The sequence below is a fragment of the Pelodiscus sinensis genome, chromosome 1, assembly GCF_052426305.1.
Source record: "Pelodiscus sinensis isolate ZL-2025 chromosome 1, ASM5242630v1, whole genome shotgun sequence".
Lineage (NCBI taxonomy): Eukaryota > Metazoa > Chordata > Testudines > Trionychidae > Pelodiscus > Pelodiscus sinensis.
In genome coordinates this window covers 81443014-81731371 of record NC_143052.1, presented here as the reverse complement: position 1 = coordinate 81731371, position 288358 = coordinate 81443014, and the positions used below count along the sequence as shown (strand labels likewise).

At 42.7% G+C, this 288358-nt stretch overlaps 2 protein-coding genes and 1 long non-coding RNA gene across 5 annotated transcripts; 2 read left to right on the top strand and 1 right to left on the bottom strand.

Moving 5' to 3' along the window:
• The first annotated feature begins 64055 nt into the window (after positions 1 to 64055).
• On the top strand, positions 64056 to 83094 carry LOC112547113 (uncharacterized). Its single transcript, XR_003090860.3, has 6 exons — positions 64056 to 64471; positions 65030 to 65081; positions 73528 to 73609; positions 73689 to 73772; positions 80910 to 80988; positions 82576 to 83094. It is a non-coding gene; the product is annotated as an uncharacterized LOC112547113 (long non-coding RNA).
• Positions 83095 to 94720: 11626 nt separating this feature from the next.
• Positions 94721 to 215802, top strand: EEA1 (early endosome antigen 1). 3 transcript variants are annotated; one of them, XM_075933133.2, is made up of 30 exons: positions 94725 to 95140; positions 116489 to 116581; positions 120117 to 120242; positions 134463 to 134590; positions 138691 to 138745; positions 138850 to 138909; positions 139853 to 139892; positions 140750 to 140857; positions 140947 to 141068; positions 144030 to 144185; positions 151111 to 151227; positions 162562 to 162900; positions 171698 to 171847; positions 173585 to 173704; positions 173966 to 174169; positions 176343 to 176543; positions 179030 to 179143; positions 180469 to 180624; positions 181305 to 181444; positions 182491 to 182821; positions 185542 to 185643; positions 186395 to 186589; positions 187789 to 187971; positions 199187 to 199372; positions 199815 to 199946; positions 203380 to 203565; positions 203958 to 204196; positions 207041 to 207161; positions 208158 to 208256; positions 209979 to 215802. In XM_075933133.2, the coding sequence occupies exons 1-30, from the start codon at positions 95117 to 95119 to the stop codon at positions 210099 to 210101; spliced, it is 4350 nt and encodes a 1449-aa protein (XP_075789248.2). In that variant the 5' UTR covers positions 94725 to 95116; the 3' UTR covers positions 210102 to 215802. The 3 variants fall into 3 exon arrangements, 2 of the variants coding, with proteins under 2 accessions (XP_075789248.2, XP_075789256.2); XR_016350202.1 differs by lacking the exons at positions 208158 to 208256; positions 209979 to 215802 and adding an exon at positions 206380 to 206656 and having other exon boundaries at positions 94721 to 95140; XM_075933141.2 differs by lacking the exon at positions 120117 to 120242 and having other exon boundaries at positions 94727 to 95140.
• A 2660-nt stretch (positions 215803 to 218462) lies between these two features.
• Positions 218463 to 279922, bottom strand: PLEKHG7 (pleckstrin homology and RhoGEF domain containing G7). The gene is made up of 16 exons (XM_075925536.2): positions 279194 to 279922; positions 278531 to 278553; positions 267838 to 267965; positions 265407 to 265447; positions 257755 to 257850; positions 253537 to 253686; positions 251310 to 251405; positions 246000 to 246095; positions 244583 to 244696; positions 241100 to 241274; positions 236802 to 236917; positions 236083 to 236176; positions 232148 to 232227; positions 230363 to 230522; positions 223036 to 223133; positions 218463 to 218570 (listed from the first exon to the last, which is right to left on the bottom strand). Exons 1-16 carry the CDS (start codon positions 279920 to 279922, stop codon positions 218463 to 218465), a joined length of 2304 nt encoding a protein of 767 aa, XP_075781651.2.
• Between the last annotated feature and the right edge of the window lie 8436 nt (positions 279923 to 288358).

Here is a 288358-nt window from a genome sequence, read left to right as displayed (position 1 = left end):
GTGCTACTCTAGAACTAAAAAAAACTTTAAAAACAACCATGGTCAAGACTCATGTAGCACCTTAGAGGCAAACCAAATATATAGATAGATGGTATCACGAGCTTTCATTGGCACAATCAACTTCCTCAGATGACAAATATTTGTCATCTAATGAAGTGGGTTGGGCCCATGAAAGATCATGATATTATCTATATTTTTTGGTTCATCTCTAAGGACCTTTGTAATTTTTTATGTTTTTGAAGCTGTTGAGTTTGCTAGCCAGATATAAGGGACAGTGTATGTTTCCCATTGCCTCCTGCTGGGTTTTGCAAATGTTTAACAGAAACAACATGGGGAGGCCTAGAAGATTCCTTGAGATGTTGGAATTGATCAGACAGGGTGTGAAGAACGTTGCCACATTACTTACATAAAGGCCAACAGAGAAATGGCATTTTGCTTAGTGTGGCTTGGTCTAGACTAAAAAATTAGGTTGACATCACCACATTGGTAGGAGTGTGAAAAACTCACCCCCCTCCCGAGCGGCATAGTGGAGCTGATTTCAGTCCCTGTATAGACAATGCTAGGTTGACAAAAGAATTCTTTCATTAAACTAGCTTTTGCCTCTACGGGAAATGGATTATCTATGCTAGCAGGAGAATGCCTCCCGTTGATGATGGTAGTTTCTACACTAAGGTTCTAGTGGTACAGCTGTCCTGCTAAAAGTGTTTTATGTCTTGCTCTTCTTGGGCAAAGATATTTGGGTTTTATTTTCCTAGCTGGTGAGCCCGACAAATTCATGCTGGGATCCAACAGTCAAGCTGGGTTCTTTTCATCTCACGCATCACATGAGAAACAGAGGTTTGCAAACTAAGCAAATCTGATATATCTCCAAAGACTGTGCAGGCTAAGCCTCCTGAATCCCATAGAGATATAGGAGTATTGTTGCCCCTGTTTTTCTGATGCGGCACTGAGAAGTTCAGTGCTCAAGAAAGATCACATGCCGAGTCATTGGCAGAACTAAAATTAGGCATTATGTTTTAGGTTCCCAGCCTCCTACTTCATCCATGAGATCATGCTGCTACTCTTTAAGCCTAGTAAGATCTATGTGGTATTTAAGGTGGATTAGAGTTAACAACTCTTATGCTGAGTACAGGTGGAAGAGAGGGGAGAATATTCCCATCTGACAGGCAATCAGGCTGAGAGCAGACCTCCACAGCTGCCAGAATTACCATTGATGGAGGCATACAGCCATAGCAGTTCCAATGAAGAAAGCAAGCCCAGGTAGAAAAGAGAGACCAGAGACAGAAAGGGAGGCAGAAAGATCTGTGATTGCAAAGGGGCAATATGTTTTGCCCCAGGCTGCTTTTAAGGAACTGTCAAGTGGACAAAAGAAAGTTTCAAGCCCGGGCATTGAAGGGTTGATAGATGCAATTTAGGTGAGGAATTCATGGATTGGTCTAATTATTGGTGAATTGAAGGGACCAGTTAGAAGAAGGCCCCAAGAGCAGTCTTACACAAGGGTATGTTAATTTGGCTAATGGAAGAGTTTAGATTAGTATGCTCGGGTATCTTGACAAGTTCATTACTAGTTTGAGTACAATATGAATCTCCTAGGGAGATTGTGTCCTAGTGTACAGTGTTTGTGTGTTATGGCCGTTAGGCATCGGCTGGCTAAAACTAAAATAAAAGGTTTGTGTCCTAAATAGCAAACAGCTTTTTTTGTTTTTTTAACTACTTTAGATGACTTGTGCTATAAGTCAAATGCTAATAAATAAAACTCACAATCCCCTTGTGATGAGCTTCCACTGTAAAGCACAGCCATATTCTAACTTTCTGTAAGTGCGAGCACTGGAGCTCCAGGTTCACTGCCTAAGTCAGGATATGGCCAGTATTGTTGAATTCTTGACAAAACCTAACAATATGTTGATGGGGGTTTTGGTGCCAAATATTTGTTATATTTCAATCATTTCTGGCCAATACTTTTCTTTCTAGATTTAAGCTTTTGTATATTTTGCCTCTTTCAATAATCCCCAGTGCATTGATGAATTATAAAGGAGGAGTTCATGAAATGAACTAAAGAGCAACAGGCATCATGACATGGAAAGTTAAGGTTGCCTGGTGATATCTTGTGCTCTTCCTGTGTCTTAAATTCAGCAAAACTTGAACTTCAGGAAATAGTCAAACGCCCATGTCACTCTAGCTTAGTCTCTCCAGAGCTGGCCATAGCCCCTGGCAAGTCTTAGCATGTGCCGCATTCAGCTGTAAGGTGATGAGTCACTCCTGTGCTAGACTCCAGCCACTCCACAGGCCAGGAACTGGTTGTGTGACTCTCAAGCCAGATATATAAGAAGGAACTGTATCTTGATATGCTCAACATCACTCTCCGACTTGGAACTCTCTTCTGCTTGATGGTGGCAGCAGGTTCCCAGGCCTGTTTCAGCCTCACTCCAACCCCACCCTGAACTCCTGATTTCCTCTGCAATCATTACACCTGCCAGCTCCAGTTCTGACCACTAGGCCTGACCATCTCTAGCCCAGTTTTTGACAAAGGATTAGGTGGAGTAGCTTGGAAAAGCTTTGCCTGTGATATGAGGAGATCTGAGTCTGAGTTCCTCCAGACGTGTTGGCAAAAGGCACAAGTGTATGTGTGCACCATGATGTTCCAGTCTGAATCTTTTTAACCCAGAGTTGTAAGTTGTAGTAGGGCACTGGGGTAGGCTTGCCAAGGCTATTAATAGTGAGGTGGCATATGAGAGCAGTCTGTGGATTTAGTGATGGGTATGGGGCTATATAGGGTTAGGTGGTATCCTGTGTGACAGTGTCCAGGGACTGTAAAAAGACACAAAGTGGCTGTTATATTTTAAATGGGTGATATTCTAGTGAGGGGAACGGGGAATTTGAGTGAAGGGTAAATGTAGGCAGTTTCTGTCCATTTCAGTCAGAAGGCAGTGTATGTGTATTGTGGGGCATCCCATAAAGAGGGCAGAGTTAAGGTTGTGTTTACCTTAACTTTATATTTCCTGGTTTTCAAAAATCTGAGTTTTGCTGAACTTAATATCCCGGAAGGCTACAAGGTATAACTGAGCAAACACAATGAAGGGTTTTGCCATTGAACTTCCTAGTTTTTAACACAAAGTGAAATGTCTATTGGCAGAACATGGTGGTTATTTAAGCAGTTGTAGTTCTCCCCTATATTTGCCAATGATACAGTACTGTACTTAGATAATAATAAAAAAGACTTCAGCTATGTCTTTGAGAATGTCTTTACATCAGCGTAGCCATGCTGGCATAACCCTGTTGTGTGCACACAGCCGACATGGACAAAAGTGGTTTTTCAGTTGGCATAGCAACACCAGCTTCCTGAACAAAGATGGATATATTAATAGAAACTTTCATTGGTCATCATAACTGCATCTACCTGGAGAGTCAAAGGTTGGTATAGCAATGTTGCTCATTATCATCAAATAAGCACCTAAATGAGTCTTAGTGTGTATAACTGGATAAGCAAATATTTTTTCAAACTATGTTTACATTTCACTTCCTTCAAAGGGCTGGTGAATGCCATGCACTCTGTTGGGGGCAACCCTTGAGTGTCTGAGACTCTGGTGCAATGAGTAGAACCTTGTTTAGTCTTTGAGGGTAAAAAAAAAAAAAAGTCCAAGAATGTGTCAATGTTAAGAAAAGATGCTCCCCCTCATCCCCGAGGTTGTAATTTGGCAATCATTTGGTTAAATGGCCCCAAATTTGGATCTGTGACCATACCCCTTATCTCCATGAGGCACATCAAATTTCAAAGCAATTTGAATAACTATACGGATTTTAGAGCACTTTGAAAACTCCAGATCAGCTTTCTGTTTATTTTAGAGTGTAACTTGAACTTCAGTAGAACTGTTCTGCTGTTATCGAGAGAAGATGGGTGAGGTAATACCTTTTATTGGACCAATTTCTGTTGGTGAGCAAGAGATGCTTTTAAGCTACACATAGGTCTTCTTCAGATCTGGGGATGGTGTGCTAATATCCTGGGGCCAATATGGTTACAACAGCACTGCTATGGTACCATTTCTTAAAAGAAGGTAACCGGATCCAAAAAATCACTTAAACTCATATTTGAGACACATTGATTTTAGTGGGACTTAAATATGTACTCAAATGTTTTACTGAAGCAAGACCTTAAACACTTTTAAAATGTCTTGTGAGCATAGAAGATAGCACGGTGTCACATGCACTTTCATAGTAATATATATGTTATCTAGGATTCTTCATAATATATGAGCCCAAATATATTTTAAAAACAAAACAGCTAGCATTCAAATAACTGTACTTTAGTCCATAGAAATCAGAAATGGAAAAAGAGCACTGATATTCCTGACAATACAGAATTGTTTCAGGGGGTAGCTGAGTTAATCTGTAACAGGCAAAACTTAAAAACCAACAAATGGTCTGGTAGCACTTTATAGACTAACAAAACATGTAGATGGTATCATGAGCTTTCGTGGGCACAGCCCACTTCTTCAGATGACTGGAGAATTGTTCCATAATGTATTTATCTAGTACATTAGCATAAAATTGTGATATCCTGTTACTAGCAGAAGCCTTCTGTGGAATAATCTTTTTATTCTCTGGATGTCTATTGTTTTAAATAGATATCGGATTACCACTGTTCAGATAACGATACATAGAATTTCAAACTAAGGGTAACCTATGACACGGACTATATTTGTCAGCTTTTTGTTAGCTAGGATTATCATTTCCTTCCCCCGTGCATGCATACGTATGTATATGTACTGTCAGTCTCTTATCAGAATCATGAACCTTCCTTCATTCCATCCAGGCTATGGGCCATGAATATATTCATGACATCTATTTATGTGTAGTCAAGTGCCCAATTTCCATAGATGCTCAATAGGAGTCGGGTGCATAAATGCCTTGTGTGCCTGGGAAAATGACCCCCCTAAAAATACTTGATTGGAGTTCATGTAGGCTTGTTTTCTTCCTTATGCACATGTTCTCTTTATGGTGTTAATCAGAACTATTGTCCTCATTTGAGTTACTTCTGCAGGCTGATGATCTGTTAATTGAACAGTGCATGCCATCTGCTTTAGACCATATACTGTATGCCCAGCACAACCAATGATAAGAATGGTGGAATTTGAATCCGTTTCCTGTTGTTCTGTCTAATGCAACAGACTTAATCCTGACTAAAACAACAGGATAGAAAAGAAAAATGCTTGCCTTGATGACTGATCATTGGATACGTATGTACCAGTAATTTTTTTTATTGGAATGATGCAACTTTATTTTTCTTTGTCATAGTTCAGGACCTGATGCTTGTCTTACATAAGCATGGAACAGTAGAAAAGCAACTTAAACTATATCAGTAGGGCATAGGTGCTGACTTCTTCAGTTCTCAAGAGGTGCTTGACCCCTGCTCCTCCCACCAGCACCTCCTTCACATCTCAGAACAGCCAAACTTGATGGGCGGAAGGCACTGAGCCACGGGGCTGCTGGTAGGAGCTGAGCACCCACTATTTTTTCCCATGGGTGCTCCATCCCCAGAGCACCACAGGGTTGGTGCCTGTGAAATAAGTTACTTTTAATTTTAAATATATGGTGCAAGCACATGTGTGTACATTTAACAAAAGGTGGGCATTAAAACAAGCTTAGTCATTTGGTATAAGTTTGTATATAGACCAGCCCTCAGGCCATATTTTTATTAAGGAAATGTGTGCCTGTTTAGCTGTGGGTAATGTAGTTGCACTACTATGAAGTTAATATAAACAAAACCTGAACAGAAATATCCTGCTGCAGAATGATGTGTGTATCCAATAGCTTTATAGCACATTGGCATGTGATTGGGAATTAGGCCATTATATAGCTCCAGTGCTAAGACAATTATTTATCTTCTTTGAGATTCACTCTGAAGTTCTGATTTTCATTCCCATTGAAATGTGATTGTCAAATCTAAAACATGATGGTTGCTATTTATCCAGAATCTGTGGATTTTTTTTTCTGTAGCAGAATCTTGTATTATGCAGTCTCTAGAGAGTGTACTGCTAGAGGTACCCTGGGGAATCCAGGACCGGTTTTGGCTCCTAGAGAAAGAGAACTCACTCCTCTGAAGTCTTGTGAATTTCAGCGCCTCAACTGTCAGTCTTCCCTGCACACTTCATAAAAAAGGAAAGAGATGTTTTTATTTCAATGCCAAAAAAATAGGATCAGCCTACACCCTCCCACAGAGAAGCCCATGGGATGAGGGCTTAAAGAGGGACATCTCTTAATTTCTCACATGGGGACTGAAGTTACCCCTCCCCCCAGTACCACAGAGAGAACAGGCCATAGTGGCAAGTGCAAAACTCGTGGATCCTGGGGGAGAGAGAGGAGGCCAGGGTTATCTCTGTAGGGAGCCTTCAAGTCAGTTGAAGAACCTGCCTGAAGCCTCTTTAGCTTGGTCTAGACCAGGGGCTCCCAAACTTTTTGACATGAGGACCAGTCAGTCCATTCACGAGCTTTTGGAGGACTGGTGACATGCACTTGCATATTCAATAAGCAAATGATGAATATTCAAATAAGCTGTTTCTGGTCCTCCCAACAACCCCCCCCCCCCCCAGTGCCAGCTTTAGCAAAGCTTTTGATACTGTCAACCACAATTTTCTTGCCAGCAAGTTAAGGGAATATGGATTGGATAAATGGGCTGTAAGATGGATAGAAAGCTGACTAGACCAGGGTTTCCCAAACTTTTAACTTTAGTTGGAACCTGTTTTTTTTTTCTTTTCAATACTGTTTTTTGCAGCCCAAAAATATAAACACATATAAAAAAAGAATTAAAAATGAATAAATTTTCAGTGTTTCACCCGGCTGCATCATCCGCCCAGCCTGGGCCAGGGCTTGGGGGATCCGGCGTCGCATGGGCACTCCAGGAGGCAGGAGCAGGAGCAAACTGGGAGTAGGGTATCTGGCTAGGAGGGAGGGTGCAAGGAAGGGTAGGTTTGCCAGGTGTCCAGTTTTGTACTGGACAGCCCAGTATTTGAGGGTTCTGTCCGGGAAACAAATTGAGAAAATACCAGACATATAAAATGTCTGGTATTTTCTAATTAGGTAAGTTTTATTATTATTAGATGTATCAGTCCGTAGCTGCGAACTGCCTGGCTGGTAGATGTGCTCATGCTACCAGCCAGGCAGTTTGCAACTGTCTCCGCCGGACAGCCCCATTGCCCCCAACCCTGCTTCTTGGCAGCCGGTTCCCCCCAACACACACACACCTCCTCCCAGCCTGCCCCACCCCGCTCTCCTCCCGGCAGCCACGCTGAGACCCAGTATTTTTTTCCCATGGCCTGATACCGGGCCATGGCCCATAGTTTGGGAAACACTGGTCTAGACCAAGGTAAAAGGTACCCTAAAATTACCCCCTTAAGTAATAATTTAGAGTTAGAGCTTTTGACAGGGCTTCTCAGACAGTATTTTTTGAAGTATCCTTTTTTAAATGTCCCCAACGACCAGCTTGGAAGGCCTGGGTCTGGCTAACTTTATTGGGGCATTTCCCTGGATTTAGTGGGTGCAGAATGGGTTTGTGCCCCTGGCCAGCACCAGTTCACTCTTTTCTTTCAGCCAGCTAGCTCCCCTCTCCCACCCTGCACAGTTAACTCAGCTTTTACCTGAGTTTTAGTTCTACCTTCCACACAAGGAAACCTGAGGCAGGTCTCCAAGTACTTTCCTTCCCAGCTGGAATATGGCTAGGGGATGGGTTAGTTAGAGCTTGAACTCTGCCTCAGCTTGGGCCGGAACCCACCTGCTCTGCAGTGAAGACATGAGCTAAATCACCTGCTAGGTCTCCAATGCCCTGCACACAATTCCCTCAAAGAAAAGAAGAATTATCTTGCAATTGTTTAGGCACAAACCCTAGAACACTTCAGCACAAAGAACAAAGGGATCTATTCCCCATCACCTTTGAGCAAGGGCAGAACCAGTAAGGCTAATAGCTCTACACAGCTGGAATGTTTGCACTTGGGCTAGGCTGGTCAAGGTATTCAGACCTGAATGTCAATCACCTGGCTTGACTATGCAGTGAAGATGTACCCCAGAGAGCTCCAATGTAGAAGAGAAAGGGGGAAAGCTGCTGTAGAGACAACTGACCTTCCTCTCCTCCACTGCCCTTTCCACACAAGAAGGATGCGAAGAATGTATTGATGATTAAGCTAAATTGATATCCAATACCCTTAAACTAATTGAGAGTGCCCAAACATGGTGGTTATACATCGATTTAACTAAATTGATAAGAAACAGGTTCAGGTACATCAGTGCAATTTTCAGTGCGTAGACTAGTCTTCAAAGTGCTGGCAGGACACACGTGCCTGGTCCGGCCCTGCCCAGCTACCGCTGCTGGCATGCAGCCCGGGGCGGGCCGAGCCAGGCTGTGCAGGGCCCCACAGCTGCGGGGGGAAGGGTGCTGCTGGCCGGTGCTGCGGGGGTTAACATGGTCCTCGCCCTGGGCGGCCGCTGTAGGGTGGCCGCTGGGAGCTGCTGCAGCCCGCGATCTGGGAGCCAGGCGCGTGGCACCTGATGGCAGCTGTAAGGGGCACTATAGCTTGGCGCCCCGGGCAGCTGCCTGGCTAGCTCATGCCTTAATCTGGCCTGGTAACCCACAAAAACCCCAAAGCAAAGAGACAAAGCAGATTGCTCCCTAAATCAGAGTGCCACAAATCACCCCACCTTACTATAGGCTGGCTGTCTGCAGCATTGGCTGGTACTAGGCCCAGATTGCATGCTTCCACACAGAGCCCCATAGTCTGCAAGTAGGATCAAGAAAACCCCTGAAAATTAAAACTGTTAGGTTAGCCCATGATTTTAATAGAGTTTATGTCTACTGTCACAGGCCTGGAGATTCTGAGCTGGGGTTGCATGCTTTTTTTATAGTAAGTAGAAATGGTCTTTTTTTTCTGTTCATTTCAGTTTCTTATAAAACTTGTGTCATTTCAGTTATTCAGATTAAAGTTTCTTTTTTCTCTTGCATAATTGTGACATGAAATGTATGAATTTAAACCTTCCTTTCAGGTCTGTTTTATAATGTAAAGCTCTCTAGGAAAAACATGACCCCTCAAGATTGTTAACAATAGCACTTTATTGTTAATAATAGAATTCTTCAGTGTATTCATCAGCATCATTGCATAAATGGTGATATTGGAGGACTGGGTAGAGGGGAGATTACTCTCTTCCATAGAATCACTAATGCTGATACATTTGATTGGGCCACAAAGTCCAAATGTAATGTGTATGGCATATACTGGTTCTGTAAAGTGAGAGGGATTCCAGAAGATTCTCTTCCAGCCAACTGGGAGGATGTCCTTGAAAAGCAGTAGAAAATGCTGCCTTCTCTCTCAGGAAAGGGGATGCTGATGGGAGAAGGAAGCCAGAGCCAGGAGGCTGAGTTGCAGTTAGAAAAGGTTAGGAATGGCAGCTTTGTGAAGAACAGACAGAAGAGCTCTGTGTAGGATAGAAGAGCCAGAACTGAGTATGAACTTTTGAGTCATGATGATGGACTTTAGGTTTGGGACTTTGAAGGTTGTTTTTGTTATTAAATCAGCCTCATGTTTGGGCTTGTTCTAGCTACAAGACAGACAGTGGAGTTTGTAAGAGGGGAAATAGTCAAATAGAGTCTAACCATGAGAGGATGGTCAAGAGATGGCTGCCCTAATGCCTTATGGCAGACAGTTGTATAGTTCAGTGAGTAGCCACATGCTGCACTGTTCTTTGGTCTCTGTCTTGTAATCTCCTGGTTGTAAACAGAATTGAAGAAAGCACAAGAAGAGCGTTTGTTTGTTTGTTTGTTTGTATTTAAACTGAAATACGGCTTCCCCATAGATCCACACAGGTCTAGTGCCTATTGCAAAGGCAGTTCTTTGTCCTCTCAAGGTCCTTGTGGACATTGTTTGTTCAGGTTGGGAAGAGAGGTTTTTTTTTAATGAGATCAAACACATAAAAAGAATCTGATAAGGTACTTTGAAAGTTAAAAAGTTAATGTCCAATATATATATATAGCTAGTTAAAAGTTAATGTAATGAGGCCTAAAGGAGAAAACAAATTCATAAAGGTGAGGTGGGTGGTGTCTTCCTGCACTGAAATATATGCCAAGAAGTTCAAAGGTGGAATGATTGAGAATAGGAAACACAGAAGCTGGTTTAATGGTTGAGGTGAGCAATGAAAAGGTGGGTTTCACTAGCTTATAGTGAAAGAAGGAATGAATGTGGAGGATCACGTCAAAGCTTAACTCCCCTTCTGACTAACATAAAGCACAAGAAAGATTTGATTTATTTGCTAATTGGCTGCCCTTCTCAGAAGGTGCAATAGAATTTGATCTTTTTGACAATCTGAGGTTAATAGAGTCAATTGTATTTTAAAATGAAAATCCTTTGTTACCTTGTCATGCTGATCTCTGTGGAAGTCTGGTGTTTGAAAACAGAGCTTGAAACTATAATACCTTTAACCACTTATCTTCCTGGGTAAGTCTGGTCGGAGGATGGAGCAAGATCATTCTCACAATCATAACATATATTTGGTGCCCTACCAAAACCACTGGAATTATTTCATTTAATGAATGTTATAACCACCTGCAGAATTGGTTGAATAAGGAAAGACAAAACATCATTTCTTTACAACTAACATTTTCCTGTCAAGTGATAAAAACTTGAATAAACTCATCATGAATATTATCAACCCATAATGTTCTAGGTGACATCACAAGGATATTGGGTTCTTCTGTGGTTGTGGCCACCAGCATGTATGTTATGCTGTCTGTTGGAACCTGATTTCTGCATTCACATCAGGAAGGGGCTGAGCATTCAAACTGACAAGAATCTGGTGCTGTGCAATTCTCAAGACAGTGAGTAGGGCTGAAGCAAATGTGAATGTCTTGCCTCAGAAAAAATAAGATGACAGGCTCAGTGGGGAAGAACAGCAGTGTCATGCAGGCACACATGACATCCAAAACAAAGCTGGCAGGTCTAATTTTACCTCAATCTGACCTGAAATGACCCCTTTATCCTATAACAGATTTTTTAAAATTAAGTAGATGTTACCTGCATATCACTTTAAGTACCATCAAACTATTGAAGTTACCTGTACAGCCCACTCCAAAATTTATTTGGCAGAAAAAATGGTGGTAACTAAAGACGAGGCTTGGAAGAAATCTTTTTTTTTTTTTAAATAAATTTCCAGGGATAACATTGATGTTTGTTTTAAGCAATTTAAAAAAGTTGATTTACATTTCCAGTTATCGAAAATTATGGAAGGGGTCAAACAGTAATTACTTAATCACAGTAGATATTGAGATTCAAAAAGTTCAAGCTTTATAACTGTTACAACCCAAGTGGTCACCATTCCATGTGAGAATATACAAAGTAAATATCCTTAAATCAAACTTAATGAGTTCTCAAGCAGCATTTTTCTTATTTTGCGTATCTGTACATTTCCTATTACTGATGGACTTTTTTTGTAGTTTATATGCACAATGACATCAACATCTAATACTTCTAAGCCTACTGAAGTCTCTGCACACTACAGTTGGGGCCAAACTAACAACAACCTTGAGATAATCTGCCATAATTCTCAGGGCAAAAAACCACAACCTAGGGTAAGGAATCAGTGCAACTGGCATACACAGTACCACTTCAGCCACCATATGACTAAATGGTAGGGTAACACAATTTGCTGGCTCTCTAAGGACTTGCTCAGGGTCCAGTTACTGTGGCATCCCATTGTACCCAGTATGGGCATTCTTAATGGTCCATTTAGTATAGTATTTTGTCTTCCAACAATGGATAATACCTGATGCTTCAGAGGGAATAAACAGAGCAGAACATTCTTTGTTCTCTAGTGCCAGCCTCTGTCAATCAGGAGCATGAAGTTGCATGACTAACCATCTTGGCTACTAGCCATTATGGACCTATCCTTCATGAACTCATCTCATTCTTTTTTTGAAACCAGTTTTACTTTTGGTATTCACAGCATAGCCTTCAGATCTCATTGTCAACTGACTGTGTGAAGAAGTATTTCCATAGGTTTGTTAAAATCAGATGCCTATTAATTTCATAGTATGACCCTCGGTTCTTGTGTTATGTGAAGGGGTAAATAACATTTCCTTATTCACTTTCTCAACACCATTTATGATTTTATAGACCTCTAACATAACCCCCCTTAGTCTTCTCTTTTCCAAGCAACTTAGTTCCTGCCTTTTAAATCTCTCTTCATATGGAAGCTGTTCCAGATCCCTAATCATTATTGTTTCCCTTCTCTGCACCTCTTCCAATTCTTATATCTTTTTGAGATCAAGTGGACCTAGTATTCAAGATGTGGGCATCCCATGGATTTATGAGATTTACTGTCTTATTACCTAACCTTTTCCTAATGGCTCCTAACATTCTGTTTGCTTTTTTGACTGCTTCAGCACACAGCATGGATGTTTTCAGAGAACTATCCACATCTCTTCCTTGGGTGATAATAGCTAATTTAGACCCCATCGTTTTATATGCATACTTGGGATTGCTTTCCAATATGCATTTTTTTTGCATTTATCTACACTCCATATCATCTACATTTTGTTTCTCAGTCACACAGTTTTGAGAGGTCACTTTGTAGCTCTTTGCAGTCTGCTTTGGATTTTACAAAATAGCTTAAGATGGTTTCATCTACAGTCTTTGCCACTTCACTACTTTTCCCTTTTTCCAGATCACCAATTAACATGTTTAGCAGCACTGCCTTCCTACAGTTCCTTGCGGAACCCTGTGGTCTGTCTCTGCATTCTGACCATTATTCCAGCCCTTTGTTTCCTGTTTTTTAACTGGTTACTGATCCATGAAAGGATTTTTCCCCCTCTTATCACATGAGGCCTATGAAGAACTAATGGGAGTAGTAGGCCTCAGATGAATGCAGCTTGGTAATGTGGGGTGATGATAAAAGGAGACAGTGGTCAAAGGGAATTGAAAGAGGAGACTTTGAAAACATCCCTTCCATCCCCAGTCGATGTGAGGCAGAGTTCTGGGGTGAAGAAGAGCTGCTTGTGTGAGTCTCTCCACCAAAGGGCTTTGAAGGAAGCACTGGGAAAAGCTGGATGAATGAGTAAAAGGAAATTCAAGAGGGGAAAGTTGGTTTATTTTGGGACTTCACTGGCTTTTTTTCTTGTAGTGTTTGTTAGAAGCTCTAGAATAGGGGAAAGGAGCAGCATGGGAATGGAGTCTGGACAGAGCACCTGTTTTCTTCCAGCCAAGGTCCTCTCTAGCAATGCTGGTGTCCTATGCAGCCCAGCACCTGCACCCCTCTGCAGGGAGGTGTGTATTTCATGAGAGGGCCAATTCCTCCATGGAGTGGGGGAGAAGGGCTGCAGGGGCAGAAGCCGTTTCATGCAGGAACACTGCATGGCTGGTAGGCTCACTTGCAGCCTCGGGTGAGCAGGTGGGAGGTGCCGCCACCTGCTGCTCCCCCTGAGTCCTCTGGTTCGCAGACTCATGCCATTTGCTACTACCTAGTGAGTGGCAGCTGGTTTTATTGGGGGCTGGGGCTGGTGGCGGCACTGAATCTGCAGGCAGAGGAGCCAGCTGGATAATGGGGCTGGCCAATGGATTTGGTACATAGCAGGCAGCTGCCAGGGCACAACAAATGCGGGGCACTTTGGTGTTCCAAATGTTGTAGTGCCCCACACATCTGCACAGTTTGCGTCTCAGTAGGGCTGGCCCTGTTTCTGCAGCTTCTTGAAGCACATGGGGAAATTCCTCGTGTGGCACAGGATGTACTGACACAGACCCCTATGAGATGCCTTTGATCCAGAGGAAACTCTAGCTTTCATTGGCCAGCATTAGTTCTTCTGGCCTTTCTTACCCCCACAAGGGATGCAGTTTTGAGTAAAGCTGAGGCTAAACCAACTTTTCCCGAGAGGGAACAACCAGATGGATGAAACCCCCCTGACTCACTTCCCTTTCTCCTGGAACAGAGCAGCCATGCTCTTGTTGTGGGACGAGCTCTCTCTCTTCCTGCCCCTTCATCAGCAACATGGAATAGAAAGAGCCCAGCTCAGCAGCACAGGGCGGATCTGCTCCCTTCCCTCCTGTGAGCTGTGGGATGGTTCCTGTCTGCCCCTTTCCCCTCCACTCACCCTCCCTGTCGCATCAGGTCCAGGAAGGAGAAGCAGGGATTGAAGAATTTGTGGAACTATGGTCCCCCTTCCTCCCAGGACTGGAAAGAGGAGAAGGGGACCTCACTGCAGTCGTCCAGGCCTGGGAGAGTGGTGACGAGCCCCAGGAGGATCTGAAGTGAGGCTGACCTGCTGGGGCAGGCAGCAGGGCAGATGTGAGGGTGCAGGGCTAGGCAGAACTGATGTGGAGGCAGAAATAATACAGGAGTGGGAAGGCAGGATTGACTTGGAGGTTGAAGAGAGAATTTAACTGCTGGGCAGGAACAGGCCAATGTAGCTTAATGGGTCCTGCATTAGAGGGTAGGGTGGGGGAAACACTATACCCAATGTATCTGGAAGAGAGGGCAACACTACACATTGGTGGGGGTGGCATACAAACCCTGCAGTGGAAAGGAAGGAGTTGAAGGAGCTGCTCTGGGGCCAGAAAATCCCACAGCATAGGTGTGTGCAGCACATTCCATTAGGGTGTGCACCCAAAGAATTTTTTGAAAATGTACTTTGCCCCCCCCATTAGCCACACCCCTGACCCCTGTTAACCACGCCCCTGGCCCCCATTAGCCACACCTCTGGAGGTAACCCTCTCTGGGTAAGATGGGCACATGACCAAAAGTAAAAAGTGTCATGTGACACCCTTCCCCACAAGGACTTTTCCCACCATCCTCCTACCAATAGGGATTAATTTTGCTCCCTCCATCCCCCCTCATGCAACTATCCTGCAATTGCATTAACCCAATGTGTGTAACATTAATGCGGGGGTGGAGAGGCTGGGGGGGGGGGAGTGTTCCCTCTGAAGAGAGTTTCCTGCCATGAGCAGAATGTATTTTGTGTTGTGCACTAGTACTGAATTCATGTGGCTTGTTTGGATGTGCCATTGTGGCACCCAAGTTATTAATAAAATATCTACCTTTCCACTCTGCTGCCATGTCTCCTCCCCTTGCTCCATCAACTCCCCTGGTGCCTGCTGCCCCTCAACCCCTCACCCTCCTCTGCTGTCCTGACTCCTGCCCTTCTCACTGCCCTCAGCCTTCCTGAGACCTGCCCCCCTCCACCAGCCCTTCTCTCCCCCCTGTGCCCACTCCTCCAGTAGCCCCACTCTGATCAAGTGAGCTATCCCTCTTCATCCCCTCTCCTAACACCTCCCTCTACACACCTGCCCTGCCTCTCTCCTCTGAGGCTGGTCCTTCCCATGCAGGTGTCTGCCCTTCTGCTTCACTCCCAGAATCCCCTGGCACCTGCACCTTCCCTTAGCCCTGCACCCTCCTGGTGCCTACCCCTTCCCTCACGGCTCCTGCCCCCTTTGCCCTTTTTTCCCTGATGTCCATCCCCTCACCAGCCTCTGCTCCCATTCCCCTCATGCCCCTCTGTGCCCTCACACATGACTTGCTCCAACCCCATGTTCCTCATTCCTACCCCTTCTGTCAAGCCTTCTCCCAGCACCTCCCCCTCCAATCCCCAATGCCCTTACCCTCTCCTCTTCCAGCATCACCCTGTCCCCTCTCCCACTGACACCTCCCCTCCTGTCCTTTTCCTCATTGTCTCCACTTCCCCCCTAGCATTTGTGTCTCCTCTACCCTGGCCCCTTGGTGCCTTCTCCTTTCTTCCCCCTCTCCCCTCCTCTGCCGTACAAGCCCCTTCCACCTCTTCCCCTTTCTTCCTCCTCCACCCTCCCCCACCGCAAAAGCCCCTTCCTCTCCCACCCCTTCCTCTTATTCCCTCCCCCCTTCTTTACCTTCAGCTTTTGCCTTACAGCTTGCAGGGCTGGAGTCAGAGCCAGCCCAAGCTAAGGGCCGGGGAGGGGCACCCTCGGGGTGCCGCGCGGTGCTGCCAGGACGGGCGGGGGTGACCCCGGGGAGCTGCGTGGTGCTGTAGGGCGGGGACCAGACCGCAAAAATGGCTCAGGCCACCATCTGTACTTGGGCCCCAGCTGCTTTTGGAGCTGGGCCGCTGGGTTTTAAAGTTCCCGGCATTTCCCCTCTCAGCTGTTGTGCGGCGTTTGAGGACGCTGCGCATGCGCGCTCTCTGCCCCACAGTGCCCAGTAGATGGCTGCAGGGAATTTAAAGTGAGGGGCTTTGGCGCTCTGTCACAAATCCCCCTCTTCCTCCAGCAGCTGCTGGCTAGCCTCAGACATTTGGGTGTGCCTGGGCACACCCCGTGCGCACGCCTATGTCCCACAACACCACACCTTAAAAACCCGCAGACTGGAGCAGGAGCTAAAAAGGGGAGCAGAGTATCCCAACAGTAGGCAGACAGAGGAGCTGATCTAACCTACACTCTCAGTCCCAATGGAGCAGCACCAGAGGGACTCTTGTTTCCTGAGATTTGGCGTGAGTGGTCTGATCAAACCTTCAGACACTTCATCTTTGTGAGTTCATTTTTTACTTTATCCTGTGGGAAGAAAAGGCAGTGGTAGGAAGTGCTCCAGGGAGGCAGCACAGAGCACCCCAGGGTACACATTTTTTTAGCTGCCTACCATTGGCTTTCTGGATTGGAGCTTGGTGGAGAAGTGTGGCCTGAGGCTCCTGTAGAATCTCCAAAGAGGGATGTTTACACAAATCTGTCCCAGGTGTGGAGAATATAGTTGGGGGGGGGGGGGGGGAAGACACTGCAGATAAAGAGTCTCTGAGATGTCAGATCTTGATCCAATGTAGGAGGAACTCTGAGGCCCCTGCTTAATCCTGAGGGTTTACCTGTTGCTGCATTCTTTATACATACTCCGCCAGGGACAGATTTAAATACCTGCCATGACTAGATGGTTAAATCACTGGAAGAACGGACCACCCCAGAAGAGAGTGGCAATAAAGAAGACAATCTGCTGCGCATCTGTTGGGCAATGGTGGTGGTGAGCCTCTGCACCTACATGCGCATGCACGCATATGTGATATGGAGTTCAAGAATCCAAAGATAGACCAAAACCACAAAATAATCTTTTTGAAAACTGGCTTCCTCACTGCAGGAGGAGTAACAGTTAATCCGAACTAAGGACTTAGTTTGGATTAACTTCTGACTGTTGCGTGTAGCCGCGGGCAGTCAGTTCAATCCCGGGCTTCATTTGCAAGTTCAAATGCCTACATTAGCCATTCTAGTTCGAACTAGGGGGCTAGTGTAGACATACCCTAAAAGAGCTGCAAGTGGCTTTCAAGCTGTGGTTGGTTTGGTCATTCCTGTTTCCAGCCCAATGTATTTGTGAATCACTTCTTTCAAGAGCTCCTTAACTTTTTCACATTCCCATCACCTAGCAAGAGATAGTGCAGTCTGGTAATGACATTTTTGTTTCTTTGCTTTTGTATTGCCTGCTCTGCTAGCACAGCCCTCTTGTCAGCACAACATTCGCAATGTCCTGTGCCAATACGTAGAGCTTTGCCTTGTCCAGATGACTAGAGGGTGTCTTCTGTCTTTCACCCCCTCTCAGTATCTTGAGTATTTTTACCTTCTTATTTCTTTCAAGATGGTTTCTGTCAGGGCATTAAAAAGATAAAAAGAAAGGCCTTTTTCTTCTGCTTCATGTAAAGCTCTGTGCTTTCAGATATCCTGATTAGATTATCTGGTTTTCTTAGCTGACATTGATCAAATTAGCCATGAACAAGTGTCTTCAAGTGATAAATTTCCACAGGTACTTGGTGAAATATGGGAGGATCACATTAACAAATGATCAGATTAAGTGGAAGTGTTTAATAAATAAGAGGCTATTTCTTTATGATGCAGTGGGATTCTTTTGGTTTACAGTTAGACAGAACAAACTGCAAGAAGGTATTGACATAGGATGCCTTTGGGGGCACTGAGATGTGTAAGGCTGAAGGTGAAATATTTTCAGCCACATGAGAAGGGGAGCTAGCACTTGTATAAATACAGGCAGTCCCCGGGTTACGTACAAGATAGGGACTGTAGGTTTGTTTTTAAGTTGAATTTGTATGTAAGTCGGAACTGGTACATATTGTAGGGGAAACTCTAGCCAAACATTTCTCCAGAGCTCAGTTTTATTCTCCCACCCCTCACTTCCCTCAGTCCTTTATTCTCAAGCTGAGGTGTCTGCTGAAAAAAGCCGCTCTGCATCTCCCTGGTCTGCTGGGGGGAAGGGGGCCGCTAGCTTCGCATCTCCCTGGTCTGCTGGGGGGAAGCAGCTAGTGTGGGGTTGCCTCACCCCGCTTGTAAGTAGGGATCCGATGTAAGTCGGATCCATGTAACCCAGGGACTGCCTGTACTTTTCTTGAAGAGGTGGGATTTTTCCCTTTAACTAATAAAATGAATCAAGAAAAATATCCTTCTTGTATTTCCTCAAAATGAATCAATCTCTTGAAATGATTTTTACTAGATGTTTTCTCAGTGTCTTCATTAATATGGGCCTTGGAATTAAGTTTCATAACTCCTTCCTTTTTAAAATAACTTTGCTATCTTTAGCTTTCTCTATCTTTTCGCTTTGCTTTAGATGAGGAACCTTTCTTTGTGGGTGTGGGTTTTTTTTGTTTTGTTTTGGTTTTTTTCATTCACTGAAGTTGATGAGATTTTTCTATAATTTATTTTATAACTTTTGCCCATGGACTGGCATGACTGAATTTTATATCATCTGATTTGTAGACTGGATTTACATTCTAATATTGCTTTTCTCCCTAAACATGTGGGAAGTCTCGCTGATAGTAATAGGATCATTGCACATTTAGGAAGTGTGGTATATTGGAATCAAGTTTAGGGGGGAAATATCTTAATTTAATGCTTTCAGTACCTTTTGTGCTGTAACAATCCATTATCTCAGTTTCACAGATGAGGAAACTGAAGCACGGTATAGTGAAGTGTCTGACCTTATGCCTCCCAGACAGTATCTTGGAAGAAAAGGGAACAGAACTGAACACTCTCTTGGTTCCTAGCACCGTACTTTGGCATTTTGACCTATAGAGAGATTTCTAGTGTCTATCCTAAGATTACTTACGTTACCTACTAATGCAGGGGTGGGCAATAAGCGGCCTGTGGGCTGGATGCAGTTTACCAGGATTAACCCCCGGTGGGCCACCAGATGCTTTATTTACCTGAATGGTAATGGCTGCTTGCAGCTCCAGAGGCCGTACCTGGAGGCACGTGGGTAAATCAAGTATCTGGTGGCCTGTCAGGGGCTAATCCTGGTGAACCACACATCTGGCCCACAGGTCACTTATTGCCCACCAAGAACTAATACAACTTTGGAGAATGTTGAAATAGTCAAGGAAATAGAGGGGCATTGACAGTCCACGGGGATTTTCAGTGAGTAAGTTATGGCCTTCTCCTGTGTGGTTATACTTGCTACTCGCGGGTCAGTTGTTTCTAGTCATCTTTCAGTACATTGCATGAAGGATTGATTTACACAGATTACATAATTCTGGTCAGCTGAACAGAGTTCCTCTGATGGTGTAGAAGCCAAAATTGATACTATCATGTGTGGATCCACCATGTAACCTATGCTTACCTACCATGAGACTGAGATGTGAAAAATAGATCTTCAGTGTAACCGTATACTAGTGTGAACTGCACAAAGTCCCTGAAGTCATCCATTATTTTTGGAAAGCTCTGCTTGTTTGGTCTCCATCACCCTTCAAAAATAGGATTATATAAATAACTGTATGGCAAGCATCTCCTAGTAGGAATATTCTTCAAAATATATAGATGACTTTAGTTGATCAAATATGAAACTATTGTGGCCTGCAAAAATGTCTGCTTTTTTATTTGCTTGGGGGGCGGGGGAGAGGAAGGAAAGAAATCTACATTCTTAGGTTTTTTTAATTTCCCCAAATCCTACTTATGTTCATTTTCATTTGTATAGGGCTTGTCAGATAAATTACCTACTAAATTTATCCTTAAAGAAGTGCACATCCGATGTTTTTACCAAGCTAAAAAAAAAACCAACAGAAATGAATGACTCCTTTGTTTGTTTGGGAACCTTCGTAATTGTGACTGAATCACTGTTACATAAATGATACATGTTCTTTGTTGGGTAAGCTTTACTGTGCTTGTAACATAGTGCTGCTGACCCTGCTATGGATACATTTTTCACTTTTATGCTCACTTAATCAGACTTGTCTACACTGGTAATATCAACCCTTAAATTAGATGCAGTAGCATAAAAGAGTGACTTGTGTGCTTCTGAAATGAAAATCTTTTCATGACGCCAATTATGATGTTATGAAAGTACAAGTCTGTGGACAACCATATATTAATCAATCCGTTACTATGTAGTCTCTGAAACTAACCCAGTGATTCCCCAGTGTGACAGAAGGAGTGTGTATTTTCAGGTAAGGTTACCAGAGTGTAGTTATTCAAATTCTGCTTTTCCATTCTGCTAATGAGGGCAGATTAGTTTGTGACCATGGAAGGATGCTAGAGTGAGCCCTTTTCTTCCCTGCATGCTAACGTCATGTTCTACCACAGTTCCCTGAAAAACATGATACACATTCACACAGCCATGCATGACTGTCAGTGCTACACAGCTATGCAGCCACCATGCACTGAGCTATATGGCAGACCATAAAATTAATGCAGTGAAAACATGCATCCACACACAACAATCAAGATTCTTGATCCTCCCCATAATCCCTTTTATGTACCATCTTGCTGGCTGTCTATGCTTTTATCTCTGACTGGAAGCAATCCTTTTGCATAGCACCTCTGGTTCCATCCCGATTGCTTGGCATCCATTGCAGTTTGTTTAGATTCACTCATCTGCAATGTTTGATACAGCAGAACAGTATCCCCTAAGAAGCCATAATCATTGTGTCACCACTTGGCCACATGAACACATCAGAATCTTGGTGCCAATTTGGGCTGAAGTGAACCAAACTCACAACTTTAACAGCAGAAAGAGGAACACTGAACTATACAAAGGTATATCTAAGCAGCTACTGGTTGAACTCTGGATTAAACAGTAGATAGTCTAGCAGTACCTTAAAGACTAACAAAACATGTAGATGGTATCGAGCTTTCGTGGGCACAACCCACTTCTTCAGATGACTGGAGTATTAAAAGTCCAGATCCAAGAATAAATAAGGAAAAGGGGAGAGGGGAAAAGAAAAAAATTGTGAATCAGATTGTTCAAGTTACAAGAGGCTGAAAAGAACAATGCACCTCTATAAGTACCTATTGTGAGGTTGGTTGGTTAAGTCATTAGGATATGGAAGATAGTGTGCAAATTGTTCTTATTAGTCTCTTGCAACTTGAACAATCTAATTCACTATTTTTTCTCTTTTTTTCCCCCTTCCAACCTCCTTTCCTCTGCCCCCTCCCTGGCCCTGCCTTCCCTTATTTATTCTTGAATCTGGACTGCTAATACTCCGTTCATCTGAAGAATTGGGCTGTGCTCACAAAAGCGCATGAAACCATCTATATGTTTTTTTAATCTTTAAGGTGTTGCTAGACTATTCGTTGTTTTTTAAGTTTTTCCAGTTACAGACTAACTCAGCTACCCTTCTGAAGCTTCTGGATTAAACAGATAGGACAAAGAGTGCAGGGAGAAGAGAAAGGGGCTTGAGGTGAATTACTGGATGGCCAGGGGTAAGAATAGGACAGATGATGGTGTCCCAACAATCTATTCATTTTACAGTGAAATGAGACAAGCAGCCATATATTCATGGCACTCCATGTCAGCATGGATTCCTCTGTCTGTGGAGCTGGGATGGGTGTGGGTTTAGAACGTGGGTGTCTGTCAAGACATGAGTCAGCCCACCCGAGACAGCTAATAGAGGGAGGAGCAGGGGTGGGTGATCCTAACCTGAGAGATAAGCCTGGCTCTGATTCACACAAGCCATTCTGATACATCCTAAGAAGAGCATAGTGCAGAGGAGGTTTCCCACACCAAAGAATCAGGGGAGGTCTTGTTATCTCAGACTGGTAAAATGGATGGAGGTTACTGTCTTTGAAAACTGGATGTAGCCTATAATCCTGCCTTTGGTTTTAGCTGTGGCCCAATGGAGTGCATTTGTACTTGTCCACCTCCCCATCATTTGCTCACCTTCCTCTCCTGATCATGTTGCTCAAAATGCCAGATGACTGGGGTAGTAGAAGAAACGCAAACTGGTACTTCACAGTGTTTAAATGCAGCAGTTTTTTCTTAATGAAAAAGCATTAATGTAAAACATTTGTGTCTATCCCTGCCAAAATACAAAATGCTATAAAACTATGTCTGAAGGCGTTCATTACCACCCCATGCCATCTGGATGTTAAGGCACCCTGCCACTCTGGCAGAAGCCAGCTTATTGTTGATCTGATTTTTGGTCTGTTCCTAGAGAGTAGTAATAGAGAATTTTTCACTCAGCAAAAAATCCAGGCAGTCTTTGAGATACCCTGATAACTGACTGGGCTGGGATTGCAAGTTGCAACACTGGCAGGTAGAGGCTTGCCTTTGTAAGGTATCCATCACAAGATGTGGAAAGATTTTCTTGATAAATTGAGGCTCTTATCTTCGATGCCTGGTCTAACTGGTATTTCTTCCATTTTGGTATCTGAAGTAGCACAACAACTTGTGAGGCTGCAGCAGACTGAAAGGGTGCAACATAGTCAGTCACCACTATCTTTCAGCACCAGCTCCCTCGCCTCCCCAAAAATGTTTTGGATAAAAGGCAGGTAAAATTGAAAAGTTTTCAGCATGCACACATTTAATGGCAGAATGAGTAAGCCAGCAGACTAGCATTCTATTGAATTAAAAATGGTTACTTTTTGACTTGTGACTCAGAGAATAAAATTGTATGAATTTATGGGCACTTGCCACATTTTTTCCCCTCAGTTTGTGAGGAAGAAGTGCAGCAGAATTTGACGCACTAAAGCAGGGCCCAGCAACTAACAGACCAATGTCAGTAACAGAATTCTGAATGTGAGGGCAAAGCACCAGAGAAGCAGGCATTACTCAGTAGTGGACTGGCATAAAGAATACTGTCCAGGTGCTCAGAAAAGCAAATGGAATTGGAGGAGGTGGATGCTGAGGAAAATGAAAGACAGATGAGTTGCTGTTAGAATATGTCCGCCATAATCATGAAATGAAGAAACAAAACATGGAGTTTCACAGAGACAAATTTGAGGCACTGTTCAAAAACATGAGCTGGGAAGCTGAACCCTCAGGAATTATGAGCCTCTGGGAACTACTTCAGAATTATCATGTACTGGCAAAAGGTGCAGAAATATTCCTGAGAGAGCCAGTCAAGGAACCACAAATCCTCATAGCAGCAGCAGGATCAGTTTCCCTGATGCTAGGCACTAGAAATAGAACCAGTAAACTGATGATTCATACAGTCCATGAGTGACCAGGTTTTATATCTTACTCTCACCTGAAAGATGTGCAAAGATATCTGATCTGCCCACTTCTTTATCATCAATTTGGTTTCAATAAAGGTAAAGAGACAGGAATCCTTATTTCTTTAACACCTGCATACAAGCTACATTTGAATATAAGACAACAGCCTTTAAGCACCCCAGAGCAGCTCAAACTTTTCATGCAATCCCAATATTGAGCCCCATGGGATTTGCCATATAGCTCGCATGTGCAAATGGTATCCTTTTTGGCCTTTTCTATATTCTATAAAGTCCCCCTGTGGTAGAAAGATGTAAATTTGTTGGTTGTCTATAAGTATCCCCAGTTCATAATTGTGTGCCTGTAACCTAGTCCATCCTCAAGTACTCTCACTTAAGCTCACGTATAACATGTCCCAATCACATATATGGCATTCAAGACCCTGCAGTCAGACTGCAGTACCATCTTGTGCCTTTGGCCAACTAAAAATGATCCACCATCATCAGCTGACCTGAACCCAGATTGTATTTTGACTGCCTCTTGTCCTGTTGACACACATCACGGTAAGCCTTCATCATGCAGGGCAGCAGAGGTATACTGGGCTGCCTAAAATCACAGTTGGCATGGCTATCCCACTGACGACTGCTGAGAAAGTTAGGAGGAACAATACTTGTTTAGACTGACACAAGCCAGACTTACAGAACATCATGCATCCTTCCAGGACATCTCATGTAAATATCCACGAATGTGCCATGGTTAGCCAGAAAGAGCTATAGGACAATGGAGTACAATCTGTTCTTGCTAACATAGATTCTTGAGTATAGTGGTAGGCATAGGAGGGGTGTATATGCATCCCAACAATTGTACCTGCACCATTTGGAATGCACATTTGTTCAAACCTCGCAATTATGTCTGGAAAATTTCCAAATTGGAGATACCTGGGGGAGAGTATGACATTAGTTGTCTTGCAAACCTCAATGACCATCATATTAACTGTAGATTTTTCAACCTCATGCTAATTGCCAATAGATTTGTGGCAGTCTGGAGCTGCCAGTCTCTACTGGATGATAGCAACACACATCTGGACCGTTATTGGCTCCCTCCTTGCATGCTTTGTGATAAGTTGCAATGTTATGAATCCTGGGATAAGTTCCCAGATAGCTGTATTGCTTGTCACCACCAGGAATCATGTCTCTGTCAACACAGAGCATGACAGCAACATGCTAACATAGTGTGGCTGTGTAGTAGCAGGTTAGGCTACCATACACTGACTCAGATATGTGCCTCAGTCTCCCCACTGTACAATAGGGAGAATACTTCTCACCTTGCACAGACTGTGGTGAAGATGTATCCATGTATATTTGTGAGGTGCTCAGGGAATTAAGTGAGGGGAGGCCAAATAGATAGTAGGTAGCTTGTTATTAATCTGACAGACCGGCTGACGCCCAGATAAACCTGTTTAGATATTAATTTTTCTGTTAGTCTTAAAGCTGAGAAAGCTAATGTTGAAGAGAATCTGGAGGTGACAAGTTTCAGAATGGTGGCCATGTTAGGCTATGTCTACTCTACACTGTTCTTCCAGAAAAAGCTACGCAAATTGCGAGTCACAATTTGTGTAGCTTTTTCCACTTCTTTTTTCAGAAGAGGCTTTTCTGACATTTGGCCCGTCTACACTGAGCCAAATGTCGAACCTCCCCCCTTTTTTGGAACATCCTTTTTTCTTTGTAAAACAAGGTTTACAGGGATACCAAAAAAGCCTTGTCTGCTCTTCCAAAAAAATTTCCGAAGAGTATACGTGTTCCCTGGACGCAGCAGAGTTTTTCCAGGATACCTTTGGGATCCCGGAAAAAACTCTGTAGTGTAGACATAGCCTGAGTCTGTAACTTTAAAAAACAAGGAGTCTTGTGGCACCTTAGAGACTTACAAATTCTCTCTCTGTAGCTCTATCTACATCTATAGGCTATATATATCATGAGCTTTTGTGGGCAAAACTCAATTCTTCAGATGAGCAGTGATCAAAAGAACTTCTTACATGTTGAAGTGAGTTTGGTGATGACATTCCATATTGACCCAATCACCATGACTGACCCTAATTGATGCCTTTTGTTGGAAGGCTCAAGATCAGAGGCCAAGGATTTACTGCAAATTAATTTACCTTCCCACCCAGAGGTGGGTCTTCAAAACCTAAGCCCCTCCTCACACCTGCTAAACCTGACTTCTGCACCCACCCTACACTCCAACCTCTGCCTTGAGCTCCTCCTCACAGTCCTGAACCCTGACTGATGCACCCTCCCTGTCCTGACTCCTGCAACCCCCACACCTATCCCCCTGTCTTGAGCCCCCAAAGCTCTTGCCCTGACTCCTGCACATCCCAAATCCCCACCCACCACAACCCCTACCCTGAACCCCCTGCATTCCACCCCAAACTTAAATTTCTTACATGTACTGTCTTATTGCAGCCCCTCCCCAAGCTATCTGCCCTGAGCGCCCCCCCCCCCCCAATGTGTGTGATATAATAGTACCTATAAGAAATGTAAGTTACTTTCACTCCTGAAGTATTCTATTCGTTCACTGGGGTAACTGAGACATAGAATAGTTCAGTCATTTTGTCAGCTTCAAGAATTCAAAAATCACAATTTTTTCAACAAGGGTTCTTTTAATTTGCCTGTGGGCATGTGTGTTTTTTATGTATGTGCATAAAATTAAGACTGAAAGTCTCATGAAACTACGAGATTTCAAGAGTGGGGTCTTTAAGAAGAATACGGAATATTGCAAGATGATTTTTGTAACACTGAAAGCCCCACACAAAGATACAAACACCACCTCTTGTGATGCAATTAAATGAACAAAATAATTGGAGATTTGTTGCTTACAAACAGCATCAAGTATTGTAACGTTTCCAGCTCACAGTAATACAGCGACCTATTTCAGGCATAGATTAGAGGAGCAGTTTTCAACCAGAGGTCTGTAGTGTTGGTTCCCAGAGGTCTGTAGTTGTTGTGGCAGAAGTGAACTGTGGAGTTTTTATAATACAATGGAGGAGGGGACCTCAAAAGAAAAAGGTGGAGAGAATCCATGAGTTAGAAAGTGAGTTACTTTCACCTATCCTTCCATGAGCCCAGTGACATGACATGTACGTATTATTGACAAATGATGCCATTTTATCAATTTAATTGTGCCATATTTCTTCTGGGTACAATGGGCATCTGGCATGATACTGAGAAGAAATCGTCTGATATTAACAAGCTAAATGAGTCATAAGTAGTTCTTAAAGTGAGTGTTTCAGAGTAAAGTTTTCGGCGGCCTGTTCACAGGCAGTTTTATGCACAGAGCACAATCTTGTGTGCAAAGACATTTTAATATGCAAGTATTTTTATTGAGAGACCTGAGGAGATTAATGTCCTGATTGTTTTGGCACCATTTCTGACCACAGGTATACAGCAGTATGTTTTATTTCTGTAATAAAGGTGCAACACATAGAAGGGTTGGTAAATCTAGTCTTCGTCACCTGGCATGAGTCAGAATTACAAATGTCATCAGGCAGGGATGTTATTCACTGACTTTAGCTGTTACAATTCCCACTGTCCTTTCAAAAAACAATTAAAACTTTTGGTGTCTTAGGTGCGTAATGATAAACTGGTGGTCAGGAATGCTGTTATGGGGACCTATACAATTACTTATACAATAACTGACCACCTCCCAAGTATATGTTCCTTTATCTTGGTATCCTTTATTCTTGGTTTACATGTGATGAATCAAGCAATATATGTCATTAATTTGCTGTCCTTAATGAGGAGCCATTTGTTAAAGAAAATAGCTATGGACTTCCAGGTAGGCTTCCACACAACTCATATTAGAGCTTGATCCCTTTTGTTTACCAAGGGCCTTGTCTGGAATTCTATGTGGTGTAGAGATGTCTACCATCTGACCAGTGTGTTGCAATGAGCCTATCACTTCCCCACACACTACAGTGGGCTGAGTGACTGGCCCTCAACCCCCCTCAAGTCTACCCCAGAACTGGAACTGAGATCCAGGTCTCTTGACTCCCAGTCCAGTATCTTAATCACAAAATCACCCTTGTCCCATTTGTGCTGGGCGATAACATGTTAATGATTATTTTTTTCATCATGGATGGGGCTTAGCTCATCAGGAGAGCCAGGAAACATCGCCTTAGCTTTACCGCTTTTTGCAAAAGGAGTAGGATCATTGCTTTGCCTCCTTCCTGTTCCTTTTGGGGGTGGCACACAACAGCTCTTCTGGCTGTTACAATATACTGTACGTCCCATTACATTTCCATTTGCGGGACTGTCTATAATTTCTGGTTGTGCTTTGCGACTAGCAGTTTGGGATTGCTCCGTCAGTGGATGTTTATATTTTACACGTTTACTCCTTGTGTTGTATTTTCAGGCTTGTGGCTCTTGCAGTCATTTGTACTGATTTGCTTTAGGGTGGCCTGAACAAAGGCTGGGGAAGAACATTAAACCATAAGCAGCTAAAACTCTCTCAAACCATTTGGGGAGTGATAATTGATCTTTAACAGTTTTGCAGGTGACCTGAGAATTTGTTACTCACTGTGAATTGTCACCTCTGATGATTTCAAATGTCAGTAAGGAGTGATCTCTTCCGCCATTATTAAGTGTTAGCTGGTGAAACTGCTGTGATGACAAGCGTTGAGGGCTGAAGTAGCAACTGTGTAATGGGTGTGGATTTCCTCACAGCCCAGGCAGAAAGACTAGGCACATGTTGAATAGGATAGACAAACAGAAGCTGCTCCACGGAACTGCTACTTCTGTTTGGGCCATATCAGTGCTCTCTTAATCGAGGTGTGAATTTCTCCCTGCCATATAGAAAAGGGGTTTGTGGTATTATAGCACTGCTATTCCTAGGTTCTGCAGAACACTCTCAAGATCTTCATAGGAGTGGGTGAAGGTGGGTTAGTGCACTAATGAGTGAGTGGCTTTCAGCAGGGAGGAAGTGCTACTGGTTCATGGGAACATGCTGGTAATGTGGCTCCAGTAAAACCACAAGGAAATGTGCAGAAGAGAGGGGCTCCAGAGTCACAGGGCTTTTCTATAGGAGAGCCCTGTATATCCCCCAAAGCAGAGGCACTTAGGGATGGTCAGGGTCCTGAAATGTGGAAAACATGCCCCATCCCCCAGTGGAGTCAGAGAGTAACTCTGCAAACAAGCCCACCCCATGCCATGGATATGAACAGAGTGGGGGTGATCTAGCTCATCATTACTGTTGTTTGAAAGTAAACAGCATGATCAGCATTGTACAAATGCCAGGGAAGATAGACGCCCTATCTGAGGAGCTTAAAATCTAACCAGGAGTCTAAAAAGGCATGATTCATACTTTGAACATTCAAGCCTCAAGCTGTATTTTTCCTTTTTAAAGAGTATACTTCTCACCCTTAGAACTTAATAAATATTTTCTCTAGCAGTGCCTAGTAGTAGAAACCCACTCTTGTTTACAGTACAGTACTCTGTTCTCTAAAAATAGACCTGGGAAGAGAGACTATGCAGAAGCTGAGGAAAAACCAGAAATGTTAATATTTTTGAGGAAAAGATACAGATGTATGGGCCTGTTTCTACTACTTGTATTCATGTGAACAATCTTGTGAATTTAGTGGGATTTCCTGCATGCATAATGGTTGTAAGATTGCAGCTCAAAGTGGAGGTTGAAAAGTCACATAAATTAAGTTGTATGAGGAAATTATGAAACATTTGCTTACTGTTTATTGGTTCACAGATACATTTATCTAGAAAAAGAAGCTAAAATAACAAATAGAACATTGGAGACATTTATTATTCTAATATATGTTGAATATCTTAAATTTACTGACTCACCCTATTTAGAAAATGTTGCCATCTCAACTTGAGACTCAACTCACAATAACAGTGTGACCAGCTGCAACCTTTGGTGATCCAATATTATTTTTATGTACTTTGTGTAACCTTGATATTATCTCCCTGGAAACAGGAGCTGCTGACCCAGCTTTAAAATGTACTAATCAAACAAGAGATAGGGAGAAGCTGCAAAGCTTCTAAATGCTAAAATACTTTACGTGTGTAGGGGGGAAGGGGGGGTTAAGTTCTAGAGTTTTAGGGGAAGAAAGTTCTAAAATAGAAGTAAAAATTATTGGAAAATAATCTGACTGCATTAGAAAACCTAGTAGTCTCTCCTCCTCTCCCCGTTGAATAGTTACATTGTACCAGGTGGTATAAAAACCTCAGGCTTACCTCTCTTCTGCCTGTGGCTAGACAGATCTCTTAGGATTGACTTAATCTCTTCTTCTGCTATCAAGCATGACTGAATCTTCTGATGGTCTTGTCCTCTTCATGCTTACTGACAGTCATGGTATTAGCTCATGCTTCTCACCTAACATTTCCCCCTGTCATTTAGGAAGGCACTTTCTGAATTATAATGCAGGACAATGTAGCACTTTAAAGACTAACAAGATGGTTTATTAGATGATGAGTTTTCGTGGGCCAGACCCACTTCCTCAGATCAAACTTCAGCTACCCCAGACTAACACGGCTACATTTCTATCTGAATTATAAGTGTGTCTATGTAATAATGGGCTTGTTTCTCCCTGTACTATCAGTTACAACAATGGACATTCTCTTAATTTTATACTGGTTTAGCTCCAGAGAAGGATTTGGCCTGTCATCTACTAGCTCAGCAGCTTCTTTCCAAAGGAAATCACAGCACTTTCAACACTATGGCTCAAAGTGTCTGCTTGTCTAACTCCAATAGAATTACATCAGTAGAAACTTGAGCCTTATATATGCATGTGTGATGGCTGCCATCTTGATCCACACTAGGAATTTAATTGGGGACCTCTAGAAGTAAAACATGTGTCTCTAGATCAGACAACACATGTCTGCGGATAGTGGGGGTGGGGAGCAGTGTTTGGTCTGAGCATGCTCAGACCAAGCCAAGCAGAAAATCAGGGAGCAGGGGAAACATGACCCTGCATGTCCCTACCCTCACCCCTGCCTCTGCTCCAGCAGTAGCTAGAGCTGTAACACTCATCCTCTGTGCAATAAACAAAGAGGGAGTTGTATAACACATCCTGACCAGTGGCTTACACATAATGCAGCAATGCTGAAAGTTGGCACATGACTTGGGGAAGAAGACACCAAGATACTCTTTATTCTTAGGAAAGATGCCATTGGGTTTTTAATAGCTAGGCAGAACAGGCTTCAGCTAAGGTAGGTACTTCAGAAGCCCACCAGACTTCCCACTAATTGTCGGTCTTTGAAGATTCCATACATAAGCTGTGTTGGGTGTTTACTTAATAAATGCAAGTATCACTCTTGGAACACCAGCCCTATTGAAATGGTTTCTTATCAGCAAAACTTCAAAGTCATGAAGTTCAAGGGACATTGCAAGTACAGTTTATTGTGATATTTTATCACTAAGGCTAGAGTTGGGGCAATACTGAATCCTTCTATTCAAACAGCCCAATAGCCACTCACCATATAAAGTGATAAACTTAAAAAACCACAAATAGTCTGGTAGCACTTTACAGACTAACAAAACATGTAGATACTACCAGACTATTTGTTGTTTTTTTAAGTTTATCCTGTACAGACTAACTCGGCTACCCCCTGAAGCATATAAAGGGAGTTCAACTAAACTGGGGCCCTGATCTGAATTACCTCTGCTAGGATTCTCCATTCTCCTATCCAAAACCACTTCTGTTTTTGTGCCTCTCAAAAATGTGTCTAAACTAAAGCAACATGTATCTCTATGAAAATTGCTGAAGAGGTGGCATAGATTACCAACATTTTAAAATAAATAGATTGTCCAAGCTCTTCTGCTTCTTTAAATTCTTTCTTGCTTCTTCATTAAGGGGTTCTATTTCTAACTAAAGTGAAAGGAAAAACTAACAAGACGGTTTAATAGGTGGTGAGCTTTCCTGGGCCAGGCCCACTTCCTCAGATCATATTCTGAAAGAGAATTGGCATGACCATATATACTAAAGGAATACAATGAAAAAAGTGAACACATTATTACATTGACAAATCACATTTAGAACAGAAGGTGGGGCGAGGGAGAGGGTGGGAGGGAATAGTTGTTTATAAATCAATGAGTGGCTAATCAGGGATGACAAGTCGGGAAGCTGTCTTTGTAATGTGTAAGGTAATTAGCATCTTTGTTAAGGCCCATTCATAAAGTGTCAAATTTAAGCATGAATGAAGTTTCTCTCTGTAATCTGGTGTTAAAGTCTCTTTGAAGTAAGATGCATGTAGTAAGGTCGTTAAGACTATGTCCAGGTAGGTTGAAATGCAAATGGACAGGTTTTTCCTTATGAAGATGTCTGATGTCTGATTTGTGGGCATTAATTCTTTGGCGAAGTGTCTGAGAAGTCTGTGCAATATACATAGCAGAAGGACACTGTTGGCACATGATGGCATAAATTATATTTCTGGACGAACAGGAATATGTGTCCTTGATCGTATCATTGACATGGTTAGGTCCAGTGATGGTGTCACCAGGGTAAATATGTGGACAAAGTTGGCAACAGGGTTTGTTGCAAGGGAAAGTTCCAGGGTTGGTATTAATGTGGTATGTCCTGTGGTTGTTGGTAAGAATCTTCCTGAGGTTAGGTGGTTTTCTATAGGAGAGTATGGGTCTGTCCCCCAGAGCCTCTCGGAGTGTAGTATCCTGTTCCAGTATAGGTTGTAGGTTATTAATAATGCATTGGAGGGGTTTAAGTTGGGGGCTATAGGTGATGACAAGTGGTGTTCTATTGTTGGTTTTCTTGGGCCTATCTTGAAATAGATGGTTTCTGGGTATTCGTCACATCATTAGCCTGTTTCACAGCCTTCTATTCAAGTATTGCTTTTCTTGATTATTCCATCCTGCCACTCTTTCTGCTCTTTCAACACATTTCCCTCACCACTCTATGCAAAATGCTGCCTCACCAATGAACCTCCTTTCTTGCTGCTCCATTCTAAAACCTTTCCAACGCATCATTAGTGATCTACAACCCATCCTGGACAATGATCTCTCACTTTCACAGGCCTTGGGAGGCAACACCATCACAGGACCTAACCAGATCAGCCATACTGTCACTGATTCATTCTCCTGCACATCTACTAACATAATATATGCCATCATGTGCCAACAATGCCCCACTGCAATATACATCAGCCAAACTGGACAGTCCCTACGTAAAAGAATAAATGAACACAAATCAGATATTAGGAATGGCAACATACAAAAACCTGTAGGGGAACACTTCAATCTCCGTGGACACACAATTGCAGATCTAAAGGCAGCAAAAAAACTTCAGGACCAGACTTCAAAGAGAAACGGCTGAGCTACAGTTCATCTTCAAGTTTGACACAATCAACTCAGGATTAAACAAAGACTGTGAATGTCTCGCTAACTACAAAAGCAGCTTCTCCTCTCTTGGAATTCACACCTCCAGATCAGCTACTAGAAGTGGGCCTCATCCTCCCTGATTGGATCCACCTCGTCACCTCCAGCCTGATTCTGGCCTGCATATTTATACCTGCCTCTGGAAATTTCTACTACATGCATCTGACGAAGTGGGTCTTTGCCCATGAAAGCTTATGCTCCAACACTTTAGTTAGTCTATAAGGTGCCACAGGACTCCTTGCCACTTTTTTTTTCAAACTTCCTGGAAAACATCAGCTTCACTTGGCTCAAACTGTTTCACTGTCTGTGGTTTCTGAGCCAATTTAATTTTGATGTCAAAACTGGCAGGGAGCAGATATTGCCCAATCTTAATGAACTCACTGACAAAGAGGGGAGCCAGGCCAGCAACAAATGCCAGCTCTTATAAGAGTCTGACGTGGAACCCTGGGCAGGTGAAGGGGCCATAGTTGATTCTTGCGGTAAGTATGTAACTTGGATTTTTAAAAATGCTCAATCTGGCATGCTTTGTGTTTTGTCATTTATTTGATGTCAATGCCCGTTTTATAGCCGTCCCAAGGATTCATTAACAGACGGCACTTAGAGCTTTATATGGTTATTATGGGCCAACTTAGATTGGTTTCTAAATCAAAAGCTAGTTTGTGGGGGAGGGATCTGGGGCTTTGCCAAAGCATTTTGTAAAGGTCATTTTAATGGATGGACTGAAATGAATTAAATCTTATTGTCATAAGACATTGGCCTTCTGTTGTTGAAACATCTGAGTCCGGAAGAGTTTTTGACAGATTGTCTACTATGTTTAGGTGTTTTGATCTAGTTCAATATGAAAGAAAAAATTACATTTTTTTTCCATTTAAGCTGCTCTATCACCAATTTGGGCTCTGCTTTCAGGGTCTTTCATTGCCTCCTTTGCAAATTCCCAAGTTGCATACACATAATTTTCAGAAACTGAAACCAATGCTTCTGCCTAGAGAGGCTCTAACTGGCAGATTATCTAGTCCCGTGGTCACCAACCAGTAGATCGCGATCTACCGGTAGATCTCAGGAGCTCCAAGAGTAGCTCTTGAGACCTCTCTGAACTGCGCACCTGCGCAGTGCATTTACATTAGATTTCCTCATGTAATGTAGGCAGGGCTTCAAGGAAGGGGCAGGGCAGTAGATCTTCGCCTGTTCTGAGACTTAAAAAGTGATCTTGGGTGTGTAAAGGTTGGAGACCACTGATCTAGTCTGACTTCATTAGATAGAGGACTTGGTATCTAATGATGTAATTAACACTTAATAGATCATGTCCTGAAAAATAGCATCTAATTTGGGTGATTTTTTTTTAAATATCTCTGATTTGTGTAAACAATTTCAAGAATATTTCTTAGGATGAAATTTTCAATAGCATCTTGGCATGACAAATTCAAAGCACATCCATTACACTGAGTGTACATAGCTCATGTTTGACAGTTGTTGATCCTCTGATTTAAATTTGATAATCATATAAGTAATTAAAAATACATTATCTTCATTGATGTCCAGGATACATTGTACTACCCAATTGATTCTTCATGAACATTCATGTCATCAACCATATATCAAAGGCAAAACCAAACTAAACCAACCAGCCAATAAAACTAACCAAATTCCAACCCGACTTGCCATTAGCTGGAGAAATCTACTGTGGTTCATCTACTGTAGTTATATACCACTTTCCAGAAATTTTCTCAGAAATATCCTGACTCTAAGACCCATGATTTCCAATATCACGAGCTGAAAACTCAATTTACGAACTAGTCTTAGCTCTCTTTCAGCCTCTTTGAAATATCAGGATCATGCTCTGCCTGCAAACAAAGCATCTGAATAAAGCTGCAGCCAGCTTCCCCACTTAAGGCTATATTTTCAGCTTGTGCAGTATAACGGCAATATAATGTATACAATACTACTTAATAATGTCATTAGGGTCATCCGGTTTTCTACTTTCTTCTGAGTACTGAAAAATTAACATGTGCCCTATGTTCTTTGTGATTATCATTTGCTTTGTGGTGACATGAAACTTGGTGCCTCACACATTTGTCTTGAGTCTTTTTCCAGTTAGAAACATGAGGGTGTGCAAAAGTGTCACCGGTGTAATGAGTCAAAAGTAGCTTATGCCTAAAAGCTGTACAACCATAGTACTCAGTCACTAGCATCGGCATAATGGAGCCATTGAAAGTTATCAAACCCAGGCTGAAAGAATGGCCTTATTTTCCAAAGTTGCACACTGGGTAAAGCTTCAGTCATGGTTGTGTCTCAGAAATGCTAAGAGTGTTGGGAACCCTGTGTATGGTTCCTGTTGCAGGCAATTTCAGAGACGGATCAGTGCATCTCTGATCAGCAGAAGTTGATCCACTTGTTAGAAGTGTAGTGTCCACCTTTTTAATCAGTCATATGTTAAGTGATTCCATTTTAGCACCCTAAAGATGTACATTATGTTTCCGGGACTTCACTCAGCTAGGGTTCACTTAATGAATAGCATAGGGTTGCAGAACTAATCCTCCACCCCAAACAAACACAAAAAGCCAAACCCACCATACAGTATTCTTTGGCAAACTGAATCATTAGGCTAGCCTCTACATCTTAAATAGTCATGAGCTTTATATAGTCTTTGCTCCAGCCCACAAAAGCTTATGGCCAAATAAAGTTGTTAGTCTTTAAGTTGCCACAGGACTTCTCGTTGTTTTTATAAGAACATAAGAACGGCCATATTGAGTCAGATCAAAGGTCCATCTATCCCAATATCCTGTCTGCTGACATTGGCCAATGCTAGATGCCCCCAGATGGAATGAACAGAACAGGTAATCAGCAAGCTATCCATTCCCTGTTTCCCACTCCCAGCTTCTGACAAACAAAAGCTATGGGCACCATTCCTACCCATCCTGGCTAATATCCACTGATAGACCTAACTTCCATGAATTTATCTAGTTCTATTTTTGAACCCTGCTAAACCTGCCATTTTTGGTGGCAGCAGAAGATTTACAATGTGTTGACAGTCTCACATGGAGCAAAACAAGAGTTAAGAGATAACTGAGTGTCGCTATATTTCCTAGTATTGTATCATAGTCAAAAATTGTATGTATGGTGCTAAACTGTAGTTTTGTTGGGGGATAAAGAATAGATCCATGTGATCAGATTACCTTACAAGGCGAACCTTAATCATATAAATCCCACATCCTCCAGCATTGGCTATTTTATGTTATGAAATATTCACTGCATGTAAAGTATCAGAGAGATAGCCATGTTAGTCTGAATCTGCAAAAGTGGTGAGGAGTCCTGTGGCACCTTATAGACTAACTGAAGTGTAGGAGCATAAGCTTTCATGGGCAAAGACCCACTTCGTCAGATGCATGTAGTGGAAATTTCCAGAGGCAGGTATAAATATGCAGACCAGAATCAGGCTGGAGGTGACGAAGTGGATCCAATCAGGGAGGATGAGGCCCACTTCTAGTAGCTGATCTGGAGGTGTGAATTCCAAGAGAGGAGAAGCTGCTTTTGTAGTTAGCGAGCCATTCACAGTCTTTGTTTAATCCTGAGTTGATTGTCAAACTTGAAGATGAACTGTAGCTCAGCAGTTTCTCTTTGAAGTCTGGTCTTGAAGTTTTTTTGCAGCAGGATGGCTACCTTTAGATCTGCAACTGTGTGTCCAGGAAGATTGAAGTATTCCCCTACAGCAGTGGTCTCCAACCTTTTAAAGGATGAGATCACTTTTTGAATTTAAGTGCAATCCAGGATCTACCCCAAACTCAGATACCTTTGTCTCACCTCCTTCGTGCCCCTTCTTCAAGGCCCTGTCCCTGCTCACTCCATGCTCCCTCCCTCCTCCATTCTCCCTCCCTTTCATCAGGCAGGGGCAGAGGGTTGGGGTGCAGGCTTTGGTCTTGGGCTAAGGGATTTGGAGTGTGAGAAGGGCTTTGAGCTGGGCCTGGGGCAGAGGTTGGGTGCAGGAGGGAGTACATGACCATGACAGGGATTCAAGATGCAGGCTTCAGCTAGACACTGATTACCACAGGTGTGGCAGTGCAGTGAGACTAAAGGCAGGCTCACTCCTGCGCTGGCCCTGCACCACTCTCAAAAGCAGCCAGCAAACTCCCTCCATCCCAAATCCTGTTGTGTCCCCCCCCCCCCATTCTGTGAAGGCAGAATACGGGGTGGGAGAGGGAAACAGCTCCAAGGCAAAGGGATGTGCGCAGCAGTGGGGCGAGGGATAGCTGAAGTGCTGCAGTTGACAGCCTCTTGGCCAAACCAGTCAAGATCACCTATCAGAGGCTCCAAGATCTACCAGTAGATCCTGATGGACTGGTTGGTGACCACTGCCCTACAGGTTTTTGTATATTGCCGTTCCTAATATCTGATTTGTGTCCATTTATTCTTTTACGTAGGGACTGTCCAGTTTGGCCGATGTATATAGCAGAGGGGCATTGTTGGCACATGATGGCATATATTACTTTAGTAGATGTGCAGGAGAATGAACCAGTGATGGTGTAGCTGATCTGGTTAGGTCCTGTGATGGTGTTGCTGGTGTATATATGTGGGCAGAGTTGGCACCGAGGTTTGTTGCATGGATTGGTTCACTGTATGTTGTTTTCCACAGTAGCTCTTTATAAAAGCACATGGCATGCTATAATTAAATGCAGTAATGCTCTTCCTGTGGGGGTGATTATTGTACGTATGGAGGAGAGAGTAGTTTTTCATGAGTGTTTATATGAATTGCAGTCAAGGCTTCTGTCCAGAAAACTACATTAATGTAACATTGAAGGTTTTGTTTAGATTCTTATACATCCTGCATCATCATGGAATCTGAGCATCTCCCAGAAATTCCTTAAATGACATGACTGGTATCTGTTACATGTCGTTCTTTCTTCCTCTGTCCCTTTCCCCAAGGACACATTTCATGTTCCTTATATATTTAAAATAAAATTTAAAAAAATGTAATACATGATCTATACTCTGTGCTCTGTCCCTTTTCATGTGCCTCACACTTGGAATGGAAGGTGCTGAGATTTGAGATGGAGCTTGATTCCTCTAAGAGTTCATTGCGCGGAACCCAGAAGAACAAACAAACCCTGCTTCCTTCCCAGATGAGCTCTACCTTGGATACTGACATTTATGTTGTGTCTGAGAAGTGGAGCTGTTTTCTGCAGCCCTTGTCCAGGACCTGTCGGTGATTATGTGACATCCTGGATCTGAACCACTGAGTGCCTTTACAAATAAGAAAGATCTTGAACAGGAAGCTGTAATCTAGACACAACTGCCAGACTAGGCACAAAAAGTTACCGAATTTAGCAATGCTTCTCACATCAACTGTAACCTGGTCCCTTTGACATCTTCGGGGCTGATCTTCTGTTATACGATGATGTGGATTAACGGAAGTTGAATGTAGGCTAGAGCAACTCTGAGAGGGACCCAAAATTGGGGATATCCAACAATGCAATGATGTGACCTTTCTGTCCCACTCAGCCCCATTCTTTTCAGCTTTTCAAGTAGTGAAGACCAGTTCTGAGGTATTAAATTTAATGTGCAAACACTGGAGTGGTGGTCAGTCCACAGAACAGTCTTGAGAATTTTCCAAATCTCTTGGACTAGATGCAGCTGTTCCTCTTCCCCACACCTCTGTGATTGGATATTGCTTTTGAACTGAAATTACCTGCAGCCTTTTCTCAAGCAGGAAAACATTTTGATCACACTTGGAAACAATTTTGCAACTGTATTTCTTTTGCTATTGGCTTGTTACTTCCCTATGTTGTTTATCTGTAATACCATCTCCTGCCATGGGATGAGCTAGCCATTTGAAACATCTCTGCTGAGCAGCTACATCATTAGGTTTTATTTCTGCATTGAGTCGTCAACTGGATGCAATTCAGTCCCCTCTTTCCTAACTCCAGTGAGGGTCTTCTCATTTTGTGTACAAGCAGTAATGGAACCAGACCCTCAGTAGTTTGGAAGTCTTGCTTTTTGTGTGCTAAATTGAATGCAACGTGTGTACAGCATATGCAACAGGCAGCCCAATTTTTCTGAGTTTCTGCAGCATAACATAGAAGCCATATATCTGTTTTTTCCTTTGCTACAAGTAATTTTGATCCCTAATTCCCCTTTAAATAGGGCCTGGGGGAAGGGGATGAACAGAAGAGCTATCCATACTAAACTCTGATGCTGGAGTTTGGGTGCAAAGGACAGGATACTTTCCCTGCCCCCCCCCCCCCCCAAGTATTTTAAAACTCCCAAAATGTTACATCTTGGAGATATTGTGTGTGAAGAAGCAGCAGAATTTAAGACATGGCCTGAATATCTCTAGGGTCAGAGATGGTGCTAAGATTACAGGTGGATGGTTGTTTTTCTCCCAGGTTATTCTATCATGGTTAATAACCTTTGTTACTCCAGCTACCAGTGAGCCAAGACTTGGGCCTCTGGATGTACTACACAGTCAGGCGCACCAGAGGCAAAGCTTTTCATATGTTCTCAGTGAAGCACTGATCTGCTGGAGCACTGCCATGCAGATGTGGTATCTATTGAGAGAGACCTTAAGGCAAGGGTGGGCAATAATTTTAGAAAGGGGGCCACTTCACAAATTTTTGAAGTGGCCCGAGCCTGCTCTGGAAAACGGCAGGGCATTGAGCAGAAGGGGTGGGGCCAGGGCACTTCTGTGCTCCCCCACCCACAGACCCTGATTGACTTGAGGGTGAGGGAGCATGTTAAGTCTTTGTCCCACACTCCCTGGTGCCTAGAGAGAACCACCAGCTGTTATGAACAGCTGGAGGTTCCTTTTAGGCATGCACCACGTTCCCCTTGCAGGATGGGAGGAGACTTTGCATGCTCCCCCTGCCTCCAGGCCAATCAGTACCTGGGAGTGTGGGAGTGTGAAAATCTCTTGCCCCTTTGCCCCTGCCCTGCAAGGGGCCTGCAGTGCCTAGAGTGATCCACCATCTGTTCAGAATTGATTTGATGAATCTAGCCCTTTTTCCCCTTGTTTGGCAAGTATTTGCTAATGAATGTCAGATGTTTGAAATTAACAACAAATAGATTTTACTGTATATTTTACAATATTGTGAGCATCAAATGTTCAAAAATCAGGAGTAAGGCCCTTCAAAATCAAAACTAATTTTGGCTACAGGATTAAAATTAGTTGAGTTTTGCAAAATGTCATAAGAACAAACCTTGGGCTACGTGAACTTTTGTGAGCAGCTAACAGTGAATGGGTAGCAGGCCCGTATGCAGGAATTTCTGTGGAGGGTGCTTTTTTAAAAAGGTGGACCACAAGGGTGTGAATGTACCCCTCATGTAAGTGGGGAAATCAGTCCCCGCCTTCCCTCAGCCAGCCAAAGCATGGGGGAGGAAGGCGTGGGCATGCTTGCTTGAAGGACCATGCGGGATGCTTTTTCACCCTTTGCACACACACCTCTCTCTGTGTACAGGCCTGGTAGGTATGAAAAGGCCAATTGAAACATACTTTCTAATCAGAGACTTGCATTTCAAAAAAGGCTTTTAAAAAACATTATTTAATCAGCTCTAAAACTGGCATCCACCTTTTGGAAACAAAACAACTAATTTTAATGCTCATCTATGGCTAGACGTAAATTTGACATCTAGCTCCAATGTCTGTTGTACATAAGAATGGCCATACTGGGTCAGACCAAAGATCTATCCAGCCCAGGATCGTATGGGCCAATGCTTATATCTATGAAAAATTATGGGCCTCAATTATCCAAACACTTTGCAAACATGGACACCAAAATCTTGCCAGTGGAGACCTCCCACTGCTAAAGTAATCTCCCATGGGGTGACTGAATGTATCAGTGGAAAAAGCCTTGCCATACAACCTGAGAGCACGCACACTGTTAAAATAAAATATGAAGAAAACAGGAACATATTATGAACATCAGCCCATGTATCTCAGAGACAACAAGCAATGCCAGGAAAAATATTGTACTCATGCTTCCCAATTTACAATAACATTGGAAAAGCAGCTGATGCTTTCCATTCCAGCTGTAATTCAGTGCAGTGTGGAATGTGTGCTTGTCAAACTTTTTTTTTTTATTTAGACATATTATAGAAAGTACCCTTTAAAAAAACCAAAGGTACAGAGAATTGTAGCTTTTAAAGATCAAAACACATTTGTTCTCCAGCCTGAAAACATCCCAGATGTGGGGAAATCCTGGAAGAAAGCGAAATGTGGCAGAAAAAATCCTAATGTAGGTAAGCAGATAATGATTAGATTAATCAGGCTAACATTAGTTGTAAGCCTAAATAGGGGCATGTCTACAAGTGCAGCTATGCCACTGCAGCATGTCTGATGAAGACGCTCTACACAGACAGGAAAGAATGTAATAAAACCACCTCCGTGAGCATCAGAAGCTCTCCTGCTGATGTAGCCCGGTCTGTATCAGCACTTATAGTGGTGTAATGCACTTTTTAAAATAAAGTACCCTCTTTAAAAAAAATTATAAGTCCCCCCAGTACCTACAGTTTTCAGATACACAATTTTTTTCTACTGGTTTTTTTCTATGGATTTGTTTAAACAATTTAATTGTAGCTGGGCAGACTATTATTTTTGTACTTTTTACACCCACAAATTTCATGAAGAGCTGTAAAACTTGAACCAAAAATTCAGTTTTCTCCAAATTTCAGTTGTGTTGATGTACCCCCCAGACTTCTCTCGAGTACCTGTAAGAGTACTCGTACCACTGGTTGAGAAACACTGGTGTAATATATGTTGCTCAGAAGGTAGTTTGTTCACACCACTGAGGAACAGAACTTTGGCCGACATAAGCTTTAATGTAGATACAGCCTGAAATATTCATCCTTCTAGGACTGATATCTTCTGCTTTGTAGCAATAACTGTCCAATGGAACATTATGTAGGGATTATCTTCTCAAATAACAGTTGGTTTGCAAGTTATTAATAGCCTAGATGTGGTACAGTGTTGATAAAATAGGTTTGTTTTTTCAGAACACTCAAGTTTTCAGTTCAGATGGCGGAGAGGTGACAGATGATTTGACCTCCAAGTAGCATAAGCCTTGAATAGTAAAAGATTTAGGAGTACTGTAAAAGGTAAAGTGTGTTATCTAGTCAGCTGAGCTGAACTGGAAAGGGAGGAGCAGGAAATAGGCTGGACTGAATGGCGGTAAGAAGGGGAAACTGCAGAACTGATATGAGGACTTATTGAAGTAAAGAAAAATAACCAAACCCAGAGTCCGTGACAAAATGGAAAGGAAAGGGGAAAATAGAGAATTTTGAACACCCATCCCCTCCCCAAGGTGCACTATATATCTATTTGGTTTCCAAACCCGCCCAATTTTCACTTTTCTTCCTTTACCACTGTGGCAGAGTTGATTTATTTTGGGACAGAACATCTCATGTGTGTCTTTTCTCCTCCACAGACATGAGCTGAACCACAAAGTTCTGATCTGGTTCCATCAGCTTCCAAAGTTTGGAGGAGTTCAAATCCAAACAAGGTTCTGGGACTCTTCAGAGCAAGGAAAAACCAGGATGGAGCTGCTATCTCTGTGTGCCTGACACTTTTGTCCCTCATGGAAAAGACTCATCTCATCCAACTACCTCAAGATAAACCTTGTGTGCTAGCTGTCTAGCTGCAAATATATACCTGTTAGAGTTTGCCAGTAATTTGAATCCCTGTTCCACAAGGAATTCTGAAATTAAACCATAAATAAAATTGTTCTAAAGTGGAATAAAAAATTGAAATGTCAAGAATTCCCTGCAGAATGGGAATTCAGGAAATTTTTGTTTTGCGCATGTAGCTAAGTTTCTTAGGCAGGGAATTGAGTAGGATGTTGAGGAGTAGGGGAGCTGCAGACAGTGAATTTTCCATGGGAAAATTCCCATCCTGCTCTAGTGACTATTTTTCCAAAAGTAGACATGGCCTGGTTAGTTCCCATTGAGATGAAAGGGGAGAGCTCATACCTTGGAGCTATTGTTTCAGGTTCTGTGCTTTTGCTGGTGTTGGTTAGAGGAGCTGGAGTAAACAATCCTGGCAAAAGCACAGTTTTGTTGTCACAGATGTGTCTCCACTGGGAGCACTTTGACAGTGTAGCTAAAGGTAGGTATAGGCCTGCTAGGAATAGCTAGAGTGTCCAAGCCAGCTATTGTAGACACAGCCTAAAGCCATGTCTATACGTACCCAGAAGTTCAAATCAAGATACGCAACTACAACTATGTTAATTGCGTTGCTGGAGTTTAATGTACCTTGATTCGAACTTTGGTGCTGTCTGCACAGTGGGAGGTCGATGGGAGAAATGCTCCTGTCGACTTCCCTTACTTCAGTGAAGAATAGGAGTACTGGTGCCGACAGGGGAACCCTAAGCGTTCAATAAAGTGGGTCCTTGCTGAATTGAATGCCAGAACATCGATTTCCAGAATGCAGTTCTGTGGGTAACTATATACATAGCCTACATCCTACTGACTTCAGTAACATGTAGAAGCTGAGTTTAAATGACAGTCATTTCAGCAAATGGGACATGGATGCTGTTGAAACGTTGCCCAGAATTTTTATTTTTTCAATGACTGCTTTGATTCTGCAGACAAAGGCAGCTTGGCAGAGGTGCTGGTTCACGTTACTGGCTGAACTCAAGACCTGGCTGATGGAGTGTAGAAAAGATTTTACATTGCTGCTTTAGCTGCTGCTCTTCTCTTCCCCCCATGCTCCGCCTACACGTAATGGTGGGATCATTTGGGAAAGGAAGATCTTTGTGGGGAAGGGAGGAAAGGCCTGCTCTTCGTGTCTCTGAGGAGCCGTCCTCCATTGATACAAATGATTTTGGAGTGTGTGTGTGGGGGGGGGGGGGATGTATAATCGTGTCCCAGAATCTACCAGTCCTGGTGCTGCTCCCCTTCGCTCACAATGGCAGCCCCTGAACTGTTGCTCCCTGATACTCCCTAGAGCTGCCAGTAGCCCCTTGAAGTTCCTTTGTTAGGGACTGGACTTACTTTCTGCCAGTCACTAATGGCCCTCAAAACCCCTTCAAATCTTATCTGTTAAAAAAACCCAATAACCTACATAGTTGCTAGTCTCATCCCTCACTGCTTTGCAGATTTGGCCAGGGGACAACTGGGTGTTAAAGATCTGCTTCAAAGTTGACCTACTAGGAAAATAATCATTTCCTGTGTAGACTGTTTGTAACTCACATTGCTCATCGGGGAAAAATGGATAATTCTGAGACATGTTATTGATCCAATAAATAGTGCACAATATGATGACTATTGGGGTAACAAGGTATGTCACTGTTTATACTGAACTGATAGAAAGGAATGAACGTTAACTATACAGAAATTACCTAACTTCCCCTATTAATGACTAGAAAATAATTACTTGTATTTCATTTCCAAGTGGAATCTGTCATTTCCTTTATTTTTCTGAACTATCCTTACATGGCTAGTGAGCACAGCTGCAGGGTATGTTGAAGGCAAGAAATAAAAGCTTCTTGCCACTGTCACTTCATAATCACAGACCAAAGCTTGATTTTTTTGGCCTTGTCATTGGAAGCTCCATAGTAGAAAATGGCACTTCATAAATGTAAATATCAAACTGTGTTATCTACATTCAAGGCAGTTTTATGATTATTTATTCTTTGTGCCTACACTGTGCTAGGAGCTTAGCAGTTCATGCTGCTGGACTCATTCCCTGCCCTGGAGTACTGAAAGTTTGGAATTGCCATGAGAATGAATGGCTGTCTGATCTATTCTTGAAGTTGGTCAGATAGTATTCCCATGTATCTTTCTAAAATCCTACTGAGAATGGGCCCATCACCATGGCATATGAACACCTGCAAAATTACATAAAGTAAATGTCTGGAAAACTGTAATTCTTCTGCTGCCAATTTTATTCTGACAGCGTGCATAGATTTTATTGTCATCTTCAGGTAACGTGATTCTCCATCAAGGCTTAGAATTATTACTTTAGGAAAGGTATTTCCAGGAGATGGATTTTACATCTTTCTCCAGAGTCGTCCATTGTCACTGCAATGAATTTGATCAGTAGCCACAGACTATCTTGAATAGTGTGATGTGATGTACTAATTGCTGATTCTGTGCATTATTTCCCTTTAGTTGATGGAATTGGGGATGTCCAGGATTGTGTCACAAATCCTCTGCCACAGTGCCTTCCCGGGGCGGTGTAATTTACACACCATCCTTTGCATAGGATTGTTCTTAATTGCAATTTGGCTTGTTGTGATCAATGACATCTGAGTCCCATATAATGAATATCTATTATTTGTAACCATTGTTTAAGCAAATTACATGGCAAATGAATTATAGGTGACCTGAGTCTGAGTGGATGCCTTACACTAGTATTAATTTTCTGTCTCCTGCTATCTATTGAGAATGTCCTACTAAAGATCAAAGGCTCACCAAATGCAATTTTATTCTTGTAATAATTAGGTAGAAATTATTTACAGTAGCACCCCGGGCTACGTCTAGACTGGCCCCTTCTTCGGAAGAGGCATGCTAATTTCTAACTTTGGAATAGGGAAATCCGCGGGGGATTTAAATATCCCCCGCGGGATTTAAATAAACACGGCTGCCGTTTTTTTTCCGGCTTGGGGAAAAGCCGGAAAAGAGCGTCCAGACTGGCGCGATCCTCCGGAATAAATTAGGAATAAGAGATCCTTCGGAATAGGGCTTTATTCCAGAGGATCGCGCCAGTCTGGATGCTCTTTTCCGGCTTTTCCCCAAGCCGGAAAAAAAGCGGTGGCCATGTTTATTTAAATCCCGCAGGGGATATTTAAATCCCCCGCGGATTTCCCTATTCCAAAGTTAGAAATTAGCATGCCTCTTCCGAAGAAGGAGCCAGTCTAGATGTAGCCCCCCTGTATACCAGTTGCTTTCCTAACCCTGAAAAAGGAGGTCAGAGGACAGACAAGCGGAGAGACAAATAAATGGGGATCATAGAAAAGAAAAAAGTGAATGGGAGCAATAGACAGATTATATACAATTTATACACAGGCCAAGTTAATTCATTAGCAGAAATGGATCTTTTAAAAAGGGGCTTAAAAATGGATGGAGTAGGGAAGTGACAGATCACCATGGAAACCAGATCAACCCTGGGGAGTCATTTAGAATTCAGTGGTCCCCCACCTTTCAGGGCTGCCGGGCGCCTGGGGACAGGGCCGCCCACGCGCCGGGCGCCCAGGGGCGGGGACGCCCACGTGCCCGGGGCCAGCACCGCGCATGTGCTGCATGCTGGAGGTAGGGCTGGCCCAGATCATTCGGCGGGGGCACATAAATGCCCCGGCGGGCATCATGGCACGTTGGAGACCACTGGTTTAGAGAGTAGAAGCACAGAAGTTGACTGGACAGACAAAGCCAAGAGTGCTGGCAAAATGGAGAAGATGGGAGCAAAATGGATCTTTGTGAGGTAGGGGAATAGTCATGCTAGAGCTCTGAACGTTGTGACAAACTTTAATGTGGAGCTACAGCAGGGGCAGAGCAAGTGGAAGAATTCACAGCCTAAGTTTACACTGCTGCAGAAGTAGACCTAAGGTACACATCTTCAGCTATGTGAATAATGTAGCTGACATCGATGTACCTTAGGTCAAGTTACTGCAGGTTTCTCCTGTCAACTTTCCTTACTCTTCTCATGTAGGGTAGAGTAACAGGGTTGACTGCAGAATGATCTGCAATTGATGTGGCAGGTCTTTACTAGACCTGCTAAATCAGGGCTCAGCAACCTTTTCAAACCAAAGAGCCAAACTACATGAAAATTCAGAATAAGTGGTCATCAAAGAGCCAGTAAAGAATGTTCATTTGCATGACTGAAAATATACAACTTAATATTATTGATAATTGACATGGTGATTAATAGTAGCCTAAATGAAACACTGTACTCACAGACTTTATTTAATAGGACTTCTGCTTCTGGGGGTGCAGTTTGTGGATGTGGGGGTGCAGGAGTCAGGGCTGTGGTGTATGAGGAGCTCAGGGCAGGGGTTTTGGGTGTGTGGAGGTGGAGGAAGGCAGGGGAGGGCGCTGGGGGTGGGAAGTAGAGTGGGGGTGGGGAGGCCCTGGGGCTGGATTACCTTACCAGGCCAGGACTAAGCTGCCACACCTGGGCAGCATTGGCTGGATGAGGGGCCGGGCCAGGATCACCGCAGCGAGATCATGACCTCCCCTCGTACCAGTGCCGCAGCAGAAGGGGGGCCACCACCAGTTCTTCCTGCAGCCAGATGGGGACCGGACCACAGGGCCTGCTCTAGGATTGGGGCCAGGGACAGGACTCTGTGGCCAGATGGGGGCTCAGGACTCGATTGGAGTCTTGTTGGCTAGGCCGCCGCTGCTGGAGCCCAGGCCAGGCTACTGCGGCCGGGCCTTTGCAACAGTCGTGGGGCCACGAGGGAGGGCCACGAGGCAGTCAGATGGGGGCTGGAGCTGGGCTGTGTGGCCAGATGGAGGCATCTGCCACCACCAGCCCCTCTCATTATCCCGGCTGGGAGTGTGCACGTGTCCCCTACAATACGTCTTCAGCCGGCCCTTTAAACAAGCAAAATGCCCCAGCTGGCTTTTGTCAGAGCACAGCTGATTCTTACCGGGGTGCACCGCATTACTGTCACCTCTGGTTAAAGGTGAAATAGGCAAAAAAAGACCATCTTGCCATGAGTACTGACGTGTTTTTAAAAATTTGAATTAATTTTTCATTTTAATTTAAAAAGTTGCTTGTGTTTTGGGAATGACAAAAGATCCATATTTGGTTCCACACTGAGCCATAGGTTGCTGACCTCTGCACTAAATTGACCACCAGTGGATCGATCACAGAGCATCAGTCCTCGCTGTAGTGTTGATGTAGCCATAGAGAGAGGAGTTCCATGATCAAACAGACTGGTAAAGATGAACTTGGAGACTGCATTGTGCATACTTAGACAATGATGTGGAAGAGCTAACTACTTTGGTTGGCTTCTGTCCTGCAATACATTTTACATTCTGTAGAGTTCCATTATTACACATTCTATTTAATGACTAAAAATGTTTGCTGATTTATTTCTTAACCTATTGTGCAGGTCAAACCCTCTTGTCTTTCTCTTGACAGGGCAGGAATGACCCAGATGATGAAAGAGAGCAGGATTTGGCCCTATATTTATATCCTGGGTACAGATTAACTCAGTTTTCATCGACATATTTACCTTGGTATGATTTGTCCATCGTAAACATTGAATATTTAAAATGTCCTACCCTAAAACTTACCATAGGGTGGTCACTACATGAAGGATGCCTCCTCCTGGTATGCTGTTTTCATACCTCTTACATGCTGAAGGATAGAGGGTTGTATTTGATTTTAGGCAAGACTGCTGATTCGAAGCTTCTTTGGGAAATTATAATGTTCACTCAGACAATATTCTTAGTCTGAAGAGGTGAAACTCATTGCCAAAATGATGGCCACAATTAAAGTTAATTATATACAGTTGTTGGAAACAATCAGGGGAAAAGATGATTTGTCACTCAGTCCACCCACTCCAGAGGTCATCTAACCCCACATCCTTGCCATCCCGCACCACAAACTAGAAGGGATTAATTTGCTTCTTACTAACTTTTTTTTAAGTGGGTGGGAGATATGGAGGCAAGAGTTTTGGGAAGTTATAAAATAATGCACTTACCTTCAAATTGCCTTACAAGCACTATTTTATACTTCCCTCCCAAGAAGAAGCTAAGTGTGTATTATTATCTGTGGTGCTCTGAAACTGAGACCGAGAGATTGAGGGAACATTTGTTGAGACTTTCTGGCTCCTGGATCTGTGCTGCGTCCATTAGACTACACTTTCCTGTCTAGTGGGAAGATATTTTCAGGGTGACGGACTGTTTTCCAATCCAAAGGCTTTTCACGGAATGAGACCATTACAAAACAATCCCTTTTCTCCTTCCTTCTGAGATGTACTCCCGCAGAGATCCTGTCTCATTAAGCTTCGGGGTGGAGGGGAAGATTCCTTTACCCCTTGTTGCTAAAGAATTCAAAGGTGCTGTGGCTGGTTTTTGAAGGGATAATACCAGGTTTGTCTGGTTTTGTGTGAGTTAACTGCCAGGGTGAGAATACTAATCTGAGGCTCAGACTGTGCCCTGAGATCCAAGCGAACAGCAGATTCTCTGTGTACAAATCTTCCCACCTTCCATACCGAAGGGAGCTGAGCTGCTTTAGGGTACGTCTACACAGTAAAGTTATTTTGGGATACCAGAGGTGTTCCGAAATAGCAACCCTGCATCTTTTGAACATGTCCACTATTTTGAAATATAGCAGACGCGCTATTTCGCCACCCCTGTAAACCTCATTCTACGTGGAGTAAGGGATGGCTCAAAACAGTGCTTTATTTCAAAATTTGGCATTGCAGAGACAGAACCAAATTTTGAAATAGCCTATTTTGAAATAAACTCAAAATAAGCTACGCAATTTGCATACCTTATTTTGAGTTTCAGGTGCTATGCAGAACCAGCCTTAGTGTCATCTTCTCTTTTACTCTCCTTCCCTACCCCATTCCCAGACTGTGCCACGTGTGTTCTGTGCTTCTAAAGACCACACTGGGGCAAAGGAGGAAAACTGAGTGAGAAGAGAGCAGCAAGGAAATTAGGTGTGGTTGTCTTCAGAGATTGGAAAACATTCCCAGGTGGTCTACTTTATTTTCTGCTGAACCAACCCTCCAGGAGCAGCTGCAGCAAGAGGAACCCTTACTGTTTCAGCTCCACTGGGAGCTGGGCAGTGGGAATAGGGATGACAATTTTGCTTGGATGTGTTCCTGGAGGTTTCATCATGTGACATCATCATAGAACTGGAAGGAGTCTCCAGAGGTCATCAAGTCCAGTCCCTTGCACTCATGGAAGCACCAAGCACAATCTATATCACTCCTGACAGATGTTTATCTATCCTGCTTTTAAATATTTCCAATGATGGGGATTCCACAACCTCCTTAGGCAATTTATTCCAGCGCTTAACCATTTTGACAGGAAGTTTTCCCTAATGTCCAATCTAAACCTCCCTTGCCACAATTTAAGCACATTGCTGCTTGTCCTATCATCAGAGATTAAGGAGAATATTTTTTCCCCTCCTCCTTGTAATATGTGCCCTCTCAGACTTCTCTTTTCTAGACTAAAAAACTTCCCAGTTCTTTCAGTCTTCAGTCTTTCAATCTTCCCTCATAGGTCATGATTGCTAGACCTTTAATCATTTTTATTGCTTTTCTCTGGACTTTCTCAAATTTGTCCATACCTTTTCTGAAATGTGGTGCCCAGAATTGGACACACAACTCCACTTAAAGCCTGGAGTAGAATGGAAGAATTACTACTTGTGTCTTGCTTACAACATTCCTGCTAATGCATCCTAGAATGTTTGCTTTTTTGCAACAGTGTCACACTGTTGACTCGTATTTAGCTTTAATTCAAGTTTAATCTTTAATTCCTGGAGATGCCAGAACAATTCTTGAGAGCTGGCCACCCTAAGTAGGATTCCAGAGCCCACTGCTGTGGTCCCCTGTTCTTTGGAAACAACTTTCACCTCAGACGTGACAAACTCCTTACACCAAACACATGTCTTGCAGGACATTTATCCACAAAGAGCACGGATAGGACTGTGTCAGTGGCAGACACTCTCCCACTGATATAGCGATTCCTTCTTGGTAGGGAGAGTTTAATTATATCGACGGGAGAGCTCTCTGCTACTGACATATAGTGGCTGCCCCTGGGACCTTACCAGGGTACAACTATGCTGCTGTAAAGTCTGTAGTGTAGACATGGCCTAAGACAATGGTCCCCGATGCGCTGCCCATGTGTGCGATGGTGCCCGCCAGGGCATTTATGTGTGACTGCCGAATGATCTGGGCTGGCCCCGGCCCCGGGGGTGCGGTGCATGGGTGGCCCCTGCCCCGGGTGCGTGGCGCATGCACGGTGCCGGCCCCGGGTGCACGGCGCATCAACTGCGCTGGCCCCAGGCGCATGGCACATGCACGGCCCAGCCCCCGGGTGCATGGTGCGTGAGTGGCCCTGCCCCAAGATGCCCAGCAGCCCCAAAAGGTTGGGGACCACTGAATGAGAAATCATCAGAGGCAATGACAACCGTAATGACTTTATAGCAAGACTGGGATTTGGCCTATGTGTGAATAGAAATAAGACTATTTTTCAGTATAACAGAATGAGAGGAAGGAGAGTCTTTATCCATTTGCCGCAGAAGCCCCGTGGGGAGCAAAAGAACATCCAGGAATGTTTGGATTCTGGTTAGTTTGAAACCAGCCAGCTCAGCAAAATACTGACTTTTTTGGGGAAAAAAAATACATTGTATAGGAAAAGTAATTTACTATAAATTTGAGAGAGTTTGTGAGTGAGCGAGTCTGTCTTTCTGTCCATCAATTTGTTCAAGAGCACCTCCTAAACAATAGGAGTTAGGACCCCCAAATTAGAATGGAGCTTCCTGTTATCATAACTTAAAGCAAAATAGGGGTTTGTGTGGGGGTGTGGGAGCTGAAGCTTCCCCTCGTGTACAGGGAAACATAAAACCTTACAGAAAAGAGACAAATTCAGCAAGCAGGTGAAAGGGGCTAGCTGGTAGTGCACCCCCTTCCTGGACTGCCTCGGCCCTGAGCCTCCCATCCCTCAGGTGCCCTTTAGGTATGATCAGGAGTGCCCGAGGCCGGCTGCTGCAGCTGGCGCCTGAGGCGGAAGGCGCGATCGGCGCCCCCGCCTGCACGGCTGTCAATGGCCATGACGTAAACACGAGGCGCCTGGCCGGCGGTGCCCTAGGCAACTGCCTAATTTGCCTAGGCTCATGGGCTGCCCCGGGGTATGATGACCATGTTTGCTGACCTGCACTGTGTGGAGAACCAGCCCCTGGTCTGAGTGCTCAGTTGACCAACAGCCTGGCCAGCAGGCTCCTTCCTTCCCCCACTCTGGCAGGACTGGTACCTCAGGAAATCCCAACACCCTCCAGCTCCAGATGCTGGAGAGGAAGAGTGGAGCCCTCTATGTGCCAAAGCTCTGCATGGTACTGGCATGGGAGACCGCTCCACTTCTCAGATAAGCTCTGGAATAGTGGAGGGAGGGGGAATGAGTTTGTCTCTTCACAGCCCAAATCTGCAGGCTGCTCAGCAGTCTCCCCCTCCCCTCCCCCACCAGCGGCTTAGCACCCTCTTCATGTCTGTCCCTTCCCTGCCCACAGCCCTGGGTCCTGCCCACAGGGAGCAGAGTGCAGGGCTGCACCATCCCCTAGGCATCCTACTTTATTGAGCCAGCTCCCTGGCTAGGTTCACTTTCAGCCCTGGTGCACAATGCAGCCTCGGGTCGTAACCCATTCCTGCCTATTCTGTAGTGTAGTCAGTCAGGAGGTAGTTGATTTATGTTCATGGGCAGCAGCAGCCAGCAGATGTTAGCTGCTTTTTGACGCTGTGCGGGCAGGAAGGGACAAGCTGCTTCCAGCCACACAGGAGGAGTGGGGGTTGGGGAGGAGGAGTCTGGAGGGGGAAGAGATGAGCTCTGCAGAGACACAAGCAAGACACATAAGTCATCTCTTCCCCTGCCCCTTCTTCCCTACAGCTGGAAGCAGCTCCTGTCTCTTCCCCTGGCACAGTGCCAAAAGCCTGTTGTTGGCCCTGGCAGAAATTTGGGGAAGGGGGGTATATGACCCTGCATGCCCCTGGGCCCTGACTTATTCCTCAGGAAGATGTGGTGCCAGGTACCAGGGGAGGCCAGGCTATCCTGGGGGAGAAACCAGGGATGTAGGGTTGAGAGCACCAGGCAGGGAGGAGAGGATTGATTGGTCCCCACCCTCCTCATCTGAGGGAGGTGTATGGAAGTTTGGTTCACCTTTCCGCACGTGGGGAGGTAAGGGGGTCTACGTTATCCCTCCCAGTGTGACTACTAAAAGATAAGAAGATAAATAAAAGGAATCTAAGTATGAAGTTTTTATTTAATGGAGGCTCAGTCAGCTTGATGTTAATTTGAACGACTGATAGATTGATAGCTGTTGAGCTCACTTGACAACAAGTAATTTTTCCAAGTGTCCTGTATTCAGCCTAGGGAAATATGGTCACCCTTCTGTGGGTGGCCTGTGCTACCTGTATGTAACGGTCAAAGCTCTTAAGTCAAATGCTCAGTGTCTCTCTGTAAGTGAGAGCCTGCATTCCAATCCCTTACCTCATTGTGACATCTGGATGATATCATTGGAAAGTGCTTTTAAAGATGAAAATCCTGATCCAGCCAAGAACTTCAGCACATTCTTAAATATAAGTAAATGAAGTCAATGGGACTAATCATGTGGTTAACATTAAGCATGTGCTTGGCTGGATTAGTGTAAAAAAGAATTGGAAAGTATTATTCCATAACAGACAACCCCCAAAAATTCTGAGATGGGATGTTTTCCTGGAAGTATCAGAATGATCCTATTAAATGCATAGGTCCCCCCTTACTGCTGCCTCCTCTCTACTTCCTTTCTTCCCTCTTTCTATCCCCACACCAACAGACTTTTCCATCTACTGTATTCTTGATCTTATCTTCATAATTTTTCTTTAACTAGTTAGAATTTTATAAACATGTATGTCTGTATATTGTGTAATACAAATTATTGGTTTATATTTTACCCAGTCTTACTACATTATAATTACAATTTTCAAAGATAGCTGAAGTTGAGTAGAAAATGGTTAATTAGAAGAAGTTTATGTATTATGAGAATTATAGGCTATTTTTTCCCCTGTGTGTATATATAATATACAAAATTCATAAAAAAGTACAATGTAAAGTATGGCATTTTATATATCATATTGCTTGAATATTAAAACAAGTTTTCCCTAATTTTTCAGTTTTTTTAAAGTGAGTTGCTAGTCTTATGTCATGTATAACTTCTTAGAGAAATATTAATGAAGATGAGGCTTTCATGAGTTATTCTCTCTCTTCTCCCATCATCCACCAAAAAGATCAGCTGTGTGGTTCTTCAAACCTTCCTCTAGTCTCAGGTATCTATTGCTGACCACTGTCAGAGAGGAGATGGAGTTAGTGGACCCCAAATCTGGTCCAGTATGGCAATTCCTACATTCCTATGAACATTTTGGTGGTAAATGAATTCTGTTTGCTAATTTCTTTTGAAGATGACTGTTAATGGAGGTCTGAAAATCCAGGTGACCTCTGGATTTTCTGGATTATACAGAACACTTTCTGTAGTGGATAATATTCCACTCTATACTGTCTCTGAAACTAACAATGTTGTTACTCGTCTACTTCTCTCTCAACTGCTGTGCAGAGAGCTAAAAAATTCCACTGATCTGTGTTCTGCAGCAAAGGTAAAGACAAGAGGTGTGGGCAGCTCTTACTATGGAAAAAAAATTCCCTCTCCTCAAACCAAGGGCAGGTTAGCAATGACCCTAGCTCAGGTAAAGGCTGCAGCGGCTTTATGAGGCATAAGAAACAGAATGGTAAAACAAAAGGAAAAGCTATGTAGCACTTTAAAGACTAACAAGATGGTTTAATATGTATTAAACCATCTTGTTAGTCTTTAAAGTGCTACATAGTCTGATCTTGCTAAAACAAAAGGAAAAACTAACACGGCTACCTCTCTATTATTATTAAACAGAATGGTGAGAGTCTCCAAGGACCTGAGAAAGAGGCCTCTCTCTCTCTCTTCCATGTGTTTTCCACTCTTTGTTGTTCTTGAATTTGAGGGGGAGGTGTGAGCTGTAGGGTTAGAGTTTAAGTCTTATATGCTTAATATTTACGAATTAGCTTGCTAGGTTTGTGAAACCATTGATAAAAAGAAGGCAAGGAATTTTCCCTCATTTTTAGAAGCAGAATGATTGGAACACTTCTAATTAGTAATCTTGTACTGATCTCTGAACACAGGTTTAGGTTTGCTCTTAATGGAATTTAGCCTGTGCCTTAATGAGTTTCAAAAATTCCAGCTCTCTTATAGGGCATAGTATATTTCCTTATTTTTTCCTCTCTCTTTCACATACACACACTCCTAAGCTGACTAAAAATATACTTATGTATTATTCAGTTATCTCTTCATCTTTCACCTTGTTACTGGGTTACTTTGTAAAACTTTAACAATAAGCACATTTGATTGAAAGGAAGATAAACAGCCAGCTCACAAATGTAGATTCTTGCTGGCATACAGCTTGTGGAACCCATGTATATTTGATCTGTCTAGTTGCTTCAGACTCTTTTTGAAAGAGAGTAACTCCATGGGGGAAAAAGGCATTGGTTGGATTTCACAGGCAGTTTGAATATATAATATAAAACAAATTATTCCGCTAGCCTAACTATAAAGCAAAACAAATAACCAATCAACCAAAAAAAGTTGTATTGCTTAACAATGGACTAGAAACTCTGGAGTAGCAAACAAATCACTCACTAGTGCTGAGCAGTGAACTGAGTAGAGCTAATCTGAACATTTTGACCAGAAATGTATGTTCATCATTATATGTTGTTTAGTCAATGTCAAAATGATTTCAGCTGTTTTGGACAGGAAGGTTTTTGAGAGAATGAGAGAGAGAGTGTGAAAATTCATTGGAATAGAAAAAGTGTTACTTAACCATGGTAAGCATGATTTTGATCTCAGTGTGGAAGAGAACAGTTGTGTTTAATAATGTGCTACCTAGTTATTTGCTACTGCCCTTGCCTGCCCTAACACTAAAATAAGATTGACAATGTTTTGTAACACTGCATTTTCCTAGTACAGTGAAGACCATTTTCCCAGTACAGTGAAATACAATTTTATCTCCAGTTACAGATTCCTAATGTTTTGGATGCTTCTCTCTCAGCGAATTTGGGAATGAGATTTAGCATTTAACAAGACCTTAGCTGTCACAGATTTTTAATAATGAAACCCTAAAACTAATATCTCTAGGAATCCTGAATAGTTTAACATAGCTGCATAAAATGCTGTCAGTATTTGTTTGTTGCTAATTCCTCCCCACACTCCTTCTCCACTTTAACCACTTAGTTGTGCCAAGGATGTTTGGTGCAGGTCTAGAAAATACTACTCAAAAGGTTCTAGGTGCAGTAAATGTCACAGGAAACTGTGGATCCTGACTGCATAAGTGGTGGTGAAGCAGGATAAAGCTCTGTAGCCAATAAGCATATGTTTATTGTTAATTAGGATCAGATGTTTCCTTGGCGGAGATAGTAATAAGTGTAATTTCCCTTTAATTGTGTGACGAGATTTCTCAACCAAGGCCTAAGAAACAAAGGAAAAACGCGAAGGATGGATTGTGGGGAAACTCTCTGAAGGAAGTGATCAGCTTCACATGAGTGGGTCCCTGAGAGGTGTTGAAGGGCAGGACCATTTATAGAGAGTCCCGGTGCCTCTGCATTGACCATCATGTCACTAACTCCCCAGCTGTTTGCGCACTATTAATTAGTTAATAGGGATTAGCCTGAGTAAGAGCTTAAAATGTATTTAGTGCCCAGTTGCTCCAGTGCCTGTCTCCCTCTCTGCATCATGGTGACAGCTGAAAAGAGCAAATGAAGTCATTGAACTTTAGAGAAATCATGAGGCCCTCACTTATAAACCTCTTGAGTTATACGTCAATACATTACCCAAATAGAATAATATGTTTTTAAAAAATTATCATTTTCTGGGTCTTGTTTACCAAATATCAGTCAGGAGCAAAATTTTACAGCTGAGTTACAAATGCCTGATAACAGGGTTTATTACGGAAATGCTGCCAGCCACTTAATGACAGTGACACAGTCACTCAGTCATTATAAGACACTGTTAAAATGATTACTGATTTTGCAAATGTGGATACATTTGGTGACTGCGCCTCTGTGCTTCTAAGAGTGAAAGGAGTAAATGTTGGTTCATGACTTGCCAGTTGGTGGTTAATGTGGACTAGCTTCCCCATATGGTTCTGTGAATAACAATAAAGCCTAATTCTTACATATGTAGTGTAGTTCTAGCTGTGTCAGTCCTGGGATCTTCTAATCATAGGGCTGGAAGAGACGTCAGGAGGTGATTGAATCCAACCCCCTGCCCAAAGTAGAACCAACCCCAACTAAATCATCCCACCCAGGCCTTTGTCAGCCTGGGACATAAAAACCTCTAGGGATGGAGATTCCACCACTTCTCTAGGTAAGAACAGCCTCTCTCCATCCTCTCTGGAATCCCCCTTCAGGTAGTGAAAGGCTGCTATCAAATCCCCCTCAATCTTCTCTTCTGTAGACTAAATAAACCCAAATCCCTCAGCCTCTCCTCATAAGTGAAGTACTCCAGCCTCCTAATCATTTTTGTTGCCCTTTAGCGGACCTTTTCAAAGCATTCACATCCTTTCTGTAATGGGCGGCTCAGAATTGGACACAATACTCCAGATGTGGCCTTATCAGCACTAAATAAAGGGAAATAATCACTTCCCTAGATCTGCTGGCAATCCTTCTCCTAATGCACCTTAATATGCCATTAGACTTCTTGGCTACAAGGGCACACTGTTGATTCCTATCCAGCTCCTCAGCTAAATTCCTTACAGGCAGTCCCCGGGTTACGTACAAGATAGGGACTGTAGGTTTGTTCTTAAGTTGAATTTGTATGTAAGTCAGAACTGGCGTCCAGATTCAGCCGCTGCTGAAACTGACCAGCGGCTGACTACAGGAAGCCCAAGGCAGAGTTGCTCTGCCCACCTGCATCCTCCGCGGCTTTGCTCCGCATCTCCCTGGCAGACCAGGGAGACGCAGGAGCAAAGCCGCGGAGCACGCGGGCAGCGGGACAGCCCAGACGCACCGCGAGGGAGACGGGGAGCAAAGCCTCGGAGGACGCCGGCAGTGGGACATTTTCGGAAAATCATGCCAGTGTAGACGTAGCCTATGGGCATGGCACAGAGTTGTATATGTTGGTTACCTGGATAAGCTCATATAGCTATTGCCAGGCACTAGAGCCAAATAAAACTCCATGGGATACATTTTTTTGTGTGAAGCACCTAGATATTACAGTGACAAGCACTGTAGCAAACCCTATGAGGAAACTACTAATACCTTCATAGCCGGTTCCGAATGGTGTGCAGCAAATAAAGCTAGAGCCACACACTTAATGATGAGGATAATACAAAATATTAAACAACTGCTTATTAGTTCAGTGCCGTCCCTCCTGCATATTGAATGAGGTAGGTGTGCTGTTAAAAAATAGTAAGTGATCTTGAAGTTAAAGTCTGTATAATAAATACACGCACAAGAGGGGTGAGTTAAGGTTGCATGGGGCAATATTATTTTTGGCATTTCCTTACATATGAGGGCTTGACTTTGCAACTTTATTTTTTAAAGAGAAGTTCTAACCATGAAGAGCTTGATTCTGTTGTGTGCTGGTGGCTCTGTATAGTGCTAAGTGTCATGGACACTCACCGAAGATGGTAATGGCTGAGGTTGCTCAGCACTTCACAGGACAGACTCCTATGACTTTTCCATTCTCTGCCTGCAGCTTTCATTTCTGGTAGTGCTGTCCCTTAGGGCAAAAAGCTCTTGTCATGCAAGAAGAAAAAAAGAGGACTTGTGCCCTCTGCAGGCTTTCCTGCTTATTGCTGTGGTCAATTGACTAGATATGGTAATACCTTTAATGGGCGGCATGGATCAGTGTTCATAACAAACTCCCCATCAATATTCGGCTCCCATGGACCAAATTTGGTAATGAATCCCAGTCACATGCCAGATGAGAGGTATAATGTGCATACTTTAGGAAGAAGATACTTTTAATTAAATCAACATGCAGACTTAGGAAGCCATGAAAATCTCAAGCAATGCCCACATCAGAACAGTTTTCAAAATTTAAAGGTTTTTTTGGTAGCTATTATTTCTCCAAAAATCATACATGGAACCTCTGCCCTCTTTTAAAGTGTCATGGATTATTTTCTTTTAAATCTATGTGGCTTCCGTTTTTGTGTGTGTGTCTGAATTTAGCACACACAAAAGGGTCCAGAGAATGACGCTCTTTATCTATAGACCAGTTTGCCAATGTACCTTAACTTTATATTGCAGGTCAGTAGGGGGATCAATCTATATGCCAGTAACCCCTAAAGTAACACTTCAGGGAAGTAATAGGCAATTGCTGGGCTCTGAAGGCAGCAGTGCAGAAGTAAGGATGGCATTGCCACCCTTACTTCTGCACTGCTGGTGGCAGGGCACTGTCATCAGAGTTAGGTGCCCCACCAACAGCTGCCACTGCCTGGCTGCACAACTCTGAAGACACTGCAGAAGTAAGGGTAGCAATATTGTGACCCCCATAAAATAACCTTGTGATCCCCTCTGTAGCTCCCTTTTGGGTCAGGACCCCCAGTTTGTGAAACACTGGCCTCTCCCATTAAATCTCTATAGTAAAGGGTAAAAGCACACACAAAAACAGATTCCACAGGAGGGAGGTGGGGAATGGGGCGGAGCATGCAGGAAGGGCAGATTTCATGGTCCATAATGTTTTTCAAGGTTGTAAATTTGGTAGGGCTCCAATTACATTATACTGTCAGCATCAGTACTCTGCTCTCTGCTTTCCTTACAATGTATGAAAGAGTTTATTCCATGCTTGACCTTACAATAGAGCCCTGTAGTAAAGTTTGTGTTAATTATGAATTGAAGATATACATAATTTGCTTAAACAACCCCCCTGCCAAAGATGACAAAACACAAGTACCAAAGCATAGTGCACCAGATAAATAACTGTCATGATTCATGTAGCTTTGAAGCTCTTGTAACAGTGGAGTAAGAAGAAACAAGGTGAGTTTCAATAGCTTGCATATGTATTTGATAATATGTTCAATTTTTATTTTGGACTAAGCTGCTTATTAAGTCAGTACTTGACATAATAAAGGTGTATACTTGTAGTTTCTAATGCACAACACGTTATGAATAGGATTAAATACCAGAATTGGAAAAATACATAATTTTCAGGATTTTTGACATCTGTTACATTGGCCAAGAGTGACCACATGAAACATGATACAGTTAACTGTGTACAATGTCATTCATACAATTTTGTCAGAATGAATTCCTCTTATAGCAACAGAAATGTTACAATAAAAGCGATGGGGATTATAGATAAAGAGGTTTTATTGGTCAAAATATTTTTTCAGCATAAAATGACTTTTTGACCAAAACTAATATTTTTTTGCAGAAATTTTGGTCAATGTGCGCTCTCTCTCTCTCTCTCTCTCTCTCTCTCTCTTTTTTGAGTCATGATGATCTCCTGAAGACTAAAACCTGAACTATTTTTGGCAGAAGTTTTCGGTAAAAACATTTAGTTTTCAGGTTGTAAAAACCAAGCTCCCGTGGTTTTTTTTTTTCTGACAAAACAAATACTTTCAATGACAATTTAAAAAAAATCAAATTTTAAAATATTTCTGTGGAAAAATAATTGGCACTTTCAGTGAGCTCCAGCTGAAAGAACATTTACTTAAAATGATGTCTCTTCAATAATGCCCTGTTATTTTAAATACATATAACATAATTAATGACACGTCAAATAAAATACCAGCCATACTAACACAGTAACTTTGACAGGAACTCAGCCAGGCAAACACTTGCTTTCAATCCTTCATGATTACAGGAGGTAAACCCTCAGCCCTCTCCAATAGACCAGAAGAAATAGGTAGACAATCAGATATTAACCACACGGTCAGCAGGTTGTAGGAAGATTTTGGATTAAGTCATGTTTTAAGCAGGGAGGTGCGGAAGTGGCCAGACAGAAGAAGACCAGGGTGTCATTTTTCACTAGAAGGTTGGCTCTGTGCAGCAAAGGATCAATCTCTGACAGGAAAGGAGGCCAGAATTAGCATAGCAGAAGGACTGAGTGGGAGTATAGGAAGAGATGAACTCACAACATGGAGTGGATGGTGTAGCTAGAGAAAGGGAGAAGATGCAGTTTTTCAGTGATGCTAGTAGTGACTAGGGCAGTGGTCCCCAACGCGGTGTCCACAGGGTGGCGCCCGCTGGGGCATTTATGTGTGCTCACCGAAACATCTGGGCTGGCCCCCCCCCCCCCCCCCCCGGCGCGCGGCACATGCGTGGCGCTGGCCCTGGGCTCAGGGTGTGTGGGTGGCCGCAGGCGCGCGGCACATGCGCGGTGCCGGCTCTGGGCGCATGGGCAGCCCCTGCCGCGGGCATGCAGCACATGCGCAGTGCCGGCCCGGGGCTTAGGGTGTGTGGGCAGCCCCCACCACCGGGCGCACAGCTCATGCATGGCCCCACCCCCGGAAGTGTGCCGCGTGAGCAGCCCTGCCCCTGGGCACCTGGCAGCCACGAAAGGTTGGGGACCACTGGATTAGGGAACTGGTGAGTGTGATTAGGGGTAGGGTGAGGTGGTTGTTTTGTGTGTGTGATGGTACTATAGCTAGACTTACAGGCTATGTCTACTCTGGCACCCTTTTCCGGAAATGCTTAAAACAGAACAGTTTTCCGTTATAAGTATTTCCGGAAAAAGCGCATCTACATTGGCAGGATGCTTTTCTGGAAAAGCGTCTGTGCCAATGTAGACGCACTTTTCCGCAAAAAAGCCCCGATCATTATTTTCGTGATCGGGGCTTTTTTTGCGGAAAACACTACTGTGCTGTCTACACTGGCCCTTTTCCAGAACAGTTTTCCAGAAAAGGACTTTTGCCCGAATGGGAGCAGCATAGTTTTTCTGGAAAAACACTGACAATTTTACATTAGATCGTCAGTGCTTTTCCGGAAATTCAAGGGGCCAGTGTAGACAGCCGGCAAGTTATTCTGGAAAAGCGGCTGATTTTCCGGAATAAGTGGCCAGTGTAGACACAGCCTCATAGTTTAATACTTTATAACAGGGGTGGGGAACCTAAGGCCCAGGGGATAGATGTGACCCCCCCCCCCCCATTTGCCTGAGTCTAGCCTCTGAGGCTCCACAGAATTGGGGAGCCTGCGGGTTTGGAGCACACACAATCTACTAGCCTGGGCCCCAGTAGGCTCTGGCGTGCGAGGGGAATGTGGGGAGTGTCTTTCTCCTTCTCATTCAGGGGCCGGGTCAGTGAGGGTTTGTTGTTTTTCTGCTTCTCACTTGTGTGCGGCTCCCACTGATTTTTCCCCCTACCAGTAAAAGGTTCCCCACCCCTGCTTTATAATGAAGCCAGAAATCTGCTGCACGCCTCAATATAGGCAATTGTTGTCGTTTCTGAAGCACTGTGTATCTAGGTGATCATAACATGAGGCAGTAGTTAGAACTGCAAAACCATTTGCACATAAAGCCAAAGCTTTAGCTAATGTTTTGGCTAGAAACAGAAAAGATGCTTTGTGACGCTACAAAGGTCACCCCCTCCATGTTGGAATGCAGGACTCTGCAGAGCAGAACAGCTCCTGCTCACAGCTGGCTCTGATTTCTGTGGTATTGGATGTACGTGGAGTGTGAAATAAAGTTATTTGATTATTAAATATAAAGCTCTCCTTGCCTCATCATGAAGAACGCCACAGGTCTGAGACCAGCAACAGAAGTAGCCAGCTGTTCATCTTCTCGTTTTATCCATGATAATTAGCAAGAGTAATAAGGCGTTGACTCATTTTTCAGGCTGTTAAAAATGATCAGAAAGTTTTCCCTCTCCAGTTATCAGCTAGCTAAAGTTGCCTTTGTTTAGTGTGCACTGTGCTTGCATTGTTAAAATCATTTTTAATCACCCAATGAGATAATTTTATTGATATGTTCTTTTAGGCATGTGCATTAAATGTCAGCCATTGAGAGTCCATCTTAGGTCAGAATGGGTATATTCCTGACCTGGGTAGTTACAGGAACCCTTTGGCTATTGCTCTGTGTCTTCCTCGCAGACCTACAATAAAGATTTTTAAATATTTCCTGGCTTAATGTTTAACCGGAACTCACCATTTTGCAATTGAACTGAGACCAATTCCTGCACATGGCCTCAAAGAGGAGAAAACCATGAGGACAGGAATCAGTGGCACAGTTATGACAGGAAAAGTGGGTGGGCCCCTATTTCAGGTGGGTGGGCAATGATGAGGGGTGGGTAAGGGATGGAGGGCCTGGGAGAGGGCAGGAAGAATCAGGCGTGCAGGAGGGATCCAATGCCATGGTGAGGGGGAGGAACGGATCTGGTGCCCTGGGGGAGTGGGACAGGAAGGGCAGAGGACAGAGAAGGGACCCAGGGCCCTAACAAAAGGGGGCAGGAGGAATGGGGGACCTGCCTCCCCCACCTGCCTCTCACTGCTCAGCACGTACCCAGGGCACACTGGCTGTAGGGGGTACCCATTGGGCAGAGGGGGACCTTGCTGGAACTTGAACTCCACTCCCCCAGCCCCAGCTAGGTGTCTGCCAGCTTGGCTGCAGGTCTCACCTGCTGGCATGCCATGTGCGGCTGCCCCAGATTCCGGAGACACCCCCCTGCGGTTGGAGACTGGGGTAGCAGCATGGGGCGCCGCGAGGAAGACATCCAACTGGGATCAGGAGTCCCAGATGGGATTTGGGGTGCGCCAGCCACAAATTGGGTGGGCATGAATGCTGTGTGGGTGGCCCATGCCCCTGGACTGGAAGAGTGACTTTCAGTGGAAAATGTATAAGTTCCTACTGACTCAGCAGGAGAGAGACGTCCCCTCTTTACTGCTTAGAGTCATGAGGGCCTTCCTTGGTTTCTGCACTAGGGTTGGGCATGCTAACCACGCTGCAAATTCAGCTACTGGGTCTGCTTTAATTCACTAGACAATTTGTTGTGTGTGTCAACAAACCAGAGGATGAAGGAGAAGTAGATGAACGAAGGTGGGGGGATGGCTCTGCGCTCCCAGAAGCAGAGTGCACCTCATGTGGAAGGGGTGGGGCTGAGAGTAGCTGGCCCTCTGTGCCTCCCAGATCATGGCATCCCCCTCCCCAGCACTGCCTGGAACATACTGTGTGGCGCTCCCACCTCTCCAGGCAGCCCTAAGAGCTGCCCAGAGCATGCTGTGTGGCACTCCCATGGCAATTTAAAGGGCTCAGGGCGATGGGCGCTGCTATTGCTGCAGTAGCAGCAGCCAGAGCCCCACGCACCTTTGAATCACCCGGGTCTGTGGCAACTGACTCTTTTGCCCCCTTTGTTGGGGGGAGGGCCTGGATCTAAGTAATTTAGAGTTTTAAAAAGCCTTTGACAAAGGCCCTAACAATAGGCAGCAGAGTCATGAGGTGATAAGTAAAGTCTCTCATTGCTTGCAAACTGCCTGAGGGACAGAAAACAAAGAGAAGGGATAAATGATCAGTTTTCAACTTGGCAATAGTAGGTTGCCGAATTTCATGCTCATGCTGAAAAAAGGTTCCAGGATTGTCACTGTGTGTACCACGCTGATGTCTAAAATGACTCTTGAATTTGTGTGAAGTGATGGAAACAGTGACAAGCAGGGCTGAGAGCTCGTTTCATTCAGAACAGCACCATGTTCAATTCCTGGAATTCATTGTCTATTACCATCCTACTTTTAAGTTCTCAGCCATTTTGACTTTATGAATTACAGTTGTGCAAGAGCTTTCATCTACTGTAAGCAGGTATCTATGCCATCCCAAGAGTCGTAAACCATTGTGATATCAGAGGTAACTCAACCAATCACTAGTCTTACTCTGCAGATAATTTGCATACAGCAGTTGTATTGGTTCTGTGAGGCACGCTGCGCTGGTGGACTACTTGGCCTGATTGCCACACCCAAGAAACAGCAAGGGCTTTCAGTTACCAATATAATTATTAACTACATACATATGTTTAATGTTTAAAGTTGCAAGATCAAGCACGAAAAGGTAGGAAGAACCCGAAGTAAAATTGCCTGTGTAGCATAATTCAGTCCTTTTGTGCATGTGAGCTATGATCTAGTGGGTTTACATTATTGCTTGCTATTTGTTTTGATTGGCTCAGGACCCCAATGTGGTACACATTCTATAAACATATAGGAAGATAGGATCCCTTGGTGTAAGAACAGAAACATTAGCAAAGCATCAAAAGGAAATTTTGTTTTTGCAATATTTTCTAGAATTTCCCCCAAATACCCCCTTTTACTGTACCATCACTTTTCTAGGAGCCTCGATCACCGTGCTCCCCCACTGCTGACCCCCCACACTGCCCTTTTGCCACCCTGAAAACCCCGTAGAAAGTGATTTAGGGTCTGTGGGGGAAGGGAGGAAAGAAAAGTTGCCAGTCAAATGTTGCTTGTGTTTCAGTGACTGAAGAGGCTTGCTTATACTAACAACAATTTACTATTTTTTGAACAAGACTTTGAACACTAATTAAATGACACAATAATGATCTCACTTAGTGCTCAGTATAGATCAAGTCAAACTGTGTTCACGGTTTAATCACAGGTTGCTGACACGATGCTGAACGTGATGTGTCTTGATATGTCATAAAGTTGAGGTCAGTATCACATCATCTATTTCAGTTGTTCAGTTTCATTCAAACACTATTTCTTTTTTAAATGTAGATAAGGACAAAGTGTATGAAATCCTGGATCTACTCAGGCCAATTACAAAACTTTCACTGACTTCATTGAAGCTAGGATGTCACTCAAAATATCTAAAGACCTCTCCTGCTTCTTGGCAGTCCTTCGTGGCAGCTGGAGCTGCATTCCCCATGGGTAAGGTCCAGGGAGGGGGGAATCTCTCACCTTGCCTGAGCCTCAAAGGTCTCTTGAGCTTGGACCAAGCATCAGCATGCTGCTGTTTTTTTGTTTTCAGATTGAAAGGCAGTAAATATTTTTAGTTATCTCTAGAAAGCATCCCTGCAAAAATTAATTGTACACTGCACACGGCAGAGATCATTTGCCTTGTATAAGGCAAATTGCTTACCTTTACAGGGGTGAGCAGACATAGTTACCTGCAGATAAATGAAATAACTAAATATAGCAGATGAACAGGAAGCACTGCCTAGGAAGACACCAGTAAGCATCACATATGATCCACTCTTGGAAATGTTAGCAGTTTTAGACAGAAGAGTGTCTGTAAAAATGGCATGGAAAGGGTCTATATTTTCACAATGATTTCCTGGCATTTACATGGGTTTCTTCTGGCTGGGGGCTGATCTGGCCTTTAGCAGATAATGGGATTAAGGATGCATGAGGCCAAACAATGTGCAGCTGTCTCTTCTATAGCTGTACTGACCTTCCAGAGAAAGTAGTAGCAGCAAAAACGTCTTTTTGTAAGTAAACCCACCTGATTCAAAGATGCACCAGGGAGCAGCTATGTTTACTATTTTACAGGTGCTTTTCTGAGAGTAGCCATGCTCTAAAATAGGTTTTAACTGGGTTTCTGGGTAGAAACCTTATTCAGGGGTTAGTTGTACTTTCAGATAAAGTCCATAATAAATGGTGGTGTAAAATCAAAGCAATACAAGAGGCTGCAGCAGGAGGTGTCCTTTATAGGGTGCAGCTTACCCCTTCTTTCTGTGTACCAGATGCAGGCTGTCACCCCAATTCTCCTCCTTGCCTGACCCCCTCTTCCCTTCCTTCCATCTCTGTATGGAAGGGGAGTATGGTGGAATCAGTCCTTAGCTTCTGCCCACATTTGAAGAATATTTTAACTTTTTGCCTTATTTGGGTTTGCTAACTGTACGTGAGCCATTTTATGAATCAACATAGGTCCATTAACTTTATAGAACTATGGGTATGTCTACACTACCACCCTAGTTCCAACTAGGGTGGTACTGTAGGCAACTAGAGTTGCAAATGAAGCCCGGGATTTGAATTTCCCGGGCTTCATTTGCATAAAGCCAGGCGCCGCCATTTTAAAATGTCTGCTAGTGCAGACTCCGTGCGTTACTCCTCGTTTCACGAACTAGAGTGGTAGTGTAGACATACCCTATGCTATTTACATAAACCTGAGGGTATGCCCAGTATATGTTAACCTAAATAGAAAATATAGGGCCTGATTCTGTTCTATATGACTTTTAAACGAGTGTGTAACTTCTTTGACTTTGGTGCTCTTTCTCCTGATTTATACCAGTGTAACTGAAATCAGAATTAGGCCCATGTTTTTTTACATCATGATTACTGTAAGGATGTTAAGTATCGTGGAATCAACTAATTGAATAATCAATGCATTTTTGCATCGACTATTCGATTAGTCGATAGAGCGGTGCTGCCCCTTTGAAATGCCACTGCGGCATTTCAAACAGGCAGCACCGCATGGAGCCTGGGGGTCAGCTGGGGAGTCCCCAGCTGACCCTGGGCTCCAAGCAGCACCGTTGCTTTGAAATGCCACCCATGGCATTCTAACTGGCAGCACTGCATGGAGCAGCTGAACCCAGGCTCCCTGTGGTGCTGCTGCTTTGAAGTACCCCCTTCTCCTCCCCTCCCCTCCTTGCTGCCTCTATCTGATAGAGGTAGCAAGGGGCGTGGGGGGAAGCGACTAGTTGACTATCCTGTCTACTAGTCCTTAACATCCCTAGATTACTGGCGGATAAAAAGAAAATAGTGAAACAATATTATTAATGAAATAATTAAATACGCCTCTTGAGAGGTTTGAAGTTTAAAAATACAGGTGTCATTGCCTGGAATACAGTAGGCTGTGCCAAAGATAGATTGATTTTAATATTTCATACCTTTTCAAAGCATGTCCCATATCCAATGTGTACTTTTCATTTGATTTTACAATTTTTATTGAATGTTTCCAATCAGATGAAATGTTGAAAAATGAGAAATACTTTCTACAAAAAATGTCTTTTGGTTGAAATTTAAAACATTTTGAAACTTTCTGGACAGCTTTAATTTCCACGCATAGCTGAAATCGTTTTCTTTTTAAAATAGTATAGATGCACTGTAATTGCAATAAATGCACTGTCCAAACTCTGTCACATTGTTTCTGTGTGACAGGTGAGGCAGTTCTCCTCATTTCTACAAGCATTCACTTTTCCAGCTTGTGCGTGTGCCCAACATGATGTCACCAGTAGTGGTAGCAGCCTTACATGATATATTCCCATTAACACAGAAGACTGCACAGTCTGGTTCAGTGCAGAGGAAGAAGCTACCAGGAATCTGGTATTTAGTATCTGGTTATTCTTACATGTTTTAAAAATCATTCAACATCTGGGGAATTTTAATGGTGACATTTTGGCCCTACTGAAGTCAATGGGAATCTTGTTGCTGACTTCAACAGGGCCATGATTTGGAAGCGTGAAAAATCAGTATTCTGTCCACAGTCAACATTTGTAAAGTTTCATTGCTCATAACTGGGCAAAGTTTTTATAGTTCAGCTTGACTTTTGATTTATTCAATATAATAAAAGGTTCAATCCTGAAATTTCTACTTAAGCAATATGGTCTCTGATTTTAGTTACTAATGGGGTTAAGAAAAAAGTTTAAATCTAGATCCAAACTTTCCCAGAGTTTTAGAAGGTTTGGGCTGATCTGGGCCCATCTGTGTTCTGATCTGGGCCCATCTCTAATTTCAGTTACCATTCTAGCTGAGAGAGGGTTACAGAAATGGGCCCTAACACATATCCTTGTGATTGTACTGAGTCATCTATGCAGACAATCCTAGAATGTCCGTATTTTTAAATAAAATCTAATTACTACTGTTTATAGATGTAGGAAAAACTAGTAAATAAGTAAATTAAACCAAATGATTCATGCCCCATTGCCTATTTTTCTTAGTGTTTTCATGTTAAATTACTATGTTTTGGAGGTGAACAACCTGGCTATAAATAAACACACCAATGTGAAGCTTAGAATACAAGCTCTTAAACCTGGCTTTTTTTATAAATGTTGGTTTGGACGAAGTCATCAGTTTTAAAAATAACAAAAAGGAAAAGAGCAAAACAGAAGTTTTTTGGTAACAGGTGACTCTCTTTTTCACACTTCAACACCTAAGAAATTCATGGCCTGCTTTTGCATTTCTTCTCACCCAAATGGAGTCAGCAGGCAGACTTGGGTGCCCCCCAAAATACAATATCAGCTCCGTTATTTTTACCAATATCACAATGACATTTTGCTGGCTGTTTAATCATATTTAGTCATAATAAAAAGAGACATTAATTTTTGTATGGAAGACCCTTTTTCCTCTCCAATTAGATTATGAATTTTTGGGGCAGAGACCATGTCTTATTATGAGTATGTACAGCATCTACCACCCAAGGTATGTGATTTTGGATGGTTTCTTTGGGCATTATTGCAATACAAATAATAAAGAATATTTCAACACATACTAAATACATTGTGTGAGAACTGTTTGCTTCTTCTTCAACTGATGGTCTTACAATAGTATGCCACTGAGGGTTTATGCATGTGCACCATGCATCCAGCACTGGAGATTTTTGAAGTACAGGCAGTCCCTGGGTTACGTACAAAATAGGGACTGTAGGTTTGTTCTTAAGTTGAATTTGTATGTAAGTCGGAACTGGTACATATTGTAGGGGAAACTCTAGCCAAACATTTTCCAGAGCTCAGTTTTATTCTCCCACACCTCACTTCTCTCAGTTCTTTATTCTCAAGCTGAGGTGTCTGCTGAGAAAAGCCGCTCCGTGTCTCCCTGGTCTGCTGGGGGGAAGCAGCTAGTGCGGGGTTGCCTCACCCCGTTTGTAAGTAGGGATCCGATGTAACTCCATGTAACCCGGGGACTGCCTGTAGTACTATTGGCCCATGCATGTTCCCTGGATCACAGTTTCTTCCAAAGAAATAAAGCATGGGGCAGACCAATTGTGTCTCCATTTCTGACCCAGACCATGCCATGATAAGAAGGACCTATTAGTGTCCTCTTGCATGTGATGTATATTGAAAAAATACAATTGTACATTGTTTTATAGGGTTTTTTTAACCACTTTTATAGTAGTTCTAACTAGCTTGATAGTTTAGGAGAAGAATTTGGGTTTCTTTTTGGAAACTTTTGTTTCTCATGAACACTCCCCCCCCCTTACCCATGTGTGGGCACTAGATTATGTCAACCCTCCCCTCTTCCCGGTTTTAAATTCTGTGTGTCTTGCCTGCATTCCGTCAGGGTTAGTAACAAACTTCAATGCTGCCTCTACTGCTTGAGAGAAGCCTGCATTTCAGCCAAGTGCAGTATCTGCCAGTCTATCCCCACCCTTACTCAAGAACATTGGACTCTCTGCCTCCAGAATCCTCATGGAAGTCACTGTGAGATCTCATTTGTACCCTGGCAGGCATTGGCCTGAGACTGCCAGGAGACTGTCTCCAACTTTGGAGTTGAAGGCTAGCACTAGGGCCTATTGGTGACATAAGGAAGCACATACCTAAGCATTGCAGTAAGTATTCCTCTAGACCTAGGCAGGGGGAGACTCCTTCCATCAGTTTCAGTCAAGGGGATGGAGTGTGCCCTAAAGTGCACAAGCATGAAAAGAAGTAGCACAAATCAATGGATCTGCCAGTACAGAGTGTGAAACAGAATACACAGTCAACATCGGCCTCCCTCAGAGCTAGAGAGCCAATCACTCTGGGGAAGACCAGCATCATTCAGTTCCTATACCAATTCCAGGAACTGAAAAAGTTCCTTTAGAATCATAGGGTTGGAAGAGACCTCATGAAGTCTTCGAGTCCAACCCCCTGCTAAAAGCGGAACCAATCCCAACTAAATCATCCTAGCCAGGGCTTTGTCATACCGGAACTTAAAAACCTCTAGGGATGGAGATTCCACCATCTCCTTAGGTAACCCCTTCCAGTGCTTCACCACCCTCCCGGTGAAATAGTTTTTCCTAATGTCCAACCTAGATCTCCCCCACTGCAACGTGAGACCATTGCTCCTTGTTCTGTCATCGGTCACCACTTAGAACAGCCTTTCTCCATGCTCTTTGGAACCCCCCCTTCAGGTAGTTGAAGGCTGCTATAAAATCCCACTTCACTCTTCTCTTCTGAAGACAAAATAAACCCAAATCCTTCTAGCCTCTCCTCATAAGTCATGTGCTCCAGCTCCCTAGTAATTTTTGTTGCCCTCCACTGGTCTCTCTACAATGTGTCCACATCTCTTCTGGAACTTCCAGAACTGGAAGCAATACTTTAGATGTGGTAAAGAAGAATAATCACTAGCAGTGCTCCTACTAATGCACCCCAATATACTGTTAGCCTTCTTGGCTACAAAGGCACACTGTTGACTCATATCCAACTTCTCATCCACTGTAGAACTGTCCCCAGGTCCTTTTCTGCAGAACTGTTACTTGGCCACTCTGTCCCCAGTCTGTAACAATGCTTGGGATTCTTCTTTCCAAAGTGCAGGACTCTGCACTTGTCCTTGTTGAACCTCATCAGATTTCTTTTGGCACAAACCTCTAATTTGTGTAGGTCATGCTGGATCTTGGAAGGGTCTTCCAAGAAGACTTTGGGGAGGTTTGGAAAAGTACCAGAGCCCCAGAAAGTGTTTGCTTTGGGAAAGCCAAGGTTCCCATGCTTTCCGAGGCTCTCTAATTCAAGAGACACAATATCTACAGCACTAGACATGTCATATCTGAGGCACTCCTTACCAGTGTTCCCTCTAAACCAGTGGTTCCCAAACTTTTTGGCAGCACGCCCTCCTTTTTGATTTTTGAAAAACCCTCATGTCCTCCCTTCCAAATGGCAGGAAAACTTGTTGAGCAAAAAAAAAAAAAAGGAACTAAACAGGGCAGTAAAACTTGATGGAGGGGGCTCCCCCTGGAATTTATTCACACACCCCCAGTTTGGGAACCCATGGTCTAAACTGCATGCAATGGCACAACTTCACAGGAGATTAACCGGCCCTGCCCAGCCAGTCAGCTCAGTGCACAGAACTCTGAGCCTTTGACTGGGTGGGGCTGATTAATCATCTGAGAGACTGTGTGGCCATGCAGTTTAGAGGGAACACAGCTCCTTACCCCATATTCCGGGGGTACATACCTCTGACATCTTTGAGGGTACCACCGATGGAACTAGTTTCTGCATTTTCATCTTTGGAGGACTCAGATTGTCCACCTGTCATTATGAGTACAATGGAGGCAGAATCCTCCATTCCAGCTCCTAGATCCACAGTTTTCCTGCACTATGGGGCCCTCCTCATCTCTCATGCTGGCCCTATTGGGGATCCTGGTCCCAGTATCTGCCCTCGGAACCTGTTTGTTCCACTGGAGGCTTTGCCTATTTCATAGTCTCTGGCACCTTTGAGAAGCTGATTGGAACCAGCATATCTCCAAAGGTAGTGCTGGTACAAGAGAGATTCCTGTCATCCTCACCTGATGCAGCAGTGACTTTGACATTCCACCCCCACTTCCTTCTGATTACTACTACAACCAGTTCCTGTGTAGACTGGCCAGAGAGCTTCACATTCCCCTGGAGGAGATCCAAGACATTCAGCATGAGCTGCCATAAACTTCACTCATTGGTGCACAGCAGAGTCATTCTACCAATCAATCATGCCATCCTCAAGCCAGCTCCCACAGTTGGGCCTATGCCAGCCACATGTGCACCTACCTGAAAAGGGGCAGAAAAAATATGATGTACCAGCCAAGGGGTCTGAGTTTCTGTTTTCACAATACCACTCTACCCCAGTTCATCTGTGGTCCAGGCAGTGACTCAACCAGCTAAGCAACAGCCTCCATGCTTCATCCCATCTCACAGGGCGGGCACATGACTGGACCTTTTAGACTGCAAAGCCAGCCTGCAGTTCAGTACTTGGAAATATCCGGCGTTATTTGCTTGTCATTTATAACCTACTAGCAGATTTAACCAGCATTGCTTGGGTCCTTCACTCAATTAATTGTTGTTGTTTGGAAAATAAAATGAAAATGTACACGCTTCATTTCCATCATTGCTCTGGGGTGAGGCTGGGGTTGAGGGGTTTAGTATGTAGGCTGCCCTGGGGAGAAAGGACTCCTGCAGCAGCTCAGAGCCAGTTCAGAAGTGCCTCTTCATGACTGCTGCAGCTCCAGCCGGCACAGCTGGGGGAAAAGTGCATGTCCTCCTTCCCCGGCAGGTCCAGGTTCATCTGTCCCCTGTGCTCTCCAGCCAGAATGAGGAATGTGGCAGGCTGTGCACTTTCCCTTTGCTCCAGACAAAGGGGAACAGACAGTAGTGTTCCAATATGAATTGGGGGAGGGGAGTGGAATTGACCCTCCCCCACTCTGCCTAAAGGGCACTTGGGGGTGGGAAGGTTAGTGCTGGGGCAGTCCTGGATAGGGGATACCCCCAACCAGCCCCTTTCACCTGCCTGATGATTCTGTCTCTTTTCTGTATGGTTTTATGAGAAGCAATCCCATTTCTGGCATATTACATATTCCTAGCACAACCAAACCCTTATACAGTTTAAGTTATAATAAGAGGAAGCTGTATACCAAATTTGGTGGCCCTAGCTCTTACCTTTTAGAAGTTCTTGATCAAACAGATAGACAAGCTCTCTAAAATATACAGTAGATTCAAATAAATTACTAATGCAATACACGTACTCAGAGACTACCAACAAAGCCAACATTTATTATGTCTGCTCATGCACGACCCATGAAGAAATACGTATATTAATATTCATAGAGAGAAAGAGGGGACAGTGTTTTGAATCATAGAGTGTGAACATTCACACATTCTTATTATATTTGTTCAAATATGAATTGAAAACATCCAAGGATTCTCCTCTCTTCTGAAAATTACTCAAAAAGGTGACTTTTCAAAGAAATGCACTGAACTCCAATCCTCATGCACATTAAAAATGTTTCTCATTTTGTTAATACTCAGAAAGCCTAAAAGGCTAAATGATTTAAATGCCTCAATAGTAAATACATATGGCACTGAGATTCCTATATATTGTGTATATATAATAAAGGGTCTCCTGACGTCTTTCTGAAATTATAACCTTCTCTTGTGAGCTGTTTGGATGATACATGAAATTGCAACATTTTCTTTGAAATTGCCCAAATAGCGAGTGAAAGGAGATGACCAAGGAAGAACTCTTTGTGAGACTTGAAATGCAGACTAATTGTATGGCGGTTGAAAGCGAATAGGTAAGAAGCTATAGTTATTTTTAACTGCCTACATTTTGTTCTGCCATTGAATGTTATTAATACATTTCTACTTTTTCAGTGTCACTTATGCTGGGGTACATATGAAGACTCTTTAGCACAAGGCATTTCTTTGGAGTAGGACAAGAGCAAGTGATGTGATTAGGTGGGTTCAATGGCAGTTCTTTATAGTGGAATTTGAATGTGTTTTCTTGCTATAGGTTTTAAAAATTAAGCAGAAGAACCTTTTGGCTGAAGTCATGGGAAAGAGATGGGCTAAATGATTCAATAGATATTTTCCATCTCTCACGCCTAGAATATAAAAACTTAAAAAAGAGTGGTCCTATAGCACCTTAGAGACTAACAAAAAAATTATATTGTATAATGAGCTTTTGTGGACACAACCCACTTCTTCAGATGATATGTGGACTTATTTTTCACGTGAGATGGTGAAAAGTTTTCTTTTTGCGGGGGTCATTGCTCTTTCACATGCTAGCTCTATCATACTTCTGTTGGTTCTATGCACATCTCTTAAACCACTGCAGCAAAGATAGATCTAATATGGTGTGGGTAATACAATGGAGGTAGTTCACCAGGGTTAGCCTCTGGCGGGCCACTGCCACTTTCTTTACCTGCACCTCGACAGGTATGGGCACGTGCACCTCCCATTAGGAGCAGATTGCCATTCTTGGCCAATGGGAGCTGTGTGAAATGGCACGGACCGGGACACCACTTCCCACAGCTCCCATTGGCTGGGAACAGTCATCCATAGCCAATGGGAGCTGCAAGCACCCGTACCTGCTGAGGTGTAGGCAAAGAAAGTGGTGGCAGCCTGCCAGGGGCTAACCCTGGTGAACTGTATCTGGCCTGCTGTCTGATTATTGCCCACCAGTGATCTAACAGAAGTTTGACCATTGCCAAAAAGTTTTTTGCAGGCTACAAACATTTGTGATTTCCCATTCACTGAATCTAAAAAGTAAAATATAATAAAATTCTGCAAGTTCTGACTCTCATAAAAGCAAGATCAATTTAGTAACTGTAATAGTTAATATTGTCTGGTGTTAAATTTTATAATATAGTGCTGCAAGTATCTTAAATTAAATAACAGATATAGATTTGTGTATTTTGGAAAAGCTTTTTCTTTTCACACTAATGATGAGAAGTTTCCCATTTGCTCCTAAATGGGCATTATTTTTGTTCCACTGTGGTTTTAGTACAGATGAGGGATGACATGTACTTTACAAGTCCTGAGAGCTCTGTCATGCAGTGTGTTTATTGATTTTTGTATTAGCTGGCCAGTTCACTAATATGTTAGTAGATGTGTGGATACAAGTCACTGTAATGCGCACAAACTAAAGTTAGACCTGTGTAGACCACCTGTGTAGACAGGCCCCTTGTCTTCACAAGGCAACAAAAGTAATACACTTACTCTTGATTGACAGAACTTTTTTGTCATTCACAAGTGCTTAACCCCTGCCTCCCTGTGAACAACAAAGATTTGCCCTGGCAAGTGCAAATGTGAATGCTGCTTTGTCAGCAGAAGTGCTCTCCTGCTGATCAAGCAAAAGCCACTAGTTGAGGGTAAAAGTATTTTGTCCGCAGAAATGCTGAGAATCAGCCTTCACACATGCTGACGATAGCAACGGGGCTGTGTTGCTAAAAGCTGTGTAGTGTAGACAGACCCATAAACAAAAGTTTACTAGACTTTTCTGATCAGGCATCTGATCTACCATTTTTGCTTTCCTTGGGGAATAACGCTTATTTTGAAATAGTTATTTCAAAATAGCATTAGTGTGGACGTTCTACTGCTGCTATTTTGAAATAACTACTCTCCAGAATAGTGATAGAAATGTAGCCGTGTTAGTCTGGTGTAGCTGAAACAAAATACAGGACTATGTAGCACTTTAAAGACTAACAAGATGGTTTATTAGATGATGAGCTTTCGTGGACCAGACCCACTTCCTCTGATCAAATAGTGGAAGAAAATAGTCACAACCATATATACCAAAGGATACAATTAAAAAAAGTGAACACATATGAAAAGGGAAGGAAAGTACATGTCTGTGAGTTAATGATATTAGAGGTGGGGAAAGGTGGATGTCTGTGAGCTAATGGTATTAGAGGTGATAATTGGGGAAGCTATCTTTGTAATGGGTAAGGTAGTTGGGGTCTTTGTTCAGCCCCCCGCGGAGAGTGTCGAATTTTAGCATGAATGTCAGTTCAGAGGATTCCCTTTCAAGTGCAGATTTGAAAGTCTTCTGGAGTAGGATGCATGTGATTAGGTCATTGAGACAGTGTCCTTTCTGGTTGAAATGGCAAGAAACTGTTTTTTCTTTGTGATCCTGTCTAATGTCTGTTTTGTGGGCATTGATTCTTTGGCGAAGTGTCTGAGATGTTTGTCCAATGTACATAGCAGACGGACACTTTTGGCACATGATAGCATAAATTATATTTCTGGATGCGCAGGAATATGTATTCTTGATCTTATAACTCACTTGGTTAGGCCCAATAATGGTGTCAGCAGAGTAATTGTGTCTCCAGAGTAATTTGAAGTAATTACTCCCCAGTGCTTCCTGGGTCTTTAACTTGAGGTAGTGTGTCCACAATAACAGAACTTCCCTTGGACTAATTCTAAGGCTCCCCCATAGTGGGAACATGCTATTTCAGGAGTTTTGAATGTAGTTATTTTGAAATAATTTCCTAGTGTAGACATGCCCTATGTTTTGCCTCAGCATTAGTAAAAACAGTAACTTTCTTACTACTTGTTATTCTTTTTTACCTTAAAGATCTTGTTTAAATGAAAGGATGAAACTGTTACAAAGTGTGACCTGTGTTATAGAGATCAGATTAGGTATTGTACATGTATCTCTTCTGGTCTCAAAATCTATGAAAAAAAATGTAAATAATAAGTGTCACGTTTGTTAATGCTATGGATCAAAGTATAACTGAGAGGGAAATAAACCTTGCTCTGAATGTTTTGAAAACTTGATGGCATTTTGCAATGTAAAATTTTCAGTTGAATGCTCAATTAAGTGTGCAATTGCTCATGCAAATTTCCATTTTCAGTAGTACTGGTTCTTAGTTAAATTACTCATGCAAAAATATTTTTATTTGAGCATGCAGCTGCTCAAGCATCTGGACCATATTTAGTACTTAAGTTAAATCCTTTTGACAAGTTAGTTTTGCTATCTTTCACACCAATATTGTTTCTTATTTAACAAAGCTAGCATGGAATTACTTAATTTTGTTTCTTTTATCTAGTATGTCTCATCCATATGATGGGAGAATTTCCCACCAGAAGTGCCACAGAGTCCTTCCTTGTAGAAATTTGTGGGGAGCACCCCACCCTCTTCTAGTCCTCTTCTGATGGGGTAAAAGTATGGACACAGAATCTACGATTAAAAAAAAAAAATCTTGAAACATATCACAAGCTAAAGAGCTGCCTATTGGTTACTGTTGAAGAAAAATGGTCAGACTGGCACCCCTGCATTCCTGCGTAAGGCAGTGAGAGGGAGCAAGAACCCCTTACATTGCTGCACTAGACCCAACGTCTGGATAGGCAGGAATAAGCAGGTACACTCAGCTGTTTAATCCTTCCCCACAGCAGGTGGGCAGGCATCATGGGCTTAGTGGTGCTGGCTAGCAAGGATGGGGTGGGGAATGTGCAAAATGGTGTCCCATCCTTGCTAGCCAGCACCACTAAGCCCATGATTCACAGGTGGTAGAAGCAAACTACAAATCCTGACTCCTGGGGGCAAAAAGCGACTGTCCTGGCCAAAAGAGGACATATGGTCACCCCATGCTTTTTGTTGAAGAAAAGGTATTTTATGATTTAATACAGAGAGAATTGGGCTGTCAAGAGGCACGGTGCCCCCGCCTAGCCCTTTGTCCATTTTATCATGATATGCGATGGCCCATGAGGCAGTCAGACATTAGACGTGGCTGCCACAGACTATGTATTTGTTTTTCTCCATGACCCACAAAGTGCATGAGGGGCAGTCACTGGGTCTGGCAGGAACCCACAAATCTGTTTTGCCAAATTTTGCCAGGATTTGAAGTTCATATTTATTCCAACGCAGAAGGCAAATGAGGCCTTTTGATATTTGTTGAGAAAAACACAAGGGAGACAGAGCCTCAGAATAGTCAGTAGCTAGGTCGGTCTTTTTGGATGTGGAAAATCCCAACTCATGTCCCTGAAATGAACCAGGCAGTCCAGGGACTTGTCCTGAGGCTCCTACCTATCAGGTTATAGTCAATTTTTGTTTCTGGCTCAATGAATATTTATACAAAGTGGAGTAGCTCTAAGTGGGGAGACTGGCAGTGTCTGAAATGAGCCTTCTAGCCTTTGAATTGGATTGTACTAAGCAAATAGTAAGAGCTTACCTTGGACTTCGCCGCTGAGCTTATAGTTTTCGACTACGTCTAGATTGCATCCCTTTTTCGTAAAAGGGATGCAAATTAGACGTATCGCAATTGCTAATGAAGCGGGGATTTAAATCTCCCCCGCTTCATTAGCATAAAAATGGCTGCCGCATTTTTTCAGCACGGATCTTTGCCGGAAAAAAGCGCCAGTCTAGACGTGGATCTTTCGGAAAATAAAGCCTTTTCCGAAAGATCCCTTATCCCTCTTAAAATAAGGGATAAGGGATCTTTCAGAAAAGGCGTTATTTTTCGAAAGATCCGTGTCTAGACTGGCGCTTTTTTCCGGCAAAGCTCCGTGCCGAAAAAAAGCGGCAGCCATTTTTATGCTAATGAAGCGGGGGAGATTTAAATCCCCGCTTCATTAGCAATTGCGATATGTTTAATTTGCATCCCTTTTACAAAAAAGGGATGCAATCTAGACGTAGCCTTCATGTTCTGGTTACTTGGAGCTTCCCAAAATCGATGGAGCTAACCCTTGAATCCAGAGCAGGGTGGGCAGTTCTTGACTAATGGCTTTCTTTTGGAAAAATGCTAATTGGTTGAAACCAAAAACCAGTCTGTGGAGGAGAATAGTTGTGACAAATTTCTCACTTAAACAAAAAATTTTTTTTTTCAAATTTATTGAAAGACACTCCCTGCTCCAAAATTTTTCTAAACAAAGAAGTACTAATTTTTTGGACTTCATACAATGTTGTTTTGAAATGTAAGTTAACTGATATTAAAAAAAAATTAAAGCATTCTATACATTCATTTTCCTGCTTCACAATGTAGTCCCTCACAGAAGGTGTGAACTCCAGAATCCTTTGTTTTACATTCCAGCCATAACCAAGGGATCTACAAAAGGCTACTAAATACCTTGCCATAGGATTAACTTTTGTGGTAAGCCCTTCTTATACAACAAAGCTCTGGGAAAGGTCTGATTTAGTCTAATAATCATCATCATTATAATAATAATGACTATAAGATCTGCACCAGTGTTCACTGGGAATCTGTCAACTTCATTGACTTCACTGTGTTTTGAATCAGATTCATGAAAGAGGAACCATTTTATCTTCTACTGAAGTGCAGCTACCTCTGAGGTGGAAAGTGATAGCTGTGCATGGCTGCAGGAGCTCCATGCTAGGGCTGGGAAAGGAGCTGCTCCTCCCACAGCAGCCCTGACAGCTCCATGATGGAGATGGGGAAGGGGCCATTCCCCTCCCACCCCTGCTGTGGCAGCTAGATGCTGAGGCTGGGGGGGCACCTCTCCCCCGGCCATGGCAGCCAACCCAGGTCTGCTCTAGAGCTGCCACTGCTTCCATGGCTCCCACCTAACCTAGCCTAGACCTGCTCTGGCTGGTGCCCCTTCCCCAGCTGTGCTCACCAGAGCTGCAGGGGACTATGGAGATGTGCTTCTCACCTGGCCCCAAGCTGCTGTGATGAGAGAGGGCTGGAGGTAGTTCTCTCTCCCCAGGGCAATCTACACACCGAACACCTCATGCTCAGCCCCACCCCAGACTAACCCTCCCAGCCAGAGCCCTCAGCCTATACCCCAAATCTCTGCCCCAGTCCTGAGCCCCTCCCACATCCAAACTCCTCATCCCACACTGTCTTGTGCAGAATGACTTTTGTTCTGTGATACGTCGCCTCCATATTGGTGCATGTAACAAAAGTCATTCCACACATGGACATAGAAAATTAGAGGAAACACTGATAAGGAGAATATAACTTTGTAAACTGGCATCTGGCCGGAGACTGGGACTAGGATTTTTGAGCACCAAAGTGGCCAGCAGCATCGTTTTCCCTCTGTTCCAAAAAGCTGCATCTTCTGCATGCTCTTGCTGGGACATTGATTCCAAATTGACTCAGACAGAAGCACTCCTTCTTAATCTATCAACAGCACTCCCAGAAACACATTGTTTTCTTTTGAGGTCAGTTAGCCAAACACCAGCCAACCCTGATGCTGCTTGTCTTGTGAAATATCATAGCAGTGCATGACTCTGTGAGTGCAGTGCAGGCAACATGTAATTGCAAATGTAACTGATGTCCAGGTAGTGAAAGGTTATAGGCCCTGATCCTGCCAACTGCTCTGCACAGGCAGACCCCAAGCCAGTGCAGAGCAGCGTGCGTCCAAGCCACAGTCATAGAATTTAAGGCCAGAAGGGACCACCAGATTATCTAATCAGATCTCCTGTTTAGAACAGGTCACCATCACCACCTAGCCCTCACAAACTAAACCCAGCAACTTACACTAGCCCAAAGCCATGCAGAGCAAACTGCAGGATCAGGGTCTTACAAAAATTTTAAAATATGTTCTCTAGTCCAATAACTTGCAGTTGAGTTAGGGCGTAAGTAAAGCATTTCCCTTCAACTTGCTTCTTAGAAACTGAACATTCAGAGAATGTATTATTGTCAATGAATTCCATTGCAGGCCCATATGCAGGAATTTCTGGGGTGTGTGTGTGTGTGTTTTGTAAATGTGGACCACAATTTTTTTAAATATAAAGAAGTACAAAATAGTCATGCAATGAGTGTGCATAAGAAAGGTTAATGAAAAATTTGAGTGGAAACAATGATTAGTAAAAATGATTTTGTTATAACATATTAAAAATGTATGCAGTAATAAAGGGTTTCTAGAAATTACCTTCTGGGATCTGCTGTAATATCGTAAGTGAAAAACAATATTCCAAAATATTCCAGTCTTTGTTGCAGTGAAATTATGGCTTGTCAGTGTTATATGCATGAGTAACTATTTTATCTTGGTGAAATAAATTGCCAATTTAGGATAATGTGGCTAGTGTCTTCTTGACAGTGTGTTGAGCTGATTGGAGCTCTGGGGTGGGATAATCAGTATGGAAGTTCCATAAGCTCATTGCGTGTGATTTCTTTTGTTTGCAAACAGCCAACTGGAAACTACAAACCTACTTCAACTGTTTCCTCCAAACTGGGACCAGTCGGCACTGCCTGACATAGGGCACACGGTACTCTTTGACCTATTAGCATGCGGTTCTTCCCCCCTTAAAGTGCAGCTTGTGAAGCCGCCCCTGCGCCCCTAGAAACAGCCCCTGGTTCCCTGTGCTCACCACGTGTAAGGGAGCCGCATGGCAAAGCAAAATGGCATCAGCAAGATGGTGCCGGCCGATAGGAGCCTGATGTAGCCAAAAAGCCAAACTGGAGGATTTTTTAAAGAGGCAGCATCCTTTTTTTCCCCTCAACCAAATCTGGCGGCTGGGGATTTCTTGTTGTTGTTCAACAACTTTTCCCCCTCGGCTCTTGGCTCTTTGCACTATATCCAGCACTATTTTTGCTCTTTGCCTGTAACGCGTTGGCCACCCCTGTATTAGGTCATTCAGGAAGAGAACTTTCTTATACTTGTTTCTTGTGAAAAGGTAGACCACTTAAAATACAACCGTCAAACTAATGAGAAGAGGTTCATGTGGTGTTTCCAGTGATGGAAGTGCAAGATGGAAATATATAGTTGGCATGTTTGATGTAGACATGAGCACTGGGCAGTGAATTGAGACCACCATCTCATTCCACAAGAGTACATGACTGTACAACCATCAGATCATAATGATTTTTTGACCATTTGCTCTTGACTCCAGATAAGGAATTAGACCATGAAACTCCATAGCTCAATGCTGATTTTATCCCCATAAGTATTTTTAAATGAGTATTCTGTAGCATTTCATAGTAAGAGGAATTCTGAAGATTATCAAGACATGTAAAAAATATTAGAGAAAAACGTATAGTTTTCCTCATTAAAATGTCTGCCACTCTGATTACAAAGCAATTTTTATATAATTTGCTACAGTAAAGATAGTATTACTTTCAAGTGTGAAGGGTGGGCCCTGGAAATGTTTGGAGTGTAGCAGAGCTTGTTTTCGTTATTGAAATTTGACCAAATTAATATCCATGCTTGTGTGCCCAGGTGAAACATACCCAAAACAACTAGAATATGAAAGCCTCGAAGAAAATTAGTTTTGGTTTACTTAAATAGCTTGATTCAAATTTTGGAAAAAAAAAACCCTCATAGATTTCTTAGGCTCAAATAAACCTTCTCTCCCTCTTCAGGTTTGGGGTGTAAACAGATTTGGACTGCGAGGGAGGGCTGGGAGCTGGCATGTGGCTTAGCTGGGCTGTGTGGGCAGAGACAGGGAGCCGGGGGCAGGCAGGGAAGGCAGGGAGCTTGAATGGGGCTCAGCTGGGCTGTGGGGGGTGGGGAGCTGGTGCGTGTCTCAGCTGGGTTGGGTGGGGGGCACTAGAGCAGGTGCATGGCTCAGCTGGGCTGGGGAGGGTCTGGGAGCTGGTTGGACCAGGTTGGGGCAACCATGAGAGGTGCCTTCGCACCTCCACCCTGTGGTACAGGCTGATTGGCTTCTGGATTTTTTAGTATATTTCAGTATTAAACAATTAATATGTTCAGCTAAGTAAGGGAAACTCTAGAAACAATCCAGGTAAAGGTACAGAAAGTTGAACATCTTTAGTGCAAAGCCCTTAAGATCTAAATCTTTCCTGTGTAACTTACTCTAATCAGCTCTGAATTCTTTCAAATTGTTTGTCTCCAGGCACAGAATTGGTGTATGCTGCTCTCCCTCAGAACAAATCACAGGAGTTGCCTGGGCATGATGCCAGATATACAAGGGCTGCATGTTGCAAATGCACTTCCTAGCCCCTTTGCCAGCATGAGTCTGACCTGGTGGATTTCATAGCAGTTGTGATTTTTAACATCTTGTTTATATAAATGAAAGACAGAATGTTCAGAAATACTCAGTGATTGGGTGTGTGTGTGTAACTCGATTCACCTTAAAGGGGCCTGACGTTTAGGCAGTGCTGAGCACTCACTGCCAGTCAGTTTCCTGCACTGTGTCTCAATGTGAGGCATACAAAGTTACTAGTCAGGCTTGAAGATTTAGGCCCCGAATTCAAGTTAACAGTGTCCTTGCAATAGACAGATGTAGTGAAGAAAGCAGTGCTGAAATGGGGAAAAGCCCTTTTCATACCTATGATGGGTTGCAAATTTGCAACTATTTTGGTTTCAGTTTCTTTGCAATAGAAATGCTTGTAAACAAGCCTCCCAAGTCTCATCTTTCTCTGGGCAATTTTATCTCTATATACATTACTGCAGGATCCTTCCCAGAATCATTGTTTCACTCCCAGATCTGCACTGCCAGGTCAGAATAATATGACTCAGTACCAATTGCATGTTAGGACTTTATGATTTTCATAAGCAACCTTTTCAAAATTTCAGCCATGTTTTGAACACCTACTCATTACAACGACCCTGCAGACACTTCTGCATTTGCTTAAACTGGCATGCATGTGTATTTGTACAATCAGGGCCAACAACGCTGAAAGATAAAAGAATCCAGAATGTTTTACTGTAGAGATTAATAAAAAAAAAAGAAGGGACATAATAGCATAGTAACAAATGATGTAGAGAAGAGAATCAGGAACTTCTTTTCACTCTTTGCCATAATTCAAAGACAGGACAATATTCAAGAACTTGGAATGGAGCTGATTTTAAACTGATAAAAAAGAAATCTCATTTTTTTCTGCCTAACACAATAATCCTGTGGAACTCATTGCCACAAGGCATCACTGGGACTCAAATCTTAGCAACATTCAAAAAAGGATTGGACCTTTATATGAGGGATGACAATGAGTAGTCGACTAGCCTAGGCTTATCAGCTAATCTAGTCGACGACTTGCATCCCTCCCTGTTGCTGCCTCTCTATCAGAGGCAGCAAGGAGGGGGGAAGCAGGAGCCGGTGCTGGGGGAAGCTGACGTAAAAGCTAGTCATCCCCCCCCCCGGCACTGGCTCTCAAGTGCTGCCTCCCCCCGCGCTGGGGAGGGCGGGGAGCCAGGGGAGGCTGCCACTCTGGCAGTAGCCCCCATCCATGGGGAACTTGGACCCCCCGTGGTCAGGGACTGTTGCCATGAAGCAGCCTCTGTCCAAAGAGGGTCCGAGCTCCCCACAGACAGGGGCTACTGCTGGAGCAGACTCTGTCCACAGTGGCCAAAGCTTCTTTGTGGCAGCCTTCACCGCTCCCCCCTCCAGCCGCCACCCTCCAGCAGCATCTGTCCTTGGGGAGCTCAGACCCCCTACGGACGGAGCTGCTGCCACCCTGCGCTGCTGCCTCTCTATCAGAGGCAGCAGTGTGAGGCAGACAGCAGCTGGTCTGTGTGGGGAGCTGGTTTTTAAACTGGCTCTCCTCATGGACTGGCTCCCACCTGGCACCCCATGCTGATACAGATACAGAATAGTTGAATAACTGCTAAGAATTCATGCAGTTAGTCAACTATTCTGTTATCTGCTATCTAACATCCTTTCTTTATATAGAGAAAGTCCAATTCCAGAGTGACACAAGTAAGGATTAAAAAGATCAACTAGAAAATTGGAAGGGATAGAAACCTTCAGGCTTTAGGTCATAATCTGACTTTTGATTGACTGGAGTCAGGAAGAATGTTCCCTGTGGACAGGCTATTCCACAGTTGTCCACTGCAGTATTTGTTGCATCTTTCTCTGCAGAAGCTGGTGCTGGTGACTGTTGGGGATAGAAGAACAGCTAGATGGACCCTTGTCTGATCCAGGCTGGAAAAGCCAATGTTCTTAAATTAGCTAAACCTGATATCCAGAGGTGCGGAACACCAGCAGCTTACAAGGAACCAGGAATTTTTCCTAACTATTGAAGTGACCAAACATGCCCAAGCAGAACTTCAGCCAATGCCATGAAACATTTCCACACATGCAACAGAGAGTAGCCCTGTGAAAGCCCCAACCCAAACCACCTGACACATTAGGAACCAGGGATGCGGGAACAATTTGTATAGTGGGGGTGCTGAGAGCCACTGAACAAAACTGTAAACCCTGAATATGCTGGAAACTATTTGAAGCCAGGGGGTGTTACTGCACCCCCACCCCTAGTACTAGCACTTATGCCAGAAACTGCACCACACACAATAAAGCAGTTCCTGTGGCAACTCATTAGCAACACCCTCCTCGACGCACTACAAAATCTGAGCACACTAACCAATAAAGAAACCTGTCACTTACACACGAGCAAAAATATTGTGTCTACATGCCACTTATATCAGCCAGAAGAGACCTAAAAGTTGCCATCTATTTCCAAGATACACTTAATTATAGTTAAAAATATATGAATATATACAGCCTTCAACTCTGAAGTCTTCTGCAGGTTGCTGCCCTCTCCTAAATTTCCTGGAATAGCAGAATTGAAACTTAACCTCTGATAGATGCTACATCGTCCTGGGAACACGGCCAACCTCAGGCACAACACCATCATGAGCCAAATTAAAAAAAAAATCATGAGACTGGCTTCAAATATTGAGCTAGCTAGATTGATTTGGGTCTTTTTAATGTGTCTTTACTTTCTGAGCCTTGAGGACACACACAGATCATGTTTTCAGCCTTTCTCTGCAAACTTGAGGACTTAAAACACTTTTTACATGAAAACTGATGGTGCATTTACACTATAGAGCCTATGTTGACATGGCTGTGAGAACATAGTCCCCTTAGATGCAGCTTATATGCACAGAAGGAGTGTTTCTGTTGGCATAACAATACCATCTCCCCAAACAAATCCCTCTTAGACTCAACAGCCCTGGTCTACACTAGGGAGTTATTTCAAAATAACTCCCTTTATTTCAAAATAGCAAGTGGATCATCCACACTACCAAAGCCATTATTTCGAAATAACAGGCTGGTTATTTTGAAATAAAAACTCCTTCTTTCCATGAGGAATAAAGCATATTTCAAAATTGTTATTTTGAAATAGCGTGAGTGTGGATGCTCAGCTGCTGCTATTTTGAAATAATTAGCCTCCAGAGGCCTCTCACAGTCGCACTTGTGGCTGCTCTGGCCACAGACCTAACGTCTCCACTGCCCACCTTCTCCTGCAGAGCTTCAAGCATCAGGCTTAAGGAAAAGGGCTTTTGGCACGTGTGGACCTTTTACAGCCCCATGCCACACAGCACCTATCCCAGGAGCCCTGTTTGACACCAGCACTCCCTCTGAACCCCCCCACAGCTGCCAGTCTCCCGCACCACCATCGGCTGCCTTGGCCAGGGACAAAAGAGGGCACAGGCCTGGACTGGTGTGGAGATCCTGGACCTCATTGAGGTCTGGCATGAAGAGACCAACCTCTAGGATCTCTGCACCAGGAGGGGAAATGCTGATGTCTGTGGCTGGTTGGCCGCCAGTCTGGCTGAAATAGGACACATGCAGACCCTCATCCGGGTCCGCATGAAAAGAAAAGAGCTCTGGCAGGCCTACAAAAATCCCAGGGAGCAAACTGGATGCTCTGGGGCAGCTCCTCACACCTGTTGCTATTACGAACAGCTGGATGCAGGTCACCTCTCCGGACACCTTTTGTCATCGAGTCCAGCCAGGATATGCCCAGCATCAGCCTCCACGAGGGCGGGGTTGTGAAGGACAAGGATGAGAAGGAGAAGGAGCAGGCCACCATGCCCGTCTGCTAGGAGCTGCTCCTCATCCTGGAGCCAGTCCTCTCCTCCCAGGATTTCTCCTCTCAGGATGTCTACCAGGCCTCAGATGATCCTGGCGAAGGCACTTCTGTTAGTTCTATAACTTTCCCTATGCACATGTGGGGTAGGTGGCACGCTGTGAAGAGCTGTGTGCTCCTCGCTTAACCTCCTCAGCCTGGGGGGAGGGGGGCAGGTTTGCACAACAACCTGTGCACATGCGTGCACATGGAGTGCCAGTCCAGAGCATTCAGCTCCATGATGCTCTCACACAGGAACCCCTCGGTCCTTCTCACAAGGTTCCTGGAGAGTCCTGCCTTATTCTGGCCTCCATGGTGGGACACACCTTCCCATAAAAGCCACCACTAAGGAGCATTGGGTCATGGAACCACACAGCAGTGCTGCACATGGCACAAGGTCATGCTCGCACTCAAGCAGCATCCTTTCCTGGTCAAGTGCGGCGATGAGGAGACCGATCTCGTGATGGGAACCTGCCTGAAGAAGGAAGAGGAAGGGATCCCAGTAATACTCTCTCTGGCAAGCAGCCTCTGCTGCTCATGCACACCTGCCCCAACACTGCTTCCCCTTCCTTCAATGGGCAGGGATAGAAGTTCTCTCTCTCTGCAATCAGAAGACCTATCATTTTCCTGGCTTTGTGACCATGAGCAAGTCCCTTCACTTCTGTATGCCTCTGTTTCCCTACCTATAAAACAGAGATCATTCTGGTGTCATTTATTGTTCCCATTTTACAAGGTGGGAGACTCAGTTGGGACCTGCCTACACTACAGGACTGTAATGCATTTGTTATCCATTGATCTCCCCATGTGTTGTTCAGAGCCTATGGATAACACAGCTCCTGAGCATGTGTTCTGTGCTTAGCCTCTGTGTAAGAGCAGGGCTGGAAGGCCTTTTCCTGTTGAGCTGTAAGGAGCAGGTACTTGGTACTAGGGCTCTGAAGAGGCTCTCAAGAATTAATTGTTTTAATAATTGCTATCAATGAACTGGAAGCCAGTATAAAACCACTGCTGGTAACAGATGTGGGTAACAAAATGGTAGCAGAGAGGTAAATAAGGCTGAGGCCAGGACAATGATATAGAGCAATCTGGATCCCTTGGGAAGCTGGAGACATGCAAATAAAACAGATTTGCCAGAGCCAAATGTAAAACCCTTGCCCTAGTCCAAAAGCATGCAGGCCACACCCCAAGAATGGGGAATTATATTCAAGCAAGCTGGGATTCTGAAAAAGATTTAGGTGCCATGCCAGGCAAGCTGCTCAACTGGAGATCGCAGGGTGGTTCTATGGTAAACTGGGCTAAAGCCATCATTAGACACATGAGTAGAGGAGTGAGCAGGGCAGGAAGGTGACATGGCATCCATGAGACTGAGACTGGAATATTGCCTGTTCTAGGAGCCACATTTTAAAAAGATGTTTAAAAATTGCAGATGGGGCAGCAAAGAGCCACATGCTTTGAGAGCTGGAGAAAAATGACTTCTTGTGAGCTACTGAAAGGACCTCAATGTGTTTAGCTTCTACAAAAGAGGCTGAAAGGTGACTTCATTGAAGTGTCTAAGTGCCTTCCTGGAGAGAACATGTCAGCCATTAAATGGCTGTTTAATGTTGTAGAGAAAGGCAGAACAAGGCCAGTGGCTGGAAGGTGAAACTAAAAATAGGGCACAAATATTTCATAGTGAGGGTGCTTTGCTATTGGAATAAACTACTGAAGTAAATGATTGGTTCTCTATTTCTAGAGGTTTCTAATGAATACTGCATGTCTTTTTGGTATGTGCTTGGATCAAAATTTAGCTACTGTTATATACAGGAGGGTTGGGATACGCAGAGATCAGACTTGATGCTCTCATGGTCCCTTCTGACCTTTTAAAATCTACTAATTAATGAAAAACTGTGTGTGGCACTGGGAGCAGCCTCTAGGGCTTTGCTGTGCAGCTGGCTTCATCCCCAGTCTCAGCTATCAGTAAATTGGATCGTCCAGGGGAAGCCACTCAAACATCCAAAAAGGACACCAGCCTTATACAGGGGCATGGCAGTCACATCACAAAGGCCTGTTACAGGACCCCAGCCTATTGAGGAAAACTGGAAAGGAGATGGTGACCTCATAGAGAGACCCTGACATCAGCCAGGCAGAACAGAAGCGCATGGCAGGGCAACGTCAGACACTCCCATGGCTCTGCGGCAGCAAGGCTCCTTCTTAAGGTCTCTTCTTGGGGACTGAGAGAGAATTAGGATTTATCTATGTGAGCATGAGGAACCTCTGCCAGAGTTTTCTCCTTCCCTACTATGGTTTTTGTAGTCCCTGTTTAGAAGGTAAGAGCCTCAGAGAGGTTTGGAACCTATTTTGTCTAATCCACCTGGAAACTAGCTGAATTCTAGACCCAGAAATCACTCAGTTAAGGTGATCTGATTTCCTACCAAGGACTCTGTCCTGTAGAATCACTGGGGTTATTGGGGGTTTGTCCTTTTTAGTTTCCCTTTTCCTCTTTCCTTCCTTCTCTTGACCCTCTTCCTTTCATCCCTCTTTCCACCAATGAGGGGTGTACCGGTGTGTGTTGATATGTGTATATATAAGGGGACTGTTAGCCCCTTACGAAAACTCTGTGGGAGTTTTTGGTTTGCCAGCTCCCAGTATCAAAAGGGGAAGGGTCCATGAGAAATCAGGGCCCTGAGACTGACAGACCCCAGAGACAATGGAAAGCAGCCAACCCTCCAGCTTGGCCTGATTGACAGGTTGGACAGGCCAGTAAGGAAAGTAAGAGGCCAGGCCCCATCCTCCTCCGTGGGAGCTGGAATTTTTCTGGGTCTCTCTAAGCAAGGAAAGAGAGCTAAGAGGAGAAAGCTGTGTGGAGAGGCAGTCCTGCAGCAACAGAGCCAGGCACACACAGCCCAAGGAGCGCAGACCCAGTGTTGAGCAGCAGACTGGCAGTGATCAGAGAGCCAAAGGGGACAGAGAAGCAACACAAGGAGCTGGAGACTGGCAAAGCAGCACAGCCTGCAGCTGGGTGTGGTTAGCAGCTGGGACCAGCAAAGTGGGGGGGAGAGGCTCTGGGCAGGGAGACACCACCAGTCAAGAGGCCCAGCAGGCCAGACTGGGAGAGAGGTCTTGCCACCTAGAGCCTGAGGCCATGTGGTCACTGCCAGAGCAAGCGTGTCCAGCCTGTAGCCCCCTGCAGCACGGTCAGGATCTATAAGGGACCTATAAGGAACAGACTGTGAACTGTCCCTACACTCTGCAAACTGCTGTTTTGATGTCCCCATGCTACAGAGCAGGACTGTGTGTTCTCATTTACCCATTCTCATTTTTTCTTATTCTTTTCTCTTTAATCAGTTGATGTTTAATAAATTGTATTTGCTTTGAACTTTATGAAATGATCGCTGGGCCAAGAAAGCATGCAGTGTGAAGAGAGCACCCCGGAGTGGGGACACCCTATCCCCTGCCCCAAGTGACTACAAGGTTGGGGATTAAGCCCCAGGAAACCTGGGCCCAGCCTTCTTGGGCTTTCAAGGACTCTGCTACTCAGGAGAGTGGAAGGGGAGCCCTCAGGATCAGGGAGGCCGTGAGGTAAAGGAAGGGGGAGCAGGGACTCAGATCCTTTCGTTGGTCCATTTCACTGGGGTAGTATAGAAGCCAGGAAAGTTCCCCACAATAGCGGGACCATTCCCCCGCTTACATGTAGGAGGATGCTGTCACTGTGGGAGGCCCTCACAAAGAGGTGGGGCTGGAATTTCTCTGAGACAGATCTCCTCTGGTGGTAATCTGGGCTATCCTTCAGGACATCTGCTGAGACCCCTCCTCATCCCACCTCTCAGAGTCTCGATGCTGATTGATAGAGCCCTGCAAATCCACTTTATATCTGTGGGTACCCAAACCTGCAGATGTGAATGCGGATATCCGCCGCTTATTTTTGTGGATACAGATGCGGATATGGATATACATTTTGTATCCATGCAGGGCTATACTGATTGGCCAAACAGATGGCTATTCATAGGGAAGACTCAGGCCCTTTTGTTCTCCTTTAAGACCAAACAAATAAATCACAAGCAATCATGTATTTGATTGTGTTGCTTTCCTCCATTTATTGTCTCTGTGCAATTCCTGATGCTCTCTAATGCGCCAGTTCTTTTGAAATACTTGCAGAATGAGGACTATGAACAATTGTTGGTCTGTAGCTCACTAAGAGCACTTTATTCTGATGAGTCTGTGTCCCCCAGTGGGCTGGCTGGGGGGGGAGGCAGGACATCAGCCTTGCTGGGTATGGGTGAGTGTGGAAGTGACATCACAAAGGCTTATTGCAGGATCTTAGCCTATTAGAGAAAGTGTATGTGTATGGGGGGGGGGGGGTGACCTTGCCAAGAGACCCAGACTTCAGCCAGGCTGGACAGTGAGGCAAGGCAGAGACAACTTCAGGTACCCTTCTTATGGCTTTGTGGGAGGCCCTCCCAAAAAGGTGGGGCTGGAAGAGTGCTCTGAGACTGATTCCCCCTAGTGGTGACCTGGGCCATTCTTTGGGATGTCGGGTGAGACCTCTCAGAGTCTTGATGCTGAATGGCTGAGCAGGGGCTAGTGCGTGGAGGAGAAGTTTTCCCAGTTTCCCAATTGTGACCCCTGGCTGCCCTTCCTTTGTAGGCTGTGCATAAGGTCTTGTCTGACCTTAGGCATGCCATGCTGGGAAACAGACAAGCTCCAATACATCTTGGAGGTGAGCATGATCAGGAGAGGCAGGAGACAGTTTTACTTTAGTGCTTGGGAGAACTGGAAAGGAGAAATTGGAAATCCATTTTCCAGTTTGTCATCCTAGCTTGCACCCCATTGGGTCATCCTTGGTCAGGGCAATCAGTGCAGAGCTAAGCGGGTCCCTTCGTCTGTCAGGGACAGGGAAGGGAGTTGGAACTTCAAGTCAAGGCTCAGGCTGGCTTTGAGAGTGACAGTCTTAAACCTCCCACCTCTTCCCAAGTTCCCTCTGTACCCACATGAAATGCAGGAGATGATGCTCATGGAATAGTCACAGACTCCTTCCTAGAGATCCATGAGGGCTCAGAGGGATTCAGCTTTTCTCTCATACTGGCACTGAGATTCAGGAGAGGGAGGGAGGGGTCCTCATAGTCACTCCCTTCATCTGAATAAGGACTTTTGAGCCAGGGAGGAGCAAGTGGGCTATTTCCATCCAGATGAGCTGTTCATAAATGAGTTCAGAAAGAACAAGACCAGCCCAGACACCAAGCATTGTCCCAGTCTACAGAGACAAAGACACATTGTGACAATCCCCTTCTCAAGCAACATGACCACAATGTCTCAGCCCCAAGAATGAGCATGGGCTTGTTTGCACAGCATGTGCACCAGTCTATTAATCCTGACCTGCTTCCTTCCACCAGAGCCTACCAATTTCTACATCAGGTCCAGTGTCCCAGGAGAGAGCCAAGGCCATATGGAGCAGCAGAGCCCTGTTCTGATTCGCCATCATCCTCCCTGAATTTGATGGTAAGTGACCTCTGAGCCCGGCTCCCTGACTCCAGCTGTAGGCAGGCTGGCTCCCACAGGATCGGCAGTTGCAGAGGCTGTGGGTTGGCACCATTTCCCTTGGGAAGGCAGAGTCAGAGCAAGGAATGAGAGAGACTTGAGTCAAGTTCATCTTCTCCTGGGTCAATGAAGACTCTGGACCTTTAAAGGGACCATGTTCCAACACCTGCTTCAGCCAGGTTCATGTCTGGCCTTGGGTCCCTTCTTGTTGTCCTGGAGCAGCTGGGAATAGAAGTCCTTATGGAGGGCCCTGTCCACATCCCTTTGTTCCAGGATCCTTTGGGGGCAGAAGAAACTGAGGATCTATCTCTAGCTTCTCTCCCCTGGTGTCTCCTGCAGAAAGACTTGGGGGAGAAAGACTTCCTGGCCTGTGGAAGTTGGGATCTGACAGGAGAATGCTGATGAAGCCTCCTCTTCTCCTCCATTAGAACTCAGCACAGTTCCCCAAACTAGGGAACTTGGTGGTTTGGCTGTCACTGTACATCAGTGACCCAGACAAGGACATCAGTCGACTGACCAGGGAGGGGATTTGATGGCTCTACAAACTGCTGCTACATCACAGGCAAGGAAACCCAGCTTGAAAATAGAACTCAATAGAAGTGACACTAATCAAAAACAGGCAATGGGACCCGTAAAGAAATGACCCCCCTCATTGGCCCCAGCTGGAGGATGAGTCTATATCTCCTTCCCATACTTAGTTTAGGATCAATCCCACCTCTTCAGGCATCCAAGTGTATGCCACTCACCGTAGGGAGCTCTGCTATTCTATTGGGGCAGGGATGCAACCCAATGGGAATGGAAGAAAAGCTTCCAAAACCAGACAGAGAAATCTACCAAAAAGAAGCTGCTAAGGAACAGCTATCATAGGTAGATGGAGGAAATGAAGGCAGGAGCTCCTCCTACCGTGGGACAAGGGGTCCCTGGCACTAGAGGTCACTAGAGAAGAAGATGAATTTATCCCAGGGTGTCAGTTGCCATTAATCCTCCCAGATTCCTGGGGGCAGCCAAGTCTCTGACAAGTCCTTGTTCTTTTGAGACAGGAGGACATCATGGCCAAGGTGATGTGCCAGCTCCACTTCATCTGATCCTTTCACCAAGTGCCTGAGGTTCTGTGGGGAATGAGCCTTTTAGGGTGCCTCTGATGAGATGTAGAACCCTACACTGGGCCAAGAGGGGTTAGGAAGCAGGCCTAGGATGCTGCCCATCAGGCTCGAGGCTGTCATGGGATGTATGTTCCTGCATGCTAGCTCAGAAACCAAAGGTTTAATACAGGCATTGCCAGACACTGCTGATTGGTAGGCTAACAGCAGCTGGGAGGATCAAAGGGCTAGGAAGGAGACTGGCAGGGCAGCTAAAGAGGAGTGAACAGGCAGAAGAAAGGAACTCGGGCCAGCAGACTGCTAGAGAACCACCCAGGGACAACATCCCTAAAAGGGGCAAAGAGGCCCAACAGACCAAACTCCCTGATGGACCTGAGAACAAAGCAGATTTCCAGATTCCTAGGCATGAGGAGTGGACCTACGCTGATTATTTTCAGGAATAACGGCATTGCATAAGAGGGTTTTTCTTGCGCAAGAAGGGGCAGGGTAGACAGCTCCTTCTTGCGCAAAAGCCTCTTCTGCAAAAATGGTGGCTCATTAGATATGCAAATGAGGCTCGGCAATATTCCATGCTTAGCCTCATTTGCATAGCTCTGGCGCAACATTGCGCCAGTGTAGACATAGCCAAGGTGTGTGCATGGGGTAACAATACAGCACAAAGGAAATAACCAAGTTCTCAAAAGTAATTAAAAAACATGTTAAAGAAGCAGTTTAAAAATACTGAAAAACCAGGGAGGTAAAAATACCTATTATATAGCGATTATAAATAAATACTAATTACTTAACTAAGTTCTCATACTATGAAGCAGTCTTACAATTTGGGAGCCCATGGTCTATCCATCCTGTCATGTAACATATTCAAGGCTAGTAATCTTTGCTTCCAAATTCTGTGGATTAGTACAACTGAATTTTCTATGTTTAAGGAAATTCTTGTTCTTTAGGGGCCAGCAGTAGTTTTCCATTTGATTCATTAGGACTAGGATTTGTCCAAGGGGGGGGGGGGGGAATCTTGAGTCACTGAACACTTCAGAAATAGATTAAATATCAGTGAATGGGATTTACATGTGTGTTTAACTCCTTTTTTTAACTTAAGTGAAAAAATACATTCATCAGTTGCAGGGATAGCTGATTGTCGCTAGTCTCTGCAACAGTTCAGCATAGTCTCAACGGTACTTTTGTGGGCAACTATTTTGAGGTATCCACAGCATTTATAGTTGTGATTCCAGTAGGGTATGGTCCTAGAATCCAGTGTTTTAAAGAGGAAATGTATGCACAGCCCTAACTGGTGTAATGAGAACCCTTGTGTCTTGGTTCACTCCTCCTCTTGCTCTATGTCCTGAGTCCTAGGCAGACAAGGAGGGTGAGAGAAGAATTTGTATTGGCCCCACTTCTGCTGGGGGGGGAAGAGCCAGGCTGTGGCGCTTCTGGCCTGGCTCTCAACGCAAGTGGGTGGGTCCAAGAAAAGCCATTACCTCGCCCACCTTGTCTGTGGTATCCTGGGCCCACCAGCTGCAGCTAATTGTGGCGGAATGCCCCGCGGCGGAGAGCCAGGCACCTCCAGGGCCAGGGGGCCGCAGGCGGGGTGGGAGGGAAGGAAGGAGCCGGTCCCTCAGGCAGCGAGGGCCCAGCTGGGGAGCGGCGGTGCAGCCCCGCCGGGCCCCGCTCAGCGCAAGCAGGCGGCGCCGCTTCCCCCGGCTGCGGCCCGCAGAGGAGGCCGGAGCGCTCCCGGCCCAGCCTGCGGGACAGGCCGGCGCTCCCGAGCGGCAAGGCCCCGCCCCTAGGCCGGGCTCCCCGCCCGGCGGCTGCCGTCACTGGCGGAGGCTGCGCTGCCGTCCCGCCCCTCGGCCGCTGCGGCGGCGGCTCCTCCTCCTCCTCCCCGGCGGGCAGCCCCCGCTGTCACCGAGCGCGCGGGCCGGGTCCCCCCGCCCCCCTCCTCCCCGGCGCCGCGTCCGCGGGCCGGGCCGCCGGAGCCATGTTGAGGAGGATTTTGCAGCGGGTAAGAGGGTGACAGCGGCCGGCCCGGGCCGCCGCGTGGGGAGGCGGCGCCGCTTCCTGCTGGCCGCGGCGGGGCAGCGGGCAGGCGGCGCGTGTGGCAGCAGCATGGCACCCCAGGCCGGGCCGCCGGCGGGCCCCGCCCTGCCCCTTCCTGGGGGAGGCACCTTCCCTGCTACACAGCCCCCCTCGCCCCTCCTAGCTGTGGGGCAGCCAGCTGGCGGCAGGGCCGGGGGGGGGGGGGGGTGGAGGTTCCCGTCTCCCCAGAGGGATCGGTACCAGGCAGGATCCAGGCAGTGCCCCCGCCTCCGACACGCTCACACTTTTAGTCTGGTCTGGGCAGGGCCGCTTCGCGTGCCCCGCATTGTTTCTGCCCTACCTGGTGCAGGCCGAGGCCAGGGAATCCACTAGAGAGAGGGAGCTGAGAGATGCAGGCCCGGGTCCCAGCTCCTCTTCTCTTGACTTTAGCTGCAGTAGGTGGTGCCCCCCTGGTGCTGGAGGCCTGGTGTAGTGTCAGGAGAGGGTTAAAGGCAGAGCTCTCTGGCAGGGAGGTGTCTCCCTGGGATTGGAAGACATTACTCAGTCTCTAAGTCTTGTGTTATTAAACATACATTTCCTGCATCTCCCCCTGAAGCTCTTGGAGCATGCACTCACAGAAGATCAAAAACTGAAGTCTCCCATTCTGTAACTCAGACCCACAATAATACTAGGTAGGATATTTCCATACCACTTTCTTCTGGCCTTTGATATTTATACACTGTAAAGTCAAATGACATACAAATGCAAGCCAGGATGCCAAAATCTACCAACCATCCGTCTCCTTTATTACTTGTGTAACTTTAGCTAGGGTTTAAAAATCCACATGTGCTATTTGATTCTGAACCCTGCCTCTCCTGCTTTGCTCACCTGTCTTTAAAAAACAAACAACAACAACAACAGTAACAAAAACGTAGCTGTTTATCTTGCTACTACATTGTTGTGGTACCTGTTTTCCTAATCGGTTGTTTGTGGTTTACATAGATGTTGGCCATGCAATATTATTGTGCCTCAAAACATAACCTCTGAGGTCCCTTCCAGTCCTAGTATTCTATGATTCTATGATAGATGACAGTTGTCAAAACCAGCATTTGGTTTCTATTGGGATTGGATACTGGTTCAAAGTACAAAGGGAATGCCTTCATGGTTAGTGTTCAGTGGTGGGATGTACAGAATAGAGTTGAGTCACCCAGTGAGTTGAAAGGGTGAGCTCTAATTCCTGCATAGCTTTCTTGCAATGTCAGTGTCATGTAGAACTTAGTCACATATAAGTGGTGAAAATAGCTAACTTTGCTACTTGACACCAGCTTTAAATGTTGCCTGTTTTCACAAGCATATTTGTGAAAAGGTTTGAAGGCTTTTGAAGTTGTTCTAAAATACTCTTTGTAAGGAACATGTATTGCAATAATGAGGACAAATCCTTGTTATACATGAGAAGGAAGGATATCTGTGACCTGACTGGTGTACTTCTCAGCTTGGGGTGACTGACTTTCTTGTGCATCACTCTGTATTTCTGCCATAGTTTCTAATCAATCAAAATTTTTCCTTTTGCTGATTTTAAGTTACAGTTAACAAGGAATGGTTTCCTGCCTAAAATGTGATTTCCAAAGAATTAATACGGTAACAGTAAAAATCATGGAAACTTTACTTCTGGTACTGATCATTTTAGGTACTATTAACATTAGGTGTTTTTCATTTGCTCCTGAGAAAGGAGCTGCTGTTAATAAAAACTTAACACAGTTGCTGGAAATATGACCTAAAATAGAAATTTAATTTACATGCTCTATTATAGAATGTAGAGCCAATATAAATGTTTCTACATTTTTACAATTTCAGAAAAGATAGTTTGTTTTAAAACAAATAAGCATTTTCCTGTTCTTTTTGAAACTCAAACTAGAACTAACTGAGCAAAAATGAAACTCATTTCATTGACTTTTTTTATTGTTCAAGTTGAAGGAAATACAAAATATAAGCAAAAGGCATAGTGACTGTGAACTTTTAAAAATCTTTCATTTTCTTTATTTGCAATACTGATAAAGAAATGTATGCTTATAACATATGATTAAGTTCAGAGTGTCCCTTTAACAACAAATTATGTTGAATTTATACAAATAGTTGTATGTCGTTATGTTGGAAGCAGCTCCTGGTATATGATTAAGCTTCTACCAAATTCATGGTCATGAAAAATGCATCATAGACTGTGAAATCTGATCTTTCCTGTGAAATCTGGTGTCCAGCTGTGGATCCTACCCAGCACAGCACTCCAGCATTAATGCCAACAGGAGATGGGGAGAGACAACACTTCTTCTTTCCTTATAGGGGACATTCCTGAGATGGGTCAGATTCACTTCTGGGAAATTCCCATATCTGTGGGGTGCTACACAGTTTGAACTGTTCTTCCATTTTCCTATGGAGGGGCTGTGGCTTGAGCTGTCTCTCACACACATGTATGGAGAGGCTGCAGCTCCAGCTGTCAGCCCTCCATGCTGTTGGGAAAACTGGACATATGGTATCCTCCCATTTCTGTGCTGTTGCTAGCAGTGGTACTGGCTTTAGAGCTGGGTGGCTGTCCAGCTTTGAAGGCTGCATTCTTGCCAGCAGCAGGGCAGATGTAATGGTGGCAGTCCCATAATTGCAATAGTTTCATGATTCCCTTCCACCGTGACTCCTTTTTGTGTTGGGACCCCACTGTTAGAATAGGGTGAAGTTTCAGATGTAAACACCTGAAAATGTGAAATTGACTAATTTAAGTTCCCCCCCTTTTTTTCTCGGCCATGAAATTGACCAGAGTGGACTGTGAACTTGGTAGGACCCTATGTTGAATTGGCAAAATACGAGACACTTGTGATTAATTGTGATATTTTTCTTTCAAAAGTACACTTTCAGTGTTTTTTCATAATAGAAAATAAACAGAATACTCATAGCTCATTTTGGTTTTTGAAGTTGGCATAACCAATCGAGTGTGGGTCTTTTTTTCATTTCTCCCCTCTTTTGAACCAAAATGATGTGTTGAATATAAGGGCTTAGTCATCTTTTGTATTACATCTTGTGTCTTATCTGTTTTTTATATATCGTCTTTTAGGCTCCATTCCTGCAATCAGGTTTGGATGGATGGACCTTTGCTTTCATATGGAGCCCCATTGACTTCTTTGGGTCTCCGTGTAGAGGCAAGGATCTGCCTGCATGGATCTGATTGCAAGATGTGGGCTGAAGACACTGTCCTTTAGGGCAGGAACTGTTTCATTTTGCCTGTCTGTAAAGCAGCCGGCGCTCTTCAAAATAAGTAAAACATAATATTATACAGGCAGTCCCCGACTTACGCGGATCCGACTTATGTCGGATCCGCAGTTACGAACGGGGCTACCCCGGAGGACACGGACTGCGGGACCTCGCGGTCCTGCCGCCCGTGTACTCCGGGGCTGCAGACCAGGAAGACGCGGAGCAAAGCCGCGGGGGGGGGGCTCGGGCAGCAGCGGCTGAATCAGGACGCCTGGGGCAGAGCAGCTGGGGTGCTGCCGGGTTGGTCCAGTAGCACCCAGAGCGGCGCTGCGGGACCAACCGGCAGTGCCCCAGCTGCTCTGCCACAGGCATCTGGAGAAAAGCCTAGTCTGCTGGGGGGGGGGCGTACTAGCTGCACCCTCCCCCCCCCCCCCAGCAGACCAGGAAGACGCGGGCGGCGGACCGAGACGCACCGCGGTCCCGCCACCTGGGTCCTCTGCGGCTTTGCTCCCCGTCTCCCTGGCAGACCAGGGAGACGGGGAGCAAAGCCTCTGAGGACGCCAGCAGCGGGACAGCCGCGGGGCGTCTGGGCTGTCCCACTGCCAGCTTCCCCGAGGCTTTGCAAAGCTGCGGGGGGTTTGGGCAGCGAGGCAGCCCAGGCGGCTTTGCAAAGCCTCGGGGAAGCTGGCAGCGGGACAGCCCAGACACCCCACGGCTGTCCCGCTGCTGGCGTCCTCAGAGGCTTTTCTCCCCGTCTCCCTGGCAGACCAGGGAGACGGGGAGCAAAGCCGCGGAGGACCCAGGTGGCGGGACCGCGGTGCGTCTCGGTCCGCTGCCCGCGTCTTCCTGGTCTGCTGAGATGGGGTGGGGGGTGCAGCTAATACGCTCCCCCCCCCCAGCAGACTAGGCTTTTCTCCAGACGCCTTTGGCAGAGCAGCTGGGGCACTGCCGGTTGGTCCCGCAGCGCTGCTCTGGGCGCTACTGGAGCAACCCGGCAGCACCCCAGCTGCTCTGCCCCAGGCATCCCCAAGTCAGCTTCTGCTGAAACTGACCAGCGCTGACTACAGGAAGCCCCAGGCAGAGTTGCTCTGCCCCGGGCTTCCTGGAATCAGCTGCTGATCAGTTTCAGCAGCAGCTGACTTGGGGACACCTGGGGTTCTTAAGTTGATTCTGTATGTAAGTCAGAACTGGTGGTCAGTTTCAGCAGCGGCTGAATCTGGACACCAGTTCCGACTTACAGATTCAACTTAAGAGCAAACCTACAGTCCCTATTTTGTACGTAACCCGGGGACTGCCTGTATAGTATGTAGCATTTCTAGCACGTGAATTAATTTACGTACTGTAATAGGATTGTGTAATCAGCTTCCTTGTATAAAAAGCGATGTACCGAGGACATGTAATGATCTTCGGTAACGTTAATGTGAAATTACCTTTTCATAACTAGCAAATTGTCCTTTTCTCATTAAAATTCTGAAGGAAAAATGAGTTTGTGAATGAGTCTGGCCTATAGGCTTTTTTTTTTTTTTGTAAATAGAATACACAACTAGTAAAAGAAAGGGACAAAACTGATATACTAAAAGTTGCTCAGGAGCAGAGACTTAAACAAGTGCTGTCTTTTTTTTGTATATTGATTCTTGCATTTACTTGTTTGTTAGGGAATTCAGAATGATTGAACAGTAGTATCCTTATGCTGTATTTAAATCTCTGCTGAGCAAATGGTGTAGCTTCATGTCTACAATGTTATGTTTTCATTTATTTTTAAAGAGGTTGATATAAATCTAATTTGAAAAATGTTTAAAAGAACACTATTAATAAGTTGGAGTTAGAGTACAGCTGCACACAGGGGAAAGACTAAAAGTGACATGGTGGGGGTCCTTGTTTTATAGTGTCAGTGATTCCATGAGATGTGTTAGGTTTCCAAATTTAAAATAAACAAGTGTGTGTATGTGTGTGTGTATAAGTGACCTGGTTTTCAAACAGTAGTTCATCTGGTTTTTCAGCTACTATATTGACTTATAGTTAGTAGTAAACTTGTAGTTAAAATAAACAAATATAACTCCGGCACGTAGGAAGCAGATACATTGAATAAGAAGGTGCTAGTTTTACATAATCATTTTTTCAGTGTTACCTATACTTAAGTGCCTCAGAATTTTAATTTGTAAAAGTGTTTGCAATATTTTGATGTATGTTTTATTTTCAAAATGTATACAGGAGTGAATAAAAAGACAGACAAACAAGAAAACCATAAGGGCATCAGTCTTCTTCCACTCTCTTCCTGGGTTCAAAGAGAGGCAGCAAGTGGGAGGGGAGGAACAGGAGCTGGTGCTGGGGGGAGCAGGCAAAAAAGCAGGTTCTCCCCAGCATCGTCTCTGGGATGTCTCCTGTTCCCCCCTGCTGCCTCTATCAGAGGATGCTACGTCACTAGCTCCTGTTTGCGGTGGACAGGGCTGCCCACCACGAACAGAGGCTGCTGGACTCAGCATGAGCTGGGACCGAGCAGTGTTGGCTCGTGCTGATCGCTGCACCTCTGTATTTTAAATGTAGTAAGTACTAGGGATGTTAATATTAGATTAATCAACTAATCAAACAGTCGATGGAATTTCCATCGACTATTCGATAGTCCATAAGGGTGCTCCCGCTTTGAAATGAAGCAAGAACCTGCTGGGCTATTGTTAAATTTCGAAGGTGGAAGTGCCCTGCAGAGTTCTGCCTTGGAAATGTACAAGATTGAAACGTGGAGCAGGGGATCAGCAGGGGACTCTCTGAGTCCTTTGCTGACCCCAGGCTCCATGCTGTGCTTCCGCTTTGAAATGTACAAGAGCCCCAGTGGGGACTTTTGTACATTTCAGATGTGGAATGCTACCACTGCGCCCCTGCTCCCTCCCATGGAGCTGGAGCTGGCTTTTAAGCTGATTCCCCCTAGCACTCCTTTCTTTTCCCCGCCCCTTGCTTCCTCTTTCTGATAGAGGCAGCTAGGGGAGTGGGGGTGGGCGGAGAAGCAACTAGTCGACTAGTATGTTGCCCATCCAATAAGCTTTTGCTTATTGGATTGTTGAGTAGTTGATTAGTTGTTGACATCACTAGTAAGAGCCCAGCGGCTCTTATTACATTTAAAATTGAGAGCTGCAGCACCGGTGGCTCCTGGAGGTAGCACAGGCCAGGACTGCTTAGTCCCAGCTTGAGCCGGCTCGTGAACTATCCCCACTGTGCCTCTGCAGAGAAGTCCTATCGACTAATCATATAGTCGATAAAATTTTATCAGCTATACGATTAACTTGATAACTGCATTTTAACATCCTTGCCATGCGCATACCCCAGACTCCCCAGTCTCATAGCATGGGGAGGGCAGGCCCTGGGAGCAGCAACACTCCGTCCCTAGAAGGTCTACAGCAGGCGTTCTGGAGGTAGAGCGTGGGCAGGGCCAGGCAGGCCATTTGGCAAGGAAAAGCCTTCTAGTTTAGAATACCAACTGCCCATGATCAGATCCATACTCTTGGCATTAGTTCATCCTCTGCTCTAGAGGCATACGTTCCATAAGTATGGGTCTAAAAATGCCCATTTGTCTACTATCTTTTTTTCCCCCTCCTATGTAGGTGGGATAAAGAATGGTCTCTGTGTATCACTGCCAAAGTTAGCAAGTTAACTTATTTTTCTGTACTTCCATCTTTCTATTTGAAGGCTTTATGGCTGAAGTACAGGAAGTAGCATTTTTTTGAATTTTAGGTCTTGAAGGATAAAACCAAAGACCTGCTTTAACTGCAAGGGGTGTAGAAAAGGTACATCCCTTAGTGTAGATGTTCTCTTCATATCGGCAAGGTCTATTACCATTTGGGATAAATTGTGTACCGGAGACATTTGAACATATGGGAACCTAGTTGGCTCTGAGGTTTTGAGAATCAAAATTTCTCTGTAATTAGGGCCTCTAGGAAAGTCTCTCCATTATACTCAGTCGAGCAGCTCATTGAACATGCATATACTTTGTGGTTCCTCAGTGCCATTGGATACAAGAATGATGTCTGGGCATAACCTTTGTTCAACATGGCCACCGCTCATGTACTGTGTGGAAAAGTGCTTCTGTCTCAAATTCATAGCGTTTGAAAGTGAAGAAGTGTAGAGTAATAACAAGATGCTATATTCTCATACCATCCTCCTCCTGCTAAGTTAGATAAGTCTTTTGTCTGGGCATGTGCACATTAGAGATGAAATTTTACAATAGGAGTAGGTGGAACCGACAGCATTTTAGTCCTGTAAGCTCTTCAGGGTGGGAACCATGATTCCTTTATTGTATGTACAACACCTAGTACTCTGTGCATATTACAGGAAACAAATGCTTAATTATTAGAATGGAAGAGATTTCTTCTGTCTTCCCGGTAGAATCTATTGATTTTTTTTTCTCTCCCCTTTGGATAACATAAAGGTGCTTAGAGCAGTATGACAGTCCTTTTTCAAAGACCTGATTTCATTAGTTCAAAAACAGATAACACTAGGGTTGTAAAGTCCTGTTTAATTAGATAATCAGTTAAACAGATTGTTTAACTGATTAAAGGAGGAGCTGCTCCAGCCCAGATGGAGTAGTCCCCTGGCCTGCTGCTGGCTGGAGTAGTGTTCCCTGCCCCCCCACCGCAGGCAGGGGCTGCATCAGCTGGGCTGAAGCAGTTCCTGCCTGCAGGGTGCCTGGGCCTGCCAGGAACAGAAGCGTCTGGTCAGGATGCTAGAGCAGCCCCTGACTGCGGGGGAGCAGCCCCTTGCCTGTGGCAAATGGGGAGCTGCTCTAGCCCCCACTAATTAACCTTAACAAGTGAAGCCTACCTGTTAAGGGTGAGGCTTACTGGTTAAGTGGTTAAGCATTCACATCTCTAGATGAAACCTCGAGCACATTAATGGAGCCAAGGATTATTATCCACTACTTGGATCCTAGCCATTTAAAAATGCCCACATACCTACTTACTGCAAAGCCCCTTTCCTTTTCACATGTAGCATCAGATCCTGATCATTAGACCCTTCAGATCTTAATGGGTGTGAATCTGAAGATATGTCTACACAGCAGTGTTATTTTGTGATAACTGACATTATTCTGAAATAACACAGTCTGCGTCTACACTGCAAGCAGTTATTTCAAAGTAATGTCAAGCTGGAGGACTTCTTACTCCGAATCCTTTAGCCCTCATTTTATGAGGAGTAAGGGAAGTTGGAGGAAGAGTGCTCTTTCTCGGACTTCCTGCTGTGTAGACAGCGCCAAAAGCTGAAATAAGCTATTTCGACTTCAGCTACGCAATTGATGTAGCTCAAATTGCGGAGATTATTTCTGCTTTAGCCCTGCTGTGTAGATGTGCCCTTAGAGAGCTCAATAGTCTAAAGCAGGGCTACTCAACTTTGGAAGCCCCATGGGCCACAATCATACTCTCAGCACACGCAGAGATCCGCAACTTAAGTGTGGTTGCATATACATGCAAACATATATGCAAATAGCTTCTTTCACACTGTTGAGCATGAATACAAAGTTTAAGGCAAGACTACATAACACGCAGGCCCCATTTAAGTCAGTTCTGCTGATTTTAACAAAATGCAATATTTCCCCGATTTCCACCCTTATGATGGCACTTTTAATGAGCAATGACAGTCCAGGAATTTAACTACTAAAAGGTATATCAACAGAAGACCATTATATTGACGCGCTGTTGTGGAGCGTGTTCCCAGTGGAGACCATGTTCAAAGGATCCCATCTGCAGGCTGCGTGTTGAGCCCCGTGTAAACCCAAACTCAAACTGCACTGCGGGCCGTGAACAAATGTGCCATGGGCTGCATGTGGCCCGTGGGCTATGTGTTGAGTAGCTCTGGTCTAAGGAATGCTAATATTAGTTTTGCTCAACACACCCATCATGATGTTGGCCTGATTTTCCTCTTGTTTATGCAAGGGTAACACCAGTGATTTCAGCAGAGCTACTTCTTGTTTATACCAGTGTAAATAAAGTGTCAGACTCCTGGTGAACATCTGGGTCCAGGTAGCAATTTTGGTGGTCAAATATAGTGAATATTTTTTATTGGTTCCTCTCATCTATGCTGTTGAGGATTCTGTTTTTTTTCTCTTTTACAATTTGAAGAGCTATTAGCATGGATCATTGGGTTCTTGGTTATAGAAAACGAGAAGATTTACCTGGTGTTGTTTGGGTCTTTAATACGGATGTGACAGGTTAACTGGGAAGCCTCATCCTTGATGGGTGAGGCTTACCAGTTATGGTTAACTGGTGGGGGCTGAAGCAGCTCCCTACCTGCCAGGGTTAGGAGGCTGCTCTTGCTCTGCAGGGCCTGCTGTGGGTGTGGTGCACTCCAGCCTGGCCGAAGCAGTCCCTGTTCACTGCAAGAGGCCAACTCCAGCCCAGCCAGCTGGAGCGGCCCCCAACTGCCCACCCCCCTTTAATCACAGTTAACTGGTTAATTAAATAAATGGGTTTTTAGATCCATAGTCCTTAAATCAATTAGTTTTTGTTGTTTTAGAAATAAAATGAAAATGTACATTCTTCATTTAAATCATTACTCTGGGGTGGGGCTGGGGATGAGAGGTTCAGTATGTAGGTTTGCCTAGGGCAGGGGTGTCCAAACTTTTTTCAAAGAGGGCCAGATGTGAAGAAGTGAATATGCGTGAGGGCTGTCCCTGCACTCTCAGCCCCAAGGCGGAGGGCCCGCAGGGTCGGAGGCAGGCGGAGAGTGCAGGGCACGCCGGCCTCACGGCGGCCCGGGGGCAGGGCGAACCCGCAGCTGAGCGGGAGAGCAGGGCTGCGGACGTGCCCTACAGGGCAGGCTCTAGGACCGCGGAGGCCATGGGCGGCGGCGGCGAGCTGGACGCGCCAGTTCAAAAGAGCGCCGGGGAGCCAGGAGAGGGGGAGGAAGCGGGGGCCGTATTAAATCGGAACACGGGCCGCAATTGGCCCGTGGGCCGGACTTTGGACATGCCTGGCCTAGGGAGAGAGAACTACTCCAGCCCTCTTTAACTGTAGCAGTTTGGGGTCAGGTGAGAAGTGCATATCCATTACAGCTGCAGCTCCAGCAGACACAGCTGAGAGAGGGTTGCATGTCCCCTGGCTGGGGCAGACCCATACTTGTCTGTCCCTGTTCTCTCCAGCCAGAGTGAGGAATGCAGCAAACTGTGCACTTTCCCTTCACTCCCTGATGAACAGGAACAGCCAGCAAAATCCCGTAGTAATTGTGTGTGGGTATGTGGGTTACACAGGCAGCCAGGCTCCTACTACATTTAAACTACAGAGCTGCCATGGGAATAGGTTCGGAACCTGGTATGAGCTGGGACTGATTCAGTCTTGGCTCACGCCGGGTCCTGTGCTGCACTTCTGCCTTTTAAATGCAGTCAGAGCGGGATGGCTCTTACTGCATTTAAAAAGCAGAACCACTGCGCCTCTGCTTCCCCTGTATCCACCCACACCCCTGCACTGCAGAGACAGTGCTGGGGGGAACCGGTGTTTAAGCCGGCTTCCCCCAGCACCAGCTTCTGCTCCCCCCCTTCATGTCTCTGATAAAGAGGCAACGGGGGAGAGGGGGGAAATGTGAATAGTAGACTCAACTACCTGAGAAGCCTAGGCTTCTCGGGTAGTCAACTATTAGACTACTCTTTTACATCCCTAGTGTGTCCAACACTGATTTCAAGAAATGTTCGAATAAAACAGACATTTGGTATAGTAACAGAATTCCTTCTCAAGATTGCTTTGGAGTTGGACACTCGAGATTCATCGTTCACCATATTGAGAAGGCTAACATACATGAGATACCTAAGGTTCAAGTTAGGCAACAATAATTTCCTGTACAAGTTGTCCCTCTTTGGATACATTGCAGCTCCCTGTTCCTTCATTAATTATTTGTTAATGGTGTTTATTCACCTCTGTCATCTAGAACTTCAGGTTGTGGTAATAAGTTCTAATACTTAACAATTGGTGTATTAGATCTTATCACCAGAACATGAGATTTGGGCGTGGTTCAGAAATCCCTGTGAGAACGTTTTTCTGGTACACTGGAGTCAGTACTTGTATGCCTTTACTGCCTGTTCACTCTACTGTGCCATCACTGATTCTAGGAGACCAGATCTGGGCAAGTTTGTTCTCAGATCTTTTTGCTCTGGGGAGAGAATTGCTAAGGCTTGCAAATAGTCTCTCAACCTGGCAGCAAGAATCTCTGGACCATAGCTGAGGAAAAGTTATATTTAGAGGAAATCTAGTAAAATTTATTAGCAAGTTTCCAGATGTTCGTATAGTAGACGTGCTTTAAACAGAATAATTTTGTGGTAGTTTGACCTGACGGCTGACTATTGACTGACTGTAGAAAGATGTAACTCATAGGGTGTGCCTGTAAGTTAGAAGCTATTTGTCATGAAGAAAGGGAAGGGATAATTACTGTCTTAAATATATGCAAATGTTCTTAATTACATATTATATCATTTAACTTGTGCTAATATCTAATATTCCTATGCACAGGTTGTTCTTCAGAAGCATCATGAGACTTTCCTATTCTCTTTGCTGCTGGATATTTCAGACCTTTCTAGAAAATAGTGATGTCAGCAGTTTAATCCTCCTTAAATATTTTACCCATTAGTTTCATAATGTTTAAAAAAAATGAAAACCAATCCTAATATATTCTTATTACCTTGCTCTCCACTTTGGATCCCTCCATGTGCCTCCACAAGAATATGCAACATTGTTCATAAGTTGTTGGTGCTACTGTGTTATAAACATAATTGTATTATTAACTTCATATAGCTTCCTGAGTGCAGCTTATCTGCCTTATGAAACTTTTGTCACTGCCTTCGAGACCTTGGATGATACTTTTGCCCCTCCCTACTTATCTGACCTCATTTTTTATGTTGCTCCCTCCCCCCTTCATTTCGTCAATGTTATCAGCCTTGATACATTGCTTTCCTATAACACAGTCTGTACTTTTTCCATCCTGCTCTCTACCCATAGAATGCCCTTTCTCTGTTTATATATTGATCTCATTTTTAAATCCCATCCTAAGACCTGCTTCTGTTGTGAAGTCTAAAGGAAATGAACTGTTTGGTAATAAAGCAATAGATGATAGCTGATACAATGCCAAAAAATAAAAAAATCATGAGAATTACTAATGAGTGCCAGGCATCACCTTGACATTTGTGTCATGCATTTATACAGGCAGTCCCCGACTTACGCGGATCCGACTTATGTTACGTGTCCTCCGGGCCACCCGTGTCCTCCGGGGCGAGAAAAGCTTCTCCCGGTCTCCCTGGTCTGCTGAGGGGGTCCAGCAAAGCCGCTGGACCCCCCCCCAACAAACCAGGGACACCCGAGCAAAGCCGCCGCCTGGTCTGCAGGGAGATGGGGAGCAAAGCCTTGGAGCACACCCGCAGCGGGACAGCCCGGGCGCGCTTGAGCTGTCCCCCTGCGGGCGTGCTCCGCGGCTTTGCTCTCCGTCTCCCTGGTCTGACCAGCAGACCAGGGAGATGGGGAGCAAAGCCTCGGAGCACGCCAGCAGTGGGACAGCCGCGGCGCGCCCGAGCTGTCCCGCTGCGGGCGTGCTCTGCGGCTTTGCTCCGCGTCTCCCAAGTCAGCAGACCAGGGAGACGGAGCAAAGCCGTGGAGGACTTGGGTGTCCCGCCACCCCCGTCTCCCTGGTCTGCTGGGGGGGGGGTGCAGCTAGTGCCCCCCCCCCAGCAGACCAGGCTTTTCTTGCCTACCCCTGGGGTAGAGCAGCTGGGGGCTGCTGGGTTGGTCCCGCAGTGCCGCTCCGGACCAACCCGGCATCACCCCAGCTGCTCTGCCCCAGGCGTCCTGATTCAGCCGCTGCTGGTCAGTTTCAGCAACGGCTGAATCAGGACGCCTGGGGCAGAGCAGCTGGGGTGCTGCTGGGTTGCTCCAGTAGCGCCAAGGAGCCGCGCTACTGGAGCAACCCAGCAGCACCCCAGTTGCTCTGCCCCAGGTGTCCCCAAGTCAGCCGCTGCTGAAACTGACTAGCAGCTGACTTCAGGAAGCCTGAGGCAGAGTTGCTCTGCCCCAGGCTTCCTGGAATCAGCTGCTGATCAGTTTCAGCAGCAGCTGACTTGGGGACGCCTGGGTTTCTTAAGTTGAATCTGTATGTAAGTCAGAACTGGCATCCAGATTCAGCCGCGGTTGAAACTGATCAGTTTCAGCAGCGGCTGACGCCAGTTCCGACTTACATACAGATTCAACTTAAGAACAAACCTACAGTCCCTATCTTGTACGTAACCCGGGGACTGCCTGTATATCTTATTCCTTTCTTCCACCTTTAATCTATTTTTGACCCTTTAGAATGGATTATAAACTTTTAGAAGTAGGGTCTATGTCATCATCTTTGGTGATCAGAAATCTTTTAAGTACATTATGGATTCTGCTTCACTCTAAGTAATTTAAAGCTAAAATAAGACTACGTTCTCTAATGTAGATTTTTCTCGTCTTTCATGTTTCCAGTAAATAGACTAAATAACAAAGAGGACACAAAATGGATAAACGTGTGCCAGTGGCTATTTTAGCAACAACTAAACGGGGGAGGATGCAACAAGAAGAGGCTTTTGCTTCTGCTTTCTCCAGTCATGGTCATCCCTGCTCACCTGTTAGGTGTAGTGCATTTAGCTAATCTCGACCTCCAACAACCATTCACCTGATTCTGTTGGCTCTTCACATATTTCTTTTAGGCATACTGTTTGTTTGCAGCAGTACAGTAATTAGATGACAGATTTAAAATTATATTTAATTACTTATACAAATCTATATTCCTGGTTGGAAAAAAGAAATGGAATATTATGTATAACCACAAATAGAATAGATACTTCAATTTCTAACTAAGGGTACGTCTAGACTACATGCCTCTGTCGCCAGAGGCATGTAGATTAGGCTACCAGACATAGTAAAATGAAGCGGCGATTTAAATAATCGCCGCTTCATTTAAATTTACATGGCTGCTGTGCTGAGATGACAAACAGCTGATCAGCTGTTTGTCAGCTCAGTGCGATAGTCTGGACGCGCGGGTGTCGACATCAAAGGCATTTGTCGACCACCCAGGTAAGCCTCCTGGGATGAGGTATACCTGGGTGGTCGACAAATACCTTTGATGTCGCCACCCACGTGTCCAGACTATCGCGCTGAGCCGACAAACAGCTAATCAGCTGTTTGTCGGCTCAGCGTGGCAGCCATGTAAATTTAAATGAAGCGGCGATTATTTAAATCGCCGCTTCATTTTACTATGTCTGGTAACCTAATCTACATGCCTCTGGCGACAGAGGCATGTAGTCTAGACGTACCCTAAGGGAGAAAATTACTTTAGAGACACCTTTATAAAGGACTATTTATTGATCTGTTGGAAATTTAAGGTTTTGCATTTTTTCCCCAAGATAAATAGTATTAGGATTTTTGTGTTTCTGAAGTCTGCAAATAACTCATTCGCCTAGCGTACTCTCTTTATTTTAGAATTTTGTTTGCATAATTGTGAATCCCTTATATAAGATCAAAAATATTCCAGATTGGATGTTGTAATTTGTAGACATATTTCATTTGGATTCTAAATAGGGATGTTAAAGTGCATGTAATTAAGTAACCATATAACAAATGAAAAATATCAGTGGTTACACACGGGACAGCAGGCGGCTCCCCAGGTGCCAGAGTATGTTGGGTGTTGGCTTTTACGCTGGCTCCCTGTGTGTACCGGCTCTTGCCTGCCACCCCGTGCTGCTGTCTCTGTCTCAGGCAGCTCCCTGGGAGCCTGCATGGAACTGTGAATGTTAACCGATGAGCCTAGGCTCATTGTTTAGCAATTTACACGGTTACACTTTCACATCCTTGGTTCTAACTTCCTGATTGGTATGCTTAAAGTAAACTGACATCGCTCTAGAGTGGGAGTGGTTGATGGTCAGCTGTTCAGAGACCAAGAAAGTAAGACTTTACTACCACAGTCAACAGATCTTTGTTTTTCCAGAACAACCTGGACCACATAAGATTTAAGAGGGAGAAAAATTTTAAGCTATGGAGGCCTTTTTTTGATTTGCTGTTTCAATAGCTTTCATTTCTAAAGTGTACTGTATTGAGGATGCTAATTTTCTTTTATGATTTTGATGAAGCAGTGAAACTTTTGAAGTAGTTCAGAGAAGGAAAAATTAATATCTTGCTGAAAAATAAGTTGAATTTGAGCATTAGTAACCCAAATCTGTTCCACCAGGCTTTGAATAAAGTAGCATATACTTTATTTATGGATTGAAACTCTAAAGTAGCATATAATGGAATCATAGGAAAAAATATATCTAAATTTTATAGGATTTCCTGTTGATTAAGTCAGTCTAATTTAATTGGAAGTTTGATATATAAAGCAGTTTTAACTTTACTTCTAATCCTCTATATTGAAATTTAAAGTAACATTTTTATTTAATAAGAACAAAAATGAATGGAGATGTCTATCTTCTAAAACTGGAAGGGACCTTGAAAGGTCATTGAGTCCAGTCCCCTGCTTTCACAGCAGGACCAAGTACCATCCCTGACAGATTTTGCCCCAGATTCCTAAGTGACCTCCTCAAGTATTGAGCTCACAACGCTGGGTTTAGCAGCCCAATACTCAAACCACTGAGCTATCCCTCCCCCCTTACATATGAAAGGGCTTACTTTTGTCAGCTTTTCTACTGAATAATCTGAGAAATATAAAAACACTTATTTTAATTATCAAAACTCTACAGTCTAAAGAGTAGTATATTAGTACAGTATTTATTTAATATTTTGTTTAAGGAGCTCAATTTTTATTCAATAGAAAAATCCAAGAAATTAACATTTCATAGAATCATAGAACACTAGAACTGGAAGGGACCTTGAGTCCAGTCCCCTGCCCTCATACCAGGACCCAGTACAGTAAAACTCCGATAATCCGGCATCCAATTGTATGGCACTTCCGATAGTCCGGCATCAAACTGGCAAGAGCCTAGTGAGTGACCTTCGGCAAAAAATGAGTCACAAGGCAGCAGCGGCAGCAGCTGAACCGAGCAAAAACGGTAAAAAAGGGTTAAAAAACTAAAACATTACAGTATACTTGTAGCCAGACAGTCCGCCCCCCCCCCCCCCCGTCACATTATTTCTTGCTTGCCCTCTGAGATGCCTGTATACAGGGCAGAGAAGGAGCAATAAAAATCAGCATAGCCTTGAAAGCTTCGATGTGAGACCAGGATATGCAGGCTCCTCTGACCCTGAGAAAACTGAAAACATAGATATGAGAGAGAATGATTAAGGCAATAAGCTGACCTCAAGGCCGCGAGAACTGTCTGGCTGGCACCTATGTTGATATGATCACACACAGTCGTCCCTGGGAGAGGAATCTCCCACTGAGAAAAGAATCCCCAGTACTTCCAAATTTAGGGTGTGTCTAGACTACTGAGTTTTGTCGACAAAAGTGGACTTTTGTCGACAAAACTATACCAGCGTCTACACTACCGCTGAGTTCTGTCGACATAACGTCGACAGAACTCAGCAGTTTTGTCGACGCTGGTGTACCTCATTTTACGAGGCATAACACCTTCTGTCGACAGAAGGTGTTATTGCTTGTAGGGTTGCGTCTAGACTACAGGGTTCTGTCGACAAAGCAGCTTGCTTTGTCGACAGAACTCAATGTGTCTGGACGCTCTTTGTCGACAGACGTTTTGTCGACAGATACTGTCGACAAAACTTCTGTCGACAAAACCCGGTAGTCTAGACGTACCCTTAGTTATCTACCTTACACGTGTAAATTAAGTTTACAACTCCCTTGTAAGAGCTGATGTCACAAAAGACAGACCAGCACCATTTGGCATCACAGATAAGAAAGAGGAATACGTGACCCCATGGGTATAAAGATGGGTCCATCAGCACACTCACTCTGAGTGTCAATCTGCCATCTATCTGCTGGTCGGGTTAGGTGTTTGACCTCCCGAGGTTCCATGGGGACGCCCACCTTGTATTCGTCTTTCCGAGGAATTGAGGAACCGATCCTAGCCTGACACGCTGGGACCGAGCGACGCAGAAGGGTAAAAATTGTACCCATATGTGTCCTTTTGTTTTAGTGCATGCATAGAATAGAGCTCTTTAAAGATTAAGCTGTCACTTGGTACCATTACTTTCTATCTTCCTTTTTCCTATGTAACCATAAGATCTGTATTTGCTAGCAGTTAAGAAATAGAGCAATAGCCATTGTAACCATATGATTTATAAGCTTCCTTAATAAACCTGTAACTGTTTAAGCTTTAACCTGACTCCTTCAGTTGCTGTAACAGAACCAAGCACAATTTAAAAGAACGTCAGCCAGTCACAAGGGACAGGTATAGGAAGAGCTTGGGCGTTTGGATCGTGTCACTCCCAGGTGACAGATCCGTTGGGGCATCTCTCAGTCTTCCCTAGACTGCCCGCTGCGAAGGGATCCTGTATCCTAGCAGCTGAAATCTGAGATGTAATAAGCTCTTCCTATAAACTCTGGGGCGTCTGTCAGCCTGTTGGCTGCCCCCCGCGACGGGACCCCGGTCCTAGCGGTAAAGTCACAGACGTTAAGCTTTTGCCCTCCAGCCTCCTAGGCTGCCCGCTGCGACGGGACCTTGCGTCTCAGCAGTTGAAGACTTGTGTGTAACACACACGCAAACACTGCCCTGACCGTCGGCTGACAATACTATACAGTATGTACAATAAAAAGGGTTAAAAACACTTTATATACAGTATATACTGTATACAGTGTGTGTGTGTGTGTGTATATGTGTGTGTATGTATGTATGTATGTATATATATATATATATATATATATATATATATATATATTAAAAAAAAAAACCAGTTTATAGGACCTCCTGATAGTCTGGCACATCTGATAATCTGCCACTTCCTAGGTCCCAAAGGTTCTGGATTATCGGAAATCTACTGTACTATCTAGACCATCTCTGATAGAAGCCTATCTAAGCTGCTCTTAAATATCTCCAGAGATGAAGATTCCACAACCTCCCTAGGCAAGTTATTCCAGTGTTTAACCACCCTGACAGTTAGGAAGTTTTCCCTAATGTCCAATCTAAACCTCCCTTGCTGCAGTTTAAGCCCATTGCTTCTTGTCCTATCCTTAGAGGCTAAGGAGAACAATTTTTCTCCCTCCTCCTTGTGACACCGTTTTAGATACCTGAAAACTACTATCATGTCCCCCCTCAGTGTCTCCTTTCCAAACTAAACAAGCCCAATTTAGTCTTTCAGTCTTCCCTTATAGCTCATGTTTTGTTGCTTTTCTCTGGACCTTCTCCAATTTCTCTACATCTTTGTTGAAATGTGGTACCCAGAACTGGACACAATACTCCAACTGAGGCCTAATCAGCGCAGAGTAGAGCGGAAGAATGACTTCTTGTGTCTTGCTCACAACACATCTGTTAATGCATCCCAGAATCATGTTTGCTTTTTTTGCAACAGCATCACACTGCTGACTCATATTCAGCTTGTGGTCCACTATAACCCTGAGATCCCTTTCTGCCGTACTCCTTCCTAGACAGTCACTTCCCATTCTGTATGTGTGAGACTGCTTGTTCCTTCCTAAGTGGAGTACTTTGCATTTGTCCTTATTAAACTTCATCCTTTTTACCTCGGACCATTTCTCCAGTTTGTCCAGATCATTTTGAATTATGACCCTATCCTCAAAAGCAGTTGCAACCCCTCCCAGCTTGGTATCATCTGCAAACTTAATAAGCATACTTTCTATGTCAATATCTAAATCGTTGATGAAGATATTGAACAGAACTGGTCCCAAAACAGACCCCTGTGGAACCCCACTTGTTATACCTTTCCAGCAGGATTGTGAACCATTAATAACTACTCTCTGAGGGTATGTCTACACTACCGCGTTAATTCGAACTAACTTAGTTCGAATTAGTTAATTCGAACTAAGCTAATTCGAACTAACGGATCCAGACTAAAAAACTAGTTCGAATTAGTGTTTTGCTAATTCGAACTAGCATGTCCACATTAAGTGGACCCTGAACCAGGGTTAAGGATGGCCGGAAGCAGTGCCGGCAGGGCATCAGATGAGGACTTAGAGCGTGGAGCTGCTGCCTCAGGCTAGCCGATGGCTGTGCTTAAAGGGACCCGACCCCCACCCCAGACAGACAGTTCTCAGGGGTGCCCCGCTTGCAAAGAAGTCCTGGCTTGGAGTGCCCTGAGTGCCCACACTGGGCACATCACAGCACTCGGCCATCAGACTGGCTGCACTTGCCTCAGGCTGCCATCTGGGAAGAGGGAGCAATTGGGGGGCTGCAGGAGAGCTTCCACCCCCAGAAGCCCGCAGAGCCAGCCCAGTCCTCCCCATCGGGGGCTCGTACCCCATTCCTGCCTCACCTCCTTCCACTTACCCTTCCCTAGCCCCCCTTCCTGATGTACAAAATAAAGAAAACGTGTGGTCAAAAATAGAATCTCTCTTTATTGAACAAAACTCAGGGAGACTGGGAAAAGGAGGTGGGAGAGGGGAAGAGAGAGGGTGGGAGAGGGGAGGGCAACTACAATGATCAGAGGTTTGGAACAGGTCCCATATGAAGAGAGGCTAAAGAGACTGGGACTTTTCAGTTTAGAAAAGAGGAGACTGAGGGGGGATAGGATAGAGGTCTATAAAAGCATGAGTGGGGTGGAGAGGGTGCATCAAGAAAAGTTCTTCATTAGTTCCCATAATAGAAGGACTAGAGGACACCAAAAGAAAGGAATGGGTAGCGGGCTTCAAACTAGTAACAGAAAGTTGTTCTTCACAAAGCAAAGAGTCAACCTGTGGAACTCCTTGCTGCAGGAGGCTGTGAAGGCTAGAACTAGAACAGAGTTTAAAGAGAAGTGAGATAAAGGTTGGGTCCATGGAGTGGTATTAGCCAGGGGGTAGGAGTGGTGTCCCTGCCCAAAGTTTGTGGAAGGCTGGAGAGGGATGGCACGAGACAAATGGCTTGGTCACTGTCTTCGGTCCATCCCCTCCAGGGTCCCTAGGGTTGGCCGCTGTTAGCAGACAGGCTACTGGGCTAGATGGACATTTGGTCTGACCCAGTATGGCCATTGTAAGCTCAGGGCTCAGGGTTGGGGGTCTCAGTGGACCCCCTTGATTTTCATGCACACCTGCTCCTGGGTGGCCAGGCTGGCAGCTCTCCTGCCCTAGATGGCCACTTTCCTGTGCCTAGTGCGAAGGTCGTGGACAAGGTCCACGATGTCCGCACTAGACCAGGCGGGTGCCCGCCTCTTGCGGTCCCGGGCAAGCTCCCGGGAGCCACCAGCCTGGTCCTGGGAAGAGGGGGAGGGCTCGAGCCGTGCCAGGTGCAGGGTCTGCTGGCTGGGTGCTGGCAGGCTTGCACCTGGCATGGGCATCGTAGCCAGCCCGTGCCCCTTTAAGGAGTCCGGGGCCGGGAGGGAGGCATACGAGTTTCCCTGGTGTTGGCCAGAGTGGCCACCAGGGAAAGCTGGGGAGGGCTAGCCTCCCACCGGTTCGAATTAAGGGGCTACACACCCCTTAATTCGAACTAGTAAGTTCGAACTAGGCTTAGTCCTCGTACAATGAGGTTTACCTAGTTCGAACTAAGCGCTCTGCTAGTTCGAATTAAGTTCGTACTAGCGGAGCGCTAGTGTAGCGCCTATCAAAGTTAATTCGAACTAACGTCTGTTAGTTCGAATTAATTGTGTAGTGTAGACATACCCTGAGAACGGTTATCCAGCCAGTTTTGCACCCATCTTATAGTAGCCCCATCTAAGTTGTTTTTGTCTAGTTTACTGATAAGAATATCACGCGAGACATTATCAAATCAAAAGACAAAGTTAACAGTGTTTAGTTGTAATTTAAATAATTAATGCCCTTTGGCTTAATTCTGTATGTATGACATTCTTATATATTGTTGCATACTTTTCTTTCTAATAAATACCCCTTACTCAAGTGATGGTGGGAGGGCTTGGCAGTAAGTTTGGGCTGTATATTACTGCATTGACAATTTATGCAGTGTGCTTGTCAGTTTGTTCAATTGATGTAAAATCTTAAAATTATAAAGAAATTTATAAGAGAGATTCTTTTTTGGAGCACAGGCTTAAAATGTGGTTTAATAAACTTTATATTTCTTCTGTTTCAGACTCCAGGCAGAGTTGGGTCTCAGAGCTCAGATTCAGATTCCTCTGCAGCCCCAGGAAATGCAGTAGATGTGAACAACGAAAGCACTTCAGAGGTATGGTAGGATAATATATGGGACTGGGTTCCTTCATTTGGAACCTGATTCACCTCTCTTTGAAATAGTTGGGACGTTAATTAGTCAAAATCTGTTTAAATGGACAAAAAGATGCAAATATATTGTACCAGGAAATGAACAAATATTTCATATCAATAGCATACATGCATTAGTGAATTGAACCTGTCAGGTTTGCTAGCTTAAAATGAGCAGACATATTCTCAATAGGCTTCATATGAATAGTTAGCATAGTAAAATGTCAGTTCATATGCAGTTAAGAATGAGAAATATATAAAATATGTTGTTAATATGAAATAATTTCTTCACAGAACTTTGGGACATGAATTTGGGTGATGTATCAGTGATTCTGTATTTGACATCACAAAGACCCTGCACATTGGTGTAATATGCTTCAGATCAATCAAGAATTGTTAATGAATTGTGTGGTATCTGCATTTTTATGCAGTCAAGCTGCTCTGAGGACTGATGAAGAGCTCGGGCATAGTCCTCATGCCTCACTGGCTTTTTCAAGCTACTCTTTCCTTAAGAAATGCCTAACTAAGTTCACTAATGCAGTGATTCGTGGATTGCTCCTATAACATAATATCCGTATGTTTGAAATTCCCTGTGGGTATGTAGTTATATAGTAGTTTAGTTATAACTACCTGCTGTACTTACAGTGCTTGTGCATGTTCACACTACCCTGTTTGTGTCAGTGGAGTGCATCCATGGTTTGAGCTGTAGCATCGAGAGAGAGAGAGCAGTGCACTGTGGGTCTCTATCCCATTGTGTAACTCACCACCTTTTGCTGCTAGGATTTGTGGGACTAGGGAGTGGATTGTAGTGCATCATGGATGCGGGCTTACCATTCCATGATGTATTTTTTCTGTCCCATCATTCCATGGGCTTCGAACTACGTTTTGCACTGTTTTTTCAACAGCCCGTATAAACTGTGCACGTCCTAGCTCTGCACGAAAGAATGGATCTTGCACTGCTCGGCACTTTTTTAGGAAGTGTTATAAACAGAACATGGCTGATCATGCAGTCGTTCATGAGCTGCGAAACCTGAACAGGAATCCGTGATGTCTGTCTTGCTGAGTGCCTATGGAAATAAACAATTCCAGATTACTTTTGTCATTTGTGAAGCAGCTGAACAAGTTGGACCATTGCTTATTGGGCTTCTGAAACAAGCACTAAGTGGTCGGATCACATTGTTATGCAGATGTGGGATGACGGGCAGTGGCTACAGAACTTTTAGATGTGAAAAGCCACCTTCCTGGAAGTGTGTACAAAGCTCAGCCTTTCCATGTGGTGCAAGAGCATCAAAATAAGACCTGCCCTCTCTGTGGAGAAACATGTGGCAATTGCTGTGTGAAAATTGGCAACTCCAGACTGCTGTCAGTCAGTAACAAATCAGTTTGGAGTTGGAAGTCAGCCATGGTGTTGCGTTGCAGTCAAGTGTGCAGGACCATTAGTTGCATCTTGCTAAGATAGACTGTGTCTCTGGGAAATGTGCAAGAAATAGTGGATGACTTTGTGGCAAGGGGATTCCCTAACTGCAGCGGGGCAATGGATGGCACACATGTCCCAGTTTTGGCCCCTGATCATCTTGCAAAGGAATACATCAATAGAAAGTGCTACTTTTCTGTGATATTGTTGGTGCTTGTGGATCACCAGGTCATTGCACTGATACCAGTGCTGGGTGATTAGGGACTGTGCATGAGGCATGCATCTTCAGACCTGTATAGAAAGCTGCAAAGATGGTCTTTCCAGACTGGAAAATTCCACTGGGGGATGTTGAAATGTCCGCAGTCATCCTGAGGGATCCTGTCTACTCTTTACTTCCCTGGATCCTTACAGTAGAAGTCTTGACAGCAGCAAGGAGCCCTTAACCTCAGGCTGAGCTGGTGCTGAATGACTGTTAAATGTGTCTAGCCTATTAAAGGCTCACTGGCTTTACCTGTGCATCTGAGAGAGTGAGCTTTTTGCCCATGAAAGCTTATGCCCAAACAAGTGTTAGTCTTTTAAGGTGCCACAGGTCTTCTCTTTGTTTTTGTGAATACAGACTCATATGGCTACCCCCTCTGATACTTGGCTTTACCTTAATGTTTATTGCAGGTTAGACCTCAGTGAGGAAAATATTCCCATGGTCACAGCAGCTTGCTGTACTCCACATAATGTTTGTGAAGCTAAGTGGGAAAAGTTTCCCTAGGAGTGGAGCATTGAGGTGGATTGGTTGATGGTTGATTTTGAGTAGCTGGACACTAGGGCTATTAGTGTGGCTCAAAGGGCAGCTATTTGAATCAGAGAGGCTTTGAAGAAGCATTTTGACAGTGAGACTTAGTAATATGTCTTTATGAAATGCATTCTGTCAGACTTACTTTCTGCATGGAATGACCATTGTGGTGATTGGCTCCTGAGCTTGAGTTATAGTCTGCAAATATGGCAGCTGCCACTGTGTATGAATTCCAGTAGCAACAACCATGCGTAGGAGAAAAATATTCATTTTCTTTGAATATGTTTTATTAAACATCCATAACCAGTACACAGAATTTGATTTCCTGAATGGGACGTGACACTGAGGAGCACTCCCTTATTGGAGGCTCTCATAGCTGTGTATAAGTCCAGCTGTTGTTAGGGAGCTTACCTGAAAGGTTGGTGTGAAAGGGGTAGTATGACAGTCTGGAAAGATGTAAGGAATGTGTGTGGGGAATTTGGGAAGGGCCTGACACTCAGTTCTGTATAAGCTGCAAGTGGAGGAGAACATGCGTGTGTTTGACTGAAGTGCAGTCAGGGACTTAAGCATCTCTGGTCCTCCATCAGTTTTATCATTTGCTGATGACCCCTAAAATACACTCTTGGCTTCCTCTCCAGGCTATGACTGCAGCACCTCTCTAAACATGTCCTTCTTGATAGCCTCCCTAGCTGACAGGGGTGCTTCCCTGGTGTGTGCAAGGGGTTCCTCATCTGGGCACATCTGCAGAAACACAGGAAGAGGTATAAGAGAAAGTAATGTGAGTGCATTCACAGTAGTGAATGATTACAGGGCTGCTTCACCATCTTGTTCAGAGCAGCTACTGCCTCCAGCTACTATAGCTACTGCTTAACGGGGAAGGCTTACTGGTTAAATCTTCACATTCCTAGTAGACATAGCACTAGTATTTTACAATAGCTATGTCATGATACATTATGTATAATAGGCTCCATTGTAGTGTGAAGAAGTGGCAAAGGCCTAGTAAAACTGATAAAACCAATTAACAAAATGAATGTACTGTCTAGTGCTAAAGCTCAGCGTCTGAGCTATATTTTGTTTTCATTCACTTAACTTTCTGTTTGTCTTCTCTGTGTTTTGGACTCACGATCAGCAAATTTTCATCTCAAGAACTGAAAAGCACAAAACACCAGCTTTGTTTCTTGCATCTTAACAGTACCATGAATTTTAAGAATTCCAATACCTATTTTGACACTTCTAAGTGGTCTTTCTGTTTATATTCTTACTTTTTAAAAAATGTACCTAAAAGTTACTGTTTCACAGGGCTTCATCTGTCCGCTATGTATGAAACTGTTTGTAAGTGCCACTGGTCTGTCTGAACATTACCAGAATGAACACATTGGGACAGAGACAAGAAGACAGGAGCATCATGACCTGCCCGCTGTTACTGTGGGTCTTATTTATTTTGTTTGAGTGGCTTGGTAATGGGTTGCTTAAAATAAATGACTTTCCTCTTTGGTTGCTTGGGTACCAGCTTCTTTCACTTTGTTTTTTGTGATTCCCTGCATGTTTACAAGAAGGTGTCTCTTGGGATGCTGCTTATTGTTATCTTTCTTGTATTCAGCTATTTCTCATGTGGAATTTCTGTAATATCAGACATTTGCATTCACTTTTTTGAAACGTATTTTGCATGAATTTTCTATTAGTTAATGTACTTTACTTCTCCATTAGTCACAATAATGAACCTAAGTATAACATTTGGGAAATTGTTTATACAGTTAAATATTTTAGAATTTCTTTTTAGAATTTCTTCGTTGCTTTTAAGACTGACTTTTAATGTGAATCTAACTTTGAGGTACAGGTATAATGCACTTAGGAGGAGATATTTTAATAATCTTCGGGATAGGGAGAATAGGAACATTTAGAAACCAGTCAAAATTTTCCCTTTAAACAATTTGATAAGGAGCTTCAAGCTCACTGACAAAATCACAATAAAAACTTCTTTTATAAAACAGTTTGTTGAGATTTAGAACACAGTTAGTATTTGATGTCTCTCCCCTGCAAATATAAACCCTTTTTGTTTAAGTAGCTCTTATGTTTAAAAGTATATTTAACAAATCTTTCATCCTTCAGTGTGGTGTTAATTTAATGGCAATCAATCCTCTGGTTAAATTGAGTCATTTTTTCTTCAAAGCCCATGGACATCAGGTAATGAAGCTATCAGTTGCATGACAGTCATGTGCCTAAATCATCAGAAAGGTGCAATCACTTCTCTTCATTCCCATCTTCCCTCTGGGAGAGAAACAACCCCAAGCCACCAGGTTCTACCTTTTCTCGGAAATAGTGAATGTCTGCTGTAAGAAAAATTATTTCCATTCAGGGAAAACAGAACTGCTGTAGAAGAATGGGAATAGGACTAGGTGATTTTTGGCCCTCTGATGGCCATATGGTTTGATATACAGGTGGACCTATTTGCATTACGGAGCAGCAAAGAAAATTATAGCATTTGACTCCAGGTATTGGCACTGGTGAACACTGAGGATACTTTTCCCTGGGATTAACCTAGCTAATGTGTTTTTCTCTACTTCTGTTATGTTCTAGGAAGATCACAGTGGCCAGGTGAGCCTTATTTCACATAGATGGGTATCTGCAAACTGGGGAACTGCCTTAGCTGTTCCTGTTACTATCTCAGGTTGTTCCTGTAGGGCTGCCTAGGGAAGCTTGTACTCACAAGCAAATAGCAGCCACTGATTGGTCTCCTTCTGATCTTTAAGAAAATCTAAGATAGATTGGCTTTTGGGGATTGGGCTTCTCTCCACTTATTAAATGAGACTGGAGGGTGAGGGAGGATTCTTTGGCTTCTCTTCTTCCAGCATCACTTTTGCCAGTGTGTGAAGAGTTTGATTGTTTCAGTGGTGTGAACTGAATGAAGTTGTATGGTGGGGTTTGTTTTTTTTGTATTTTTGTTTTTCTTATTTCTCCTTTGGGAAGTTTATACTATGGTTGAAATGTTGTAATTTAAGTTACTTTATTATATATTGGTTTTTAGCAACATTGAGTACTTGTAGGACAGTCCTGCAAGGGAAACATACAGCCAGTTGGCAACAAAATTTGGGGAAGTGATCTTTGTGCTCTTTTGTGACTGGGCAGTCTGAGGATTGTGATGTCTCAGGACAGTGAAACTCACCGACTGGGACAAGGATCAACTGCATGCTCATTTATTGTTGTATGACATATGGCCAAATAGATCCATGGACCAGCAAGAGAAGAACTCTGTTATTCCTAATTATCAACTGGCACCAGGTGCTGCATTTGATTAGGAAATTGGCTGCCCTTCCTGTGAAAATTATTCTTTATTTCCTGTATTGATGATTATGTTAAATAAAGTAAGGCCTATGTCTGCCATGCTTTTCAGGTAGAATGCAAGTGTCTTCCTAATACATGCTTGGTAAATTAACACTTACCTTTGGCATGTCTGAAGTAACCAGATCTTGAGTGATTGAATTTAGTAGCCTGGAACTTAAATAGTCTGAATGTTGAACAATGTAGCTACATGTATAAATTAGTAGGTTTCTTGCTTAACTTGTGGTTATATTCTGAAAATGGCTTAAGAATACAGTGTATGTTTTTTGTCAATTACTTCATAGTGAGTCACTGACAAGTAAAAGGATGACTTCCTTCTAATTGGCAAGTGCTGCACACCCAACCTAGTATTTGAAATTCAAATTCAGCTGTTTCTGGCTCATGCCTTATTACCAGTAATGCAAACTCTACGAGAAGAACTTTGTTAAGGATTATGTTTTTAAGTGCTTTCAAAATAGATTCTAGTTCTCTTTTCTGCTGTGCTGCATTGACTTTACAGTGCTTCCAGGAGTAAAAAGTAATAGGAACTGCCTTTGTTAGAAAATTAAATTCATGAGATATTTAATGAAAGCAGGGTGCATGTATGTTAAGTAAGTGTAATTTTTATATATCTTCTCTGACCACAAACATGTCAAGTCAGGAATACTTCTGTCTTTGCAGAGTACAAATGTATATGAAAGATGCACATTTTAAAAAAAATACATCAGAAGCAGGAAGCCTGTCAGTCAGTCAGTGGAGCTACTGGAGGATCAAAGTACCTAAATAAAGTAGCATTCAAGGGAGATAAGCCATCACAGAGAAATTAAATGAATATTTTGTGGCAGTCTTCATGGCAGAGGATTTGAGGGTTATTCCCACACCTGAGCCATTCTTTTTAGGTGACAAGTCTAAGCAACTGTCCGAGATGAAGTGTCCATAGAGGTGGCTTTGGACCAAATTGATACATTATACAGTAATCAGTCACCAGGAGCAGATGGTATTCATCCATGGTTTCTGAAGGTACTTAGATATGAAATTACAGGATTATTAGCTGTGGTATATAAACTATTACTCTGTACCAAATGACTGGTGGATTTTTAATGGAACACAATTTAAAAAAAGGGCTCCCCAGAAGAGATCCTGGCAATTACAGGCCAGTAAGCCTACCATCCATCCCAGGAAAATTGGTTGAAACTGCAGTAAGGACTAGAATGAAAAGTTAAATAAGTTCACTAAATTAAAATAAGTTTAATAATAAATTAAATAAGTTAAATAAATTAAATAAGTTTAATTGGTGAAGAGCCAACATGGCTTTTGTAAAGGGAGATTATGCCTCACCAGTCAAAGCCTGCTGTAGTGGTTTAAAGTTAGGCTAAGACGCCAGCTGAGAATCAATCTATTAGAGTTCTTTGAGGTTGTCAACAAGCATGGGAACAAGAGTTATCCAGTTGATATAGTGTGCTTGAATTTTCAGAAAATGTTTGACAAGGTCTTTTACCAAAAGACTTCTCCTATGCCTGCTTACTTTGCTCAAGAGGTTGGTCCTCTCACAGATCAGTAACTGGTTAAAAATTAGAAACAAAGGGTAGAAATACATGGTCAGTTTTCACAGTGGTGAGAAATAAGTAGCAGGGTTCTCTAAGGATCTGTACTGGGAACAGTGCTCAACATATGCATAAGTGATCTGGAAATGGAGATAAATAGCAAGGTAGCAAAGTTTGTAGATAGTACAAAATTACTCAAGATAGATAAGTCCAAAGCTGTCTACAAAGCTACAAAGAGCTCTCACAAAACTGGGTTACTAGGTAATAAATGGCAGAAGAAATTTATTGTTCATATCTACAAAGTAACTTTGAACTACATTTGAACTTTACATATAAAATAATGGGTTCTAAATTACCAGTAGCGGTTATGATTGAAGACAGAAAACAGATTTTGGTGTTGTCATAGATAGTTCTTTGAAAATACTGGTCAAGTTCCAGTGGCAAGTCAAAGAAGCTACAGTGTTAGGAACCACTAAGAAAGGGATAGATAAGACAGAAAATATCATGCCATTTTAGAAATCCATGGTAAACCCACATCTTGGGTACTGCATTCAGTTGTGGTTGTCCCATCTCCATAAAGATAGATTAGAATTGGAAAAGGTACAAAGAAGTGTGACAGAAATAAGTAGTATGGAACAGCTTCCATATGAGAAGAGAGAAAAAGGTTGGTACTGGTGTCAGCCGACGGTCAGGGCAGTGAGTCCCTTATGACCGGCTGAAGTTCTTTTAAATTGTGCTTGGTTCTGTTACAGCAACTGAAGGAGTCAGGTTAAAGCTTAAACAGTTACTATTTTATTGTTACAGGGTAAACTTAGCTGTTAAATGCTACTGCTGTGTTACAGGTAACACAGCCACTACAAAGGACAGGACAGAAATTACACTAATAAGTCACTTACAGGTACCATGAAACCCTTTTGGTTCTCTGAGCTCTTATTAAATGCATGCAAAATAGACATCTAGCAGGTATACATTCTCACCCCTGCGTTCCAGACTTGGCGTGGCCAGCGTCTTTCTCTCAATCCCTCGGGAAGAAGTAGGACAAGGTTGGGCGTCCCACAGACCTCGGGAGACAATCAATACCTGCCAGCAGATATAGATGATTGGAGCTCAAATGGGGTGGGCTACTAAGCCCTCTTTATACCCCTTGGGTCACGTAGGCTTCTTCCTGGTCTCAAGTGGCCAATTAGGAAAAATGGCTTTGAACACCAAGTTTCCACAAAGGGTGCAAAGCATAATTCACACCTGGGAAAATGAAGACAATGGGCACCTCCTGGTATATGATGGGCGAAGATTCCTCTTCTGGGACAGTGCAGGCGTGTCAATTACTGGTACTAGCGATCAGGGCAATGGGAGGCCCCGGGTCGTCAGCTAGCCCATTTACTGTCTGGTTTCTGTTTATGGTAGAGTCAGGGACAGGCAGCACACCTGCGTTCCCAGGACATCAAAGGCTGACTGCCTTTCTCTTGCTCTCTGGCGGGGGGGCGGGAAACAAGATGGGGTTCGTGTCTGGCTACAACTGGTCAGCTTAGAAAAGAGGTGACTGAGGGGGGAATACGATAGAGGTCTTAAGAATCGTAAATGGTGAGGAGATAGTGAATAGAGAAGTGTTACTCATTTTTATAGCACATGAACCAGGGATCACCCAATTAAACTGATAGGGAGCAGGCTACAAATGAAACGAAACAGAAATACTTCTTCACACAATTCAGTCTGCCTGTGGAACTCATTGCCAGGGTGGTGTTGTGAAGGCCATAACTAAAATTGGATTAAAAAAAGAATTGGATAAGTTTATAGAGGATAGGTTCATCAGTGATTATTAGGTGAGGAGGTCAGGGATGCAACCCCATGCCCTGGAAGCTCTTATGCCTCTGTCTGGCTACGGCTACAGTGCAGGTTTTTCGGAAGAAGATATGCAAATCAAGCTCGCTTCCGATTCTTTTTGCAGGAGAGGTTTTGCCGGTATTTGGTCCCGTGTTGACGGGGCCAAATGTCAGAAAAAAACCCTCTTTTGCAAGACCCTGCAAACCTCGATTTATGAGGAATAAGGGGTCTTGCAAAAGAAGTTTTTTCCCCGACATTTGGTCCCATCTACACAGGGCTAAATATCTGCAAAATCTCTTCTGCAAAAAGAATCGAAAGATGATATGCAGATGTGAGCATAATTTGCATATCTTGTTCCGAACCCCCCTCCCCTCTGGCAGTTTAGCCATAGCCTCAGATGCTGGGACTAGATGACAGGGATGGATTACTTGATGATTGCCCTATTCGGTTCAGTCCTTTTGAAGCACCTGGCATTGGCCACTGTTGGATGGCAGGATAATGGGCAAGGTGGACTTTTGGCTGACCCATGGTGGCAGGGTGGATTGGATTTATATCAGATTGATTTAAATCATGAGTTAAAGCACTAGTCAGGAAGACTCAATTTAATCATGGTTTTCTACATAAAAGTACGTTCTTGTTGATTGTCATAACCTTAATACAAATTCTTTACAACTCAGAGAGGTGTAGGTTTCATTTTTTGAAGATATACACTGTATGTGATTTATTTTGAAAACTTCAGATTAGTTTTACAGCTATATCAGAAAATGAATGAATGATTGGCTGTTTCATTTACCAAAGGTAATTGAAGCAGATAAGTGAATCTGATATTTTAGTTATTTTACATATTTTATATCTTTAAATGAATCTGATATTTTAGTTATTTCAAATGGCTACTAGTTGAGAGGATGACAGAACACCTGGAAATTCAACTAGGTAATCACTGCTGAATTTCAACTGTCTGAAAAATTTGGCTATACATTTAGGCAGGATTTTCTGTTAGAGATCTTGTGGTAAGACTTCTTTCTAAAGCTGATTAGGTAGCTTGTACTGTTTCCATGGAGACAACTGCATTTGGTGAAGTTTAGGCATTACAAGCACCATCCTTTACTAGGGATGCAAGGGTATGTCTATACTTGCACGCTCTTTCGATAGAGGGATGCAAATGTAGACATTCGAAATTGCAAATGAAGCCGGGATTTAAATGTCCCGCACTTCATTTGCATAATCGCGTCCGCCTGCTATTTCGAAATAGCGCTATTTCAAAATAACAGGCTCTGTTTAGACGCGGTTATTTTGAGAGAAAACCCATTCAAAATAACTGCTAAATCTCATTTTATTAGGAATAAGGGTTATTTTGAAAGAAGGGTTTTCTCTCGAAATAACTGTGTCTAAACAGCGCCTGTTATTTTGAAATAGAGCTATTTTGAAATAGCGGCTGGACGCAATTATGCAAATAAAGTGTAGGATATTTAAATCTCATCTTCATTTGCAGTTTCAAATGTCTATATTTACATCCCCTCTCTCAAAAGAGGGTGCAAGTGTAGACATACCCTTAGAGAACAACCAAATAACTGCTCCAGGGGAGGCGGCTTCACTGTCACCGGGTTACAGAGCAGCAAAGCCTCTTTTCTGGGAGTTGGGTGGGCAAGAGCCTCGCGGCCCCAGTCCTGGGAAGGCTTTGCTGGAGCCTCTAAGCTTTCTACTGTAGAGCCCACAGCACGGGTAGCTGCGTAATCGCTGAGATTTTCAGTAGTTACATGGCTACCCTAATACAGGATTTTTAACATCCCTATCTTTTACTCAACTTCTTTGGGATTCTTTTCCCTCTGTCCAAAGAGCAAATCCCAGACTGTGTAGAAATATCAGCTACAGGAGTTTTTAAGAGTTTCCAATGCCAAAACATTGCATGCTTAATGGCAAATGGAATCTTTACTGGATGTGTAAACATGGAATGAAGAAATGTCAAATCTATTTGAGATTTCCTTGGTTGTCTTTAGGGAGTTAAAATATTGCGTACATTTTTAAATATATTTATCCAGTGGTAAATGTTTCAGGAGGAATATTATAGCTATTGTACGAGATATGGTTTGGTTATTACTCCTCTCTCCAAATATACAAAAGAGACAATTTTATGAAAATTAGTCTTTGCTCTGTTTACACCACAATTTAAGCCCATGACTGAGTCTAGGCTCAAGCGAAGCTCCTCTTGCATCTATTCTGCAAATGTGCTAACCTAGGGCTCGAACTCACGGTTCCAAGACCCTGCAGAATGTAGGGTCCAAGCCCATGTTAATCTGGCATTTAGGGTCTGAGTCATCCTATTGGTTTCCTATGTACACATAGCCCCAACTTGACTCAGGAACTGTAAGTCCTCTGAATGTATCCTGCAGTTCCTGGTGACAGAGGAGCTAGTGCTGCAGGCAGTCAGCACAATATACCACAAGTGTCATTACTGAATACATGCCCCCTTCCTCCTCCTCCAGCGGCAGTGTCACTCTAGCTTTTTCCTGCTGCACAATGCTTACCTAGAGTAGGCAGCAAAGCTGACAGGCAGGAGGTGACTTCTTGCAGCTATGATATTGGGGGTTTTGCCCCCGTCACTGGGGCTTATCTGGAAGTCCTGCTGTTCCCACCTGAAAGGCAGCCTCTTGGTTCTTGCTCTGTTCTCTGGCATTTACTCTCCTCCTGTCGGACTGCATCTTCTGGAGCTCTCTTGCAGTGTGCACTATGATGGCAGTGAGTAGAAAACAGGCCCAAAACTTCCCTGTAGCCTGCTGGGGATCACTTCTCCCTGCCTCCCAGGGTTGGCAGGAATGGGAATAAGGGATCCCCAGTGGGTGCTGGAGCACACTATATCCGAAGCCTTGGGAATGCACTTCACTGCTCTGCAATTAGCAGCGGCCCAGTTGAGGTGTGTGTGTCTTTCTTATGAACCCTACATTTTAAGTCAAACTTCAGATCTATTACTGAGTGTACTAGAACCATGGAAATGAATGTTGGGAATTTGGAATAATTTAGAAAGCAAGTAGCAGGGTGGATAAAATAAAAGATTTAGATTTTTTTTAATTTAAATTAAACAGGGTTCACTTCCAAAAATATTGAAAGCATAAAATTTGAAATGGATGCTTATGTTAAGGTTTAAACGTATCTATTAAAATATCAAAACTAGTATTAAGCAGTACGTGTTTGTGACTGAGCTTTCAAGCAAGTTAAGCCATTGCACTGATGGAAGTCACTAGCTAAGCACCTGGGACTAGAGTTTGTTGCATCTGTACACCTGCTTAACAGCAGTAACCTTTTTTGCAGGTGCTGAGAGAATATTTTCTTTTCAGAGTGATGACTAAATCATATAAAGTCAAGAAACAAATGGGGAGCTGAAAATGCAAGAAATCTTGTTTCCCCTTTTCTGATCTGTGATTAAAAACTGAGAAAGGATGTTCTGTTGCACCTGAAATCTTGAAGCACTGGGTGATCAGAAAAAATAAGTTCAGTAACTACAGTTAATACTTGCATTTTTTAGCAAGACTGTTTGTTTTAAATGTAAAACTTGCTTTGATAACTTTTTCTTATTTGTTTGCCACACTGAAAGTAGTTTGATGTAATAATAATTTTAAAATACTGAAATGTTGGTTTTGTGCATTTTAATTTAATTTCCATACAAATAGAGCTTGATATGAATAGCAAGTAAAAATTAATCATCTAGTAAATAAGAAATGTATCATTCACTATTTTAACTATGTAAAATTTAAGAATCTGAATAAATGTAAAGTAAGCATATAAAAGTATGTCCTTGTAATTAGTCAAAACAATAAACAAACCAAACAGCCCAGCCCCATATGTAATGTAAAGGCTATATTTAGTTGCAGATCAATATGTTTTAATGGTTGCCATCAAATGAGAATCCACTTCTCTTTGTAAAAATAATTACAAATTGATTAAAATTGATTTTTAAAATCAAAATTTTCTGGCAAATTAGGATGGTAGTTGGGTGTAAATGTTTGCTTTCAAGAGAAGAATCACAAGAGGAGAAGATCTTTTTCAACTAAATACTCATTTAGTACAACTACTGAATCCGCTATCTGATGTGCTGATTTTGGGAACATAATGTGATAAACAAATATCTTACTTTTATTATCTGGACTTTAATAAATTAAATAGTTTCCATCCAGTCTTTTATAAGTAGTCTAATTCACTAAGTAAATCAATAGACTAGTCAATTACCCTGGCCTTCATTAAATCAGATGTGTTTTATTTTACAAGTCAAATAATGTATGATAGTTGGGTTATTAGAAGGTAAATGCCATTTTAAGCTGTATATGCATTCTGTACACACTATTTTGGTGATTATATTTGAAGATACCAGCTAAACTTGACAATATTTAGTACACAATGTGCAGTTTAGCTCATAAACTAATCATTAAAGGCAAAGCTAATTATGTGATCTTTTCATTTATCTAAACCCGTGGTCTCCAACCTGGTGCCCACAGGCGCCATGGCGCCAGCCGGGCCCTTTACATGCGCCCGCGGAGCAACCTGGGCTGGCCCCGCCCCCGGGTGTGTGGCAGGTGCCAGCCCCGGGCGCATGGCTGGCCCCGGCCCTGGGTGCGCTGCGCGTGCCCTTGCCGGCCCCGGCCCCGCAGAACCTGGGCAGTCCTTGCCCGGGATCGCTGCACATGCCGCTGCCGGCCTCGGGCGTGTGGCGCATGCTTGGCCCCGCCCCCAGTCACGTGGCCAGTGAGTGGCTCCGCCCCCGTATGCACAAAAGTGAGTGGCCCCGCCCCCAGGCACCCGGCAGCCCCGAAAGGTTGGGGACCACTGATCTAAATTAATGGATTTATCTAAACTTTACCCTACTTACATATTATGAAGAGTCTTTTTTTGGAGAGATACGTCTTCTGTCTCCCTCAGTATCTAGAGCAAACTGGCCCAGAGACAAAGGAGGGAAAATCCCAAAATTCCTTTGTCTCGGTTTGAAAATCCCTATCTGCATTTCTATTGGCTGACTGCTACCTGGCTAGGAACAGTTAGCTCCTTAGTCCCCAGGCTGCTGGCCATCTCTCATGTCCATGACAGAAGGTCCCTGCACACCTGTGTTCCCCTGAGGGAGGGGGAGGGGAAACAGTAGTGCGGAACAGCTTCTAGCTGCGCTGCTGTTTCTGGGACATTTTCAGTGTTTATGGGGGCACTGGGACAGGAAATTGAAATTCGGGACTGTCCTGAATTTTCTGTATTGTGTAGTCAGCGTAGCCATGTGAGACATCCTGTCTCACAGTAGAAAAGACTCCACGCGGAAATGTTACCTTACTAAATGGAAACATTTCTCATCTTGGATGCAACAGAGAAGCATCCTACCAGAGACTAAGGCAGTTTTTGCTAATCTTAACTGTATTCTGTCTTTAAAGACAGAAGATCTGTCTATCAGCTCCTCGTGAGTACACTTAGTGGCGGTCAGTTCATACCATCCCATCTGCTCAGGGCTACTTAATTTTCTAACACCCACCAACTAACCAATAGATTTTGGAAAGACTTAATAAGAACTCTCCTGCCTACTCAGAAGGTCCCTCCCCATTGGGACCTGAATCTCATTCTCAGAGAGCTCAAAGCTTCCCTTCCCCTTTGAGCCTTTTACTACTTGTTCAGTGAACCTCTCTTCCATGAAAGTCACCTTTCTTGTAGCTGTCACATCAGCAAGGAGTGGTGTAATGGGGTTCGCACCTCTCACAAGCATTCTTTCTTTCCCTAGTCTGATGGTTTCTTTGGTGGATTTTCACTAACTCAGCTCTCTTGCTGAGTTTTGCACATTAGCTGCAGGTGGAACAAGGAAAACCGCTTTCAGGATAAATAGTCTATAACTTCTGGTGGTAGTTTTCTCCTGGGAGACACTGCCCTCCTGTAATAGCCTAATAGGGGCCCAGCATGGCACCCTCAGTTGATATGTTCTTTTTGGCAACCCTCTCTGGGTGCATCCTCTAATCAGACCAGCTGGGCCTATTACAGTACCCTTGCTTGATCTGACTAGGCTCTGGTTCAGTCCTTGTCCAGCCCCACAACCAGCCAGGAGCTCCTTCACTTCCTCCCATCCCAGTCTTCTGTAGCCACCTGTAATCTTGTTTGAGCTGAGCTGTCCATGGTCCTGTTGCTCTCCCAGCAAGCTAGGAACCCAGTTTTCCCTCTTCTTGCTCTAGGCAGCAACTGATTGCTCTGTCTCTGCTGCTCCTTTTGCATGGCCCTGCCCCCGATGGGCTTCCCTGGCAGCCATTCTAGGTCACCTGGAAGACCTCTCCTTTGCTCTTTTCCGAGGCAGGATGAAGCTGAAGGCTTCTAGGCCTAGTCCATTCCATGACAGTTGACAAATTGGGAGGCATTATAGCAGACCCTCCATACACTCTAGGAGCATTGCCAGCAGATCTATGGAAGTGATTATTCCCCTTTATTTGGCATTAGTGAGGCCACATCTGGAGTACTGCATCCAATTCTAGGCCCCCCATTACAGAAAGGATGTGGATGCATTGGAGAGAGACCAGCAGAGTGCCACAAAGATGATTAGGGGGCTGGAACACATGACTTATAAGGCGAGGCTGAGGGATTTGGGCTTATTTTGTCTACAGAAGAGAAGAGTGAGGGGGGATTTGATAGAAGCCTTCAACTACCTGAAGGGGGGTTCCAAAGAGGATGGAGAGAGGCTGTTCTCAGTGGTGACCGATGACAGAATGAGAGCAATGGTCTCAAGTTGCAGTGGGCATGGTCTGGGTAGGATATTAGGAAAAACTATTTCACTAGGAGGGTGGTGAAACACTGGAATGAGTTACCTAGGGAGGTGGTGGTCATGTCCTGGCTTGACAGAGTCCTGGCTGGGATGATTTTAGGAGGGAGTTGATCTGGATAACCTCCTGAGGTCTCTTCCAACTCTGTGATTCTAAGGTTTCTTTGTAACTACCTTCCACATTTATCCCTGAAATAGATGTGGAATTTCATTGTAACCAATCCATTCACTTGCCTATGTTTTTCCTGACATTGCAAACTTGTGCTGAAGATCCAAGAATACATTTTCCTTGATGATCAACAAGCATGGACCTTTTAAATATGGTGAACCAAACCAATCAAATTCCAAAAGCAGTTTTTTCACCATAGCAAAGAGAGTCAGAGGACACAACATCTGTATCTAGAGAGTCTCTAAATGGATATCTTGCTACATCAGGGATGGGAAAAAGGGCCTCCGCGGGCCGGATCCGGCCTGCCAAGCAGGTAGATCCGGTCCGCAGGGGCCCTGCTGCTCCTCCGCTCCCAGGCCAATTAGGGACTGGGGGCGGGGGAGTGAGTGATGCCGTCTCTGCTCTGCCCCCATCCTGGAATATAATAGGGACTATCATTTGAAAAAGAGGAGGTTATTTTCCTGGAACTGGAGTTCTTTGGAATGTATGGTCCCTACCTCTCTTCTACTACCTGCCCTCCATCTCCTCTACTATGGATCCTCTTTAATTCATGTGGAAGAAGGACCTGGAGAAGTGATTGTTTGTGACCTCGGTCGGAGGCACAGAGTGAACCAGGACGAATGTGCAGGGAAGCACAGAAATTCGGGAGGGAGGGACCAGGCATTTTCTGTGGGTGCACAGTGCTACAGAATTTCCCCAGGAGTACACAGAATAGTAACCACAAATGGGCCTCTGCGTCACATCTTACCAAGCACACACAAGGTTTGTCTAGCTTGTTGTTTTTTACATGGAGATAATAGATTGTCAGTTAGATTGAGGTATTTTAACTTGTCTGCCACAGGTTAGTCTGGGCAGACCACTAATGTTTGTTCCAGGGCACATCATGACAATCATTTAACTTGAGTATAGACAAGCCTGAGGCAGTGGGAGGGAGACATTCTAAGGAGAGCAAGGCTGCATGAATTTACAGTGGATCATCTTGATTTTAAAAGGTTGTTGTCAGATTCTTTAGACTAAACAGGTCTGATTTGCATGAGGTAGTTGTCCATCACTGACTTAGTTGATTTGCTCACTTTTGCAAGACACAGAGACATTTTTCCTAGTATTAGCATTGCAGATTCAAACACATGTCTGGCTAGTAAGCCATTGTCATTATTATATTTATTATTTATTATTAACATGTTTGTTCTGGTAGCACCTAATGCCTAACCAAGTGGGAGGTCTGTTATGCTGTACAAACAGAGTAGTAGATGGTCCCCATCTCAGAAAGTTCTCTGAATATCCCTAGATCCCTGCATTGTCTGCTTTTGCTTCTGCTGGCTGTTGTTTCTGGTTGGCTCTTCTCTGCTGTGTTCTCCCAAGCTCACATAAGAAGGAGGTGGGGAGACTGGCTGCATCTAAATCTTAGTGCCCCCTTTCTCCTTCACGGCTCTGTGTCCAGAGGATTATTGGGGGCATGACCTTGTAAGGGCCCCATTTTACTCTCTCCCCCAGTGCAGCAGCCCCATCGTTGGCTGCTTCTGACCCTGCTGACTGGAGTCTGTGGTTGGCTCTTCTCTGCAGTGTTTTTATTCAGTCTCATTACTATGAATGTGGTTCTTGAAAGATCTCCATGTTAGGAGAAATCTTTGAAAGTAACAGAACTCTCTTAAACAAAAAAACTTTGTGAAAGTGCCTTTTAAACACATCCTTTCTTGAAACATTTAAAATAGTGACTGAGTCCTTTGATGCTATATTGTTTCTTCTAATTTATTATAATTCTGTGTACTAGTCCTAGGAATTCAATTTAGCAATAGGGTACCGTTTTACTCTAAAGCAACACAACATAGTGAAATAGGGTGTTTATTTTATCCTTTTCTAGTCTTCTCTACTTTATAATGTCAGAGAATTAGTTAAATGTTATATTTTAAGATAACTACTCTCTTGCATTTTATTTTTTCTATTAATTGGTACCAGTGAATCTCTTGATTTATGATGAAAAGATGGGAAAAGACAAAAATTACTGTTGAATTTTCTTTCCTTTATAATAGGGCTTTATTTGTCCTCTGTGTATGAAATCTCATGGATCTGCTGAAGAACTTTTCAAGCACTATGAAGCAGTTCATGAATCTGGCATCGATTCAAGTCATGGAGGAGAAGGGCATTCTTCATCAAAAAGGTAGAACAATATTAATTTGTGCATATAGTTTTCTTTCAGGGTTCAGTTTTTCTAATTACATTTAAGCATTTACTAATCTTAATTATGTAGTGAAGTATTTAAATTTTGATGCCCCATTTCTAAAAACAATTAAAATGTTAGTTAAATACTATGTTAGCTGATACAGGCCTGGTAAAAGATGAAAATTGGGTTCACATTTTGATATTATTGATTTGATTTCCTTTAATGCTGTTGATCTGGAGGTGGTATCTTTTGCTGGAATTAAAGGGGGTTCCCTTCTTATTTGGGCATTTCCAAGATATAAAGGGCTGGCTGCATCTTGTCCACCCCTGATATTGGAGATTCTTTTTTCTATTTAGTGACCCTGAATTGTTGTACAGTGTTTTTATCATGTTTTAATAATGACTGGGGCCTCAGATTGCCACTGCATACCAATACAGTAGAGTCTCGATTATCTGACCTAAACGGGACTGATAGATGGTCGGATTAACGAAAATGTCGGATAATATGGAAAGAAGTATGAAATCAGGTTTATTAATAATTATTCTACAGTACAACTAACATAATAGAGTACAGAACATTCAGTATGAGAATGGCAAAACACAAAAGATATTGTTTAAAAAAATTAGTGATTGAAGTTTGTTTCCCAGCTTTGTTTCTCTTCCTTGCGGCGAGGTCGCTCCAGCGTCTCAATAACATAACATCACTAGCAGTTGCCTCCCCTTGTGGTTCAACATAAGCAAGTGCCACCTCGAGAGCCTTGACCCCTTTGCTATGACTCATTCTCTCTGTTTTGTCTTTGTCATACCGATTCACCAGAGCTATTATGTCATGGTCAGTCAGTTATTGTTGCTTGTCTTTCTCCATCCATTCCTGTATATCATCATCATTCACTTTTTCACAGCCTGGAATTTGTTGTAACAGAGGTAGCAGGTTATCACTATTTTCTTGTTCCATTTCTTGTATATTTTTGTCTTCCGAAAGTAACTTTCTCCATGATCTTGCCAGAGTTTGTGGTTCAATCTCTTCCCGTGATTGTGCGATCCAATAAATAACATCTTTTAGGTTCACTGTCCTTAGCTTACCTAGCATACCATTTCCATCATCTATTGCCTCAATGAGTGTAGTTAAAAGCTTACGACGATATTTTTTCTTTAATGCTTCAAGCACACCCTGGTCCGGAGGCTGACACAATGAGGTGATGTTAGGAGGAAGAAAAATTACTCTAATATCTCTGCTGCTCAGTTCATCCTCATGAGAATGGGATGGTGCATTATCAATGACGATTGCTTTCCTCGGTAGGTTTAGCAATTTCAAAAATTGTTCTACTGAAGGAACAAATTCATTGAAAAAACAGCCTCGGAAAATTTCTGAATCCATCCATGCAGTCCTCTGATTCTTATACAAAACTGGTAGAGCAGTAGGTGCTAGGTTTTTGAAAGCTCGTGGTCTTTTTCCTTTCCAATAAATATGAGTCTTAGTTTGTGGTTACCAGTAGCATTACTACAGGCTAGAATCGTCATTCTTTCTTTACTTCATTTATACCTAGGAGCTGAAGCTTCAGCCCGGGAAGCTAGAGTTTTTGAAGGCAGCATTTTATAGTTTGTCTGTCTCTTCACAGTTAAATATCTGCTCACCTGATAATCCTTCATTGTCGATAAGACAATGAAATTTTGCTTTAAATTTCAGAAATCCTTCGGGATTTGCTGATAATTTTTCGCCACATATACTGAGCTGCCTTAACCCGTATTATTTTTTCCAGTGATCAAGCCAGCCTACACTAGCCGTGAAATCAGGTTCCCCTTCATTAAATTCCTTTTGGAAAATCAGAGCTTTCTCTTGCAGGATTGGGCCTGTGATAGGCATGCCCTTATCCCTTTGCTGTGTGAACCATAAGAACAAAGCTTCACTCACTTTTTCATATTCACATTTCTTTGTCGTTTTTCTGTCCTTCAGTCCTTCACTTGAGGCTCAATCAGAGCACCACTTTTCTAACACACTTCTTTTCCAGTCACCAACTGTAACTCGCCCCACATTGAGTTCGGAAGCCAGCCAGGCCAGCTCCCAGTGCATGCTAGCTCCCGGCTGCTGGCCCTGCTTCCGGGGAGCCAGCTGTGCGGTGGGTTCTGCAGCATAAGCCTTACATTGCAGAGTCTGCAGCGCAGGGTGGCAGCTGGCTCCCTGGGAGCAGGGCTGGTAGCTGATGGGTGCTGGCGAAGATATGAATGCTTATCAGTTAACCATTTAAACGGTTGAAACCCAACATTCTAATTAGGGATGTAAGAGTTTAGAATGAAATTTGAGAGTTGCAAGCCTTAGGGTTTTAAACCTCAGCACATTGCCTGAAATTGGTATAACTGTTGAGGACATTGAATTGCTGCTTGGGTTAAATATTATATGGCTGCATATTTCAGTACAAATGAGATAGCATACTGTCTCCTAGCATTGCTCCTTGATATTATATGGTAAAAGAAGAACTAACCTACACTTTTAATAACATGGAGTATAACACAACTAAACATTTTAATATATTATCGTGCAATTCTAAAATTCTCTTACTTTAGTTGATATAGTCCAGTAACACAGGATATAAGTCTAAATCAATTTATTTGCATATTTAACCCTTCTACTGTTTTGGGGTCTGTCTGTCAGACCTCAATGCACATGAAAATGTAAATAAACATTTTCAACAATCTTTCAATATTGGTTTTATCTTACCTGTTGTGGTTTTTGTGTAGCCAAATTCCCCCCGAACTCCCCCAAATGAGTCACTATAAAGGTAATGGGGTCAGTTAGACCACCTAAATGTTAGTCACTGGGAAAAATAAAAGTTCTACACTGCCAAAGCCTTTGGGGATCTCCTGCACCCCAAATACAAACAAAAAATTAAGTAAAACGTGATAGGCAATCAACTGTTTTTAATTTAAGCATTCTCAAAGTGTGATAAGGACAATTTGTTAGCAATGGATTTATCTTCATACCTGATTGTGGTTTTAATGTAGCAAAAAAAAAGTTATTAAAAATTATTAGGGTCAGTTACACCTGAAATTAATTATGCAACTATTCAAGCGCCAGATTGTTTCTAGGGAAGTGGCATCTAATGTTCTAATCCAGAGACTAGGACTATGCCTAGACTACAACATTTTTGCGGAAAAAGGTATGCAAAATGCACTCTGCATTTTGCGTACCCTTTTCCGCTTTTTTTTTTTTTTCCAAAAGAGGTTTTTCCAAAATTTGGCACATCTAAACTGGGCCAAATTTCAGAAAAACTCCCTCTTTCAGAAGATCCCTTCTTCCTTGTGGAACGAGGAAGACAGGGATTCCAAAAGATCGTGTCTGCTCTTCTGCAAAAAAAAAAAAAAAAAAAAAAAAAATTGGAAGAGCAAATGTGTTCCCTGGACGTGGCGTAGTTTTTTTGGGATACCTCCAGTATCCCCCAAAAAAACCCACACTCTAGATGTACTCTAAGAAACAGAGGATGTTACATCTCTTTCAGAGAATGAGAGCTAAAAACACATCAGAAAAGTGTTGTGAAAAATCTTGCTATTTTTAGAACATATGACAGCTATTTGCTCCATTTGTTCAAAATAGTAGGCCGTTTATTGCCACTTTTCTCTCTGTGTTCTTTTTATATTGTTGTTGAAGCTATCTATTTTCATGGTCTAAACATGAGGTCAGTTATGCTCCGTACAATTTGGAGTGTGTTGCCTTTTAAAAAATGTGTTTTATCGCGGGATCTGTTATACCCCCATCACAAGTACTGTGAAATGTGCTGCTTCTTCGAATAATGACCCTATGAATGCTCCATTGTAGGTGTGCTTCAATCTCTGCGCTGTTGATTATTGGGAGACGTATCAGTTAGTTTATGTGAAACAGGGACATTACCTCAGGAATGAATTTTGGATGTAGCCCTAGTGTAACCTTGTCCTGAAAGAATACTATGTAGGTGGGACTGTATTAAGACATTGATTAAATATGAGGCATCCCATATACAGCTTATTAATAATAAACCTGAACCGGAACTATTACTCATACATAAGTTTAATTAATAAAATTGAACCAAGATTTAACCATTTCTCAACTCCTGAATCTTTATTCAGCGATGAAATATCACTACTCCGACAAGAAGTCCAAGACTTGCAAGCTTCACTTAAGGTTGGAAATTAATTTTACTTGAATGTAGTTCATGGTTTCAAATAGTGAAATGTGCTAGCTGCTTCTATTGTGAGTCAGTAATATACTTTTCCCCCTGTGTCTAGGAGGAAAGATGGTACTCAGAAGAGCTGAAGAAAGAATTAGAAAAAGTGCAGCAGCAGCAAGTAATTGCTTTAAAATACTTGAAGCAGGTTTACAAACATGCAGTTTATTATTGACTTTGACATTGAAGATTAATATCATTTGTAAGGCATGTGGCCCAATTCAATCAATTTCATAACTTGATTCCTGGCATGGTTTTAAAAATCAGTTGTACATATACTGAAGTTGTACATATGCTGAAGGTTAAAGGGATGTTAAACGTGCCAGGATTGTTCAGCACCCGTGCCCTTTAATTTCCACTCAGATTTTTCCTCTCAGTATGCTTATTTAGACCATGCTCAGTTTACATGTCTCTTTACCATTGTTGCATCTATTTGGGAAGCTTCAGTGAGGTATTGCTTTCGAAGCTTTTCTGAAAATGTCAGTGCAGTATAATCTTAAAGACCTTCTTCAAAAACGCCTGCCAAAGTAAAGTTACCTGAAGCCTCTTGCACCTTATTGAACTTGCCTCCTGAAACAATTGAGCTTGAATTTATTTTCATATATAGAGTTACTCCAGTATTGAATTTTACAAACTTCGGAAATAGGCATTAGAAGTAAATTTTGCTCTAGGTAAAGAATTAAATAATAGTTTTTCTTGACACTTTTGGGAAAATCTGACTTTCCTTCCTTAGCTGTTGGTCCTCTTTTACAAAATCCTGCATATAACAAAATGTATGGTATAGAGGCAGATTTCAGTGTAACAGAAAGCTAGTTAACATTGGAGTTTTGCTGTTCTGCATAAGTATGATAGTTAAGTGATGCAAAAGGATGGAAAGTCTTCTTGACCTTTTCTGTCCTAAATTGTTTTGCAGTATTGAAGCACCTGTCTATTTTCGTAACTTTTCTAGAGACTTTAAATGTGGAATTCTTTCAAATGCTTAGAAAAATGTCTTCTATTAAAACTGTAGTTATTACCTTTACTATCTAGTGACACATTTATTCTTCATTTTTCCTTTTCTTAAGGAATCTAAACCTGATGGAGTGACCACTGCTGCATCTACAGGTGAGAAATATTTTAATAGCAATGTTTCTACATTGCACTGAAATACTACAATACTGAGTGTTAGAAAAATTTAGTGAAACTTATTGATAAAAATACTGTTTCCTATAGTGAAAGGCTAAAAATGGTGCAATTATGTAACATCTTCTCTTGCCTACTTTTTTTTCAAGAAGTCTATAAGGACACAGTAAGGTTGCTTTGTGCATTTTTAGAGTAAAGAAATATTAGAAGTTGATTAGTTCCATCATTTTTAGGATAAAGGAGGTGAAATTATGATGACCATAAAAGTACCTCTGATCATGGTTTTGATTTTTGAACACGGCCTTAATAATGTTAATATCTAAACAGCTTTTGTGCTGAGAGAGACAGAGTGATTGTTGACATTTGAATTACAACAATTGTCAATGCTCATTGTGTTGTCTTCAGTGCCAGTCTCTCGTGCTTGCTGCCAAAGAAAACACTTTTTAAAAAAAAAATCTGCATGTTTATAATTTTTTTGTTCCATGTTATTTTAGCATGGAGGCATTAATGGAATATCAGCTTTTACACACATGTGCAATCTCTGGCTGATCCTCATTAAATAACTTCTGATTTCACCTCAGGGCTCAGAAATCAGCAGTGCATAAAAATGATCAAAACGGATAAACTGATTTCCACCGATTAGCTAGATTCTGAGTTCAACCCTGCAAAACACTATGATCACTGGCCTGTTCCAGCAAAACACTTGAGCACATGCTCTAACTTTAAGTATATGAACAGTTCTATTGAAGTGAATTGAAGTTAAGTGAGCTTTGGTGAACTACTCATTTGTAATGCTCTGATTTTAGTTTTTTCAATAAATATTACTCTTTTTGAGCTAGAATCATTAGAACAGAAACTGGAAGAGACCCAAGTAGAAAATTTTAATATTAAGCAGATGAAAGACCTGTTTGAGCAAAAAGCTGCACAACTGGCCACTGAAATTGTGGGTAAGTATACACAATTATTATGCAGTCTGTTCTTCTCTTAATTTAAAACCTGAATCAATGATCTTTTGCATAACTTCATTCTTAACTAGATATTAAGGCAAAGTATGATGAGGAAATGAGTCTTCGAGAAAGTGCAGAGCAGAAAGTGACAAACCTGATGCAAGAACTACAGAAAGAGCGAGCCATAATAGAAGATTTAAAGACTGAACTGGTAATTCATACTACCTTATTTATTTTATTCCTTTCCCATATTAGGAGGAAAGGTTTTCAGTCATTTGCTCATTCTAAACATAATCGTAAAAAAGACTATAATTGTTTACTTGGACAGTGATTTATTTGGGAGAGCAAGAGGAGTTCAGAAAATCCCCTCTTCTAAACTATCTATTCCAGTCAAGGAATATATATTCTTCCTGCTCTGTTTATTCAGTTATTTGTATTATTGTTATATATGTATGACATGATGCTAGTTTGCGCAATGTTCAGAGACATCTGTGTGGCTTCCCTCATTTAAGGACTTTCATAAACAGAATATGAATCCTCATATGTGTTTTGTTTAGGCCTAATTTTGCAAATCTTACTGATGGTTAGATTATACTCTTATGAATAGATCAGTAGTTGTTTACTTCAGTGGGTGTGTCTATATTAGCCTTTCCCCCTCCCCCAAGTTTTTCACTGTTGCCGTCACCAGGCAAATGCATTCAAAAGAGCAGCTTTGCCCAGGTCTTGCTGATGTAATGGTTAAAAGTCTGGCAGGTCTCATCACTTTGTCTACACTGGTGTTACTGTTGTTGCTCTTGGCTGCCCAGGGCACATGTATTCCAAAAGTGTGTCTCCACAGAGGCAAAATAGCAAAGAATAGGTATTCCCAGTAACCTTTTTCCCCCCACAATTATACTCTGAGGATCCTACTCAGCAGCCTTTCTTCCATAGAACAGATAGCAAAGTAGTCAAGAGGAGCCTGCCAGCCTCCTGTCATCATTCACTCAGCTGTAAAACTTAGGCTCCGGATTTTTCTTTTCCTTTGCTGTATTGCTATTGATTAGTAGTTTTTCTTCATGTGTCTTTCCACTCCTTCCTGCCACTGCAATCCTTCAGCTGTCCACCCTCACTCTTCCGGCCATTGTTCTTCTGTTTCTCTTTTCCCTCTTCCTCTCCTCTCTCCCTCTTGCCTATTTTTTTCTCTTTCCTGTTCCCTATCCAACACCAAAAGTCCCTTCCTCTCATCCACTTTAGCTCCAACTGCTACTTTTCCCCAAAAAAGTCCACCTAAAACAGTTTTTGGTAATATATAAAGCAAACATGTAAACAACCCATCCATCTACAGAACTAACATTATGTATGGCTGTATGCAGTGGTTTTGTTGTTGTGTTGGTCTCAAAGTATTAATGAGACAAAGTGGGTGAGGTAATATCTTTTATTGGACCAACATCTGTTGGTGAGAGGGACAAGGTTTTTGCTACACAGAACTCTTCTTCGTGTCTGGGAAATGTTATTAAAGTGTCACAGCTAAATATAAGGCAGAACAGATTGTTTATCCTAAATAGCTAACACATATTTCAAGGGACCATTCCAGGTGAAATGGCCTGTTAACTGCTCTTAATGGGGAGGGAGAAGCTGTCGATGTGTTTAGTGGGTTATATATTGTTGTAATGAATCATAAATATCTAGTCAGACTATGATGTTAGTAGCTAGCAAAATTATGAATTTAAGTTCCTGCATGTGTCCTTTGAAGGTGTTGTCCAGGTTTCTTCTGAGGATGAGGACAGATAGGTCAGATATAGAGTGATCACTTCTGTGAAAAATGTTCCCTCCTGGGTGTTGCTGTGGTTTTTGTCTTCTGTTGTTGTTCTGTGTAAGTTAATTGGAGAGCAAAGTGATTGTCTCACTTCACCCACATAGTTGTTATTGGGACCTTGAAAGGTTTATTGTGGGGAGTGTTGATTATAGTACAAATGGAGATATGTCTGCAGTTTTGCATCTGTCTGACAATGGTTGCTCAGGCTTCAGTTTCAGCCATGGGTGGTGGGCTTGCCAACCTGAGCTTCAGCCCCAAGTTGTGGGGTTTTGGCTTTCTGCCCTGGATTCCAGCAAGTCTAATGCCAGCTCTGCTTGATGGGCCCCGTGAAGCCTGCTCAGCGGCCCCTAGGTTGAGAATAATTTGTTCTTGAGAAAGCTTAGTGGATGGGAGTTGGTTGTTGAAGTTGTGGAGATGTTTAGGTCATCTGTCTAGAGGATGAAAATGTCATCCATGATTTCTCAAGTATATTACTAGTTTCATGATGAATATATATTCAGAAATTGTTCTTTCAAGGGGGCCTCTGAAGAGGTTGGCATTATTGAGGAGCCTTCCTGGTAAAGATGACTGTTCCCATGGTTTGGGCGAAGTGTTTTCTGCTTAATGTAAAATTGTTATGGGTGAGGATGAAATGGACAAGTTTGGCAATGTTTTTGGAGTGTGTTTCTGAGTTCATTGCTGAATTTATAATTTTGCTAGATTCTGAAAAATCATGGACTGAACACGACGTTGGATTTATGGTTATTACAATAATTTATAATTCCCAACTTCCCTCCCCACTTCACCTTAAATGGTCTCTGGAAATGTGTGTTAACTACCAGGCTAAATAAATTATTCCATTTTATATCTAGCTGTGACATTGTGAGTACATTTCCCAAACCTGAAGGCGTGCATCATGTAAACTCAAAAGCTTCTCTTGCTCTCTCCAACAGAACTTGGTTCAATAAGTGAAATTACCTCACCCACCTTCTCTCTGTAATGTATGGCTGGGGTTACCACCCTGGCCACATTGCTTGTATGATTTATCTTTTCTTTCCACTCCTCCTCTGTTCTTTTCTTTTGTATTCAGGGCATGAACACTGTCTTTATGCGTGGGAATACAGTGCCTAATGCTGTTGTGTCCCACCCCTGATGGGCGGCCTTGGGTGCGACAGCAATCTGTACAATAAAAACACTGAAAAATAATATCATTCTCTGTTTTGATGAAGATGAACATGTGTTTGAAAATAAAGGGTCCGGAAATAACCCAAGATAGTTTCAGCAGGAAATTGTAATGAATTTGGAAGTTTTTGCAATGAATATGAAGCAATACTGCAACCATAACTGTCAGCATTAGAAATCCTTATAAGTAGTAATAATTGTTATGCTGCCTTTCAGTTGCAAAGACCTGGTGTGGAGGATGTTTCTGTTCTCAAGAAGGAGCTGGTTCAAGTTCAGACATTGATGGACAAGATGACTTTGGAGCGTGAGAGAGAATCAGAGAAGCTGAAAGATGAGTGCAAGCATTTGCAGGCAGAGTATGCAAACTCAGAGGTAATGAAGCCAAACGAAAAGGCTTAGAATGTGTTTTAGCTTTGCCATGATTTTCATATGATAATGATGGATATTAGTCCATCACACTGACTAGAGCTTGACTTTCTTTCATAACTAGTTGGGAAGGGAGTGTTTCATTAGGTTGGAGTAGATTGATACAATTCATGCATCAGTATCCAGAGAAATCTTTTAATTTTTTTTCTCTCTTTAGCACAAAGTGTTAGTTTTGGACAGGCATGTAGAGGCGATGCAACCTCCCCTGCTAGTATATGTCATGGTCTTTCCAGTGAGACAGGGAAAGAGCAATACATTTCTGCCTCAAAAAGCAAAAAATACTTTGAGCTTTCCTAAATTGTGTGCTGCACTACAGAGACAGAAATTAATTGTTACCTAAAGCTACAATTGCTACTTAACATTAAAATTAAAACAGGGTTATAGTTTTAAATAACCCTCAAGCATGTAAAGGTCTGAAAATGAACCATTAATAATATAAGGTATATAACTATTCAAGTGTTCTCACAGTTCATACAGTCCCTTAGATAAATGTTTATTGATTCAAGCCAAAAATTATTGAAAGGTTGTAGTGTTAAGATTGTTAAGATTGTAGGTGTGTGTAGAATTTTCATTGGGACTTTTTTTATTTTGTGTAAATTCTGCACCATTTCTCTGCCCCGCATTAACGCTATTAATCAGAAGCCTTCTGACACTTACCCTTTATCACGTGTATATTTTGTATACAAACTACAAACCTTAAAATCATTGGCACGCTCCCCCTGTTTACCATCCACCCAATATCCTTCAGTTCACCTGCTCATTACTGGCCATAGAAACCAACCTTTTGCGTATTTTTCTCCATATCCAAAACTGAAACTCTTGCCAGTCCTATTTTGGCCAAAAGACCCTAGTATATTATCTCTCATCCTTCATGGTCTGACTAGAGACACCGCTATTTTTCTTCATCCAATATTCCATTCTGAGGTTGAAAACAAAATCTGTTACTTCCACCTTAATTATATGTCCTGGAAATATATAGCCCTGTATCTCTCCATGCCCATGTTTCCTGTTTATCATTTTAATGTGGGTCTCAATGTTCCATATAAGATACAACCTGTAGGTGGATTGTTCAGAAGTGATCAGCATTGGCCTAGCCAGCATGTGTTGAACTCAGTGGAAGCAGAGTTAGACCAGTGCTGGGAAATCTGAAAATACTTAACAGCATTTACGCAATCCTGTAGTACTCAATAGGGCACAGACCACAGTATACCCTTTTGATGAAATGAAGCTAGTACATTACCAAATTACCTAGGAAGAAGAGAAAGGGGGTCAAACAAACTTGGAGAATGTTGGGTGTTTTCATCTGCAACCAGAGATTTCTTAAAACTGTTGTTCCAATAAGCATTTCCTGTTAAATGTTAGGTGGGTAGACACTAGGAGTCTGAAATAAGGTTGTTTTTGGAATGTGCAATATGATTTTATTTTTACACATGCATGTTTATTTCAGACAATGTCTGAACTGTGAGGATATGTGAATATTTATCTTCCTTCCTTTAAACTGTTTATTTCCAGACTTTTTAAAATGCTTAGGTTTTCTTAAATTGGAACACTCCATTGTGTGAACATGTTTGCATTTCAGTAAGAGGTAGCAATCTTAGCACCGACAACCTTTCAATAATTTTTGGCTTGGATCAATAAAATTTTGCCAGGAGATGTTTGCGTTAAAAGTAATAGCATTATTGGTTAATTTCCTTCTTTTAAATATAGGGCCAATATAGAAAACAGGAGCTCTGCAGGCTCCCCATTCCACCACGATTATGTATTTCCCTATTGTGTACAGCTCAGATAAGCATGTATGTTTTGCAAGTTACCTCTAGTACATGAAGTTCTAGAGACCCTTTGCAGTAGTTCAGTATAACTGGCCCCTCTGCATCCTGTGGGTTTATCTGTCCTGTGAAATTTCGGAGCTCTACAAATTCCAGCTCCTCCTTTGTTCCTCTGTCCTGCAGAGCTTTACAGATGTGTGCATAGTAACCAGTTCTCTTGGCCTTGTACTGTTTCTAAACTCCTCAGGGTTCCTGTCATCTTCCCTTCTTTCCATGCCCCGCAGAGACTGTACAAGACATTCATGGGGCTACATGAATTGTATAGAGAGTATAGTATTATACCAAACAATAAGTCCAATATATTCTTATTTAAGTTTTAAAAATTTAGACTGAGAAGGAGTCTTTCACAGACTGGATCAAATATGTATGTGAAAAAAGGAATATCACAGTTGGGGCCCTGAGTATAAGTGACTATGTGGCCATCTAAACTGTGGCCATCTAAACTCTTTGTCCTTTCTTTTTGAGTGTACGTTTCAGAAGTTAAGCTTTCATTTCAAAATATTGGCTATCCAGTCTGTGTGTTTCAAAGACAATGTTATAGTACAAACAAAACATAAAGTGATATCTGTCAGATTTTGCAGGACTAACTCTAGTGGGAATATGAACTGCTGCAGTTCATCTTCATGAATGGATTTACATAGCAAAATGGCTAGCTATTTCACGGCACATTATTCAGCAGGAACAAACTAATGATCATTGTCACTCTTACATGTAGTGCAAGATATAGGGTAAGTGGCTTGCATTGGTGTAGCTAGTTATTCTCATGAATGCATATGGGAAATTTTGGTGGGGTCTGAAGGAAAATTTGGACTAAATTTCCAGTACAGTGTTTGGAGTGGCATTAACTATCTATGAAAAATTAGATAGGCACTAGTGAAAGTGAACCAAAGCCATCTGGTAGAATGGAAGTGCTAAGGTAAGTAGCAGTAATTCATTCTTTTATAAAATGTTGCTAACCTCTCTGCATTATAATCTTTAACGTAGTAACAATCATGTGAGACACAGGTAAACTGCATTACAATAACTCTTTGCTGTCTGTGGGAAGCGATGTTAGATCTAACTGATTTTAAAATCAGTAGCCTGATTTCCACTAAATTTTTTACAACTAATAAAATGTGTTTGTGAAAAGTGCTAGATTGAGACCACTGGAACCTGAAGCCCTTTACTCATAGAATGTATACAGTCATGGTGATGAAAGCTTCCCCAGGCCTGTGATTCAGGCCTGTGCTTGAGGGATCACTTCTGGGGCTGAGAAAGTAATTCAGTCTCTGACTATTCAGTCAGTGAGTTATCTGTATTATTTTCTATGACAATTACATTCACCTCAGTTTGCCTTTTGGATGTTATGCTGTCTGACTGCATAGAATTAAAGGAGGTTGTTAGGAGGGAACTGTTGGGACTCCAGAGAGAATACAAAGGGTCCTTAAAGAGACAGTGAAAGAGCCATTAATTGGAAAATACCAATCTGCTTGGGCTCAATCAGTATATCAGGTTAATTTTTCCCAGGCCCAAGCCTAGGGCCAAAGGGGTACTTAACTTCTGATGCATAGGCAGCAAGTCGGGGGGGAAGGGAGGCCGGGGAGAGGAATACGTGTAGTCAATAGGATTAACCAATGATCTAGGCTTATCGGTCAATCCTGTAGTCATCTACATGCTGACATCCCTGCCCAGCAGTAGAAATGGCAGGGCTGAGTTGAACTTACACAAAACTTGCAAAGAAAGAATAAAGTTTAGGTAAGGCCAGATATATAGACCTTTTATGGTTTTATGCCCTTTCTCTCAATGCTGTACACCTTGAGTGAATAAATCCATGATGTTCAACATGCTAGCCACTAGCCACATGTGGCTATTTGGCTGGTTGAACTGCTATAGTGATTACTGCTTCAAAACTGGTCAGACACCATAGGAATAAACAATTCCTTGTTTTGAAAAGTGTTTTGAGTCACTTTAATCAGCCCATGTCAGTGGTCCTGGAGGAAATGGGATTACAGTAGATAAACTCAGTTTGGCCTGTTATATTAACATAGTTGGTAAATAAGTTTCAGAGGGGTAGCTGTGTTAGTCTGTAGCTAAAAAATCTTAAGAAAGAATAGTCTTGCAGCACCTTAGAGACTAACAAAAAATGTAGATGGTGGTATGAGCTTTTGTGGGCACAACCCGTTTCTTCAAATGAAAGGGTATGCAGTCCAGAGAACAGTTCTGAGAAAGGTAGGGTATGTGGCTCCACCCAAAAAGGGGGAAAAGTAATAAACTCAACCAGATGGATGCACTCATGAGGGATTAAAAGGGGTCTGAAGCATAGCTTACCTGAAACTATGATACAGTCCTTGGTCTTTTTGCTTAGACTAATGAGAATGCAGATTGAGAATCTAAATAAAATAGGACTAAGACCTGAAATAGCTTATCATGTTCATAGTTTTGGTTTCCAGAGAATGTAATTTTGAAAAAGAGAATTGTGTAGCCTGAGTTGCAAGAATAAGAACAAAAATCTCACTGTTTTTAATAGAACTTTTCTTTAAATACTGAGAAACTAAGTAGTTTTGAGGTGAAATAATCCACCATTTCCATATTTATGGCATTTCTGCTCTAAATATTGGCTTCATGTTTGTCATTTTGTGCTTTGTGTGGTTTTTTTGGGCCTCCAATGCGAAGGATTAAAAGCAAGGAGCAATATATGAGACTAAATTACCAGTTGGCTTTAACTAATTAAAAACTGCTGAAAGAATTCTATTTTCACATTTAAAAATCGCTCAACCAGCTGTACTGTTGTTCTTTTACGATTCACCATCTCACCTTCTTATTCATTGAATATTGTATATTGTGCTTGTTAGGGAGTTATACTTGAAAACATGACATGTTGCTGTTCTAGGTTAGTGTTGCTTTTGGGATCTTCATAATTATTCCATATTTAATTTCTCACTGTAGTGAATCCCACATAGTAAATTATCTGTGCAGCATCTAAAACACATAAGAGCTACTCTAAAAGTCTTTTAAATCAATGGAAAGACATGCTTAACTTCATTCACTGTGCTTAACTTCATTCACTCTGGGTAGTTTTACTATAGTCAAGTTTCGCGTGCGTGAATCTTTGCTGGAACCCATTCCAGTTATTTATATATGCAATAATTACCTACATGGCATAAAACACAAAGTATAGACCTGCTAGGTTGTTGATATTATTTCCAGTATACATACTAAACAACGCAAATAGGGGAATTAACATGAATAAATATATGAGAATTTCTGTATCAAGTTCCTTTGTTGTGATCAAGTCAAGACTGTCTCTTTAAATAAAGGCATAGAAAGATATTGTTGTACAATAGATTTTGAAGAATTATACCTAAAACTTTTATCATTACTTGTTTCCATCTTTCATCCATCATTTTATTTTATTTTTTTCTGCTTTCTAATGGAGATGCTTAAATTAGAGGTAATTTTTTGTTGAAAGCTTTTTATCATTATATTGTAATTCTGTGGCTTCAAGATATCATCAAGATCAACATGTGTTCCTGCTTACTGATTTATTAATCAATTAAACAGATCAGCCAGCAAGTATTTTAAACAATTACTCAGCCTCGCTTTGTTGCTGTTTATTAGCTAATCATAATTTTCTTTTTAACAGTAGCTGGCAGAACTATATCATGGAATATATTTACAGTAAACTTTTTATGTAGGTTCTTCTCCTTTTTTCTGGTTTATAAAGCTGCAACTGTGTTTGACAAATTTGTGCACATTTTTACATTTATTCTATCACTTCTACAAAATGTCCATGCAATTTTTGGGATATTCTCACAAAACACAGCATTTGCACAGTAGAGATCTGATGTTTTTAGCAAAAACTCTGCAACTACAGTGGTATATAAAGTGTGCCATTATGAAAAGTCAGAGCTAATAGCAACATATAGTCTTACATTGTCTCTGATCTTCCCAAAATGTATCCTAGTTTATGGACAAGACAAAGTAATTTGTCTTTATTTATGAGCTAGTGCTTCTTTCTAGAAATTTTTGTTACATGCACAAAACAGTGTAAATTTTCTTGGGAGGTGCTATCCTTTTTCTAAAAAAGGAAATAATCATATTAACATCTGTTCTTGTGACCAGAAATCTGTGGCTAGAATAACTTAGGGGAAGGAAAAGCATTTACAACTAATAATGCCATTTGTTCACTATGTGTGTCAAAGGTAACACAACATGCACTTCCTACCATATTAACTTGTCCCCTGCACCATCCTCTCTCCCCCCTTCCCCACCACTTCCTGTGTGCCATGCGGAGATTTCTCTGTAGTCTGGAGTCCTTTCCAGGGTAGGTGGGTATGGGGGATATATTGTGTGTCTGTCTCACAGAAATTAACTCTTAAAGAAGAGAGATTAGGGCAGCCATTGCTATCTATTTAAGGTACTTATGCCCTCATCACAATAGTATCTGGAAACTTTACAGTCATTAACATAGTTATCCTTACATTACTCTGTCAGGTAGGGAATTGTTATCCTCACTTTACAGATGGGTAAATGACATAGGATAGATTATGACTTGTCAAACACAGACAGGATGTCTATGGCAGAAATGGGAACAGAACCTGGCATCCAAATCCCTCCTAGTGCCCTATCCACTTGACCAGCCTTCCTGGCTGGTTAGGGATCTTGACAACACAGCAGAAATGGAGCCCAAGGGATCCCAATTCCAGTGAGAGTCAGAGCCATGAGAGACACAAGGCCTCCATGTAGATCCTTTGGGATCTGCCAGGTTTGGGGGGAGGGCTCCTTGGCCTTTTCCACTGGAGAGGTCAAAAACCCATTATTCTAATGGAATGATGGGAAAGGATCTCAGCAAAGGGATTCTTCCTCATCCCTCTGTCTGGTATTTTCCTAGGTAGTGATTTGGGCCAAAATTTGTACATAGAGTTCAAGATAATTAAACAAACATTCCTTTTTGCATGCTTTATACACCCTCGCCTCTCCTGCCCCCCGATTTCCAAACTCCTGTTTACACTGGGCTATCACAATGTAAATTATTATTAATCATATCTGTTTTTAAATTTTTTAAGGCCACAATAAATCAGCTAAGAGCTGAGCTTGCAAAAGGCCCTCAGGAAGTTGCTGTGTATGTTCAGGAACAACAAAAACTTCAAAGTTCAATTAATGAATTAACACAGAAAAACCAGGTAAGAGTTTTATTATTACTTATACTGTGAAACATATATTTATGTGAAAATGTACAATCTGGCTCTTGAGTCTCAAATTGCATTTCAGAGCTTTAACCAAAGAGTTTAGGATACTTCACTGTGGCATCAAAAGTTAAGCCTTTCCCTTATTAGCTTGAAAGGGGTAATAATTGTACAATAGTACCTTTGAAAGATTTTATCTTACATTGTAATTTTTAAAGATAGGTCTATTACAGTTATTAGAACACTGTAATTACATTATATCTCCCATTTATCTCTGTCTCTCTCTCTCTTACACACACACACACACACACACACTGACCCAGCTAATGCATTGGTACAGTAAACTTCCGATAATCCGGCACCTTTAGGACCCATGGGGTGCCGGATATGCCTGACTATCAGAAGGGGGGGCTATGAGGGGTCTAGAGTGGGGTGGGAGGGGATGCCACCCAAGACCCCTCATAGCCCTCCCTTAAGATAGTCTGGCTCTGCCCCAGGCGTCCCTTATTCAGCTGCTGCTGGTCAGTTTCAGCAGCAGCTGAATCAGGGATGCCTGCATTAGAGCAGCTGGGGTGCTGCCGGGTTGGTCCCGCAGCGCCGAGGGGCAGCGCTATGGCACCAACCCAGCAGCAGTCCAGCTGCTCTTGGGGACGCCTGGGACAGAGCAGCTGGGGTACTGCCCGGTTGGTCCCATAACGCTGCCCCTCGGGGCTGCGGGACCAACCCGGTAGCACCCCAGCTGCTTTGCCCCAGGCGTCGGGATTCAGCCGCTGCTGAAACTGACCATTAGCATCAGTTTCACCAGCAGACTGAATCCGGACGGATGGGACAGAGCAGCTGGGGTACTGCCCGGTTGGTCCCATAGTGCTGCCCCTCGGGGCTGCGGGACCAACCCGGTAGCACCCCAGCTGCTCTGCCCCAGGGGTCCCCGATTCAGCCGCTGCTGAAACAGATCAGCGGCTGATTCCAGGAAACCAGGGGCAGAGCTGCTCTGCCCAGGGCTTCCTGGAATCAGCCGCTGATCTGTTTCAGCAGCGGCTGACTTGGGGACCCCTGAGGCAGAGCAGCTGGGGTCCTGCCGGGTTGGTCCCGCAGTGCCGAGGGGCGGCGCTACAAGACCAACCCCGCAGCACCCCAGCTGCTCTGCCCCAGGCGTCCGGATTCAGTCTGCTGGTGAAACTGACGCTAATGGTCAGTTTCAGCAGCGGCTGAATCCCGACGCCTGGGGCAAAGCAGCTGGGGTGCTGCCGGGTTGGTCCCGCAGCCCCGAGGGGCAGCGCTACGAGACCAACCGGCAGCACCCCAGCTGCTCTGCTCCCGGCTTCCCCGATTCAGTTGCTGGTCAGTTTCAGCAGCAGCTGAATGGGGGAAGCCTGTCCGGCTGCCCCAGCACTTCCAGGTTCCTGATGGTGCCAGACCATCAGGAGTCCCGGAGCATTGGATGCCGGACTAATGGAGTTTTACTGTATAAAGGTGTCTGCATCCAGATAGGGAAGGGAAACACTCTGCAGAATCACTGTGTCCTCTGCAGCTAAGTGGGGAAAGGGCAAAAGAAAGTAATGTTAGGTTACAGTTGTACCAATGTGTGGGGGAGCATGTGCTGCTTGCTCTGGATTAAGGCCTAGCACAGGGGTGGCCAGCCAGTTAGAGACGAAGAGCCAAAATAGCTGTGGACAGAGTGCAAAGAGCCACATATTATATATTTATTTTTATATATCTATCTATAAATAGGTATAGGATATTTTGGACAAAAACCAATAAAAAAGCCTCTCGTCACTTAAAAAAATCATAGCCAGTCCATAGTTTTTCAGAGAACTTGACAAGGAACAAACATCAAATTTAAAAAAAAAACCTTTAAAAATGCAGTAATATTCACAAACTAAAAAAAAAAAAAAAGCATCCCCGCCATGTATTTTAAATTTAACACTAGTGCTCTATTATATCCTGTGAGGTTTTTTAATATTAAACTGAACTGAGAAGTTTTCTTCAGAATATGTTGAGACCTGTATAATTTGCTCATGGCTTCACTGTTCATGAGTAATGTGCCCATCTCAAACTCTTGCTAATAAACCCTTTATGCTACCCGACAACATTGTGTGTTCTTTGCATGTTATATACAGTATTACATATTCTATAATTTTATCCAAGTTCTTGGGACATCGCCATGGTAGGAGTGAGTGTGTGTGTGTGTGTGTGTGTGTGTGTGTGTGTGTGTGTGTGTGTGTGTGTGTGTGTCTGTAATTATATATATATATATATATATATATATATATATACACACACACACACACACACACACACACACACACACACACACACACACATATACACTCACAACTCAGGTTTAGTTAATGTAGTTAAAGAAGTGTTATATTAAACAGCTCTGTTATTTTGAAAGCTACATACCTTTTTCTCATCAGCTGTAGCCTAAGTGAAGTAATTTATTCCCTCTCTATGGAGGTGAACCACTTTTTCCACTGCTCTGTATTTATTTCATCATTGTAATGCTGTTCATAAATGTCTTGTGAATAAATCAAAGACACGTTTACTGTATTTGGCATATAATTCAACACATATAAGGCAGGATTTTTTTTCTCTAACTTCATTTTTTAAAATGTTACTTATTTCCACATCCCGCCCCTCCCCCAAGTTGCTTTTGTAATTCTGCATTGCCAAAATATATGGATAAATTCCTTCTGCAAAGCATAATGCTTCACTTAATGTCTCAGTGTATTATCTACAATTCTGCCAAAACAAAACTGGGACAAACCAAAATGGAAAATGTTCAGGTCAAGTTAGTCATTGGAATCTTAGCAGATGCCCATGCGATAATTCCTAACCTTATATTAACATGATGCACACAAAACAAAATATAGGCTTTAACCCCAGAGTCTCTGACACCATAACGCTGAATACTATTGACCTGTGCTGCCCAGATGCTTTTTATTTTTGTTTGTGTACTCCCACAGTGTCTGTGTGTGTGTGTATGTGGAGATATGCAAGACCAAATATGGAATTCAGTTGTGATGGACCACTTTCTTAGAATGATGAATCATATAATACTTAGTGTGTTGCTGGCAGACTAGCACGTTGCCCAAAAGGTATCTTGGAAAAGGAAGCATATTCATATTTAGAAAAACAGAACATAAAATGTCAGTGAGGGGTAGGCACTGAGACCAAAATCTGCAGTTTAGTGCAGAAATAACATTTGCCAAGAAATATAGTAAGTTACTGTTTAATATATCTATACTTTTCTTATGATTGCATGATGTAAGTCTAAGGCAGAACTGTAATGTGATTCCACTTCCCCAAACCAACAGAGTTTAATCATATATGAAGAATGCATTGAAACTGATCTGAAGTACTCAACACAATACATTTAATGACCTATATTTAATGGAATGATAGCAGATTGATGAATAAGATGACTAATGTCTAGTCAAAATAGAAAGATAGATCAGAAATCAAGAGAAGAGTCCTCAGCTATGCTGAATTCTTGCTCAGTGCAGTTGAGGAGATGGTGTGGTAAGGTTGGCTCCAGTCCTGAGGCTGTTGGAGCTGAAATGACACCCAAAGTGACTGATAGTAGCCCAAGACTGCTCTAATTTGCAGCATTTACAGAAGTCTCCTAAGAGTACTGTACTCCTTGGCCATTCCCCTGACCTGCCCTCACTCCAGTAAATCCTATACTGGATGTTGGGTGGATGCTTGGAATCATTATTTGTCTCTATAGGGCAGATTTCCAAATACCTTGTACTGTCCTATTTTGAGGGTCTGGCCATAGAACTAGGAAAGTTATGAAAAGCTTTTTAAATAATGGAAAATTTTACTTTTAATCACCTTGTAAATGTATGCTTTTGGAAAAGATATAAAACAGATATTCATGCTGGGGGGAATATATTGGGTTTTAGTTTGTATATTCACTGAGATTCCAGCGTAGCCCAGATGTGGAAATCATATATAGTCTGATTTAAAAGAATATTATTTTACAGTGCTATCTTCCAGCAACTGCAATACACTGAGGAGTGATGAATAATACATAAGTGCAGGCCTTTGGAGAGGAATCTACTTCCTCTTTTTTTTTTAAAAGGTAAAACGAACTTTGAGAATAGTAAGAACTCATGAGGAAGGACTGAGACATCTGGAGTTTAGGCCAACCTTCTGCAATTCTATTAATCCCATAGCAGGATATTCTTCTTTGAGTGCTTGTTCATGTCAGTTCCAATCAGGTCTCTGTGTGTGTGAATGGCAACCAGAAGATTTTCCCTTCACTGTTGGATTGGCTTAGGCACCACTCATGGTGCTTAATGCACAGTTCTGTCAATCTGCCAAACCCCCAATTCCTTCTTGCCAACTGATGACAGCAGCTGGAACCTCTTGCTTTTGCTCTGGCAAGCGCCATCAGTAGTGTCCTATCAGAGCATAGTTCATTAGTTCACTTTGTTAGTTAAACTTAGTTGAGTTACAGAGGGGTAGCAGTGTTAGTCTGTAACCTTAAAAACAACTTTTAAAAAAACAAGTAGTCCTATGGCACCTTAAGAGATTAATAAAAATATATGTATAGTATAATGAGCTTATGTGGGCACAACCCACTTCAGATGAGGTGATCTTGAGTGGAGAAAAGAGAAGATTCCTCAGAATAAGAAGGGAGAGAGGACAGAAAAAAATTATCTGTCAGTTATAGTCCTGGTGCTAATGAAGCTAAATGAGTGAGCTGGAAAGGTCCCATACTTAGCTTTTGACGTCAATAGAGTGTTGAATATGACGTTATAATATGTTAACCAGTTCAAACCAAGTGAGAAGATATCTAATTTGCATATGAAAGTCAATTCTGCTCTCTCTGTGTGTAGTTGGCTTGTGAAATTACTTTGTAGAAGAATGGTTACTTTTAAGTCCATTAATGAGCACTCAGGTAGTTTAAAATGTTCCCCTACAGGTTTCTGTGTGTTACCATTTTGAATATCTAATTTGTGTCAATTTATCCTTTGTCATAGAGACTATCTGGTTTGGCCAATAAACAGGGCATAGGGGCATTGCTGGCACTTGATGGCATATATCACATTAGTGGATGTGCAGTTGTATGAGCCTCTGATGTTGTGGCTTATGTGGTTAGGTCCTATGATGATGTTGCTTATATAGATGTGTGGACAGAGTTGGCAGTGGGGTTTATTGCAGGGGTAAGTTCCAGGGTGAGTGTGTCTGAGGTATGATGGGTAGCTCCTGGAAAGAATTTGCTTCAGGTTAGGGCAGGGCTTGGTGACCTTTTCAAACCTAATAGCCAAATTACATAAAAATTCAGAACAAGTTGTCAACAAAGAGCCAGTAAAGAATGCCCATTTCCATGACTGAAAATATACAACATAATATTATTGAGAATTGACATGATGATTAATAATAACATAAATTAAACATTGTACTCACAGACTTTATTTAATGGGGTAGGCTAGGACTATAACAGAGTTTAAAAGAGAACTAGATAAATTAATGGAGGTTAAATCCATTAATGGCTATTAGCCAGGATGGGTAAGGAATGGTGTCCCTAGCCTCTGTTTGTCAGAGGGTGGAGATGGATAGTAGGAGAGAGATCGCTTGATCATTACTTGTTCGGTTCACTCCCTCTGGGGCACCTGGCATTGGCCACTGTCGGCAGACAGGATACTGGGCTGGATGGACCTTTGGTCTGACCCAGTAGGCTGTTCTTGTGTTCTTATGTAGGAGTCACAGCTGAGGTATATGAGGGGCTCAGGGCAAGAGGATGGAGTGTGTGGGAGGTGCCGGAAGCAGGGAAGGAAACTGGAGGTGGGAAGCAGAGTATGTGGGATGGCCCTGAAGCTGAATTACTTTACCTGGCTGGGGCTGGACTACTGCACCTGCTGGATGAGGGGCCGGGCCAGGATCGCTGCAGCTGGATCGTGGGTTCCCCTCCTACCTATGCCGCAGTAGGAGAGGAGCCACCACTAGCTCTTCCTGTGGCCAGATGGGGGCCAGACCATGGGGCCTGCCCTAGGATTGGATCTGTGGACTGGATGCTGCAGCCAGATGCGGGCTGGGCCCCAATTGGGGCCTTATTGGCCAGGCTGCCGTGGCCAGAGCCCAAGCTGGGCCATCACAGCCGAACTGTTGCAGCAGTCGCGGGGCTGGGCCGTGGGGTCTGTCCCAGGAGTATGGTGGCTGGGGACAGACTGCAGCAATCAGATGGGGGCTGGAGCCGGGCCGCCTTGGCCAGATGGAGGCATCTGCCACCACCAGCCCCTCTCACTATCCCAGCTTGGAGCACGTACGTGTCCCCTGCAGCATGCCCTCATCCAACCCTTCAAATGAGCAGAGTGCCCCAGCCAGCTCTGACCACAGTGCAGCCAGTTCTTACCGAAGCTCACCACATTACTTTCACCTCTGGTTAAAGATGAAATAGACAAAAAAGGCCATCTGGGCATGCGTTATTATGCGATTTAAAATTTTGAATTTAATTTTTCATTTTAGTTTAAAAAGTTGCATGTATTTTGGGAATGACAAAAGAGTCATATTTGTTTCCATACTGATCCATATGTGGCTCAAGAACCATACGTTGCTGATCCCTGGGTTAGGTGGTTGTCTGTAGGGGAGGACTGGCCTGCCTCCATGAAAGCTCATGATACTATACATTTTTGCTAGCCTCCAAGGTGCCACAGGATTGCTTGTTTTTAGTTGAGTTTCTTCTTACCTTTCTCACACTGGGGCATGACTCGGAGCCTGGGGTCCAAAGCTTGCAAAGTCTGTGGCAAGTTTATGCTTAAGTGTGATCCCCACACTGAGTGTCTAAAGTGTCATAGTGAGAGTCATCAAAAAGAAAAGAGCAGAATCTTTAAAAGTTTTCACCCACAGGCACTTAAAGAGTTTGCTCATGGAGGCAGCTTCTCCGCCTCCAATTCGACCTGGGCTCAGTGGATCCTATGCGGACCGACTTTTCCTTGGTGCATAGCATACGGGTGGCAACAACGCATGACTTGGCACCTACCAGGGAGCGGCACTGACATGGTGTGAACCACAAGAGAGGCATGCGCAGGTTCTCATCTCTGGTGCCACCAAAAAAGAAGAGGCAGGAGAGAAGTTGCTCTTCTACCCCTCCTAAGAAGCAGCCAGCCATGGGGAAGGCACCAGCCCCTGGAGTGCCCCTGCCATCAACATGGCTCTTACAGGTTTATTGACTCCTGCCCCACAAGGGGTTCATGTCACCTGGTTCTAATGACATGAACAAGCACTTGAAAATAAAAAAATGATTACTCACCTTCTTGTAACTTCTGTTCTTTGAGATGTGTTGTTCATATCCATTCCAGTGCCCACCCTCCTGCACCTATGTCAGAGTGGCCAGCAAGAAGGAACTGGGAGGTTGATGGGTTGGCGGGGCTATATAATCAGCATCATGAGAGTGCTAATAGGAGAAATATCTTCTGGCTTTTGTGCATGTGTGTGCACTCACCTGATTGGAATGGTTATGTCCAACACATCTGGAAGAACAACAGTTACAACAAGGCAAATAACTGTTTTATTTACCAGATGAACCTGTCTTGACCATAATGGAAAATAGGGAAAGGCAAGAGGAACTGTACCTGTCACATGGTTTCTTCTCATCTTTTCATAGCTCAGATCTAGAGTATCACAGTTCCAAATCAAATTGCTTGCATAAACCCAAGGTCCCTTAGTGCCTCAGTTACTCCCAAGGCCTATAACTGCTTAATGCTAGGAAAATCAGTCGGCCTCTTACAATGGTTCAAGTTTCCCTGCAAATCTAGCCCCTTTTCCTAGTAAGGAAGAGTTGATGGGAAAAGGGTTTAATCTGAAATCTCCTGCCAGAGACTTTCTCCGCTGCCACCCCACGGCCAGAGCTCTTCCTTTCTGCCTTGCATCTGTGAGAGAGAGTCCCTTCTGTAAAGTACAGTTCCTGCAGTTTTGAGGCAGTGGGAAATTACTGTGCTAAAAATAGTTGTGTAGACACAAGAGTCATTGCTTGGGCCTGTAAACAGCTGTGTAGAGTATATTCCCTAAGGTACAGGAGTGTTTTGATTCACCTAAGCATTGCCTCACCATTTACACTGTTGTTTCTATGGGGCACACAGAGTGTGTATGCTGCACTCTGTTTTAAGTTTAGACATAAGCTCAGGTGCAAGTGATAATACTTCAAATAAACATTAATTGTTAGCTGTTTCACTGTTCATCAAAGCGTGGAAAGAGTGAGAGGATCATATTAAGCAGATGTACTTGGTCTCCTTTGAGTGACTGCTCATTTTGGCAAGGTGTTAACATATTTTGTTTCATTTTCCTGAAGGGGAACTGCAATTTCAAAAGTTTGGGAAATACTGCAGTAAAGTAAATACTAATTTATTATGCAGACATACTAGCATAATAGCTAATCTCCTGAGACCAATGCAGCAACAGTAGCACTACACATGCCATTGTGTCCCAATGTTAATTCAAAATTAAACCATTCTTAGGAACTCTCTTTCAAATTCTGCTATTCAGGCTTCTCAGGTGCATGAAAATGTTCAGTGTATCATTACTTATTTGAAGCACCTCTGCATTGATTACTATTAAATATCTTCTGATGTTGCAAAGATGTAGTAATAATCCATGTATGCAATGCAATAAATAAATGGTAGGAATCAGATTGTGGAAAAAGGTGATGTACTTTGCTGGTGCTCCTGTGCTGTTTTCCTGGCGTTAATAAGGCTAGCTGGAGTTTTTGTTTTTCGGAGGGTTAAAAAGTACTAATTTATACCATAAACTCATGGTGAAATTATGGTGCCATTGTAGTCAATGGGAGTTTGCCACTGATTTCTCAGGATTTCACCCATATAACCTTCAAAACAGACATTCTGTATATAGCGTTTATTATTATATATTGTATATGTAATACATTCTCATTATTATTGTATGTAACTAAAATTAGTTATTTTGTTTTCCTAGAAATGTTGTGGAAAATGTTATTGTCAGGTTAGAATTCACATTCAAACTTCAGATTGGATCAAATTTTCTTGGCCAAGTTGTAAGCCGTAGAAAGTACATTTCATGATGGAAACTCTGAGAAGACTGTAATTATATTTGTTCTAATGTGAGTGCTACTGCACAGCCATTTTCCAGATTGCAACATAACTTAGAAAACTGATGTGCTGAAGAATAACTCCCCACTCTCTCTGAACTTGTTAAAATGCAAGTAAACTAGTATATCAGGACTTTTTACTCTTTTAAATTTCATCAGATTTAACAGTTGTTAAATTCTGTATCCTCAAAATTAGTCTTGAATAGTGTTTTAATTTTCTGTTAAATCAAAGCAAATTCAATTTGGGATTAGTGCCTACATGCCATGAAGAAGTGTGCTTTAAAAATGCCCAACATAGCTAGAATTACAGTTCTTTCTGTGTCTGCTCTTGAACCTGTGTATTCTAGGAATTGCAGAACATAAACCACCCTCTGATGCTTTCAGCACTAAACTTGAGAGTGCTGGCATTTTTCAAGCTGCCAGCCAGCTGACTTCTTAGAAATGTTTTGTTTAAAGAGGAGCTGAGATACAGAGTACTGTATCCATTTAAACTCGGGGAGAACATTGGTAGCTAAAAGATGCACATAGAGATGCCACATTGGGAAATGAATTTAAAAATTCTTTACACCTACATGGGAATTTTAGGGAGACAATGAATTCCCTGAGATGGAATTTTACTTTGACACCCAGGAAAACAGTAGATAAATTTCAAAAAGTGCCATTAGTTTTTTACAGATAAATGGTTAAGATCTTGGTTTTCTTTATCTTTGAAATAGGTTACGTCTAGCAGGAGAATGGCCCCTGTTGCCAAGGCATTAATCATTGATTTGAATTACTATAATTACTTACATCACTTTATTCAGCAACTGAATTATTTCATCAATTATTGCCTAAACTTGGTTCTCCTTAGCTCTTGAGACTTGGCAATCCAAAATGTTAATTAAAACCAGTGTAAAAAGATACTGCATATTCTTTGTAAATATTTTTCGAACGTTGTCTTAATCTGTGGGTTCCAAAGTAAAGCCTTGCTGTCTGCAAAATTAATTTTGCTGAAGTGTGGTGAGAAAAATTTGATATTCCACAGCTCCTCTTCACTAAAAGGTCAATCTAAATTTGTGGTATGTTCAAATTAAAAATAAACAACCCTCCTGAGCTGACTTGTATGCACAGCTTTATTTTCCAACAGCTCCAAGGACAACTAGGAGTCTTGTGGCACCTTAAAGTCTAACAGTTTTATTTGGATATAAGCTTTCATGGGTAAAAACCACTTTGTCAGATGAATATTATGCCCAAATAAATCTGTTAGTCTTTAAGGTTTCACAGGACTCATTGTTTTTGTAGATACTGGCTAACACGGCTACCCCTCTAAGACTTGGTTCCAAGTAGTTAGCTGGTATGTGCTGGTAGAGCAGTAACTTGTTAAAAGGATACATTCTGAATCAGGTTCTGAGTTTAGTGGTCTCATGCTATTATCATTTTTTAATATCATATATTGTACTTTTTTTTGGCAGTCTCTGTTCAGGAGAGGCTCATAAGTTGAATACCTGGGTATGTTGCACTTCTCTTGATATGTGATTCATCAAAGTGAGGCTATTTGTTGAAAAAGTGAGAGCATGATGTTTTCAATCCATTGCCCGTGGACCCTTGGAGGTCTGCAGAGTGTGTCTAAGATTTCTAACAGGTCCTATACCTCCATCTGAAAATTTTTAGGGGCCTGCAAATGGCAAAAAGGTTGAAAATCATTGCCTTACACAAAATTACAGGCGAAGCAGTGACCCACAAATTTCAATGCACAGAGAAGTGCAGGGAAGATTGCGTTGCCTCTGATATACAAATAATGTTTTGGCTCTCACAAAGCAATTTGCCAAACACATGCATGCACACATAGAAGCTCAGTGTTTTAGTAAAATAAACCAGTATTCAAGATTTAGAAATAGTGGCAACTGAGTCAGCTACCAGAATATGAGGAAAAGAGTTTGTTTATGGAGTAAAGGAAAAGTGTTAGTTTCAGTCTAGAAAGCAGCTTTACTGAGCACTGTTTAAAATATAGAAAGCTGGGGATCTTGAAAATAAGATTTATAATTGAAATGGTATGCTATATAGACTCTGGCATTGACTGCTATAATAGGAAGTAAAAAATAAAATGTAGAATTATTGACAGACCTATTTTCCTGTCTCTTTAACTCAGTTTTGGAGATTATTGTTGTGAGTGACTTGTTCATTGCTCTGGATAAACTCTTATGAGGCAATGTGAGTAATGACAGTTGATCAGATGTAAGCAGAATTGTAATTTAATTTCCATTTAATTATTGTTCTAGAGTCTGACCGAAAAGCTGCTGAAGAAAGAACTTGATTACACCCAGTTAGAAGAAAAGCATTATGAAGAATCAATGAGTAAAAAAAACATGCAGGCAAGCCTTCATCAAAAGGATCTGGACCTGGAACAACTTCGCGCAAGACTATCTGCATCTGAAGCCTCATTGCAGAGGTTACAGACAGAACTGGGTGAGAAGGGGGAAGCAAACCACAAACTCAAGGAAGAATTGTCAGAAATAGAGACAAAGTATCAGCATCTCAAGGCAGAGTTTAAACAGCAACAACAGCAGAGGGAGGAAAAAGAGCAACATAGCCTTCAACTGCAGAGTGAGCTCAATCAGGTGTGGTTCCTTCAACAACATTGTATTTTCATTCATGTTCATCTCAGTACTACACTTTTCTCTCTACATGCGTATAGCTCTAATACAGAGTGTCTGTAATCTCTACAGTTAACATCTCTGGGTACTACTTCCTCATGTTTGTAAAAGTTTTGCAAGGATATAAATAACAAGGAACAGGTAATATTATTTCTGCTGGCTCACGGTAGAGTAAGTTGTAATGGGCTGGAGTTGCACAAAAGAAAAGTTTGATTGAATATCATGGAAATTGTCCTAGTTTTAAAGCTTATTAGGCTGTAGTGTAGTACAGAAGAAGTAGCAAACACCACATTGTTTGGTCCCTTAAAAAATGAACTAATCAGTGACTGTATAACGGAGAAAGAACTCTTCATGATCAGAAGAACAACATGAAGTTCTAATAGTGTTTTTTTCAGTTTTCTAATTTCTGGTTGTGTGTTGACCCTTTTTATTGGAATGCATATAGTGAACAGTCCTGTAGTCCTTTCACATGCTAAATCCTATGGAGTATAATGAGAGTTATTGCCACAGAACTGTGGCATTGACCCACTATTATTCAGTGTTCAATTAAAGTTAACTTTGAGGTACAGTTTTGTTTGATCTTTGTTTTGTTGGGTGCCTCTGTGTTTGCAGTATGTGAAATCAGAGAGATGTTTATTTCAAGAATCACAATCCTTAAATAAGAAATCTGTGGGTCAGTCCAGCTTGGTTTACTTGACTTTTAGACTCTGTGCTTCTACTGCTTTCCCTTTATCATAAAGTAATTTAAATAAGTATATTGGCTTAATGCCCACCCAAAAGCCTGTAATAAATTACATCGTAACCTATCCATGCATATTTTCTGCTGGATTCTCCTGTGGCTTGGCAAGAATCCAGGTTTAATAAAAAAAAAAAAAAAAAAAAAAAAGCTGATGCTTGAAGATGTGAAGAATTTTGACATTTCATCCATATGCTTAGGAATGCTGAATGGTGACATTGTGCCCATCTTCCTAGACCACAAAGAATGCACATTTTGGAGGCTCAACCCACTAGCAGAGTTCAGTTGGAAACTGGTTTCAGACTAAGAAGGCATGTTCTGGTTCAGTAGGGTTTGTGTTTGTGAAAGGCTTTTTGGTGGGGAAAAAACTTGGATGGCTTAATACATTTCTAGAAAAGGAAGTATAGATGACACAAATCCTCCCGTGAATATCATCAGAAGGGAACTCAGCCCAAAAAACCTGCCTGAAAGGGAATCACTGAGGTTCCCAAGATTCTGTTTAGACCAGTGGTCCCCAACGGTGGATATGCTGCAGCTCGGGACCCAGCCCAACCTGGTCCCACTCCTGGCTGCGATCCCAGCTGCAGCTCTGTCACCAGCCCCAACCCTGACTGTTGCCCTGCTTCTGGCCATGGCTCTATGCCCAGAACTGAGCATGGCCCCAAATGAAGCACTGGCCCTGCTCCTGGCAGCAGCCCTGCTCCAGGCTGCAATTCCACTCCAGGCCCAACTGCAGTTCCTAGCTATGGCCCTCCTGCTGGCCCTGCCTACACTCTGCATCTCTGGTTCCAGACCACAACTTTTGGGGATGGTGCTTACAAGTTAGGGGGGAGTAGCATGAGTGAAAAAAATTAGGGACCGATGATTTAAAGTCTGGAGGGAGGACTTCAGAGTGGATTGAAAGATTCTGAGTTTTGTAATCTAGTGACTGGTAACTCCTAGTTTCTTTATTTTTCAGTTCCCATATGTTCCTTATAGTTGTTCACTTAGTAGTTTTAGCTCATTGTTTTGAATACTGGAAAGAGGTTGACAGCTATCTTTTTTTGCCTCTGATTGGAGATTACCTTTGGAAGGCTATAGCCTACTTAGCTGTGTGTACACTGCAGTTAACCACCTGCAGCTGACTCATGACAACTGATTTGAGTTGCCCAGGCTTGGGCTAATGAGCTGTTTAATTGTGGTGTAGATCATAGAATCATAGAACACTAGAACTGGAAGGGTCCTTGAGAGGTAGGGTTGCCAGGTAGACCCCACTAAAAAACCGGACATGCTTGTCCGGGGGGTGGGGAGGGGGAAAGAACCGGCTGAGAGGGGGGCGGGAAGCAGAGCTGGGGGGCAGTGTGGGGGTTGTCGGGGGCTACGGGGCTGGCCGGCAGGAAGAGGGGGCAGGAAGCAGAGTTGGGGGGGATTGGGAGCTGTGTGGCTGGAGGGGAGGATGGGGGGGCCCGGAGGAAGGGGGGTGGGAAGCAAAGCTAGCGGGGGGGGGGGGGGGGGGGGGAGGGTGTCCGGTGGATGGACAGCAGGAAAGGGGGGCCCAGAGGAAGGGGGGCAGGAAGCCGGGCTGAGGGGGAGAGGTCTGGGGACCGCGGGGCTGGCCGGCAGGAAGAGGGGGTGGGATCGGGGGCCGTGGGGCTGGACGGGAGGGGGGTAAAGAGGAAGGGGATGGGAAGCAGACCTGGCAGAGGGGGGAGTGGTGCAGCCACTGGCTGCAGCCGGAGTCCTTCCAGCTGCGCCCCCCGCAAGCGCTCCTTTTACTTGCCAGCAGAAGCTGGACAGGAGCGGGGCTGGGAGCCACTCCCCCAGCCCAGCATCTGCTCGCAACCAGAGGCTCCCAGCTGGGAGGCGGGGCCACGATTGGTGCTGGGAGCCTCTGATCCTGTGCAAAAGCTGGGCCGGGGGAGGGGGGAAGGGTGGCTGGAAGTCCCTGCCCCGCCCCACCCTACCCCACCCCACCCAGCTTTTGTGTGTGACCACAGGGCTCCCAAAGCCAATCGCACTCCGCCTCCCAGTCACTCCCCTGCCCGGACATTGCACATGTCTGGTATTTTCTGAATTTTTCTACCAGACAGACGGTGCAAATACCGGACTGTCCGGTAGAAAACCGGACACATGGCAATCCTATCGAGAGGTCATTGAGTCCACTCACTTGTCCTCACAGCAGGACCAAGCACTGTCTAGATCATCCCTGACAGGTGTCTGTAACCTGCTTTTAAATATCTCCAGTGATGGAGATTCCACAACCTCCCTAGGCAATTTATTCCAGTGTTTAACCACCCTGACAGGCAGGAAGTTTTTCCTGATGTCCAACCTAAACCTCCCTTGCTGCAATTTAAGCCCATTGCTTCTTGTCCTTTCCTTAGAGGCCAGGGAGAACAATTTTTCTCCCTCCTCCTTATAACACCCTTTTAGATACTTGAAAACCGTTATCATGTCCCCTCTCAGTCTTCTCTTTTCTAAACTAAACAAGCCCGATCCTTTCAGTCTTCTCTCATAACTCATATTTTCTTGATCTTTAATCATTTTTGTGGCTCTTCTCTGGACCTTCTCCAATTTCTCCACATCTTTCTTGCAATGTGGTGCCCAGAACTGGACACAATACTCCAGTTGAGGTCTAATCAGCACAGAGTAGAGCGGAAGAATGACTTCTTGTGTCTTGCTCACAACACTCCTATTAATGTATTCCAGAATCATGTTTGCTTTTTTTACAACAGTGTCACATTATTGTCTCATGTTTAACTTGTCATCCACTATGACCCCTGAATCCCTTCCAGCAGTACTGTTGCCTAGACAATCACTTCCCATACTGTATGTGTGAAACTGATTGTTCCTTCTTAAGTGGAATACTTTACATTTGACCTTATTAAACTTCATCCTGTTTACCTCAGCCCATTTCTCTAGTTTGAAAATAGATCATTTTGAATTTTGACCCTATCCTCCAAAGCACTTGCAACCCCTCCCAGCTTGGTGTCATCTGCATACTTAATAATCGTACTCTCTATGCCGTCATCTAAATTGTTGATAAAGATATTGAAAAGAACTGGTCCCAAAACAGACCCTTGGGGAACCCCACTTGTTATGCCCTTTCAGCATGACTGTGAACCATTAATAACTACTCTTTGAGAATGGTTATCCAGCCAGCTATGTACCCACCTTCTAGTAGCCCCATCTAGGATGTATTTCCCTAGTTTATTGATTTATAGCTGTTCTGGCTCAGGCAGCAGGCTGAAGTCTGGGACCCTACCGCACTGCAGTGTCCTAGAACCCAAGCCCCAGCCTGAGCCCAAATGTCTTTACTATAGTTGAATTGCTCCTTAGTCCAAGCCCTGACAGCCCAAGTCAGATGGCACAGGCCAGATACAAATTTTTGAATACAGTGTAGACATAGCCATAGAAGTCTGTAAAATAACACAGTACTCTGAAAAAGATAGATGGGCTATTAGGACAGCCTTTCCCCTAATTAACTTGCACAGACCTTACAAAGTGTTTTGGGCAGCACAAACAAATACTTGTCACTCTTGTGAAAATACAAATAAAATACTAATACTGTATTGGGGTCACTTTTGACTAGGACATGTTGAGAAAAGGGAAAATGTTGTTGGTTTCTGTAGTCACAGACTGTTTTTTTCGCAGGTGAGACTTTATCTCAGATTAAATTGAGATGGGTGAAAGCTTTAATATCCTATCAGTCCTAAAATCAGCAGTGTTTCTTTTACTTTGAAATTAAATTTAAAAAAAAAAGAGAAATACTATTTTAAATATTGAACTTTTGAAAGATATCTTTATACACATGCAATGTAATTATTTTTATAAATAGAATGTAGCACACACAGTTTATTAGGATTAATCATTTCTAGGGGGCTGAAGGAAAATGTATGGGTGATCTGTTTATGGCCGTAGTTATTCCATCTTTCTCTTATGTGTTATGTGATATGATTCATGATGACATAATTAATTGCCATTTGCTAGATAGTTAAACATGGTTTATATGGTAACCCACCCCACTCACTAGGGGAGAAAGTCCACGTGTCCTCTTATCACAATTGTCTTAAACAGTTTTAGCTCCAGATCCTGGAGAGTTCCATGTACATCGGCAAGTTACTGGGCACCCTTAACTGACATTCTAGCCCGCAGTTGGAGGCTTCAAAACATTACAGAGTTGTACCTTAGTCTTCAGCAGGAAATGCTCATCACTCAGAGACTTACTGTCCTAAGTAATGTTCACATTTCTGATACTCTACTTTTTAAAAGTATGTTTTCTCTATTTTGTTTCCATTTTGCTTGATGCTGACTGGAAAGTCACTGTGACAATGCAGTTGATGGTTGTACTTCTTTATGGAGCACCCCAAAGTGTGCTTTACAGAAAGTATGAAATTATGAATTGGGCTCTCTCAGATCTTGTAATGACTTAGGGTGGACCCGTATGCTTCCATGCAGCTCATTGCAGGATCAGGGCTTAATTTTTTTAATGTGATGTGGTGAGTGAAAGTTAAAACAAAACAAAACAAAAACCACAAAAAACAACAGTTGAGAGATGGCGAGGGCGGGGGAAGAAAAGGGTTTCAGTAAAAAGATTGTCCCGTTTCTCAGTTTTTGTTATGTGTACATCTGTGTGGATGGGTTAAGTGTGTGTCTGTACAGTGGCGAGGAGTCCTCTGGCACCTTATAGACTAACTGAAGTGTTGGAGCATGAGCTTTCATGGGCAAAGACCCACTTTATTAGATGCATGTAGTGGAAATTTCCAGAGGCAGGTATAAATATGCAGGCCAGAATCAGGCTGGAGATGACGAAGTGGATCCAACCAGGGAGGATGAGGCCCACGTCTAGTAGCTGAACTGGAGGTGTGAATTCCAAGAGAGGAGAAGCTGCTTTTGTAGTTAGCGAGCCATTCACAGTCTTTGTTTAATCCTGAGTTGATTGTGTCAAACTTAAAGATGAACTGTAGCTCTGCAGTTTCTCTTTGAAGTCTGGTCCTGAAGTTTTTTTGCTGCAGGATGGCTGCCTGTGCTGTTGGTAGACAGAGACCTACACCTACAAGATCTTCAAGAAGCATTCTGTAAACTACGATACCCACACAAAGAAGTGAGGAGACAGATTGACAGAGCCAGACGTGTACCCAGAAGCCTCCTGCTACGGGACAAGCCCAAGAAAGAAACCAACAGAACACCACTGGCCATCACCTACAGTCCTCAGCTAAAACCTCTCCAACGCATCATTAGTGATCTACAACCCATCCTGGACAATGATCCCTCGCTTTCACAGGCCTTGGGAGGCAGGCCAGTCCTTGCTCACAGACAGCCCGCCAACCTGAAGCATATTCTCACCAGCAACTACACACTGCACAAGCTCGCTAACTACAAAAGCAGCTTCTCCTCTCTTGGAATTCACACCTCCAGATCAGCTACTAGAAGTGGGCCTCATCCTCCCTGGTTGGATCCACCTCGTCATCTCCAGCCTGATTCTGGCCTGCATATTTATACCTGCCTCTGGAAATTTCCACTACATGCATCTAATGAAGTGGGTCTTTGCCCATGAAAGCTCATGCTCCAACACTTCAGTTAGTCTATAAGGTGCCAGAGGACTCCTTGCCGCTTTTGCAGATTCAGACTAACACAGCTACCCCTCTGATGTCTGTACAGTATATTTTTGAGGTGATATGACAGAGTGGGTTTCACTGAATTATTTGAAAGAGGAGAGGCTGATGGTTTGGTTAGGCAGAGATTAGAAGGATGTTCTACACATAAGTGATAGAAGAAGACTCTGAAACAGTAATTGAAGGGTACAGAGTGGTGGGATGCAGGGGGAGAAGAGAAAAGAAAGGAAATTATAACTCTCTTTTTTTCCTAAGAAGTGATAGCTGCTAATAAATGTTTTTATCATAAAACTTTGAACATGTTAGCCCACTTACTTGTCATACCTTTTTAACTCCAGAGGTATTTTCTGTTTATAGGTAAAATCAGTAATAACTATATTCTACTCACTATGATAATGTCTTGGGTTATACAGCCCTAATAGCTTGAATTTCATCACATGTCCACACTGAGTCACACCATTCCCCACAGAAGTCAATGGTTTAAGAACTTTTGGCCATATGTTCTGCCACTTGCTTCTATAGACTCATTTTTCTGATATAAAAGTAGAACGTGGGTATTGTGCTCTAACAGTACCTTACAGGAAAAAATAAAGTGCATTTTGATCTCATTTTATATTAAGAGGACCTTTATTAGTTAATAGTGTTTTTAAATATTCTTTTCCTTTTTCCTTGCCCATTTCCCTTCACCTGTTTATTCTTGGATCTGGACTTTTAATACTCCATTCATCTGAAGAAGTGGGTTGTACCCATGAAAGCTCATGGTACCATCTACATGTTTTGTTAGTCTTTAAGGTGCTGCTAGACTATTAGTTGTTTTTTAAGTTTTTTAAATGGATGGTTAATCAATTTATACAGCTTGCTATTTGTCTATCAGGTCAATAAGTTGCATATAAACCATGGCTTGTAACAGCCTGTAGCTCCTTCTTCCAACAAATTTATAACCATCTACATTACATACTATTTATGTCTCCAAAAGGCTGATAAAGCCTACTAATTAATTATTGAACTTTTATACACTATTTATTAACATGTGCATAACAGAAAAGTGTGACGTTTATTTTGTAATATGTAAAATGTTATACTTTTCCTGATTTTCCCCCTCCGCCCTCCCTACCCCCCGGAACTTTCTTTCTCCCTTTGGTGTTTTCTTACATCATCTGTGTACCAGTGTCATCAGTGGTTGAGACCATTGCTGCAAATTTTCACAAGTTTGCTCATCTTTTGTGTGTAATTTTAGAAGAAAATTACTTACAATTTTACCACAACTTTTCACTTCCAATCACATACAAAAAATACTATTGGTACTATGGCACAGTTAATAAGAGTCCATCACCCATAGGTGGAATAATTTTTGATTTACAGTGTTTGATAGTGTGGACTTGTAAAAAGAAATAACTTAGCTTCAGATATTTTTATCCACTGACGTAAGCACTCCAGTTAGGTTGAAGTAGTTTTTCTACTATACAGTGTGACCCATTCAGTGTTTGGCATTGAAATACTTGCTCTGTAGTTATCTGTTGTTCCTTCTGAATCTACAAAAATGGAAGTTCATATGAATATGTCTCTAGGTTAGGATTCAGTAGTGTGTAGGTGTGAGCAGGAGATAAGCAAAGCCTAAAATAATAGCTAGGGGTTTCAGAAGGAAGAATAAGTTATGTGAACTGATGCCTGTTTATAGCCAATAATTGCAAAAGAAATCTTCGGCTTCTGTAGCTGATGATGGAGTCCTTGCTTTGTACTCTCCTGGGAAGTTTCCCATGCATCAGCCCATCCAAGAGAGTGGGTTACAAGTCCTGTGGGAGGAGCTGGGAGTAAGCGACAAAAGGGCATGTCACCAGACAACGCTCCTAAAAAGGAAGCACGTCTTGTAGAAAGAGTCTGTACATCAGTCTTCCTTGTAGTGGAAGAATGCCATGTGCATATGGTGAACTAAAAACACAAGTCTCACTGGCCGGGGCAGTGCACTAGAATGGCACTAGAAATAGTGCAGCCAGTAAAACCCAGAGCATGGGCCATTGGAGAGCTGATTCACTGTAATGCTGATTCACTCTGACTGTTATGTAAGAGATCGAGCCAGTCATCACTCTTTTAAATAATTATTTTGTGCATTTTGGGGGGGATGGAGTTTAACCCTGGCTTTGCTCTGTGTCAGGCCACCTAACTCATATAGAAAGGCTTCTAAAAAGGGGCAAGGATGCTTCTGCATAGCCTCACTTCCCACTTTCTGAACCCTACCACTCCTTTTGAGTCTGTGCTCCTGCATGTGCACTTGGCTGATATGATTTGGCTCAGGTTGATAAGAATAATTTTCAAGATGTTTTCGTTCCATTTTTGTGTGATTTTAAAAACATGATGACAATTGCTTTATTATGTGGTTAATGAATCTGAAGTACAGAACAGTGCCTGGAAAACTGAGACCAGTATTTTCTTTCAGTTACATAGTAAACTTCTGGAGACAGAACGTCAGCTTGGGGAAGCACATGGTCGACTTAAAGAACAGAGACAACTCTCTAGTGAAAAACTGATGGACAAGGAACAGCAGGTGGCTGATGTGCAGTTAAAACTTTCTCGTGCTGAAGAGCAGGTAGGAATGATAAATACGATCAGATTTCATCTTTGTTGTGGTAGTGTTTTGTGCAGGCTTGCTGGTGGGGGAGAGGGACCAACTGCCCCAGGGCTGGGCAATTCTAAAGGGTGCAGTGCTCCTGACTGCCGCCATGTCTACTGCAGCATCGGCAGATCCTGGAGCTCTGGGACCTTTAAATCACTGCTGGAGCTCTGCGCAGTGCATTCCAGGCTGCTGTAAGTGCTGGGGGGAGAGGTCATCACAGCACACTTCAGGCAGCACTGATGTCTGGCTGCCCTGGCTCTGCCCTTTATGCCAGAGCCCTGCTCCTTCTGGGAGCGTAGAGCATACCTCCACTTTTCTTAGGGACCGGGCATGGCTGTCAACTCCTCTGGTTTTGTGTGTTCTACCTGCCATATCCTTCTTATGTTGTTGGTGTATACAGAGTTTGTGTCCAACTGGCAGCTTTGACTGAGTTTGTTAAAACTTAATTGAATTTTCTACAATTCATCATTAAAAGAATCCTTAGTATTTTTCTTTTGGCAAAATGGTTTATATGACAGTTACATTTTTTTAGAAGGCTAAGAATTGTTTCCTTACCTAGTACCTAAATGTGCAAGGTGCTTTACTCATACATGAAGGGAATGGCCCCTGACCTTGAGAGCTGTGAAGCTAAAGGTTTGTGCATGCAAAAAGATCCACATGCACAGAATCTTACGCCATGAATAGCAGAGTTTTGTGTGTGCATATCTTTTTATGGGATCAAGTTCCAGGTGAAGAAACAATAGAGATAAAACACTATTATAGACAATAACTTGTGTGTGTAGGAAAATTGTCAGAAAATAGTAATTTTACTACTCTATTAATAGGTCAGGGTTTTTTGCAATTGGGGTACTGTTTCAGTAACAAGTATTTGTTGTTGACCTGTTTATATGATCTATATGTGGAAACAGCTAATAGTGGTAAATTTTTCAAAGTTAAAATTGCAGTTTAGCAGACATCTTTAACTTGTGTAAAACTTTACCACTCTTAGCTGTATGACTCTCATTACATTCTAACACTATCATACAGCTTTGCATGTTGGCTCCAGAAAGTCTGGTAAGGTAAGTAAAGCATAAGGGCAGGGTGTATACCTAAAAATTCATGGTCGCAACTTCATTGACTGTAATAAAATGCTCTGTGTTGATGAGAGAGAGCTGTCCCATCAGCATAGCTAATCCACCTCAAGAGGCAGTAGCTATGTTGACTGGAGAAGATCTCCTGTAGACATAATGCTGTCGATACCAGGGGTTAGGACTGCATGACTACTTTGCTCAGGCATGTGGATTTTTCACATCTCCGAGCAACACAGTTATACTAAGGTAAGTCTGTAGTGTAGACAGACCTAAGCTGCTACTAAAATTGCTAATAATAATTAGCATTTAGTGTATTTTATGAATATTAAATTACTCCAAGTCTACCTTAGACAAAAAACCGAAACAGTTTGATGTTAAGATGTAAAATAATGCATGTCTGACACTTGAGATAATTTTTGTCATTTAGAATTTGTCTACTGTCAGTGTTGAGAAGTACTTCAGTACTGTGTTCGTTCATTGCTATGGAACTGGTATGACAAATTGCTATTTCTAAATCTGTTTAAAATGTTAAACTGTTTAGTGTACAGTCTTTCAGTATTAGAGTGAATGATAAATGTTATTGAACTACTGAATTGTGCTTGTCAGTTTTCAGTCAACAGTCCGTGACTGTTTTTTTAAGCTAAAGGAAAAAGCAGCAAATTGCACTGAATTGCAGCATCAGATAGATAAAGCAAAACAGCAGCATCAGGAGCAACAGACTCTTCAGCAAAGCACTACAGCAAAACTGCGAGAAGCTCAGGTAAAAAAACCAACAAACACATTCCTTTCCAGCTACTGTAGTGCAGCTGTTAATATTGCCAGTGCACTGCAGTATACAAACAAACCACATGAAATCCTAATATATAGCATTTGCTTTTCTTTATAAATGTTTTTAATATTATTTAATTATTTCAAACTTGCATATGTGGTAAATATTTTAAAATTTGAAATCTACCATTTTATGCATCAGGATTAACTTTTAAGGTCCTTATACTTAAATAAATCATTTAATGTATTTTAGAATGATTTGGAACAAGTATTGCGTCAGATTGGAGATAAGGATCAAAAAATTCAAAATCTTGAGGCCTTGCTGCAAAAGAGTAAAGAGAACATCACACTGTTAGAAAAGGAAAGGGAGGACTTGTATGCGAAAATTCAAGCAGGGGAAGGAGAAACTGCAGTACTTAACCAGCTGCAAGAGAAAAATCATACTTTGCAAGAACAGGTAAGAAATGAAAAAGTTTCCACTACCCTTAAGAAAATATTCTTATTTGGGTAGGAAGAATCTTATGTTTCCATCTTCCAATCTGCAGCTTCTGCCTCCACTGTAATTGCTTTTTCTTGGCTACAGTTGGTGCTTCACATCCCAGTTCACAAGTAGTTGTGCATTTGGATATGAAGGATGGTGCGTATACATACAATCAAAATAATTTATTATTATTTTACTTCTATGGAAATCTAATTGATAACATATTTAAAAAAGAATACACATAGCATACATCTTTGAAGTTGGAAATTACACACCTAGTGTAGCCTCTAAAAGATACTTTATTAGATAGTGTTGAGACATTTTTAAAATAACGTTAGCTCTCTCAAACTCTCTTGATTGCTCTCTATCTTAAAATATATGCTAGAATCAGTACTTTTTGTTCATACAATTTTTACATCAGATTTTGACAAAAGATAATTTTATTGTACGTTAGTAACTCTTTTTGTACTTAAAGGAATTTCTTAGCATATTGTTTAAAAGACACATGTTAATATTATTTTATGATTACTAGGAAAGGTTATTAGAACACTGTGTTCTCCTTTTCCAGCATATGTGCAACATAATACTAGTAATTGGAGCTGAATGTGAGTTTTCTGTCATATAGTCCTTAGTGTATGTTATTGGTACAAATGTGATTGAAATGTACCAGTTTCTAATACTGTTACCTGTTTCTAATGGAAGGAACACCTGTCTTTTATGAGCTACTTGAAAAATACTTTGGTAGCAAACACATGCAATTTTTTGTGAGTAATTACTGTAATGAATGTTTATGCTATGCTTGCTGCAAAATTAAAATAAAACATACACAATGTATAGAATACTGTTATGAATTAAATTGAATTTAATTCATGCTTGTTGCAGACCTAGAGCTTTGAAACTGGCAAAGATTCAGTTGATAGGGGTCTGTTATTTTCTCGATGGTCACATGTAACTCACATTTATGTTAATGGTAATATGGATATACTGTTATCCTGAACAATTTATACCCCAACATGGTTGTTAAAGTTAAGCATGGACATAAGTGTTTGCAGGCTTGGGCCTTAAGAAGATAGATGAAGGGTGAAGGGAGAGGGATACAATCAAATATATATATGCTTTTCTGTTAATGGATTTACTTGTAAATTCTTGGCAAATACTTTCTATATTCAAGGAACAAGTGCTGTATGTTGTATTTTTCATACTGTTATGAGCTAGGTGAAACCTTGTTATGTATCTTGTTAAAATGTTAGTCAAACTGCTGAATGAACAAGCAACATAAAGCCCAGTAACATCTGCCCAGAATCTTGTACCGTGTGCACAGAGGATTTGACTGGGTGTTGTATCCAGGAGCATGTGGGAAGAAGAGAGCATGGAAGCACGCAGAAATGGAGAGCAGACAAGAACAGAGAAGAGAGGCAAATAAGTCAGGCTGGAGCATGGAAGCATAATCCGACCTTGCAAAAAGCTAGAGAGCTTTTGGATTGGTGTTGGATAAAGAGGCTTGGGGACTGTAAAGTTAGAAACTGCACATTTTGTTCTTAGTTCCCTCTGTATTCAGAGGCACATCACGTTGTACATTCCTTCCAATAAAAAGGACTGCAGCAAAGAAAATACCACCAAATTCTACTTTCAGATGTAAGATCCCCAGAGCCTCAAGCTATGATTTTTCACTCACGTGTTAGAGCCAATAATACATAACCAAAGGGTTGAATTCATGCCTTCCGTGCAAGCTCAACTCAGTCTAACTGTTGAGCCATAATTGGTACCTCCATGATGTGTTTAATTTTATTTATTTATTTTTTTTAAACAAATAAAGCAAGAGTCAGCCATTCTCAACTGTCTCTCAACCTAGCCATCACTAACAGGCATACATAGAAAAACGCACACTCAGTGTGATATGAGAGTGATCATGCTTATTGGCTTTGACTATCTTGTCAAGATAGTTATGCTTTGAAAAGTTGGGGTGACCACTGTATTACACACACAAATCAAATGTACTCTTTTCGTCCAGAGAGAGAAACGTTGTAGAATCAGTAAGTGGTGAAGTTGGTCAGTATTGGGGCTTTGTAATCAAAACAACATCTTTTGAATTTTAGGGTTTTTAAATGTTGGCTTTGGACTTTTGATTGTCAGCTTTTTTATATTGTAGGTAACTCAGCTAACAGAAAAGCTGAAGAATCAGTCGGAAAGCCATAAACAAGCCCAAGAGAATTTGCATGAACAGGTGCAAGAACAGAAGGCACATCTGAGAGCTGCTCAGGACCGTGTGCTCTCCCTAGAAACAAGCATTGGTGAACTAAATAGTCAGCTAAATGAAAGTAAAGAGAAAGTATCCCAGCTTGATTTACAGGTAATTTGCCAATGTACTACATGCTAATGTAAAAAAATCCATCAGTAATTCATCATGGAAAAAGGTGATCTTTGTTGAATATATAGGGCTAGTAGGCCAAGTTTCTATTAAAGTTTGCTTGTTTTGTGAGCCACAAAATAAAGTGCAATAAAGAAGATACAGTAAAGCAATACATCAGCAGTTCCATGCTACGAGGATTGAAGCCAAAAAAACATACACTGAAAAGAGCACATGGAATTGAGGAAGGAGACATTTTGTCTCCTTAAAAGACTCAAACTTGTTCTGTACCGTAAGGCTAAGAAACCGATCTGAAAACCAGTTTTAATGGTTCTACAATCCGTATGTCAGTGTCAGATTTTGTCTAAGCACGTTCGTGAAGAACTTGATGCTACCCAGAATTTTAATAGATTTCTGATTTTTGAAGTGGTTTTATATTTTACTGTTTTCTTTTGTCCAAAGCAGTGAAATAATAGTTCCAGCAGGGACTAAATCACAATTGAGAGAGGCTGAGGGCTTGTCTACACTTAAAATACTGCAGTGACGCTGCTGTAGTGTTTCAGTAAAGACACCCCCTACACTGATGGGAAGGCTTCTTCTGATGACATAGGTATTCCACCTCCCTTAAGGTGGTATTCACCCACCAGCCTAGTGCTGTTGACACTAGGGGTACGTCTAGACTACATGCCTTTGGCAATAGAAGCATGTAGATTAGACTACCCGGCATAGGAAAATGAAGCGGCGATTATTTAAATCGCCGCTTCATTTTCCTATGCTGGCTAGTCTAATCTACATGCCTCTGGCGACAGAGGCATGTAGTCTAGACATACCCTAGGATTAGGTTGCTTACCCTCCGTTGCTCAGGGATACGGATTTTTCACACTCTTGAGTGAGACATAGTTATATGAACTATTTTCCCAGTATGGATCAGGCCAGAAGCCTGTGGAACAGTTTAGGCTTTGATGTTGTTCCCATTAAATCAAATGGGAGTTTTGCTATTGCTTTGAGTAGGAGCAGAATAGGACCCTTAACGAAGAAGAAAAAAATAGCTAACTTACAAATAGCTAGAGATCTCTGAATACTGCCCATACAGATCTACACTGTCAAACTCTTCATGTCTGTTCTTCAGATTCTGTTTTCTTAGGCTGGCAGGTGAGAACTGAGGAAGAGAGAATCATAGAATACTAGGACTGGAAGGGACCTCGAGAGGTCATCGAATCCAGTCTCCTGCCCCCGTGGCAGGACCAAATACTGTCTAGACCATCCCTGATAGACATTTATCTAACCTACTCTTAAATATCTCCAGAGATGGAGACCCACAAGAGGGTCCATTGTACCTATTTGTGCATTCCCAGTGTGTGCATTAGAGCACATGGTTGTTTCCTAAAGTAGCTGCATATAATATTTTCTAGGTCTTCAAAGCACACAAATATTAGAGTATGGATTAGGGATGTCAATGTGTAGTTGATTATACGATTAACTGATAAGTCTTGTAGGTTAATCTTGTTGACTACACGCATTCCCTTCCCCTTTCTATTTGCAAGTTAGCTATTTTTAAACAGGCTTAAAAGCTGGTTCCTCCCAGCACTGGTTCTGTGGTGCTGCCTGCCCCTCCCCCCGCGCTGCTCCCTTGGAGGCGGTGCAGCCTCTGTCTGTGGGGAGCTCAGACCCCCCGCAGACAGGGACTGCTGCCAGACCAGTAGCCTCTGTCCACTGCTAGCCCGGGTCACCACAGACAGAGGCTGCTTTGCGGCATCCTCTCTGGCCCCTCCTCCCTGCAGCAGTCTTTTATTTGCGGGGAGCTCGGACCCCCTGTCGACAGGGGCTGCTGCCACTCTGTGCTGTATCAGAGGCAGCAGTGTAGGGCAGCAGGCAGCTGGTCTGCGCAGGGAAGTGTTTTTTAAACGGGCACCCTGTGCTGCTGCCTTGGATACAGAGGCAGCAGCGCGGAATTGCAGGGGGCTCCTCGGGAGTGGGACCAGAGTGAACTGGTTTCCACCCCCACCCCTGGAGACTATAGAATAGTTGAGTAACCAATAAGAATTCATGCTGTTACTCGACTATTCAATTAACCAATATTTAACATCCCTAGTATGGATGTGGGGAAGTCAGTTGGGTCCAATCCAGTTTATAGTCAATGAAAAGGTTTCCCTGGACTAAAAAGGGAGCTAGATTGGTCACCATAACTCAGAGACAGATAATTACTCATAACTTTATTTTATTTATTTTGTTCCATTCTGCCTTCAACTGTATAAACTTTGTTTTATTTGCTTCAGGGGGTAACCAAGTTAGACTGTTACAGAGAAAAAAAACAGCAAGCAAATGGTCTGTTATTTGTGTCCAATATTTCATCATGTCAGAATTACTAGTAATTAGCAATACATAGCAAATATTATAGTGCTTGTTAGAAGGAAGAAAATAAAAGCAGTTGCAATCAAGATATCTTTATGATCTTCATATTATGAACATTATAACACTCTTCTTTTCAGATAAAAGCAAAGACTGAATTACTTCTTTCGGCAGAAGCATCAAAAGCTGCTCAAAGAGCAGATCTTCAGAATCATTTGGACACGGCCCAGAATGCGCTGCAAGATAAACAACAGGTAGGAGAAATTAATGTTGCTAGGCGATCTAAAATAACCTGCACACAAAACCAAAAGGACAGTTTGGTTTGGGGGAAAAAAATCAAGGTCCTTGTGCATTTGCATTTGTGTTGAAGACATTATTCAGACTATTTGCATAGGTGATCTATTTTGTCGTGATAGTATAAACAGAGCCCTGTGTGTTATAATGTATGGAATTTACTGTGGAATCCACCTCTGTTGCAGAAATGTACTTTAGACTATAAGCTTTCATATTATAATAGAATTGTTTCTAACCTGTGTGATTATGAAGAGAAACTTTCCAAAGTATATTGAGTGTAAAACAAAACAGTATTATTTTTCTGAAGTCTGCAGACTCAGGATAAAAAAAACCCTTCAGTTAAATCAGAAAACATACTTTTAGTCGAAAATAAGTGCACATACGCACATGCACACATTGCAAATAATAAAGGGATGAATTAAAACCAATCTAGTTATTTTGGTGCAAGTCTGCGTCTTTTCCATCCCTAAACCAGCATGTCTCACTGTGGTGGTAATATTGAAAATAAATGATAAATTAACTGTAAACCTGGTTAATTGTTTTGCTGCTAATTATTTCAGCAGAAACATCCAGAATTCCAAACCACTTCCAAAACAAACACCACCTCCCATGCCTTCTCATATGAGGAATTGAATATCATTATAAATAGTACACTGTCTTCTGTGGTGATTTTAGTGTTCATTTTAATAATTCATTAAAAATCTCCCATATTTTATTTTAAATGAAGCCGCTGAAGAGTCTCTCAGTTTCCTGCATCAAAATGTTGCATTAGTTAGGTCCGGCTCTCCATAAAACATGTGGGCCTTTGATTATAAGTATTACGTGTTCCATTTCTGATAGAGAGTATTATTGTTCTGTTTTGAGCCAACAGTTTTCAAACTTTGGTCGGTGAACCATTGGGGTCTGTGGAGAGTTGACTGGTCAGATGCTATTGCCTGCCCTTATTCCTCCTATATTTAATTGATTGCTACAAATACGTTACTATTTTGATCCCATGCATGCAATTGCTGTAGTTGTCACAAGAATATCATGTGATTATGTATGGGAGTGATGGCCTTTAAGACAGTCTCTTCATTAAGGTGTGATTCCCAGCATGAAAAAGTTCTGCCTTAAAAGCAATTTGTAAAGAACAAGCTATTAAATATGTTGTTTTTCTCAAAAATAGCATATGTATCTGAACATTTTAGACAAAGATTTAGGCAAGTGTTTAGAGAACTCCTTAACAATTCAAAAATATTATTCCCTTCATAAAAGTAACTATTTTAAATTATATTTTACTTCATAGGAATTAAATAAAGTCAATATTCAGTTGGATCAGGTTACGGTCAAGCTGCATGACAAGCAAGAATATTGTACACAGCTGGAAGCCAGTCTTAAAGAGTATAAAGAGAAACATCTTTATTTAGAACAGAAAACAGAGGAGCTAGAGGGACAGCTTAAGGTTTGTATTCAGAAATGAAGATCTTGAGTTTATAAAGCTAGCTTTTATTATATAAAGCTGCAGAGTTGTTTGATAATGCATGGTAACAGCAGTGGCGAAAATGTAGGGGGAGGATGGCAAGCCACCTATAAAGTGATGTTCATAGTAGTCTCTTTACTCAGTGCTTCCTTTTTCAGCTGATGAATGAGAAAGTGGGGTTATGCCTCCATCCCCACCAATTGCAATCCTGAATATAATTCACGGAGACTATTAAGAGATGAGATACAGACCACTTCCTAAATTCAGAACTTTTATATTTGTGGTTATGTATACGTCAAGTAATTTTATACAAGTGCATACATGTTTACAGGATCAGACCCTAATGGAACACATCTTCAGTGTATTACATTTAAGACAGGAGGCAACATGAGAAGTTTATACAGCTGCACAGAGGAGAAGTATTTTCCATTTATAAATTACTGGGTTATTTTTAGATTACAGTATTTTAAGTGTCTTACAGATATTTGAATCCATTAAATACAGGTGCATGTTTAATTTTAAATGTACATAAGAAGACTAGGGTTGCGCTTGTCATCCCTTCTGTAGCCCCTTTGTGCCTGGTGGCACTTATAAATAACTGAGTGATTCACTACTTTGGTGATTGTGTTATGGTAACTGTAGCTTTTTCTTTTCTTTTCCAGAAACTTGAATCTGACATTCTTGAGGTTAAAGCAAGCAAAGAACAAGCTCTTCTGGAGCTACAGCAGCAACGGCAGCAGTGTACAGAGCTCAACCTCAGAACAACAGAACTGACTAAACAGCTTGAAGCAGAAAGAGAAATGTATGCAAATGCTATTCAGTGCATTACTTTATAGACCTAGATTCAAATTTGAAAAGTTTGATAAGACCAGACAAATGCACCTTATACTCTTAGACTAAAATTGAAATACACAGTCAATTACTTCATGATCATCATGAAGCCTACACATAAATGGCGGCTTCTGCATTTTTCCTCACAGGGGAGAGAAGCATCGCCTTGTTTGACTTCTGCTTCAGCCACCAGCCTTTGTCCCTCAGGTGAATCACCAAGTACCATGACTTAACCTGAGCCCTCAGTATAGTTCCTCCCTCTCTTCTGTACACTCTGTCCAGGTACCACTTGTATCAGCAGCAGAAAGCTGGTCATCAGTAAACAACCATATATTAGTATATATTTAAAAAACTAGGGATCTTTCTCAGCATGGGCTCAGATCTCTAATATGTATATAAATGACACATTCACCATCAAAATATATGTGGAAAAACAGGTTATATTATCACAGAACAAATGAGATTATTGGAATTCATACTCTTGACTAAGTGGATTTAAGTTTTGTGTGATAAATGGACAAGGAAGTTCCAAACCATGGGTGGAAATTTGGTAGGGATACAGAATACAGTGTTATAGCTGGTGAGGGACTCTTAATTGTAAATGAAATTTCTCCAGCAATCAGCACAACAAAAACTACCACAAAATATAATCTGGTAATGCTAGAGCATTGGAGGTTAGTCTCCCAACTTTTAACTCTGTCTGGGAATAATGTATGAGACTGTCTTTTGTAGAACCGTAATTTCAGAAGATTTACATGTTGATTTACAATTTGCCTGTTAGCTTTCTCAGAGTGGTTCATAGGTATAATGTTTAAAGAAGAACCAACCTGAAAATGGGACTTCAGAGTGTGTCATTTATTTAAGTGTAGAAACAAAATATCCATACATCATCTGAAAAATGTTTTAAATTATTACAACAATATATTTTAATAGTGGAGAATAGATTTAATTACACAAAACAATTTATGGAAAATTTGTGAAAGATTTATTTCACTGTTCTGCTTTGTATTTGCACAGTGTATCTAGTACTAAATTGGATTTGCAGAAGAAATCTGATGCCCTGGAACAAGCAAAACAGCAAATATCAAATCAAGGGGAAGAAAAAGCAAGCCTTAAGCGGGACCTTGAGAAATTAAATCAAGAGACAAATAAACAACATAAGGAATTAGATGTAAAAATTCAAGCAGCAACATCAGAGCTGCAGAAAATCAAGTTGGAGAAAGATACTTTATTGAAGGATCTTACAGTTACCAAAGACAAACTTTCAAAAACCGTTGAATCCTTGAAGGATACAAAGGATGAATTGGAAAAAGAAAAACAGAAAGGAAAAGCAGCTGTAGCAGAAATGGTTAGTTGTGGATTTAATTAGGCTCCCAGTATTGGGTATTTTTCAATTTGATCATTCATAATTGTCAGCTCTGCTTTGCTTTCTACTGTGAAAACTGCTCATATTTTTGCAAAGATGATGGCACCACTCTCGAAATTATGATTGCGTTAAGGAAAACAAAACTTGAGCTTTTATTTCTTATATATAATTGTAAGTTTGAACTAAGTTGTGGCTGGACTTTTTACTGGTAAACATTGGTTTATACCAGAAACAAGACTCCTTTAGTTGCTTTTTAATATGGCAATGAAAACCACAGACAGGATGAGCACTGGAACAATTATATGTGAAACTTGGAAAATACTGGACAGCCCTATAAAAACATAGGTGGTAAAACTTTGCCAGAATGCAACTCACATTTGAGAACAATGAAGTCAGTTTTTTTTAACTTACTATTATTTTGGTTTTCTAATCTGTTTCACGCAGAATATATTGCTGCATATATTGTGGGTGTGGTGAAATATTGCTGACTGTAGTAAGCACAAATGTATTTGGAGATAAAAGGTGGGTGAGGTAATATCTTTTATTGGACTTACTTTTGTTGGTGAGAGAGACACAAGCTTTTGAGCTTACACAAGGCTGCAGAGCTGAAGAAAAGTTCTGTAAGCTTTCACCAACAGAAGTTGATCCAATAAAAGATATTACGTATCCTACCTTGTGTCTCTAATATCTTGGGAGCAAGATGGCTACAACACTGCATACAGTAATGGCATCTGTCATTTTGGGAACTTCAGGTTGGACCTCTCTGTTCTGGCACCATTGGGACCTGATCGGTCCCAAATGAGGGAATTTGCTAAACCAGGTGAGGTCCCCCGATACTGGCTCCCCAGCCCACTGACCCTCCCTGCGGCCAGCACCAGCTGCACCCCTGCGAGTCTGCAGCCCGGTCTGCCATGTCCCTGGCCATGCTGTTGGGGCTGCATCATTTGGGACCAGAGAGGTCCTGGCCCAGGCCTTGCTCCTGTACTGCCAAGGCTGCTGCATCCCTGGCCCTGACCCCACTACTGGGGCTGCCATGGCCCCGGCTGTGCTGCCGGGGCTCCGGCCCTGGTTCTGGCCCTGCCAGGCTACGAGCTGCGAGCCCTCTTGCCACTGTTACAAGACCTGTCTGAAAGCCAAAAATAATTCCAGTGACCTAAGAAGCTTCAGTATGGCAGCAAAATACTTGACCAGGAGTCCATTATTATAATAAAAGTGATGTTTATTGTTACTGTGTTTAAAACGATAATCCCTGCTTTTTTCAAACTTTGCTTACAGCAGCATCACTTAGTACAGTAGCAACACATGATTTGTGGATTTTCTATGTTTAAATTTATTTATTAGGGCATTTTTCTCAATTTCTTTTCCATTTCTCTGCCCCGATGTGTGATTGTTATTTTTATTTCCACTCAAAAGTAATCTATTTAAACTTAAAAATAACATTTCTCCTCACCTTCTATAAAAGCCCTTTTGTTTCTTCTGTAACAAAAGTCTATCATTGCAGTGTTTTACAAAGGCAGGTTTACACTTAAAACACTGCAGTGTGCCATTGTATTGTTTCACTTAAGATGCTAGTACACTGATAGAAGAGCTTCTCCTATTGACATAGTTAGTCCACTTCTGTGAGAGCAGCTGTTGTGTTGAGGGGAAGAACTTTCCTGTCCACGAAGTGCTTTTTTATACTGGGGGTTAGGTCAGTATAACTGCGTTGGTCAGTGCTGTGGATTTTTCATGTCCCTGAGCAACATAGGTATGTTGAGATAAGTTTATAACAGTGTTTCTCAAAGTGGGCTTGGGGCCTGCTTTGGGAAAGTTGCTAGCTGGCCACTCTGCTTTGTTTATCTAAAGGCTTTGTTTAGCTAAAGGCTCGGTGACCACTGAGCCTCGCGGCTCCCGTTGTCTCCGATTCACCATTTCCCAGGCAAGAGGAGCCATGGGAAGCATAGTCAAAGCGGAGTGGCCAGCTAGTGGCTTTCCCAAAGTGGGCAAACTTGAAGGATTTACTCTTCAGTTTATACCCTTAAAATAAGAATCCATATCCTACTTTCAGGGAAGTCCATGGGAGTTTTGCAATTGATACCAGAGAGTACAATTTGGGCTCAAAGTGTGTGTGTGTGTGTGTGTGTGTGTGTGTGTGTGATTGTAGACTTTAGATCACATTAAAAACAAAGGTTCCAATTCTGCCATCCTTACTTTATGTAATATCTTACTGCATAATTAATAAAGGTGGTGTTTTGAGCCTATACTGTTCACTGACAAGGGGAAGAACTGGGAGTCACCCTGTCCTGCCTTACAACTACCATCCTCATGAACTGCAAATCCACTTCTGAACTGCAAATCTAGGCCTCAATTGAGAGCAACATTGCTATTCAGGAATACACTTGCACACATTCTTTAGATCCAGGGACTTAAATGCTATTTAAGCAACTTTAAGAGTAAATGGTATTTAAGTCCATAGGTCTTAAGAATGTGCGGAAGTGCTTTCCTGTTTCCAGATCTTGGAAACCTAGGAAGAATGACTGAGGCTGAGTTTTTAACAGTTATAGTTTATAGCATATTATGAGGATATTTCTGTGCCAGAAACAGATTCTGATGTAAGAGAGTGTGAGTGGTCTTTTTTGTCAGTTTGTAATTTTTCTAATAATAACTTAAATGTATTTGGTAAAGGTCACAAAAAATGCTCAATTAGATCGTCTGTTTTTTAGGAAAAATCTTGCCAAGAAACTAAACATCAGCTTCAAGTACAGACAGAGTCTGTAGCTAAAGAACGGAATGAGTTGAAAAACTCACTGGAAAAACAGGAAGGGGTAAGATTACTAATTCCCAGTTACAAATAGTAAAAATATATCAGACACAGCTTTTTCAATCACATATGCAGCAATCAAATTGGAGGGGGGGAAATAGTGATATTTTCTCAAGCCCTAGTCAGTTGACATTAAAACAAGATGACAGTCACAGAAGATTATATGTATTCTAATATGGTCATCCCTGGTTTTGGTATGCTCTTTATACAATATGTACAATAACAACAGATCATCACTGTCCCTCTGCTTTCGTATATGTTTTGATCAGCAGTGAGATAGTTAACTGTTACCATGTAACTTGTCATTAGCTTTCCAAGTTAACATCTCTTTTAAATGAATAGTGACAGCTCACACCTTTCAGATATTTAGTTTCAAACTTAGACATCTACATATCATTGTACATATCATTTTGTCAGTGCTTGCCATTCGGGAGAAAGTTTTCAGAAACTCGTGAGAGATTTATTTGTTTGTGAAAATCTCTTGATAGGAGGTTATTTTTGTAACTACGTGGGCTAGTCTTACCTTCAAAAAAACCAAAAAAAAAAAAAACCCCTTACAATTCTAGAGCATAGGATAGTCATCAGTGTACTGCCAAGTGACTGGACTGGCCCAGTTTAGTACCTCCCGTATGAAAAAAGTGCTATACAATTAGGAGATATTTTTTGTAAATAATCTATTTGATGTATAGCAACACAAACTAACAATGATTAAGGTAAAGATCATATGTAGTTTTTATTTATATTTTGAAATACAGATTTCTAAGCAGCTGACAATAGAGCTTGATTCAGCACGAGGACAAATACTGGAGATTCAGGGTATCCTAAAAGAGAAGGAAAAGAATGAGCAGCATCTCCAGGGAAAGCTGAAAGAACTGAAAGAATCTTTTGATCAAAAGAAAAAGCAAACTGAAATACAGCAAGCAGAATTAAAAGGTGCCCTTCTAGAAAAGGTAGTGCATGCGTCTGTTCATTCCTCTTACTTAAAAGGAAATTAATATTAAACTCCTCTGATGCATGCTCCTGTTTTATGTCATTATGTGGGTGATAAAATTGCTATTTATTGTAACTGAAATGTGTTCCTGGGAATGGTAAGGTCAGGATGCAGAACTGAGCCCATCAGCTATTGTTCAAGGTCGAAACTATAAAAACGTTAAGTGTAAGGCCCGAATAGTGAATTATGGATTATGCAAGTGGTACACCTGTCATCAAACTGATTAAAAATAGCTAGACCTGCTGTGTTCATTCTACTGCATCTGTATGCATTGTGGCAAGAGCTGCCATCTTGTCGCATAGCAGTATGCAGTTTTAATGAGAATAATCTAAACAAAAGTCCTCAGTATTTTGGCGCATTGGTGATGATTTTAAACAACTCATTTTGTATTGTCAGAAGAAAATAGTCATAATGACAATATGAAACTTGTGAACTATGATGAAAAAGTTGAAACTCCATATAGCTTTAGAGGAGGTTGGTGTCATGTACTGTAATACTGTATTGAATGATGTCTGAACTAAGTCTCTCATTATCATAAAGTATCACACTGGTTTTCTTTTATTCTACCCATGAGTACTACAGGATTTGGAAATACTGTTCAGATATTTAAAAATGGGGCTTCCTGTGTTTGTTTAAACAAAAAAACAGGACTGTGTAGCACTTTAAAGACTAACAAGATGGTTTAATAGGTGATGAGCTTTCGTGGGCCAGATCCACTTCCTCAGATCAAATAGTGAAAGAAAATTGTCACAACCATATATACCAAAGGATACAATTAAAAAAAAGTGAACACATATGAAAAGGACAAATCAAATTCCAGAACAGAAGGGGGATGGAGGGGGGGAAGGGGGCTATTCTTTTGATGTTAATCACTTATTTTTAATTATATCGCAAGTAAATCACAGTGTATTAATGCAAGAAATAATGTGATCTAATAATATGACCTTATTCAGACTTTTTACCTGGGATCAGTAACAGCTGTAAGTATAGCAGAGTGAATCGAGAGAGAAGATTTATTGAAATAATTATGCTTGTTTAATTAAAATTTCTTAAAAATTTAACAAAATTGAGATAGCACATAATCCACATTTTACATTTTTATTTTACATGCCCAATTTGTCCTGTACAGTATAACTCTAGAACTTATATGTGTTTCAGGCGGAGCTAGAGAATAAACTACAGCAGCAGGTAACGTTATCAACCCAGGAACTTAAAGCAGAGAAAGGAAAACTAGCAGAGCTACAGAAGATCCATGAAAAAGATCAGGAAAATATGAAAGAACTTCAGCTGGATCTTTATGGTAAAGAATCTGAACTGTTGGCAACAAGGCAAGATCTGAAGGTAAAGTGTCTTTTTTTGTTTGTCATAAGTGACTTAATAAATGTTTGTCCTCAGGATGAATTACAAGGAGACAAAGTAAGAGCCATGTGAAGAAAAACTGTCTTTCTATGTATAGAATTTTCCTTGGAATAAAGTACATGTTGGAATTAGTTTAAATGACAGGTACCTAGAATGTCCTTCTCATTTACAAATGTTTTGTAGCAGTGCTGTTGTCTGAGCTCTGAGAAATATTTGCTGCTAAGGTGTGTGTGTGTGTGTGTTAGTGTTAGTGTTAGTTATACCATCCCCTTCATAAAGTGAATGACTTAGTGGTCTTGGGTTCCATTCAGTATAAAGCTTGTTCTTAGTCTTATTTCTGAAAAGTTCCCAGGCTGTGGAAACAAATATACAGATAATGGCAACCATGTCTGCCAGTATGGAAGGGAGTAACACCAAGGGTATTTCCCTCCCCCTTGCATTTAGTGCCTTTTTGGCTCAAAAGGACTTAACAGGCTTTGACAGTGCTTCTCTGCTTGCTTTCCTGCAGCAGACTTCTTCAGTCTGTATTGTTCTTCAGGTGACCCAATTACTTTTGGCCAGTTTACAAATACTATTTCTATTCAGAATTTATTTTAAAGGGCTTTCTTCTTAGTGGGAAAGATTTTACATATAAATTGATGTAGCCATACAGTCTTGAGTCAGATGTCAAATGAAAGCAGACCCTGATGTTGTCAATGCTTGGATGGGTGACCTGCAAGAAAGCCCAAGTATAGCTGGAGGATCAGTAGATAGTGCTTTTTCTTCTCAGTCAGCACTTATAGTCATGGAGTCATAGAATTAAAACCAGAAGTGACCGCTAGTTCATTTCTTGTGGTCACCTGCATATCCCATGCTTCCAATAGCTGCACACTAAATCAAACACCCCAAATTAGACTTACAGCCTACAGGAGATTAGACTATTATGTGTCAATTACCCCTTGCCTGGACATCCTTAATTACTTTCTCTTTCAAATTCTGTTCCAAGACCTTGCATACAGTTGGGGTCAAACTAACTGGACTGTAGTTTTCTAGATGATTTTTCCCCTTTCTTAAAAATAGGTACTATGTTAGCAATTCTCCTGTCATAGAATACAATCTCCAAGTTTAAAGATTCATTAAAAATCCTTAATATTGGGCTTGCAGTTTTGTGCCAATTCCTTTAATATTCTTGAATGGAGATTATCTGGATCTCCTTGGTTTAGACCCATTAAGTTGTTTTAGATTGACTTCTACCTTGTATGTGGTAATTTCTTCCGTGTAAAATATTTTTCTTGTATTTTAGATTATTGAAGTTGCGTAATTAAATTATTATTTGAAGTTGTTATTGGCTGCCATATTCTGCTGCAATGGTGGTTTCATTTCAGTGGTACTTGAGTGAATGCTTTATGCATCTGATGAAGTGAGCTGTAGCTCACGAAAGCTTATGCCCTGATAAATTTGTTAGTCTGTAAGGTGCCACAGGACTCTTTGTATACAGTATGAAGTGCTTTGTGATATTTATGCAACAGTGATTTACAAGTACCATTTTTCATTGTTAGTGACTAAAATCTGCTGATATAATTTGTGACCTAATTTTCCTTATCTGTTTAGACCGATGTTTTGTAATGGAAAGTGATCTATACATTATTGGATCTGCTCTGTGTACCGCACAGTAGTACATACAAAGTTAAAATAATACCATCATTGCCCACAAAGGGTTTACAGTGTGAATAGGGATCATACAGAACAATAGGGAGGTCCTGGACACAACCTAGAGGAAAGGGAGGGGTCAGAGGAAGTTGGAAGTAACAAGAAAATGAGTTTACCAGTCTTAGAAAATGTATAATTTTGTAAATTTGAAGATTGTGGTCCCATTGTGCTAAAGTGCTATACAAACAAGAAGGCAGAGTATGGGGTTTTGGTTTTTTATATTGAACAGTGATATTACTGAACAATACAGTTTAATAAAATGTTAAAGGGCCATTGCAAAATATAGCTAACTTGAAAAGATGTGAAAAGCAAAACAACAAAAATCCTCTTCAGAAAATTCCAAATAATGATCAAAAGATCCATTTATTCTTAGAGCACACAAAAAGCACAATTGCATATGAAAACACCCTTTTAACTGTTTTCACTTTGGTGCTTAAGTACTAAATGTAGAAAACAAGTAGAGCAAACTTTGGATTTGAAGAGCCTTTTTTTTTCCTTTTCCTCTCATAGGATATTTTGTCATGTCATGGTGACATCCCATGTTGCATTATAAGTAATGTCCTCCTTGTTCCCTTAGATACCGTTTCCTGTAATTGGAGTTCTGGAGCCTTATTGCAGCTGATATCACTGCCACCACAAATATCTAGAAAAACATGACACAGACCACATTTAACAGAAAAATAGGCCAAAATGTATTGCAAGTGGAAGTATGTTGATAAATATTTTGAGCTTCAAATTATATTTGCAACAGAAGGTGGAATTTTCTTTTTAAAGAAAAACGAATGCTGATTTATAAACTAACTAAGCTTTTTCATGGCTACAGAATGTAATGGGCTTGACTTGCAGTTACAGAAATGCAGTGTGTTTGATTTTCTTGTGCAGTTTGTATTGATTAGTGTTTGTAACGTACAGGCAGTCCCCAGGTTACGTACAAGATAGGGACTGTAGGTTTGTTCTTAAGTTGAATTTGTATGTAAGTCGGAACTGGTACATATTGTAGGGGAAACTCTAGCCAAACATTTCCCCAGAGCTCAGTTTTATTCTCTCACACCTCACTTCCCTCAGTCCTTTATTCTCAAGCTGAGGTGTCTGCTGAGAAAAGCCGCTCCGCTTCTCCCTGGTCTGCTGGGGGGGGGGGGAGGGCGCTAGCTTCACATCTCCCTGGTCTGCTAGGGGGAAGCAGCTAGTGCGGGGTTGCCTCACCCCGTTTGTAAGTAGGGATCCGATGTAAGTCGGATCCATGTAACCCGCGGACTGCTTGTACTCTGTAATTTAGATAGGCTCCGGTAATAATATAAACAAAATATTTGGAGTTTAGTTCCTGAGAATCTTGCATGGTCTCTGAAGCTGAAGGCTGAGAATGATGTACACAACTAATAGGACATATGAAGGAAAAAAAACATGATTGCTCCAAGAGCTAATCACTATTTTTTTAACACTTTGGTCCCTCCCCAGCTTCCTCTTCCCCTGGCCAACTTCACCTGTTGGGATAAGGATTCAATCTTTTGTGCCATGGGATGGACTTGAGGTAGGAACTCCTCATAGACTCATAGACTTTAAGGTCAGAAGGGACAATTATGATCATCTAGTTTGACCCCCTGCACAGTGCAGGCCACAGAATCTCACCCACCCACTGCTAGAATAATCCTCTCACCTATGTCTCAGATATTGAAGCCTTCAAATACTTTGAAGGCCCCAAGATGCAGAGAATCCTCCAGCTGTGATCTGTGCCCCATGCTACAGAGGAAGGCAAAAAACCTCCAGGGTCTCTGCCAATCTACCCTGGAGGAAAATTCCTTCCCGACCCCAAATATGGTGATCAACTAAACCCTGAGCATGTGGGCAAGACTCACCAGCCAGACACCCAGAAAGTTCTCTATAGTAACTCCATTGACCTATTTCCCACTGATAATGAATGCTCAATTAGTTACCAAGATCATGTTCTCAAACCATCCCCTTATCATAGAACTGGAAGAGACATCAGAAGGTCATCAAGTCCAGCGCCCTGCTCTAGGCAGGACCAATCCCATCTAAATCAACCCGACCAGGGCTTTGTCAAGCTGGGACTTAAACACCTCTGGGGATGGAGACTCCACTACTTCCCTAGGTAACCCATTCCAGTGCTTCACCACCCTCCTAGTGAAATAGTTTTTCCTAATATCCAACCTGGACCTCTCCCACCATAACTTGAGACCATTGCTCCTTGTTTTGCCCTCTGTCACTACTGAGAACAGCCTCTCTCCATCCTCTTTGGAACCTCCCTTCAGGAAGTTATCATATCCCTCCTCACTCTTCGCTTCTCCAGACTAAACAGACCCAACTCCCTCAGCCTCTCCTCATAAGTCATGCGCTCCAGCCCCCTAATCATTTTGGTTGCCCTCTGCTGGACTCTCTCCAATGCGTCCACATCCTTTTTGTAGTGGGGGGCCCAGAACTGGACACAATACTCCAGATGTGGCCTCACCAATGCCGAATAAAGGGGAATAATGACATCTCTGGATCTGCTGGCAATGCTCCTCTTAATGCAACCTAATATGCCATTAGCCTTCTTAGCTACAAGGGCACACTGTTGACTCATATCCAGCTTCTCATCCACTGTAACCCTCAGGTCCTTTTCTGCAGAACTACTACTTAGCTGGTTGGTCCCCAGCTTGTAACTATGGTTGGGATTCTTCCGTCCCAAGTGCAGGACTCTACACTTGTCCTTGTTGAACCTCATCAGATTTCTTGTGGCCCAATCCTCGAATTTGTCTAAGTCACTCTGGACCTTATCTCTGCCCTTAAGCGTATCTACCTCTCCCCCCAGCTTAGTGTCATCTGCAAACTTGCTGAGGGTGCAATCCATCCCCTCATCCAGATCATTAATAAAGATATTGAACAAAACCGGTCCTAGAACTGAACCTTGGGGCACTCCACTAGAAACCGACCGCCATCCTGACATCGAGCCATTGATCACTACCCGCTGGGCCCGGCCTCTAGCCATCTTTCTATCCATCTTACCGTCCATTTATCCAATCCACATTCATCCAATCCACATTCCCTTAACTTGCTGACAAGAATATTGTGGGAGACCTTATCAAAAGCCTTGCTAAAGTCAAGGTATATAACATCCACTAACTTCCCAATGTCCACCGAGCCAGTTACCTCATCATAGAAGCTAATCCGATTGGATAGGCACGACTTTCCCTTTGTGAATCCATGCTGACAATTCCTAATCACTTTCCTCTCATCCAAGTGCCTTAAAATAGATTCCTTAAGGATCCCTTCCATTATTTTTCCAGGAACCGAGGTAAGATTGACCGGCCTATAGTTCCCTGGATCATCCTTCTTCCCTTTTTTGAAGATGGGCACTACATTTGCCTTTTTCCAATCATCTGGGATTTCTCCCGAGCTCCACGACTTTTCAAAGATAATAGCCAAAGGCTCCTCAATGACATTTGCCAATTCCCTCAGTACCCTCAGGTGCACTAAATCCGAACCCATGGATTTATGTACGTTTAGCTTTTCTAAATAGTTCCTAACCTGTTCTTTACCCACCACAGGCTGTCCATCTTCATCCCATCTTCCGTCACTTAGCGCAGAAGTCCAGGAGCTGACCTTGTCCGTGAATACAGAGGCAAAGAAAGCATTGAGTACTTCAGCTTTCCCCACATCATCTTTCACTAGGTTACCTCCTTCATCCATTAGAGGCTGCACACTCTCTCTGATCCACTTCTTCTTGTTAACATGCCTGTAGAAACCTTTCTTGTTATCCTTCACATCCTTAGTCAGTCGCAATTCCATTTGCGCTTTCGCCTTCCTGATAACCCCCTGGCATTCTCGAGCTATACCTAACTCCTCAGTGAGGCACTAATAGGGGATGCTGCTCATTCTGAGACCAAGTGCTAATACTTTGGTATCTGTGTACAGTATTTTAATTTGGTTCCTTTGTGATTGTCAGGGCTGTCCCTATACAAATGCGGCTGCCACCAGGACATCCTGCTCTGATCTGCTGTCCCAGTGGTGCCACAGATTAGGGCAACACGACCGTGCAAATATTGGGGGATAAGTGTGTTACCTTATCACCATCACCTTTCCTCCCTCCTGGCCTCACAGTGCCTGTGCCAGGCTACCTAATTTCTGGAGAGACTCAGACTCCAAGTGAGCTGTGGAGCCAAGTAACCACTTAACCCCCTTCCTACTAGACTTTGCCAGGCAATGACTGGGGAGGAGACAAGCCTGGGGCGGGAACAAATCATGTTGAGGGAGGTTGCACAGGGCCCCATAAATCTTAAGGATGATCCTGGTGCCTGTGATCAGCAAAGCAGGTTCCCACCAGAATTGTAGGTGCAAAGGCCAGTTCTCTGCTATCCCCATGGATTTTCGCTTCAGTTTGGGCAATATTTCTGCTTCTTTTTGTTCATTTGCCATTTTCCCCTTTCAGGCCTTGTGATTTCTCTTGAAATTGCAAACGCCTTCCATAAAGAAAAGCTATCAGAGATTAATTTTGGAGGTTTAAAATTTCTCATTTTTCTGTCATTCTGAGAACAGCACCAGGTAATCAGTGCACCATTAGCTTTATGTGCAAAAGGATGTGAAACAATATTACTTGTTGTGAGTAGTCTTATCGACATCATGGGACTACTCTTGTACATGGCTATATGCAGATTTAGGATCTCTTTGAAAATGTTTTGAATGATTTATCAAATTTGTGACATGACAGAAGGGGGAAAAGCTGCAACCTGATTTTCAGATTTTAGGGTTAATGAGGAAGGTAGTTATTTTCATGACTTTCATATGAGAGTGTATAGTTACAACCAGGGAGGCAAGATACCTCTTGTGGGCCAGAATCGGCCTGCCAAGCCAAGCCTGCCCACAGACCACCCTCCTGGGACCCTCAGGCACACAGCAGTCGCTGTTTTAAGTGTAGGGCTGCCATTCTCTGCTCTGGAGGGAGGGAGAGGCTTTGTGTGATCTCCCCCGCCCAGCCCAATCTCTCAGCTCCTATTGTCCAGAAACAGTCAGCCAATAGGAACTGAGAGATTGGCCTGGGAGACAAGGACAGCACCAGCCTTTCCCTTCCCTCCTCTCCCCCCCCAGAGCTGAGAGCCACATGGAGGGAGGAGACTGAAGTTTTAAGCAGTCTGGGGCTGCAGCCGGTTGCAGCCCAGCCTGCCTTAGGGTGCTGCAGGGCTGCTGGCTGAGAGACGCTTAGGTAAATGCCTCCCAGTCAAAGCCTGCCTCTGGCACCCCTGCCTCTCCTGCATTCCAACTCTCTTCCACAGGGCACCATCCAAACCCTCTGCCCTCCCTTGCCCCAGATCACTACTCCTTCCCAGACCCTGAACCCTCTCCTATACCCCTCCCACAGGCCAAAATCCTATCCTGCACCCATACCTCCTCCCAGACTCTGCATCCCATTCCTCTGCCCCAGGTCACCACCCAAACCCTCTGCAGTCTGTACCACAAGACTCCAGAATCACAAAATTTGGATTGCATCTGCATCCAAAGTTTGAATGAAGGTTCAGATCCAGGGTTTTGGTTTGTCCTCATTGCAGCAATGAAGAACCTCATAGTGTGTTGAAACATCTGGACTGGTTTTGTACAACACAAATCCTTTGACACATACAAACTAAATGATCTTGAATGTTTTTCTTGTTACTTCAGGTCTTTTAACAGAAAAAGCATAGTCATTGCAAAGCATTGATGAGTCCACATGGTGTCAAAATCAGTTTGTTAAAGAGAAGTTTAAATAAACTTGATTAGGTCTGTGTGTGATACCTTCACTGCTAGCCTTCAGTTTAGCTAAATAAAAATATCTGTGGAGTGGCTAAATGAATTAACACAACTTGGCACACACAGACCTCTGGGAGGCCAAGGTTTCAGATATGAAGATAGACTGCCTCAAGCCAGGTGGATTATATGAACTGAGGTGGCATGTAATAGGCTGAGTAAGATAGGAAGGCATGAGTTTAGCTGTACTAATAGCACCATCTCCTGGCGTGAGGATGGAATATCATTGTTAAATTAAGTTAAAGGAATCAGTCTGCTATGGAAGCTGCACTGTGATGAAAAGCAGATAATTGGCATTCCAGGGAAATCTTGTAGCCTAAGATACTTAGGTGTGTGTCCCATGAAAGCCAGCCGTAGATCAGACAACTGCTCTGGTGAGCCCAATTCCTCCTCCACCTATCAATACTGTTAAGAAAATGAAGGGCTGGTTAACATCAAAACCTTTATTTTAATAAGGAACATTCAGCCAAGGTGAAAAGATTTGATGCAATTGGAAGGAGTGGATAGTGGGACAGACGCACATAATAAATAATGTTTTTAAAGTCAAATTTTCATGAATGTAGATTGAAATGAAAAATGTCTCTGTGTGTTTATATATAAAATACGCGCGTGCGCACTCTCTCTCTCTCTCTCTCTTTCTCTCTCAGTTTAAAAATTGCCTTGTGCCTCCCTCCCTCCCTCAAAATGACTCCAAATCAATTTACTTTGGCTGAAGTTAAAGTTATTGAAAGGATATGTTCCTTCTCTAAAAAAAGTTTGTTGATCTCTTGCAATTCTTTGACTGTACTGATGGTGGGGATGAACAGTGGATGGATATATTTGAGCCAACAAGTTCAAATAAATTATATTCTCTTTTAATGTATGTATATTGGGGGGGATTTTGTGGTGTTTACAAAAATGCCTTTTTTACTAAAAATTACCTTTTCTGTAAATGAATGTGTAGTGCTCATGAAAATGAGGAACTGTTAGCCCTGGACTGGATTGAATTAAACAAATAGCATATGAGATCTGCCTAATGCACCTCAGTCTTGGCCTGGATGCTTTTCTTTTGTAGTCCTGATCTCATTCATAGATTAGGAATAAGATGTATTTGGAGAATTTATCTTGCTTCATAGCATAGTCTTCCTGGTGGTGTTTTTTTTAACTGGACCTTTCCTCTTTGTGTATTTGCTAGAATCCTCTTCCCTGCCCTCCGCTCCCTCACTACACATGTAATAAAAGGGACAGAATGGGAAAAATTGTGCACTAAGCCACTGTCATCTGGTACATATAATGTCCTCAAAATATTTTCTAGCGTCAGCTGAGTCCTTTCCTTGTTGCATCCCTTGTTTAAAAACATTCTGATGAATATTCTATTGAATTCATCATTTGTCCTAACACATTTACTTTCTTTTTTCCTTATTCAAGAATTTAAAATTAAACTAGCATTAACCTGTGAATAGGGGCCTTCATTTTTGGTCTTTATTTAATTTTTTCTAGGAATTTATCAGTGTTTATTAAACAACAAAAATGGGTGAAAATTGGTGGGAAAACTATTAGTAATTTTCTGGGAAAATATCAAGGCTTAAGTTGGTGGGCACAAGGACAGGGAAAAAATTATTCAGCAGATTAATGGTTTGATGAACAAATTCAATCTGGCCTGCTGCAAAACTAAAACAACTAAAAACACAAGGCTACGTCTGATTTTAAGAAAACAATACACCTCTAATCTGAAAATAAAATGTTTAATTTCCATAAACAGTTCACTGTTGTAGACTTAGAACTATTAGTCTTTAAGTGTTTACATTTAATTGGGCCACACAATTTATAATGCAGACACTCAGCTTTATCCTTTTCTCTTGTTTTTGTTTTTTTTTTTTAATTTTTGCTGTTTTGTGTTCTGAAATGTATTCTGATACAGATTTTCATTTTCATCCCATTTTGGTGCAGCAGATGTATAAACCAGTGTTTGCTAACATCTTGACATAAGTTCATGGTGGGCATGAGAGTCAGCAGTACGTTCAGACGTGCATGCGCTTCAGGGCTTATAAATGTGCCTGTTTGTTGTATATATCTTCTAGCCTAATACACAGCTCTACTTCTTGTTGAAGATTTGCAACCACTTATGTAATAGTGATGATTAATAGAATAAATTATTTTTTATATATTTGATACAAAAGTTGGGTGAAAATTGAGAAAAAATGAATAATACTTTTTCGTAAGACCTGAGATTTTTTTAGTTAAAAATTGTTTTATATGGAAAATGAAGGAGCTTATCTCTTAAGTATTCATGCGTGTGTAGCAGCATTCTAGGTACTAGCAAGATAGGATGTAAGATGTCTGTGTGGACATTAATACTTAAGCTGGTCTGACACTCCATCCAGTAACGGAGGGTATTGCTTAGTCATTCCGAAAGACAATCACACAAACAGCATGTCAAACATTGACGTGATTATTTGTTCTCTTAAACAATATTTACTATGGTTGAAACAGATACTAGTTAGGATAGGATACTGTAAAACTAGCCTGTTAAAAATAATGGGTGGAATTGTAGCGGTCAAAACTCCCATTGATTTCAGCTGGGCAGTTTTTCATTCACTATTAAAATGTCATAGTTGGTAAGTTCTGGCAGTCTTCCACCTCATAAAGGTCTGTGCAAGAACCAAAGGGCAAAATTCTTATTGATATCAGTGGCACCTGGCTTTCCTTGCATGTGTCCACTTAAAATATCTTGGGACATATTTACATAACTCTACTCTTTTCTGTTTTATTTGTTACCAGATACTGAAGTAGGCTTTAATGACTGAGGTGCTTTTCCTTTTTACTTGTCTTTGAATATGGCTTGATATATGCTTATTGTTTAAGTTTTGTAAAGATAATATGCCTTTTTATAAGGTACTATCCCCCTGTGCTTAAATCCCAACATAATTGTCTCTTCCTTTGCTCTTGCTTAGTTCACTTTCGTCAAAATACCTTTTGGAAATGAATTGCAACCTCTTTTGTCCATGACCATGTGTTGAAATTTTTACTTCTGCTTCTCATTTGCCGTCCTCTGAGAGCGAATTCAGTTTGCTTTTCTCATAATTGCTCAGTCTCTGTTAACTGCAACATAACAGTCACCTCATTGTTCCAATTACTGTGTTTTACTATTGCTCTCACAGTGTTACAGGCACGGTCCCATCAAGAAGATGTAGAGGACTTACTTTCTAAGAAGACAAGTTAGATATATGAGGGAAAGTGAGAACCCATACAATGTTTGGGACTTTTACCATTTCTTATTGCTACAAGATAGGTGGGATTTTCAAAACTACTCAGGATTGGTTTAACTCTGTTCCCATTTAAAGTTTATGTGAAAATTCAACAGGAACAGAGTTAAGCTAGCACTTAATGCTTCAGAAAAATCTCACTCTGCCACTTTACCTATTTCTCATGTGTACAACTGTTTGTACTCATGGGTAAGTATCTGAATAAGTTTATTTGTTTTTTACTAATTTTTTACTGTATAATTTCCTTCTTTGTTTCCTGATGCGTTTTAATGCGTAAACTCCAGCACCCATTGCTGGAAACATTATTGGAAACATTTTTCTTTCAGACTGCTAACTATGTTCTACTGAAATTTTAAAATAAAGTACTATGCACTAAAAGCTGATTTCTTACAGAGGCATAGCAAGTGTTTCAGTTATTGTGGCTACTGTAGAACTCTGATATTGCAATGGCTTTTGTCAGATGATTTTCAGAGCTGGTTTTTTTTTATTAGTCCACAGAGGAGAAACTTGCTCTGGCTCAGGAGGAATTAGTTTCAAGCAGAAATCAAATTGGTAACCTTAATCAGTCAATCCAAGAACTTAAGACAGTAAAGTCTACCCTGGAGCAGGATGTGTCAAAGAAAGAACAGCAGTTAAAAGAGCAGATCAGAATGTTACAGGAAATCCAGAAAGACAAGGTAATTTACTTTGCCCTTTACCTTTCTCTTTTTCCTATGTTCTAATTTATATGTGTTTAGAAATGTGCCAATACATCTCAGTTTATTGTGCTGATGCAATTTGTATCTTCACTTCCAGCAGTTTATTGGGCCACTGTTACCTAAAAGATTTTAAACAAATAGTTGAAATGACAGAATAAATTAAAACATGTTCAGCATAAGTTAATTATATATAGGGACCCACGCACTGAACAAAATTAAGGTGAAAAGAAAAAAAACCCCTGATTATTGATTTTAAATATTAAACTAAATGATAGGTTTTTCTCTAGGATCAAATGAAATAATTGTGGATGGAGATCTGATACAATCATTTTCCCATCAGCAGTCTTTGTAGTCAAGAGGTTTTTGCTAACTGTAAGTCTGGATGAGATCCCATTTTTCCTTTGATTTTTTTCCCCCCAAGGTTTTGAAAGAAAAAGACTTGGCTAATGAAAAAGCTAAATCAACAGAGCTCCAGGAAATAAAGAATAGGCTGGAGAAAGACAGTAATAAATTGAGTGAAGAGCTTAAGACCCGCAAGCAAGAATTTGAGAAGGTATGTCGAGACACCAATTGGAACTACAGATAGGAATAAGAATATATTTGAATATAACACGGTCAGTCAATGGCTCTTAAATTTCTTTGCAATGGTGGGTATTACTATTTCCTCTTTACATATGGATGAACTCCGTTGAAGCCCATATCCAAAAGAAGTACTTAGGAGACTAACTCCCACTTTAGGCACTCAAGTCCAAATTTTAGGCACCACTGAGATCTTCAGAACCCTTGGGCTGTGTCTAGACTACATGCCTCTGTCGTCAGAGGCATGTAGATTAGACACATAGGCAAAGGCAAATGAAGCCGCAATTTAAATGATCGCGGCTTCATTTACATTTACATGGCTCAGCGCGCTAGTCTGGGTGCTCCCCTGCCTACATCAAAGCCCTTTGTTGGCAGCCCCGTTATTCCTCGTGGGATGAGGTTTACCGGGGCTGCCGACAAAGGGCTTTGATGTCGGCAGGGGAGCGTCCAGACTAGCGCGCTGAGCCGACAAACAGCTGATCAGCTGTTTGTCGGCTCAGCACGGCAGCCATGTAAATGTAAATGAAGCCGCGATCATTTAAATTGCGGCTTCATTTGCCTTTGCGAAAACAACAAATCTACATGGCTCCGTCGACGGAGCCATGTAGTTTAGACGTATCCTAGGTCACCTCCTACCTAGCTCTAGAGGTGCTTAAAGTTTTGCTGTAAAAATTCTGTATATGTCTAAGTTTGTGCCACTGAGTATGCACATAATACCTCAGTCTAGACTGCTAGGCACCTGTTATCATGGATCAGCTCCAATGGGATCCTCAAACCAGGTTAAGATAGATGTTTCTACCTGTCTTGTGATGACCAGTCTGGATGGGGTTCTCAGTGCACTGAGCTATATGGGTGATTCTAATGTGGGTCAAATAAGTCTTATTGAAGCTGTTCTACTGTGTATAAATAATAAAATGTGCTTTGGGCCACAGAGCAAGAATTCTGTAGCCACTGGGCAATGGAGTCACTCTCCTGAAATGCAGGAGACCCAAATTCAACCTCCCTTTCCATATCAACCAGAGGGGGAATTGAACTGGGGTGTACTGTACTTTTAGTACTCTAGCCACTGGGCTGCATATTATAAGGAAGGTCTCTCTACTCCTCTCTGCTCCTTGGTTATCTTATGTGGAATTAGATGTGTGTCGTCACCACTTTTGCTAGAAACCGCTTAAGAACCTGATTCCTAGTAGGGGATCCTGGATGTGGGTCACAAGCAGAAATAGGTGCCTTTTTCCAGCCCTGACTGGAGGTGCCTCATTCCCTGGTTAGGATCCACCTTTCTCCTCAGCATCTCCCATTGGCTACTTTAGGCAGCTCTTTACCTAGCATACTAACTTCTGTGGATCCCATTCTTAGGTGCCTCTCTCCCCCCATGCATTCTGTAGGAAACCTAGGCACTTGACCAAGGGTTTGTAGATTCCACTGAGATGGCAAGATCCCTAAAAAGTAAGTTAGGATTTGCAATCCAAGTCCCTTTGTGGATTAGGCCGAAGTAATTCTCCAAGATGACACAACAAGACTGGGTCAACTGGTTGTGATCCAAGTCTCCTGACTTCAGATTCTGTACTCCTGACTTTGTATATAGAAAACTCTAAGCAATTAACTATCCAGACTTTCTCCCAATGTTTTAATAAAAAGTGGACAAGAAGAAAAGTTCTCACAATGTGCCCCCAAATTCTGAGAAGCAAGGCAATTAAACAGCCTCTTTTAGTCCCCCAGAAAAGAAAAAAATCAAAGCAAAACCAACATCTTAATTTTATTAATGTGCATGTGCTCACTGATAGGGAAAGCCATGTAAAGTGTGAAGATGTTGAAGGGGATTTAAGCTGTTTGTGAATTGTGTCCAACCTGAACTTTGCTTTTTAAAATCAATACCCCTACTTAAAAAAAATATCTGTGCATTCACTAAAAATGTACCTATTTGTCACTCTGAAGTGCATGTAATTTATTTACAACATGAAAATACCAAACCAATGTTAGCTAAACCAATGTTGTTGAAGCTTCTTTAAATATCACTCTTGAGGCAAGAGTAAATTTTAGAAATCCTTTTAAGGATTGCTCCTTAAAAAAAGAGAAAAGAAAAAGAAAATTAGAGGGTGGAATTTTGAATAGAATTATTTTTTAAAAGTCTTTGAATTATAGGTGCTCATAAAATTTGCATCTGTAGCTCTTTCCTGTCTCTTCTGATGTCTAACACTTCTAAAAGACAGCCTAAGTAAATTTTCTACATTTTATTACATATTATATTTATTATCAGTAATGTATTTGCTTCTGCTGGCCTCTCCATCCCACAGAAAGCTTGCAATCTAATAAAAATGAATTAATTTTAAAGTAGCCTGGATATAAGCTCCTGGGAAATGCCAAAAAAACCCTCCAACAACAACAAAAAAACCCCAAACAACCCATAGCTTTCAGATGTTCTTTTGTAATCCAACGTCTAAAAACGATGGTTATTTCTAGAGAATTCAATGTGCAATGCTTTGTGTTTTGGGGAACACTAACTATAACTGTCACACTCTTCCTGAAATGTCTATCCTAAAAAAAAGAAGGAATTTACAGAGCTGCAGAGAATTTTAAAACACACAGAAACTGGGATGTCAGCTTAATATTTATCTCTTGTTCTCAGTGGTTGGTTGCAGTCAGACTGAAACCAAAATGATCCCCACTTACGAAATCAAGTATGGCTATTTCATCCATGCAAGGGTTTGAAAGGACAAAAAATAAGGCTGTATCCTCATGATTTTTGAATTGTATTTCAATGGAATGTGTCCTATGGAAAACTAGAGCCCCTTATTCTTCAGAATTATAAAGCATACTGAGCTGTGGATTTAAGGAAGAATGATTCCTGCTAAATTAAGCTATTCTATTTTTAAAGCTATTTCCTGTACATCAGGTAGATAAATATTTACAAACTTCAGACCCGTATAAAGACCTGTATTTACAAACTTAAGACCTGTATGCCTATGAAGTAATTGTTTCCAATGGATTTAACAAACAAACAAATAAATAAATAAATAAATAAACACATAAATAAAAATCCCCTCCTTGCCACTACAGAGTTTGTAACTTACATCTCGTAACACTTACCTAATACAGAAAACCGAACAGCAAAATTGATTAAAATCTGACTTAAAAGTGGAATTACAAACCTATTACTTTCCACTATTTTAGTGGAAAATATTTTTTTTTCAGTTTGTGGTAATCTAAAATGTAATTTGTAACCTAGGAAAGGAAGTTTAAAAAAATAAAATTTTATATAGTCTTGGTCTGTTGATATTTTATGCAATAAAGGCATTTGCCCTCCAGTCCCAGGGAATAGTTATTGTTGGTCTGAAGTTAGTTTGCAGATAAGTTTTACCATTTTAATTTTAGACCCTATGTGATAGTTTAAACTTGCATTTTAACAGGAGGTGACAAATCTAAAGGACGCCAAGCAGCTGTTGATACAACAAAAGCTAGAGCTTCAGGGCAAAGTAGATAACATGAATTTAGCTCTTGAACAGGAGAAGAAGAATCAGCAAATTATCAAAGATCAGCTGAAGAAAAAGGAGGACGAACTGAAGAAGGAATGTGTTGAGATTGAAACTAAATTGGTGAGCACGTAGGTTGTGTGTGTTTAGCACATGTCTCTGGATCCTTTCAAAGAGCATTTTAATTTTAATCTCATAACATTTACATTTTCAATCAATGGCTTGTAAATATTTCCAAAAACCTGCCTCAGTTGAACAATACCAGAAGGGCAGAATCTAGTTTTCTTTTACTTATAAGGAGCATTGTTCCATTAAAAAAAAAGTGACTCTTTGAAAAGACATGCTTGAAAAACTGCCTAAAAAGGTTCTGCAGATGTAGCAGAGATAAGCATTATCATCATTTTAATTTTGATGTTAGAATTGACAATATACCAGTCTGTTCACATAGTATGCTCAGCATAGTCTATCTCAGAGCTGTTTGAAAGCTCATTGTTCAATGTTTCCTTTTCTCTTAGCACACCGAGATAAAAGCTAAAGAAGAAGAAAACAAAAAATATGAAGAGGTGGAGGCCAAGCTCACCATGCAGATCACAGCTCTGAATGAAAACCTGGCTACAATGAAGAAAGAGTGGCAGAGCAGTCAAAGGAGAGTCAGTGAGCTAGAGAAACAGACAGATGATTTGCGTGGGGAGATTGCAGTGTTAGAAGCAACCGTACAAAATAATCAGGATGAGAGGAGAGCATTGTTGGAGAGGTGAGTCAGTGAGTGTGGTGTGGGAGTGTGCTTTCTGTAGCGTATTAAGAAGAGGATAAATTAAAATTTGAAAAATAGTGTTTGTCTTCCTAGTGCTTTATGTACATTTTGTATGTATTGTACTGACCCCAGTGCTCCAGGTAGGGGTTTCCAGAGAGTGAAGGCTCCCTTCCTTATTTCCAGCAAGTCTTAGTAGGCTGTTCAAACTATCAACCAACCAACCAAGAGCCTCCACACCTTATGGGCTTTGTGATGGAGTGCCCACCTCCTGGAAATCTTAGCAGGTGAGTCCCAAGTTGCCTCTTCATGAGACACAAGATGCTCACCAGGGCCCCAACCCACACTGACCTTAACAGACTTGTGTCCATTCCCTGAAAGTCCTTAATTAAGCTCTTTTGGAGCCTCTGCAGATCCATCCTGGTATTGTTAAACTGAAGAGCAATGTGCTTGTAGGATTGGAGGACATCCTGAGGTCTGCATGCAGAAAGAACCCACTTGTCAGATGAAAGAAACTCCTTATTGTGCTCTTCTAAACTCATCTGAGCCAGTTTTCTACAGCAGTGTTACAAACACAGAAATTAAAACCTTTTGAAATCAGGCTGTTGCACCTAAATATTGCACCTGGGCATTAAACCATAACTAGGGAGTGACCCCTATAAACCAAGTTCTCCTTTGAATGTCCTCTGCATACTGCAATTCTTGGGATAGGCACCAACCAGTGTCGTTGAATGATGCAAAATTATACTACCAATGCCTGGTCTAAGCGTTCATGTGCCCTTTTGTGCACCTCCCATCAGTGTTTGAGCATATTCTGAGGTTGGGGCTATAAAAGGAGGCAGGGAAGTAATTACTGCCTAAGTTCTTTCCAACTGCCCTCACAGATGGATGTGAGCTACTTTCAGCATACAAAATTGAAGACTGACCGGTCAGCAACAAAAGCTTTGGACCTACTTCCAAAAAACGAACATGGTAACAGAAATGGTCTTAGACAATACATATTCCATTTTAAGCACCTTTCTGAGTCTTGCACTGACTTCTGTTCAGGGAACTCACCAGAGGTTTCAGATTGCAAACATGCAGGTGTGAGACAGATCAGAGACCAAGAAATAGATCCCTTTTTGTATTTGCACAGTGATAATTTTCACTTAGGTACTTGCAGAAGGAACTGCATTTTTCAGGTCCATTTCATGCTTCTTCAGCAGAGGAAAGAGATTTGGATAAGGACCCAACACAAATCTTTCCCCTCTCAAAGAAAGTACACAGTGGATTCCTCGCTACATGGATCTTCTGCGATGCTATTACTTCATCCCAAAATGCATATAAGTTCACTTAGAAAGACTATCTCACCTTTATTGCTACTATGGATCCAGTCATAGCTAACCAGTTAAACTTTCACATCCCTAGCTGAGACAAAAAATTCACCCTCCACTATTTCTGAAAGATAGACCTTCAGTTTTACTTGAGATTAGAGAGAAGCAAACCATCTTTGGATTAACTCCCCCTATTATTTGGAGACTGTTTATGCCAACTTGACTGTGAGTGGCAGAAGTTCACTATGGACAAGTGGGTTTTGGACATCCTAAAGGGCCACCCAGTTTGAGACTGTTCCTCTGAACCAACCTCCCACTCCTTTTCTATTTAAGGACCCCTCTTACTAGTTGGTGTTAAGATCAGAAATCATCTTTTTATTGAGGGAGGGACTGATAGAAGAGGTTTTGGTAAATTTCAGTAAACTCCCATTATTTCCTTATTTCAGTAAACTCTAACTATTTTCTTATCCAAAGAGGTATGGAAGTCTTTGCCTAGTCCTGAATCTGAGGAAGCTAATCAGGTATGTTTGAAGGTTTCACTTCGGAATGTTAACTCTGGGTTCCATTATTGTGTCCCTTTCCTTGGTTTGCTGCATTTGACTCTCCTCCCCTCCCCGCCAATTTCTTCCTTTCATATTTTGATAAGAACATCACACAGGAAGTACTTGTGTTTCACATTAGGGCAGAACCATTTCCAGTACAAGGGTTCTTCCCTTTGGCCTTTTTACTGCAAACATAGAACTCTTTGTCACAAAGTTCAATGCCAAATGCTGTTTGTTTTGTTTGAGGGCAGCAGTAGATCCAAACTCTTTCCTCCCCAGTTGGGATAGGTATTGGATGCATGCTTTCCCACCATTCCTTTTAATATTGAAGGTTGTAAAGAAGATCAGACAGAACTCAGACAGGAAATTCCTATATGGCTGCGACAGCAGTGATACCCAAACTTACTTCTTTGAAAGGGATCCATATTAACCAACCTTGAAGAGGACAGTGATGAAGTCTGGCAAGTGCCATCTCATAAATGCAAAAGACTATATGACCCAATAAACTGAGACTGCTGGTAGAAAGCTGCACTGTTCAATAGCACCGGTTGGTGCACATCCCAAGCGGGTAAATATGCACAGTCCATCTCAAAGAACCTTGGTTACAGGCAAGTAACCTTCATTTTCTTCCTCTCATCTCCTTTCGGTTTGCTTTGCTGTAACTGCTGCTTCAGCTTAATGAGACTGTCCTGTTCTGCACTTGTGCCCAGCAGCACACCTTAGCTGGGGGAGCGCATTCAGTCCTGAACCCCCTCTGAAACATGTGCCCCACAGACCCCCAGTAGGTACTCGCTCTGAGAGTTAGGCTCAGCTGTGATCTTAGCTTAATTGTTTAAATAATATGTCAATTTTCCAGAAAAAAATACAATGGTTAATCACAGTGATATGTTTGTTATGGATACATGGCTAAACCTTTCAGTGGTGACATTTTGCCAAATAGCATAGGAATTGCTTTGTATATGTTTAATTTACTGTTTGTTGTCCATCTTCAGGTGTATTAAAAGTGAGGGAGAAATTGAAAAGCTTCAAGCCAAACTCCTGGAACTGAAAAAGAAGCTGGATAACACAACTGCAGCAATGCAGGAGCTAGGCCGAGAAAACCAGTCACTACAGGTATAAATTACATTGCGTGACTAAGCATGTCAATCTTAATGTTTATTTTAGAAATGTGTGTCTGTCCATCCATCTGTGAGTCCATTTGTTCAAGAACTCCTCCCAAATGGGAAAAGCTAGAACCACCAAATTTGCTATTCAGCTTCCTCTTATCATAACTTAGAGCAAGTTCAGGGTTTGGTTGTGCCAGGACAATGGGATGTGCCTGGAATTTGATTGTTTCTCATACATGGAAGTGGAGGGGTCTTGTAGGAGGGACAGTTATACTGCAGAATGACCACAGGGGGACAGAAAGAGGCCAGAGATGGGGACCAGGACAGCTGTAACCTCACTGGGCCAGCAGGCAGCAGGAGTGGAGAAATGGGACCACTATCTACTATATATTTCAGAGAGTTTGTCTGTTTTGTGTCTATTTGTCTATGTGTCTGTCTGTCCCCCAGCCGGGGAACATTCACCCATCCCCTGGCTGTGCCCGCTGCAGTTGCAGCAGCCATGGACAGGCATTTCTCACCTGGGTCCAAGCTGCAGCGGTAAGAGACGGCTGGGGTTATGCTCTCTCCCTGGGGCAGCCTGCATACTGAACCCCTCATCCCCAGCTCCACCCCAGCACAATGATTTAAATGAAGAAAAAACTTATTTGACTTAAGGACCCGAGCCATGCCAGGTAAATTTTCTAGTACCAATATGGAGTGGCAAAAACTATTTTGACTTGAATAGTGTATTGTTGCTTCAGATGGGTTAAAATGATGCCCATTGTATCCCAGGATGCAGTTGATATCAAAGGATCTTCATGTAAGTTCTGAATTCAGCCCACAGTTTGGACTTTGAAAAGTCCTTTTTAAAAAAATAACTGAGCTGGTATTAGAATTGATGACTCACCGTGACTAATTCTCACTGCTTTATTCTGATGCATACAACATAAGTGATGTATCAAAGGACATTAATAAGAAGTGTACTTGCATTTAAAAACAGTCTGGATTTGTTTTATTCGTCTAGATTAAACATACACAAGCCCTAAACAGGAAGTGGGCAGAAGACAATGAGGTACAGAACTGTATGGCCTGTGGGAAAGGTTTCTCCGTGACAGTAAGAAGGGTAAGTGTGCCTTTGTAGGGATTATTTAGACATTGTTTTCTTTTTGAACTGTTCTGGAGTTGAAGCAAAGTTTAAGAGCATCTTTAAAACATACTCCTCAACCTCAGTACAGCTCATCATCAGAGATGGTATGTACTGTTTCCAAAATTATAACTGCTCAAGGCTTTGTACACAGGCTTTATCTATATCTGTGTAGAACTAGATATAGTTGAAGAGGTACAAACCCTTGTTTGAACACAGGTATTATCAATATCAAGGCACTTACATCAGCATGACTTATTTCTGTAGATTTAAATTCAGGCCTGATGTAAATGAATGTAATTCTGTTGAAATCAGTAATTCTATCTCACATGAGTGGTCTGATATTTTGATACTTTTTAAGCACTGATTAGATTTAGAAATACAAGATACATACATAGCTTTGTCAGTGTAATCCTGTATGACTTCCCCTCTGACTATTTGCAGTCATTTGGTGTTTCCTGAGTCACAGTTCAGGGAAATTGCACCTGTATTTCTGCTCACTGGTTTAGCAAGGACACCTACTCTTCGTTGCCAGCTCTCCAGATGTTGGTTTTCTTGGGTGGAGCCACAAGTCTCTCTTTTTTCTGTCCAGGGCATTTCTACTCTGGACAGTTCCCTGCTTTCACTGTGTCAATCCCAGCACAGACAGATGCTTTAGGAAACCAGCTTGCTTTCTTTTCAGAGACAGATAACTGTAATTGCTACAAATATAAGTTACCACACAGTTCTTTGTAAACAAATTCGTTTTATTCTTAAGGTAAAAAACATTACAAAGAAAACATATAAAAAACAATAAAAGGACCTACATGCAAGCTAATCAGCGTGCCAGAATTCATCCCAGCTCTGACACGGGCTCTGGCAAATGAAGTTATTTAATATTCCATCTCTTACTGTGCTTACAAGTTCATCAGAGTTTCAGCACAGAACAAGCATACTGTTTTAACAGGTCTCAGTGGGCAACGTCTTTCCAAGGATTGGGGCCCTCTGTACACAGAGGTCCTGTCAGTTGGCAGAAGGCCCCCAGACAAATGAAAACCTAGGCTTTTCTCCAAAAATATTTTTGTTGATCTGTGGAGAATCCAGTTTGAGCTAATATGTGCATTTTGCCCAGGAGAGTGGCTTCAAAGGCTGGATAATAGAGAAAGTTCATTAGTATCCCCCCTCCCTACTACACAAAGTGCATACCAGGTCACAACAACACATCCACAATTGCTTTTTACTAGTGTCCCCTTGGGTGTTAACCTAGTTCAGCATGGTTTAACCAAACTCAGTGAAGCTTATCTTAATTCTGTGAGATTTGTTCAGTATATTATAGTATATAATCTGTCTGTCACAACTACTAATTGTATTGAATTATAGAGTGGTTTCAGCTATTTGAAGGGGTTTCATTAAGTCCATGAAACATGTATATCATGGACCTAAACAAGCTTGAGAGGTAAAACTTTCAAGTAACTTTAAGTCCCATTAAAAGTAACTTAGGAGCCTACGAATCCTTGAAAGTCTCCTAAATCACTTAGACACTTCTGAAAATTGTACCCGTATGCCCTTTAGAAATTGAGTTGTACATAAACCTAAAGTGCCACTTAGATCCTAGTGTTAAATGTGATTGATTGGCTATCTTCTGTAATAATTTCTTGTAATGTACATTGCTCACTATACTGTAACTGACAATTCCATATTTGTTGTTTTCATCTTTGACAGCATCACTGTAGACACTGTGGAAATATCTTTTGCGCTGAGTGCTCCGCAAAGAATGCCTTAACTCCTTCTTCTAAGAAGCCTGTCCGTGTCTGTGATACTTGTTTTAATGACTTACAAGGATAACTGGTTATCTCAAATGGCACTTAAACGTTACGCTAGAATTAGAATTTCTGTTGATGCACTTCGTACAGCACTCAGACTACTATTCAGTTTGAACAATGATTGTAACACTTGCAAAATTTAGTATATTTTAAAATGTTTTATTGATACTAAGTAAAACTATTGTATTTTTTTGTGAGAGGGGCTCAGATCATTCTCAGCTTATTGCCATTTACCCAGGAAAGAGCTTTTATGTCTAAATTAGGAACACCCATTTATTTGTAAATAAAGTTTAAACAGAGAAGTAACAATGTATTTTTTTAATCTTGAATTTTTTTGTTCAAAAGAAACATGTATGTTATACTGCAGTTTTTGTTTCTTTCAAAGAGTAAGTTGCAAACATTTGCAAGGATTTTATGTATCAAATTTTGCTGCTTAAGTGGTGTAATTCCATTTTAATTATTGCATTTGATTGCATAACTAACATCCTTTTAAATCCCCCAATCATTTCTTTATGAGTTGTTTTTCGCCTCTCTTGCTCTTGAATTTTTCTCTCTAAGGCTCCAATCCTGCAGTGGGGTCAGACACCTGTACCCGCATGGAACCCTGTTGACCTACATGGGGCTCTGTATGGGCACTGTGGTCTTGCCACAAAGAGCTTATTGCAATATCAGTGCCTAAATCATTGCCCAACTACATTTGGATATTGGAGTATCTTTACAGGTACTATACGGTACTAGCATTTGTATCAGGACTTCAAGTTTGGCTTCTGTTCTAGGAATGTTGCATAAAGCTCTCCCTTATCAATGTATAGATTTGTTGAACAGAATATAACTACAGATTTTCCTATCTGTGCACATATAAAAAATATCCTCTGTTCTATTCTTTTTCTTTCCGTAATAACAGTAGAAGCCTTTAAAAGTCCTTGGTTGATCTTTGAAGAACACCAAACTGTCCTATGCTAGGTTTCCTACTAATGACCTATATTCTGAGATTCTAGCATTTTATATGATTTCCCCACATGACCTGGAAGAGGTTGGGATCATTCTCTCCCTAACAGACTTGGTCTTTCCACTGCTTCTCTTGAACCTTTGGTGCTTGTGTTGTTCTTAATGCTGAGCCTTTCTTGGTACAGTAGTTTCATGACCTGCTCAGAATTGTGGTTGAAACTGCTCCTGATTTGTTTATGGACAAAACAGTCAGGCTTAAGTAAGAGGTGAGGATACAATTTTAGACTGTTACTGTCCCAGTTTCTTCTCTTTGCTTGTGCTGGAGGAATTTTTAAAAATTATGCATATACATACCTCTCTTTATTGTGTAGGCAAAAAGTAAAATGTACTTAGCTGTGATTTCTCCTTTTCTGAAGTGGGCTCCTGCTTCTCCATGATCTATTACAACTGGGTTATTGTGCCTCATCTTCCAGACAGAGGCTTTTTAAAAAATATCCCCTCACACCTTCAGCTTCTCAAAATAATGCCAGCAGGTGGAGCTATTCCAGTAATTCATTGTCTAATTCACCCGCTAGCTGCCCAAGGTAAAAAGACTGTGTGTTTCAATGAATAAACATTATGAAAGATTAGCCATCTCCAAACAGGGTAGTTTACTTTTAACTATTAATTCATGTGTGTTATAGAAAAATGGAAATGAAGATTTAAAGCCCAGCAAGATCCCAAGGACCTCCAAAATTTCCCCCTCTCTCTGTAGAAATGCTGGGTTAAAGGGAAAGGGTTGAGATATTTCCCTTCCAATTGATATTTAATGGGAATTAAGTTTAATGGTGTCTCATGGAGCACCAGGTGCTTACTTCAGATAAGAAAAAGTTGTGGGTAGGTAAGGGATTTTACTTTCCTCCCTCATGACCATCTGGTGCTCCATGATCCAGTACTGGGAAGCAGCCAGCAGCAAAATCAATCTCTGCAAAGGGGAAGAAAACATAAAACAGCAAGTAAATTACCTCAAAAGATATCTAGCTCTTATGTGAGGGTGGATTTTTTGTTTGCGTGTTTGCTTTTCTTCTTTCCTCCCCCACCATAAGAAGAGTATTAAAGACAGAAAACCAAGAAAAAGACTTCTTGTCCAGAACTCCTGTCAGACAAAGACAACATGTCTGTTTAAAACTTATTGATAGCTAACGAAATGCACCAAAGTCCAGCTAGGCGTACAGCAGAATTACTTGAATGATACATTCTCTGACCTGTGCAGGAAATTCCACATGGCCAATTGAATGCCAAGCACAACATGAACTGGCTAGGGCTTTTTCTGGAACAACTGGGGCTAAGCAGTCTGAAAGAGTTGGGAGGCCCTGCCCTATGGCATTTTCCTTGCTGTCTGATGTACTGGGTGGAGATGTGCCTTGACAACATAGTTCAGAACAGAAAAATGTCCAAGGATTCTAACTTGTTGCTTTCAAATACCAGATCCTGCTGGTGAATTCCTGCCCCATATATCTTAAGGCTTGCCTGCCACAGTTCCGCTTTTGGAGTCAGGTCCTTCCTGGTATATTTCATCTTGGCCTGAAATTCTGAGTAGCCTTAGACCACTGGTTGGAGATCCTGTTTCAGCATTTCTGCCCCAAACACCTAACGCTGCATGTTGCATTGCTCTACAGGGTGGAAGGCAGTACAGTATTGTGTAGCTGGGTAATGAGCAGGAACTCCTTTGATCTTAGCTGCTACATTGCCCTGTTTTCTGTTACTGCAGATACCTATTGTCCAAAATTCTCACTCTACTAAGGGGTGCCAAGGAGAGAGAGAGAGAGAGAGAGAGAGAGAAGATTATAATGGAGAAAGCTCCAACGTGGAGATAAAAAGTTCTGGAGGAAGCAGCTGCTTCCATGAGCATATTTGAGATGCTAAGGAGTTAGAAAGAGAGGCAGTCAGGTTTTTGACTGGCTCCACCTGCTGGTACTGGTATGTGAAGCTAAAGAGAGAGAGGTAGGGGTGTGTGTGTGTGTGTGTGTGTGTGTGTGTGTGTGTGTGTGTGTGTGTGTGTGTGTGTGTGTGTGTGTGTGTGTGTGTGTTGTGTGTGTGTGTGTGTGTTTTTTAAGAGTCCTCCTCTCCCCCCCATTCTTGGAAGATGAAGACTAACCCGGTTGTAATGGATCCTGGAATACCAGGTGCTCATTAGGGGGAATAATTTTGTCACTTTTTGAATGACTTCGATATTGAGATAATCTCACTGGAAAAATCTTTTCTTAGTGAAGAAGGAAAAGATTTTTGGGAACAAAAATGTGAATTAGCCTTTGCAAATTATTGTCAGAAACAATTGATTGCCATTTGCCCAACTGTGGCTTGCCACAAAAGAAGTGACCCCTAAAGCAGAATATTCTGTAGAGAGCAGTAGGGACTCCCAAGAAACTAGAGTACTTTCTAGTTTGTGAGCGTAACTTAAATGAAATGTGGGAATAAATGCTTCTTTGAGCATTTGAAATTTATGACACATACCTGGAGATAGTGAAATGCTTAAGACCAGAAGGAAAATAAACGTTGTATAGAGTGACGACGAGTGAAAGCTCTGTAATGACACTAAGATTGGAAGAAGTTGAGAACTGGTGAAATAATTCATTGGAACCTCTGGAGGAGTAGGAAATAGCACTGTCACTTGCACTATGCACTTTTTTCTTTCTAGCCTAACTGAATATAATATTCCATTTATTGTCTGGCAGTTTTGAATGCATAGATGTAGTAATCAGTCCGTGGGGGGAGGGGGGTGTTCTTAGCTAGATTGCTCACTGAATTATATAAGTAACTCCCCTTTGTTGTTAAAGGGAGTTGTGCTCATGATTTCTCTGAACCCTAGGGGAGCATAACTCAAGGACACACACAAGAAAGGAATTGACATGTATTTTAAGAAGCACTGCTGTGCTTATAAAGCTGTCTCTTAAGATTTAAAATATGTGAATTTTACATATTTAAAAAAATCATGCGTATCAGTTTTCATTCACTAAGTAGTAGCTCTTGTACTCACCTTAGGTTATAGGGTAAGTTTGAAACTAACACATATAAACACAGTTACATAAGAAGTCACTAAATGGTTTGTGTTTCAGAGATAGTAATAACAGAAAATTAAAATTCTTCTAGAGAAACATGTACCTTTATTTGTCAGTTTTCTCCCAGGCTCTCCAAATAAAGCAATTTGCATGTTTAGAGAGAGAACATATAACACACAACTTACATTAACATTAAAAAAGAAACTTACTACTAGTTAACATTAACCATTTCTGCCTTTGTGCACAGCAATCCATATTATACTATGCATTCATCATACAGCAGGTTCATGAGTATCTTTTGAAGGGATTACATAGAATCCATTTGAAGATATTCAATGGGAAAAGTCTCTGATATTAACCCTCTCAGAACAGTGTTGCTTTAGAAGCAAAATATTTGTTGAAGTTTCCTCTTCAATTAAAAAGTCCCAAGTCTTTTTTGAATGCCTTTTCGGAGGGAGAAAGAGAGGAAGAGAGTGGCTTGTGGAGAATATATTCATTGATTGTGTCAACAGGCCAGTGCTGGCTGGACCAGGGCTCCTGCTGTTGGCTCTATTGCAAAGTCCTTTGTTGTATCACCTTGTTAAATCCCAACTCCTGGCACCAAAGGGATATTCTAAAACTCTCATGGAGTTAGTGAACACCGGAACTTTTTATAGAAATGTGTCCAAAATGCTGCTTGTATAGGATTTGTCACTTTTGTAAGAAAATAAAATAGAATAAAAAAACCCCAGCCCACCACTCAATGCCATATATAAGATTTTATTTAAACTACCTCTCAGTGTGTAATTCAACTAAGTAGTCCAGTTTAATAGGGTTTCCTCACTGTAGTGTAATGTAACATTTATACAGACTGCCAAATTTGCAAGTGTCTGTCACCAAAAAAAAAGTTAGTCTTTTTGTATATGTTTAAAAGTGTCAACTTGTTTCTAATTATTGTAGAGTCTGTTCTTTTTAATTTCTGTAGTTTTAATCCTACAAACTTTAGTTGTTTGAGAGGAAATAAATCACTACCACAAACTTTCCTAGTTAGGGTCTGTTGGGCTACAAGGATTGTATAGGGAGCTTTGTCACAGCATTATCCACTAATTAATCCACTCTTACATTAGCCTTTTCCCCCCAATACTCTCAACATGAACTTGATGAATGAATTTCTGTAATGGACGCGTGCTACGAATTACATTGCCTTGTTTGCCTCTTTTCTGAATTTTAATTATCAGTTTATTATAGTTGCAGATGTGAATATTGGGCATAAAATTGACTAATTTTCTGTGTAAGTCGATAAAATAGAATTGAAAAAAAGCTTTATGTTTCTAACCCACTAGTTAGAGATGAAGTATTATGCTTGCCTTATGGATGCAATTTTACCTACGGAACACTGCACTTCTTTTAAACTGGATCATACACTCATAATGGGCATAATACAAAGCTTATTGTATGTGTAGATAGACTTTGCATGAATTTTTTTCATCAATTTGATTTTTTAAGTCCTTCTTTCAGTGTTGTGTTTACTAATTGTGATCATGTAGTCGTGCCTTACATTGTGAAAGAGTTTAGTCCAGTATGCACTGCAATTCCTAAACTCTGCAATTGGGTGGTGACAAAAATTGTGGTCAAGAAAATGATACCATGCATCACCTAATTCTGTATAAATTATGATGGACAGATGCTTGTTGAAATGTTACTTTTGTTTTCTAATCTGTAAAAGGAATGATAATAAAATTAGATCTTTCTAATAGACCAGTTTTGTGATTTTTTTTCACATTATCTTGTCCCATCTTAAACAACATTATTTTGAACTGTGGGTTGTATTAGTTTAGAAATTGATTGTCAGGAAGCAAGAAACTGGAGAGCAGGCTTGGCTTTCTGTTTCCATGCTCTCGGAGTAACTGCCAAGAAAGATTTCACTGTTGCAAGGAGGTAATAAGGGGCATTATTTAATCAATTTCAGCGTTCACCGATTTCATTTGGAGTGATTTGCTCTTTTCTTCTATCTCAAAATCTGTCTCCACACTCATTTACTAGAGAAGGTTATTGTGTGTATTGGACAGAGAAGGCAGAGTATTGTATTGCAGTCAGTCCCTTCTGTCATTCACAGTTCTATCTTTGTATCATGTCCGGTGTAGTCTGTATTGCTCTGGCATGAGTGAGAGAGGCTCAGTATCTGCTTCCTAGTCTAACAAGAATCTTTTTACTTTGCACCTGAACATCCTTTTTTGGGTCTGTCTTCATTGCAGTGTTAGCCTGAGTGATCGGCAAAGCACCTAGGTAATCCCATCCAGGAGTAAACAGCTGCATTGTAAAGCCATACTCCTCACTGGTGCTGCGCAAACTCGTGTGAGGTGCTAGGACTTCTGGGATCACATCCCATGGTTTACAGTGCTGCATTAAGCTGAGCAGTTCTGATTATTTCCAAGTGAATTGTGGGAGAAGGTGTTTGTCCTTCTGGGCACATGAGGAGAAGACACTGGAGTTTTATCGGTACTCAAGTAATGAAGCCTGAATCCTCATTTGGAAATGGGTGGGTTACCAGCACAGGTGTAGAGAGTGCTGGGCAGGCCCACTGATTGCCAGGGCAAAGGAGACTATTGCTCCAGGCAATTTGTCCCAGGCAATTTCAAATGTCACTGCCCCCTCCTCTTCCCCAGCTACCGCTGCTGGCAGTGCACAGGGCTAAGGCAGGCTTCCTGCCCACTCTCTCTGTGTGCTGCTCCTGGAATCAGCCAGTATGTCCCTGTAGCCCCGTGGTAGGGTATCTCTGGGCACTACTCCCACCCCAAGCACCAATTCTGCAGCTCCCATTGGTTGGGAACTGCAGCCAATGGGAGCTGAGGACAGCACACAAAGACCCTCCTGGACCTTCTCCTAGGAGTTTCTGCTAGACGGGTGTGTGGGTTACGTTTGGGAGCTGCCTGAGGTAAATGTCACCACCAACTGCCTTCTGCACCCCAACCTGTTACCCTAGCCTAGTGAAAATGAGGCTGAGGGAGAATGAGCAATGGAGGGAGGGGGCATGGAATGTGCAGAGCCAGGGCCTCAGAGAAAGGGTGGGACAGTGGCATAGACTGGGAAGGGGTGGGGCAGGAGACAGGGCAAGGGTCTTTGGGTTCATGCAATTAGACAGTGGACAAACCTACTGAGTTAGCATGTAGCATGCCAGAAGAGCACACCAGCCAGTGCAGGTGCAGCACCACTCAGGTAGACTGCATCCTCATGGGTGTGGCTTGTGCATGCATGGGCGGGGGGGGGGGGGGGGAAGGGAGCTCATTGACTGATCTGCCCTGCGGCCTAAAATTGCTGCCCACAGGCTTGGTGCTGGACTTCACCGTTGAGTCCAGGACACGCCAGCCAATCCAGATGTACAGTCAGCACTACACAGGGTGAGAGACTTGTGTGTGTGGGCAGAAGCCAGGGTAGAGGTAACTACTTAGTAGGATCTGAACTCTGCAGTGAAGCAACCACAACAAATTGTGATGGTTCCTTTTCCAAATTCTTTTACTTGTTCACGGTTAGCACTGTATGCATAGTCTACACAGACATCAGAAGAGCCCTGTGAATTTCTTATGTGGGACAACTTTTCACGTTGTTTGATTTTTTGCAAATTTCTAGTTTTGTTTAATTCATTCCCCCCCACTGCATGTTCCCCAGAGCCAGGGTTTGCAGAGTGAGCCCACCCTGCCTTCACACACAAGTGGTGGCTGCTGTCCTGCAAGACTGGACCAAGATTCCTGTTCCAGATGTTGCAACTTGGTGCTACTTCGGGTTGCAGTGCTACTCAAATTGGTCTGGCTGCCTCTCCGTCGTTATATCAGAGGAGTGAATTTGAGCAAGTGGCCTTTTATTGTGTTTGAGTTGTTTTTCATTTTATTTTGTAAACGAGTAGTCCTGTGGCACCATGAGGCATCGAATTGCCATTGAAAACCAGTGGGAAATTTCCTATATAAGTACAATATTAGCACAAGTAATTCTTTATTTTTTGTGGTGGACTAGGTATTAGATGAGGAAGCCAATATTCTGTCACCTATCCGCAAATGAGGCTCTTGCTTAAAAGATTCTGTAAAGCCCCAATGCAGTCGAATGTCAGGACAGTGAGTGAAACTCAGTAAATAATTGTCCTTGCCTTTTGTTCCTGGAAATACATTTTGCAAGACAATTTCCCTTCTCCTGCTCTCAGTGGAATAACAACAGCAAGGCAGCACACTCCTGTGGCCAGAGCCTTCTCTACCTTGTTTCTGTGCCATTCCTAGCTCCATTATGTCCATGATGCACCATGCCCAGCCCTCAACCAGTCAGGTCATAGGAAACATTGTTGCCAGAAACTAACAAGACTTGTTAAATTCTTTTGTTACCACCATGTAATCTGGCTTCAGACTGGATCTGTCAGTTTTGCATTTACATGATTAAATTTCAGAGGATTCAGCCGGCACACAGAAAAAAGAACTTTTCTGTGTTTCATGTCCATTGGAATAATTGGAGATGGCAATTTCTATCTGTGACATCCATGTTCTCTGTAATAGGAGAAAAAATTCTTTATAAACCTTGAGGGCCCAAGAAAAGTTTAAATAACTTCAATACTTGAACTTTTAGACTTGACTCTATAAAAAGAAATTGTAGGGTCTTTAGAGGGGCACTTTCTCTTAACTTACTTCTAGAAGAGAAGGGTGATTTATGTCCATAACTCTGCGATCCAGATTCTCCACTCTGGTGCAGGGCATATTATGCTGCATAGGCTGTGACAAGTGATCTTTAAACAACCAAAATCTCTGGAGGTAGGGAAACTCTCTGCCACCTCCTGCACCAGCCATCTCCTCTCCCCATTATCAGAGGACGGACATAGGTAAGAATGGGAGCTTCAGAACTCGTGATCCTGTCCTGGCCTATGGTCTGTTATGAACCGTATTCTAGAGTAGGTCCTTGGCTATCTTCATTTATTCTAAGGCCATTCACTCAAGTATCAGGGGGCTGCAGGAGGCTGCCTGCAGGAACCATTCATCACTGTGTCCAAGCTCAAAGGCACAGAGCTTTAGTGAGCGAAACACTGAGGTGAAAATGCCCTGGCTAAAACTCAATCTGGGCAGCACAGAGGAGTTATTGGTTGTGAAGAGAGCAATGCTTTGAAGATCCATAACTGGTGGATCTTCACCAGTTGGTGGTGCAGATGGTGTGAGTCTCAGGGACCTAAATGCACTCAATGCTCCAGGGCACCAAATTACAAGTAATGCTCAGAAATGTCTCTTCCCACCTGGACGTCCCAGAGGCTAATTGCTGATCTCTTGTGTCCCTTTGAGGACAGATCTAGCCATGCCTGTCTGCATTCATCATCTCCAAGTCAGACAACATAACACCACATTTAGGGAAGACATCAGGGGCAAAACAAAAATCCCAGACATACCTCTCAATCTTCAATCCAACCAGATTTTTACATAAGCAATCAAAATGTATGGCATTATTGCATGCTACACCATAATTGATAGGTTCCATAAATAAAAAGCACTTTAATCTGTTATTAAGGATATTTTATCACTGAAATAAATAAATCTGTTTTAAAAATAGGAAGATAGAAAAGCCAGTGCAGTCATGTTCTACTCTAAGGAATCCTCGTGTAAGTCACGAACAATGTTTGTATTTCTATGTTCACAGACCTCTAACTTTGGATCTTAGGCTACGTCTACACAGCAGCATATTCCGAAATAACACAGTCCGCCTCTATACAGTAGGCAGTTATTTAGACATAATGTTGAAATAATGTCGAGCTGAGGACTTCTTACTCGGACTCCTGTAGCCCTCATTGTATGAGGAGCAAGGGAAGTTGGAGGAAGAGTGCTCTTTCGCGGACTTCCTGCTGTTTAGACAGTGCCACAAGCTGAAATAAGCTATTTTGACTTAAGCTATGCAGTTGACATAGCTCAAGTTGCAAAGCTTATTTCGGCATTAGCCCTGCTATGTAGATGTGCCCTAAGGGAATAAAGGGCATTTTGTCAGTGGAGCAGCCAGAGGGGAGGAAGTTGGCAGATGTACATTGAATTGGGTGATTGTGAGGGGGACACTCACCTCTGAGAAGCATTTCCTGTTGGTTATGTGAGAACCTGCACACACGTACAGAGTGTGTCTCTCAGCTCTCCGCAGCCCCTGATAGCTATTCACCTTGTTGTGTGGATCTTTAGTGGCCTACCCCTCTACTCAGGTCACACACAATATGTGAATGAACAAACCTTTTCCGGGTAAAAAAAAAAAAAAAGTCTAACAGAGCTTATCACTGTGCCCTGGTTGGTATCTGCAGTCAGGTCTCTGGATACAGTTCTGGGCTAGCTTTAGGTCTTTCCCTGGCCTGGTATTGGAGTTGTCTCCCTGTCAGTTCTTGACCCAGTTTGCCAACCAAGTTCTTCCTTCAAAGTCATTCCTATTTTGGGATAACAGTTCAGCAGAGGGTTGACACTCTATACGGGTTATCAGTCCTGTCCTACAAATTCCAGCTTTGTGCTTGGGCTTCTACATAAAACTTGTCCCCTTCTTGGGGTGCTGGTAACTACACCAATAAAGGGGAACCCTGGCCTGCCCACTACTTCAAATTCCAACCGAGACCCAACAAATAGCAACCATGTGCTGTTTCCTTTAACTCTTATTGCTGTTCCTGCTCTCTGGGCTGCTTCCCATGTAGGCTTCTCCTTTTCACCTCTGCCTCAGGGCGAGGCTGATGTTCTCAAGTTCCTTCTTTTTCCTAACTCAATGCCAGTGCTACCAAAACCTGATTTCTTGTTTTCACTTGAGCACCAGGAAGGGGCACCTTCCTTACTCCTCCGGTCCTACCAGAAACTGACCTGCTCAGCCCCGCAGCTCCTTTTAAGTGAACCTGCTTCACTCTGATTGGCTGCTTCCCTGCAGTCTCTATAGCCAGGCCTGGAGGACCCCCCTTCACTGCTCCTTTTCCTCAGGTGAGGTGTGGCAGGCAAACAAAGTCTCCAGCAGAGGGCCCATTACAGTGATACAATTGTATGTTGGGCAGTGGTTCCCAACCTTTTTGAGCATACGGACCCCTTTTCAATCTAGTACAATTTCACTGACCCATCTCCCAAACAATATAGGTGTTTTCAATGTTCCAAACCTACCTGGCAGGTTTGTAAGTGAAGGTGTTGATGGTGTTATGGAATGTTGTGCATGGTCCTTCTGATTGCACCTGGTGCAGCAAATGCACTTAAGTTTACAGAGGTGCTGGGACCTTCTGTGGTGGGGATGGACCACTGTGTCCCTTCCAATATTTTGGGTCAAAAGTATCTCACATAGCCAGAGGCAGAAGACCTGGAGAGGTGGGGGATTAGCATACAGCTGACTAGATACTCATCTGGTATAAATCAACTTAGCTCTGCTGGTGTCACAGATGCAACATCAATTTACAGCAGGGGATGATTTGCCTGAATATATTTTGGTTGCAGTGTCTAGGCAAAAATCCTTGCCCCCACTTGTCAGGGAAAGCATGGGAGTATCTTGCTGACAATGCCAGCATCTATCACACCTGAGCCATAACTTGCATGGCGCTGATACAGATCTTGGCGTGAAGTCCATGTGAATTTTTCCATTGACCGTGAAATGGACAGCACTGGCTCCAAGAGAAAGACACAACTGTAGCAAGTATACTCTCTTGCAATGATTATACTCAGTGTGCCAGACAGATTCATTCCAGACATGGTGGAGGAGAGATGACATTTGAATTTCCACTACACCCACCCAAAATAAAGTGGAAAGGTGCCTCCCTCTCTCCTCACCTTCCCACCACTGCCACCTCTTACCAGGTAAAACCAACTCATACAGACAATATTATATAAACTAACATTCAAGTTAATAGGTGCTTTAATAGGTCCAAAGCCATGAGCTGTTCTACAATCTAGAAACTCTGGTTACCAAACATGAGCTAAATGAGAAACCGCTGCACAATGAGTCCTTGCAAACATTCCTATGTACATTGGACAAACATCTCAGACACTTCGCCAAAGGATTAATGCCCACAAAACAGATATCAGACAAGATCACAAAGAGAAAACAGTTTCTTGCCATTTTAACCAGAAAGGACACTCTCTCAATGACTTAACCACCTGCATTCTGCTACAAAGACCTTTTACATCTGCACTTGAAAGGGAATCCTCTGAACTGTCATTCATGTTAAAATTCGACACTTTCCAACAAGGACTCAACAAACATTTGAACTATCTCACCCATTACCAAGACAGTTTCCCCAATTATCACCTCTAATACCATTAACTCACAAACATCCCACTCTCCCTACCTCTAATATTATCAATTCACAGACACTTTCCTTCCTTCCTTCCCCCCCCCCCGCATCCCCCTCCTGTTCTGCAATGTGATTTGTCCTTTTCATATTTGTTCATTTTTTTTAATTGTATCCTTTGGTATATATGGTTGTGACTACTTTCTTCCACTATTTGATCTGAGGAAGTGGGTCTGGCCCACGAAAGCTCATCATCTAATAAACCATCTTGTTAGTCTTTAAAGTGCTACATTGTCCTGCATTTTGCTTCAACTACCCCAGACTAACACGGCTACATTTCTATCACTATTTAGCATCCAAGGAATGTGATGAAAAACAAGCCACTTCCCCCTCACCCCCGCAACCTTGCAAAATTCTACCCTTGCAGCTCCTGCCCCTGCAATCCACTCTTGGCTGGGCATGGAGCCTGGGGAATGGCTTAGTTTCTTGATTCCTGTTATGTAGGAATTGAACTTTAGCAAGTCAGAAATTGAAAAACTAGTATGTGACCTGTTGGAGGTCCTCACTTAAAATCTGTATGTGGGTAGAGTAATTATAAATTCTGTAACATGTGGAATGATTTGTTTTAGGGAAGAGAATAAACTAGGTCATAGTTCTGTCAGATATAGTTGCTTCAGTAAAATTCTCTTTAGGAAAGATCTTTCCTTTAATAAATATAATTTTAATAAGGTCTTGTAAAATATAGGACTTACTTTGACCATCTCTGTTTGTGCTTGTAGTAAGAAGACTCCGATGCACTGTTGGTATCTATTTTCATGTTGTATTACAAAAGCATTTTGCAGCCCAAGGACTATAAAACAAAACAAAGAATACATACAAGGTGAGCTGTCTTATCAAAATCCTATCAGATTGATTCACTACACATCAGTCATATCTTTGTTTCTCCTTTTCTGATTGCTTATTGCAGAAGCACACATTAGCAGTTTTGAATTTTATACTGTGAAAAAAATAGCCTCATATTATTTCAAAAAGCTGTTTCTGCAATTAGCTGCTTTTGAATCTGATTCAGAGAAAACATGAGACATTCTAGGTGTTGTATTGCAACTACGGGGAGAGATTCTGTGATGTGCCCCAAGAGACAAAGTAAAGAACTTGTAGCCCAGGAGAATGGAGAGGGCTTATGGTGGCTTTCAACCACCTGTACACCATCCAGATATGAGGATGCTCTCCTGTGGTTGGAGAGGTCAAGTTCATATTTGACTGACTTTGCTGATTCTTGCGTTCACTTCTTTAGCGAACTGGCCAGTAGCAAACACTGTACTTACAAGATAGCTGAAGTCATTAATTCTTTTTTTACTCTTTTTCATCACTCCTGTATCAGCCAGACAGCACTCTCCTATTTCCTTGTTCTTGATCTTCTGTGTACTGATAAGTTCCATTTGGCAGCTTCAGGTGGTGGTGGAGGAAGTGGGTTGGTCAAAAAGAGTCTTTTCATTCCATCCAAGTTGTTACTTGACACGACTAACTGAAGTGTAGGAGCATAAGCTTTCGTGGGCAAAGACCCACTTCGTCAGATGCATGTAGTGGACATGGGTCTTTGCCCACGAAAGCTTATGCTCCTACACTTCAGTTAGTCTATAAGGTGCCACAGGACTCCTCGTCGCTTTTGCAGATTCAGACTAACACGGCTACCCCTCTGATACTTGACACGACTGTATCATCTGCAAATTCTGGGTCGTTCAGCTTATCTGTTGCCCAAATAACACCAGTGATTTTGGCAGCAGCCATTGCTCTTCTCATCACAAAGGTAAAAGAGAAGTGGGGAATGTGTGCAGCCTTGCCTTGCACCAGCAACAATCCGTGTCTCCATGGCATGCAGACTCATCCTACAAAGCTTTTTAGCCAGTTAACCTTGTTTGCTGGAATTCCACAGTTTCAGGATCTTCTAGAGAGCTTCTCTATATTTTTATAAAACCAATTAAATTGAAAACCATCTTTGACTGGTATTTTAAGCCTCTCTCAATGAGTTTCGGCAAGATGGACACCTGATCTGAACACCACCTACTGGGCTGAAATCTACGTGCTGCTTCTCTCAATACTTTGCTAATGGCAGTTTTCATCCTAGTCAAACTGATAATGCCAAATGCTTTTCCAGGTACAGTCAGGAGTGTCACAATTTTCCTATTAATACAAATAAGCTGGTGCCTCTCATTAGGGATCTTGCAAATAATACCTTTTCTCCAACCTTTGGCTGCAGCACTGCCTGGGATCTCCAAAAGCACCGCATGTTATGACCTGGCCCCCAACATGCTCCTGACTTCAAAGCTTATGATAGGGTCCTCTGAAAGCTAGTCTTCTGATGGAGGGTGGGGAGGGGAGAAGGACGCAGAACTTCCCTGATAGTTCCTGCATCTGTATGGACATGTCAGGGGCTTCTGGGAGCATTGCAGTGCTGGTCTAGGAACCCTAGCTTCCTTCTGCAGTGGAGCGAGTCAGGGCTTGTGGCTTCAGCTCCACTGGGTGTGGGGCATCGAGGCTCGGGACTTCCAGCTGGAAGCATGGAGACTTGCCATGGGCCAGATGAAATTAAGCAGTGTGGCCAGTCCAGCGAGCAGGCTGCTGGTTTTCCTCTCCTGACCTAGAACTTCCTTAACAGCGGTTTGTGAAACTTGTTCTTAAAAACCTCCAATGACAGTAATTCTACAACCTCCCTAGGTAACTTTTTTATTCCCAGCTTCCATTAATGCGAATGAGATTAGAACTTGGCCCACTGATGTTATGATTAGTATTGTTGGGAGGACAGAGCAAAATTCAGTTCTGAGAGTGCACAGTGGGATCACCTCCATGTAAATGATGCCCCTGGTTTGGGACAGCTTTTAAAACCATATATCCCAAATAGCAATGCAGACTTCAGGCTGCCAAGACATGCCAGTTGGGTCTAAAGTTGCTGTATTTGAGATGCTTTTTTTATAACAATCTAGTTCACACTGTTTGCTTTGGAGCAGCATGCTTTTATTTAGTATCTGCTCTTATCAAATGCCTCTCATCAAAGTGCCAACCAGACCTCTAAACTCTGCTGGGAGAAAACAGCAGGTAAGTGTTACATAACTCTCATGCTGCAGCCAGGGAAAGTGAGCTGCAGAGTCGTTAAATTACTGGCCTAAATTGGTAAGTAGAGCAAATCTATAGCTGCACCAGGGATATAACTCAAAACACTCAACCTTTACTTTTGTGATCTACAGGAAATACACCCATTCCAGTTTAAGAATGAAATTTTCTAAGCTACTGTGGAAGACTTTCAATAACATCAGTGACAGAGAATCTACACTTCACAACAGTAATGGTTAGCAATCTTTATCGGAACAGCATATCTGTTTCTGTAAGGAAGGATCCTTCCAGCTTTACCAGTAGTCTCAATAGAGAGCAATCATGAGGAACTGCAAAGTTTGAATTCAGAGCAGCAATATTAAAAGGCATGTTGCTCCTTATTTAGCTTCAAAGACAGATTTCCACTATTACACTTCTATCTCTAGTACATGGCCCTGGTATTTGAGTATAGCTTTGCCTTTAGGACAGGCTTCCTAGCATTATGACAGTAAGACTGCTTATCATTGCACTGATATGTGGTGTGCTTGAGGCTAGAATTAGGCTGTGTAATTGCAGAGCTGTTGTCCTCTGACAGAATTCTGCTCTGAAGAGCACTTCCTTCCTTTTGCAATATAATATTTCTGTAGTCAGCTGGAATTTTTTCTAGGACAGGACCTGCCTTCAGTAATATCACCGATGTGCTGTATTTATTAGATTAAAAATCAAGCTTCCAACTGTGATTAATATGACCACTGCACAGCCCAATAAAAATACAGCTCTGGGAGCATTTCTCAAAATATGAAACACTCCAAAGTTACCAGCAGTGAATGCTATCCTGAAGGCTGCATCATTTTCATTCCCCATTTTCGAAAGCTCCCAACTTTTTAGGACCTTTACATTTAGGGCTGAACATTTCCCTTCTCAGTTCATTGTTTAAAGAAAGAGAGTCTTCCAATGGATTTTTTTTTAAAACATCAAGGTCAGATCACAGATGGTTGCAGGTAATCTCTTCCTGGCCTGCTCATCCCTTTCTGTGTTTGCACAGCAGCTAACACAATGGGGCCCTGGACTAGGGCTGTCATCCTTGGCACTTCCACAATTCAAATAAAAGCAGCTGCAGACACAATCTGTAAAAAGCAGCATGTGCTCTGGTAGGCTTGAGGGTGGGAGAAAATATGAAAATAAAGCAGCCCTGGATTAAATGCTGCTTCTGGAATATGGAGAGTGGTTTATCAGAATTTATCAAATCCCCATTAAATATTCTTCCATGCTGCATGAGAGGTACAGCATCTGCTCCTCTCAGATCACTGCAGAGACAGCTTTCTTAGAAGGGATTATAAATACCTCATTAACATGTGCAGCCAAATTGTCCCCACCAGCTCCCTTAGCATTGCAGTCTAAACTGAGAGGAAATTTTGAATCCTGCTACTTTTGGGTGTGCCTGCGATATTCAGTATAGTCTAAGATTCCAATTTTTAAAATACCCGCCACGTCCCCTCCCCCACATCTCCTTTTTCTGTTGCAAGGGTACAACTCTCAGGGTGTATCTAGACTACAGGGTTTTTTCGAAAAACTTCACCTGCATCTAGACTGCAGCCATGTTCTTTCAAAAGTAAATCGAAAGAACGCGGCAGTTTTTTTGATCGCGGTAAACCTCATTTTACGAGGAATAACGCCTTTTTTTGAAAATACTCTTTCAAAAAAAGGCGCTATTGAATGCAAACTGTGCTTTTTCGAAAGAGAGCATCTAGACTCTCTTTCGAAAGAGCAGCTTGCTTTTTCAAAAAATCTGCTTGTAGTCTAGACAATCTTTTTCTAAAGAGGCTTTTTCGAAAGTATTTTTTCAAAAAGCCTCTTTCGAAAGAGGCTTGTAGTCTAGACGTACACTTACAGTGCAGTCCTCTGTGCTGCTGCTGCTGTTAGTTCAGCCTGGCAGAACATCCTCTCTAGCTGCTGAGAACTCCCCTACCACATCCACTTCAATGGGGGTACAGATTTCAAAACCTATGTGGGGAACCACTTAATAACATTGGACACATAAAATATTTTCTTAAATCATTAGCAAATTATATAAAAATGCCTGTCCTAGTGACAGTGCTATGTGCAGGCCGTTCCTTAACTGCCGTAGGAATCAGCTGAAGTTTTAAAGGTTCTACCCTCTAACGCCAATACCAGCCAGTTACGTAACTCCTAAAAAGCCCACTGCCAAACCATGAGGGAGTATGGGTGAGCTCTGTGACATCATTTTCCAGATCACAGGCAAATGAATCACTCCCGCTGCAAAGGTCCCAAATGGATCCTCACAAGCTTCAGTCCCCACAACTAGAAAATATCTGATGGGGTAGCTCATGGTCCTGCCTTGAGGGCGGGGGGCTGGACTCGATGACCTCTCGAGGTCCCTTCCAGTCCTATTATTCTATGATTCTATATCTTCTCCCATCCAGTTGTCCTTGCACTAATCTCAGACTTCCTACTGCTAGTGTTATGCCAGCCCATATGACTAATCCTGGAAAAAGCCCATGAAAAAAATCTCCTGCAAATCACATAAACTACCAGGGTAGTTCTTAATAAGAATTTCAAAGACACTTTTGGTAGTGAGTGAGTCTGATTGACAAGACTTGTGTGCATGACAGTAGACAAGGCAGATGGTTTGCAGGATATTATGAAAGGATGCAGGGGTTTTAATGTATATATTTAGTTAGAAGCAGTGAATATAAGCCCCACTGAGCTATCACGGATTGTCAACAATTGGGGTAATGCAAGTCCTCCTGACCCCCAAAGAAGATTTACTCTCCCACAAATCAGGATCTTCTGGGGCCGTGTTTAACTGTTGACCTGAAAATCAGCCATTTGTAGGGAGAAACTTAATGATACTCACTTTAATTACTGAATTTTGGATCCACTTCAGAATATTACCTATAAAGTCCTGCCAATAAATTACAAAGATGAAATGTGGTATTGTTGTAGCTCTGTTGGCCCCAGGTTATTAGAGAGAAAAGGTGGATTGGGCAAACTTCTGTTGGTGAGAAAGATGAGTTTTGAGGTTGCTGCAGCTTTTACGCGGACTCTGATCAAGCACTCACTGTATAGCTGGAGTATGGTACACTGGCAAACATTTCATTTCATTGCAATAGTCCAGCTCATAGAATTACACATTACATGCCCAAGATGTTTCTTGAGAAACAAGAATCTGTGTATGCCCAACTAGGGCACCCAAGATCAGAGGCAGATGTTGCCCTTTTCTTCACCTACTAGCTACGCTGCAAGCTACAGGTAATTCGTTTGCTGGCTTTAGGCTGTGTTGGTAGGGAGATGCATTTAGACACACACACAAAGAGACAAAGTCTGCAGCAGGCTGAAGAAGCCACTGGTTTTTTATTTCTGATGCTGGTGCTTTTATCTCATTTTTAGTTATATTTATTCTCTTTGCTGTCTGGCATGGCAGCACATGGCATGCTGATGAGTCAAGATGGATGAACTTCAAGGCTAAAATAAATTCTGTGGGTTTCAGGTTTGTTTTTAATAGCTGTGGATTTGGGAGACTAGCTTGCTTGGTGGACAAGCAATAAGATTTTGCCAGTTGACTTGTGTGTGGGACTGAAATATTTTTATCAGATGACCGTGTGTTATTTCTATTCTGTATAGCCCAACATTGGGCTCTAACAGGCTCTAAACTTAGGACAACATTAGTGGTCAACTCTCCTCCCAAAACTCTAGAGCAGGGCTACTCACTTTGGAAGCCCTGGGGGCCACAATGATACTCACAACACGTGCCAAGGACCTCAACGTAAGTGCAGTTGCATTTACGTGCAAATATATACACAAATATATGCAAATAGCTTCTTTCACACTGACGGGCATGAATACAAAGCACTTCCCACAATGCCCCAGCACTCCTGGCATCTCCCCTCTGGGAGCTAGAAACGCTGACACCCTGTACCCATCTGTTCCAGCCAGCCAGTCCACTTGCATCTTTCAGTGCTCACCCTACTTGGAAGATGCCTCACCATTGTGGAGTGTGTTCTCTGTGGAGACCATGTTCAAAGGATCCCACCTGTAGGCTGTGTGTTGAGCCCTGTGTAAACCCAAACTGCACCGCAGGCCGCAAACAAATGGCCCACAGGCTGTGTGTTGAGTAGCCCTGCTCAAGAGTCACTTACCAAGGAACAAAGTTGGCCACTCTCTATAGGAATCTCCTTCTCTCCAGAGCCAGAGGAAAAAACAGACAAGTTATGCAGGTTGGATCACCCTGGTCTGGCACCCTTGGGACCTGAGCGGTCCCGAACAAGGGAGTTTGCCAAATTAGGGGAGATCAGGCTTCCAGATTCTCCAGGGGTTCCCCTTCTGGCTGCCACCCCAGGAGAATCCAGAAGGCCTGATCTCCTATGGCCCACCTTCCCAGCTCTGCTGCTCCTAGCCTGCTCCCGGAGCTTTGTTCCTTGCCCCCAGCTCCATACGGTGCGGCAGCTGCTCCTAGTTGCCTGGCTCAGGCCAGGGCAGCAGCTACTCCCAGGGTATCCTGCCCTCAGCCACACGAGGCGGCAATTGCTCTTGGGGCTCCCTGCCTCCATCTCCCGTGGGATGGCAGCTCTCCTGGGGCCCTCTGCCCCCAAGTCACTGGCCATACGGTCTAGTATCAAATACCTGCTCTGCTCCCAGCTGCTCTCAACCTCTTTGGCTGGGGCTCTCTGGTCTAGCAACATTTGTGGTCCTCCCAGACCAAAGAATCCCGGATGAGAGAGGTTCAACTGTAATAGATAAGGCTCCAGGGGCTTGCAAGGCTTCCTCCCAAGGCTTCCTCCCCCCACTCCCTGCTCCCATGATTCAGGAGGTAATGACTCTCATGGGAGCTCTCTGGTAGCAGACCTCCCTTAGGAGTCTTCTGTGTTGGGACAGAAAGGACGTGAGTGGATGCCTGTGGTGGAAAGGCCAGGGGTTCTCTGTCTACACTGTGCATAGAACACTGCCATACAAAACACATGTTAAACATACCTGTTACATGGAATGGATCAATAGTTTTGAGTGTCAGTCTGTCTAGTGGAATGGGCTGGTCCAGGACTGTACAAGAACCACCATCTTTTATCAAAGACTGCAGTTCAGGAGAAAAGGAAGGGCATACAGGTATTAAGCCTGTGTCTGAGCCCCCGTATTTCTGAAAGTGGGAAGGAAAAGCACTTGATTAGATATTTACCAAACTCCTATGAATGCTGACCAATAAACATCTCTCACAATTTATTTTCCCTGCAGAATGTTCTCAGAGGCCTTACATAGCTATTAAGCCTCAAAAAAATTGTTATTGCCTGAACAACCTCCAAAGTATGCAGCTAACCTGCAGATTAAAAGTCAAAGTCAAGCCCAACTGCACAAAACAAACAATCCTAGTTATTTTTCAAATGCCTTGTTTAATACAGGTTACTAGTTTCTTCACACTTGTGGGTTTATCAATCCCAGAGTAGAATCCTGTGCAGTCCATATAGGCGGCTCACTACTGATATCTGTAATGAAGAATTTGCAAAGGGCCACACAGTTGATGCAGTATGTCTGAAACTGATTCACGCATACCTAGGGCAAACCCTCCTGGGGCATGTGCAAGCAGAGCAGTGGTTCTCACCCTTTCCAGACTATTGTATCCCTTTCAGGGGATCTGATTTGTTTTGTATACCCCAATTTTCACCTCACTACTGGCTTACAAACTCAGACATGAGTGTCACAGCACACTATTACTGAACAATTTCTGACTTTCTCATTTTGTCTGTATGAAATGTTACTCTGTACTGAATTCACTAGTGCATCTTAGGTAGTGTGTTGTAAAACTAGGGAAATATCTACATGAGCTGATGTACCCCTGGAAAACATCTGTGTGCCACCAAGGGTACACGTACCCACCCTGGTGAGAGCCACATGACTGGGAATGTGACTATGTCATGGTGTGGCTGGCATAGACTCTAACCTGTGTCTATACAATGTGATAACTGCTGTCTGTTAAAAACCACTTCCAATTCAGACAGTGTCTCCTGCAATAATCTATTGCACCACATACAGCTTGTTATCTTTTCTACGCCATTAAATGATCTTCATACATTTCACTGCCTTTGTATTCCCAGATACTGGAGGCTCAATTGCCAAATGCCTGTTTGGTGGCAGTGAATAATTAACAATACCAAGCTTTTATAGAGTGGCTTCAGCAGCAGATCTAAAAGTGTCTTACAAAGGAGGTATCATTACTCCCATTTTGTGCCTGGAGAAGGCAGTGGCAGAGCCAGAGGTAGAATCCAGAGCTTCTGAGTATGTTGCTATTCTTTCAATTAGGTTCATTTTTTCACCATTTCCCTGTGCTTTTTCCTCAGTGGCTCCCAAATGTTCTGATTTCTGATATTCTTTCTATAAAAGACTGGAAGTGTATGATTGACATGTACCATTATAGTGCTCAGAACACTTCAGAAGAAGTAGCTGGCTTTAGAGATCCAGTATGTAGGGTATGGGAATGGGGGAATGATAAAGGAATTAAACAAATATCCAGTAATGCAAACCTTGGACACCATCTCAGCTCTATAACATCATATCTTTATACACATCTGTCATAAAAACACTTCTGAAGAACTACAATGGGGTGTTTTACTGCTTGCTATTTATATACAAAACTATCACCATCCTTCATATGCATTATTCCACTTGCATTTTTCTCCTAAAAATAATTCTTCCAATATACTGGCATAAATATTTTCCAGGCTGCAAAAAACACGTACAGTAAGTGTGACTGTTTCTGCCCATTGTTACCTTTTTGTTACGTTTAGTTTTGGTAATTAATAGGAAATCATTGAATAGAAAGAGGTAGACATCAAGGATCCGTGTACTTTCTGAGGAGAAAAACAAAGAGTAGTATGATTGTTCTGAGTCATTGCAATTCCTATTCTAAGCAGATCGGTGTAATGTGGCACATTTTAAACAGGCCACTCACAATCTCTTTTGTATTCTCACACACTCCAGACATGAAAGGCATTTTGCTTTGGCATTTTGGCCATTCATAATAATGGCACATTGGAGCCACATTATGCTAAAAGACCAGCAGTTTCTCATTACCAAAATAAGTCAGATCATATTTAGAATATCTTTGAACACAGCTACAAAGAGCAGCATGCTGTCGAGCACACAACTCATTTATGGGGCGCTAGGGAATACCCTATGGCATCTGCAAATACATAATGAGGGAAAATTCCAGGGTTCATCTGGATCCCTTAAAAATACTTGTACAGTCTCACCCACTTGTTCCTTCATGATGCCACTCAGGGTACGGCAACACTGTGTGTTATTTTTTCGAAGAGGTATGCAAATAGCACTCGCATTTGCATTCCTTCTTCTGTTTTTTCCCCCCCGGGAGAGGCTTCTCCGCCATTTGTCCCTGTCTACGTGGGGCCAAATGTCAGAACACCCCTCTCAATTGAAAGCCCCCTTCTTCCTCATAAAATGAGGTTAACAGAGGCTTTTGAAAGAGGGTTTTTTCCCCCGACATTTGGCCCCATGTAGATGGGGCCAAATGGTGGAAAAGCCTCTTCCGGGGAAAACAGGTGTCCTTCATGCACTTATCCCATAATAACTCTTATCCTGCAGTGGCTCTAGACACAGTGTACACCCAATGCCACACCCTCCTGCATCCTGGCCTGGCAGTTTGTGTGTGTTGCTTTTCCTTGGGATGGTCAGGTTACTCCTGAGATGGGGGCCCTAGGCAAGTGAACCTAGTGCATGTTGGTTAATCAGTGACTTGGCTGGAAGATTATAGGAGCTACCATGAGACCTCTCCTTTATCTCACCAGGAATTCAGGAAACTACAAACAGCCGCAGTAACACGAGAGTCCCTGGTCTTGTTTATTTAAAACTTCCTTTTTCTTGGGCTTCTTAAAGCCCCTGTATCATATTAAGACTCTGGTGTAATTTTTGACATAGTTCCTTCATGCTTAGCAGTGGATTATATTTGATCACATAGGCTATGTCTACACTGGCACCCTTTTCCGGAAATGCTTAAAACGGAACAGTTTTCCGTTATAAGTATTTCCGGAAAAAGCGCATCTACATTGGCAGTATGCTTTTCCGGAAAAGCACTTTTTCCGGAAAAGCGTCCATGGCCAATGTAGACGCGCTTTTCCGCAAAAAAGCCCCGATCGTCATTTTCGCGATCGGGGCTTTTTTGCAGAAAAGACTACTGTGCTGTCTACACTGGCCCTTTTCCAGAACAGTTTTTCCGGAAAAGGACTTTTGCCTGAACGGGAGCAGCATAGTTTTTCCGGAAAAACAATGACGATTTTACATTAGATCGTTATTGCTTTTCCGGAAAAGCAAGCGGCCAGTGTAGACAGCTGGCAAGTTATTCCAGAAAAGAGGCTGCTTTTCCGGAATAAGTGGCCAGTGTAGACACAGCCCTAGTGTTACCTGGATTATACTGATGTAAATGATTTGCTGTAAGATAGAGTCCATCTACTCTATGTACAGTAGTTAATCTATTATGTTTTAGCCAATGTATAGTAGGTACTTTTGCTCCTCATTGTCTTATCATTTCTACAATGGCTGTAGCTAATATGCTGGGGAGAAGTATGGTCAGCATGTATTTCTTCTACCTATAACAACATGAGGATAATTGATCCTTTGTCTCCATTTGCTGCTGGGAATTGAGGTTTTCATTTTGAAGGTGGTGAGATTTGTGGCCAGCCTGACTTTATCCATGAATCACACAGCTGTCTGCCAGCTATGAAGAACTGCATCTTCCACATACCATCCCTAGTATTCATGTGTAGGGCATTATGCTGAGATGGCATTTCAGGCTCCAGTTGGGATTTCTGGGTTCTTGTCTGTCTGCTTCTGATTCCCTATACAACTTTCACATATGGTTTTGATCACATTATTTTATTATGGTAGAAGGAGGAGACATTTTAGTCACAGAATGTCTAAGTGAAGTAAACCTGTTTCTTAGGATGGAAGCTATGATTAACAATTTACTCATTTGCCTTTTGGTTTCAAGGCATAATAAGAAACAACACAGATTTGAGAGAATTATCCCAAAGTAAAAATGCCGGACACCTCAGGGTATAGACCTTGGGCTTGGAGATGCACAGCACACTTCAATATTAGATTGTGTTTTATTAAATCCATAGCTTTAGCAAATGCTTCTTTCCCATTTTCAGCATCTCATCTTGGTTAGAATTATGTGGGGTTTTTTTCATTTTGAAATTGACAAGATCGAGAAATAGTGCCAAACCATGCACTTTCTCAAATTGCTTATATTAGCTCAAATAAGTTGACGCTGTAAACTTATTTCTGCAAGATATGGCTGTGCCATCCTATCTGTCTTCAACCCAAATTTATTCCTGTAAGAAATGCAGATTAGTGATAAGTCCTAGTTCTTTATCTCATCAGCAGTGGATCTCTCAGGTGATGGGGGTTGCTGGCTGAAGTTTTGGAGATGAGAGGAAGAGCTAGATTAAAAAAAAAATTAAAAAAATAAAGAAGCTCTGCCCCCTTCCTCCAGACCCTTCCAAACAGTAGCAGTGAATTTTTGTAAGTTAAAAAGTAACAGTATTAATTTGTGTCTTCAGAATTGTGCCTGTTCTTCTACAGCCTTACATCTTCATCTCCCTGTGCCTGGACTATGTCTGTGGAGGAAGGGGAAATCTTGGTCTGGTCCCATCAGCCCCAGTTTATAATGATGATTGTGAGGACAGGAGAAAGCTGAATCACAACTTCTCTGCTTTATTCTCTTTGCCTCAGTGCATGGCTGCACTAATTAGGGTATTTTAAAATGCAAACTTTTTTCTCATGCTTACACCAACACTGGGCTCTTTATCCCACTCCTCTGTGCCTCTTCTGTTCTTGGTCTTCTTGGCATGTGGTTAAGGACAGGGATGCTGGTACTGCCCAGTGTCCACGTCACACTCTGGTAGGGATGAGCATGGTCAGATAGAGATATTGCCTTCTTCATCCAATGAGACAAACCGGCACGTCCCTATAATGTGATGCTTTGTTGCAGTGATATGATGTTGTACCATAGCAGCATGCTGTGATGCTATTGGGATTGCCATGAAAGATGTGTTCCAACACTGTGAGATACTGCAGCTGGGTACAACTGTGTCACTGGTGAGATCCTTTCATGGCTCCCCCATTTCAATAAACTTTGCCTCATTAATAGCAGAAACGATCTAGCATGGTATCACCTTCCTCCCTTGAGCCATCCACCAAGGCTAATCCCATAGAAAGGTTGTGTTTAACATGGGACAGATGAAAAAAATTAGCCTTTTGATTCTTTCCTTAATCTTGTGTATGGAGCCTCCACACTAGTACAGCAATGGATGCTTCAGAGCTGCATGTATCAACCATACAATAACAAAGACCCTTTTGAACAGAGCAGTCTCAACTTCATCAGGGTTCCCTGAGCCACAATCTAAAATAGCACAATAAAAAAACCCTCTTTGAAATTTGAATATTGGCCAATCAAGCTGATTCCATCAACATTTGGCATGTTTACCACCCAGATGCGACAATAACCAAGCACACAGATTACTCTCCTCTTGACAGTTTAGCTGGTTCTCTCTTACCGTATGACATGTTGTATATTTGTTTTTCTTTGATCCATATTTCTAATTAATCAGTGGGGCACAGATCTGTGCAGTACTGCCCGTACAGAATACGGTGCTGTACTGCTGGCATGTGAGTAAAATGGCATTTACCTGCAAGAGTTAACCTCCCTTCCCGAAGAAGCTCTCTGGTGTTGGAAGACAAGATATTTTCACTCATGTTCTCTCTTAAAATATGTTTCAGATACTTGGAAGAAAAAATAGAAAAAAGAATCACACAAATATGACTAAAAACCGGAAATTAGCCAGTTGTTAATGAGTCTGAGAAGTACTCTTCATATTTGTAAGATATTAAAGTTTATATCAAACTAAGCATGCCAATCAGCTACCAGCTGAGCATGGCCATGGGGTTCCCCCCCCCCCCGCAATACTATGGATTAAACAATTTTAATTCTTTGAAAAGTCAAACTGGGATCACTTTCTTTAGAGTAAATTTAATGAACATCAAGGTAAGCTCCATTTAATGACTGTACCATAACATTACTTAAAGGCAGGCTTCAAAGTCAAGGGGAGGTCACAGGTCACCTCAGCAGAAAGCAGAACACATTCTCATGGAAAATTCATGTTTTTACATTATTTAAATGCTAATGTGAATTTCTTTGGCTCATCTCAGGGAGTGAAGAAGGTGAACAGTTTTGCACAACTCTATCTCAAAACCCAGCTAATAAGAGAATAACAATAAGTAATATTTGCATATAACCTATATTATTCTTGGTTTGGGATACTTCTTCAGCTCCCTGGAGTAAGCAGCATGGATAAATTTTTTTTTCAAAGAAAAAGTTCTGAGGATAACATATAAATACCATACTTGCCTCTGGGATAAAGAACCTTTTGTCACGGTCCCAAAGTGGAGGCCAAATTATAATCTCCTGTAGCTGCCTAAATTTCTGAAAATTGTCCAGCCATTTTACTTTACCTTCAAGATCTCCTGAAAAATACAAAATGTCAATTATCCCCATGGCTGACAACAATGGTCCCAAACTTGGGAGATGTTGAATGCCCTTAACAATGCTAGACTGCAGTGGATACTCAAAAGTATTTAAATGTCTGACTCTCAACAATTCCAGTGGAAGTTTGTGGCACTCTTTATCCAAAAACAGCACTCTGGAACCTCCATATTCATCACTATTATGTGATTATGATGTTTTGTACGAAGTATGATTTGTGTAATATCATTTTAAAACTCTTGAGCTGTTGAACATTAATCCTGTTGGATTGCATGAGGTATCGTTGTGTGGGAAGTTATGAAGTTTTGTTATGTGTGTGCTACTGAAGTATGTTGTGATTGTTGGGAATACTCACAACCAGCCTTTCAGGTACAACAATGGAGTAGCCAGTCATGCTATGGCCCACTGAAGAGATTCTACTATCCTAGGAACTGTATACAATGGAGACTTCTCAGAGAGAGGGCATGTACAATGAAGGCTGCTTGCCCAATGGAGGCAGACCCCTATGTCAGAAGCAAAGCTCTTTCCAGCAAACTGGAAGAAACAATACAAAAGGGGAAGTGACATCATCACTTGGCCTCACTCCTGCTACAACTCAACACCTGGAAACACATCTGGAGGGCAACGAACTGGGAAGTGTGAGCCAAGCTTGGAGGAGAGTTCCAGCCTGTATATTGAAGATCTGTGACCTATTTGTACCATCTGTCAGGGTGAGAAACTGCTTGGTTCAAATCCTCTTTAGTTGGTAGAACTCAAACTGTACACTTATTTTTATTTCATAGGTAAGCAACTTTGATCTCTATGGTTGCGACTACAATCACTTAAGTGATTAGCTTTCTGTAGTTAATAAATCTGTTATATATTGTGCCTAAAACAGTGTGGTTTGGTGAAAGTGCTTGGAAAATCTTAGCCCAGGTTACATATGTCCTCTCCACATTGAAGAAGAGATAGAGTAGGTAATAAACTTACACTGGTCAGGTTACTGACCAGGGCAAGTCAATAGATGCTGGTGGTGCAAGTCTGGGGAGCTGGGTGGAAGCAGAGTTAATGGAACTCAGTTGAAAGTGTATCTGCTTCTGGATGTCTGTGTAAGTACAGTGCCTATGGAGATGCCCAAGGTTAGTGGGACCAAGGCCTCAGCAGTCAAGGTTGGAGCCCAGGATCCCAGCACAGAAATAACTGCCCCACATCCTTTGAGGATTTGGTTTCTGGGGCTTGCAAGGTTGGGCCCAAAGCTTACACCGTAAGCCATGGGTGAAATCTTGGCTCCATTGAGCTCAATTGCAAAACTTGCCTTGATTTCAGTGAAGCCAGGATTTCACCTTGTGTCTTTAAACAGATTTGAATACACTGATGTGATCGACTGGGTGTCATATTACCAGATATTTAAAATATGCATGACTCTAAAGATTCACTTACGTTTTTGTCTTAAACATCAATTAAAAAAAGCTGCTATTCCAAATTGGTCTCTAATATCATGAGCAAGTTCTTTACTGTTTTAATTTAGGGTAAATTCTTGGTTCAAAAGCTATTGGAATCAATGAGTGTCTTTAAGAAAAAACATTAAAAGGAAGGATGGGTTTATGATTAAAGGACAGGACTAAAACTCAGGAGGTCTACTCAGTCTGTAAAGTGAAGCACATGCCTGAGGCCGTGTCTACACTTACCTGGAATCAGAGCTCTGGATAGCGATCTCTTGGGGTTTTATTAAGTGGGACTAGTAAGGACCAGAGTAGGACAAGAACCACTTGAAGTTCAAATCAAGAGAAGAAAGTGGGGATGGCTAGGCCATACTCTCAGAAAACCATCATCCAGCATAGTCCATCAAGCTCTCACATGAAACCCACAAGGAAAATGCAAAAGAGGAAGACTTCGGACAAAGTGGAGAAGATCTACTGAGATTGAAGGACAACAACTGGGGTACTCCTGGAGTCAGCTAGAAGTTTTGTCTTGAAACAGAGTGAAATGGAGGAGACTTGTAGATGACCTATGCTCCACTCGGAGTACAAAGGTTTAAGAAGAAGTAAGGACCTACTAAATCAAATGCTGAGGGTGCCCCCGTTGACCCCGGTACTCCTCGGAGTTGTGAGGAGTTAGGGAAGTTGATGCAAGAGTTTGTCCTGCTATGGGGCTACCCTAGAAATTCAATGAAAAGAATATAGACTCCTGCTACACTATTCTCATAGTGGGAGTTGCAGCTCTTAAATTGAATTTCTCCCCCCAGTGTCGAGCTGGCCTCAGACTGCAAAATCAGGGCCTGAAAGGGCAAAACTTCAGTTTGACTCCTAATTTTGAATGCACAGCCATTTTGCGCACAATGCTTCAGGGAACACTGAAGGTAAAATTATCCCTCACGCTGCCCAACAAAGCAGGTAAGTTGTGGTGTCCTTGCTTTAAAGATGAGGACAGGAAGGCACATAGGCCAAGTGGCTCAAAGTCACTTCCTGGATTGTAAGCCTGGGCTGAGATCAAGTGTCAGGCTTATGCCTATAGCTGTATTCATTTTCTGTTGAATGCTACTCCCTCATTGACTCCAATGGGAGTTGGACTGGGGCACTGGAGAATAAGTTTGTCTTACAACGAACTTCCTATCTATAAGAAATGTACAGCTGCAAATTGTGCATTCCAGGGAATGACTGAATTAATAGATGTATGTAAAATAGAATCCAGCATAAAACCCCATCCATTTTTTCCTACACAAGCTGGAGAAAGATCTCTAAGTATCTCACATATTAAGACTGTCACTCTGAGAAAAGTTGTTGGCATAATATGCCCCTTCTGGGTGGAATTTTATTCTTTTAAGGATTAAACCATGTTGTACCCTTGCCAGACCTGACTCCATCTCAGAGATCTCTTTGAGATTTTCCCTGATTTGTTCCTATTTGTGAACGGCTCTCTGCTGTTCACACAACAATGCAAGTGATTCTCTGTAGGGTTGCCAAGTGACCGGTATTCACCCGGACTGTCCGTTATTTGGGTGCCCAGTCCAGTAAAAAAAAAAAACCCAGAAAATACCAGACATGTGAAATGTCTGGCATTTCCTGTTTCCCTGGGATGGAAGCCCGGCGGGGACAATTTTCCCCTGCCGCATCTGGCGGGGGCAGGGAAGTGAGAAGCACGGCAGAGGCGTAGCGAAGGGGTGGTAGAAGGAGGCACTTGCCAGGCATCACACTAGGTGGGCGCTGGGCTGGGCTGGGGTGGGAGCGGAGTGCTTGCTGCTCTGGCCCACATGACCCTTTGAGCAGAGACCCCGGAGCTGGCCACGTGATGCCTCCCTCTACACACACTGTGAGCCAAGGCAGCTGGGCCAGGCGACAGGAGCGGTGACTTTAAAAGTAACATTTCCTTACCCAGCTGTCCAGTTCCTCCGATGCCTGGCTCCGTAGGGAGGGGGTGATTTGCTCTGAGGCACGGATGAGTGTACTGGGATGGGAGATGCTGTGGGGGGCCTGGCTCTGGGGGAGGGGTGAGTGCACTGAGATGGGGGACGCTGTGTGGGGCCTGGCTCGGGGGAGGGGTGAGTGCATTGGACTGGGGGACACTGTGGGGGGCCTGGCTCTGAGGCGAGGTGAGTTCACTGGGATGGGGGACGCTGTGTGGGGCCTGGCTCAGGGGGAGGGGTGAGTGCATTGGGCTGGGCGGGAATAGGGGGGGTCGCTCAGGGGGAGGGGTGGGTGCATTGGGGGTTAGTGTGTGGCCCCAAACTGGAGGGAGTAGTGTAAGATGGAGTAGTGTAAGATGTGGTACAAGCTCTCTCCCCCTCCCAGGGTAAGGCTCAGCACCTTTTTTTTTCTCAACAATTTGGTCTCCCCCCCTTTTTTTTTATCCTCAACAGAATTTTTTCCTGGTGTTGTTGTTGTTGTTGTTTTTGGTGGTGTGTGTGTTCAGTATTTTTTGTTAATCCATCTAGCAACCCTAATTCTCTGCAAATATGAGTAACAGATTTATGCCCTGCATTTCCCTCTTGAGAGGAGACTTTGACAATATGAAAATGGTACTAGATAATTTTGAGAAAAAAAAAGGCCTTGAAGAGATCGCAATGAGTTTTTCATGCCACCTATCACGTCTTCACATAGTAAAAAAACTCATTTACATTTGAATCTCAAGTGCACAAACCCTCAGAGAAATTGCTGAACACAGAACTTGACTTTTGATCTACTTACGTATAGACTTTTCCACTTTTTCCTTAATCGAGTGGATGGAGGCTTTCTGTGTTGCATCACTGCTTCTCTTCCAGATGTTGTAAAGGAGCAGGGGATAGCGGGTTAGTCTGTGTAAAGGAGCCACCAGCAGTTCTGGTAGGTGTAGTCGGTTGCACTGTTCCTTCTGTTCACACCACTACTGAATAGAAAGGAAGCCTGTTTGAGGATCCACAACCTTGAGTGCTTTCTCATAAAGGACTTAAAAAACAATTAGCTGCAACATCAGCCGACTGAAATGTAATGGGGATCCGCTTATGAGGAAGCCAGATCAGTTCCTAGTGAAGTCAATGGAACCCTGCTCTCACTTCAAGGGGAGCTGAATCCATTGCACAGGTTAATCTTTGTTATAGATAACTTCACATTTCAGGTTTTACTAATTCCTAGTACTACAATCCTATGCCATTGGCTCTCATCAAGAACAATCTCAATCCAGGTTCCTCCAGAGCCATTTCCTCTCCATCAGGGGGTATGTCTACACTACCACCCTAGTTCGAACTAGGGTGGTAATGTAGGCATACCGCACTTGCAAATGAAGCCCGGGATTTGAATTTCCCGGGCTTCATTTGCATAAGCCGGCCGGCGCCATTTTTAAATGCCGGCTTGTTCGAACCCCGTGCCGCGCGGCTACACGCGGCACGGGGTTCGAACAAGCCGGCATTTAAAAATGGCGCCGGCCGGCTTATGCAAATGAAGCCCGGGAAATTCAAATCCCGGGCTTCATTTGCAAGTGCGGTATGCCTACATTACCCCGCTAGTTCGAACTAGCGGGGTAGTGTAGACATACCCAGGGTGAGTTGTGCCCCCAGATATGTGTCTGTTGGCCCTGCAGGGCTTCTGGTGGTACTAGAGCTAGTCAGACCCCAAATACCACTAGTGGGCGCAGGATACCTGGCTACACCAGGATACCTGGTTACACCAAGATACCTGGCTATAACAGTGAGCTCATTTTTCACGTTTAAATAGAGTAAAATCTGAAAGCTGAGCAAGCTTGAAATGTTGATGACCATTATTTAGTATTTATGTAGTGCTAATGTTCTGTGTGATGCTTAAGATAAATAGAAGTGACAGGGCCATGGCAGGGCCGTAGCCCATGCAATCTATGGGCTAAATTTGGTTAGAGTAAATCTGGCTCAACATCAGTGATTTCTGCTACATGCGCAGTAACTAAGAGCAGAATTTGACTATTTCTGCTCACTTTAGAAGTCCATATAAAATAACTCTTCAGGCTTGGAAAGAGTTTAGGTCAAGTCCATAGAAATACAATTACACAACAGGGAAAAGCCAAGCCACTAAATGTAGTATTGTTGTGTCAGCCTCCCAATTTCTCTCTCCTTCCCAAGTGGTTTCAGATACCTTTTGTATTATTGTATCTCAAGGGGTAAAAATGACTTTTACATCCATGAGCTATTGTTTTAGTTCCATCCTGTGCACTCAAATTTAATCAAGCCTAATGCCACTTTTCTCAGAGGCTCACAAAAACAAGCAAAAGCACTAACTTGCACTTTCATTACAGTCGTGTGTTTGGTGCTGTTAGCTTGGTCAAAATACCCCCTTTTAACTTCCCTCTGTAAAGAGAATTTAGGCTCAGGATGAAGTAAAAAGGCCTTTATCTTATCTTGTGCTTGTAAAGGCTGATGTAACTATGTGAATATAAACAGGGCTTCAAATAAAGACACAGCTTAAGTGAGAAAACCACCACATCAACCTCTCCAGTTCATACAAAAGCCTCTTGAATCTGTTATTCCTTGGGTCTATGTCTACACAGCAGCGTTATTTTGGAATAACCGCTGTTATTATGAAATAACAAAGAGCATGTCTACACTTCAAATTATAATTTCGAAATAATGGCGAGCTGGAGGTCTCTGACTCATGGTAACCCTCATTTCATGAGAAGTAAGGAAAGTTGAAGGGAGAGTGTTCTTCCTTCCACTTCCTGCTGTGTAGACAGCGCCAAAAGCTGAATTAAGCTATTTCCAAGTCTGCTGCGCAATTAACGTAGCTCAAATTGTATAGTTTAGCTCAACTTTTACACTGCTGTGTAGATGTGCCCTGGGTGCACCAAGTTGGGAGATTTATATAAATCTCAATCTATTTGGTATTCCCTTTAAAGCAGCAGATCCTAGAGTCAAGTGATTATATGGCAAGTTCCGATGTGGCCTGAACACATACTAAAGGCTCAGAAATAAGAAGCAAATAAAATGGATCCCATATTTATTATTTTTAAGATCACTAAAATAGAGCTAAAAGTTTCCATTTTAAAAAAGAAGGCTGAGTTTGTCATATAGTCACTTGACTCAAAGAGCTGCTGCTCCAATGAGAGCACCAGAAAGCATGAGACTTATATAAAACTCCCAAGAGTTGGCATACCCGGAGAATAGGAGATTCAAGAGGCTTTTGTGTGAACTGGAGAGGCTGATGTGGTGGTTTTGTCACGTAAGCAGTGTCTTTATTTGAAGCCCTGTTTATATTCAGCAGTTACATATATGAATAGGCCCCACGGAAGCCCACATAACTACTTCTGAGAGTCACCAGCGGCTGTAACCAGATCAGAGTGTGGCCCAAAAGCAGCAACCCCCGGCAGCGAGTCTTAGACCCTGGTTTGACAAACCTAGGCCTGAGGGCTCAGGCTATCATGCTAGAAAGAGTGGTGGAGACAGCTCACATAAGCTAAGACATAGGCTGGAGCCTTGTCTGTCGTACCCACTTTCCTCCTAGTCTTCAGGGCATCAGCCTGAGCTGCAAGGACGATGCAGCTAATTCTAGTGTGGTATCAGGCCGAGTCTGTTGGTCCAGACTTGGAGCCTCACTGCTGTGGCAGTGCAGGTGCAATGTAAGTCACAGGCTCTGTGATTTGTTACATGGTATGATCTTTGAGAAGATCATATAAGGTAGAAAATCCAACAAATCCCTTAAAATAGGCAGTTATTTTGGCTTCTGCCTCCCTTCCTTCCCCCGTGTTGGGAACTCCCAAGAAGGGATTATTGCATCAGGTACTTAGTTAATGTCAACTGCTCCATGCCCAGGACATTATATATTGGGCAACCTGATGCTCCTACCCCACGATAGGAGGTAACATAGGACAGGTTTGGATAAATATCCCAACTGCTTGTCCTACCCCTGTTGGAAGCTTGTTAATGTCTAATTATTCTGCATTTTATAAGTTGCACTAATTGAAACTGCTTTAAGGTGCAGTTGCCATTAGAAAAGCACCGTATGAATGTAGTGTATGAAAATCTGGTGCCACGGGAGGAGCTTGTGTCAATGGGAATTTTGCCATTGACTTCAGTGGAGCCAGGATACCATCCAGTATATTTAAACCTGTGGTATTGTTTGCATTTCATGAAAAAAGGCGTAGGCTGTTATTTAAACTAGACTATAGCTTTTGCAATCTGTTTTGCTAGGATGGCTGAAGACTGAATAAGGACAGCAAAGCCAACACTTTACTTTCAGATAGATTCCAAAATCTTCTCTCTGCTTCAGGTTCTCCACGTAAAAGACAGCGGAGGTGTAATGAAGGCAGTAAATCTGGTGTGTCTGGCAGAGGTTACCTTGGAAATACTGCAAGATAAAGGAGTTAGATGATTAACAAGATTGAAAAAGAGGACTGTCACAGTGAGGGGCAAAACAATGGGTAAACAATCTACTTTTCATAGTTTTTTTAAGATACTTTTTGCCTGAGATTTGATGGTAACAGGGGAAAATGGGCTGAAGTTGAGAGTAAACTTGTGAAAGAAAACTAATGTCTTAAAGAATCCAGCCACAACTCTTGCATTTCTATGGGCATCTGGAGTCTGGAGGCTTTACTGTGGAAAAAGTAGAAGATGCTGGACTACACAACAGCCTTGCATAGCCTCATGTTTAGGAATATACTAAGGTCACAGCAGCACTTAAAAATTTGGGGGTGAAATCTTGGTCCCAGTGAAATCAATCGCAAACTCTCATTGACTTCAGTGGGGCCAGGATTTCACTCACTGAGTGAAAGAAAAGTGACTGTATCTCTGAATAGTAATAGAGACGTAGCCGTGTTAGTCTAGTCTAGCTGAAACAAAAAACAGGACTATGTAGCACCTTAAAGACTAACAAGATGGTTTATTAGGTGATGAACTTTCGTGGGCCAGACATCACCTAATAAACCATTTTGTTAGTCTTTAAAGTGCTACATAGTCCTGATTTTTGTATCTCTGAAGTTCCCATTGGACAGCTTTACTCCTCTTACAGGTGGATCTCCTTGGTCTGGCACCCTCAGGACCTGAGTGGTCCCGAACTACGGAATTGGCTGGACCAGGGGAGGTCAAGTCTCTGGCTGTCCTAGAGCTCTTCTGTCCCTGGCCACTGTGCTACCCTAGCAATCCTGCTAGGATCTGCTTCCCCTTGTAGGACTCCTCTATGGGTCACTGGCCCCCCTCTGGCCAGTGGGGCTCCTTGCCCTGGCCAGGATCCTCTGTGATTCCCTGCCCCTGGCTGCTGGCCCTGCTCCAGCCGGCAGGACTTCTCTCTGTGCTGGCCTGACTCTGGCCAGTGGGGCTTCTCTCTGGGCCGGCCTCACTCTGGCTATGGCAGGGCTCTGCCCCCACTGCTGATGGGGCTCCCAGCCACCACCCCTGCCCCCAGGCCACTGGCCTTGTGGGCTGCCAAGTGTGTGCAACCTCTGCGGTTGCTGCTCACTGGTCCGGCAACATCTGTGGTCCAGCAGGCCACAGACTTTGCCAGACCAGAGAGTCGCAGACTGGGAAGGTTCAACCTGTAGTATATGGTCTAGATCAAGTCATCAGTAAAAGAGGAATGCAACCAAGAAAGCAGCTTCACATACTTTCTGCGCTACCTTCACAGTCTCACTACAGAGCATTTTTGACCATGTTACCTTTGTGAGCACAGAGAGGAAATCCAGGGAGGAATCAGATGCAGCGACATGGTCCTTCACAATTTTGAAAAAATCAGTCACAAAACTGAGACTCACCTAGTCAAGGAAAGAAAACAAAAGTAGTTGGACTGCTCATCTGAGCTTTATTTTTATCACTAAATATTTTTAAAGTCCAGATTCTGGAATTGGATTTCATGCCCAGTAGAGCCTCGTATTTGCTCTGCTGACCGACTTCAAGTCATGGGCACTATCACTTTCAGAATTATGGCCTTAGTCCTATTTTACACTAGGACTTTATTCGAAATAACCCTCCTTAAGTTGAATTTATAAATGGAGTTTCCATATTACCAAGCCCATTATTTCGAAATAATGGGCCACTTAATTTGAAATCTGCACTCCTGAATTTCATCAGGAATAATGCTAATTCCAAAATAGTTATTTTGAAATAATGGTAGTGTGAGTGCTCCGGTATCGCTATTTCGAAATAACTACTCCCCAGAGTAATTCAAACGAATTACTCCCCAGTGCTTCCTGGGGCTTTAAGTCAGAGGTAGCATGTCCACATTAATGGACTCTGTCTCGGATTAATTTTGATGTTTCCCCATAGTGAGGACACACTATTTCGAATTTGTTAAATTGGGAGTTAAGCCAAATTTAATAATTTTGAAATAGTTTCCTCATGTAGACATGGCCTAAGTGCTTATGTTAACCAGAAGTTAAAACAAACCTGTTTAAAATACCCACTTAGGGTCTGTCAAGCTCTGTTTAACAAAAATGATGAAACTAGATTACATTTTTTCAATTGCATTTCTTTTAGAACAGTAGCTACATAATTAATATGAATATTAAACTCAAATTAACATTGGAAATTGCAGCAATGCATGTTGTGTACTGATTCGATGTGACAGCTCATTTAGCTGCAATGTGATTAAAGAGGTCTTCAAACTCATTTGGAAAGTGTAATTTATATTCAACCTTATTTCAATTTCCTGAAGATAATGAAAAACATTTATTTAAAACTTCAAAAGAACTCAAATGTGAAAACTGACTTTGCAAGCAAGGCATTCTCCCTGAGGAAGCTCTTTACAAATATTTTCACTTAGATTCTATTGGTCCTATTTGAATTTCCACATCTTGTGCATCCAGAGAAAAATTTACATTGAAGTTACATTTACCATGCAGTGGTTTGGAAGATATTACAGTATTCCTGTAGAGACAGAATCGAAAATAACAGCTGTATCTCACGGACCTAAGTGTACTGCATTAAAATGCTGGGATTTGAATCACAACCACTATATTTTATTAGCAAGTTTGTGGGCCTACATGGCTTTTGGAGAGTTGCTCATGGTACAGTTGGCAAGGCGTATTTTATACAGTACTTTATTCAAGAGTGTAAGGGACATTTGAAACATCTTCTTTTCTCACATTTGATTATAATGTATGTTGCTGTCTTTTACGTACATGAAAAGATTCAAAACAAAGCATAATGGGAAAAGTATTAAAAACAAACATTCTAAGGCTACTTCTAGACTGGCATGATTTTCCGCAAATCCTTTTAACAGAAAAGTTTTCCATTAAAAGCATTTTCGGAAAAGAGCATCTAGATTGGCACAGACACTTTTCCGCAAAAGCACTTTTTGTGGAAAAGCATCTGTGCCAATCTAGACACACTTTTGCGCAAAAAAGCCCCGATTGCCATTTTCGCGATCAGGGCTTTTTTTGCACAAAACAAATCTGAGCTGTCTACACTGGCCCTTTTGAGCAAAAGCTTTGCGCAAAAGGACTTTTGCCCGAACGGGAGCAGTATAGTATTTCTGCAAGAAGCATTGATTTCAGACAGTAGGAAGTCAGTGTTCTTGCAGAAATTCAAGCGGCCAGTGAAGACAGCTGGCAAAAGTTTTCCGCAAAAACTTGCCAGTCTAGATGCAACCTAACTGTATTCTAACCAACCCTTGGGAGTATTCATCCTATAAATGGCATAGAATTCATCTCCCTAACCTGCCTCATACCACGATAGGGCCAGACAAAGACTCAATGCACGTTCCTTCTGATGTTTAGTTTATCTGTTGTTCCTATAGGGGCACCAGGAACTGAAGGTGAAGTAACCAATATTATCTTCATTAATATGTATATATGTTCACTTGGATTGGAAGGGTTAATTCCTCTCTTTGGGCTGAGAAAGCCATGCCTCTTCAACACGGCTGGGCATTCTTGGGCTGGAGAGCAGGTATGAAAGGGAGCAGCCCAGCTCATTTAGGGTGGCCCATTGGAGAAGGAGGAGGTGTGCTCCAGGCTCCTGCTGATGGACTGCTGGCACTTCAGCATGCAATGGCCAGCCAGCCAGATGGCATCCACCCACAAGTTCCAGGCTCCAGATGCCACAGAGAGAGAAGGGACCATGGGAACCCTGAGGCGATGAGTCACAGAGAAGTGGGTAGGAAGCCACCCAAGGAATCTTTGCGAGAAGATGGTTGTATAACCAGAGAGCAGCTTGGCGTGTTTCGGCTGAATCCCTGCTGAGCTGATGTGCGGACTCCTGCCAGTAATGGGGCCCAGGGTTGGGACCTGGGGGAGAGGAAGAGCTCAGGCTCCCCTGCCCACCTGATCATGAAGGTAGTTCGGTTGATTCTGACCTTTAGGCCACACCATCCTGATTATGAGGGCAGCTCTACTGGCTCTGGCTCTTAGGCAACACAACTCTGGGACCCACAGATGCTGCACAGACTTGGACATGGGCTCTAATGACCCTTATCCCATCTCAAAAGGGGATGGGAGTGCATGACTCATGACATACAGTAACATCAACAGGCTCAAACTGATACTGAGGCCAGGGGGCTAGGCAATGCAAACTGTGACAGGGTCAGAGCAGAAGGCTATAACAAAGTAATCCTACTGGAGTCTGGGAGGTGGGCAGGTGTAAGCCTGCCCACATCTCAATGACTCCCCCCAGTCTACAGGGAGGGTTCATAGAGTCCAGAATACAAAGTGATTACAGGGACAAATAAAGAGAAAAATAGGGACGAGTGTGGAGGTCAAAGGGTTAAAACGAGGGAACGGGACGGGGACACCGAGCAGAGAACTCCAGGCAGCACCCACTGCTCCTCAAAATCCTTGGCTGATGCTGCCAAGTGGAACTCTCCCTGGATGAGTGAACAGATACAGAAACGGAAATATGCCCCAGTCGCAGCCCCCTCCCTGAGCCAACCTCTGCTCCCTGGTCTGTAAATTGCCATCTTGGCAGTGGCCAGGAGGAGGCTGAGTAGGAGGTCCCGCGACGGATGGGGTGTGCATAAATGAATAGATGAGAGGAGAAGTGCAGCCAGAACCTTAACAAGAGATTCTGGAGGAACCGAAAGAGGGGCTGTAACCTGTTGTACTCAAGGCAGATGTGCGCCAAGATCTTCCTCATGCCACAGAAGGGGCAAGTGTCGGGAACAGGAGTGAACCGCGCCAAGTACACGTCCGTGCTCACAGCGCCGTGGAGGATTCTCCAGCTGATGTCCCTGGTGGGCCATAGAACCAAGGTAGAGTGAAGACTGTCTCACGGGGGCTTCCCACCCTCTACTGGTGGTAGGAGGTCCCACCATTTGTTATCTGGGCAGGACACGAGGTTGGGGAAATGAAGGATGTGAAGCATAAGTGTGTTCAGATGACTTTTTGGCGTGGTTCGAAACAGGACTGGCTGCAATGTATGTAGCCAGCTTGGGTGATGAAGGGGAGGCGGTTGGGAAGGCATGTGGAGCCCGGGGGAGATGGAGAGATCCAGAGAGCCAGGGGTAAGGAGTAAGCGGGATGGCCCTCTCGCAGGATCCAGTTGAGGTAAACCCAAGCAGCAGGCAGCAAAGCTTCCTTCATCTCCTGAAGTAAGTGCCGGAGAGTATGAAGAGTAGAAAGCCCCATGCGCTGGGCAAGTGCCAGAGGATCCACCCAGTCTCCCCGGTCATAGTCCAGGGTCTGTGAGGGGGATGCCATCATCTGCCAGAAAGCAAATGATGTGCTTTTTAGCCCCCTGCTTTTTCTCCAGGGCACAGAAAAAGCAGGAGCCACAATCTGTCTCCCAGAGGAGATGGATGCAGGAATGAACAAAGGTGCCCCGGGCCTGAAGGTCGTCAACGGCCTGGAGTTCCTCCCACTTCTCCTGGTACATTCCTCAGAAGGATGAATCTCTGAGGCTGGTGGTCAGATGCCTGTCCAGCTCTAAAACCTCCTGTTCCATCTGTTCTATCACTGAGTCCCACCGCCAGCTGGTTCCCCAGGTGTAGTCATGGCAGAAGAGCTGTGCACACACCTTCCCAAAATCCCACCACTGCTGTGCCAGGCCAGCCAGAACTCCTGGAAGGATGCTACAAGGCCCACATCCTCCAGACACCTGTTGTTGAAATGCCAGTAGGCCAACCTTGGCCTCTTCAAAGAAAGAGAGGCCGTCACAGCCACCAAGTGGTGGTCCGAGAGTAGGGCTGGCTGAATGCTGGAGGAGCAGGCCTGGGAAAGATGATGACAAGAAACGTAAATGCGATCCAACTGGGAGTGAAATGACCGTTGACCCTTCACTCGGACAAAGGTGAACATGGTCTCCTTGTCTGGGTAGTGGTCACACCAGAAGTCCATCAGGGAGTGTTGATCCCTGAGTCTTTTTCTGGCTCAGGACATGTTAGAGCAACCTAGGGGCTAAATTAACTTGCATTTGTTGGCAGAGTGTCCCTAGGGGGACGGATTGCCAACTGAGGGCCCATGACTTCTGGGGCAAGGGGGAGAGAAGCTGCAGGGTCAGTAGCTCAGATGTCCAGCATGTCAGCTCTACACTTGTGAGGGACTCGTTCATACTGGAGAATCCCCAGCTGGAGAGGAGGGTAGTTTCCATTCCCTTTGTGCTACTCCAGAAGGACAAAGGGACTACAGCACAGCAGACGTGTCATGTCTATCTGCGTGTTTGATATGGGACATTCATTGTATGGATCTGGCTGTCATGATTGTTCTGCCCTAATGTTTGTATCACCTAATGCCATGCTTTTAACAAGACTGTTTTAAAGAACTAATTCCAACCTTGTCATATGACATTTACTTCAAAACAGGAAACCACCAGACAACAGTCAGACCCAAATCTCAAATGGCTCTGTGCCTATTCATGAAATCATATGAGAGTCATTTGACTGATGAAGCCTCATCCAAACTGTTTTGTCAAAGGAGAAAGTGTCTTTAGGGTTAAGTTCAAGATACAGACACTAAAATTTGGGTCTGGCTATTCTTTGTTCTCCTTTTTAATTATGCTGTCAGCTTTTGGTTTAAAGGAAATTCCTGTTTTTTTCTCACCTGGATTAATTCCTCCAAGTTTGCAAAAAGTCCCCACAAATCCACATCCAAGAGGAACTCATTGGTCTGCAGGTATTTCAGTGTATTCAGAAATACCTTTAAAAAGACAATAAAGCCATATTATTTACTCTCTGTATTAACTGAACTCTAACCACCCAATTAATTTGAAGAGGGCCAATATATTTAACCATATATTTCTTTGTAAGCAGTAATTCATTTGGCAGACTATGAAATGGTTGAGATCACAGCATTTAGGAGCAAGTTTTTCATGGCCTGCACAAAGCCTCACTTGTGGGATTTGGGCAGGAATGATGAACTGTCTGACATTACAGAATCCATACACAGCCAGCCCATTGACAGCAATGTAGCCCCATCATGGCTGTTATTCTGTTCTATGGTCAGCAATGGGTACTGCAGCCTCTGCAGACCTGTATGAAGGGCTTCATACTCACAGATCTATGCAGTTGCAGACATGGTGGTCCACAATCTCACTCTTCCTAAGTCCCTGTCCTCTAACCTATGCCTACCTCAGACCTCCTCCATGTCTATCTCCATGTAGCTGTGTACACCCAGGCATGGAGGGTGGAAGAGTCCCACTAGACAGAGGAATGGCTTTTGGGCCACATTTTTGAGAAGTGGGGTGGCTTTCTTTTTTTGGTGTGAATTTCAGCTGTGCTGAAAGAAAACTGTGAACGTGAGGAATACTGGACACATTATGCATCAGGTGCTCTAGCTTGGCTCTTTGGGGGGGGGGGAGGGTCCCATTGACTTACTTTGATTTATACCAAATGATGTCCTCAAATTAGCTAAAAATGAGCAGAGAAATCTGGATTTTTTTTAATAGAGATGGTTTTATGTCAAAACAGGAATAAAGTGCTTACTGATGTAGCTCAAAGCACTAGGAGAGGGGTGAAGAGAATGAATGTTTATGCTTGCCCCTGCATTGGTCTAGCGGTCATGAACTAATGATCTGAGAGCCTGAGAAAAATGTCACTTGAGGAGAGAACTCTCCATAGTCTCAAATGTCAGCTGCACTTAATTAGAACAAGTGGAACATTTAATAGTGAGGAATATTGGAAGCAGCAAGAAATAAATAGAAGGGTGAGATTTGCCAAACTCTTTCATAAGCAAATTTGTTTTCACTGCTGTAGAATAATTAAAAATGGGGATGGGCAGGACAGTATGGGGGAGGAAAGTCTGTGTCATTTGTGAGCCACACCGGGCAATACTATTGTATCTACCTGCCTTTCTCTCTAGGTTCTTCCTCCACACTCATCACCTCCCTCCCTAACAGGAAAACCATGTGTAGTTAGCTGTGCTCCTTAGCAAACATCTACTGCTTCTACTCTGTACAGATGTTTCTGGACTGCAGGACACCTTCATCCTGGCTTTTTCCAGCTGTCCAATAATCCTGTCCCTCCCACTATATCTGTCAACTACAATGGGACACTGTGCTCTCTCTCATCCACTTGACTTCGGAACTTTTTTTTTAGGCTAAACTCTATTTTCAGAATGTAACATGCTTTTTAAAATGCTGTTCCTTAGGCCCTATCCACCTTCCTTTTGATAAATGTGTGTGTATAAACCCTTGTGATAGATCTTCCTTCATCACCTATAAAAAGATACTGCATGTGCCTAAATGTCAGTCACATCAGTCAGTCACAGCTTGTTCAACTTTGAAGACATTCCTAATTTTCCTCAGAATAAGTTTAGATTTAATTTTATTTTTTTCTGCTGGATGGGAGGGAAGCTTAAAATACTGGACCTACTGCCCTGTTGAATTTGTACATTATGAATAACACAACTACATCCCATCAGTTCTCCTCAAGCTAAGCTGATAAATAAGCCGGGAGTAAAAATTAAATAAACTAGCAGTAATGGAAGGTAGAGCATTATCCATCGATGAGTGGGAGTTGAGAAATAGTGAAAGAAAGAGTAAAATGGCTTCTGATGCTCTTGGGAGTACAGAAAGCACTGAACCAAGAGAGATTGATGCAAAGCACTGAGAAGAGGTACACAGAGGAAAAGATTTCATCAGGATGAAATGAAAACCAGAGAATTGTAGAAATAGGTTTAGAAACAAGACTGGAGGAATACACAGCACAAGAGTTCAAGTAATTTCCATAGAGATATTAGAAGGAAAGGTTATAGATTACTTTCTTCCTTCCCCAGTGATGTCAGGACAAGTAAGATGTTTTATCTACTGGAGAAATAAATACAAAATTACCATCTTGAGAACCAGTAAGCGATCCAGAAAATAACTGCATTCACTTGTAAAAAGTTCCCAAACAGATTCTTCTTTCTTCACTTCTAATGGATCATCGGTGTCTTTCTGCTTAGCCTCTGGCGTCTTCATCATTTCATGCCAAGTTTTATTCTATTGATTGCGGGGTAGGAAAGGAAAAGCCTTTTGTTCATTCAATGCAAAATACTGGACTGATACCCAAACAGAGGCAATCGTTATGCAATGTCTTAAAATACAGTATGAATCACAGAAATGTAAAGCTGAACAGACTCCTTGAGAAGTCATCAAGTCCAACCCTCTGCACTGTGACCTGCATCACTACAGTTCTCATCCTTTCATTGGATGCTTAATCGTGAAGCACAAACATCTCAGTATATATTCTTAATACTAAAAGTGGAAATATAATAATAGTAATGCAGAATAAATCTTTGCATTTATGTGTCACTGTGCATCCAAGAGTCTCAGGGTAGTTTGCAAATATTAGCAAATTTAATCTCACAACATCCCTGTGAAGCAGAGGTGTATTTTTATATATGTTTTACAGATGGTGAAATCAAGGAACAGAGACTGTAAAAATGTATCTGTGCTGTAGTTGGGAGAGTGCCTTCCAGCCTGGAGGAAGACACTTAAGTTAGCTTCACTTGAGCCAACACAATAAAAATAACAGTATGATCATTGCAGAATGGGCACGGGATCAAGGTAGCCCCCCAAGCTCTGACACAAAGGTGCAGGCAAGCTTGGACTTGGAAGTGGCTCAGGCTAGCTGCCCAAGACACATTGTGCACACTGCTAGAGCACTAGCTTGAGGGAAGCTAATGTGACTCTCCACCCAGGCTGGGAGGCATTTTGTGAGCTGCAGTGGAGACAAATCCTCAGTCAATGGTTCTCAACATTTTTTATAGCGCGGACTGGCAAACCCATTCACAAACTTTCGGCAGACTGGCAACATTTTATTTGTATATTTGAATATTCATTATGCTAATAATGAATTTGCAAATAAAGTATTGCCTGTCCACCTAGGTCCAACCCAGCTCCTTGCTCTCCAGTGTCTAAGACCCTTTGACCCCCACCCCTACACCCAATGCCCTTTGACCTCTACAGCCCATACCAACACCCTCTTGCCCCGTGACCCCACCATACTGTTACCCAATACCCCTTTGCTCTTTGACTCTACCCCACCTCCGCACTCCCCAGAGTGAGCCTGTCACGTCTAGGGAGCATGGCCGTTACTGCCGCATGGGCAGGGGAAGCAGCCGTCCTCCTTTGCACCCTCCCTCCCCAAGTGCATCTTGCGCCCCCATGGTCAGAGATGTAGGGGCGGGATGACGGAGCCCCTGCTGGGCTGCCATCTTACCTGGGTGGGAGAGGGATGGATGGAGGGAGGTACCTCCTGCTTCGCCTCTTCCTGCTGTCACCTCAGCCGTCGCACCACCGCTGGGCAAAATCAGCCACTATGGCTGCCAGAGCTGAGCCACCGCAAACAGCTGCCTTCAACTCTGGCAGCTGCTGCGGCCCAGCAGCCAGCAGTTTGAGGACTGGCACCACTCTGTGGGCCAGCGGTTGGGAATCGCTGTCCTAAGTGACGAATGTTACATGGAATCTGGCAGAGCTGGGCTTAAATCCCAAATTGGCTGACTCCTAGACATGTGTTTTAACCACTACCCTAGCCAACTTCTACTGCAACAATTGTACCCTACATTTATATAGCGATTCTGCATGTAGATTGCTCATATTAATTACTGGCAGGGAAAAGATTAATTTTAAAAGGGACACAAAGAACGGAAAAGAAGTTCTGAGTCCAATGGAGAAGACTATTAGTACAGTATGTCAAATACTAGCAGATGTACCCAGCATTGCTTGGGTCTCTCAAGGCAGAGCCTTGGGGAGGGTGCAGGAGGCTGGGTGCCATGGCCCTGTTCTCTCTCTCCCAGGCTACCCCCCAGCCCACCCAGGACCTGTTTTTCTTCTCCCCCCCCAAATCACTCCCCTAGACCACTTGGGACCTGTTCTTTCTCTCCCCCCGCAACTAAACCCCCCAGCCTGCCCGGGGCCTGTCCTTTTCTCCACCAGGATATCCCCCTCCCCAACCCACCCGGGGCCTGTTCTTCCCTCCCAGCCACCAGGTTATCACCTCGCCTGCCTAGGGCCAGTTCTTTCTTCCACCTCCCCTCCCCCAGCCCACTCGGGGCCCGTTCTCTCCTCACCCGGTTACCCTGGGTTTGTGGCAGGGGGGCTGCTTACTGGTGTGCTGGATGGTAGATCCCCAGCCCTGCTGGCCACTCTCTTGGCGATGCAGCTGCCCCCAATGGACATGCTGCAAGATAGCTCTCTCCTGTGGATTTGCTGCCCCCAGTGGCCAATCTCATATTGCATCCCTCAGAACAGCAGCCCCTCCCTTTGCATGTTATGGAAAACTGTCCTTTTCCTAGGGCTTCTGGCTGTTCTGGCACAAACAAACCCTGACCTTGTTTTAAATTAGGAGAAAAGGAAGCTGCATATCAAATTTGGAGGCCCTCGCTCTTACTGTTGTAATCCCCAAGGAGATTACCTAGATTCTGGGGCTCTGTCTGCTGGCTGTCCAGGGAGAGGCACGGTGTCCCTGGTACGGAGGGGAAGCCAAGGCAAACTCAGAGTCTTCCCAGCAACAAATAGGGAGTGAGATGCCCCTCCCAGGGAGTTCAGGAGAGGGGAGTAGCCATTTTTTTTGGTTGGAGAGGGGAGCCAGCCAAAGCAAGGGCAGGGCTGGTGGTGTGGGGCGCTCATAAGCCCCAGGCCTGCATGCAGGGTTCCCCCTGTGAATTGGCCTCTAGGGACCCGAATGCAAGATCCCTCAGCAGGGCTTTTCCTTTCTCCACTCCGGATTCCCAGTTTGTAGAGTTTGCTGGGAAACTTCCCTAGCCAGGCTGAGTTAGCCCTCCAGCTCCCTGGGTGAGACCAGTCACCACATGGTCAGCTCTGCTCTGTCTGCTAGTTCAGGACTGCTGCCTGCTGAGTGTGTGTCTGGACGGTGGGATAGGAGACTACAGTTTGGATTTTAGTACAGTTGTGTAATCTGCGTCTTGAGCCCTGCACCCCTTTGTGGTGAGGGCAGGGGCGGCCCATGACTATAGGTGGACTCGGCCGCCACCTAAGGCACCGCTGTCTGGGGCGCCTGATGATGACGTCACAGGGCACCCGATGATAACGTCAGTCTATTGACAGCCCTGCAGGTGGGGGTGCTGATCGTGTGTTCCGCCTGGGGCGCCAGCTGCCGCAGTCAGCCTCCGGCCACTCCTGGGTGAGGGGAAATCTTGGGACTGAAGCAGCCTGATTCCTGCCTGAAGAGAATCCCTGCTAGCAGAGATCAACCATCTGACGTGACTGAGGAGTCCAGAGTAATCTTTGAACCTGAGGACCATTCATGGAGTTTGTGAGTGCATCATCTTTTAGTTAGACAGTCAGGAAATCTGTTTTGGGGACTCCCTACTCCCTGAACTGTGTCCTCAAGCCAGGGAGTAAGGGCTTGGGGATTTTATAACCTGTTGCATATTAAACCTGTGGAGGGATTTACCACCTTTTCCCGCTTGTGAGTCCTTTGAGCTGTACTGAGCCCAGTCAGCCACACTTCTAAACTACTGCAGAGAAGAATTTTGTGGTCATAGGTCAAGGGCCCCAGCAAAGTACGCGTACCAATGGGACACTAATCTTACACTGACTTGCTACATCAAGTCACGTGACTGGGGCAAGTCACAGGTATTAGCATCATGGGCACCGGTGAACCTAAAAATAGTGTTTTACCCCGTTATGTTCTATTTGTCATATGATTTGTCATATGATTATTGTGTTGAATATATTGTATGTATTTGTGTTATTTCTTGGAAGTCTCCAACTATCTGGCAGGTAAGTGGGGATTACTCTGTGGTTAGAATTTTCCTACCAAGCTGCCCTGGTGATCCTGCCAGGATGGAGTGAGGAGGGGGAGGCGGCACCGCCAAATAACTTCATAGGGAAACATAAAGAGGTTACAACCTGCTGAGTGGGTGGCGGGATCCAGAAGAACCCAGACCTGTCCATCAAAACCTGTAAGCAGATTGGCATTAAAGAAAGTAATCGGGTGGAGAGGGGGCACTACACTGTTTTAGGAGGAGTTCTTGAACAAATAGACTCGCAGACAGACACATGGACATATTCTAATATCTATAGATTTATATATTTCAATACCTTAAAACTGTGAAACTCATATCCACTGCTGTCTGTGATCTTAATGGTTGAAAGACAGTTTTCCAGATCAGACATTTGCTTTTGTTTGTCTTTACTCTGTTTAAAGATAAATTCAACATGTTACACGTTAAAGAGGTAAATAATATGGTCATTAGCTTCAGTAATTGTGTTTTAATCTGCAAAGACCTTACTCTGTTGTTTGGTTTCTTTGCCAACTCAGGTACACGTATCAGGTGAAAAGAGCATGGATGCAGCACTGTCATTTGCTTCAACATATTGCATCTGGATAGGAGCCAAGGTCAAGGTGACCCTTGGCACAATGAGATTGAGTTTTACAGTATGGCAGTCTTTGACTGTTGGTAACCTAGAGTATCAGAACTCATTAATGGCCTGTTCTGAAAACCCATCTAGGAATATATTCTATTTGCTTTGCACATACAAACATCAGAGACAAGTGCTAAGAAAATCTATGTGAGTAAATATTTTTTCAAAATATTTTCATATTGAATCTTACCTGGTTTAAATCACACATTTAAAGTAACACTATCTGGTCAAATTTGCCATAATATATAGAGTGTGTGTATTCAGGAGGGCTGGTAAAAATAAAGTTTTATTTAACACAAAGAGATTTTCCTAGGAAATACATAAACAAACAAACAAACAAACAAACAAACAAATAAAAATCAATGGATTAAAAACAAACAAACATTGCTTGCAGCATTTGCAAACCAAACTTCACAACATTGTGCATCGTGCCAAAAGCATTTGTTAGAATTTCAAAGTGAATGGTGACTTGACAGTGTTTCACATTTGTTTTTGGAGACCATTTGAGTGCTTGTACTTTATCAATATAAATATTCTTGAAAAATGAATTTTAAAATGAATGCTGGAATATTTGCCAAAGACAAATTTTGAAATGTGTATTTCTTTATCATATTTGAAATGCACAGTTTGATCTGTGATGGTTAGTTCCAGAGGACATTCTATCAGTAAGCAAAAACAGCACTATTTGCTGTTTCTAATTAAGGCACTGATCCTGCAAATACTTAAGCATGTGCTTAACTTTTACATCCATGAATAATGCTAGTGAACTCACTTTTGAATGAACTTCAGAATTATTAGCAAATGTTCCTAGCCATTTGAATAACTAGTTTGCAATTTGTTGCAAATTTTAAATATTTGAACCTCAAAATTCTTAGTTTCAGGTCCCAGTCTAACAAATACTTATGCACATGCTTAACTTTCAACATGCAAATAGCCCCATTCAAGAAAGACTCACATAATAGTGGTGAGGTTCTGGCAGTCTAAAACCATAATAATGTAGCCAATTATTTATACCTTTAAAGAATTAACATATGAAGAATGTATTTACCTTTAAATAAAGTAAAGACAAGTGAAAGCAAATATCTGATCTAGAAAATTAGCTTTCAACCATTAAAATCAAGAATGCAGCAGATATCACTGTCATGGTCTTTACGAATGTATTGAACTAGACTAATATGTTAAGCTATATATGTATATACATACATACATACTATTATTGTTTGCAGGATCAGCATCTATGACAATCAGGATTTGGATGTTAAAATGACTAATATTTTCAACAAACACTCACAAGTTACTTGATTGGAGGTAAAATATTTGTCAAGAAATTTGTGAATAATTTTGAATGACAAATAGAAATGAGAATTTTGTTAATGGAAAAAGAGACATTCAATGCAAATTGCTCACTCATCCTTAATTGTATTAATACAAGAGAACAGGAAGATGAAATTGACCGAGTAAAGGGGAAATTTACTCCTCTATTTTCATTTTTCTAGCTGCCAGGAAAACTATGAATAAAAAAATAACACATGCAGAGAAAGGTCAATGAAAATATTTTTTTTAATCAATACTTTAGTAGTGGTTGGCAACCTAGAAAGGAAATCAAGGGATTGTTTTTTTTAAAAAATGTGATTACTAACCTGTCTGTTCAAATAAAGTTTCAATCTATATCTATTGGTATAATGGAAATCTGCTTTTCCTTAGAGGATGTCTATACTATGGGACAAAGTTGAATTAAGATACACAACTTCAGTTGCGTTAATTGCATAGCTGAAGTCAAAGTACCTTAACCTGGCTTTTGGTACTGTCTACAAAGCAGGAAGTCGACAGAAGAACACTCTTCCTTCTACTTCCCTTACTCCTCATGAAAGCAGAGTTGCCGGCATCAGCTGGAGTGCCCCTCTCACTCTGAATTAGCTGTCTTAACTAGACCACTAATTCGAATCCTGAAAGATCGACAGCGGCAGCTTTGATCTTCCTCTATAGTATAGACATCCCTTAGGGTACATCTAGACTACAGAGCTTTTCCGGCATACTGGAGATTTCCCGGAAAAGCTATGCTGAGTCCAAAAAAATTTCGGAAAAGCAGATACTTTTCGGCATCCTTGTAAACCTTGTTTTACAAGGAAGAAGGGATGTTCCGAAAGAGGGTTTTTTTCTGACATTTGGCCTCGTGTAGATGGGCGAAATGTCAGAAAAGCCTCATTCAGAAGAAAAGTGGTTTGCAATTGGCCCATCTTTTTCTGACTTTTCTTTGTAGTGCAGACATAGCCTTCGAGTTTAACTTTACCCTAGATAGAGAAGTACATTTACAGTGTATGTGTTATTTTATATCAGTAACAGATTTCTATAATGATTTTACTGTTCTGAGGGAGCAAACAAGTTTAAAGCCTCATTAGCTCTCATAGCAGCATGGGAATTTGAGTTTTGGTGTGAACCTCCTACTGTGGAGTCATTAATAATTATCTAGAACATTTGTTACCATCTGAAAGCAAAGAAAGTGAATGTTGTGGTAACTACTATATTACCACTACAGAAACAAAATGGGAGAACGAACTGATCTAAACCAGCATACAGAAATTGCATCCCCCATAGAAACCATTTTCACAGTTTAGTCATTTATTTAATTAAATATATAGATGCACACACTGCAACAGTACATAAAATATGGGATCTGCATATTTATCCTGGTTTAATAATGCAAACCATATATACAGAAATATTTATTTTAAACTATTTGGTAGCATCTGGTGGTGTAGCTGCTGGAAATTTTTATTCATCACTGGTAATTTGGGAAGGGGGAAATGCTTGGGAAGCTTTTCAAATGCAATATAATTTGATTTATTTACTGAAAAAGGCTTGAAAATTGTCATGCTTATTTTATTGTTTCATTGTTTTGTCCTCATTTCTTTAATCTCATCAATTCCAGTGGGATTTAAGCATGTGCTTAATTGCTCTGCTGAACTGAAGTAAAAATTGATAATCAACAGGAATGTTTGTGCACATGCAGGGAGACCAAAATGAGAACAAAGTGAGGCTATGACTCAAAAACCTTAGATCTAGCCCGGATCCTGTGCCATGTGTAAGCAAATAAATAGTAATAAAAAAGATGGAGAAAAGTTGTTCTCTTTTGCCACAGAGGGCAGGACAAGACAATGGGTTCAAACTACAGCCTAGTAGATTTAGATTAAATCTTAGAAAAACAACTTCCAAACTATAAGAAGAGCAGGACAACGGTACAGACTGCCTTGGGAGATTTTCGAAGCTTCTTCACTGGAAGTTTTCAAAGGGAGGCTAGATAGCTAACTGTCTTGCATGGTGTAGACACAACAAGTCTGCATCTTGATGGGGGTTAGATTAGATGACCCCTGCAGTCCCCTCTAACCCTGTGATTCTGTGTGGGTACATGGATCTGTCTGCATACATCAGTTTGCAGAATCAGGGACCTACTATATACAAGCTTGTTAAGGGAATTATTGATGGAAATGCAAGCACTTACTTTCAGCTTTCCCCTGAGTGCTCCACCCCTACTTGGCACCATCTCTGCTTCTCCTCTTTACATGAGCCTCTGCCTGCCTGCCTCCCTCCGGGTTCGTCTACACTACAACGTTAATTCGAACTAACGCATCCAGACTAAAAAACTAGTTCGAATTGGCGTTTTGCTAATTCGAACTAGCATGTCCACATTAAGTGGACCCTGAACCAGGCTTAAGGATGGCCGGAAGCAGTGTCAGCAGGGCATCAGAGGAGGACTTAGAGCGTGGAGATGCTGTCTCAGGCTAGCTGAGGGCTGTGCTTAAAGGGTCCCGACCCCCACCCCGGACAGACAGTTCTCAGGGGTGCCCCGCTTGCAAAGCAGTCCTGGCTTGGATTGCCCGGAGTACCCACACTGGGCACATCACAGCACTCGGCCATCAGACCGGCTGCACTTGCCGCAGGCTGCCATCTGGGGAGAGGGGGTAATTGGGGGGGCTGCAGGAGAGCTTCCACCACCAGAAGCCCGCAGAGACAGCCCAGTCCTCCCCATCGGGGGCGTGTACCCCATTCCTCCCTCACCTCCTTCCACTTACCCTTCCCTAGCCCCTCTTCTTGATGTACAAAATAAAGGACAATTGTGTTCAAAAATGGAATCTGTCTTTATTGAACAAAACTGGGGGTGACTGGGAAAAGGAGGTGGGAGAGGGGAAGAGAGAGGCTGGCAGAGGGGAGGGCAACTAAAATGATCAGGGGTTGGGAACAGGTTCCATATGAAGAGAGGCTAAAGAGACTGGGACTTTTCAGCTTAGAAAAGAGGAGATGGAGGGGGGACAGGATAGAGGTCTCTAAAAGCAGGACTTGGGTGGAGAGGGTGCATACAGAAAAGTTCTTCATTAGTTCCCATAAAGAAGGACTAGAGGACACCAAAGGAAAGGAATGGGTAGCAGGCTTCAAACTAGTAACAGAAAGTTGTTCTTCAGAAAGCAAAGAGTTAACCTGTGGAACTCCTTGCTGCAGGAGGCTGTGAAGGCTAGAACTAGAACAGAGTTTAAAGGGAAGTGAGATCAAGTGATGGAGGTTGGGTCCATGGAGTGGTATTAGCCAGGGGGTAGGAGTGGTGTCCCTGCCCAAGGTTTGTGGAAGGCTGGAGAGGGATGGCACGAGACAAATGGTTTGGTCACTGTCTTCGGTCCATTCCCTCCAGGGTCCCTACGGTTGGCCGCTGTCGGCAGACAGGCTACTGGGCCAGATGGACCTTTGGTCTGACCCAGGACGGCCATTGTAAGCTCAGGGCTCAGGGTCGGGGGTCTCAGTGGACCACCTTGATTTTCATGCACACCTGCTCCTGGGTGGCCAGGCTGGCAGCTCTCCTGCCCTAGACGGCCACTTTCCTGTGCCTAGTGCGGAGGTCGTGGACGAGGTCCACGATGTCCGCACTAGCCCAGGCGGGTGCCCGCCTCTTGCGGTCCCGGGCAAGCTCCCGGGAGCTGCAAGCCTGGTCCTGGGAAGAGGGGGAGGGCTGGGGGGCATTGGGTGGGTGGCTCGATCCGTGCCAGGTGCAGGGTCTGCTGGCTGGGTGCTGGCAGGCTTGCACCTGGCACGGGCACCGTAGCCAGCCCGTGCCCCTTTAAGGTGTCAGGGGCCGGGAGGGGTGCAGATGAGTTTCCCTGGTGTTGGCCAGAATGGCCACCAGGGAAAGCTGGGGAGGGCTAGCCTCCCACTAGTTCGAATTAAGGGGCTACACAGCCTTTAATTCGAACTAGTAAGTTCGAACTAGGCTTAGTCCTCGTGGAATGAGGATTACCTAGTTCGAACTAAGCGCTCCGTTAGTTGGAATTAAATTCGAACTAACGGAGCGCTAGTGTAGCGCCTATGAAAGTTAGTTCGAACTAACATCCGTTAGTTCAAACTAACTTTGTAGTGTAGACATACCCTCACACTCTTCCCACCCCTGCTCTGCCCCTTACCTGATCCGCCCCACCCTTACAGTGCTACTTACCACTTCTACTCATCCCCCTCTCTCAGCATCTTCCATCTGCCACTGGACAGCTGATTGGCAGTAGGAGAGATGCACTAGCGGGAGGGGAGAGAGGAGGGGTTGAGGAGGAGCTGATTGGTGGGGCATGCCAAACAACTGATTGGAGAGTGGCTGATAGGTGCTGAGCTCTCACAGAGTCAGCACTTGTGGAAGGAATTCAGAACAGTCTGGCCCACAAAAGCTCATCATCTAATAAACTATCTTGTTAGTCTTTAAAGTGCTGCATAGTCCTGTCTTTTGTTTCAGAACAGATCCAAGCACTGTTGCAGCACTAGATCCCTGGTAAAACAACCGTGGCTTTATATCTTAACCATAGGAATCACATTTAAATAAAAAAGTAAAATAAAAAATTAGGTAAAGGCTATTTAATTCTCATCAACCCATCCCATTTCTAAGGGCTGTTTCTAAAGCATAATCCAAATAAAGGGTTAAAGCTACTGCCCTTATATATGTGAATTGCCACATGCATTTCAAGGGGGTTAATCATACAAATAGAATTCAACCCCACTCTTATTTTATAACATTTTGGCCCCATTATTAATATTTTAAGAATATATGCTGCCACATCCTGTGTCAAACTAGAAAGGAACATCTTTTATGATCTTCCTCCATAGCAAAGGCCATAAGGTTTCACCTTGCAAATGCATGAACTATGAAATTCTTCTTGGTAAACTATTAAATTAACTTTTCTGAACCATCAGTCTAGCTATGTGGGTACTTATGGCCCTGATTACTGTACTGACCGAGCACCTACAGATGCTGTAGGCCAATTTTAAATCTTTGAGGAAAGTTAAAGCACTTATTTCAAATGTTGTTTTCCTCAGAAGATCATTTTGATTTTGTGACTAACTTTGTTTTTCAGAATTACTGATTGAAAATAAATAAAATAACCTCCACCCCAAGATTTAATTGTACATAGGCAGGTAATTAACTTTCAAATGACATCATGTACATCTCCAAGTAAAAGCAGCAGCTCCTGTTAGTAATCATTCACATATTATTTCATTCCAAGTCACTGGGAAAATATTTATACTTTACCTAATTTTTTATTTTACTTTTTTATTTAAATGTGATTCCTATGGTTAAGATATAAAGCCACAGTTGTTTTAACAGGGGTGTAGTGCTGCAACAGTGTTTATGGATCTGTTCTGACTTCTTTGCACAAGTGCTGACTCCATGAGAGCTCAGCACCTATCAGCCACCCTCCAGTCAATCAGGTGGGCAGGAACAAAGTCTGTTCTAGCACACTGCATTGCAAGAGTGGGACCTTAGAGACCAAAGCCAACTCAGTGTTAGTCTGGCTTTGCTCTTAGCAGGACCCTTCAACTATTGGTAAATAGTATTTCAGTGTATTGAATTTGTTTCCTTGAAGAATGTTATCCTTCTGTTAACACCATCAACAAAGTGATTTTGACCCCAATTCAGTTTAAGTACCAGTTTAAAAGTAAATATTTGAGTAGTCCGATTGTTAACTGCTTAGTCTGGATGACATGTGACCACAGGAAAGTCAAGAACTTTACAAGATTAAAAAGAAATTGATTACTTGTATGGGTATCTATAGTTGTTATAATTAAAGCCAACAAAACCTTGTGCTTCTGGGATTAAACCAGTTTATATCTATAACAGATCAGGATGAAAGGTATGTAGGGGGCAGGTTACCCTACAGATTTCCTGACTGAAAGGGACATTTATTTTTAATTTCATCACCCCTTTGTCTTTCTACAGAGATAGCAAAATGAACAACCATGTTATCCTTTCACAGCAATAATCTGTGGGAAACTCTATCACAGGAATTATATTGTAATATACTCACAGCTCCTTTTCTGGCGAATGGCCACCTTGATTTTTTGGACTCTACTGGGTGAAATTAAAACAAATACATTGTTGGGTAAGAAAACAAAAGGAAGATGATGAATATAATTTTGCAGCTTTTGTTTTGAGAGAGACAAATAACATTCTTAAGAAGGAGACATAATTTATACTTAGCTAAAATTTAACAGCTGTGTTCAGGCAGTTTGTGACAATGAGCTAGAACTTATATATGCTAATTTGTAGCGTGTAAGAGCTTGTCTACACTAATAATCTTACCAGCATCATTGTATCACTATAGTTATACCGGTATAACTTCTCATGTGAACACTCTAGGGTGCGTTTAGACTGGCAAGATTTTGTGCAAAAACTTGCCAGCTGTCTACACTGGCCGCTTGAATTTGCGCAGTAGCACTGACGTTCTAATGTAAGAATTCAGTGCTTCTTGCACAAATACTTTGATGCTCCCACTCAGGGATAAGGCCTCTTGCGCAAGAATACTTGCACAAGAGGGCCAGTGTAGACAGGCATCTTAATTTTTTGCTCAAGAAAGCCCGATGGCTAAAATGGCCATCGGAGCTTTCTTGCGCAAAAGCGCGTCTATACTGGGCATGGCTGTTTTTGCGCAAAAGCACTTTTTGCGCAAAAGCATCCATGCCAATCTAGACACTCTTTTATGGAAATACTTTTAACGGAAAAACTTTTCCGTTAAAAGTATTTCCGCAAAATCATGCCAGTCTAGACGCAGCCTCTGTTATTCCCTGTGCTAATTTGTCAGGAGATGCTTTCCTGCTGATACAAATTCTGCCCCTCATTGAGGTGGAATAATTATGCTGAAGGCAGAGTGCTCTCATGTTGACATAAAACACCTTCACCAAATGCATTACAGTGGTGCGACTGCATTGGTGAAGCTCTGCTGATGTAGCACAGCAGTGTAGACTAGTTCTAAGGAAAAACAAACTATATTTGCCTGGGTTTGAGAAAAGCTGCAAAGTATCAAGCCATAGGAATATTAACAGCTATAATTTGACTCGCCTTATTTATCTGATAGAATTTCTTTTGGAGCAAGTGGCCCACCTTATAAACTAATGCTGGTACTAAACACCAATATTACTGTAGGCAAAATTCACTGAGCAGATGAATTATACAGCTAATCAGCATAGAAGACTGATAATAGTAAATCCACAGGGAATTTTTATATTAGCACCTGGAAGTTTCAGCTTTGAATCATGAGGGGGTTTGGTTTATGCCCCAAGTATAATTTAACTTTTTCTTTAAAAATGTAAGCTTATGCATGTGTAGTCCCCTTATTAAAGGGGCCTCTGACTTTTACTGGGAGGATCCTCTGTGCTGCAATCTAGCCCTAGAGACCACAACTCCCATGAGCCCTTGGGGGAAAAAACAGGGAGATGGTGGGTCTTCCAGGCATGGAGAGAGAAAGAGTTAGGGTAGGCTTCATTTTGAAACTTTTCCAGGCCAGGAGCAGTTGTGTTGAGTTGTGTTGCATTGCAGCTAGAGCCTGTTACTGAGAGCCTGCTAGGGCTTGGATCTAGCAGGCTGCTTTAAGAGCTGCTGTTGATTGTCCCTGGAGGGGAGAGATCTTGGCTGTGCCTGTGGCTGGGAAGAGCTTACATAAACCTACACAGGAGGTAACTGTGAGGAACTGGGCTGTTTGGAAAAGTGCTGCCTGGAACAGAGCACAAAAGACAAACTGATTCTGGGTGCAATGAGAGCCAGAGTGATCTGCCTGGGGAACCAGAGCTGCTGGCATTTGGTGGGGCCTGCTCCAGTGGCAGAGGGATTTTGTAGCTGGCTGCTCAGCTTGGACTAACACACAGAAGCTGCACAGTACTGTCTCCACTCAAGCTGCAGACCTTCAAGAGCACCCACGCAAGCTAGTGTCTGGGACTCTGAATCCAGAGGAGTGCACTCTCTGGGGTGGGATAAATGGTAGCAGTGCAAATGCCAGATAGATAAGTTTCCTTTCTTTCTGTGTATTTTACTAATTGTTTTTGTTAATTTTTAGCTGTTAAACCTGGTTACTTTGAGTTGTTAAGTAAAGGTGTGTTAATTCTAATGTAATCCGTTAGATATATCTTATTTATAATTATTGTTTTGGTGTTAGTTCCAGGTTATTACGGGAAGAATTTTACTCCTGGAGGCTGCCACAGCACATCATTAAGTGTGTACAAGGCCAGCCAGGTAGAGACACCACCATCATTGTATATTCTTTAGGAACAAGGGACTGCAGCAAGGGGGTGTATAGGGAATTCCCACCTAAACAACATCACCATTGGGGTACTCAGGTTCTCCTTTATGTTAAAACATCAGGTGCACAGGCACAAATGTGAGTGTGACCTGCTCCCAAGTAAACCAGGGAGGAAAAAGGGGGTTACACATTACTTAAAATAATCAAAACCCACCCTGTATTTGACCTGCATTTAGCAGCAATGGTGAGCGTTGTAGGTAGTCAGCAGCATCGTCTGACACCAGTAGGTCTCCAGGGAACACCTCCAGTCCAGGCAAGCTTACCACCACAGAGCTACGTCTGCGTCCAGCTAGTCTACATGAACAACAAGAGAAAAACTGTTAGCGCTTCTCCTGATATTGTTAAATAGGTGGCTTATTGTAGCCAGACATGAACCCCATCTTGTTCCCCCCCCCCCCCCAAGAGCAAGAGAAAGGCAGTCAGCCTTTGATGCCCTGGGAACACAGGTGTGCTGCCTGTCCCTGACTCTACCATAAACAGAAACCAGACAGTAAATGGGCTAGCTGACGACTCGGGGCCTCCCACCATCCTGATGGCTAGTACCAGTAATTGACACGCCTGCACTGTCCCAGGAGAGGAATCTTCGCCCATCACATACCAGAAGTGCCCATTGTCTGCATTTTCTCAGGTGTGAATTATGCTTTGCACCCTTTGTGGGAAACTTGGCATTCAAAGCCATTTTTCCTAATTGGCCACTTGAGACCAGGAAGAAGCCTACGTGACCCAAGGGGTATAAAGAGGGTTTAGTAGCCCACCCCATTTAAGCTCCAATCATCTACACCTGCTGGCAGGTATTGATTGTCTCCCGAGGTCTGTGGGACGCCCAACCTCGTCCTACTTCTTCCCAAGGGATTGAGAGAAAGACGCTGGCCATGCCAAGTCTGGAACGCAGGGATGAGAATTATACCTGCTAAGTGTCTATTTTGCATGCATTTAATAAGAGCTCAGAGAAGCAAAAGGGTTTCATGGTACCTGTAAGTGACTTATTAGTGTAATTTCTGTCCTGTCCTTTGTAGTGACTGTGTTATCTGTAACACAGTAGTAGCATTTAACAACTAAGTTTACCCTGTAACAATAAAATAATAACTGTTTAAGCTTTAACCTGACTCCTTCAGTTGCTGTAACCGAACCTAGCACAATTTAAAAGAACTTCAGCCGGTCATAAGGGACAGATATAGGGAGAGCTTGGGCGTTTTGGATCGTGTCGCTTCCAGGGGACAGATCCGTTGGGGCACCTCTCAGCCTCCCCAGGCTGCCTGCTGCGAAGGGATTTCTGTATCCTAGCAGCTAAAATCTGAGGTGTTATAAGCTCTCCCTGTAAACTTATTGGGGCGCCCGTCAACCTCCTCCAGGTTGCCTGCTGCAAGGGACCCCGGTCTCAGCAGTTGAAGTCTCGGGTGTATAACACACTGCCCTGACCATCGGCTGACACTTATTTAAGTTCTTATTAACAATCATAAACAGCAAGCAAAAACACCAGAAATTATGCACAGACAGTGTATAATACATTTAAAAAAATCAGTAATTGAATGAGCAGAATACTATAGTGCATGCAGACTACACCCAGATCTCTCTTTCTTGAAGAATTGCTGTCACTTCTAAAGCAACAAGTGTGCCAGACACATCATAAGTCCCAAAAGACAAAGCATTACAAATAGTGCTCTAAGAATGTTTCCTGATATTTGTGATGCTATATAAAAAGAATGGTATCCGAGTGTACTCTAATGTATTATCATTAATGCATTGCCATTGTTACACAATTGCTCTAAATGTGATACAAAGTATACTGTGAAAAATTGTAATCCACTAAAATAATCCTGTTTATATACATATATCATCTTTGTGTCTGAAGTTATGACTATTTTCATTTCAAGCATCTTGAATTCCAGGTTCACACCCCAGGGCAGATTTATATCAACACTAACCAGCCTACTTGATGGCGTATTAAGGACAATCTGGCATTCTAGGAACCCTCCTGAAAACTTCTCCAGGAGCATGTTCTGAGTGCGTGCCTTGTGATAAGGTCATGTGATTGAAGACACAGTTTTTACCAGTAACTTTCCAAGCTCATTTGATCCTGGATCACATGTTGGTCAGTAACTTTTTCTGCACGTGGGCTGAACTATGAACTGCAAACTGTGACATGACTGCTTTGCCTTCATTCCTGCTCCACCTCTCTAGTCTGATTTCTAAAAAAGAAGAGTGTTGAACTATGGATTGGTGACTGCCAATCTAATGGGTGAATCAGAGGAAGCATCTAACACCACCATAAACTCGAAATAAGATACTAAATGTGTACTACACAAACTGTGTGTCTTATTTTGATTTTATTTTGAAATGGCTTATTTTGAAATTTGGTGCATCTACACAATGCCAAATTTCAAACTAATGCACTATTCGAGACATCCCTTAACTCTCGTGGAATGAGGATTACAGGGGTGCCAAAATAGCATGCCCTTTAGTTTGAAATAATGGTCCAGGGGAGGGGGGTGAGAGAGTGGCCCAGGATTTGAACCCACCACTCTGTGCCCCCTACATGGTTATCCTATCCCTCAGGCCACACCAGAACCCAGCCTACCTCCTTACCATTGGAATGTCCCTTCTCCTGCCTTCCTAGTGCCTGAGCCAGGTCCATCCCAGGGGGCAGCCGGTGCTGGTGGGGGAGGGGGGCTCAGGATTCAAAATAGCGATGTAGTGTAGACATACCCAGAGAGCCTGGTTGCACATGAGTAGATTTAACATCACTGCTATTTTCCTCATCTGTAAACTCTGAAATCAGTTGTAATGTTTGTGATTCCTTTAGCCAATGAATAATTATTTTCTTTTTATATTAATAAACCTTTAGTTTTTAGTTAGTAAGGGCACTGGCTCCAGCATGATATTTGATAATATCTGAAGCATACATACTGACCGGGGAGAATAGGTGCTCCTTTGGGATTAGAACAGGGGTGGGCAATAATTTTTTTCCTGGGCCGCACAGGAAGGGGCGGGGCATTGAGCGGAAGGGGCAGGGCCAAGATATTTCTGGGTTCCCTGCCCCCAGATAGTGATTGGTCTGGCGGTGAGGGAGTGCCTTTGTTCCCACCCCACACTCCCCCAAGGTGTCCATGCCCCTGGCGTGGGAGGAGACTTCCCTCACTCCCCTGCCCCTAGGTCTATTAGGGTCTGGGGGTGGAGGAGCGCGCGAAGCCTTCTCCCGCCCTGCCAGGAGCTTTGAAACGCTGTGTGCTGCTTGCGGGGGGCAGCAGGGGCCTTCTCCCGCTCCCCTGCCCCCAGGCGCTAGTTGGCCTGGGCGCAGGGGACCAGCAGGGCCTCTGCAGGCTGGATCCATCTGCCTGGGGGGCTGGATTTGGCCCGCGGAGGCCCTTTTGCCCACCGCTGGATTAGAAGGTCCTTTAATATGATTACTCTAGGTTTCAGTAACCTCTCTCATCATAAAGACCTGATGTTTCAGTAGTGGTAGGAGCTGGATTGTCTAAGGACCCTGTGTTTTTTGTTTCTTGGTAACCATGTGGTCATACAGGAGCTCACTTGTTAATGGCTTGGTGAGCTCTAATGTTAAAAAACATACTAGTTTTGTGTGTGTCTGTCCTATTTTTAAAATCAGTCAGCTCTGAATGTGGCATTATCAGATGTGACTTGCACCAGGCACCACCTACATTGTTCCTTTTTACAAGGGATTACAATAATATGGACTCCTACAGAATATTTTCTTCTTTAATTTAATTTATTTTCTTTTTTAATTTACACAGTCCCACTGAATTATTGTATGCCATATTAATAGGTAACAGGTGTAAAGAATCCTATACATTAGCCAAAAGTAGCATTTAATAAAAGAATAAGCAAAATAAGCAACCTTGTTCAGCAAGATACCCATAGAGTTTAGAGTCAAGATCAAGTATATTTAAGGGTGGAAAAACAAAGTTTAAAGTTCTTGCAAAAGCATTTAAATACATTCAGCGATTCACTATGAAAAGCCTAAAAGAGCATGTTTGAATAAAGAATAGACCAGCAGCACCTTAGGATGTTAACTAAGTCTACACATGATTACAGGTGCTGCTGGCTTGAATGGATAAAGCAGGCAGATTTAATCTCTGAAGTTACTATTTAAAAAAAAAGTAGAAAATTAGATAATTCCAAGGGATTTTTAAAAAGTTTTACTAATCCTTTGAATATTCCACTTCTTTTTGGCCATTTTGTTATATTTTCATCTTTATACATCTCTAGAGAGTGTTCAGTCCAAGTTTATAATTACTCAAACATTTTCTAGTGATAGAAATGTAGCCGTGTTAGTCTGGGGTAGCTGAAGCAAAATGCAGGACAATGTAGCACTTTAAAGACTAACAAGATGGTTTATTAGATGATGAGCTTTCGTGGGCCAGACCCACTTCCTCAGATCAAAACCCACCTTGATCTGAGGAAGTGGGTATGGCCCACGAAAGCTCATCATCTAATAAACCATCTTGTTAGTCTTTAAAGTGCTACATTGTCCTGCATTTTGGTTCAAACATTTTCTAACACTGTAATTTGCAGTATACTACACCTGAACATGTTCACTGATATAAGGAGAGGAACTATTTTCTAAAGGCTGTTGTTACTAACAGAAGGCTATTCCTCTTTTGTTAGATATGATGGAAGGGGGAATTTAAATATGTGTAGTTTGACTGGATTTCATTTTCAAATGTATTAATAATTTGGTTTATAGGGAGGGGCTGACATTTTTAATGTAATCCAAAATCCAGTACAGGCAGTCCCCGGGTTACGTACAAGATAGGGACTGTAGGTTTGTTCTTAAGTTGAATTTGTATGTAAGTCGGAACTGGCTTCCAGATTCAGCCGCTGCTGAAACTGACCAGCGGCTGACTACAGGAAGCCCGAGGCAGAGTTGCTCTGCCCTGGGCTGCCTGGAATCAGCCGCTGATCAGTTTCAACAGCAGCTGAATCTGGATGCCTAGGACAGAGCAGCTGGGGCACTGCCGGGTAGGTCCCCGCAGGGGCGGCGCTGCGGGGACCAACCGGGCAGCACCCCAGCTGCTCTGCCCCAGGTGTCCCCAAGTCAGCCACTGCTGAAACTGATCAGCGGCTGATTCCAGGAAGCCCGGGGCAGAGCAACTCTGCCTCGGGCTTCCTGTAGTCAGCGCTGGTCAGTTTAAGCAGCGGCTGACTTGGGGACACCTGGGAAAGAGCAGCTGGGGTGCTGCCCGGTTGGTCCAGTAGCGCCGAGGAGCGGCGCTGCAGGACCAACCCAGCAGCCCCAGCTGCTCTACCCCAGGTGAGAAAAGCCTGGTCTGCTGGGGGGCACACTAGCTGCGCCCCCCAGCAGACCAGGGAAACCTGGACGGTGGGACCGCGGAGCTGCGCCGCGGTCCCGCCCGCTTCCTCCCCAGCTTTGCTCCGTGTCTCCCTGGTCTGCTGGGGGGTCTCCAGGAAGACAAGGAACAAAGCCGCGGAGGGGCTGGGGCTGCGGGGCAGCTCAGGCGCGCCTGGGCTGTCCCGCTGCCGGCTTCCCCCGAGGCTTTGCAAAGCCCCTCTGCGGCTTCGGGGGAAGCCGGCAGCGGGACAGCCCAGGTGCGCCTGGGCTGCCCCGCTGCCCGAGCCCCTCCGCAGCTGTGCTCCGCGTCTTCCTGGTCTGCAGACCAGGGAGACATGGAGCAGCTTTTCTCGCCCCAGAGTACACGGGCGGCGGGACCGCGAGGTCCCGCAGTTCGTATCCTCTGGGGCGAGAAAAGCCCCGTTCGTAACTGCGGATCCGACGTAAGTCGGATCCGCGTAAGTCAGGGACTGCCTGTACTTAGATCCACTCATCTGTGGAAGTGGGTTTTGATAGTATATCTATATTTACACTTACACATACACACATATACATATACATATATATGTGGGTCTAGATGCTACTGCAGATACTAAGTGTAACAGTCATGGTTCTAGAGCCCACTTTTAAAAACTGCTCCTGAAACTACTTCTAATTCAAGTCATGGTAACTTTGAATACAATTGTTTTATGGTATAAGCCAGCTGCTGCAGCATAATGGTTAATAAACAGCTCATGTAGTATAACAGCTGACCTGTAAAAATTGGATTTCCATCAGCTTGGATTCATGATAAAAATTTAGAAAAGTATGTTACTAATCTTAAATAGTAACAAATGATACCAATTGGTAGCCCTTTCCCATTCTAGGTAATCAAATTAAACAGTAGCATAATAAAATATCAGGATAAAGTTTTTCATTTTCAAAGATATGTGCACCTAGTGAGCTCATCATTTAGATGTGAAAATCTCCTACACATAAACTGAGGATACACATGTACATGAGTGTATGTAACCCCAATTTGTATGTATGCATCAGTGACTTGCTTGTCTAAATCATGCATGCACCCTTAATGTGTATATCTGTGATCATCTAAACCAAAATTTATATTGTATTCTTTTGTTGATTTTCCTGAGAATGAAAGCTGGAATCCTGTGCAACTGAATTAGTAGGATTTCAATTCTCTACATAGAAATGCAGCATTTCACTATTATTTTCTGCCTACAGAGTATTTGTAGGTTTGCATTTTCTTCAGGATTTTTTTTACTTGGAAGTAGGGGAAGAATTTCATGCTTAAGTGCTTGAATGAAAGGACTGTGTTTACCATATGGATGAACTGAAGCTCAACAAGGGTTGCAAATATTTGTGCAATAATTCTTCCTTCAAATGTGGTTTGCCAGTGAAAGAACATACTGTCAGTAGTTCATAGTACAAAGTTATAGAAAATGATTGAAAACTTTTAAGTAAATCAGAATCTGCAAAAATCAAACATACACTGAGGACAATCTCTCCTAGCAATGGAATGAAACTGCAGATGGTATGTTTTTAACATGTGCACTCCAATGTGTTCACTAACTACACCTAGATTACACCTCAGATGTGACAGGGAACACATGGCCTGTATCATGCACCATATTTGATTTAAAAAATGCATTCAAAATGGTTACTAAAATAAATCAATTTCATGTAGGAATAAAAACAATTAGATCACAAAAATTAGTAGTGCAGGATGTGTATGTAACTCACACACCTGCTGGGTGTGGGTCAATGTCCCATGTAGTGGCATTTAGACCACTTACAGAAAGAGAGAGGCTGAATTTCCACTACAGCCATAGCTGAGTGCCAGCTGGCTTTTAGCTCAAATGATAGAAGCTCATGCACTAAGCTCCAAAGGTCCCAGATTTGGTTTTGCCTGTCAGTGTTACGTGAGTAGCACTAAATTAAAACATAACATACGTCTACCACATTATAAGCAAGTTCATTTGTAGGGAACAGGGGACTGAATGGGATTTCAAAATTGTAGAGGCCTGTGTCCTGTATCCCACTGAAAATGGACTAGCCTGGGTATACTTGAGGATGAGAGGAGCATCTCTGGGGAAAAATCCTTGATCTACAGGCAGTAAATTCCATAGCAGGTCAATGAATGAGGTAGGATGAAGATGAATTCATAGTAAACTGGGAGGAAAAGGCAAGTCCATTAGGACTGCAGGTGAAGGGATGGATCTCTGCCATACAGGCTCTTGTGACCTGTCTATGAAGTAGTGCTTAGAGTGATAGAGCCAGCCCTCACAGCATCAGTCTAACTGGAGAATTCTCTCACATTCCAAGAGAGTTTCTTCTGGCTGTGATACCATGGGGCTAGCAGTACGTCTGAATTAACTGTTCAGGCTAAAATCAGAGTTGAATAAATGCTTTGCTGAGAACTTGAACCAAATCCCATTATTCAACTTCAAAATTTTGCTTAAAACACAGGAAAACAGTAATATTTTCCCTTACATCTCTGCATATCTTAAATTTTTAGAACAAGTGAAGATGCTCTCATATAATCAAAATCATAAAATATTCTCACAGTATTTCCCTCCCATGAGTATCCAACTCATTCGGTGAGATTTCCAATCTGATGTGTTGATTAATCAGGTCCAGATGAGATGTAGTTCAGATATACTTGGATATCCAGATTCTCAGCCTGTGTAAATTAGTTTACCCCAGTTGAAGTCAACTAAATTACCCCAGCTGACGCGCTGAGTCCTATACTTTTCTCCAATTCAATCATGAGAAGTTTTCAGATCTATCCACCAGTAAATAGATTTTAGCAGACCTGCATTTCCTGCTCACATAAACATTCATACTATTCCTGGGCATGTATCTATTCAGTTTTGCTCTGCCACAGACAGATCAAAATGGCTATTCGCATAGTAACTGTTAGCCTCCTGTTTGTTTGGCTAGATTCAGAGATGTTTCTCACTGCCTCGCCTTTTGCTGAACGCTACAAAGTCTGAAAAATGTGGGTTGGAATTTACCACAATTCAGAAAATTTGAAGAATTGGCCCACGCATTAATATATGCTTTTAAATACCTACACACGCACACTGAGACATGTCTCAGGAATTTATTGAACAAATTAACCCTCACTTTTGACATTCACTCACATTAGAGTCCTGCCAATATTTAAGGACACATCTACACAAAAGGGCAAAAGTTGAATTAAGATATGCAACTTCAGCTATGTCAATTGTGTAACTGAAGGTGAAATAGCTTAATTCGGCTTTTGGCACTGTCTACATAGCAGGAAGTCAAAGAAAGAGCACTCATCCTGAAATTTCCCTTATTCCTCGTAAAATGAGTGTTACAGGAGTTGGAGTAAGAATTCCTCCAACACAACATTATTTCAAAATAAAGGCTTGCTGTAAAGATGCACATTTTGTTATATTGAAATAACGTTGGTTTTTCCAAAATAATGCTTCTGTGTAGACGTACCCTAAGGGAGTTTAAAATATAGCCCTGAGCATGTCACATGAATGCTGTTTGTGAGGCTATTCCTGCTGTTTAGTTCAGTTTCTGGCCATCAAGAACAGGGGCGGTCAATAATTTTTTGCCGGGGACCACTTCAAAAATTTCTGAAGGGAGCATGTGAAGTCTTTGCCCCACCCAGAGGTTATCCCTAGGTGCCCATGCCCTTGGTGGTGGAAGGAGGCTTTGCACGCTCCTCTTTCTGCCCCCAGGCCAATTAGGGCGCAGGGGATGTAGGGATCAATTGCGGAAGAACTCTGTACGTGTGAAGTATAGGGGTGGTGACGCCTGCATTCCCCCCTGATTTCCCATTTCCCCCCACCCCCTTCCCTACTACTGATGAGCCAGAAGCAAGCCTCTAGGAACATACGCCATTGTAGCAAGAACGAATTGTAGATGGGTGGGAACATAACAATCTTGTTTTCCTAAATGTACTGATCCTGTAAACAAAGTCAAAGGATAAGCAGTACAGCTGAGCCATACTGTAACAAGCAATAAGTGACCCCTGGATATTCCCAAACTGCCACAAACAAGGTAAAGACACAGTATTGAAAGCTGCACCAGAGCCCAGCAATTTGAACCTCACTTATGGGCTTTGGGTACCAGCACTTCGGAAGCTGAGCCAGTCTCCCACTTCATCCGCAGCTGAAATGGGGTTTCCAGCTAGCTGAAGGGATGTAAGAAATGCCGCTTTTCCTATCATGTTGTTCTTTTAATTAAGGGGCACAGCTGATAGCTGTCAGGAAATAAACAGCTTGTGTTTGACAGATACCTGTGTAGCGTATTTTGTACTTTGAGAACACAGTGTTGGACCTGAGACTCTCTCTTGCTGGCAACAGGGGAGCACGCAAAGTCTCCTTCCGCTCTGCTGTGCCCTCCTTGCGGGGCAGAGAAAACTTTTCACGCTCTCTCTTCTGCCCCCAGGCCAATCAGGGCTTGGGGGCCGGGGAGCGAACAAAGTCTCCTCCCACTCTGCCAGCAGTGCATGGCGCTTCTAAGTGCCATGTGCTCCTGGCAGGGTGGAGCAAACTTCATGCGCTTCCTCCCGCCCCCAGACCATAATTGGCCTGTGGGCAGGAGAGCAGCAGGGCCTTTACGGGCCAGATCAACCCGCTTGGTGGGTCAGATCTGGCCCGGGGAGGCCCTTTTGCCCATCCCGATCTAGAAGCATCACCAATTTAGCTTTAACAGTTTTACTGCTCCTGCCCCTTCCATTTATCCCACCTTAAAGTTTCAAGGTCCTGTGCATTAAAAGGATTACAAAACCAGGGAACAAGGAATCGATATGTAAAGAGGCGCAGGTGATGCTTATCTTGTTTTATGTTCTTGTTGTTTTTCTTTAGTGTGTATGTAAAATTCAGAGGTGCAAATATTTACGGAAAGGAGACACAAAAGGAGTCTAAATGTAACTGAAGCTAATTCAGTTTGAAATTCAAGTTAATAGTCTCTGAAGATTCTTTGCAGTCTTCACCCATCTCTTCTAAAGAGTGCAGTAAGATTGGCTATAGCAAACTGCACTGTGCAACATCATATCGTTTCAGCAAACTGCTGTGCTAACTCTTCAAAGCAAAGAATCCAAGTTTTCTTTCTGGTCTGTAGGGTTAATAATCCCTTCACGCAGCAGTAATCCTCAATTTGATTCTCTTGTGAGAACAACAAAGAGCTCTTCTGCTAGTTATTCTCCAAAACTATTTTAGAAAAAATATGACTCAAAATTTTGGGATATTTTAGGTTCTTCAACGGATGAATTCTGACATTGGAAGTGTTAGTTAATCCAAATGTCTGGACTTGCTTAGCAACTCAAAACTATTGTGTAGCTGTCCCAGAGAGTCCAACTGGAACATTGTGCAAACATACCAGGGTGTGCCAGAGAACGGGCCTCTCAAATAAATCCCATTAACAAGCTTCAGTATAAATTAATTGGTGGTCCTGTAATTTAAATGCGTGTTTTTCGTGTATGTGTGTACAGTGGGCATTCCATTAATTGGGCTAAGCAAAAGAATCAGGGATTTCAGCTTACAATACTCTAAACCATACGTACCTTGATATAAGTAATTCCTTTTTCTGAAAGAAAGGGAGAAATTGTTATTTGTTATGAAACACAGTAATCAGTTGGCAAGGGAAATACAATTTCTGACTCAAATAGGGGTCTAATGAATTATTTTCAGCAAGATGTTTATGAGGCTAAGGGGTCAGAACTCATTTGATAGCAATAATGACTATATTTGAAAAAAAAAGCAAAAATATTTAAATCTAAATAAAAAATGGGCTCTGGGGCCAGATTCTGTAAAGCATTTAAATACATGTTTAAATCAGCCTTTATTCAGCAAAGCATGTGCTTAAGTACTTTGTGGAAGGGGGTTAGAATCATAGAATACTAGGACTAGAAGGGACCTCGAGAGGTCATCGAGTCCAGACCCCTGCTCTCATGGCAGGACCTCATGGATGCACTGAATCACATGCTTAAAATTAATCATTTACTTGAGAGTTTTGCTAATCCAGGGCCTTATTCTCTATTTGTGATAGGGAAAACTTCCTTCCTGACTAACAGAGGCATTTGTCTATTTAAGCAATGGGACCCAAGTTTGGCTGTGGTTAAACTGGATGGGTCCTGGTTTAGTTTGCCCATGATTTACTTTGAGATATAATTCACACATACAGCGCTGAAGAAGGGAACAGAATAGCCCATTCCAGCCCATGTTACCTGCATGGATTCCTGTTGAGTAGCATTCAGCTGGGAAACCTGTTCTTTCCCAGGCAGGGCAGTAGTGTTGAACTTCCAAAGATTTTGAAACACTGGCTCCGCACTACTATTTCTGAGATGATCTTTTTGATCCAGTCGCTTTGATTTGAGGCCTGAAGTCTCCAAAGCAGCTAACGGAGTTTCAGAGTTTTCTTTGGAGGCTAGCATTTTTTCATGAATACAGGAAGGTAATGAAAATGAGGAAGAGGAATACATAGCACACCGAGGTGGACTTTTACAAATATGCCGCAATGAACCAGCGTGCTCCCTCTGGCTTCCCAACCTAATGCCATCAAAGTACTCCTGAAGTTCTGAAGCTTGCGAGACAGAGGCCACACTATTTCTTAGTCTTCTTAGTGTTGGGGAAGTGGAAATTCTGCCTGGAGCATGCCTGTCAAACTGAAATGGTGAACTGTAACTTTCCTCATGCTCCTTGGATGGTATCTTTAGTAGGACTGGAGGCTCACTGCAATTTCTTCTTTGAATGCAGCCAACTGGTGACAATTTATTGTCTATACCAACTGATATAGCCTTTGTTTCATGGGGCTGGAAGATGTCATTTTTTGAGTCACTGTTTCCTGACAAATCAACACTCTCTTTATGTGAGGCAATCTCCCTATTATGACATTCTGGTTTGGGATAAGTTTCATTGTCCACATCCAGAGAATAATCATAAACTGGTTGTTGCATCTTTTAGTTACAGCATGCAGATCTCTAGCTGTTATCAATGAGAGAGAACACAATCAGAATAGCCCATTCCAGCCCATGTTACCTGAATATAACATATAACTATTCTCCTACAGAGCCACGCATAGAAAATATGCCTAGTTGAAAATCTGGCTTTTTCAGTATGTTTCCTTGTCTGAACTTTTGAGTCTCCTCTTTCAAAACTTATTCTTTCTGTGTTTTATGTGCACTTATGTTTAATATGCCAGCATGTACAAATAAAGAAACAGAGACAGATATATTGATAACGATGCATACATGCAATTATAGCCCAATGTGTGCAGCTGCAAAAAAAAATCTCCAAAATAAATAATACAAAAATGTTGAGTACTATTGAAGTCTGTGCATTTTGGGAATGGATTGATTCAAAATTAGCTTGAGCAGGGGCTCCCATGGTTTAAGATGACCAGGGAAATCTAAAATGTTCAATGGTGTTTAAATTCCTCCCTCCACCTCTGGGGTAAGGCTGGGTGTGTAGTCTCCTTATTAGTATGATGGGCTGTGATATAATTCATATAACTACAGTGCCTCTCTCCAGAATCTGTCTTACCCTTTAAGGGTAGGATTACCTTTTCATGCACTATTGCATTTGATGCTCCCTTAGAATATGCTATGTGACACTACAGTACTTTATTGAGTGCTCAGATATAACAGTGGTGGACACTGTAGCTAGGCCTGTAAAAGATATGGATTCTTACTTCCAGTGATCATGCCCCTATAGCAATTTTTCTACATTGGATTATTCAGAGATTTTTATGAGGCAGTGTCACTTGTAGTGTAGAGGGCTTTAGGATGGATATTGGGAAAACGTCCTGTTCTTTAAGGTTTCAGGAGCAAATAAGTGCTTCAGCAGCTCAGAGGCCCTGATTGAGCAAAGTGCATAGGCAAATGCTTATCTTTTAAGCTTAAGTAGTACCATTATTTTCAATGAGGCTACTTACATGTTTAAGATTTAGGCCTTCACTCACTGGGAGATTAATGCTGTGGAGATTGATCTCCTGGAGGTCGATTTAGTGGGTCTAGTAAAGACCCGCTAAATCAACCACTAATTGCACTCCTGTTGACTCTGGTATGCCACTGAATCGTGAGGAGTAAGGGAAGTTGACAGGAGAATTTCTCCTGTCGACCCCCCCAGAGGGATACTATGGTAAGCTGAATTAAGGTCTGTCAACTCCAGCTACTCTATTCATGTAGCTAGAGTTGTATATCTTAGTTTGACTTTGCCCCCTAGTGTAGACCTAGCCTCAGGGTACAGCTAAGTAATTTCCTTGATGGAGCCAGAATCTTTTAATTTATTTTAGGTCTTTTTCTGCCAAGAAATGAGATTACAGCACTGTATTATAGTACGGATAACAATGAAACCCCCACTGCCCATGATCCTTTCTCCTCTTTAAGCAAGATAAATGGGCTATATCGAATAACTATTATTTTACTAAAAATTAAGCAAATAAAATCTAAAAAACATTTAAGACAAGGCTATCCTGTATTATTTTCTTTTCAGCAGGGGATCAGAATGATTTGAAATAAATAAGCATAATTGGCATGGTGTAATCAAATAAAGTAAAAAGTTAATAATCAATCCATAGTGGCAAATTCTTGGCAATTATCTGATAAATAAGTATAGTTATCTGTTTTATGTTCCACAGTGTACAAAGATATAGATCCTAAATACTATGGTAATAGTCCCTTTAGAAATGGATTAATAATACAGATAATAAAATAATTAATGATACATACATTATTCAATAAACATGGACTCTCTTGCTAGCAGAACATTTTTCAATCTATTCATAATTCTCTCATATTTATTTATTTGCTGTTTATTCAAATAAACAAATTCCTGAGTTTTTATTCCTCCAACCCCTTTTTATTGACTGTGAATGTGACTTGTGAAATGTGATCTGTGTTGCTTAGTTTTAAGTAGATAATTGTGTGGTGTGGTTTCTGTTTTCTCATCAGATAAATCCATCAAAGCTTCTGAGCCAAATTCTTGAGGGTGCAAATTTAAAATCTATTTTTTGCAACTTCTGACATATGCAACTTTTACTCTTGCTTTCCACAAACATTTTGGCCAGTCTGCTCCGATCACACAAATGTTTGCAGAAAGCAAATACAAAATTTTCTTGACAGAAATGAATTAATCATAACAGTAGGATTTTTTTCCCGCCCTATTCACCCATCCTTAAGAGATAAAGAGTATTGCTTTGGTAGACTTGAATTCTACACTCTCCTGAAATCAGGCAAAAATCAATCCTACCTTCCTGTTTTTCATCAAGGCTAGCACAAGGTTGTAAAGAGATCTCCTATTACTATGGCTTCTTGATCTTTACAGCAGTTATTAATATTCTGTGAATTTTTATAAATAAAACTGAGCTATAGTCACCAAATAAATTAACAAAAGTATAATTTGTGACACATTTCACAATGGGTCTTCCAGATAGTATGAATTAAGAAAGTTTTACTGTGTAGACTTTTTTTGTTACACATATATGCTTAAGCATAAATAATAATAATAATTCATAATAAAAGATAAAGGATTTGAATTAAAGCTACATTAAATTTAGCATATATAAATTTCAGTAGTTTTTTTTTAATTAGGAGCTTAAGGAACTCATATCAGCATAGGGTGAACATGATCAGCTACAAGTGTGAAAAATTGGGGTATGGAGTATGTAGCAATGGGCACCTATATAAGACAAAGACCCAAATATTGGAACTGTCCCTATAAAATCTGGACATCTGGTCACCCTATCTCAGCAACACAGTCTTGACAAAGCAGAACATGATATAAGATAAGGGCTGACAAAGAGGTACACAAACATACTATAGATTATTAAACTTACTGCTTTAGACAGTTGAAGAATTTGTTTCATTCTTAAATCACCAACTTTCAACCTGTTAACAACCTTTGCAAATATAATACAAAAATAAAATAAAAATGTCATACATTGACTCACTTCACTATATGTAGGACTCAGCCAAAGAGACAATTTTTCTCTGCCCAAGCTTCCTTGTGAAATGTTAAAATAGGGAACATGTTTTTGTCCTTGTAGATTCAACGTTTCTAGGGGATTTGTTTATCAGACAGGTCAGATGGAGTGCCTTCAGGATCAATGCCAGTTTACAAACAGTAACATGATCCATTTAAGCACAAGATTAATAGTATTCATTTTCTAGAAAAAAACGTGTCTCCTCCTTGTTTTATATTTTTCCCTTCAGACAGATTGTTCTGCATAGACTTGTACTGATAAGGTTTGGCACAGGAAATCTCATTCAAGTGAGAAATTGGTATCAAGAGCAGATGAAATTCTATGAAGCAATCCTGTTTCCATGCAAGTGTCTTCAGCAATTAGAGAGTCCTGAATTAATCACTGTGAATAATTTAATCAATGAATTCAACACTTTTATTCTGTTCATCAGTTATCAACAATCTGGTTGGGATTCTAACAAATATGTTCACAATTGCTTGAATTATGCATGTAGACAAGTTGTATCTTCTGGACTATTCAAGAATTAGTGTGAGTATTTGGAAACCTTTATACATTGTGCTGTGTAACTGAACAGCTAAGCTACCTGGACCATTTCCAATCCATGATTGGATGTTTAATGCTGAAGTCCTGTCTATTTGTTCACAAATTATGCACATATCATAATTGTTCAAATCTATTACACAAAGAAATAACATTTTTTCAAACAGCTGAGCAAACACCTCTAGTGCAAATAGTTTATTTGCACTGGATCTTGTGATACTTTTCACCTCCTCTATACATTCTTGCAGGTAAAAAAAAAATCACTCTCCCATAGGTACATGAATAAATCTCTGATCCAGTGCTGACCAAAGCTAATGGAAAGACTCCCACTAAATGCAGTGGGGTGGATTAAGGTCTCAAGAAGATAAAAGGGAAAATATTGGAAAGCTTTATTCACAAGAATACTCATAAATACATATTTTCTATTTTCATCACTCAGCATGGTGGGTGTGTTAGTGTAGATAGCACTCTGGATGGCTGTCAGCATTTAAAACATTACTCTCTGTGGGTATGTCTACACTACCACTCTAGTTCAAACTAGGGTGGTTAATGTAGGCAACCGAAGTTGCAAATGAAGCCCGGGATTTAAATATCCTGGGCTTCATTTGCATCTTGCCGGGCGCCGCCATTTTAAAAACCCCGGTAGTTCGGACTCCGTGCCCGCGGCTACACGCGGCACGGAGTAGGTAGTTCGGATTAGGCTCTCTAATCCGAACTACCGTTACTCCTCGTGGAACAAGGTGTACCGGTAGTTCGGAATAGAGAGCCTAATCCGAACTACCTACTCCGTGCCGCGTGTAGCCACGGGCATGGAGTCCGAACTACTGGGGCTTTAAAAATGGCGGCGCCCGGAAAGATGCAAATGAAGCCAGAGATATTTAAGTCCCGGGCTTCATTTGCAACTTCGGTTGCCTACATTAACCTCCCTAGTTCGAACTAGGGTGGTAGTGTAGACATACCCTAACTGACCAGAGCAGGTGTAACCAACATGGTAATTCAAACTATAGAGCCTATTGGCCCCGTGGATACTATAGTGCTCTCAATGTGGTACCACCATATCCTTAACTGGTATTTGAATCATAGAAATTTTGAATCATAGAATACTAGAACTAGAAGGGTCCTGGAGAGGTCATCGAGTCCAGTCCCCTGCCCTCATGGCAGGACCAAATACTGTCAGACCATCCCTGATAGACATTTATCTAACCTACTCTTAAATATCTCCAGAGATGGAGATTCCACAACCTCCTTGGGCAATTTATTCCAGTGTTTAACCATCCTGACAGTTAGGAACTTTTTCCTAATGTCCAACCTAAACTTCCCTTGCTGCAGTTTAAGCCCATTGCTTCTTGTTCTATCCTCAGAGGCCAAGATGAACAAGTTTTCTCCCTCCTCCTTATGACACCCTGTGACGGGGCGAACAGGCCCCGCACTGCAGGGCCGGGAGTAGCCCAGGCGCAGCTGGCGGAGAGGGCCCCGCCCTTCCGGCCCTGCTGGGCATGCTCCCAGCAGAGGCCAGGTATAAAGGCAGAGGGAGCCCAGCAGGCAGGAGGACAGCTGGCGGGGGGTAGGAGACCAGGCCAGGCCAGGCCAGTGTTTTTGCAGCCGCTGGGACCAGAGCCGCTGCCAGTGCTGGACCCTGACACCGAGGAAGCAGACCCCGACCCCGGGAGACTGGAATGTACCCACAACCCCAGCAGGTCCTGCCTCAGAGGCCACTGGGCCCCCGGGGAACCAGGGCGTGGTAGGAAGCGGCCCAGGGCAGGGGATACAAAGTTTGGCTCGGCCTGTATCGGCCGGATTCCCCGCCGAGTCGGCAGGAGCCACAGACCCTGCCTAAAGGGCCCTGGGCTGGGACCCGGTGGAGAGGGAGGGCCCGGGTCCCCCTACCACGCAGGCCCCCCCCCTGGATAACCAGGCCTGGGGCCGGGAGAGGCTCCTCAGAGGGACTAGGCCTTTGATACCGTATATCCCCTGATAGAGGGGCCTGGACTTTGTGTTGAGACATTGATACCGTATATCCCCTGATAGAGAGGCCTGGACTTTGTGTTGGGACATTGATACCGTATATCCCCTGATAGAGGGGCCTGGACTTTGTATTGGAACATTGGATACCGTATATCCCCGGATAGTGGGGCCTGAACTTTTGGGGACTTTGGGGTGCGGTATAGGCCCAGACTGAGACGTGGGTCAGTATAAGGGGGTCAGCAGCCCCCCGTCAGGGGTGTACCCCCGGACACACCCTTTTAGATACCTGAAAACTGCTATCATGTCTCCTCTCAACCTTCTCTTTTCCAAACTAAACAAACCCAATTCTTTCAGCCTTCCTTCATAGGTCATGTTCTCTAGACTTTTAATCATTCTTGTTGCTCTTCTCTGGACCCTCTCCAATTTCTCCACATCTTTCTTGAAATGCGGTGCCCAGAACTGGACACAATACTCCAGCTGAGGCCAAACCAGCGCAGAGTAGAGAGTATTAATTGGCAAAGTTCCATTGGAAGCTTATAAACGAAGCTACGCCAATTTACACCAGCTGTGGCTCCCTCTCTATATCCCCAAGTAATTTATAAAATGTCAGAATATATTGTGATTATATTAATGGATGAGTTTTACTCTTTCATTTGCATACTGGACTCATGCTTGTTTTATGCTTTTCCCAAGGCGCATTAAACAATCCATTCATTCAGAGTCTAACTACTGCAGTGGTCACCAACCAGTAGATCGGGATCTACTAGTAGATCTTGGAACCTCAGACAGCTGATCCTGACAGGTTTGGCCACAAGGTTATCAATCCAGCACTTCAGCTGCCCTTCCCCTCCCCCAATTGCTGCACATCTCCTGCCCTTTGCCTTGGAGCTGTCCCCTCAGGAGCCTCTGCTTTCTGTGCAGGGCAGGGGAGGAAGAAGAGGGGGTGCTGATGTCAAGGTGTTCTACTCCCACACTATATCCTATCTCCACAGAGCAGAGAGGGGGAACAACAGGACTTGGGATGGAGTTTTCTGGCTGCTTTTGGGAGTGGTGCAGAGCTAGGACAGGGGTGAGCCTGCCTTAGCCCCACTGCACCACCACCAAAGAGCCACCTGAAGTAAGCAGCGCCCAGCTGGTGCCCACACCCCGAAACCCTACCCCAGTCATGAACTCCATCCTGCACCCTAGCCCCGAGCACCTCTGCATCCAAACACCCTCCCACAGCCTGTACCTAGAACCCCCTCCAGTACCCCAAATGCCTGACCCAAGCTCAGCTCAGAGCCTCTCTCATACTCCAAATTCCTTAATCCAAGACCAGAGCCTGCACCCCAACCCTCAGCCCCAGACTGTTGAAAGTGAGGCAGGATGGGGAGGAAGGGAGGGAGGATGGAATGAGCAGGGGCAGGGTCCTCACAGGAGCACAAAGGAGACGGGGCAAGGGTATTTGGGTTTGAGGTAGATCTAGAAAGTGATCTTGTGCTTAAAAAGGTTGGAGACCTCTGAACTACTGTATCTAGTCAAAAGATATTGGAAAGCAAAATATTCTAGTTTAATAGGAATAGGCTTATCAGTGGATAAAGTCTGAGTACCTCTCAGTACTGCTTTTCTTCCACTAGTGCATTTGCTATTTGCCGGTGAGTTGGGTAGTTCTTATAATTCTGAAGAAGCATGGGGTTTGTAACATTGGCAGATGTCATGGATGTCTTTAAATGTTTGTTTTCAGTGTGTGATGGGGAGTATGACAGTGAGCATCTTGTCTGTGGTAATTGTTTTGGAAATACCCTACTACAGAAAAATAGCATTCAAAAAAAGGAAATGTGCGTTAACACAGTGTTTATTCCCCTCTCACATTTAAGAGTGAATGCTCTCCTTTGAGCCTAGCCCAAGCTAGCAGTCTGTATGCTGGGAAGAACAGAGGAAGTTTTGGGTGTGTGTAGATCAAATATTGCACCATAGGCAATAGAACAGAAGTGGAACAATTGAGCCCATGGCTGTTCTGTATTGCATACATGGGGATGAATAGCTGGCTTACATATTCACTGCCCTGCCCCTTCGTTGTTCCCTTTCTCAGCTCTGCTCTATTGTGTGATCCTGTCACTTGTAGCAATGCAGTGGTTCTGTTGTAGTTAGTCCCTGCACCTGCACAATGGGGGTGGAGGGAGAACTTCATCTTTAATTATGAAAAAATGTGCTAGTAGGGAGTTTAAAAGGACTTAAAGAAGCAAGAACCTTAAGTTCAAACACAGTCTTATTGAAACACCAGTGACAGAGCAATAAATAAATTTCCATTGTTTCTTAACAGCTCAAGCTTAAAAAGATTGAATTTGCCCTAAGTTTAAAGATCCAGTGACTTGCTCTCCAACCTAGAGTTACTTCAAATGACAAAAATAATTAGTCTTTGCTTTGAAGCAATCAGTGCAAACAGTAAACAAAAATCTAAAAGAAAATAGCAGTTGGATGTCTTTAAAAATGGAGTGAAAGTAAAACAGGCTCTTTTTAAAGGCAACTGTAAAGAAACCTATAATGGAAGTATTGAAACGATATAATATGAAAACACAGACACAAACTGATTTCCCCCTATATCTTGGACTCTGAAAGAAATGATAACTAACTACTGAAATGCAGTTCTTTTACCACAGAGAACAACAAATAGACAACTCTTGAAGATGTTAGAGAAAAGAAACTGCCCCCCCAGTAAAAAAGTTTGGCCAGGCCGCTTTTTTGCTATAGTGGGCTGCAGTACTCCTTGGGAGAAACCAGCTGCACCCTTCCTGCACACCATTGCCTTTAGAAAAAGGGAAATTGTGAAAAGGGGAAAATAGCCTCAGACTCTCCCACCCATCAACTTGGCCTGAGAACTGCGGGGCTTACCTGGTCACATGAAACCTGCATGGTTTCGGCCCAA

Excerpts from the sequence above, each read along its gene's own strand:
- EEA1 (XM_075933133.2), top strand. The coding sequence starts at position 95,117 with ATGTTGAGGAGGATTTTGCAGCGG. Across the intron at positions 179,144-180,468 it reads CGCTGCAAGATAAACAACAG|GAATTAAATAAAGTCAATAT; the intron begins GTAGGAGAAATT and ends TTTACTTCATAG. Across the intron at positions 203,566-203,957 it reads TTGAGATTGAAACTAAATTG|CACACCGAGATAAAAGCTAA; the intron begins GTGAGCACGTAG and ends CTTTTCTCTTAG.
- PLEKHG7 (XM_075925536.2), bottom strand. The coding sequence starts at position 279,922 with ATGCAACAACCAGTTTATGATTATTCTCTGGATGTGGACAATGAAACT. Across the intron at positions 246,096-251,309 it reads ACTTGGAGGAATTAATCCAG|GTGAGTCTCAGTTTTGTGAC; the intron begins GTGAGAAAAAAA and ends TTCCTTGACTAG. Across the intron at positions 232,228-236,082 it reads AGGGAGGTTAACTCTTGCAG|AAAGTACACGGATCCTTGAT; the intron begins GTAAATGCCATT and ends TTTTCTCCTCAG.